Source organism: Netta rufina (assembly GCF_964035555.1).
Source record: "Netta rufina genome assembly, chromosome: 3".
In the NCBI taxonomy this organism is placed as follows: domain Eukaryota; kingdom Metazoa; phylum Chordata; class Aves; order Anseriformes; family Anatidae; genus Netta; species Netta rufina.
Genome location: NC_140125.1, coordinates 26,617,601 through 26,894,798, shown reverse-complemented (window position 1 = coordinate 26,894,798; position 277,198 = coordinate 26,617,601). Strand labels below are relative to the sequence as shown.

At 42.4% G+C, this 277,198-nt stretch overlaps 7 protein-coding genes and 1 long non-coding RNA gene across 12 annotated transcripts; 6 read left to right on the top strand and 2 right to left on the bottom strand.

Annotated features, from left to right (window-relative positions):
* Positions 1 to 3,286: 3,286 nt before the first annotated feature.
* GNG4 (G protein subunit gamma 4) lies at positions 3,287 to 15,189 on the top strand (the record flags this gene model as incomplete). The annotated part of the gene is made up of 3 exons (XM_084285017.1): positions 3,287 to 3,395; positions 8,816 to 8,921; positions 15,061 to 15,189. The coding sequence occupies exons 2-3, from the start codon at positions 8,826 to 8,828 to the stop codon at positions 15,187 to 15,189; spliced, it is 225 nt and encodes a 74-aa protein (XP_084141143.1). The 5' UTR covers positions 3,287 to 3,395; positions 8,816 to 8,825.
* A 12,075-nt stretch (positions 15,190 to 27,264) lies between these two features.
* B3GALNT2 (beta-1,3-N-acetylgalactosaminyltransferase 2) lies at positions 27,265 to 58,369 on the top strand. Of its 3 annotated transcripts, none has more exons than XM_084284629.1 (12): positions 27,265 to 27,443; positions 37,723 to 37,816; positions 39,141 to 39,241; positions 40,371 to 40,564; positions 42,105 to 42,200; positions 47,763 to 47,873; positions 48,467 to 48,545; positions 49,436 to 49,619; positions 51,282 to 51,407; positions 54,750 to 54,909; positions 55,300 to 55,356; positions 55,728 to 58,369. In XM_084284629.1, the coding sequence occupies exons 1-12, from the start codon at positions 27,341 to 27,343 to the stop codon at positions 55,860 to 55,862; spliced, it is 1,440 nt and encodes a 479-aa protein (XP_084140755.1). In that variant the 5' UTR covers positions 27,265 to 27,340; the 3' UTR covers positions 55,863 to 58,369. The 3 variants fall into 3 exon arrangements, with proteins under 3 accessions (XP_084140755.1, XP_084140754.1, XP_084140753.1); XM_084284628.1 differs by having other exon boundaries at positions 37,669 to 37,816; positions 49,439 to 49,619; XM_084284627.1 differs by having other exon boundaries at positions 37,669 to 37,816.
* TBCE (tubulin folding cofactor E) lies at positions 57,101 to 80,888 on the bottom strand. Its single transcript, XM_084284626.1, has 16 exons — positions 80,669 to 80,888; positions 79,204 to 79,288; positions 69,289 to 69,478; positions 67,095 to 67,179; positions 66,309 to 66,408; positions 64,785 to 64,887; positions 63,798 to 63,874; positions 63,402 to 63,497; positions 61,927 to 61,991; positions 61,773 to 61,837; positions 61,176 to 61,328; positions 60,569 to 60,722; positions 59,943 to 60,011; positions 58,927 to 58,986; positions 57,484 to 57,575; positions 57,101 to 57,239 (listed from the first exon to the last, which is right to left on the bottom strand). Exons 1-16 carry the CDS (start codon positions 80,766 to 80,768, stop codon positions 57,147 to 57,149), a joined length of 1,587 nt encoding a protein of 528 aa, XP_084140752.1. The 5' UTR covers positions 80,769 to 80,888; the 3' UTR covers positions 57,101 to 57,146.
* Positions 80,889 to 89,745: 8,857 nt separating this feature from the next.
* On the bottom strand, positions 89,746 to 107,783 carry GGPS1 (geranylgeranyl diphosphate synthase 1). Its single transcript, XM_084284630.1, has 4 exons — positions 107,647 to 107,783; positions 104,649 to 104,765; positions 95,430 to 95,500; positions 89,746 to 90,912 (listed from the first exon to the last, which is right to left on the bottom strand). Exons 2-4 carry the CDS (start codon positions 104,713 to 104,715, stop codon positions 90,151 to 90,153), a joined length of 900 nt encoding a protein of 299 aa, XP_084140756.1. The 5' UTR covers positions 104,716 to 104,765; positions 107,647 to 107,783; the 3' UTR covers positions 89,746 to 90,150.
* Positions 107,784 to 108,155: 372 nt separating this feature from the next.
* On the top strand, positions 108,156 to 193,878 carry ARID4B (AT-rich interaction domain 4B). 2 transcript variants are annotated; one of them, XM_084284548.1, is made up of 24 exons: positions 108,156 to 108,437; positions 109,394 to 109,456; positions 136,843 to 136,953; positions 141,522 to 141,587; positions 142,184 to 142,274; positions 146,528 to 146,607; positions 148,484 to 148,575; positions 150,703 to 150,811; positions 154,223 to 154,302; positions 155,256 to 155,329; positions 156,161 to 156,306; positions 161,042 to 161,114; positions 161,623 to 161,717; positions 162,792 to 162,889; positions 163,090 to 163,357; positions 164,345 to 164,517; positions 173,715 to 173,963; positions 180,605 to 180,689; positions 181,519 to 181,711; positions 182,795 to 184,003; positions 186,003 to 186,116; positions 188,782 to 188,997; positions 191,328 to 191,474; positions 192,509 to 193,878. In XM_084284548.1, exons 2-24 carry the CDS (start codon positions 109,451 to 109,453, stop codon positions 192,637 to 192,639), a joined length of 3,906 nt encoding a protein of 1,301 aa, XP_084140674.1. In that variant the 5' UTR covers positions 108,156 to 108,437; positions 109,394 to 109,450; the 3' UTR covers positions 192,640 to 193,878. The 2 variants fall into 2 exon arrangements, with proteins under 2 accessions (XP_084140674.1, XP_084140673.1); XM_084284547.1 differs by having other exon boundaries at positions 150,673 to 150,811.
* A 1,303-nt stretch (positions 193,879 to 195,181) lies between these two features.
* RBM34 (RNA binding motif protein 34) lies at positions 195,182 to 201,879 on the top strand. Its single transcript, XM_084283634.1, has 11 exons — positions 195,182 to 195,240; positions 195,374 to 195,503; positions 195,633 to 195,772; positions 196,830 to 197,034; positions 197,629 to 197,688; positions 198,266 to 198,309; positions 198,771 to 198,854; positions 199,041 to 199,104; positions 199,192 to 199,234; positions 200,792 to 200,910; positions 201,519 to 201,879. The coding sequence occupies exons 1-11, from the start codon at positions 195,203 to 195,205 to the stop codon at positions 201,798 to 201,800; spliced, it is 1,209 nt and encodes a 402-aa protein (XP_084139760.1). The 5' UTR covers positions 195,182 to 195,202; the 3' UTR covers positions 201,801 to 201,879.
* A 118-nt stretch (positions 201,880 to 201,997) lies between these two features.
* Positions 201,998 to 209,271, top strand: TOMM20 (translocase of outer mitochondrial membrane 20). Its single transcript, XM_084284197.1, has 5 exons — positions 201,998 to 202,219; positions 206,472 to 206,518; positions 207,235 to 207,316; positions 207,593 to 207,735; positions 208,852 to 209,271. Exons 1-5 carry the CDS (start codon positions 202,096 to 202,098, stop codon positions 208,894 to 208,896), a joined length of 441 nt encoding a protein of 146 aa, XP_084140323.1. The 5' UTR covers positions 201,998 to 202,095; the 3' UTR covers positions 208,897 to 209,271.
* Positions 209,272 to 240,019: 30,748 nt separating this feature from the next.
* On the top strand, positions 240,020 to 247,736 carry LOC311207876. 2 transcript variants are annotated; one of them, XR_014618295.1, is made up of 3 exons: positions 240,020 to 240,106; positions 243,046 to 243,147; positions 244,619 to 247,736. It is a non-coding gene; the product is annotated as an uncharacterized lncRNA (long non-coding RNA). The 2 variants fall into 2 exon arrangements; XR_014618296.1 differs by having other exon boundaries at positions 243,046 to 247,078; positions 247,196 to 247,736.
* Positions 247,737 to 277,198: the final 29,462 nt, after the last annotated feature.

Below are 277,198 nucleotides of genomic sequence, written 5' to 3'. Positions count from 1 at the left end.
ACCAAGCTATGTGATTTTGTGGCAGACTGCATATACACTATACACACACAGCTTATTTTCCAGAGCTCTAAAAAAGGCATTAGAGAAGGCACAGATGTGTTCCTATTCTTGGTGTCATTGAACCCATACATTGTAAAATGTTTGAATCCAAATATTTAAATGAATGTCCATAGGCATCAGGTAGTTCAAAACAGTTTATACAGATACACTGTGCAAATGCGCTATTTATTCCTAGGTGCTATTTTTGAGAGGAAAAAAAGCCTCAGTTGTTAAAAGCTTAACAAATTTGAATTTTTAGGCCAGATCAAAACCTAACGGTTCAGTTGATGGATTTTTGAGACTTTAAACCTGACTGACACCATGAATGATGCCTGCTAGTCATGTGAATGGGAAAACATGAGGATGCTACACAAATCTAATGTAGTTCCATTTTTCTTCCAAATAGCTTTGCTTTTCTCATTGACACACTCCCCTATTGCCATACAAACTGCTGTCTTATGTTAAAGGTTCACCTGCCTTCCAAATGCTGTATATGAAATTGTCACACTATGGAAAGCATGCACGCAATAAATCTATACACTTCTTTCTAAAATTCCAAATGGTCTTTACAGAAATTCTTGCGACTTCCTGATTTGAACTTTCCAAACCAGAAAGTCTTGAAGTCTTGTTGGTCCATGACAACAAAGACTGATGTTTAGTTCGATTAAGCAAGTGGCTGTATGAACTGAGTTGTAAACTGCATATATTGTCGTGGCATTGTCTGGGATGGCTTCAGTCATGTTTTTTACTGTCTAAATGTTAATGTAAGGTCCAAATGCAGACTGAAAAGCTTCTTGGCTCATGTTGAAGTGATGTGCTTTATTTAAGAGACAAAATACAAATGTCGTGGTTTGGGGGTTCTCTTGTGCTCCTTGATTTGGGGTGTTGCTCACAAAGGCTTATTTTTCTAAAGTAGAATTCGACTTGTTACAAATCAATATGCAAAATTGCTGGCCTTGTAAAGAGTGCAATATTATATATTTTTATGTAAAAAACAAAGATTTTTTGGAAGCAAGGAATATTTATTCAGCTTAACATTCTGGAACTATTAAAATAACATTGCAATAGTATATGTGCATGATGTACTGAAACTTCTGTAAATGTCACATTCCACACTGTCTTTGTATACACTGTCACATTGTTGGGTAATAAACAGATCTTTGTATCAAACTGAGATGGGTAGAACCATGTTTTTGGCTTAGTTTCACCTCTCTTTCAGGCATCTATCGCTCGCTTTGCTCCAATTTCATTTCTGCTCATTTTCAGGTCTTTCATCTTTCAAAATACTTGAAGCGGGGAAGTTCTGTTTGTGGACTACATGATGTGACTGCTAAACCGAAGGAGGGGGGCTATGAGAGTGGAAGTGGGAAACCTAAGGTACATTACTTTGTACAGGTGTGTACATGTCCCTCCTTCTCCGGGGATGTAACGATAAAATTTGAAGTCCCTAAACAGACACTTTTTCTGTCTTCCTAACCATCCACTTCTCTTTGAAAACGTAGTTGAGCTGCGGAAAGGTGGAAAAGCAGCTCCTCTCTGTACTCATGGAGCAAATGAAGATCACTAAGGGGAGGAAAGGAGGTGCTGGTGGGAAGTGAGGAGTGGGATTTCTGGTAGGGTTCTGGCAGAGGGTGCAAAGATACTGCTGTTGGAAGCCAAGGTCTGGGACAGATTCATGTGGCGAGGCCTATCTGATAGCACACAGGATCTGATTTCTGTGGTGAATCTGGGGATCTCTCTGAAGATGTATAGTGAGACGGGGAAAGCCAGGCAGTAGCCAGATGTTCACTTGTAGTGGGGAGAGGAGAGCAAGTCTCCAGACCATTACTGGGAAAGGGAACTCGGACCTTGGGTTCAGCCAATATCTATCCAGTGCTTAGACCAAACCCATTATAATGAATAGAAGGAATGAAAGAAGATCAGTAGAAAACTAAGTGAACTGAAAACTGAATCAAATGGGATAAAATGTTTTGGCAAGGGTGTGGAATTCTGTGAGGAGATAAAATGTAAGAAGTTTAAACTTAGAGTCTGAAATACCTACATTAAAGATCTTTGCATTTAAACCCTACTCTTGAAGACAGCTGAATTAAAGAAAAATAAATAATCTTTTCCTGCATACTGAGCAAGTGTCTCCTCAGGATTTCTTGAGTTAGTATTTGATCTATGCATTTTGTGGGAGGGGCAAAAAGCCGCTAGAGAGCAGGGAAGGGAGGGGGGAGGAGAGTACACCCAGGTATTGTAACTAACAAATTTTGCAAATTCAGTTTACCTTCAAATATGGGTAGTCCACAACAGTACAGACAAAAGCGTAACTCCAGAGTTAATTAAGGTGAAGCTCTGTAGAATGCAAAACTGGAAGTGTTAGCCTTTTTTGGTGTGTGGAAGGAGTCCAAATAGGACTGACTTTCTCCATGCTTTTTGCTTAAAGCTGTATTGGATTTTTTCCTCACATATGGAAAAAAGTCACAAGACATATGCTGCTACTCTACCATGATAGTATAAGACAAATAATGTCTTAAAGCTGCTGCTCGCCTTGAGAATATTACTCTGCATTAGTTGAGCTTGCAGAGGTACTGACAGCATTTTCTTTGACACGATATTCAGTTAAAACTGCTGACAAATGACCTCTGTGCTAGTAAGATGCAGAGCTGCTTGCTGCTCTGGGTGAGGTCAGAAAGCCACTGGTTTGTCATCTGGGTTTCTGTAACAGGCTGTGCTGTGTTTCACAATTCAGGTGGGTCGCTCCTGAAAGGGGATTAAGTATGTGACTGCTCTGATTACAATCTTCCACTTCGTTGAGCTACCTGGTAGAAAGTCAAACAAAAGCATGAGCTGGCTCCCTATTTCCAGCTTGCAAGCCACCTTCGAAGAAAAACTCAAAGATCCTAAATCTCCAACGCGATTGCACAATGTCTGCACTACCGTCATTAGAGGCTAGTTGTGCAGGCTAGCAGGCACCAGGCACAAAACTGTGCTTTAAAGCAGCTGCTTCCCCCCTTAACTTCTAGATATGTCCGAATCCCCCAGTAAATGCGCCGTGTGGGCTCCGTTTCTGTACCATGTCGCTATCTGAGCCGCCCTGGCGCTGCCTCCCCTCACGGCCGCCTTCCCGCCCGCAGCCGCCCCTCAGCGCCTCAGGGCGCCGCCCCGCCATGTGCCGCCGGGCGGGAGGAGCCTGGGCAGCCCCGGGAGCCCGGCACCGGGCGGGACCGAGCGGGATCGGGCGGGACCGAGCGGGATCGGGCCGAGCCTCCGCCGCACTGCCCGCCCGGCGGCCCGGGGCTTCGCCTGCCGGCACCCAGCTCGGCTCGTCGCCGCCGGGAGCAGCGCGGGGAGCGCCGGGCGGCACAAGCCAGGTTCTGCCGCTGGGGCCGGGGCTGGGAGCGGGGCGGAGGGGGCAGCCCAAGGGGACGCTGGCTTATACAACACGGGCACGGCGACGGGAATCGGTGGAGCTTGGCGGTGGGATGGGGGCTCGGCACTGCGTTAGGTGTAAACCGAGCTGCTGAAGTTTGGCTGTTCCGCAGTTAGGCGGTCGGCAGCTCTCCGTGAAGTTGGGGTGTGTGTGGAGCGACGAGTCTGACCGTGACGAGCGGTCCTGCCTCTAGGCGGATGGTTTCTGCTGGTGCTGCTGAGGGGATGGAGTTACCCCTGAAACTCCTTCCTGTCAGTTTGGCATCAAGCAAGGCTGGAGACGGTGCCGTTCATATTCCTGGTGTGTTTGCAGGTGGCTAGGTACGTCTGGGGATCTTTCTGCAATTTAGAATTTGATTCACTGTCGTATTTGGTTCAGGGACTATTCCCTCAAATGCCATTGGGACTGACTGCGTGATTTGGGTTAATGTTTCTGCCGTGCTGCGTGGCCCAGGGGCTACGGAGCTGGTGCGGGAGGTGCTCTTCAGAGCGGGGAATCCCAGAAGCTGCAGACCACACCAGAGCAGTTGGCAACCTTGTTGAAAGGTTGTTGAGAGAAAGGGGAACGCAACAGTTGGGTGTGGGGCTTTTTAGAGTTTGTTCTACAGTGCACCCTTTTGGTGTGGTGGTTTACGACCCTACTCGGAAGTGTAAGGGGGAAAATGTGCCTCACAGCTTTTCATCCGATCCCTTCTCATCCCATTCCTCATAGAAATTCACACTGAAGAGCTTGAAACTACGTTTTGCTTACATGTTCCGCAGTATTTCAGACCCTGCATTTCACTAATGGGCATTAGTAATGTTTGGTAAATGTATGTTGCACCTCTTACCTATGCAAGGTCAAATTGTTCCTGCAAATATGTAACTTCCTGGGTTATCAGGAGATAACTTGGCCTTTGAAGCGCTGTCGGGTACAATCTGTTCCGAAAACAAACAAAGAAAAGTTGCTCTTCACAAGCGTTTTTATGAGCCCCGGAGATTAAAATCTTTGGCACAAATCACTTAACTGTATCCAGCAAAAAAAAGCATGGGGTTCATCTCAGGTAAAAAGGTCAAGCAAACAGACAAAGCCCCCTCAGCTGGATGGGACGGGGGGCTGTCACCACGCAGCTTTCAGGAGCAGTAAGTTTGGAAACGGCTGGCCAACACAGTGTGCCATACTACAGAAACTGCTTGGCCAAAAAGGGCCGTGCAGGGGCTGCCGCTGTCGTTCGTTAACGGGATGAGTGCTCCCCGTAAAGAAAGGAGTCACTGCGACCAGGCCGGTGAGCTCGGTGCACTGCATATTTTTAATATGCTGCATAAATGAGCTCCCGTGTGATCTAGGACCGCTGGCATGCACCAGTAACAGGTAGACTGCACGTAGTCTGATCACAGCAGGGTTACTGTAACTAGGGTGATTATCAGAGCCCATGTGCCTATGCATCGATCTAACCTAATAGGGGGCTGCTGGAAAAACAAGCAGGGGTGAACATCGTGAACCCAGCTGAGTAATTTCTGGTTCGAGGCTTTGTAGGTGATTGAAATGATGGGGAGAAGCTATTCCTTTTGGGCACCGTGTAGGCTGCTGCCGTGCAGGTCACAAACCTGGCTGTGCTGTCCCGGAGAACACCTCAGTGCTTGGAGCAGGGCCGGGGCTGTTCAGCAGCTGTGGGCTCAGCTGGAGCACTGGGACAGACATCCCACAGCTCTTCATCTGGCAAAGAAGGTTCCTCAGATTCCAGGGAGTGAGCCTCCAGACAAAGGGTATACGATTGTCTCGTTACTAAAATTTCTTTTCTCTCCAGAGCTTTATTTCTAAGTAACAATGTTATTTCATTAAAGAATATTGAGCCCATGGTTACTAAAGCATATCATAGGTCCTAAGGAGTGCAGAAGCACGTCTCAGCCGAAGAATTAGCCACTAAGACAGCCAGCTCATCACAGTCAGGTTTGGGAGTGGGAACAATTCAGATTGTCAACACCATTTAATATCTGATAGGGTCGTGACCAATACACCAGTGCGTACTCTATTTGTGCATCATGAGGGAAGTCAGAGATGTATTTAGCTTAGTAAGTGAAATGTGAAACGGGATAAATCTGCCTTATGAAGTTCTAGAACCAGAAATGACATGAAAAAAAAGAGCTTGGATACTTAAATGGGTGCTAAGCACTCCCAGAACTACGGTAGTTAAATACTGAGGTGTGTGTAAAGGTCAGGGTAGGAGCAGGCTTTGGAACAGAACAAATGTTTGTGCCTTAGGGTATAAATAAACGAGGGATAAATGAAAATTTTCTCCAGTGGATGAAACACCTGTGGCCAGATTGTTTTCTTTTTTAGATTTTTTTTTTTTTTTATAAAACTACTTAATCTGATCATTTTCTAATACCATGAAATAATTTACCAAAGTAGCTACATATTTCGCCCCCCAGCTTTGTTGTATTGGAATACAGGCACAGATGTATTTTGATGTTTGTGGCCTTGTTTGGGAAAAAAGGGTTTGAATTATTTTAAACATTTTTGTGCCTAACAGACTGTTCAGAATTCCTTCATGGTCATCACTGAATCCCTCACCCAGCAGGTGCTTAAAAACCAGCTGGAATTACTAGAAACGCTCAAATTTTCTGGTTCTAATGTGTGCAAGTTCTATGGTTTGAGTGAACTACCAGAAAAGCCAGGGAGATCTGGAATCCTCGAGACTGTTCGTGGAGTTTCAGTTACTCAGTGCACTTTAATTGAACTGTATTATTCAAAATCAAATTTCTAATTTGCCTCTGGACTTTGCTGTGCACATGAAGACATGGCTCTGTACTTCACTTAGCTTTGATTTTTCATCTCTGTGGTCATTACTAGTCTAGCCATGGGGATGATAACAAAATTTAAATGATTTATACTTGGAGGGGCATCATTTTGTAAACAAAGATGAATGTGTTTACTCTTGTCTTTATAGCTTAAAAGCTGGGGGGGGATCAAAGAAAAAGACAAGAGATGAGCTGTAATTCTGCACCTCCCGCTCTTGTGACTGCCTAGGAGCCTCTCTGCTCCTCCACTGCAAGGCAAAACACATCCAAAAATTGTTTGGAGGCTGGCTGGTTGGTTGTGGATTTTGTACTGGGCATTGCATTTTATGCAAAGGCAGCTCTTCCACGTGTAGTTAATCCTGTACCCCGTGAGGAAATGAGTTAGCAGATTGGAAACAAAGGCAAAGAGGGGGAAAAAAAGCTCCTGCTGTCTAACACAATTTTAGTTAGGGTGCATTTCAGGGAGAACTGTGTGTTCCGCTGAACACACACATAGAGAAAACGTGTTCTTTGTATTTGCGTGTATTAAAGCTCCCGTTTTATTTTGACTCACAATATAATTTAGGGTAGCATTTCTACTGCCCAAGCTTGTACAAGTACTGAAAAAGGTTGTCATGTTCCTACAAATTAGTGCTGAGCATGGTGAACCAGAGATGGTGAACCATCATATTTGTATTTTTCCACCCATATTTACCATAAATTCCATATTTACAGCACAGACTAACAATTTCAGAAAGGAGAAGTAACAGCTGTCATTGCCTTGTCTCCGAATGTGAGTGTCTTCTGAGATCAAACCAGTTGAAAAGTTCTTTCTCCGTTCCCTATGTGCTCTGGATTGTGTTCTACTGACGCAAAAACGCTGAGGACATCGTGTGTGTCATTTTTGTTTACAAGAGTATTTGCTGTGTCATACTTAATTTCTTGTTTATATCTCATCCCCTGGTTATTGGATTAGGTAAGCTATTGAGTTTCAGGAAGGGAAATTTGTGTAGTTATAGATGTTCACTGCTTGTCCAAAAATAAGCTGGAAGCAGTCGTTTCGAAAGACTGGCTCCTTAGGGAGTATCAGTGCAAGAAAACCACTGAAACACTGACGTACCCTAATTAGGTGACCCTTTGACCAGCTCATGCCGTGATGTGTACATCAGGCAGTAATTGTGTTCTTATGTCTCAGTATCCGTGGACCAAGGAGACTTCTCCTGAATCGCCGCTGCTTCAGGACACCTGAGGGCAGAGGAAATGGCTTGAACTGCTTAGCCATGAGCTGCAGGGGCTTCAGCACTGAGACTCGCTCCTCTTCTGCTCCTTCTACATCACCCATTCCCTGATCACAGCCTCACTCTGCCCAAGGTTTTCTCAATAGGTCTTAACTCAGCGGTTCCCAAATCTTTTGGATTAAACCACTGCCAGACCTTAAAATTGGTGCGCACGGCTACCAAATCCTTAACTGAAATCCCAGTGGATCTCACTGCTTACTGCTTGCTGTGGCTCCTTGAACCAGGCGTGGGACATCTGCCTTGGCCTCATGGGCTGCAGCTGCAGCTGCACCCAGCAGTGCTTTCTGTAGTGCACTTCTGCACTTTGCTCCCGGCAGTGCCTTCTTCAGTGCGCTTTTTCCTCACGCTCATTTCAGTTTAGAAACATGGTAGTATTTTCTCAGATTTGTAAACTACCAGACTGACAATTATAAAAGCAATCTCTTTGCTTTTGTTTATTGTTTTTTTTTTTTAACACTCGATAACCTTGATACCTAAGTATTCCTCAGTGAGTAACTCTGAATTATTAAATTCCCGTGCCAGCAGGACTTGGGATGTTGTCTCTGAATCTGCACGTTGCCAAAGGAAACGCTAAAAAGCAAGGGAAAAAGTACCAAAGTCATTCTGCACAACTCCTTTGCTTAACCTGGAGTTCGGCAGGTTAGTTTCCCAAGAGTTGCAGATCTCTTCAAAAACAGTGCATTCATTTTGGTGTAACATACCATGCTGTACATGGTTTTAGTTGTCTTTTTACTTTGTTGGAGATCTGCAAGAAAAATTTGGAAACTGAGGCATCATTTCTTCTCAATCTCAGCTTCTTCATTGCTAAAGTACTTCTATAGTCATAATATTGATTTATTTTCCTACCTTAAATATCTCTGTTTCTGATGCTTGGTGAGATCCATGTGGCATTCAGTTTCATCGTGCACATTTCTGGACTTGTTCTCATGTGAGTAGGTGTAATTGGGGTATGGAGCCAAACTGCATGGTGACTGCAGGGTCTGTTTGGGAACAGTGTCCTGAGCTTCTGAACCAGAGTGACAAGTTCTGCACCGAAACACTTGCAGTGTAATCTGCATTTACATGTTGTTTGCAGAATCCAGGATGAATAGCTGCAGTCAACGATGCAAATCTGTGATGCAATCAGGTGCTACTGAACAAGAAAACAGATAGAAATGGTATCTGATCTGTATTTATAACCTAACAGCCTGGCAGTGTCAGTGTGGTGATGTGGGGGCACTGGTTAGATTTCAGTAACTGTCTTATCACTAATTGGTGTATTTGCTGGCTGTACTTTTAAATTGTCTCAACTTTGTCTCCTCCAGGGAAAACAAAATGAAGGAGTTAATGTCGAACAGTACAACCAACATATCTCAAGCTAGGAAAGCTGTGGAGCAATTGAAAATGGAAGCATACATGGACAGAATGAAGGTAAACTTTGACTTTTTGTCAATATTTTGAATGCACTCACTGCTTTGTGGTACAGCCTACCTTTAATAATCCAAAAAGACTGGATCAGCTGAAATCAAAATTCTGTGTTGAGTTATAAGGCAGTATCAGCTCATAAACTCGTAAATTAAAATGACAGTATTTATAACTCAGAAATATTAGTGCAATTGACATGAGTAGTCAGTCTTGCTTATATGAAAATATAAATCTCAGTTGCTGCATTTTGTTTCAGTTTTTAGCAGTGGCTTGCTAGACCACTGAATTTGCATAGCTGTGGTTTCTGTCTCGTAGAGTATCCTGGCAAGTCCATTACATAATAGAAGTATGCTCCTAGGGATGGGTATTTGTTTCCTTACGTATGGCTCTGCCTTTTCAGTGCAGCCCTCCAGGTTAGTTTTCAGACGAGTTGGCCACCTGATTTAAGCCACATTGCAGCTGCATGAACAACAGAACTGACAAGAAGGAAAGGGTGTGAATGAGTGGCCAAGAAGAGGGTTAAAAAAATGTGGGCCACGTTATTGTAATTTGAAATTGTTGATACTCAGTAGATTGTCTTAAACTTGCTTTTATGTAATCAAATTATAACTTTCACACACTGAACCATTAGCTCGGTTCTGCAGATAGCTTCATTTGTTAGATGTATAATGGTGTTCTTAATTACATGTGTAAGAACGACATAGGCTATTTTTGCAGTTAGTTTAATTAACAAGAACACAGTTATTAGCATATGTAGTAGACCTAAAAACCAGATAACTTAAAAGTGCAATTGTTTTACATTTCAGTTTGGGACTGCAAAAAGCACCAAAGAAAAATCTAATGTGTTTCATTAGTCCAGAATACATGTTAACATAATGTACAACTAACATAATGTACAATTAATGTACATGGGACACTAACACAAACTAAGTATGATTTGCAGACGTTTGGTCTTGATTTCTAGAATGTCTTTGAACGAGTGTATGAGGGACTGTGAAAAGAGCTTGGTTGGTTTTCTTATTTCCTCAAGATCTGCTTTGCCCTCTAATCTTTGAAATAGTCAAGTGTGTGCTTCACTATAGGTGAATTTTGCCAAGAGACTTCAAATGGTTTTATCAGGAGATCTGAGTTCTCAGATCATAACTGTAAAGGTAGAGAAAGGAACTAATTTCCTTTTTTTTTTTCCCCAGCTGTTTTGCAACTGCTTAAACGAGTTAGACATTTAACGAAAGATCAGTTCTTTCCAAATAACTTCATTAGACACTGTTTTGCAAGTTGCTGTAACGAAGTGGTTGTTCCCGTGGTAGACAAGACCACATTGTTAACATGAAAAAGGAAATTTTCCAGGTACCTGCATTATTGACCAGGGAAATTAGAAGTTCCACCTTTCTACTACAGAGGCACTTTGTAGTTTCTGTAACCAGCTACAGTTGGGTCTGCTCAACTAAAATGTTGTAATTAGAAGTCCATTTCTATTTGCACATTCCCCACTGTGTTCTCGATTTTTTTCAACTGATTTAAAAATCCTACAGCCATTCAGAGCAGCAAGCAATGCAATGTTTTGAGGTTCCACAACCTTTTTTTCACACTGCTGAGGTGTGAGAGAAACAGGACAACTTAAAAGGAGAAGACAAAGTTATGCATGTCCAGATTGGTGGCTGGAAGGAGTATTACCATGGTGGGTTTTTGCAAACCTTGAGAACGAGAAGCCCCCAAAGGATCGTAAATTGAAGCTGTCTTCCTTCCCTGCAGAAGGAATGGCTGGAATTATAATGAAGTAAGTAGAAAGCAGGAGGTGCGGATTCCAAGCTAGAAAACGTGAAATGAAATCAGATGAAAAATGGCCTCATGACTGGTAGAATAATGCGTCTACCAAAGATACTAGCAGTGAAGTTGAGAAAGCAAAGATAATACTGGTGCTTTATCACAGTTGTCCCAAGAATAAAGCACTACTTAATCTTCCCTTCACAAGCAGGAAAGCGAGGAGGAGTGCTCTGACACTAAGCATGGTGGTGTATCAGCTATTATTCCATTTTCTTTTTTCTTTAAGAAGGTAGAAAATATCCCCAACTGTTTCTGAATGGTGTTGGGAGATAAGTGGTGGGGTTGGCAATAAACGGGTGTGAATCTTTGTTTTAGATGTAAAGGATAAGCAGAGTGGGTGTCATAGCAAAGATGGTAATTAGTCACAATCCGTGACAAGACAGACATCGTAATTGCAGCATTTTGCCCTGTCATTGAAGCTTGTAATTATTAGCGCAGCTAACGGGATTATGTTCTAACTTCGGCTGTTTTTATCACCTCTGTTGTTCTGAAATGTAATGGTAAAATTCCACTGTCCTCCTGAGACTAATTCTTCAAAGCATCAGGGTTGAGCGTGTGTTGTTCTTTTTCTTCCTTCCTTTCAGTAGTTTGACAACCCGATGTATTTGTCATTGCACAGAATAAAAATAATTGTATAAAATGGGAGATCGGTGTAATACAGGATACAGATATACTCTACCCCCTCTATCTACACATTTTAAAATATTTTTAAAAATGAAATGCTAACTTCCTGTTAGAACTCATCAATCAAACTGGAGTCTGATTTTTTTCAGCCACTTCTGCAGTAGGTATAAATTGCTTTGAGTCTGCAGACCAAGCTGTATCGCGTAGGTGAGCTGAAATGATAAATGTGCGTTAGTTTCCTCTGGATATTCAAATCAGATGCTTTTACTTTAAGCCTTGGTAAAAGCTGTTCTGGAACTGCCCAGCATCATTCAGCTCCAAGTAAGCCTAAAGGTGAATAGAAGCTGTGAGGGACTGGCCTTCACTTAACTCCCTCCGTGATAGAAATAGGGCGAGGAGCATATCATTTCCTATGGTAACCAACCACAGCATTGGCCATTAGGCAACCTGTGCGTGCTGACCTATGCTAAAAAAGCTGTCTGTCTCTGCTGCAGCTTTAATGCAGTGCATAATGCAGAGGTCTTCTGCCACTGTTGTTCTGAATAATAACACTGAGCAGGAAACACACTGGAGGCAATGTTATATTTGGCATCTTTTTGCCCACAGTTCCGAATTTGGTTCCTGTGGCTGGGAGCAACATTGGCAGTGTTTTCATTGCTGCTGCAATGTGATCTTCTAACTTAACTCTCCACAGTAAGTGGACATTTTTTCACTGCATGAGCATGAGCTATGCCAGACGAAGTGAAGTAATGCCGTAATTCAGTTTCACAATCACTGGAATCCCAATGGGAGGATTTCTCCTCTCCAGCTCCTTTTTTAAAGGACGAAAATGCGTGGCCTAGTCCAGGCTGGGAGGTTGAGTTTGTGACAATGCACTGAAATGTGATTGTGTTCCTCAGTTTCTTGTTTGTTGTTCAGGTTTGCTTTCCACTAAATTGTATTATAGTTTGTCTGAAAGCAAACTAATTTGTGAATTAAACACCCTGATGTTGAAGAAGGTGCTTCAAAATGTTTTGCATTCCTACCTGCTCAGTAGAGTGTAAGTTACATATAAAAATGTGTTGCATTTTTGCTAGTGAAAATCTTTTTCATTGCCGTATGATGTCAAAGCACGGTGATACGTAGAGAAAAAATGAAATTGCTGGGTTTACCCCTCCTGAGACTGATGGCTGAAATTGCATTTCTCTTTCACTGAACAAAAAGAATGTTCCTGGGCTGATGCTGCATATCCGTACGTGAAACAAGCATGATAGTTATGGGAAGGTCAGTCTGCTGAAGTCCAGCATTGGTTCTCCACTCGTGTAGGATCAACCTGCTTAGAATGATTGTTGGTTTCATGAATAAAATACAAAAAAAAACGTATTCAGTACCTTAATAATTGAAGATGAATGTGCTGAGCATCTTTAATAAACCCATTCTCAGGGATCCAGAGAATTAGAGTAGGTCTCCATTAGGTTTTGTGGCAGTAAAGTTGATGATGATGTAACACTATAAATGTCATTGAGTTTTTTTGTGGGCAACTGTGGCTCTGAATTTAACTTGCTCTGAGTAAAAGAAAGTTCAGGACCAAAGAAATCAATTAAAGCATAGAACTACTTTAATTTGAGAGATGCAGCTGAGCTTAAAAGACAATAGGAAAGTGAAAATGCTTATGTTGAGTAATTATGAATATTCTGGTGATCGTCGTTACCTGAAAATACACATTCCTCCTGCAGTTACGGGAAACATGCTGACCTCTCCTTCAGGGGATGCATTCTATGCTAGGTTGTATTCTCCTGAGGCCAGCGTAGGTCATTAGCAAAGAAAAGCATCTTTGCTGTCTTCTGATCTTTTGGGGCTTGATACGAATTTCATAGTAAGTGACATTATGCCTCTCTCCAGAGAATCTGCTTTTTAAGAATTCACAAGTAAATTTAAATGAAAATTGGGAATATGATAGCATTCCCAAGCTTTCAGTTTGGCCATTATAATTCTATCTCTGAGTCTAGACATGCCCTTAATCTCATTCCTTTGTCATTGCTTAGCAAGTAGCTAATTGAAGAATGTCTGAAAATAATTAAAACTTTGTATTTGAAGTCTGTCTCTACTGCTTTTGCTTGTCCTGCTTCTCTTTTCAGAAGCAGTGGCCCTTCTCGATATCTTTGCCAGCTGATTCATTCATTTTGTTCTCAGTCTTCAGCTTTGTATTGGCCCAGCGATCTATTGTTCATCTGTAGTGTTTCTGCCCACCCTTTTGTCTCACAGGCTAATTCATGAGCCAACTAATTCTAAGTAACATAAACAGCCCTGCTTCCTCAGCTAGGAGATAGGTAGTCTACTGGGATGCCAACTGTAAGAGGCGACTGGGTTTAAGCATCCTACAAAGGCATGTTTTAGTGGATTTTAAAGATAGAAAGTCACTTATTTCCTTTGGGAAGCTAATTTAAATTTGCATGAATCATGATCTAACACCCACTGACTTCATAGGCCTAATCTGAAGCCTACTACGGGTTGGACTTCTACCAAAGCAGGCAGGGTGTGGGGAAGGTAAAGCTAACAGTGGCGACATACCTGTCAGAAGAATACCAGAAATCAGATTTATTTTTCCTTTTTACTGTAGTTGTGCAAACTTGTTCACATCAGTATTTGGCTGAGGAGAATCTCTCCTGGTGCTCAGAGAAAAGATGTTTTTGTAAAGACTATCTCCTTTTTTCAGCTCCATTACAATATTGGAAAGACAATAATTAAACAAAGCAAAGAGATACAGGTAGTTGTAAATATCTTGCTAATAAAACAACTGAGCAAAAATAATTCAAGTCTATATCTTAAGTTCTTGGAAAAAAAAACTAACCACAAATAAATCACAGTGGCCTAATATCATCAATATTTTTAAGGCACAAATTTGCAAAGGTTTCGAGATTTCATCTAGAGCTGAAATATTTTCATTTTCCATTTCTTGCAAAATATCTTGAATATCAACATGCTGTTACATTTCTATAGGACTTTTCAGTAAGCATAAGCCAGAATTCAGAATTTGGAGACCTTAGAATTGTTTATTTTAGAAGCCTAAAAGTGTTAATGTAAAGGTCAAGCTTAAATGTGATGACTAAAGCATTACTTATAATAACTTACTAAATAAAAGATATTTGACTTCACTGAAAAAGGTGACTTCAGCTTAAATGGGAGCTATGAGAAATGATTTGCAAGTCTTGCTCCTGATTTATTTTTTTAATTCCATGGTCACATGCCTAAAAAACTTTTTTTTTTTCCACATCTAGAGGAGGAAAGGGTAGAAAGAGTCTGTGGGGAACCATCCAACTTTGCTGCTTTAATGCCTGGGAATAAGAGCTGAGGCAGAAGGCCTCTACAAAGATGTGCTTCAAGGAGAATTGATATTGCTTATGAACTATTAGTAGCTAGATATTTCATTGAGTATACGCTCCTGACCTTGCTTCTGATGGAGAGGAACAGCAGAATATGAGTCATATAAATCAATACCATCCCTTGTCGCTGTGTTAGGTAAAATGTGTGTGAGGATTACAAGGCATACATCTTAGCAGCACAAATGCAGAGCTGTGGTTACTTGTAATGTAAAGAAGAATAAACTGGTTTACTATTTTATGAGTTTCCATTATTGTATGTTATATGAAGAATATTTATGTGATGCCAGTTGGTTCAGATTTAAATGCTGTAATTGTTCTTTATTCTCTTCTACTAGGTATCCAAGGCTGCAGCAGATTTATTGGCATACTGTGATGCTCATATTGGAGAAGATCCCCTTATTATTCCAGTACCTGCATCTGAAAATCCCTTCAGGGAGAAGAAACTCTTTTGTACTATCCTTTGAGTCAGTTTCCAATTAAAAATATCTTATGTTAAAATTTGGTATTGGTGGTGCATGCTATTGGTTTTAGCATATTTTCCTCAGATATCAATACTTAGCCCAGAGTTACAAGATTTTTAGAAGGCAGTGCATTTTCTGGTATAAATAAGTAAAAGAATCCTAAAAAAAATATCAAAGTAATCCTTATTTTTCAGACCAATGCACAAGTTTAATTTCAGTTTTCATGAAGATTATTTGGGTCTTAATGAAAGTATTGAGTACAGTATCATATTGTAGATATCTTTGCCAGTCATAGATTTTTCTGAGACCTAAATGAGTCATACCGACTCCGAAGCTATTTTTAACATTCTTATTTTCTTTGGAAGGTGAGTTAATTCATTTGCCTTTACAAATTTGTATCCAAAAAGAGTAGTGTGACCTTTCCGCAAGTAGCATTGTTTAGGAAAAAATGCTGGTGATTTACAGTGTTTGGAATGATCACTCTTATACAGTAAGTGATGTTTATAAATATGTTTTGTGAAGACTGTAATAAACTTGACTACAAAAACAACCTTAGCAGCACTGTCAGCACAAGCAAAGTGAAAATATACAGTTACTTACGAGTTCTGCATCAATAAAACTGGAAAAACGTGGCTGCTTGCACCTTATTTTGAATGATAGCGATTTAAATTATTTTTGCAAGGAAATTGAACTGTAATATATCAGCTTCCTGAGAGGCTTAGTGAAGGGTGTAAGTTCTGCCCTGATCAGTCCAGGAAGGGGGGATTACAGTTTCTAAGCAGCACTCTACATGCCTTCACTCATGAGAGCGAGACTTTATGGGGATGCAGAGCAATGGTAACAGAAGGTTGCTCTAGAATACACGTCAAGGACAGTGCCATCAACAGCCACCAAGTCTGTTTGTTCTGCAGCCACAGACTTGTCATGAGAGAAATTATCAGCAAATAATTTGGAGGGTTCAGGGAGGTTTTTTCTTCTGGCTTTGTCTAAAGTGATGCATTGAGTTTATGTGTCAAGGGTTTGGTAGCAGGGGTCAGCAGGGGTGGCTTCTGTGAGCAGAGCCCAGCAGCTGCCCCATGTCAGAGCAGAGCCAGCTCCAAAAGCGACCTGCCGCTGGCCGGAGCCAAGGCAGGAGCGATGTTGGTTGGGCCTCTGGGAGAGCAGGTTTAAGAAAGGGAAAAAAAGATGCTGTGCAACAGCAGCTGGGAGAGAGGAGTGAGAAATAGCTCTGCAGACACCAAGATCAGTGAAGAAGGAAGGCAGGAGGTGCTCCAGGTGCTGGAGCAGAAGTGATCGGTAATAATCTCCCTACCTTGAGTCTGTTTTGCTCATGGTGATAATTCGTGAGTGATCGCCCTGTCATTATTTCAATTCTTGAGCCACTTGATCATATTTTCTCCCTTTTTATCTTTAAGGGGCGGAGGGGGGGACTGAGAGAGTGGTTGTGGTGGAGTTCAGCAGCCCAGCAGGGTAAAACCACAGGTGTGTAGCTACAGGAAAAGAATGAGATATGGAGTATGAATGATCAGTATTTATTAAGTACAATTAATATCAATCAAGGCATCTGATGGAAACAACTGTTACATTATTTACTTATTTATTTATTTAATGTTCTTCAAGAATGAATTGAAAGCTTCTCTCTGGTCTGATGTATTAGGAGAGGTCCCTCAGTTCTCTACTTTATATGTATGGTATGTCAATACGATGGAAATTTCACTCTGTGAAAACAGATGTGTGAAGTCAGCCTCAAAAGTTAAGAGGGAGGAGAATTTTGTCAGAAAATTCCATTACTCTGAATGATCTGAGGCTCTGAACAGCCACCCGTAACGTAGCACACCTCGTGTGCAGAAACTTGGATGCCTTGAGTGCCTTAAGAACCTGCAAGGCAAAGACTAGCTGAGGAATTGAGGGTCTTGGGATACTTCAATGTCGAATTTAGATGCCAAAAATGGCAGCTTGTTAAATGAAGCTTTTTGCAATGAGCTCAAAGTGCATATTCTTACCTTTGAATGTGTTTTTAACTGTTTCTGTCAGTGTTCATTGTACTGTTCTGTGCAGCAGAAATACAAGACGGCTGCATTGGACACGTTTAGTTTTCTTTGCCAACCAACTCGGATAGCATGACCTGACCGCCTGCATTCTGCTCCCCCTCTGGTCACGCAGGACAGATGGATTTGGACTGGGGCTAGCTCATTTACCAGCTGTCTAACACAAAACTGACATGTTAATGTATATAATGTAATATTATTGTAAAAATAACATTTATCACATTAGAGTAATATTATTGTAAAAGAATATATTCCTTGTAACTAACAGAGTCATGATTTCTTTCATGTAAAGGTTTGTCTTTTAATTTGCCAACTGAAGCTTTCAGTAGTGTAATAGGCACAGAGCTGCTTCAATGCCTATTCTGAAAACAAACATTCAAATGTCATGACTACGTCTTGTTTTATTTAGGTTGTATCCCGATTCCCATTTCAAACTTCCCAGTTTAAGATTCCTATTCCTAACTTGTAACAAGAATATTTCCCGACACATGGCGTGCTTGGCTTTGTCTTGGAGGGTAGGAAAACAGGCATTAGCTGACTGAGTAGCTATTTCCTTGACAGTGAAATAAAAATGGCTTTCTGAAAACATTTGTTAAAATGGAGTAACAAAATGCTTAATAAGGTTCTTTAGGGAATCCTTCCTACACGGTAAATGATTTGGTAGCTGCGCTGATCACCATGGCAACATTTTCATTTGTCCTTCCGCATGTATGGTTTTAACTGGAGCAGCAAGGGAGGGGAATATAGGGCACACAGCGTTATTCTCAGAGGCTTTGTAAGAACTTGCATTTGTGGCTCATCATTAACATTCCCATCGAAAATAAAATTGCCACAGCTTATTACAGTGCTGCAAATAGCATGCTTTCTGTTTCCAATTAGCATCTGAGGTCTTGAGATTGAAACATTTCACACTAGCTTTGAGCATCACCCATTTTAAGAGCTGTATTTCCAAAAACCCAGTGTTAGAAGAGGTGACTGTGATGGGTTTGGACTTCAGGTTTTTCTCCAAAACTTTTCTTGAAGTAGTTGTGAACATATTGAACCTTTTATACTTTTAATAGCTGGCATCCTATGTTTGTGGTGTCTTTCATCAGCTCATAACTTAGTTTAAATTAAAAAAAAAATAAATTATTTATTAAGATGTTTTCATGCTTCTGATGTTAAAAAAGGAAAAAACACGGAGAACTGTAAATTGCATATTTATTACAACAGATGTCTATAACATACCTGAAGAAGTTAAACTGTATAAGCATAACACTGTGTTGGAAAACAGGACAGCTTTCTCCAGTGGCATTATGCTTTATTTACTAGTTCCTCGTATTAATATATTCTGTTGGGAAACTGCTAATTTGAATGAAAAAAAAGAAAAGAAAAAAAAGGACTTGGAAGATTAGCAGTTCAAAGTAACGTTACCATCTTTGGATCACACAGGAATATATGTCTTCATTTTAGAACACCATCAAAATATTGACTCTGTGAAGAAAAGGGCATAATTTTTTTTATGTCAGCTTGATCCACAAATCAACATTTTAAAGAATGTCTTTTCTTCCAACCCTTCCAAACCATAAAATATCTTTGTCATTATTATATTTTTGCTGCTTTGACATTTGAGACGGTTTACAAAATCTGCTATTGATATTTGAGTTTCATGCTCAGACATTTTACCTCAAACTCTACACAGAAATATCTGAAAGTTCTTGAACGCTTTTCTAAAAATAAATTCATATTATTTCATGAAGTACACTTTTTTTTTTTTTTTTTTTTTAAGAAAAGGCCTCTAAAATATGGCTTTGTCCAACAGTAAGGTTTTTTATAGGCAGAAGCAATGAGTTTTTATTTTCATCAGACTCTCTGATTTGATTTCCAGCAACTTGAATGAGAACAAGACCAGGCCTGTTACTCGCCTAGTTTTGTGCTCATATCTCTCTGAGTTTTATTTCATATGCCATTAGATTTGTCATTTTGTAGTTCAGGCCCAGAAAATAATACATGCTCACTGTTAACGGTGAGAGTTGTGGCCGTCATCTTGTGGAATGAGAAAGTTGGAACAGAAGTCAGATTCAAGAACTTTTTGGCATTTTGTTAGCAAGCCTTTCTTCATTTTATCTGTGTGTTTGCTGCTCTGATGAAATGGGACTTCCCAAGGGAGGATTAATGGTAAATTATAATGTATCAATACCATCTGTAGGGCTGGCTGTTTTGCATTCCTTAGCTTAACCTTCTTGGTTTATATTGAATTTAGAATGTCATAATTTCAATACTGAAATTACTTCCTTCTGTATTATATATCAAATTCCTCTTCTTTGCTCCCTATACCATGTACTAAATTAGTAGCAGGCTGCTTTGCTACTGCTAACAGGTAGGATTTCTAAGCCAGGCTCTACAAAAATATTAAGGAAGAAGAACAAATGAAGGTAAATTTAAGTTAAGCTATTCTAGGTCACAACACAGATTAAAATAAGTACAAACTTTGCTGTCAGTGACACCAAGGTAAATGCAGGAGGTATTACCAACTGGTTAACTGGTACAGATGGGCATCATGACAAAGAATGTGTCAGGGACTAATGGTAAAATGGCATTTTGTTGCAGTGACTTACAATATGATTAACCCTAGCAGAAGGAATGAACACTTTAAGAACAGTGGTTTGTAAAGGTGCATATAAAAGGCTGGAACATTAATGCAGCAATTCTTTATCCAGTTGAATTTCTTGTGTCAAAGGAGTAAGAAAAGATGCACTTTGGGAGGACAGCATATAGTTTTTCCTATCTCTTTGTTGTATAGAGATAAAAATCTGTATACGTATTATCCTAGAAAATGCTGTGGTTATCTCTCACCTTTGGGGTCACATCAGAATGTGGATTTGCTTCTTCACAAAGACTAGAGAAAACTTGGGTGAAGGGCTTGTTCCTGAGAAATAAAGGTTTCTTGTATTGAAAAGTATTAATAATTAGTTTAAGTCATTACATTGAGTATATAAATGTTATATGAAACGTTAAAGGCATCTGCACATTTAATCTTTAGAGAGGATTATATTTAAAATAAATATTGTATATTTGCATCTAATTTAATTCAACTTTGTAGTATGATTATATTAAGCACATCCAAAAATACCAGAACTGGTATGAGAAGAAATTTTATGTCTTAAAGGAGGATGTGCTTATAAGTTTGTCAAGTGCATTTTCACCACTCACACTTGTGAACAAACAAAAGGAGCAGCTTTGCCCTAAAATAGGCTATTTGCTTTCCCAGACTCCTTTTGTGAAGCAGAAATTGCACAGGATCGTCTATTACTGCCACCTACTGATAAAGTGATAAAAGTCGACTGAAACAGAAACAAATACCAAGCCTCAGCTTGAATGACCTTAAAAGTGGATTTTAATACATGTACTGTCAGAAACAGAAAGCAAGCTCTTTAGCTTTTGTGGTCTGCATTCGGTAAGGTGTCACCTGGTCCCATGTTACTTCTGAGACGTGGTTCAACCTCACGGTTCAGTTCCAAACTTCTCAGTTCAGGAAAAGATGGAAGTCATATAAACCATTTGGTTAAATAGGTCATAAAATAAACAATTAAAAACTTGTGGCAATCTTTGGGTGTACCAGTTGGATTTACTGTGTACTCCCTTCCTGTATTTCTTTTTCCAGTTTGAACTGTTACCCGGGTGTCTCTTCCGGAGTGTGGCCAGTTGTGCCACCACTTGTATCTTTGTCACTTTTCTCCCTTTAGTAAGTGACATGGCTGCAAACTGCAGTCAGTCCTGGCTCTAGGACTGAAGTGGGCCCCCAGTACTGTGAGCTACTAATAATCTATCCTGCTTTCCTTCTTCTTTGCAGAACTGTGACTGCTTGCTCTGTTATTCATTCACGTGTAATCTTTGCTCCTGAGTACTGCTTTGGTTATTGCTGTTGCTTTGTTTATGTTTATTTATTTATTTAAAGGTGTTGTGTGTTTTTTTTCCAAGTTACTGAAGTCTAGGCCAAATACTTTCTCTTATACCACAAAGTATACAGACGGAATAGAACTTAGGCCATTTCACTGAAAATGTACTAGGTATGGTGTAAAAATCTATTCATTACATATCCTCTCGCTGTACCATACCCTGTTGTGTCTTTGAACTTTAGGCTGTGTATGGCAGCCCTTTATTCTTTGTACAGCATGCTTTAAAGAGATGCACTATTGTTGTTTCTTTTTTTTCAGTGAAAGGAAAGAATGACCCAAACTTTTTGTTAAATTTATATTTATAGAAAAGAACCATTGTGACTTTTTAAAATCCTTTCAGATTGCATTGACTTTAATGATCTTTACAGCATAACAGCATCTCTCTGGCAAGTGTGGCTCACTTGACTTTTGGCTGTAAAATTGTTCTTAACATTCTTGTTGCACAGACTGCTCACTTCCATGGTTCTTGAACTGGTTCTTATCTGAGAGGTTTCCCTGGAGAGCACACCACGATCTTTTATCATATTCATCAGAACACAACGCATAGATTTCCAATATATGTATCTGAAGTACTGATGTATGAATATGTTAGTCATATCCATAGAAGATCAAGAGAAAAAAAAAAAAAAAAAACTTCAGATGGTAAGATTCTTATGAAAAAAAAAATCATAAATGAAAATTCTGAGAATATAAGGATTACCATAGATAATAGTCTCTTTGAGGCATTTTCTTCTTTGTCAGACTGCACATAGAATCATAGAATATCCTGAGTTGGAAGGGACCCATAAGGATCATTGAGTCCAACAAAACACGTATGTTTTGTTTTGGTATGTTTGCTTCAGGTTCTGGAAAATAGCTAGACAGATCAACTATGAAATATCAATTTAACAATAATTCAAAGGCTGTTCAAATGATTATATTTCTTCACAGTTCTGCCCATACCAGCTAAAAAAAAAATACTTGCAACAAGATGCAAACACATTTATGGATATTTAAACAGATCTGAATAAACAGAAAAATACATTAAAAGATCATTAAGGTAGCTAAGTTATGCACTCATTTAAGAAATGTCAGAGTTAAATTTGCTTATGCACCTTCCATTTGCCTCTCTCATTTGTATGCACTACTATTACACATTTTCATTGCAGGAATTCCCACAAGGCACAGTATAGGCAATGCTCAGTTAATGAGCAGTTATTCAATGCTATTTTGGTGTCTTTATTCATTGTGTAGCCCCAGGCTTGATTTACTCACAAATTCTGCTTTCAGTGTAGAACTAGTCCTTGATGAGCTTCTCTGTGGTGCTCATGACTGATTGCTTCTCAAAGTGTCTCCACAGTGTCCTGGAGGAATGAGAGGGTGGAACTATTCCTATCTTACAGCGGGAAGCCGTGGCAAGGGCCTCAACAGGAGGGGTGAAATTTTAAGTACCTGCCTCTTCAGAGTATTTAGCTCTCTCAGCATATAAAACAATATTCCCATTTGTTCAAGCCTCAGCTTGAATCCTCAACTCTACAAACTGGAGTGACTTTTGCAACCTGAGTGCCCAGAAATTGAGTGAATGTTCAATGTTTAGTTTTGTGATTTTTATCCCATGACACAGAGGCAATGATGAAATCTAATTCTCCTGAGCATCAATGAAGATACTATAGCCTTGTAACACTATTTCTTTCATGGTCCCACCTCATTCACCTTGCATCTTCTGCAACAAATCAATCAGCCATCTTGTGCATTTTCCAGCAGATTATATCTATTCTATAGCACTGTAAGAATCACAAGGTGAAAAAAGCACCCAATCATGTAATTATTTATTTTATTTTATTTTATTTTATTTTATTTTATTTTATTTTATTTTATTTTATTTTATTTTTATTTTTATTTTTATTTTATTATTTGATTTGATTTGATTCTTATTGAAATACAGCCTGCATATTATCAACCCAATGATGGATAATAAAATGATTAATAGTATGTGGCCTATCTGCCTTTTAATGCTCCAAACAGCTTATCTCCCTACCAGCCACATGATTTAAAAGTGTATTTGCTGTCATAAGTTTCAACAGGACTTCCTGAAACCTTACTCTCTTTTATATCTGTATACACAAGCCTTTGTACCACTTGTTAAAAATAGCTGCTTGTTAGCTACACATGAAGTAACTGACCCCACCAGCTGGCTGTTGCCTGATTATTGGATATTTCAGGCTGTTCCAAATTTCTGCAAGACATTCCCCTTTGCTCTCTGAGGTGTGCCTGTCGATATTTAACTGCTATCATATATCATTTTTGAGTCCATTTCTATTTTTGATTGTCATGATCACGACTAGGAATCAACTAAGAATGTGAAAATTATCATTGCTGTATTGATAAGTTTGGGTAACTGTGATGTCCTGTGAGACAATTTTGTATGGTAGTTATGAATTGTTGTGCAGGTTAGGCTGGGCCCAATAAACAAAATCAAACTGACCAGCCTCTTCTTTCCAAAAGATGACAAGGATAAAGGATGTTTTAATTTATCCCTCTCTATAATAAGGCATGGTTACTTGGTCATCCACTAGGATGCTCATGAGACCACTTAGTGAGAGGAAATTAAATATAAAGCTGCACCTTTCCATAAAGTAAAGTGAGATGAGGATAGCTGGAATATCTCTGAATATAATGTGAGAGCTGTTTTGGTTGCCAGGTTCTCGCAATGCCAGTGAAAGGAAGACCCTACAGAATATTCTTGGACCTCACAGAAGTCAGTCTAAACTGTGACTCCTGCCACAAATCAGATCCATGTACCAAAATGGTTAAAACGGCTGCATAGAAAACATCAAGAAAGAAGAGCAAGTTACAACACTATTTTGCTGATATAAATCAGCAAAGCTTAAAGGGATTGCTATAAATGGACACGAGGATGCTAACCACTAAAAAGGGGGGCTAGCAAAATAATAGACAAATAATTTCATAGGAAACAAGTACTTTTTTTTTTTTAATGTTCTTAGGTAACATCCTTAATTTTTTAGAAATTATTAAATTATTTTAGCTGAAACTTACCAAACACTTCAGTGTGAAACAGGTCATTGTCACCTCAACCTTCAACCCAAAGAGCTACAGTGTGGAATAGCTTCAAGAAAGTTGATTCTTCAGTTGGGAATCCCTGGGCAGCCTTTATTAAAAAACAACAAAACAAAAACAATGCAACTCATGACACTCCACACTGCTCTACTTCTGGTGATTCTTACAGATCCTAACTACAGGCTATTTTATTATCAACCGGCATGAAGGGATTGCAAGATTTAGTTCTATTACCACCAGGCCCTGAAGCATTTCACCACCAATATGGAAAGAGGCTGGTCAATATGGTTTCTCTAAAGGAAATCCTGACATTTTTTAACCTTTTGAGTTCTTTGAAGCTCTTAATAAAGGAGCACAGAGAGTAGAATCAGTAGTCATAAACATATCTGGATTTTTTTTTTAAAGTGTCTAGTAAGTCTCCCTTAGGAGACTATTAAGGAAAATAGCCCTGGGCAAAACTCTGTTAGATTCTTGCTTCCATCCAGTGTACAAATAAGCACAGGCCTGATTCCACATCAGTTGCACACTGTGTGCTGTACAAAGCTTTCTAATCATGTCGCTCTTCATACCTGTCCATCACAGTACTTAGAGTTGCCTGGTCACATACTGTTGACTTTTCTTTGCTGCTGCTAATTATATGAGCTGGCAGGCCCTTCAGAAAGACAGCCTGCTTTCCAGAGCTCGGTTGTCACAGGAGTTCCTTTGTCTGTCCTCAGGAGACCCCAAAGATACTGACTGCAGTAATAGCACAAGCAGAGGAGTCTAAGGACTTGCCTGCATCTGTACTTCATCCTGATCAGAAAGTGGAAGGGGAGGCAGGGAGATATCTCTTCCATCTTGGAAAATAAACAAAATATGTTTATTTTAGAGATCCTACGGAAGGAAAGAAAAAGACTGATAATTCCTCAATACACATGGTGAATCTGCTTAGGTTATGAGAATTATTGCCCGCCCAGGGGAATAATTAGGACCACAAACATTAAAAAACTGAATGCTACAGACTGGCTAACTCTGGTACATAACTTTGGCTCCAGGATTCACGAAGCAAATTTCTGCCCACTCTCCAGCTCTTGTGCCCAACACGCTATGCCTTGTGTGCCAGAGGGACAACCTGAGCCTGTAACATTAGAAGGGTAAATCTGACCATGAGGCACAGAATGAAAATGGTATATTTTCATGACACATTGTAAATGACACATTGTTGGTATGTTTTTGTATATAAAGCAAGGTACTAAGGAATTGAGTCTTCTATTTTGTCTGCAGGTAAGTATCACTCCTGGACAGGTATATAAATTAGCTCCACATCACTTCACCTGGTCCAGAGTGAACTGATGTGAGGGAACCTGATGTATTAAGTAAAAGGAAAACACGCAAAGGTATAGGAATATTAGCAGTTACACCAGTTTTTATTTCTGCAGCTGACCCTGCTGAAAGGCAAGCGAAGTGTAAATAGTGATTAATATCAAATGGCATATTTGTGTAATATACTTCTCCTTGTAGTATTATTTCCTGACAAATATACACTCAATTGCATATTAAATATGCTTATGTATGCAAACAAAATAAAGCTGATGTATTTCCAACACGTTTTTTTTCAGTTTAAACCCAATGTACGTAGGTTAAAGTCATTGATTTTCCTTCCAATATCTCACTCCAGTTGAAGAATGAATTTTAATTAAGCTGTGCAAAAGGACTTTAAGCATTTTCCAATCACTTCCACAGCTTGAGGATTTTCAAAAACAGAATTAGTCTTCTTTTCCTAAAAACTCAATCCTTTCTTTTAATTATACTTCATACAGTTCTATTAGCAGATTATGTGTTTCTGATAGAATACCATCAGCAAGCATTAATTTAAGCCTTTCAGCTCCTATACAATAACGTCTAGTTTATGCTTTGACTTCTGAGAAGCTTATTTATCCACATCACTTTTGCAGGTAGATTCACCCTGCACAAGGCCAAGGAAACATTTGTCTTTGCTATTTGTGTTCAAAAGGGCCAGAGAGACAAATAATTTCTTAAAGCGCCAATAAACTCGTGTTCTCCTTCATCTCATATTATTGAAAGCTATTTAACCAGAGTGATGTTCTGCAGACGGGTACCCTCCTGGCTGTTCAGCCCAGCTACCCAACTGCAGAAAGCGGTGGTTGAAGGTATGAGGCAAGACTGAGCTTGGGCTGTGACCATCTCCCAACACACTTTCTCAGGAATATGAATGTTACTATCACTTCTTGGCCATCGGCCTGTCGCAGAAATGACGCTTTGATTGTCCAAAACCTCCCAGGAGACTTTAGCCAACTATCATACTCCTTGCTGGAATAAAATATTCCACTCAGAAGCACAGCTGTGCTTGAGTGCTGTAATGTCGATGCAGTTCTTTGCCAAAGTGGAGCACTCTCCTGCCTTTATTGGATTATTAAAGGATTGTTCTGGAAAGCTAGTTTGTTACTGCACCATCACTTCTTGAGAGGGACGCGCTGCAGGTAACGGTGTCGCACAAACAAGAAACACCGGGGAAGGCTGCTTCCCTAGTTTCTCTGGGCTGTGCTGAGTTCAAGGACGAAAACCGTGAAGGGCTTTAAGCCTCTGCCGAGCCCCTCACGTTCCAAGCACGACCAGAGGACCTTTCCAGAGCCCTGACCGTCCCGCAGGACCTCGAGGCTGCTCATGGCGGGACCCAGCTGCCACCAGTGGCCACCTCCAAACTCTCTCCCGCCCAGAAGCCGGGCTGTCCCCCTGGGATGGCCGCGGGGGCCGGTGACAGGACGGGCTCAGCCCCGAGCCGCGGCGGGGCGCTGAGGGGCGCTGCGGGGCCCTCCCCCGGCGCCTCCCCGCCGGAGCGGCCCCGGCCCCGCTCCCCTCGGGCTCCCGGGGCGGCCCCGCGGCATTGTGGGGGCTGTAGGCGGCCTCCGCCGCCCGCCCGCGCCGCCGCCGCCCGCTGGGGCCGGGGCGGGACTGCAGCTCCCGGCGGCCGCGGGGCAGCGCCGCCCGGCACGGCCCGGCCCGGCCGAGCAGGGAGGAGCCGCGCCCGGCACAGCCTGCCCGGAGCCCCGGCGGCGCCGGGAGAGGCCGGCGCGGAGGGGAAGGAGGAGGAGGAGGAGGCGGCGGCGGCCAATGCGCAACTGGCTGGTGCTGCTGTGCCCCTGTGCGCTCGGGGTCGCGCTGCACCTCTGGCTGCTGCTCGGCTGCCCCGGCGGCCCCGGGAGGCAGGCGGCAGGTAGGGAAGGGGCGGGAGGGGACGGGGGCACGGGGCTGCGGCCGGTGCCGGGCTCCGGGCGGGGGCCGGGGCTGATCTCCGAGGGGCAGCGGCGGGGGGACCCCAGCGCTCCGCCCCAGAGCGGGGCCGCGCTTTGTGCCGCCTGTGGCCCCACAGGGCTCCGACACCCCCGGGGCGCGGGGCTGTGGGGCCGGGTCCGACCCCAGCGGGGCTGCAGTGCGGGGAAGGGGCTGGGAGAGAAACATGGGGCAGACCCCCGGCTGGGAGCAGCCGGCTGCTGGTGGTACAGCGCGTCTGGGACCCGGTGGGGCGATACTCAGTTATTTTATTTTATTTTGAGGTGTGCTTAGGGCTCTGTGCAGAGCCCCGCCAGTAACAAAGCCCCACGCCAGGGCCACTTCACGGTTCAGCCCAGGTGTGAGGAGCCAGGAGCCTGCCTGCTGCTTTCCAGGGGCCATCAGCAGAGGAGCAAGGCCGGGGGGCTTGGGGAGCCCAAGGGCTGCGGGGCTGCACAGGTGCCGCTCGGTGCTGTGGCCCTCCAGCAATGAGCGGGGTGGCGGTGGCACCGCGAAGGAGCCGGAGCTGTGCTGAGCCCCCCGTGCCTTTGCCCCGTGCGGGTTGCCCCGTTGGCCTTCCTCCGCGGTGCTGCCTTTGCAACTCCGTGGTGTTGGGCTGGGGTTGGAAGTGGCAACACCAGATCGCACGGTGACATTTTCTGCTGAGATTTGTAAGGAAATCCAGAAGTTTCTCAGTTGGGGAAGGAGCGAGGAAGCTTCGCTCCTCAGGGATTCGCTGTTACCCGCACTTGTTGGCGGAGTTTATGCTCGTTTCTGTGAAACTATGTTGCACTCAATAATGACAACTAGATTATCATTATTATTTTTAACGTACATTCTTAATAGAGAAAGAGTAAGCATACATTTTGGTTGTGCAAAGGTTATTGAGTTGTAGCCTATTGAGTAATGTATTGACACCGAGGGGAGAAAAACTGATGCTTCATATAAAAATAGCACTTCCATCATCCATAAGAAAATGCTCAGGGTGATACATGAGCTGTCTCTCTATGGGCTCGATCTTCGCATTATAATTTCAGGGAGAGTCTGCCCTGAGTCCTCACAAAATACTGGGAAGTGTACAAGCTGCAGGTATGGCTGCTTGGCAGAGGACAGGAGGATGAGCTAAGGGACCTCTTCTCTCTCTGATGTCTTCTGTGCTATTTATTCAGAGTGTTTTAGGAACATTAACAAATTAGTATACAAGAGTAAGAGATGTCCCTATTTATTAAAATACTTCTTGAATTTGAGACTATTTAAGAAGATCAGGTGTTACCTGATAAAGCCAGGCGTGTTTCATTACTGACTTTCTTGATCTTTCTTTTTCTTTTTTTTTCCTACTGCAGTTGTTCTTTATTACATACTGCCTGCAGTCCCTGGTATGAATAAGAATTCAATTTGATCACAGGACAGTGTTTCATGCTAGCTGTGGCATAAAAATGCATTATTTCTGTACACCTCATATGTCATTTGCCTGTGTCTCAACAGTTGCAAAACCAGCTACCAGCATAGGTCAAAAGCAATACATCTTTTCTTTTTTTTCTTTTTTTTTTTTTCTTTTTGAGAAGTATAATTCCACTCTCAATAGTTATTGCACACACGCACAGAATGGAAATTGCTATTAAGAAGCTGACAACCTGTTTAATGATTATTTACCTCGACGCGTTCAACTTATTAACACAAAATTGGAATAGACATCAAAACTGTCAATTCAGCTTACCCTTTCTAATAAGCAGCTCTCGATCTTTGCCTTAAAATGGCAGCTGGGCAGCCTATATTTATTTAATGAAGGGTTGAGGTTGCTTTTTATTTGTTCACTTGGATTCTTGTGTTCTTTGGAAAGGGCTGTTCCAAAAGCTTATGGTCTTTCTTAGAAATGTTTCCTCATTTCTGGCCTAAACTTGCTTGCAATTGGTTTATGCCCTTCTGTTCGTAAGCCTTTCAGCTGCAAGAGTCTTTCTCCTCCTTGGACTACATGGCTATCATGCAACCACAGAGAGCAAAGGTATCTGTTTTAAGCCTTTTTTTTTGTAAGCTGGACAAGCCAGGTACTTACCATTTCTACTGATAAAATAGGCTTTCCATTTCTAGTCATTGTAGCAGTGCATTCCTGTTGTTTCCATCTAAAGTCATCTGACCTATAGGCAATGATTCCTATTCCATTCTCTGCTCCTTCCTTCTCCTTCTCCTGGAAGTGCCTCCTTTAATAAAACCCTTTTCCTGACTGCTGCATCTGAGAGGCCTGTGGTCTGCCTGCATGCTTTGGCCCTTGGAGTCATCCATCTCTCACTGCGTGGTGTTCAGACTTCTCTGTGTTCATGATGACTTTCACCTTGGTGTCACAGTATGCTTCGTGTACGCCGTGCTCATTAACTGGGAAAATAAATAGGATCTGTTCTGAGACCAAAGGCACTGACCGTTGCCTTGGTGCCCTGACTTGGGTGGCTCTTTGCTCTCCTTTTATTTATCAGTTAATGGGGCTGTAATTCACACTTCCGAGCAAGACTTGTGCAAGAACATGCTTTTAGGTTTAATTGAAGTCTAACTGGTTACAAACAGGTGCTCTCCAAAGGAAGTTTGTGGGTAGGAAGCTTTAGTTAATTTTTGTAAAAATCTTAGATAAAAGCTAATTATAAAATGACCTCAGAAACTTGAGAAAGAACAGACAGACCTGCTTTTCGCACTCCATGTGGATTTATTGCTTCGTTGCTAATTGTAGGTTTTAATTGATGGTGTGAGTCGTACTGAGTAGGAAATTATGAATTGTAGGGCTTCAGTTACTGTACCTAATCGGAAGCCCCCCACACTCAGTATAAAGTGCTGCTGCTCTGCTGAGGGCGATGCCCTTTCAGACATAGCTCCTGTTACATTTCTGAGGGTGTGCGGCAGATAAAACTTGACCCTTTTGGTTATGTTAAGAGTCAGTCTGAATAACTGTGGAACAGATTAAGAAACGCCATTTTCTAGAAACTGCTTGTGTGCCATCTGTTGTCCTGTGGCTCAGCACGTACTTTCTCCAGCACTGGCCTAATGGAACCGCGTGAGGGTTGGTCAGACTGGCATTTAGTGATTTACCTTGCAGAATTAGGGCCGTGTCCTGCACAGACTAACCTGTGTACGTGAGAGAGGAGGGAGAGCTTAGCCTGCTTTTGGCTTTTCAGTACTAAGACAACAAAATGTAGAAACAACCCCAGAGGCTATGAATAATGCTTTGCTCCACAAGAATTTTTTGCCAAAAAGTGATACCTTCTTAAGAAGAGGTGTTCTTGAGACCCTCTCTGCCAATATACAGCTCATACATTGCTTGGTCATTAAGGTATTTCATCTTTTGTAGGCATGCTAAGACTAATTAGTGTGATGGCCTTGGAAACAGAAACCTGCTGGCAACAGGTCACGTTTGGCAGTGGCAGTAGCTGTGCAGTTCTGCCTAAAATGCAAGTTGTTCCCTGGCCTGGATCTGTAAGATCTTACTAGAACATTGTTCTGCAGGGCTGGACCATCCCAAACAGAAGCAAGCCCATCACCTTTGATGGGCCTGAAATAATTGACAACAATCCAATATTTGGCAACTGATTTGGGATTTTTTTCAACTTGCAGTTGTTCTGCGTGATGCATTGCAAACTACTGATGAGCAACATTGGAGCTGTACATTTTAATGCATTTTGGCATTGAAGCAAGGGCCAAAGAGTCCAGGTTCTGCCAGAGCTGGGCAGCAAGGCTTGTGGCTGAAGGAAGGCCTGTCTTTACCCATTCCCTTTTAAATTGCCCACTGGCTAGAACAGCCAGAAGGGGGCAAGCAACTTTCTATGGGAGCAGGCTTTTGTTCCGTGCCACCAGAGATTGCTAATTTACTTTTCAAAGGTAAAGGTGCCGTGCTTCCAAAAAACACACATCAGTTTAGGTGTTGCAAAAAGGATTTGCTTTGTTCCTTTTGCGGCTACACTTCTGATGCTTGGCACATTGTTCCCCTATCTGCCTGGAAGTGTGCAAGTGCTGTATCATTAACGTTGTTTAGAGCACCATCATCCAGCCAGTATTACTCCTGCTGCTTTGCAACTTTGAAGGACCCTGCTGTTTCCTTAAGGGAATGCTGTTGATGTAAAAAAAAAAATAAAATAAATAAATCTTCTGCCTACAGAGGTTTTCTGTAAAGCTTGCTTAAAAGCTTGTCTAAAGGCTTGTCTGTGTCAAGGAGCACTGTGCTCCTGCAGCAACCGGGGTGCACGTCTTGTTGATTTTTAGCTGTGGTTAAAGTAGGTCCTGCAGTGAGGTCGTGTAGCTCTGCTTGCACAGGGACCTGTAATGCAGATGAGCTACAGCAGATTACTTCAAGTGAAGAAGATTAGAGTTGGGGGGAGAGCTGCCTTTGCTCTTTGGTTTGTTCTTTTTCTGCATGTGTCAGCACTCTGTGAATACAAACCTTCTTTATATTCAGTTAATTCCTTCCTCCGTGTTTGTTTGGACCTTTTACAAAGCAGCACAGAAAAGAAAGGCATTTAAAAACAGGGATATGGTTGCAAAGTCAGAAGAATAGGCAGAGATAACACCTGGAATATGTGGGTTTGGTGTGTGGGGTCCTTTTTAGTCTTATTTTGTGAAGTGGTTTAGTTTAGAATACTCTTAATAACTTCTGACTGGCCTACTTAATTCCATTAATTGTCTTCTAAAAAGAGGATAGCTGCGTGTTTAGCAGAAGATACAAAGCCCAGCTTTTAGTGGAGCTCTCTCACTCCAGCAGTTGCTGGTGGCAGTTTTCTGGTGTCTGGTAGCGCAAGGAAGCCTACACTGCTGGGGCTTGCAGTGCAAGCACCAACAAGGAGTCCCTTTGCTATCTCTCCAGTCTGGTTCCATGAAACATGTAGGAACTGAACCACTTTGGAGCCTGTGCTATTTGTCAGACTTGACAGAAAACACCTGGCAGATTTAGTAGTTGTTAGGGGACTCATCAATAGAGATATGTGCAGCAAGATCACATTTACTTTGTTTATTGACAAAATCAGGCTAAATGATCTCTCAATCTTTTCATCTCCTTCTAATGGCAGTAAATATAATTAACAGCTTGACTTGACATTTTACTTGAGAGTCAGTCTCACAGGAAGGAGAGCTGCATGCTAATATTTGGGATTTTGAAAAACTTCTGGAGCCTTTGACAGCAGCTGAGGTGGTTAAAACCTGACCAGGGTCAGCGGGGACCTCTTACTGTGGTCAACTCCGTAGGAGACACACTTCTGTGTCTTTAGTCTTGTCTTCCAAGGGTACAGCTTTGTGCTTTCCATACGCATTTATTTACCCCTTTCTGTGTCTCTCCCTGACTTTAATTAGTTGGTAGCTCTTTGTCAAGCTTGACAGACAGGTGGAGGTCCCAAAGACTGGCATTTTCCCCTGGTTTCGTGAAAATTGTTGACTGAAAATCCTGTGAAAGCTTATGGTAGGTCATGCTGAGGTGAACAGCTGCACTGATAGAAATCCATGTGTGGTCAGACATCCGAGAATTGTATGGGAGCGTGTCCTTACAAATACCCCAGCCTAAGAAAAGCTTCAGTAAGAGCTGATTAACCATGTGGTACCAGACTGGCAGATGGGGCTTCTGTCAGTCCCGGTGCTGACAGAAATGCTCATTATGGTTGCTGTGCAGAATTAAATTGTAGGAGCAGAGAATATCCCAAGCTGGAAGGGATCCACAAGGGTCATTGAGTCCAACTCCTGGGTCCCCAAAGGATCACCCAAAAGTCAGGCCAGATGTCTGAGAGCATGATCCAAACACTTCAGCTCCTTCAGGCTCGGTGCCGAGACCGCTGCCCTGGGCAGCCTGTCCCAGTGCCCATCCACCCCCTGGGTGCAGACCCTTTCCCTAACCCCCCGCCTGACCCTGCCCTGTCCCAGCTCCATGCCGTCCCCTCGGGTCCTGTCGCTGTCCCCAGAGAGCAGAGCTCAGCGCCTGCCCCTCCGCTCCCCTCGTGAGGGAGCTGCAGGCCGCCATGAGGCCTCCCCTGCCCACCTCCCTGCCTTGCTGTCCACCACAACCCCCATCTCCCTCCCTGTGGGGCTGCTCCCCAGCCTCTCGTCCCCCAGTCTGTACGTATAGCCCGGGTTGCCCCATCCTAGGTGCAGAATCCAGCACTTGCTCTTGTTAAACCTTTTGTGGTTGGGGATTGCCCGGCCCTCTAATTTGTCGAGATCCATTTGTAAGTGGATCTCAGCAGCTGAGAGGGGGCTGCCTCCACTCCTGGTTTTGTAGTCTTTGCTGTGGGTAACCAGCTTAAGCCAAACAGCTAAGTGAAAGCTATTTGTGCCAGATGCAGCACCCAGTGTGGGGTAGGCATTGCACAATTGGCTACATATGCTCCGCAGAGAGGTCTTGGGCTGCTTGATGCATCTGAGATGCAGCTTTAAGACAGTAAGACTTCAAAAGCAAGGCAACTAATGGTAGCGTGGCCTTTTAATGGAAAATGTTTCTCCTCCTTCTGCATCCCTTCAGTTAAAGACACTTCTAAGATTTCTCAAGGAATGTGATATCCAATTTTTGTTGTTGTTTTGTTTTTTCCTATATAGGTTTTCACAGTTAGTAAGCCAGTGGCCACATCCCTGTAAGGTACTTTGTCTGTTAAGCAAATGCAAAGTGTGAACAACACAAGGGGGAAGAGACATACGCTGGATCATGCAGAAAGCTAATAGCATAGCTGGGATTAGGCTTCTGGTGAACTGCTTCCCTCATCTTCACAAACCACAAAATTTGCAGGTTTTCCTTTGCTACTGGAACTGGAAATATTAATGGCTTATTTATCATAGAATCACAGAGTGGTTTGTGTTGGAAGGGACCTTAAGGACCATCCAGTTCCAGCCCCCCTGCCATGAGCAGGGTTGCCACCCTCCAGACCAGGTTCATCCTTCAGCACCTCCAGGGATGGGGCATCCACAGCTTCTCTGGGCAGCCTGTGCCAGGGCCTCACCACCCTCTGAGGGAAGGATTTCCTACTAACGTCTAAGCTAAATCTCCCTGCTTTTAGTTTAAAGTCATTACCCCTTGTAATCTTCACAACCCGTGCAAGGTTAAGAGTAATGAATTTTATACATTCAGCCTATTATTAATGCTGAAAATGTTGGCCTAAGAATGCTTGAGAATATAATATGTGAGAATTCACCTTGGTCCCCAGTGGCAAGTATTGATTGCTTACATAAATACTTTGTTACTATTGACTCAGAGGTCAGCATTTTCTCTTAACTTCTGCTGCATCAGATCATGTACATGCACATATCTGAATTATCTTTATAAATGAATAATAGCCTCATATTTTTATTCCTCTGTCTTCAACTGTCTGCCTATTTTTTGATAGTGTTAGTTCAGTCTGTTTTCCTGAAAGTTTAACAAGTGTTAGTACTGCTTTTCAGACAGAAGTAGAAACCTCTGCTAACGAGTGGAGAGCTTATTCATCAGATTTTTGCAAAAGTAATCTGTCTTGCTTTCTTTCTGTTTTTCTTTTTTTCCATTTTCAAGGGTATTAAAAGTAAAATGGCATAACCCGTGGGACAGAAAAGACAATCTTCTGAATATAGACTGCTGTAATGCTACCTTACTAAGCCTGAAGATGGCCTAAAACAAGAGAGAGAGCTGTCTGTTCTAATAGCAGTAGGATATTAATTCTGAAGCATCTGTTACATTAATGCTGTTTCCACATGAATGGTTCCTCAGAAAAAGCTTCACTCATTTTAAAATACAAACTGAGTGAAAGTACATTTTTTTTATTCAAGTAGCTTTTTTTTATTAAAAAAAAATGATTTAAGCCAACTTACCGTATTCAGAGTCAAGTCACCCTACAGAATTCTGCTCATAGTTCCATTTTTCTTACATTTTAGTTTAGAAATTGCTCTGCTTTGAATTATAAGTGATATTTTAAAAACTGAATCTGTGTAGACCATGCCTAATATGCAGTCTACAAACATGTTAGTCCTCCTGAGGTTTATATGGGAGGGCTTGCAGATAAGGCTGCAGAGGCTGTTTAAAGAATAATCAAAGGATTGAAGAAAAGCCTGGAAATAAACAGGATGTGTGAGAAAGATCTATGAGACTATAGGAGAATTTGTTATAATGTTGTGGTCTTACGAATGTGTGGCTGTATCATATACCTCTGCTGTGGAGCCCTGGCAGATCTTCGATGTATAGTGGCCTCTGAAGGCATGCAGAGGCTCTGGATAGTCAGTACTTAGCAGCACATGGAAAGGCTAAATTGTGTTCGGATTGAGTGATGTGTTTGATTCACAAGTTTCTTCAGATGTTTTATAGAGCAATGTCAGCAAACAAATCATATTCCTGAACCTTGCCACCAATTCAATCCGTTGTTTTTATAAGAGAGATAACAATTGAGTTCAGTGAAAACTGATACTGAGGAATGGAAATAGTGGCCTACTGCCTGGGTTTTCGTTCCTCTTGAGGGTAAGCTGATGTATGCTTCTCTTAGTAGGTTAATTTACAGCTTAAGTTATCAGTAAGCTTGTACGTGTTGTCAGCACAGTTTCCTTTAAATAACTGTGGAACTTAAAGCTTTTTTTTTTTTTTTTTTTTTTTTTCCCCCAGAAAATCAGTGTCTGCATGCTTAGAACTAAGTACGTAGTGGGAAATAGACTGGGGAAGGTTTGCCTCTGGAAACATCACTCCCTGCTTGCCTGCTCTCGTGCCCTCCCGAGAATCGGTGGCAGAGCACTGTGTTACTTGGCCTTGGGACTAGGGAGTTGGGTGCAAGCCGTTCTCAATAAGCCCTAGAGCTAAAAGATGTTCCTCGGGGGTCTCTTGATGTGGATTCAGTGCAGCACAAGGCCTCTTGGGGCTTCAGTGCAGGCTGGAGGCAGGCTCCGAGGCCGGACGAGCCGCGGTGTGGATCTCCTGATGGTGCTGTGGGGCCCTGTAACGAGACCCATCCGTCTTCCCCCTTTCAAAGTGGAGAAAGTGGAAGCTGGCACGGAAAGTGGAATCTGGATAATAACTCACTTTCTAGTGGGAGTACACAATACAGACTTGGAAATATTTTTGGTCTCTTTAAAATTAGATTAGAAAAAAAATCTCATCTATGCTGTATGTGGTAGTTTAGAGGACCTTCGCATTTACATTTATTTTCTTTCTCTGAAGCCTAATGAAAAATAAGTTTAGCGAGATGAGATGAAAGCAGTGTTTTGCTAGAGCTAAATATAAATCTTCCTCTTAACTCCAGAGTGTCTGACAAATTGAACTACACAGATTCACTTCAGCTACTCGCCAGCCTGATTGCTGCTCCAAGTCACAGCTTCTCAGGTTTCTGTCTAGTGACAGTCTTGCTTTAAAGCAAGTCCAGCTTTCATGATCTCTAAATTAAAACAGCACAGGCTAAATCACGGATTACAAGAATTGGCCGTGACACCCAGCTACGACTAAAGCCAGAGCATTCCTCCGTGCAGGGATGTAATACCCTGCGTGAAGGCAGAGTGGTGGTCAGCTTCGGAAGGCTAGGAGCAATGGGCCTTGGCATATTAGAGTGAAATGGGGAAGCAGAGGTGCCCAGCAGCTTTAAGAATTAATGGAGGGAAAATTGGTGTATTTCTGAATCTGACGGGCTTTATTTAAATATTTTTTTTCTAGGTGGAATAATGGTGAATTGTAATAGTGGAGGCCTGGTACCAGCAATGCCAAGCCCCCAGGCTTTAGGACAAATTGTGCTGCAGGAGGTATCAACAAACAAGCAGAAGGCCTGAAATCTCTTATGAGTTTTGCAGAATGGACAGCAGGACCTTGTGTCTTGCCTATAAGGTTTCTGATGGCTTGTAGGAAAAAGAGCAAAAGCATGTTCTCGGGGCAGTTTGCTCAGACAACAGGCAGGCAAGTGCTTTAAGAACGGTGTCAGTGAAAACCAAGGCTTACATTCTTGCCTGCTTTATGTATGACACTTTCTGGGTTTTGTTTACCTGCAGTGACTTGCTTAGTTTGTTGCAGTAGAGTTTTCACAGGTGGCTGGGGAAGGTTTTGATGTGTTGAAAATGTTTTCCTGATTCTGAACCAAGAATGCAATTCTTGCAATTTTACCTCTCATTTCTTAGTGTTTCAGGTACCCAGTATTCTTGCTTCTGATGTGTATTTTGATTCTTGTTTGCAACTCAGATTTGTAATATGTGCATGTAATAAATCTGTTGTCACTTTATACTTCTAGGTCCACTGGCCTTCTTTCCTCAGTGGAAGTTGAAACATTATGATGTTGTTGTAGGTGTTTTGTCAGCCCGACACAACCATGAACTGCGCAGTGTTATAAGGGACACTTGGTTCAAGCACTTGAAACGACATCCTGCACTGAGCCAACGGTAATCTCCAGTGTTTTGTATTTTGGGGGCTTTGAGGAGAAAAGAATACAATGCACGAATATCTTGATTTTAATCCTGTTTTTTGGAAAGGATTTTTTTTTCTTAATTTGTGAACATTTTATGCTCTGATTTTTTATTTATTTTTTTAATTCTGCTTAGTACTAAATAAAAATACTCCTTATTCTGGGCTGGAACTATTTTTATAGAGGTAATTTTAATTGTTAACTGTATACAGAAACTTCTAACTGGTCAAGTGCTCACTGCTATTTGTTCTTGCAATTAATTGCCGTTATTCATTAGTGATGTGTAGGACTCCTTTTTTTGCATTGCAGTGTACACTTCAAAATACTTAGTAATTCAGGATACCTGAAAGCAAGCAGGGTAGTACTTGGTGAGAGAACCACAAAATCTTTTGCAACAGCTTCAGCTGTAGAGTTTCAGCTTATTTCCTACCGAACCAGGTGCCCCAAATAGCTGCAGTGGGAGTGACCACCAGGAAACCTTCCTCATTGCTTGTGTAGACCTGGCAGTCTGCAGGCCAGTCAGTCTGTTTCTGCTGAGGAAGTTCTGCTGTGGCTCGTTCCCATAAATGTTGTCATCTCAATAGGCCTCACCTCTCGGTACCTGCCTTGCACTGAAAGGCATTCACTGCTCACAAATTCGGTGTCAATGTGCAGTTTGGAGTGAAGCATGGCTGCTTCAGTCATCTAAAAATGTGATCTTTCATAGCCTGTATGGAATTTGAGGAGGATATTTGGCTGCTAATTGAAAGACTAGGCTAAGGTAGATACTAAGGTGGAGGCATAAGGTGTCTCCTGACTGCAGCACGGGAGCTGTAAGGAGCAACCTTCAACTACATTTCAACCTTCAACTACTAATGTTCAACTACAACCCAAAGCTGAGACATTATAGCAGGTACTCTGGAGTCTCTGTCCCTCTCTTGGTACTATTGTGTCTTTTTACCTCATTTATTGCCTTTTGAATGCAGAATATATATTAACCAGATTTTAATTAAGTAACAAAGCGAGGCAGGAAAAGACAGGACTTTTTCTTCTTAGTGTATTGTCTGTCTTTAATCCCATTCCTGGTTGCTGATACTCCAGTTCCCTCATGTAAAAGGTGTGAAAGGCCCATGTGGGTTTGGAATTGAGCCCCCATACAGGATGCGTGTGGTTGCTCTGCACAGAGACAGACCCTCACTGCTTATTTTAAGGAGTTCAAAATCTTAATCCTGTGAAAGACAGGCTGTTGTGATGAAATAAGTTTATTGCAGGTGGAGGGAGGAGGGAAGAGAACTGGTGTTAATAAAACCAAATTATTTTAGTGTCCTTGTGAAGTTTATAATAGGTGCGCATGGTTGTGCTGTGCCAGTGGAGGACAGAGAAGACCCCTATTCCTGCAAACTTCTGAACATCAGTAACCCAGGTACAGAAGTTAACTTCTAAAATTCCATGGTCTGAACTGCAACTAATCACTTTCTTGAGAGTAATTTGGGGTGCTTAACTGAGAGAGCTAGGCCTGAAAATGAACTTCAATAACTTTCACCTGTAACTTGCTGTCCCGACAGCTGTGTAACCTTCCTGAAAGTGCCCAGTGTGGGCATGAAAAGGAGAGACCTTTGAGGGTCTGAAGGGGAGGCCATTGAATTCTAATGGATTTGCATTCTCCCCGTGTCAAGGAACGGTCTCCCATGCAGTGTGTGTTTTTGCTGTTATCCCTGTGTAAAAAGAATCTGGGGAGAGCTGTAATGACCCAGTCCAGTAACATACATGAACAGAGTATCATGGCTGGGAAAGGGGTCTTGAGTGTCAGGCAAACTTTTGTGTTGGTGAAGTGAGTTTTAATCAAGTCTGACCGACAGATTTTCCAGATCTTGCCGTAGAAAGGGATCAATTAGGAAAAGTAAAATGGGGAAAAAACGAAATGCTGCCTTACGAAAATACCTGAACTAAAATTATAAATTTATTCCTGTCACTTCTTTTTTCCCAATTTATTTTTGCTCTTTAATTAAGAGTTAGCTAGGGACTGTCTAGCCCTTAAGCCATGATTTACAGTAACATGAAACATCCGCTACTTTGTCTTTGAATGGCAACAGCCACTGCTTAGCCAACCTCCTGAGAATAAATGGTACCTCGGGGCTTACGGGAGGGGATAGTGCCAAAAAACAGGCCGCCAAATAAGGTGGAGGTGTATGCCATTTTGATACGTAGTTGTTTTAATATATTAATATGCAGATATTCATGCAATCAAATAGCATTTTTGTCTTTACTCTGTGGATTTATTGTGTTCCTAGTCTTTTCTCTGTGGATATGTAGGCATTGCCTTGCAACTGCTGGTAACCTGCAGACTGCTGCATTGCTTTGAGTTTCTCCTTACTGCAGTCTGCAGTCAGTTGTCTTTTCTTCTCCTCCAGTATTTGGTTGTCCTTGTGCACTTGCCAGCCATGCTAATTAATCAGCATGCTTTGTGTGTATTCAGTGTGATTTCTGTTTGTCCAGTTCGAGAACTATGAAATCTTCTCATATTATCTCTATATTTTCTTTTTTTCATACAGCTTTGAATCAGGAAATTGAAGCATTCAGTCTCCCTGAGGACGTACCTTCTGTGCTATCTGAGGACAGAATTGTCAGTGTGAACTTTCGTGTACTTTACCCCATTGTCATTACCAGTCTTGGGGTATTTTATGAGGCTGATGGGGTGGGATTCCAGAGGAACATCACCGTCAAGCTGTACCAGGCAGAACATGAGGTAGAGTATTGTAGTTATCTTTTGAGAGTGAACTAAGGCATGTTGTCTCTTTATTGTGGATTAAATTCTTACAGAAAGCAACATGCTGTGTTGATGATTTAGAAGAGAAGTACTTAACTGGCAAGCATATGAAGTATGTTTTTCTTCTGCTGCATCATAAATTCTTATTTCACAGCTATATATGTCCCAGATGGGTAGAAAAAAAATAAATTGACAAAGTATTATGAATTAATTGAAATGCTTTTTGAAAGAACACTAATATCTAATTCAAAGATACAATTTTGATTACATTTGAGATTGTGAAATATTGATAGGTATTAAGGAATAAAAAATAAACTATTAAATATATTTAAAAGGCATTCCCAGAAAGACACATTGCCTTTGAGGCAAAGAGATGCAGTATAGTTGTAATTTTCTTCTTGTCTGTCCTCTGGCAAGAAATTTTGACTTTTCTAGAAATTGTTGTTTTTTACAGGTAGTAATCAAACTTCAGTGATAATTCCTCCCCCTCCCAATCTCAGTTATGGGTTTAATAGACTAGATTAGTGCTTGTGGAATGAAAACATGGTGGGAAAAAGATGATTGAGCACGATTAGGGAGCACTTCTTTAGTGTGCAGGTGATGGAGCTCTGGAATAGGTTGCCCAGGGAGGTTGTGGAGTCTCTCTCCTTGGAAAAATTCAAAAGCCACCTGGGCGTGGTCCTGGGCAGCCTGCTCTGGGTGGCCCTGCTTGAGCAGTGATCTCGGACCAGGTGGGCTCTAGAGGACCCTTCCCACCTCAGCCGTTCTGTGATCCTGTGGTGTTCATTGTATTTAGTATATTGTATTTATCTCCTATAATAACTCGATGGGCAAATGTCAAGACTTCTGACAATAATACAGAAAGAATTTTAAATTTAAGTAAATAATTAAGTACAGAAAATATACTGATGTATGGCTTTTATGATGAACATTTAAAGAGTGAGTTTTATATTGAAAAAGAAAGTATACTATAATCAGGTTTTTGTTTGCAAAATGGAAGAATAGTAAATGTTGACAACAATAAATTGATCTGCATTAGCTTATTGCTTACAGTGAAGGTGAAAAATAAGGATCTTAGGAAAGCTTGGACACTTTTCTACAGATTGGGAATCAGGCAGTGCAGTATCTTTATTTCACATGTTACCATCTAAGAGCTGTTTGGTGGCCTATTTAATATAGTCACAATTAAATTTTAGGGGTCAGCATCCTCTGTTGCATGTAATAGTAGTCAGCTATATAGACAGAAGATGAAAAAATCTGTTATCTAGGATGCTGAGTCTTCCAGATAACGTGCTGTGTTGGCTGGGTTGTAGCTGAACTGGTACTCATGCTCCATCGTTGCTTGCTTCCGCCATCTCAGCCCAACACCTGAATTTTGTGCACTCTGTGAGACTGTCTTGAGAAGAAAATCGTGTAAGTTTTATACAATCAATACATCTGTTTCCATTGTAACTGAGATGATCAAGATTTGTATAATCTCACAGTCCTTGCGATGTGTTTTTGTTGCTGTTATTCACAGGAAGCTCTCTTCAGTGCCCGCTTTAGCCCACCAAGCTGTGGAGTGCAAGTGAATAGGTTGTGGTACAAGCCAGTGGAGCAGTTCATTTTGCCAGAGGTATGTGCAGTATCAGAAGTGCTTGCAGTTCTTTTAACTCTGCCAGAGAGACTGACAGATGAAACTGGCCTTTGCTTGAGGCAGTGAAAAAAGGCAAAACAAAAACCTCTGGAGTGGTATTTTGGGGGGATATGCTGAAGTCCAGAATTTCTTTCATCATCTCATCATCACCAGTAGTTTAAAAAAAAAAAAGTGAAAATACAACATGATTAAAAAACAAACAAACAAAAAAAACTTGGCAATTAGTAGCAATTTCAGTATTGTGGAAACTTTTTTTCTTGTTTCTGAGTGAAAATTGTACCTGCTTAGATTGTGTGGGAAAGTTTACCAGAGAATGGGACGCTTCTTTCTGCCTCCTGCTTTTTCTGACATTGGTACAAGAGATAATTGAGGGTAGGCTGGCACAGATTTCTACAGAACAGGTGGAAAAGAGGATTCTGGTTCTGGTGCCTGGGACACAACAGCAACGTATTGTGTGCTATGATTGCAATGACAGTATGAGTTGGATAGTCATAGCTGAGATGCACATAGTTGAGATACTTAGGACTGCTGAAGTTTTGTCTCTTCCATGTCTGACAGCAGCAGTGGGGATATTGTTTGTTCATTGAGCCATGCAAGAAAGCTTCAAGGAGGTCTTCGGTAGGATCTACGTATAAAATAGCAGATGGAGTATGTGTCACAGAGGCTGACATTTGGGGTTTCAAAACTTGTCAACAGCTGCTCAGAACTTTGGGGAAATACTGCTTTCTGGGCAGCTTTAGCATTTTCAATTGTCCTGAGAAACCTGCCTAGAAACCCTTAGCTAAGCTATCAAGGCAGACTATAAAATTTTGCTTTTTTTGGTTGGTTGACCCTTTTTGCGTTTTGGAGGTACAATCCTAGGGTTGGGTTTTGGTATAGAGCTACAATTGTGGCTGCTTAGGAAGGAAAATTATTAAACAGGACGAAACAGAATATAAGTAGGAAAAAAATCCTGATGTTGTTACAGTGAAGGTTTAAAGAATACAAGTTGACTCAGAATGAGAATTCCAGTTCAGTAGATGCTCTCAGGTACAAGTTTTTCCTGATGGACTCCCAATACCTCTTTAAATATGTCAGCTTCCATTTTAGGCTGTTTCTCTTCATTTAAATATTATTCAAATTACTGGGCATTTGCTGCTATTTCTGTAAGTTGTCTTTGCCCTGTGTTGTTTTACTGTTGAAGATATTAAATGTTGTATGAAAGAATGGAGTGAGAGAGACTGAAGGGAAGGGGAAGATATTTGGGGCCAGTTTAGTCTCCAATGTATTCCCCTGGCTCTATGCAAATGACTGTATTTGGAAACCAGTTCTTCTTAAGGCAACTCTGCAGCTGATTAATTGGTTTGTCATCTTAAACAATTTTTTAACTTTTTGCTTTTCTTAGTAACTTGCTAATATAACATGTAAGTCTCTTCCTGTGAGACTTTGTTGCGAGTTACTAAAATTCTAGGCAGTTGTAATTTAGCTATAACGGATGGCATTTTTCATGAAAGGCAGATGGGAAGTATTTCATTTAGAAAGGGGATATTAGTATTCATATATTTCTTTGTGTGGGCAACCTTAATCTGATATATGTCATCCGCTGAATGCTTACAGGATAACATGATGTTTCTAATGTAGATTAATAGGGTTTATGCACAGCATGTAGTCTTCTCTGATACTTAAGATGCTGAAGCATACAAGATGATTCAGAAGAGATAGAACGCCCACACGTTCCTGCCTACTTGTTTGAGAGCAGTAAATTTAGCGAACAGTTTAATTGTCAAAAGATGGTTTCTGTGACAATATCTATTCTCTGCCCTTGCACCTTCACGAAGTAATGGCTTGTACAGACTGCTGAAGTACTTCATTCATCTTCTGGCTGACGTGCTTCTCTTTCTCCTCATCGGGGGGAAAGAGAGGGAAACGCAGCATTAGAATAAGCATCTGGCAGGCCAGATTGCCAAGACAGAATTGATCACTCAGCTTTGCAAGGACTGAAAGCACAGAAGAGCAGAACTACCGGCAGATAACTAAACCTCGTACGTGGGGCTCTTGCAGCCAAGTCTTAGCGATGCACTTTTGCTGACAAAAAGCCACAGGCCACTTGTGTGAAAATGGGACTCTGCCATATGTGTTCAGTGCTACTGATGGGGAGTAGTTGGAGAAACAAAAAGGACAGCACTGTTTAACATTAGGAAGGGAGTTTGGCAGGGCTGCATTTTGTCAGTACACCTGTTCGGTATTCACCATAATTGCTGCTGTGTTCTGGCAGCAACAGGGTTGGAATTTAAATGGGGAAAAACAGATGATGTAGTCTCAGGTGTGCCACTAGTGCTTTGCTTTCAGCATTTTTAGGCCTCGGCTTCCATTAAACAGCTTAGAGTAAGAATAGCTGAAGGCTAAAGTAATTAGAAAATTTGCTTATAAGTCTCTCAACCTGGAAAGTAAAGATAGTTTGCAGCTTTACAGCACTTTGCATTCAGGGTTCACTGGTAATAACTGTTTAAGACTCTTGGTACATGTTTGAAGTCAGTGTCAGTAATACTCAGGGGTAAGAACTTTAATGTTTCTGATTGCTGAAAAGCAAAGGGACTTACAGCCTTACTTAAAACAACTTAACAAAGGCTGTGTCTATAGAAACACAGAAGTGGGATTAAAGCCCAGTCTCTACTGCAAGAAAAAAAAAGAAGTTAGAATGGTAGATGAAAGCCACTACAGATAAAGAAATTGTATGTATGGTTTTCAGTGTGCAGGGTGTTTAGGGGTCCTGACACTAAAAAAAAGTCTCAGTGGTGGTCCACTTCCAATAGCGATGCTGTTCATGACAAATGACATCTTCCTGAACCCACGCTCTGGCAAATTGCTAGCTTGTCATCTTACCTGACCGCTGTGCAGCTTTCTATTTTGTTAATCACAGCACTTTGATACTGTGATTGTAGCCAATTGTTGGTGTTCCTGGAACAAGTGCCAGAACTACATTTTACTGTACCTTGAAGTCGTACCTTAGATTTTATTCTAAATCTGGTGTTTTATCCCCTCATAGAGATATTTTTGAAGAAATACGAATAAGCCTGTCTTTCTGTTTGGGGCTTTGTTCTTGAAAATGTAGCTTATTCCATTACATAATTTAAAGTTAACAACTGCTTCCTAGCCTGCTTCGGTACAGTTCAATACTTCTCGGACTTAGGGCTTGATATTGCACAAAATTTTAAATCCATAATTTACAGCTGTTGCTTACAGAAACACAAATACACAGCAGGCATTTGGTGAGGTCCTCTTCATCATTTGTTAACGTACAGTACACACAGACCTCTTATTTCTCATTTGGAAAATAAAACTTCAGGAATTCTGACACAGATCTAAGAAATCTACAGAGTCCTGGAGATCTGGGGGTGTTCAGCCTGAAGAACAGAAGGCTCCGGGGAGACCTCGTGGCAGTTTTTCAGGACTTAAAGGGGGCTTATAAAAAAAGAGGAAGAGCTTGGGCAGATAGCGATAGGACAAGGCAGGATGATTTTAAACTGAAAGAGAGGAGATTTAGATTAGATGTTAGGTGGAATTTCTACACTCAGGGTGGTGAGGCCCTGGCACACGCTGCCCAGAGAAGCTGTGGATGCCCCATCCCTGGAGGCGTTCAAGACCAGGTTGGATGAGGCCTTGGGCAACCTGACCTGGTGGGAGGTGTCCCTGCCAAAGGCAAAGGGGTTGGAGGTGGGTGAACTTTAAAGTCCTTCCAACCTGAGCCATTCTGTCATTCTGTGATGTAATTAAAGAAGTAAGGGGAAGATACTGAACATGCAAATCAGGCTTGAATAAACACTGACTAGCTCCATTATTACAAAGCTGGCATTATAAATAATAGATGAGAACCTTCTGAAATGTGCAGCTCTAATTAAATACCGAGACTGCTGCAGATGTGTTAAGACCTGCTTCTGGAGAAAAGCAAAGAATTGAGCTGTACTGTAAGCTGGACATCATGGTTAGTAACTGAAGAGCTTCTGGAGAAGTTTTCTGAAGTACAAGGAAGCTGAAATGGGAAAAAGTTGAGAGGCTAGTACAAGTAAACAGACTTCCAACAGCATCAGGGAGATGTAACTACAAATACTTGAAACAAGAATTTGTGCTCTCACTACAAGAAGGACATGGAGGCCCTGGAGCATGTCCAGAGAAGGGCTACGGAGCTGGTGAGGGGCCTGGAGCACAAGGCCTGTGAGGAGCGGCTGAGGGAACTGGGGGTGTTTAGTCTGGTGAAGGGGAGGCTGAGGGGAGACCTCATTGCTCTCTGCAACTGCCTGAAAGGAAGCTGTGGGGAGCTGGGGGCCGGCCTCTTCTCACAGGTAACTAGTGACAGGACTAGAGGGAATGGCCTCAAGTTGCACCAGGGGAGGTTCAGGTTGGAAGTGAGGAGACATTTCTGTCAGAAGGAGCAGTCAGGCACTGGGACGGGTTGCACAGGGAGGTGGTGGCGTCACGAACCCTCTGGGGGGTTTAAGGAAAGGCTGGACGTGGTGCTCAGGGATGTGGTTTAGTGGGTGACATTGGTGGTAGGGCGATGGTTGGACCAGATGATCTTGGAGGTTGTTTCCAACCCTCATGATTCTGTGATAAGTCATTTCTCTGTTCTGAGGTCCACACCATCTAACAGTGTTTTTCCTGTGAAACTGGGAGAAACAAAAGTGAATGCACTCATTTAGCAGCCAGGAGTGTAATAGCCCCACAACTGCTCCATACACTCTTGATAAGGGTGAAATTGCTTTAAAAAAAATAGAAAAATATAATACTACCACCACTGTTCTTAGCTGTTCAACATACCATTTGTCCTTTTGCATGTTCTCAGGGGTTTTCAGGAAAGTCTTACATAAAACAGGTAATAGTTGGACTGTTAGGGGGATTAGCTTCAAGTTGAAATGAAATGCTTTTAAATGCAAGAAAAAATACATTTGAAAATGCAGTAATATAACTCAAATTGAGAGTTAAAAATGGAAAGTTTTAGATTCACTTGTTTTTCTCCTTTCCCTACCTGCCAAGATGTGAGGCCAGAGTTCTGTGACTCTCCTACAGTAGCTTGTGGCAGCTTTGTCAGGATAAAGGTGACAATGTTTTACCTTTGAGTTTTGCTGATGTCAGGACCGTGTCTATGATCTCTGGTTTTGACGGATAACTAAAAAGCAGCACTTATTTCCAAATCTATTTTAACATATTCTTTTTGTAATGTAGTATTCTGTATTTGATTTAAAAAAAAAAAAAAAAGTCAGTTCACATTTGAATGCCATCTTAATGATGTTAAAAAGCCAAAGGCTTTTACAGTAGATTCCTGTTAAAAGTTTAATGTTCTTAATGCAGATTCATGATTAGTCCTAAAAGCACGACAGTGTTACTGAGTTTCACAGATGTATTTCTTTCATCTGACTTTTTTTGAACTGTAAGTAAAACATTCATGTTGCTTGTTGAAGCTATCCATTTTGTGAAGTTGATTATTTTAAAAAACAACAACTGTTTGATTTTCATCCTTTAAAGTCTTTTAAATACCTGTGTAACAATATTATGCTCTCTTAACAGAGTTTTGAAGGCACCATTGTGTGGGAAAGCCAGGATCTTCAGGGTCTTGTTTCAAGAAACCTTCACAAAGTGACGGTGAATGATGGAGGGGGTGTTTTCAGGATCATTACGGTGAGTCAGCTCACCTTCCCTTCCACCATGTTTCCATTTTTCCCAGAAGTCTCACATATTTCGCATTTTGCTTTCCTGTGTTTCTCCATGAAACATGAATTCAGTTGGGCTTCTCCTCTGGTCTCAGAGCACAGTTTTGCTCTGCCTGGGAAAAGGACTGCATGTTGTTGTTTTTTTCTGTGAAAAGTTTGGATACTTAAATACGCTGTGCTGTTGTAGGTTAGCCAGAAAAACTTTAAATTTTGCTCTCAGCTCCAAAACTACTTTTTCTTAAAGTTCTATTAGGTGATGAAATTAGTGTAATTGAGGTATGCAGTGCTGCTGTGCTTTTGTATTCATGGTGCCAGTAGTTTTAAGTGAAACTTTCAAAAATGCCCCAAAACATTACAGTTAAAAATCTTAGTCTTTCATTATTCAGGTTGGAATTTATACGGGGAAAAACAGATGATGTAGTCTCAGGTGTTAACCAGAATTGCTTTCAACTTACTTTATTCTCAGTTTCCAGAAAACTTCACACCTTAAAGTCAGAGGAAAATGGGTCAGTAATGAGAGATGAACTAAATTATTTCTTTCCATTAATCTGTCTTTAACAGGCAGGGGAAGGGTCATTGCCACATGAACTCTCAGAAGGTGTGGAGGGTATAGCAGGTGGTTTTATCTACACTATTCAAGGTAAGTCTGCAAAACAGTATCACATTTGACATTATGATAAAAAAAAAAAAAAAGGAACTTTAAAATACTTTTTTTTGAGGGTAAAATTGATGCTCTCTATGAACCTGATCAACTTCAGGTTCATTTCTGCTAAAAAATAATCTATTTTTTTAAATGCCCATTGTCAGTATCCTGATATGGTTTCTCTGCTTGCCCTTTGTTAGCCACTCCAATTGACTTTTATCCCGTAATATCCCAGATATAATTGAGCAGTCAGTCCTGTCATCTTGCCATTTGTGTAGCACTGAGGGGTGCTAAGGCCCATCCATCCTGTCTGTGAAAAATTCTTCAGTACCATAAACCATCTTCTTACCAAGAAGTTTGATATTCTTGCAAGATCTTTTTAGCTTTTACCACATAGTCGGTTATGTGATGAAGTTCAGCAGAGGCCGCCTATACCAAAGCAATGCCAGTGTGGTTATATTTAGAACAAGATATTTTTGTTTGTTTTGGGTTTTATATAACAATAGCTTTTCTAATCTGCTGGTAAGAGTGGACAGCTCTTTATACTAAACAATTTTATAAAGTTGTTTTGTTACTGAAAAGGAGTACTTCTTTTTTTTTTTTTTTTAAAGACTACATATATATATATATATTTAATATATATATATTTATATATATATATATAAAGACTATATAATCTGCATCAGACCTTATGCAAACTTATTTTTTGATTTTTTTCTGCAACTTTTGACCTCATAAATTTGTGAATTAATTGTAGGATTTTCATAATTTCATCGAACACCTTTTCAGATTTGTTTTTTCAGTATATTGTGTATGATCCAAGAGAAATGTGTAAACTATTATGTAGATACACATCTTTGTTTAATGATGGGTGCTGTTTCTTTCAGAAGGTGATGCTCTTTTAAAAAGCCTCCATACTCGCCCAGAAAGGTTTACAAGTCACTTAAAAAGTCTTGCGAGAGAAGATACTTTACTGAAGGAAGAAAGCAGTACCTACGATGATATTGTTTTTGTAGATGTTATTGACACTTACAGAAATGTTCCAGCCAAACTGCTGAACTTCTACCGGTGGTAAGTTGGAAAGACAGCATTTTCTCTTACGATTGTTGTCATTTGTAATGCAAGATAATCCGGCATGTTACATTATCCAACAGCTTCTGCAAAATGCATACGTCGTGTGATTTCTTTCATTAAGTTGTGTTCCTCACAATTTTGGGGCACATAGTGTATCTAATTAATAAAATAATGAGATCTGTATTTCTTGGATGGTCATCCTTGGTGCCTCAATTAAGTCTGACCTGGCAAAACAGACTTCTGCTCTCAGATTCCAGGTGTCAAAATTGTCACGTGTCCTTGAATTTCTTTTAATTTGTTTCTAACTGAAAACTAGCAGCTTTAGTCTTCTAAAAGATGGCTTTTGGCCAGCTTGTAAACTTAGTGTTTGGGTTTGTGGCCATTGCCTTTTGTTGCGTCAATGGACGCCACTGAAAGTAGCCAGGCTCAGTTGATTTTTACACCCTATCTTCAGGTATTTGTAGGTGTTGATGTGATCCCCCCGAGCTTCCTCTTCTCCAGGCTGAACAGTCCCAGCTCTGTCTTTCCTTGTAGGAGAGGTGCTCCAGCCCCAAATCATCCTAGTGGCCATTTACCAGACTCTCTCCATCCAGTATATCCGTGTCTCTCTTGTACTGAGGAGCCCAGAACTGGAGGCAGTCCTTCAGCTGTGGCCTCAGCAGTGCTGGATAGAGGGAGCTTTTGTGTAAAGGTGGGAAGGAAGGTGAGAGAAAGAATTTCCATACTGCGTTGTGTTATCTGCAGAGAATCTAGTAAATTATCACCTCTAATTTGCAGGTATTCTCATTATTCTGAGACAGTCGCTTCGATTAATTGGTACAGAGTAAGAAATATAGCTGACAGTTTTAGTTGCTTGCAATATTACACATTTACTTAACAAATTTCATGGGTAAGAATGTAATTGAAAACTGAAACATGCTTTCAATTCTAAAAAGGCAGTTTAAATGTCAGGACTTAAACCTTAGTGATCATTTCTTACAGGTTAGCAAAATCTTCAGGATTTGGTAATAAAAAGCTTAAGGAAAATAAATGCCTTTCTGGCTAAGAGAAATTGCCCTTTAAAACAATGTTTGATTAAACCAAGGAATAATAATAATTCCTAGAATCTTGAGCTTCTTTGATTATTTTACAAGTGACAGATATTAAAGTATTTCAGACAGATAAATTTTTCTTTTGTCCATAATAGAAGTGTGCTTCCCTGAGGAAGCCTACTACCAAGTTTTTTTCCACAGATGTTCCATATAAGCCCCTACAGCTGTACTACCCTTGAACCCTCTGTTCCCGAGGAATAGACTACCAACATGTAGCCATTGGCTTTTAACAGCTGTGCTGCCATCATCACCAGGCATTCACATCCTTCTGAGGTCAATACTGTTTAAGAAAGATTCATTAGTAAATGTGCCATCTGTCCTGGAGAACAAAACTGCAAGTTTCTTCAGCTTTTACACAAATCCATGCTATAAGATTGTCATAGGATGGAGCTGCAGCTATGCCTTAGTCAATAGGGAAACCATTTAAAAGCTGAGGGAGGCAATATCTTTCCTTACCTCTTCCTTCCCGCTCTGCTTCCCTAAAAACCCTTGTGGAGTGTTTTGTCACAAAATTGTAGTCCGTGGGCGATACAGCTCAGCATCTTATCACTTTTCTTTTTGGCTACAGGACAGTTGAAACAACAAGTTTTGATTTGTTGCTGAAGACGGATGATGACTGTTACATAGATTTGGAGGCTGTTTTTAACAGGATAATGCAGAAGAAACTGGACAGGCCAAACATTTGGTGGGGAAAGTAAGTTTTGTTGTTTGTTGTTGTTGTTTATTTTTAAGAGAAACTGTTTTTAGTGAATGGTTTACTGCTTTAAGGCTTTCTTATGTGGGTTCCCATCTTTTGCACTTGGAAGTTAGTTATGAAAAGAGGACTTTGATACATGTAGCACTTTGAATCTTAGAATACAAAAATCAATAGTTTACATTGATGTTCCGGAAGGTGCCTCTACAATAGGGTGAACTTGCTGAGTACCTTACCTAGTTTTAAAATATGTTGTATGTGTATGTCTTTGCCATGGTACTTAAGTAAATAAAAGTATTACAGCAGTACGAGAAAGTTAAAATGTGAGCAAGTGCTAAAACTGTCAACATTACTTTCTCTGAAGCCACTGTGATGTGGCTGGATGCCTGGGGAAATGGGGTAAACGGGAGAAACAAAACTGACTATAGTCTGCACAGTATTTTCAAGTCTGAATGTCAGGCATGGCCATCTTTCTGCTGTCTGACCTGGTGGGTCTGATTAATGATGAAACTTGTAAGTTCCAGCTGTTCCAGCTGCTGTAGGAAGTCTCTTCTGGAGCATGGTTTTGGCTGTAAGACCCGAGGTTCTGATACCAAAGAGATTGTCCTTCTCCTCGGTGTCCCACCTGTGCATCCCTTTGCATTGCTGCCTACCATGGGCCTGCTTCTTGGCCAGAGATTTCTGGATGGTTGTTCAGCTTTCTGGGTACCAGCTGAGTGTACAGGAGCCTTCTGAGTGGCTTTAGGGAATCCCCCAAGCCCTCCTACCTTTCAGCTGAGCGACATCTTGTATCTTCGGATTTGAACAATGGTCAAAGTGAAAATTAAACGTTGTTAGGCTTCTCATAGAACTGTTTCTGGTGTGTGGAGCCCTTGACTTCCTGAGCAGATGATAAAGCAGTTAATGTATCTGGCTCTTGAGGTGGATTTATTGGTGGTCTCCCTTCCTTCTGCTCCTCTGAGAAATCAAACTTTGCACTCTTCACCTAGTCCTCATTATTAAGCTCTCTCTAGTTTAGATAAGTGTCTCATTTGTTGCCCAGTGTTTCTTTAATCTGTTAATACTTTGTAAATCCTATCATTCTTAGAGTGATCTGAGTTCTTGTGAATTCTGAAATTGCCAGCTTACTCTGGCACTTTGTAGAGACAATGAGATCCCAATGAAACTGGGAGCTGGGTCACTTGCAAGTACTGCATGGAGCAGTACTTGTGTGCTGTCAGTTCATGGTCCGTTTTTGCCTGACACTTCCTATTGCGCGGTGGTTTTATTTACTATTTTTAAATCACCATTTAAAAAGCTTTTTTAGCTGATTTAGAGTGTTTCAGGACTGCATGGTTAGAAAACAAATACTCTGGGGATCCTACTCCAGAACTGCATCTCATCTTAGAAGATGCTTTTCTTAGTTACTGCTCTTCTGTTCTTTTAAAGCTGCAGTCACAAGACTAATCTAGGTAATTCAGGTAATTCTGCCTGTCATGTCTGCAAATGATCAGATTTTATGATACGGGTAGAAAATACCAAGCTGTTTCTGAAGGGACTGAGTCCGATGTGAATGCTGTAAATTACAAGGTGATTCACTGAAGTCAGCTCATCCACCATGTTGTAAAAAGCAATGCGAGTTCAGAATGGTACTTTTTCTTGACCTTAGTTAGGCACAAATACTCCAGATACCTGAAGATTTCCACAAAGATCTGTTTCATTTGTAATATGGTCCTCTTTTCCCTGTGGTGTAAGATACACTGTTGAGTGTAACATGTTTCATACTCTAGTACCAGAGTTGTAGGCTTGCCTTCAAATAGCCATTATGTGAATTTAGGAGGGTTTACAATGCTTTCTTCTGCAGACTGAAAAAAGAAATTTGCTGAGTCTTGCTGTAGAAAGTGTGTTAAAGTATCAAGTCATTTTATTAGGTCACTTAAAAGGAAGAGACGAGTCATGCTGGGAGGGGAAGAGTTGGACAAAATCTTTTCTGTACAGGTAATGTATTCAGCATAAATTCTCTACTGGTTGCAGTCTTCTGGTAAGACAAGCATGAGGTACAGTGAACAAAGCTGGAATCACTCAGGAAGAATGAAGTGATTGGCAAGGCAGGTTCCCTTTGGCTTGTAGGGGGCTGCACCTCTCCTGCCGTGACTCGCCAGAGTGGAGGATGCAGAGTCTGAAGTAGATCTGGGCATCAGCTGTGGCTTACCTGCTGGGGGTTTGAACGTGTCAGCTTCAGCTGTGCTGTGCAGTCTGACAGCAGGTCTGACACTCCACCCGAACTCCTCGCTGTTGGGGCTGGTTCTGAGGCGACAGTTCTTCACAGCTCACTAAAGGTTTTAGCTGCTTATGCTCACGACTAAATTCAGCAGTGCTTGAACCCGTTTGCAAAAAGCAGGGAGAACCTGCTGCACCGACACAGTTACAGCAGTTAGATTGTAAGGTAAGAGGAGTGTGATACCAGCCTGTTCCTGGACAGCACAAGCAGACACCACAACCTGCCAGGGGCAGCAGGGCTGCGTGCTGACAGCGTGCCAGACTTCTGCCACTCGGTCTGGGGATGGGACTGTGCAGGCCACGCTTCTGGCTTTCTGCAGGCATTTCATAGTAAATAAAACGTTCCCTGGGGAAGGAAGCTGCCAGGACGGTGTTTGTAGTTCAGTGATGGCAGCCTTTGTTGAACATCTGTTCAGTTGAGTTTCATTTGGAAAATAGCTTGAGAAGGTGGTGGCTCCCTGAAAGCTTCAACAGCAAATCAGCTTTGAGAACATAAAGCCGGGCCTAGCATCCCTTTCCAAAAGATAAGATGGTCTCATCTGCTCTAGTCATGACTAAGTTTTCTAGGTAGAAATTTGGTCTAGCATGGCTATTCTTGGTAGTGGATCAAAATCCAGTGCTTTGTCTTGCTTCCTGTGTTTAAAGCAGCCCCAGGTTTTCTCAGGAAGATGGGCTGTGTCACACTGCTGTATCCGCGTGCCTGCTGGGGGCACTGCCTTTGTCTGGTGCTATAACCAAAGGCGTTTGGGCACAGATGTGGCTGTCAGAGAACCAAGACAGTGATGTTCACACTTGCCTGGACCGAAACACAGCAGTGGTGCAGATGTGTTAAAGACCTGACTGTCAGTGTTGTGTTTGTTTCTGTTCTGAGAACCTCCTCAAGATCAAAACCAGACAATAATTGCACTTTCAGGTGTTGTGTTGGATTAGGTATGTGCTCGAGAGAAATGAGGCTATCTGAACTCCTTCTACTTCTTCCCCTTAGTACTGCTTGCTATTATTGATACTTCAGTGGGCAGCTGTGTTTATAGGTTTCTCGGAGGGCGTTGTACAAACATCTCACAGGTCTAACGTGCTCTTCAGTTTCAGACTGAACTGGGCAGTTGATCGAACTGGGAAGTGGCAAGAGCTGGAGTACCCAAGTCCTGCGTATCCAGCCTTTGCTTGTGGGTCTGGCTATGTCATCGCCAAAGACATCGTTCAGTGGCTGGCAAGCAACTCTGAAAGACTAAAGACTTACCAGGTATTACAGCTTTGATTCGGTTCTTCTATCTTAAACTGCTTTGGGGAGCAGCACATGCACTGGATGAGTGGGAAAGAACACTGCCTGAGTGTGAGTGTTGGGGGCTCCTGGCTGATGCTTCAGCTTATTGCAGTGCTTTTGCTCACTGTGCTTAGTGTCCCTTCCAGCTCAAATCACAGCTGTTTTGGACTGAGAATCTGGTGTGGTAATCTTGTTTTAGTACTGTCTGCCCCACGAAAACAATTTTACCACAGAAAAGGTGGGGAGAATTAATTGGACACCTGTAAGCTACTCAGGCATAGCTTTTTGTAGGTGCCCTTTTTACTGCAGGCACATGCTTCATGCTCTCCTGGTGCTAATACCTATTTTTTTTCCCACGTGTTGTCTCAGGGTGAAGATGTGAGCATGGGCATCTGGATGGCAGCTATAGGACCCAAGCGATACCAAGTAAGTCTGCAGAAATTTTCAAATCTTATGGGAAGAGATCATGACTGTTGCTCTAAGTAGCATAAATAAAATAGGGGGATCAAAAAAGTTTGATTTTTACAAAAATTGAAACAGCAATTGGATCAAAATACAGAAAACACTTGCTAAAATGTATTTAAAACAAACAAACAAAACACAAACCCATCCTCCATCCCCCAATTGCAAGTTCTTTGAATAGCTCTAGCAGCTCAGAAAGGGAAGTCTCCTCTACTTGGTGACCTTTGTGTGCAAAATGTATCGCCATAAACAATGAAGACCTGATTCTTGGAAGTAAGGTTTGTTGAGCACTGAATTCTTTCTAAGAACTATTGAAATTGCTGTCTCTCTAACAGGATAGTCTCTGGTTGTGTGAGAAGGCATGCGAGAGTGGTATGCTGTCTTCCCCTCAGTATTCTCCCCAGGAACTGAGAGAGCTCTGGAGAGCAAAGGAGCTGTGCGGAGATCCTTGTAGATGTGAGGAAAGATGAGGGACTTGCCTTGGATAACAGGGTAGCATATAATAAGGATGGAAAAGTGTACATCGGGATTCCTTCTTGGAATAATACAGAATATTAAGGTATCCTTTAATGTTGGGTTTCAACTAAAGCGTAACAATATTTGCACATCCCTTTTGATAATTACAAGTGGACTGATACTATTCATTTTCTATAGTATAGATGTTGATCTGACAAAAACCAAAATGTTTAAGATAAACAGTTTCCTTTTTATATGAAGTCAAAGACCTACTTGTAATTAATAAATGCACATACGAATGCCAACTAGCCTGTCTTTTGTAAATTGAAGTACTACTGATTTAACTCTGTATAGAGCCGTACCAGGATCCACTGGAGAGCTGTGCTTAGTACCAGGGCGTCTGGTAAGTCTTGCTGCAGCAGGTTCCATGCAGTTTGAGGGGTTGTTCTCATCTGTGCAGGGGCTGGGACAGCTAGGGTTTGGGATTTGTTAGGTTTAGTTTGTTTATACCATTATAATTTTAGATATATATATATATTAAAAAAATAAATCAAAGTTTGCTTATACCAAATCTTGAAGTACTGCAAACTTAGCCTGATAAGGAGGTTTTTCTGGTAGCTCTGTTATTATGTATGAATTTGGTGGTATACAAGTGAAAGTAAAATACAATTGAGGAACTGCACACTAAAGAATGTAAACTAAATATCAATGCCTTGCAGTATGCTGAGAACTTACTTATACTGTGGTATGTTAACTCTGCAGGTATAATTGAGGTTTGTCAGATTTTGACCTTAAGCACTCTAAGGCTGTGCAGATACTTCTACAGTTACCGCTGATTTACGTTTCTTTGCTTTAAGGTCTTTAGAAGTAGGTGAAAACAGCACAAATAGCCTCTTTCAGTGCAGCACTAATTTTGTTCTAGAGCTATTATAAGTGAGGACATCACAACCAGATCATGTATCAGTTCCATACAAATGAATTCTCACCACTGCAGTGGTAAGGTAGTATAAAATATTGGCAAAAGGGTTACCTTGAGTTTTATTTAATTGAAGACTTCAAGTACTATTTGGTGTCTCCCAGATAAGACACTTCAATCAAAAGCAAAGGCCTTCATAAAGATTAATTGCTAAGTCTAGGAGCTGGAAGTATTATCGTATAGTGCTCTGGTGCCACGTATGAAATTCGTGTTCTCCCACAGGTGTTCAGGCACATGTTGTACCTGCTGTCTGCAGGCAGTCCGTAACTCTCCTGCAGTTCCCATCTTGGTTTTGCCTTCAGCCTATCAAGGGAGCTCCTTGTTACCACCGTACTAGCACACAGTCTCCATTTTCTATTGAGTAAAACTGCAAAGGCTTTAAGTCGTTGTCTAGTTCAACTTCTTTTCCTGCCAGCTAGAATAAGAAAGGAAAAAAAGATTTCAGTTTAAGTCTTACCAGACCTCTGTTAATGTAAACCAAATTTAGATCAGGCAGTTGCAGTCAGGGAGGATCAGGCATTGAATCAGGTCCTAAATTAACAGCAGGAAGACTGCCCTCCTTAAGTGAAATCAATTTCATTAGGTAGTATTTTAGAACATGCTATTGACCTTTAGCAGCATGAAGTATTTTGTTGCTGAATTACCTAATTTTAACTCACTTTAGAACTTTCGTAGGACAGTTTCAGTTCTGAACCAGGAATTTTAAGTAGGCGATAGAGCAATCCTTTGACCCTTTGAATAGTCATGGACTCTGGAAAAGGGAAAGAAACCAAGTGGTTAGAAAAATGCTGCTACCACTGAGCTGTAGCGAAGTACTGGTTATTCAGCTATACTTGCTCATAGCAACAGTGAAAGGCTGTATTGCTGCTTCAGTTCTAACACTGCAATAATGTATTTTGTACCTGAAATGATAACTGCTAATGTCAAATTGAAAACGGTTCAATCTCTGGTGGGTCAGACAGAATAAGCTACTACCTTTGAAGCGTTTTGATCCCACATGCCAAATTAAAGTGTTATGGCTTCATAATTTACCTTTTTTGAGTTTGAATTTGCTACACACTAAACTAAGTGACCTTTGGGACATGTACCAGTCAGGTTCTGTCTGCTTGCAGCTGGTGACTGTTCCTTGAAGCTTTCATACCAGAAATTGGCTTTCCCAGCACAAATCAACGAATGTCACTGTGGAACTAGTGCCACTCTTAGAAATATTGCTACGTTAACTCGTCCCAACCAAATTGCCAGCAGAGTTGTATAGCGGTTTCTATTATGAAGTCAGTTACACGGCAGGATATTTTTTGTAATGGATCTTGAATGAGTAAATGTAGTTTGTTCCAGAGGTGATACCTGTGTTTGCAATAGATATACTCAATATTTTGGTTGAACTTTTACTTCTTTTGAAGCTTTACCTAAAGGCACAGCAATAGTGAGTTATTCCTGTAATACCACACATTGTACTTAGACAAATATTTTTCTATCAAACGTTTTTGTAAAAGCTGTATCTATCTGATTTTATGCAACTTGTGATAATAAATGTGATTTTTATTTTAGAATAAAGTTTGTGTAAGTCTGTTCTTTCAGACACCATTCTGCTACATCTCAGAGACTTCACTTTGATTTAGAACAAAGTCTGTTCATTTTGGTAGACACTACAGGCACTAACATTTCACAAAAGACAAATTTGATACAGGTCAGAATCAGATTTCTAATGTAATTTATAGCAATTTGTAAGATATTAGACATAAAAATCTATAACTGCAGACTACATAGTTGGCTATTACAACTTCATGTTCTTGTTACTGGGCAAATACACCCACCAGCTTTCATACCCATTAATTAGCCTCTGATTGCCTCATACACATTACATGAAACCAGCAGCACACATGGTGACACATGCATCAATTTTCAATTTTCAAACTGGACTGAAAGTAACTAACTGGGTGAAGGTCAGAAAAATAATGACTTTCTCACATGAGTTCTACCTTTGTCATTCCTTTATGTAACACAGTCTTCAGGAGCTGACAAAGCTAGAGGCAGCTGTCATTCTCTATTACAGTTATTTCAAAAGGAGCTATACATCTGAAACAAGAAAGAAGACTTCTTACCTGGTAGCTTTTTTTCTACTGGCTTCTGTTCAGGTTTGTCAGGACATTTAATTGTCAAAGCTTAAGGAGAACAGTAAAGCATTAGTGAATAAGGTAAGCCCTATTCTGTCAGAAGCACAAAGACTTCCTAGTCTGTTTTTATACACTTACCCCCCCAGCCTGATCTTCTCAATTACAACAGAGCCTGTGTCTGAGCAGCTATGATAGCATTTAGTTGTTCTCTATAAAGTTAAAATTAATTTTTCATTTTTATCATTTGTAAGTTTACCTAAAAGTGCTTCAGTTCTAGTTAACTTTTAAAAATAACCTGCAGTAAAATGTGAAACTGCCTACTCCAGGTTAAAAACCTGCTTTAAACTGTCTTAATTTCCTCAAAATATATTTGTATTATATTTTTAACTTAAAAAAATAACTAGAAATTAAGGCCCCTTAAGAAAAGTTTCTAGTATGTCTAGCCAACTACATTCCTTGTTCTATTTAGTTTTCCATCTAAACATTAGAATATAAGTGCCTTAAAATACTATTTTGGACATGGATTAAAAATATACAATCAATTCTATCAAATGGGAAACAAAGCTAAGTACATCTGGGATATTAATCTAGCTTAAATATGTAAACAGCCCCAACTACCAAAGCTAGCTTTAATTTTCTTGACTGTTCTAAAATTAAGAATCTAATAAAAAAAAACTATCAGAAAACAATTCAGCTGTTAAGGTTAAAATCTCAAATCTTTTCTGTGGAAGTCATTGAGACTATGAGAATAGAGTACTGAATTCCTCATTAAGTCTTATTTAAGAAAATAATTCAGGTTGGGTAGAGGGAGGAAAGGAGATGGTGTACAGAGAAGCAGGTATCTAATCCAAGTCATAGATACGCATATTGCTAAGAAACAGAATTACATGCTGCAACCCTGTGTCCTCTCAGAGGCTTTTGAATGCTTTGTTCTCCCTAAACACAAAATTTATAAAATATTTCAACTGCAGAAAGAATAATTTTGACCATTTCTGGCCTCTTACTCAGAAGCTGATTTTTCAGAGTCAAAGGCTGTTGTCCCTTCAGTTCTCCTTCTTCAGGTGCACCATATTCTGTGTGAAGGAAAGCGCGCATTGACATGAGCAGTTCTCAGACTAACACCCAACAGCAGCCCTAAGAAAAGCAATCAGTGTTGGATTGGGCACAAACCTGCTGCCTCAGCTCCCGCAGCAGCTGGGATGCTGCACACAAAGCGGTAGAAACACCGCACAAAAGCACGGGGCGCTGCAGGCATGATCCTTGACCAACAGCTCTGTGTATTTAGGAGGGAGTGGAGCAGGCAGCAGGCAGGCGGAGGTGCTGCCTGACACTCCCACCTCTAAGAGCCCCCGGTGCTGCAGCAGTAGCGCTCTGGGGCAGGTGCTCGCAGATGTCAGCTGAAGCAGTGAGCACAAGTTATGAAGCAGCAGAACCTGGAGGGGCGCAGCACTGTGCAGCTGCTCTGCAGCAGCAAAAGCCAGGTGCATGCAGGCCTGCCTACAGGTGGGCTTTACAAGGCAGGAGGAGCACAGGGAAAAGCCCCTGGCAGAAGGGAACAAACTGAAGAGAGAAAAATCAAGTGCTACCGCAATGCCAGAAGTGAGGAAATGCTCGTTTTACTTGTACTTACTAAGGCAAAGCGCTGCGTATCGGGGATGGGCAGCAAGAAATTCTTCACTCGGTTTGTTTCTCTCTGGGTTCCAATTCCCGCCAGCTGCTAGCCACTCTTTTCCAAATATTTTGCGATAATCAAGCTCTGCTCCTTTTCTTTCAGCAGGAAGGATCTGTACTGGCACGGGAATGGAGCACAATAAAATTATATGACTTTCCAGAAAAGAAAATCTATTTCATGACACTGACCCTTACAATCACTTCGATGTTCAGTACATGTTAGCACTACCAATAATCTTACAAACCCCATTACTAAGTACTAACTGATCCATAAATTCAGTACATTTTAAAGCTATTAAGAATCTTATGAGCTCTGTACCTCTACGTACTGTCTGATCCATAGATGAGTACCTAAGCCAAGACGTTAACTTGTATTATGATGCAGATATTTTTTGTAGCTACAGAAGAGATGCTGTTTCTGCCCTCTTTCATGCTAAAGGTGATGGAATAATCAGTACTTTACTTTTCTGAACACAATCTTAAAAGAAGATGAAATGAATTCCTCAGGCAATGATTTAAAAACAATTTTTCCATAGACTTATGCAATTTGTTGATGCATCACATACCTCAGACTTGTTCAAAACCTCCAGTTGACCTATCTTGGCAATAATTAGCTGTCTCAGGGTCTCCGGGTTCTTCTCTGTGTCCATCAAAGGGTTATTGTGACACTGCAGTGACCGCAAACTTGGCAGTTTCTCAAGCTCATTGATTGATGACCACTGAAATGGAGGGGAACAGTCTTTTGAGGAAACATAAAGCATACTTCATTTCAGAACAATAAACAGTAACAGTGACTTTTCCTGTACAATGGCCATGAAAGAAACTGTTCTTTTGGTCAGCAGAACCAAGTACTTTCATCCTGTTCTTACATTTAATTAAAAAACTAAACAGACCAGGGACTACTCAGCATTTTAGATCGTTAGAATTCCACAAGAAGAATTACGAGGTAGAGGAGGGATAGGACTAACTACCACAAACCTGTTTAACTGAGATGCCAAGAATCTTTTAAAATTCTAAATCATCCCTCTGTGTTGATCAAGGAATTCGGTAGATGCCTCAAGATCTTACACAAGCAATCAAAAAAATTGTGAGCAAATTGTGAGTTACTCTTAAACAAAGATAGATGCATATGCAGAATGCAAACCCACCACAATCTAACCTACCTGTGATATTTTATTGTCATTTATTGCAAGGCGCTTTAATGAAGGAAACATTTTAGTCTTGCATCCTAGGAAAAAGAATAAGTTTACAGACAATAACGAAAACTTTAAAAAAACAGAATTATAAAACTATAAATAAATTGCTTCTTTTACATACCAAATTCACTATCAGGAAAGTGTATGGAAGATATTCCAGTGTTTCTAAGTATTAGCTGTTCTAATCTGAAATTTAATAGATACAATGATTACTGTAATTGGTACAGAACATTTTTTTGTAAAGGAATATACTTTTTTTTTTTTTTAAACAAAGATCTAATAAACTTTTGGCAGTTATATAGATAGTACCCACACTTCAGAGAATACTTTTTTTTCAAGGAATAAGTACAATAATTTCAAGCTTTCAAAATAACTCCTGGATTTGAATGGTGTGATTTGCCATATGTTTTTTTAAAAATAGGCTGTTAATTCCTCATGGCTGCTATTTTGGCGTACAGCTCAAGATAATAATTCTGCAAATTAACAACACTCTTTCATTAGTCCCACAATATTCCATTCACTGGAACTGAAGTGCTCTTTTAAGAAGGGACACTACTTTTAAGAAGGAAAGTGCTCTTTTAAGAAGGAACACTACTTTCCCTGGATAAGCCCCAGAGCAGCAAATCATAGTTCAAGCCCATAAATACCATAAAGACATTGCTACTGAGTGTACAGTGAAACAGAATAATCTGTGTAAAGGGTACCACCACACTCACTTAACAAAGTGAAAATATGTTTATGTAATGCAGTATAAAAATTATACTTTTTTCTTTTTTAAAAAAAATTGAAGTACACATCTTTCAAAGTCTTTAAACTATCCTCAAAAAGCACATGAAAATTCCAAAGAGAGTCCTTGTGCAGGGGACCCGCCAATACAAACACAGTGACATGCTACTACCAGTAGAGTAACCCCTGTAACCTTCACCATAGTTAACAATCACAAGCAGATGACAGAGAAGCAGCAGAATTATTGCCAGCTCCCTCCAATCTCACTGTATTTTGCTTTCTTTACAAAGAACAAACAGGTAGGGAGCATGGGTGTAAACTGCTGTTGGAAACTGCCCATCACCAGTGATCTTTAATGTGACAGCCTCAAGAGTAACACCTGCCAACAAGCTGTCCACCAGCATTCTGCAGACTCAAACAACCACGAGATGGCTGCGCAGCTACTGATGAACCTCTACGACACTGTCATGGTCAGAATTTTTTTCCTAAAAAGCCACTTCTGTATCTTTTTTGCTTTGCCAGACCAGAAAAACTCTACAGTCCTGTTATCTTGGATACAAAGGAGCACATACTAATACATAAAGAACTTTGTAATGTGATAAATTACTTTAGCTTCATAAGTATATAATAAAAATCTCATAACAAACAGCTTAAGAATGTCTTGCTTATGAAAGATAAAAAAATAAGACTATATTAATGTAGCTCAATTAAATAACGCAGTTACTCTCCTCAAGAGGGCAAAATGCTTCTATTTCAAGAATCCATAAACCTTCAATGCAACATCAAAATGATCACATTTCCATTAACAAAAACTATGGAGATGAATAAGAACAAGACAAAGAATTTCCAGCAAATTTGTTTAATAGCTACCTGGGGAGATATGCTATCTGATGCAGCTGATCTCCATCCAGTAACTGGTTGTCTGAGAGGTCTAACAATTTCAGGGTCTGCAGGACATTATCGGGCCTGCCACATCAAACAAACAAATAAACAAAATCAACAAACCCGCACCAAACAAACAGAAAATTAAAAAAAAAAACCACGTTTAGTTATTTTTTAATGAAAACACTATTTTTTTAAGCATATAACTGCATGCAAGTAATTGCTTACTTATTCAAATGTTTTGAAGTACACCACATGAAGCTTGCACCAATTATTTTACAGTTATGTCATGGTGATGCAATCATTACAGGAACGTAGCTCTATCTGCTATCTGACTTTGCAGTACATCACTCACAAAAGGCTCATGTACGTTACATGTCTTACCTTTCCAAAACTGTAATATTATTAGAAGTAAGGTACAATTCTTCAAGTGCTGGCCATCCTTGAGCACAAACAAGGACCTAAGAGCAAAACTTAATTTAATATAACAGAAGTTGAGAAAAATTATTCCAGAAATTACACTTTATGCAGATTTCCTCAGAACATATTCGGAACAAATTTTAGTTTTCAAAACCAGAAATAAATACTGGAGATTGCCTAGCACTTCCTTTCTTCCACCTGGTGCTTTCCTGTGTCTAGGTCTACAAGCACAGATGAAATCAAACAGGTTCTGCACAGTCACACAATCTGTGGTTCCAAACTTGTAGGACGGCACTACTGAGATTGGCTTCATGGGCCCTGTAGCCCCATGTTAAATGGGCTTATGGGCTCAAATGCTAATGTATTTGAGAACAGGACTTCATCCTTAGTGAAACAAGATACTAGAATAGAATCATTTAAATGTTTGCATATTTCAGTCCCTGAAAAAAAAAAAGTCAAAGCTTTGTTTATTCTGTGCTGTGTCTGTGTTGCATGTAACTAGGTATCACGTATTTCAAGCATTTTCTGTAGATGCAAAGACACTAAGCCAATCTCATGCTGATGCAAAGTGATGCCAAAACAAGTATTTCATGTCATACTGACCTATGTTCTTTCTCTTTGCATTTGTTCTATATATGCACTAAAATATAGATAAACTTTTACTAAGTACAAGGAAACAAATAGTATTCAACCTTGGGAACATGAAATTAAATTTTACTTCAAAATGCTTAAAAATGACTGGTTAATTTACAAATGTAAATGAGGTTAAACATTTTTTTCATTAGACTCTAGTGCCAATATAACTTACATTTCCAACTAATACAGTTAAGTCACAGCACCTTTTCTGAGGATGACTACACTTCAGAAGAAGAATATAATGTATAATATTTAATGTGCTTTACTTGTTTTAAAACCTACCAATATAAATGAAAACAAAATCAAGGTTTTTACCTCTGTCCATGTTATCTCAGTCTGATTAAGTGCCAGAACCTTCAGTTTTGAAAATACATTAGATACAGAAATTGATGTAGATGGAAATTTCATTTTGTTTTCACTGTGTAAAAAGAATAATTATCACCATAAACTTAAATAAACACAATTATTTAAGTCACTAATTTGGAATTATGTACTAAGTACAAAAATAATGTAAGCATTTAAAAAAAAAACAACAAACACTGACATTGTTTCACATATTTAAATATATTACAAAATATTACTTATATTCAAACTTTTTTCCTCATTTACTTTCCCAATTCAAAAATGCATTTTTATTCATCTATGGTTTCCCCCGCCCTTTTCTTTCCCTAAATTTTGAATGTGAAAAGAATGATTTTCATTAATACTAAATGAAACAAAGTCTGATTTGGGGCTTAAACTCCTTAATGTTAATTGAAACTATCTAGATTGAAACAAAAAGTATGTAAAACAAAAGGATTTGATAACCATTGTCAACAGCAAAAAATATTACTATCAAATAGTTAAAAGATTCAAAACTGGAGACTTCAAACTAGTTTTCTTAATCTGCCCTCCAAAGACATTTGTGTTTCTTTCTTGAAGTATGATCTACCTGTATATTAAGACAAAAAAAAATTCTCGATGTAGTTACACTTACATATTTGTAAGTAATTTTTTCCAATTTAAACAAGCTTTGAGAGAGCTGCTGGAAAACTATCAATTTTATTCTTCCAACATTCCCTGCACAAAAAAGTCATTAACAGACTTACTTGGTTATGTCTTTCTTTTTTAAAGTAAACTCTTAGCAGAAGGCCAAAACAATTAAAAAAAAACAAATTCAAGCTATTTCAGTTTGTAGTCATAAGCTTCAAATTCCACCATCATTTCCATTTTGCATTCCAGTTTCATCACAAATAAATCACAAATAACTTCTGAAAACCTGTTAGTCTAGGCCACACTTCTCAACAATGAAAAAATGAAATAATTATTCTATTGAATTTAAATAAATTTTCCATATTCTCATGTATGCTGATAATAATAAATGACTGCGTATGCTTCATGCAAAGTTAGATCCTAACTTTACAAATAGCACCCAGGTTGCAACACCTGTTCAGTGCTAAATGTTAAAGAAAATGGAACACCTACAACTATTTAAAAATCGTTTTTGTCACGTTAGCTATAAAAACAAATACAATAATTGTGCTTGCATTGTTATTATACTAACATGGCATTTATTTCAATTTAGCTTACATCCCTTTGAAATTATTTTAGCTGCACTGTGTGTACTGCACAATGAAGGCTTTGGAAGCTGGTAATAGGACAACAGAGATCACATACATGAACACATGCATTCGTTGTTTAAGGACATAATGAAAAAAAAAAAATATTTAAAAACTTAGCTCCAATTAAAACCAGTATTGAGGCATTCAACTATCTTATGAACGTTGACCTCGTATCTAAAAGAGCCTCTTCTTTTTTGTTCGTATCCCCAAAGGTACAGAAAACCAAATATGAATATACCTGATATTAAGTGTTTCCAGATTTGGAACTTGAGAAGCAATATCTGTGACTGTATCCCAAGATGACAGCAGATTTTTTGATAGATTTATATGTCTGATATCTGAAATTCCATATTAAGAAAAGAAACATCTCAAATCTGAACTTCCTTTTTCAGACACTAGAATTAGGGTGTTTGTTTTTTTAATCAAATAAGCAGAAATAGAATACATTTGTTTGCCCTAAGAGGTACTACCATTCAGTTACAGCAAATTTTACATTGCTCTGTGGTACAAAAATGACTTAAGAGAGCTTAACTTTACAAATCTAAAAATGGATTAATTTTTGTATTGATAGGAATTCTTACCAATCCTTACAAATGAACAAATACGCTTTCTATTTCTCTAATATAGCTACAACATGCAGTACGCTGAATACATTATTAGTTATATATTTGAAACCTGTGGTACCTACCGAACCTATCAACTGTATTTTTATGTGCTTATCTAATCTAGAGTAAAATTTAAAAAATCGCGATGCTGGAAACGTCAGTCACAGTAACAACCTATGACAACATTGTTTATTTTCACCCACAGTCTGCATTCCTTCTCAAAAGTTGTAGGCTTCTACATTTTAACTCTGCAAGCATTGAAATAAGCCTCCAAACACAAACTATGGTTTTAAACTTTTTTTTTTTTTAATAAAAGGATAAAAATACAGTTCCTCATTCTTTGAAGTGAACACTTGGAATGCTAAAATATATACTTTTTTTGTGGTATCATATTATACAGCACCTTCAAAAAAGGATACTAGCACATGTTCTGCTGATTTCCTCCTTCTGACCAGCATGGCTCACTGCACACTCACGCACCGAGATATCTACCAGTAGGTTCAGCTGGCTAAATGAGAAAGAACATTCTGTTAAGTAATCCTTGAACAGAAATAACATAATATTATGAAAATAATATTTTCATAAATAGCTCCTTTAGAACTTGGAATTGAGGTGCTGGAGCATGTCCAAAGATGGGCAACGAAGTTGGAGAAGGGTCTAGAGAACAAGTCTTATGAGAAGCAGCTGAGAGAGCTGGGGTGGTACAACCTTGAGAACGGGAGGCTCGGGGGAGACCTTATTGCTCTCAACAACCACCTCAAAGGAGGCTGTAGTGGGGTGGGGGTAGATCCCAGGTGACAAGCAATAGGACAAGAAGAAATGACCTCAAGTTAAACCAGGGGAGGTTCAGGTTGGTTATTAGGAAAAAATTATTCACTGAAAAGGTTGTGAGGCACTGGAACAGGCTGCCCAGGGAAGTGGTTGAGTCACCATCCCTGGGGGTATTCAAAAGATGTGTAGATGTGGTGCTTAGGGACATGGTTTAGTGGTAGCCTTGGCAGTGCTAGGTTAACAGTTGGACTTGATGATCTTAGAGGTCTTTTCCAACCTAGATGATTCTATAAATCAACACTGCACATTTTAGTATCTTTCCTAGATATTTATACTTCCTTGGATTCTTATACTGCAAAGTAGGTCTGGTTGAATCACGATTTCTTCCTTTTCCCCCACCTTCCTCTTCCCCTTCACTCCCCTCTCCTCTGCCTCCTCACAAAAAAAAAAACCTGATACTTATCCAACTGTAAAAAAAAGTCATAAAACAGACACACTGTAGCTATGCAAACTGGAATTTAGAGTTTCCAAGTTAAACGTGGTTTTGGTAATAATTTCTGCAAGAGGTTCTAAGTTATTTAAGCATTTTATATATATATATATATATATATATTTATTATTATTATTATTATTTAAATAGCAGTTTTGACTGCTAAGTATGTTCTGGGAGGCAAAGGGAGTACATCAGTGGTCCCGGAGAGGAGACTGCCACCTACTGAACTGTTACCTCTCTGGTACTGGAGGTCATTAGAACTGCAGTCTACTACACATCATTATGTTATTTGTTTTTTCTTACCCTCCCAGATAAATGAGCATTGACAAGAACTGACTGAGAGATGAATTTACTAGCAGTACAGTGACTTTCTGCTTTCCTTCTCTTAGTTACATAGTCAGTGCTGATGTGATTAAACAAAGATGAAACAAGAAATACTGTACAATACTCAGAAAATACAAAAATCCATCTATTTTTAAAGGACCACCAATGTGTACAGGTAAACATAATGCTATAGAAGACATTACTGATAATATGCAGATCATCCTGTGTGCTATCCAAATCTTCAGTTTACCATCCATTCATTGAAATCTGAAGCAAAAACCCTGTATTTGCAATTGTCTATTGTATTAAATTTGTTCTCCATCAATCTCAATCACATGATATTTATCATTCAGCAGGAACCTGTTCTCTGTCCTGCTGTACTGCCACATTAAAATAAACATGTACCAACATGATAAAGAACGGCAGTATTTGTAGACCCAAAGTTACTTGAATGTAGTTTGCATGCAAGATCTTGACTAATATAACAAGAAATTTCAGAGTAAGTTTAGGGGCAAGAAAACCTGCCATTTCACCAGATCCAGTCTACATGTAATTACACGTTGCTGCCAAAAGAGAAATGTACCTGTTTCCCTCCATGCATTCTCCTTGAATTTTCCAATATGGCAACTGTGTGGTTGCTGTACAACTTGAGCTAATTCACTGATCCAACGGAAAACTAACCCACAAAACAAAGAATGGTTTCATACTAGAACAATGAGCTGAACCAGCTCACCTTTTGACATAACATCAGATCTCGTGTTCAAGTAAACAGCAGACACAGAGAAAGGGAACAAGCAAGGTTATCTCTTGGCAGTCACATCAGATAAAGAGCATCATGTGAAATTAGACAATTTGTATCAGAAATTTCAAATAACCTTTTAATTCATCAACAACTTTCTTGAACGTTCTTAGAGGAAATAGTACTCCAAGAACTATGGAATAATTACCCTAACCATTGAGGAACATATACTCTTTCTTTCCTTATGGTTGAACAGCAACGTATCCTAGATTTTCATATATTACACTTGCCTTTGTTGTTCTGCAATGGAATCCATGCCAATAAGTTCCACGGTCTTCTTTCCCAGTACTAATGTATTCTTTGTCCCATTTTGAACATCTTGCTCCTTCAGCCCGTATCGGTCCTTTACTGCAGTGAGAAAATCTACTCCAAAATTTGCCTTGTTTGGCCGGATAAATGATCCTCCTCTGGGATGCCTAGAAAAGAACAGCCAGGAAACAGTGAAATATGAAAAGTTATCAAAAGTATGATAAAAAAGAAAGTCTAAAAATTACTGATTATTACTTTAAGAAAAATACCACGAACCAAAGCAGTCAAAGGGATATTTTACAGGCTGATTTTAGAGCACCACTCCTGCTCAGTGAAACCAGGCAAGGCTTGCAAAGTATCACTGATAGCACTTGAATGTTATGAGAACTGAAGCACCACATCTCCAAACGTGCTTACACATCAAGATTACCACGCCAGTGCCATTATCAGAAATAACCATTCCATTGTTTCCAAACTCACTATGTACTGAGTTTTCCCAGAAAAGTAGTTTCTACCTATGGACAGACACAAACAGACCTAAATCATATGACAAACTTGTCTGGAGCCTTAGCTCAGCTTATGGCTGAGGAATACTCAGAATAGTAGGAAGAAGAGAGGAATCAGAATAGTCAGCATTCCCTCACTATATTTCACTTGAATAATTCACTCATAATTCTAAGAGAATGCAGTTTTGTCAAATGACATAAGATGCAAATTGTACCTCTTGTTATACTAACTCAAACTTAAAAAAAAAAACAACAACTAATACTAACTTGGTCAAATTTTGAAAATGAATATTTAACAAGATTACCTGGCTAATGCACATTCTACAGAGTCCTATGAAGTTTCTTAGTTTTCCTTTGAGCTGAAAAACACATGACAATTTCTCGCCATGCAATTGCTTTGACAATTTCTATCAAAACTAGAAAGGAAATAGCAGGATGAACTGGCAAAGACAAGTTGTGGGAATGGTATCGCGGAACAGATGGAGGACCTGATAGGAGGATCAGCCAGAAAACAGCAGGAAGAAAATTGGTAGTTATGATTACCTGCCTGCCTTCCAGCTGAGAAGAGCACTGACTCTGGTTGGAAAGTACTCAGGAGGATGAAACCACTTATGTAAATAAAACTCCTCTTTTCAAAACAGCGTGTAAACGTCAAGTGGCTCATTAGCAAACCATAATATACATCATCAACTCTACAGAGTCCAAAATTCTCTCAGAAAAACAATAACCAGAGGCCATGAATCCTATGGACCTATTGCAAGGAGATAGAATAGCCTGGGCACCATATATTTACATTTTTATTAAATGATCAGTACTGGAAATTGTCTGTGCCAGCTTTATTCATTAACATTTCTGGTATTTATTTTAGTAAGTACTCTCATAACACAATTAAAGAACCGGATAGAACCAACGTATTATTTACTTTAAAACAATTTTCAGTCTAGTTTTGTAGCAACTAAGTTTAGAGTACAATGGTTACAAAACATGCAGACAAGCACATTCACCCAGAGAATGTGAAACCAGTGTGAATATTCATATTCAACAGGCATTTTCAATTACCTGTTTTTGATTTAGTAAACCTTTCTTAAGCCCTTCCTTCCACTTCTTTGAAGTTCTTCATAGTTTGCAAACATTTGCTTAGTTCAAACGTCAAATTTCCTCTAATGTAAAAATCACGCAACTTCTTCTTAACAACACTGCTTTAAACAACAAATCACATTTTCACTGCCTTAATTATAACATCACTTACACGTGATGTACATCACTCCTACACTTGCATTTACTTAAGTCAAACAGCTTTGTAGATGGCAGATGCTGCAAGATTCCACTAGGGTCTCCATACATAACATTTCTTGTTCTGTTTGCCTGTAGTTTACCCTATATCCTGCTGTATGTTTATTTTGAAATCTGCTATTCCTTCTCCTATCACCTCGACTTTCCCTGCTTTGTCATCTCCATTCCTCTGCACTCAACAATCCTGCTGCTCACTCAACCATTCTGCTAATTCCTTCCTCTCCCCAACCCTCTCATCAGAGCTAACATAGATGCCCACACCTCCAGCCTTCTCGTCATGCCATTTATGCTTGGCATAGCCAAGACCTTTGGGTCTCTCCATCACCATGCCCCTTCCTAAGTCCATTTCTGTCCTCTCAAGTCACCATTTCCATGCACTCCTCCGTCCTCTCATTGTCTTTGCAGAAACCAGTTCTAACCTCAGGGAAATAAAAATAAAGAAAATCAGACATTTTGCCTCCTGCTTTCTTAGGCACTAGGGTAATTTGAAGCTATACAAAAAGTATGGTGCACTCCCTCTCTCAAGCCCATCCTGTTTTTTTTATTTGTTTGTTTGTTTTGATTGTAGGAAGATCATAGGGGTTTTCTCTCCTGCTACCATCACTTCTGAGTACTGTTGTGGTTTAACCCGGCTGGCAGCTAAACACCACGCAGCCGTTCGCTCACCCTCCCGCTCCCTCTCTGGGGATGGGGGAGAGAAACGGGAAAGTGAAGCCCGTGAGTTGAGATAAAGACAGTTTAATAAGACAGGAAAATAATAACAACAACAATAATAATAACAATAATGATGATAATAGTACTACTAATAGTAATGTGTATGAAACAAGTGATGCACAAGGCAATTGCTCACCACCCACTGACTGATGCCCAGCCTAACCCCGAGCAGTCCGGTCCTCCTCCCTTGGCTAGCCACCCCTATATATTGCTCAGCATGACCCCGTACAGTACGGGATGCCCCTTTGGCCAGTTTGGGTCAGCTGTGCTGGGTCTGTCCCCTCCCAGCTCCTGCTCACCCCCCGCCTGCCCACTGGCAGGACAGAGTGAGAAGCTGAAACGTCCTTGGCTTGGTGTAAGCACTGCTCTGCAACAATTAAAACATCGGGGTGTTATCAGCACTCTTCTCATCCTAATCCAAAACATAGCACCCTACCAGCTACTAGGAGGAAAATTAACTCTGTCCTCACTGAACCGAGGACAGTACTCTGTCCCTTTCAATGCTATCTTACGTAATAAATACTCAAATCCATTCCACAGCCTAAGTTTGTTTCCATTTTATTAATTTGATCTACTTTTTTCAAGAACTGTCAGAGAGAAGGACAGAAAAGGAGATGCTGCAGTAAGAACCTATTTTCAGGCAAAATGACTACATGTGCGAGGAGAGAGGTCACTTACCTGCAAGTTGTTTTCCCTAAAATACACTGCCTGTATTAAGTTTCACGCTAGGGAGTACAAGCTGTACAAGACCAAGCTGTACAAACCATACATATGTATCACACAGCCCATGTACAGCACTCGGACTCGTGAAGAAGCACACCAACCAGCCATCACTCTCCACAACGGGGAAACAAGAAGTTATTTAGACAGTTCCTAGCCCAAGGAGTCACCCAGTGTGCACATTGGATGGTTGGACGTGAGTACTAATCATCAACCTGACTTAAGCTGAGCGTTTGGAAGCCAGAGAACAGGGATTTCGCTCTGATGTGTGCAGAAGGTCCGAGAACCAGGACAATGCACGGCACAGAAGTGAAGTGGCTGAAGGTGCACCCCAGTGTCCTTAAGCAGGAAACCTGGAATATGCCCAAGTGGGGCTCTGACAACCAGCTGGCTCTGGTTAGCAAGTGACACTTCTTACTGGCTTTTAAAATAGGCAGGCTGACCCCAACTCGGAAGACTGCTTGTAGGGCACTTTCTACTCCCGACTCAGTAGCCTGAAGCAATACAGCCCATCTGCTGGCATGCTCGGGGCCCTTGAAGGGTACTCATTAAAATTCAGGTAAGCTACCAGTTTCTGCTGTTTAACCATTTTCCTGAGGGAAAAAAGAAAAAAGAAAAAAAAAAAAAAGAGGAAATTGGCATTGTTCTTCTTTGCTAATGAAGAACCAAGCAGAAGTGTTGCCTATCATCACAGGTACGTGACGGCTCCTCAGGTGCCCGTGGATGTCACACACTTGCACTTCTCAGTGCTCGAAGCACAACACTGCTCTGCCAACAGGCATAGGTGTGAGCATGCCTCTCAGCCAAGGAGACACCTCGGCTTTATCTGCCTGGATGGTAAAGGCAGATGGAAGGGTGTCTTCGCTCAGTACTGGCTGTTTCACAACAACTGCCTCAAGGCAATTATAACCATGGCTGGAGGCATACACCCTGCACGGCTCAGAGGGTGTCACCAATTAGAGCTGTTTGAAACCGTGCCTATCTCCTGCATGAGCTCTAAACAGGTCTTTGCCTTTAAGGGGAAGGTCCTCAACAGATCAGACTCCTTTTAGAAGAATCTACACACTTTGGTAAAGAAAGCCCGTCCAATTTGTTTTTGAATAGAGACTGTGATAGCTGCGGCATCAAACAGGGCTTGTAAGGGACACCCAGGACTGATCTGCTGTGGCGTATCAAGTTCCTGACTGCACAGCAGAAGCTCTGCAAGCATCAGCAAGTAATTGAAGTTCTCCCAAGTTTACCTCAGTCACACAGACATGAAAGCCGAGTCTGAGCTTCCACAAAACAAGGAAAGAAAAAAAAATAAAACCACGACATCTGCAGCTCCAGATGCTCATCTGAAGGCTCTGCTGGTGCACACGACACATTTGGATAGTGGTTAGGGCCAGCAGTTTTGTTTCAACACCTTCCCACTGCCAGCAGAGAGCAGAAATCTCAGCTGGGTACAGCACCACACAGTGAAACAATCCAAATCTCCTATCTGAGATCTTTGGAGGCTAAAAGCAATCTTGGGAATGCACGCTCCCCTTATTAAACTGCTTTTTCTTCATAGACCCTAAAATCAGATTGACATCTCCCTGTATTTGAAGCTTTTGTTTGTGTTCTAAGCAGATATTCCTGGAGGTGAATCTGTCATTCCTGAAGGAGAGAGAGTTTATTTTAATATAAACAGATCTTTTTTTTTTTAGGCAGGAACATAAATGCCATGCAAACAGTAACAGCTGATGGTCACAAGTGCTGTCTGTAAATTTAAAAACATGCCCCTCACAACTGATAAAATTCACTGAAGAAGAAACTGAAAACATGTAATGCCTTTGCAAGGCTAGCTTGGCATTTCTGGACTACAAAAATATACAGGAGTCCAAATTCCCACCAGAAGAAAATAAAGCAAAGGGAAAAAAACAAGTCCCAAAGAGCTGAGAAGCAGCTGCAATTCTGCCTGGCTGAACGCATCACAGAAGCAGGTTTTACAGTTCCTGCACTCCCCTCCTTTTCTCTGCCTTCCTCTGAAAGGCAACCCTGGGGAAAGAGGGTACAATTTAATGGGGCCAACACTTCTAGCAGTAGCATCAGCTGATAACGCCAGGGTTGTGGGGTTGTTCTTGGGATAGGCCACCGTATTGATGCCAGCCCAGCATAGATGCCCACTCAGCACAGCGCACTGCTCAAATTAATCAAATTTGATTAATCAAATCAAATAAAATCAGGATTCCTCTATAAAGAACAAAGCTATTCTTTAGCAGGAGAGAACACATCCCTTCCAACTGTGAACTGAAGCACTCGGTGTGATAAAACAGGATGTCACTCCCAACTCATGCGGTAAGCGGCAAAGTATGTCAGCTAGCACAGGGGAATCCAAACATCTCACTGCCAAAATGGTGTGGACAAAAACCAGCTGCTAAAACAGCCATGCACGTGTAAACACTGCATGTGAATGGGATACCTGAACCTGTCTGAGAGGATGTCTGCATGGTTAAGGAGGAAGATGACCCTTCTGCCAGATTAAGCTGTAACCAGGGAATTACACAGAGACTTTTTCTGGGGGGGGGGGGGGGGGGGGGAGAATCGGAGTGGGGTTGACTTAGCTTGAAAGGAGGTATGACAGAAAGCAAAACATCTGTACCCAGGGGGAGAGAGAAGAAGGTACAAGACCAGCAGTCAAGACCTGGTCTGCAGCTGCCAAGTCACCCTGCCAGCAGCATGACCTCTCCCTGGCCAGACAGAGCTGAGGTGAGCCCATGCCTAATGAGGGGACGGAGGTGGTGGAGAGCAAGCTGTATGCCTGACACCTCAACATGCAGGTGGGAGCCTGGGGGTGCCTCCTACCCACACACACACACCCCAGCAGACTGCAGGAAGCAAGGCAGGGACATGAAAGCTGGAGGGGCTGCGTCTCCCAGGGGAGGTGCACGCACCTAGGGGGCTCGCAGGCCCAGGGCAGGTGTCCCCGTAACCCACAGCCACCAGGGCAGGACACCCATGTCACTGTGTGAAAGGGAGTGTGCGGCCAGAACTTCACCTTGAAAGCACACCCCGGTTTCATTGCTGTGTGTGCATTTTAACACTGCTGTAAGGCTTGATTATTCACATCTCATTTCTCGAGGCGCTGTAGAACACAGCCTACTTTATTAGATGATACACTAGTGCGGGTGACAGGTAAAGTAACAGCTTCCTCAGTTATTAGGAAACAAGACTTTATTATCAGGAAGAAGAATCACAAATGCCACTAGAGTATGCATTGTCATTTCCAGCTACTCCAGATTTGATAAACACACTCATGACGTCTGCGTGTTTTGAAGCACTGCTGTGTTGTTCTTTGGTTCTCAGATTCTTAAGAAGTTGAATTTGTATCACATAAAATATGATTCAGACATACATATTGCCATGAAACATATGAGTTTAGGTAGTGTTTCCACAAAACATACTACACAGACTATATACAGCTGTCTGCAGACCTACTGATTTATCCAAATGAGGACTCCTAAGAAGATCCTTTGGGAAGGAAAATTTCATATTGTTTTATTTTCTTCCTGTGATGTCATCTTGAAATATCACTGTGAAAGATTTTTTTTTAAAGCACCCCTTTCAAAATTACCTTAGAAATAATTAAAAATAAAAGCTTGTCTTTTCATTGCATTTGTTTATAGTTTAAGGTACTCCATCAGCTGCTTTTGCTTATCAGAATTCAAGGAGTTAGAGAAGCAGACTTCTAAGCAAAGGGTACTACTGATAAGGTTTGATTATATACATATCTATATATAAAATTTCTGTTTTATGTATGTATATACATATATACACATTACAAAGAAACAATGTAAAAGTTTAAAGTTTACTACTATTGTTTTATAAACAAAAGAGTTGATACTTGAAGGTTTTGTTTTTTAAATCATCTTCTTGACAAAATAAGGTATTCACTTATACAGAGTTACGTCTGTTCTCTTGATCTTCAGAAATACTCCAGAAAACAGAATACAAAGAACAGGTATTGTATGAACAGCATATTCAAAGATGAGTACATTTAGGGCTGTTATGGTTATGGGCAGCTTCATTCAGAAAGCAGATTTTTTACAACAAGAATTGAGAGTGTTCTCTGAGCTCATGTTTCCTAGGAGCATACTAATGACTACTTGTATTAGTTCTCCTACAGCAGAAAATAACTAGTTTTAACTTGGAAACTGCTTCAATTGAATTCAAGGCATTTAAAAAGGAATTTCTGCTAACAAACTCAGAAGACACTGTTGTCTAAAGACTGTTTTCTATTCTTAATCTAGGAAAAATCCAGGAATGTTGAATTTCTTCTCTTCCACCAGAAATGTCCTTATCCTCCTTAAGCCTCACCTTATTTTTGTCTTTTTTTTCCTTGTACCTAGTGAATCAGTTCTTGTATTTCTTTGTTGTTGTTTTTTTTTTTTCTTTCTTTTTTTTTTTTTCTCTCTAAAGACGATATTTTGTGTTATCATCTCATTTTCTCATAATGAGGTCTCTAGGGCTCCCACCATACACAAATGTGGAAGTTAAGAAGACAGACTAAGAACTCTGATTTGCACTACTAAACACAATCTACCTCTTCCCTGTTTGGCTAAGGTTGGCAGAGAATATTCCCAAAAAGGATTTTGAAATAGCTACTTCTTAGTTTTGAATTATTTAATAGGTAAATTCTGTTGATTCAGTCTGAGACCAAACAACTCTGCCTGATGGTTTGAGAACAACTTTCATGTGAACTGATAGCAGAGTATATTCTCTAACGGGCCTGGAACCACTATCAGGTCTTGACACAAGTACAGAAGCCTCCTCTGCTACCTCAGGGTATTCCATTTGTCCCCCTGGAGATATTTCAGCAGATACAAGACTTTTTCACAATATAGAAATAATAATTTTGATCTCAGTTCTTTTTCTTCTGTGTGTCATACGGCAACCGTGCAGTTCTCTCAGTCCCTTCCATACCATTGAGCTATAATTCAGGTCAGAGAAGGTGCCAAGACTCATCTGCTCATAAAAATGGAAACAATCACAATTTCCACAAGCTGAAAACACGTGCTCTAGAGTTAGCAAACACATGCACCATGACTACATGTTTTTAATTATTATTTTGGAAGAAATTCACAGGAAGAACTCTTTCCGTTGAATCATCCATTCAGAGCAAAATAGATATACATATATACTACCTCCAGCTCAGAAAAATCTTTGAACCGTGACTAGCTAAAGCTAGCAAGACTGTTGCTACGTACTTTTCTTGTTCTTTCATGCTCTTCCAGTCATCTGCTATTAGCCAGTATCAGACAAATCTTTGTACTGACTTCATTCAGCCAGTCTTATGAACTTCATTCACATGCAAGTTGGAGAAAAAAAAAAAAAAAGGACAATTTGCTTATCTTCTCATCGATGACTTTAACTTTCTCAGCATAATTAACACAAGGAATTAATTTCAGAGAAGCCTTACATTTTCCAACAAACCAAAGCAAACACACATCCTAAAGCAAGACCACAGATAACATATTTTCTTTTGTCATTTTCCTTCAGGATGAACTGAAGGCTTTTGAAAATCTAAGTGTTCACTGTCACAGAATTTGATTTATATTAGATTTATTTTACTTAAATGAGCACTCACAAAGTTAGGAACAAATAGCAATCAAACTGCCCTTTTACAGTTACTACCAGCCTATGAACATAAGAGGAAGACAAAAACGACGTATAAATCTTGTCTCCATTTTGCCTCATTCATGTATGACCAGCTGTGATCCATTGGTCAGAACAAACATCCATGTAATGCTGCACCCCTTCTCCAAAAGCAGCCAAAAGAAAACAGTTGGGGTAAATGTAAAAGCAAGGCAAGTATTTTGATAAAACCTCAGTATTCTCTTATCCTTCACCAACTGTCTGCTCTGGAACTTACTGAGCTAGCAGCCCGCAGTATTTAAGAGTCATTACTGGACTTTTCTTCTATGAATTCATCCAGGTATTTTCTTTAACTCAAACTTTCAGCAGTTGCAGTGGCCCCTGACATGGCAATCAACAGCTTGCAGCTGTTTGCCCTGGAGTCCTGCATTCCCCAATTTCAAATGTGTTAAGTGCTTGAGTCTTCAGCATTAAATACAATGTATGCATACACTAATTAAATAAAAATAAAAGCCCACACAGCTACATTGTGTTTTGCATCCATTAAACACAACTGAACTTACTTAACAGTTACTGAGTGGTTCAAGTATCAATCCATCATTATCCTTTACTTGGTAGTTTCCCTTAACAATATGCATGCAAGTCATCTTAAATCCAAAACAGTACCTGAGACGGTTAATACAGACCAATACTTCACTTACATAAGAAAGGTAAGTAGGACATACTGATTTTCTTACTGAAGTAGAAGATAAAGGCCTGCTAAGGTAAGACTAACAATATCCAAGAAAATCACATTTTATTACCCACCTCTGAAACCAGGACTTGTATTTTCCAACTGTTTACTGCATTCTAATCCCTATAACTGGATCAATAACAATGGAAGAGCCTTTATGGCATAGCTGGTCACAGCATTCAAATTTATTATCTTTTTAAATATCAGCCAATTGATAACAAAAGGATTTGCCTGAGAAATTGACCAAGAGCATTTTCCCATAACCATATTGATAATATGCAGAACATGGTAACAGTGGGAATCAACTCACCTGCATTTAAAATACTGTGTTCCTTCGTAGGTACCATCATGTTTTCCTCTCTGAGGATCATCCCATTCCACTCCAAGCCAAATTCCTGAAAAATATGGTAGATACGTTTTCAAACGTAAGACACCATAGCTCTAGAAACATCTAGAAACATCTGAAGTTCATCTAGCCTAACCTTCCTTCTCAAAGCAGAAGATTATGACCAGTGCTAGATCAGGTTAGACAGTTAAGTCTCTACAAAGCCAAATCTTGAAAACCTCCAAGAAGAGAGTTTCCAACCTCTCTGGGCAGCCTATTCCAGGGCTACGTTGTTTCTGTAGTGGAAAAGATTTTCCTGATGTTCAGTCTGAACCTTTCAAGACACAGCTTGTGGCTAGTGCTCTTTGTTATAGAAGAATTTGGCTTTGTCATCTTTATTACCATATTTCAAACGCCCATAGGCAACTATTTGATGCCACCTAACTTCTCTTCTTTACCATGCTAACCAAGCCCAGTTCCCTCAACCTCTCTTCACAAGACACATTGTCCATGTCCTTGACCCCATTGGCAGCCCTCCACTGGATTCTCTCCAGTTTATCCGCATCCCTCTTGAACTGGGGTAACCCGAACCAGACACATTATTCCAAGCACAACTTTATCAAGAACCTCCACCCTCACAGGGGAGACAACAGCTTCCCTTCATTTGTTGGCCACGTTCAGCATTTTAAGGTAACCCAGTAACATGGGCTTATTTCACACTACATGCAGAAATTCTTACTCCTGGAATTTCTTAGGCCCACTCCTAAATTTCACGGAGCTTGCTCTGGATTGCAGTTCTGCTTTTTGTTACATCAGCCAGCTAAGGGTGATCTGGGTTTTAACTTGGAAGCTAGATAAACACAAGGTGGATGAAGGACTGTTACGTGGGTTGCTTTTTGTTACACCAGCCGGCTGAGGGTGATCTCTGTTTGTTACCCATGACACTGACGTTGCGCGATACAGACCCCAGAATTACTTCTGGGTTCCCTGTACGTTACGGGTACCAGCCAGATGTCATGTCATGGATTACCATGCTTCTGCCTGACCGACCCGCAGACTTTCAGCCCGCTTAACAACCCTTCCATCTTGGATTTACCTAGCTTCCAAATTATATTTTTATTCGAGACTGTGTAAGAAGCCTTATTAAAGTCAAGGGATGCTATATCCCCCACACGGTTTGCCCACGTTCCCCATCCTACCACCACAGGGGTAACCAGGCTGGCCCAGAAGGACCCATCCCTGCCGACCACCATCCCCAGCTGCCATTTTGTCCCTCGTACACCTGGAAACGCGTTCCTGGGGCACAAGCCCCGTGACTTTTACGGGCTCTGGGGCGATGCTGACGAGCCTACAGCTCCCCGGCCACCTCCCCGGCCTCCTCTACCCTCCTGCAGCCTCCTCACCCAGCAGCCGCGGCCTCCCCGAGCGCTGCCCGGTGCCGCCCACCTACCCGCCGCGCCGGGCAGGCCGCCGACGTACCGCACGGTCGCGCGCTCCGCGCCGCACAGCACCCTGCGCCCCAGCGCCTCGCCGGGCGGGCGGCCGCTCATGGCGGGCAGGGCGGGGGCAGCGCACGCAGCAGCAGCAGCAGTAGGAGCAGTACCAGCAGGAGCAGTAGCAGCAGCAGTAGGAGTAGGAGCAGTAGGAGCAGCGCCTGCGGGCCCCGGCGCCTTCCGCGCAGCGCAGATTGGCAGCACCCGCCCCGCCCCGCCCCGGCGCGGCCGCCATTGGCCCGAGGCGCCTTCGCGCCCGCGCCGTGTGGCATTCTGGGTAGTGTAGTTCAGCAGGGTCGGGGGTTCTGCGCGGGCTTCATGTGCGAGAAAAGCAGTGAAAATAATAATAATAATAATAATAATAATAAAAGCAATGTAAAAGAAAAGGGGAAAAACAAAAACAAAACAAAACAAAACAAAACAAAACAGAGCCAAGCAGCACAGGTCGGCAGGCACCGACCACTGACAGTGAGCGAGTGGCTTTCGGAGCAAAGCAGGGGCTGGAAGGAGCGAGCACAGGCATTGCTCAGCACAAGGGCGAGGCAGGCGGACAGGACAGGGCAGGACAGGACAGGACGGGAGGAAGGGAAGGAGAATGGGACAGGACAGGACAGGCTGCCCGGCTGGGGTGCTCTGCAGGGACACAGCGCTGGGCCCTCCTGTCACAGCCCTCCTGGCACAGAGCCTTTGCCTTTGTAACCTGGCGTGAAGCAGTCCACACACGGCACACCTGGTGCTGCAATGTTGATTACAGGCGTTTGATAACACCGGTGTATTGAAGCAACACTGAACTGTGTGGCACAAAGCAGCTGCTCCCCAGAGGGGCCTGCCAGTGAAGACCTTTGTGCCTTCACCTAAAAGCTTTCTTTGCCAAAAGTAGGTGAGTTTTCCAAGGCCACCTGATATCTCTGGGGGTAAGTCCAAGTCCATCTTCCACACCTTTGGTGGTGGTGCCCTCTCACCCAGTGCTCCGTCAGCTCCCACAGAGGGCACCCTCAGAGCAAGGCTGTCCAGTTTTCAGTGGTGCAGAAGCTATCTACACAGACCGTGGTACCAGGATGTCAGCAAAAGCAGTAGCACTAAGTCCTCTTGCTCTTCATTTTTGACTTGTTCACTGCTCCCAAGTGCAAACCTGAGAGCATGTATTAGTGTGAGGAGTTGAGCTCCATCTTGCTAATTAGTGTGAAATAGAGTTATTTTTTATTTTTATTTTTTTTTCTTCTCCCTCTTTATCAGATATGCTTGTCTGAATCACCAAAGAAAAGGCATTTTCTGTCAGAAAGGAATCGGGGTGGCCAGACCTGTAATTGTAACCAATCACTTTTCTCTTGGCCTTTATGGCTTCTTTGGGTTTTTACTTACATTAAGAGTTTTGACCTTTAAAATAACTAAATAAAAAAGTCAAAATGTTTAGTAAAACTTACTTTCTTTCACACGCCTACAGAGCAGTACATTGCACTGTCCTGCTCAGTTTTGTGGCTGGATGCTACTCTATGCAGCAGTTGCAGTATTAGCAGTACATGTTCTTGTAAAGGGAGCGTTCCCTCTGCTCTACGTCCTTCCCCCTCCTGCAAATTTCTTTCTCAAAATTCCCCTACTGTGCTTCCAACAGCAGTCCCAACAATGTGGAACATCCTTAACTTCATTATTAATAGTACTGCAAAGCCAGTTGCAATATTTTTATTAATCCTTATGAATTATTGTCAGGCTGTTTTCCTAAATTACATGTTTATTTGGAACAGCACTCAGTATGCTGAATATTAATGGGCCAGAATGGAAGAGTAAGTGATCTTACACTTCTTTCCTGCACGTCAGGAAAGGTGCTTAAAACAATATTTTTCACCACCTTTGTGACCCTAACAGCATGTTTATAGACAATTTAGGCAGTCTTAAAACCTGTGTATGTATTGCTGAATTTCTGTATTTAGTATTTCTAAGATGATGCTGAAAATAGCATAACTTCCTGTTTATTCTATTTCTTTCTACTTATTGTTTCTTCTGGTTTAGCACTATAATCAACAAACAGGTACAGTTTGTCCAACATACTTGGTTTTATTTGATCAGCAACAGGACAATGCAAATAAAACAACCAGACCGATGTAACATTTTCACCTTTTACTAGACATACAAGCTCCGCATTTTATAAGTGCCTAAGTAAAAGATCGTTCTTCACAATTTCTTTAACATTCACTTTGGTTGACTTGAAATGCAAGAAAATGGGTTTAAAGCACTCTTTTTACATTTCTAGGAATAGCAATGACAATTCCTTCAAAAGGTTTTTATCGTGTTTTACTTTTTAATGGTGTTTTCGCATCAGGCTGTGTAGCACTGTCCCATCCCACCTGCAAAAAGAACGTAAGTAGCAATAGGTTCTTCAGTTAACTCCCACAGTTTTCCGTGGCTTTAGTTCTATGTCTCCATGCATTAACTTCACAATTATCTGAAGTTCTATTTTTAAATAACTTTGTGTTTCTTCTTTGCAAGCACTTTCATTTTTCTCCCTTTGATTTGTTCACAGGGCCTTGATGCCACATGCGCCTGAGTGCTTAATAACTGAAGTCGATGCAGAGTTGTCGTGCCTCCGTCAGCTAACAGAAGTTCACTGCAGGCTAACGTATGCTAGACTACAGCAAGACAACAGGCCATCTTTTATATGCATTGCAAAACAGCATAAAAAAAGAGTTTACCATTTTTCTTTCCCCCCACCCCCCTTTTTTATGGACTTCAATTATTACTTTAATCATTAAGCACCTTCTACCATATGGTCCAGAAATAACAACTGAAACTTTATGAAGAGTGAAAATAATCCACTGCGATCCAGAGGAGATACATGTGCTAACTGGCACCATATCATGTAATTCACATTTCCAAGGGAGTAAAGAGGTTTTTCACAGATTGTTTTTGAGCAGAAAATTATCTAGGATTTCTCTTCACATCAGAGTTACTCACATAGGTTGTGTAGCACTGTCCCTGGAAGTGTCATGTTAGGCCTTCTTGGGAGTTATCTCCCATGGCTCTCTATGCTGCAGTAAACTGAATTGCTCAGCAAATGCCTAATTATAAACTTTGCAGGTCATACACTTGAATGGAAGTGGATTCATGAATCATGGATTATTCCCAGCCACACCAGCTGAACCACTAGCCTCAGTGACAAGCGTGAATGTGTACATGAAGCTAGTAAAGAAAAACATGAGCACCTAGATTTACTCTGTTATTTAAAAAAAAAAAAAAAAAAAAAAAGCCAGTAAGTGGGCATCAAAACAATGATTTATTTTGTTACCTCCTCACCAAGTTGCCTTCTGAAGTCATTTAAAAGAAACTGCTGTAGAAAAGGTGAATGCCAGTGGTGAGGTCTAATAGAAGCCATCCAGGAAGGATGCTAATGTGAGGTAACGATCAAATCAAGTCAGCATGTAACAGATTGTTCAATTACTGTAATTTTCTAACAATTTTTCTATTCCTGAAGCTAGGGAAACAATGTACCCTTTGTTTTATCTGTACTATAATAATATATGCAAGTAATTATGCAAGTTATTTACATAACAATCAGAGTAAGTCATTTATAACTCTAGTATCTCTTGCATTACATTCGGAAAGCAAAAAGGGAAGCTCAGGAAAACTGAACACATTTTTTTTCTTTCCCTAACAAAGTGAATGAGAGCTGTAAAACAAGGTGAAATTACACAAGGCAGCCTCAGGAGCCTAAAATGGGTATTCTTATTCTCTCAAATCCTTCCCTTGGCTCTGCTTCTGCCTCATCCACCTGCCAGCTTCACCTGCCAGCTTTGGCATTCATCAGGCTTTTGCTGAGTAGAATAATTCATTAACCCAGACCAAAAAAACAAAAACAAAACACACACACACACACAAAATCCTCTACTCCCTGGTTAGCAAGTTAAACTTTCATGAAAAAGCCTATAATGAGTGATACCACAAAAGCAAAATAAGTGTTAAAGGCAAACGGTTAGGAGAGGTAAAGAAAGTCCAACTACATGGAAAATGGCAACATAAAATGTTAAATGCTTTAGCTTCTTGGGAAAAAAAAAAAAAAAAAGTTTCTTCCATTTCAAGATTTCAGAAAATCTTGGATTACTTTTGTAATGGCATAGGATGAGCCAAGATATAAAGTAGGAGCAAACCAGACTATTTTGTCCAGGACCAAAAAGGAGTTTGACGGTATCATGTGTGCTATGGCATTAGTAGCAAACCAGAAATATAGCTGAGGAAGGAAGAGAATTACAATGCAAGTACTGAGCAAATAATACAAAGAGCATAGTAAATATCACACCTGAAACGTAACATGATGAGATTAAGACAGAACTAGGAGCAACAGATGCCCATATAGCTCTTGTACGTGAATAAAAGCCTGGCTCAATTCAGCGCTAGAGGCATTTGATTTTGAATCAATTTTTATATAAAAAGGTGGGAAAATATACACAAACTCATGCTTTTACACCATAATGTTAGCATTTTAACAAAAACTGGGGGAAGAAGCCATTAACATAGGAAATTTCCACGACATATAGAGGCATTTAGGTACTTAATAATTAGCAAAATCAACCATTGAGGTGAAGGCTTAAAGAAATACTGCTTCTTTCCCACTGCCATGAACAGTTTTAGAAATATCAATGTATATTTTCAACACCCCAAATGTAAGTCTTTGTTTGTGGAAGGCAAATAAAAATACAGAATTAAAGCTGTGGATAAATCACTGCGAAAAGTAAACTTGGAAAAGACGGAATACAAAGTCTAACAAGCTAGGTTACAGTTGTAAGGCCTTTTACTGCTAGCTTTAAAAGCTCATGTCTGCACACACATCAGCTGCTAATCACATCAGTAATAACTATCACATCTCAAATTACAGACTCACTTAACAATATTAAGTATTAAATCTGATATTTATCAGATCCCGACCTCTACCATTTCTAATTAATTTCTCTTGCCATCTCATTCCTCCCACTCTGTTTTACATGAACTCATGTTTGCTTTGCAGATTAAGCTTCTCCTCACTTCTCATTAATAAAGTTCTTTTTAGAGCTAGGCTGGAATAAAGAACTAGATTTGTATATAGCACAGTGCAAGGTAGCATTTCTATCATCATTACAGCAACATGGGAATGTAGATAAGAATTTCCAAGAAACAGACTTACAGGAGAATACTGGTGAGCATAACATAATAGCAACTACACGTTTTAACTAAATAGAAAAGGTATCTCTTTGCTGTAGAAGGAATTTGGGAAAGAGTAGATTCTAAAGCACTGCTTCTGCAGTGAATGATGAGTTGTGCATCCAGAGTTTGTCTTTTACAGACAGTTAACAGTGAAGAATAGGAGCCCTTGGTAAAGCATGAAGACTAGAGGATCACGAAGTAGCATAGCACTTCTAGCACAGCAGAACACAAGTAGAAGAAAATGTTTGCTGAAGTTCATTTGAACACCTACTGTGTGAGCCTCCCTGACAGTAAGTCAAATTAAGTAGAGAAAATGCCATTTGGGCTTCAAGGGTGAACTTAGGGACATTTGCATGAAAGTGCAGAAGAAAGGTTTATCAAATAGAAAAGGGATAGCTTTCACCTTGTATGGTTATTTCTTTGTGACCGGTGAGGTACGCTGCAATTTTATAACATCTTCCTTATGGCATCTTTGACCCCTTGTAGAATGGTGAAGCTTAGCTTCTTACAAAAAATATGTATACTAAATTAACATGAAAAGTTAATATAAGAAAATAAAAGTAGTAATAGGATAGCTAATTAAGTAGGTTGGAGTTAGATGTGAATTGTGAAAGATAACATTTAAGAATGCTTAAGCTCCTGTAAAATAGTCCTATTTCTATAGCCTGAACTAGATCCTTACTTACACTAACCACAAAACGTGAAAAGAGCTGGCTTTCTGTGGAACATGCACTTTGCTCAACATACTGATGTAGAAGAAAAATTAGCATCAGAGGTTATCAGAAAAAGCTTTATTAGTAACTGAAGTTACTGGAGATGCTTAATCTGTGTGTGTATTTATAATGAACATAAGAGATTTTCATAGGGTGGCATTTTAAAAAAAACACTGCAATGTTCACAGAGACCATGCCAGACCTCCTTCACGTTCCGTTCATGAACAGGAGCAGATACCATGCCCGTCACACCATACCTTATGCACTCAACTATGAAATTCTCTAGATACTCTTGATGGCTTCTGAGGGAAAGGAAAATAATAATGCCCAAAGACCACACATTTCAAAGTATTTTTACTGTCTCAGAGTAATGAGTTCACGCAGTAGCCTTCACACATTTACCTAGAGGTAAGAGTTTGCATCTTTCCCACAAACAGTAATTACAAGGTTGCTTTACTAAGAGTTACATTAGCTGTAGGCATCTCCAGAGTAGGGCAGTGTTGAAGCAGAGTACAAAGAGAGCTTGCCTGGCTGCAGGAATAGAAACTTCTCAGTTCAGTCACTGAAACAATGTGAGACTTACAGAAAGAAACTTCACTGAGGTACTCAAAGTTTCAATATTCAGCTTTGAGGCTCAGTGTGGAAATGAGAGGCTGTGTCAGCAGCTGGCTGATGCGTACGAAGTTGCTCTTAGTGGGTTCATGGAGCAGCCTGAGCTCAAAGGGAAAGGCGGAAAACAAGCTTGTCTCCTGAGGAAGGTCCTGAAGAGATACCACGTTCATTATAATTGATGCAGATAACGTCGACCATGTAAGAGGCAAAGACAGATGTGACATCCAACCCCTGAGAAATGCACTGACACCACTAAATGAATTCTGCAGCCAAAGACAACTCATGCTGCTTCAAGGCAGTTATTTACCTAACATGGCTAAACACCAGGAGCTTGTACCAGGGCCAATGCTGGAGAATATAGATGAGGATACAGCATCTCTTCTGGCACCAAATATAAAATCTGCCTAGACTATGCTTAATGATGCTTTACTGGCTTATGAAATGCAAGGGAAAGAGTCTGGCCTTTCCTGCTTCTGAATACATTAAGAAAAATCCTGAAAGGGTTTGATTTATTCTAGCCAAAGCGAAGAGCAAAATGCTCAGGAGTGGAGTATTGTTAAGATACACCCCTTCAGAAAATGCTTTCACTACTGGTATCAAAATACCAGACAGCATAGCAAGACAGACTTGCATGGTTTCTTGTTGGTCTAGCTGCCTTTTTTGGGGGGTACTTTTCTCTTCTTACCTTGTGGTTTAAAGGGCCCATAGCTGGAAAGCTTCCAGTGTACCTGCTCTTAAGTTAATGGATGCATGTTTTGGCAAGATACAGTATTAAATACTAGGAGGAGCTGCCAGAATAAACCAAAGAACTGACTACACAGCAGAAATCTTAGCAGAAAAAAGTTTTAAAATAAAAAACCCTACTTCATCAAGAAAGTTTGATTACACAACTATTTACATCCAGCAACTGAACAAAATGAAATGGTATTAAGTGCACTTTGCACTGTACATAGAGTCACTATATCCTAGTTAGCAGAAAGATGTCTTACACAGTAAGGCTAGGAGATTCTCCTGACAATGTTTTTTCATCTCTCCACCATTCAACATCAGTTGCAACAGTGCTTAGAAACTCCTAAGACGTGGCACAAAATAAGCATCGCACTTCGCTGCAGATAGTATTTTTCCAGAAAATACTAAGATTGCACAAGCTTACTACTAAGCACTACAAATTAAGAACGGAAATACAGTCACTGTCATTAACATTAAATAAAAGATACCCTTCAAATTTAAGCTAGTCAGTCCTGGCAACCAGGCCTACTCAGTGAAAAGGCTACTTTCTGTGCTTAATCATAGGGCAGAGAGATCCCTCCTCAGCATGCAGATAAAATGAATAAGCTATCATCTATACCCACGTAATGTCTCTGACTAAAAGCAGTCATCCTGAATTTTTTCTTGCTTGATCACTCTTGGAAGACTCCCAAGGCTTGCCGAAGGAAGATGTTATAGCAGCCTTATTCAGTTAGTTGGGTTGAGGTAATGACTCTCCCTGTTTTCCAGGTAGAGTAAGTGAACATACACACAGAACTACCCTTCAGCTGTTAGAAGCCAAGTACCTCTGGCCATATCTTCTGAGAGTGTGTTATCAGCTTGAAGACACTGCTGATAGCATCAGTCCCACCTTTGATCTGAACCTACATCACAGCAAAACCACATGTCACTATGTCACTGTGAAGACTAAAGAAACTGAACCTGGTTAAAGCCAGCCCAGCCAAAAAACAAACATTTCTGTATGCGTGTACACACACGAGCAGAGATTTTTGTCACTTACCAGGCCACCCCCCTAATCTAGTTCTCAGTTCAATGCATGCATGCCTGCTTACATCATTTCAAAACCAACATTTAAGCAATTAACAAAACTGAAATGTTATTACAGCTTGTAAAACAAAATACCATACTTTGGTTTAACCAAAAGTTACAGAATTTGTCCCTACACAGAGACCTATAACATGCCTCTTGATACAAAATCAGAGCATAGATGTGGTATGAATTATGAATCAACTCCTGGAGAACCCCCCTCAATTAAAAACAGAGGTCACAAAGACCTACACCAATCAGTGTCTTAAAGTTACCTGCTGTGAAACCTCATACCATTCCTAATAGCACCTTACTATGTTGCTTTTTGCAACAATCTTAAGCATATTACATGCTTAAGATCTAATGCATAGATTGAAGTCCCAGGCTACAAAATATTTGACAGCTTAAAAATCTAAAGCCAGGCAATCAAAGCTATTCACAACAGAGCTGGAACTAGTGGCAAATTCATGCTTTTCTGATGTGATAGAACATTCTCCCTAAGTTAAGCAGAATTCTCTATAAAGCTGACAGTTCAGTCTAAACATTACTCTCGCTTGGATAAAAAAACATTTTCCACAATTTGTATTCCCCTGGAAGTATCCTCAGACACTGTACAGGATGTTCACATTAGGATTAAGTGAGGATCCATCTGATCTTCACAACTGTAGTTTATATTTACAATGCAACACTTGTACATGCATTCTGGTTGCAAGTATCTTTTGTTATTTAACATTGCCAATTTTGGTTTACTAGAACATTGCTTAAAAACACACAAGCCACTCAGGTTAATCAGATTAATTTAATATGGAATTTCAGGCAGAAACCTACAGTAGCCTGGTTGAATATGCACCATACTGAGAGTTTCAGGGCTGAAGTAACACCAGTGATTGTGTAAAGATCACACAGATTCATGACTTGTTTCAGTTCTAGTACATCTGCTTTAACAAAGCCATCTGCAAGCAGTTACAATTAAGACCATATAGATGATAGGATATATCACAATACTCAGAGGCCAAACCGGTTTCAATAGTAATTACTTGTGTTGCCACATTACAGGAGTTTTAAGTGAGACTGATTATCGCACCTTTCAGATAATCTAGTTATTTTCCCATTTTAAAGAGCTTCCATTCACCCCCCAAGAGATAAATTTATTAATTTTCAGTTTCTTTGAACATTTTGCTTAGCTGTTCAACTAGTGCTACAAGCTCAGGGTTTCCCCCTAGTGATTCAATTTGTTTATAGGCTTCAGATTCAAGCTCCTTTAACGTATTCCGAGTGTACTCAAATGAACCCACATTTTCAAGGTAATGCACACAGTATTTTTTTATATCTATGTTTTCTGTCCTTTGGCGTAAAATGTTTTGCACCTGAGTATTTTCAGGTTTTGACCAAATCGCATGAATGGTTGGGAATGAGAACTTGCCCTCAGTTAAGTCTTCACAAAAACTCTTGTTTTCACTATATTCTTTGGAGTGCAAGTTGGCATAGTCATCTCTTATCTGGAAGAAGAGACCGAGTGTGTTAAGAAGTGGTTTTAAGTCTCCTTTATAATTTGAGAAGAGCTGCATGAGGCCTACAGCCAATCCAAAGAGACCACCTGTCTTTTGTAGTACCATAGCTTTGTATTCAGCTTCTGTAGGACAGGTGTAAGTATCCCTCCAGTAAATATCCAGGCCTTGACCTTTATGGAGTTCCAGCAGCTGACGGGTAAAAACTTTAACAGCATCTGGGTGATTGAGGGTTAAAACCTTCTCTAAGCCAAGGAAATACACATAATTAGCACAGTTGATTACTGATGGAATCCCATAGATACTGTGAGCCACTGGAAAGCCCCGCCGTAGCTTTGAGTTATCTTCAATATCATCCACAAGCAGGCTTGCATTGTGCAACATCTCCGTCACTTCAATGATAACCTATTACAAGAAGAGAAAATTATTATCTCCCACTGCAACTTAACCTCCAGTTTTGAGGAGATTTTATTTACAATAGGAGAAGTTTTAAAGCATGATATTCTTTGTCACCAAGGCTCCCCATTAGACCACTTGTTCTTACTATTAGTTTTATGATTCACTTAATTATCCAGTTCGCCATTTAGTCCTGAACCACCAAATCTGATCACAGAAGCCACTATGTGAATGTATTCCCCAAAGTGTTTCCATGGACCTACTCCACTCTATTGTTGCTACAATACTAAAATAGGCCATGGTCTAGCAGCCATGCAGTGACATATTAGAAACACAAATAGAGCAAAGAAGAAACATGATGTTGTGACAAGTCTAGGTTTACTAATTTGAGATACGCAGCTTATTAGACTCAATAAGCTGTTCACAACATCAAGCTCGTGGCTGGCTATATGCAACAAACAGTAAGCCATAACGGTTCCAAATCAGGACACTTCAAGAATTTGAAGCCTGTCTATGGTTTTCATTGCAGAACTCCTATGCAAGGAGCAGGTATGTTCAGCACCTGCTTAAATTGAAGTAAATTTAGGCATGTAAAACTGCATATGGTATAAACTCATTGCAAAAACAAGTGACAAAGACATCATTTTGAAGCTACTGAGCCAGTCATACTTACTAGCAACAAGCATTGCACTCAAGCACTCATCAGAACAACTGCTTCTAAAAACCATTAAGGCCATCATTAAATAGTAGCACACAGCTAGTGTGTTTGTACTTGGTGGGTGCTCTAGGAAGCATTAAGAGGGACTTTACTGCTGCAAGCACTTCTTCAGCAGCAAGCCACCTAGTGTTCAGTGACCCCTGTCCCTGAAGGTTTTTAAACTGAAATCCTGCAGTCAAATTGTTTGTTTGCCCAAGATAACAACTGTAAGAACAAGCTACTTGAGCACTAATGACTCATCTAGGACTTAGAAGTGAGGACTACTTTGACCTGTAAAGGTACATTGCTGCCCACTAACTTTAAAGTCATGAAGGATAGAGTAATTATAAAAAGCAATTTTGCAATGCCTAGTTTTCTGAATATTGGCTTAGTCCATTATGTCATTTTCAGTACTATCAGGAAAGTTTCCCTATGAATTCATTGGATGAGCCTACTCTAGCATTTCTTGTTAGCCTATTTCATATTGCTTTCAGTTCTGTGAACTTCTGGAGCTTCTAGACATTTAAGGTCGAATTGAAGTAACTTTAATAGTGCTTCATAACTGTTTGAATTACCTTGTGAACTTTCATAAGGAAAAGCAGTGTCAGAAACGCTTTAAGGTTGGAAGTGAGGCAGGAAGAAGTTTAGACAGCAGAAAAAGCTTATTTTCTAGAAGATATCAGGAAATGCCTGAGGAAATGAGTAAGACTGCTCTTCATAATGAAAGCAGAAGACCAACACAGAGCACTATGCTTTCTTACAACCCAAGCCCATCTAATCTGTGACCGCTGCAATACCACTTTCAACACCCAGATTTCTATACCTTCTTACCTGCAACAGCTTTAAGTTTTACATGGCCCTGTGCCAGGCCATTTCAGTGCTGTCTTAGAAGAAAGTCAATCTGACAGGTGCTGTATTCTCTAACTCAGAAAGCTGACGTGTCTCAGTGCAGCCTAAGATGAGCACTAAAGGATGCAGTAGGTAGAAAAGAGACCACGTGGCTGAGAAAATAGTAAAGTGATGGTAGCCTGTAGTAAAACTTACTACCAAGCAACAGTAGCCTCAACTGTATTCATCTAGATAAACAATATCAAAATTCAGATTTTTAATAGAATACAAGTAACTGGAAGGGAATCAAGCTGCTAGACAACTGGAAAGACTTCAAGTTACAAGAGATGTCAAAGAGGACATGCAGTCACCCTGACTTCAACAGCCTTACATTATTAAAATGAGTACAATTATAGACAAAAGCACTAACAATTTCAGCAAGAGTCAAAGATGACAGGGTCTTGTTTTTGTCCTGAGGTTATTTAGAGAATCACAAACCACTTAAGTGGTAAAACAAACATTAAAGCATCAGTTTTCTTCAACGATAACTAGAACAAGTGGCCTAAATTTTCAATAATGGTTACATGACTACCTGTTTACAAGTGACAGGTAGAACTGGTTACTTCTGTTCACACCATGGTACTGCAGCTTTAATTATCTATGGAGCTAGAAAAACAACAGACACTCATCATCACTGGTGCTCAGCAAAAGGGTAAGAGGCTATAACTGCAGACTGCAGTGCAGGAGATTCCAGTAGGCCGTAATGGAAGACTTATCATGAAAGGGATTCAGCACTGGAAAAGATGCCCTGAGATGCTGCAGAGTCAGATTTTCAAGACTCAGCAAGGCTCTCAGAAGCCTGAAGCAGCTATGGAACAAGTCCTTCTTAGAGCAGGTTTGACCTGGGTAACTACCAGAGATTCCTGCCAATTTGAATTTTGATCTATGATTTCAGACTAAACCCATGCATACAAGTACACAGGTTGCTATAATACATTTGTCTAGCTGGAGACCAGAATAAATCTGACTAAAGAGTTATATGGATAGATTGGGTTTGTGTGACAAGAGCTTGGCAGCATGAGGGCTGCAGGGGTGGCCTCTGAGAAGTGCCAAGGACCTGCCCTATGGTAGGTAAGAGCCAGCTCCAGCTGGCTCCAAAAGGGATTCAACCATAGCTGAGCCAACAAATGATGATGCTTGTGCTTTTGGCAGAACAGATTTAAGAAGGGGAAAAAAACTGCCATGCAACAGCAGCTGGAAGTGAGAAGTGAGAACCACCCTGCAGACCCCCAGGTCAGTGCAGCAGGAGGTGCTCCAGGCACACAGCAGCAGTTCCCCTGTGGCCTGTGGAGAGGTCCCTGGTGGAGGAGGCTGTCCCCCTGCAGCCCGTGGGTCCCACATGGAGCAGATCTCCATGCTGCAGCCCGTGGAGGAGCCCCCGGTGGAGCAGGTGGATGTGGCCTGGAGGAGGCTGCGGCCCATGGAGAGCCCCCGCAGGAGCAGGCCCCGGGCCGGAGCTGCAGCCTGTGGAGAGGAGCCCACGCAGGAGCAGGGGGTCTGGGGGGAGCTGCCACCCACCCGTGGGGGACCCGTGCTGGAGCAGTTTGCTCCTGGGGGATTGACCCCATGGTACGGAGCCGTGTGGGAGCAGTGCTTGGAGAGCTGCTGCCTGTAGACAGCCCCCACAGGCTCAGTTCAGGAAGGACGGCATCCCGTGGGAGGGACCCCATGGGGAGCAGGGGAAGAGAGGGACCATGAAGGAGCGGCAGATGATTAAGTGTTACGGACTGACCACAACCCCCATTCCCCTGTGCCACTCAGGAGGAGGAGGCAGAAGATGGATGGGGGGGAGAAGGTAATTTTAGTTTGCTTTTAGTTTCTCACTGCTCTAGTCTGTTAGTAACAGGCAATAAATTATGTTATTCTCCCTACACTGAGACTGTTTTGCCTGTGCAGATAATAGGTGAGCAATGTTCCTGTCCTGATCTCAGCCCTGGAGCCCTTTTCCATTGCATTTCTTTTCCTCTTCCTTTTGAGGAGGGTAGGAGTGAGAGCACAGTTGTAGTAGAAGTTAGCTGTCCATCAGGGTGAAGCCATCACAATGGACAAGGCTGGAAAAAATAAGATTACTAGGAGACTAATGCAGCTTCTTCCTTCACTGTTTAAATTACTTAAGCCATTTTGCTACTCAAGGACTATGAAGTATCACACAAGCAACTGTAAAGAGGACTCCTTCAAACACTAATGGCCTGCCTGACCATTAATGAAATTAGCTAGGGACCAGGTAAGTGTCAAAAAAACCAACAATGGAAACACTACCAACCATCATAATTCGTTACTTTAATTACTTACATTACCTTGGATACAGAGTACCTTCTGCACCCTAAATAAGCCATTTGGCAAAACTATAGTTGAAGCAAAAGAGGAATTTCACATTTTAGAAGCCAGTGTTTAAACACACAGCTATACATCTTGCACAGATCTGTCCAACAGAGGGAAAAAAGGAATATTCCTGGTCAAATGTTTCTCAATATAGAGTAAGGACTCTAGACTGTGTAAGAAGTCCACCTAAAAGTCCAAAACAAGTGGTTTATAAAGTTCACTTGACTGCTGGCTTTGATGTTCTTGTATCAAAATAGCAAGAGCTTATTCTCAATCACTATGTGTAGTTTACAAGGTAACCATCTAGGTTCTTTCATAAGTCATGGAAAACTCATTGTTAATAACCACAGTGGGTAACAATAGCAACTGCTCATCCACAACTCAAAAGGTTGAGCACACTTGAAAAGCAGTGACTGTTCTACACAAGACAAACTGTGGAAATTTTTTCTTTAGTGTTCCACCACAGCCAAAGCTTTGCACTAGTTATTTTGCTGAAGCTGTACGTTATATTTGGAAATTATGTAGCATAAATTATCAGAAGACTTAAACACGTTAACAACAATGCTATTGATATTCTTTGCAGAAAGATAACAGCCCTTTAAAAATAATTAGTGAGTACCTGTATCTTATCTTCTGGAACGTTCAGCCAGTGATTAAAGGCCTGTGACAGTTTGGTTCTCACTTGCTTACCTACAATGAGAAAAAAAACACAAATCACATGAAGTTCATTATTAGACAACAATTTGAGTTACGAACTGTAACTGATTTGAGAGCAGTAAGCTGATAAGCATGACCACTTGAAAGGGTAAAATACATTACAGTAAGTTTGTAGCTTGTTTTCTTCATTGTATAAACATTAAAACTCAAGTTGCTGATTGTTGGTAGCATTTCACAACAATGTACATAAACAATGCTATAAAGCAGGTATTTACATGTTACTATTTAGTTTTGGCTGTTTAATTAGAGAGTGATCTTGAGTCTGAGTCTGTCAGTAACCTGTATTGATCAGCTTGCTACCTCTGAAAGCAAGTCCTAGTTTGCCAGGCACATTGATTTTGTGTAAGATTAGAAAGTTGGAAAATTTTTTTAAAACTATGATTCATTATTTGTTCAAGATGTGTACTTGCTGAATATTTATTTCCTCTCCATTATCAAGTCTTTCTACTGTAGTGCTCTTCATCTGCTACTGACTTTGTGAAGATATAGTGACATGTGACATACTTACTAAATAACTCTAAACAACCTAGTTCTGAACAGAACTTTCCAAGATTTCAGACATTTATCTTATATTCTAAAAGTTCACCTATTCATAACGGGATGTTCTGCTTTTGCTAACTCTAGTTTGGCAGAGAACCAGGCAGCCACCTATTTCAGAGAAACGACAGACAAGATTACAAGTACAAATTTGGTATTAACGTAAGTATTACTGTTCATTCCAGATAAATTTTACCTGAAGGAGATGATTTTAAAGTAAGTTAACCCATGTTAACAAGTTAATCTTGCCTATAAATTATTGATGCCAGCTTTCTTTAATAAATTGCTAAGGGTTGCATACAAATATTTATCCAGTGTGTTTATTGATCTTTACTGAACAATTTCATATTGATCAGTCACTCTCTACCCACACAGGCCTTGCAGCTTCAAACTTTAAGAGGGCTCAGCTGAGCTTCAGATCTTCAAGTAACAGCAAAACGTGTTGACACAGAGAGCTTGCATACATAGCTTGTATCAACAAGGTTTCTGGAAGCAGTTTCCAACAAACCTCAAAGCAGTGCAACCTAGATAGCGGGTTCCATATTACTCCAAGACCTACTGAGAGACATAACCCAGGAATGATTCCGCAATATCAGCGCTCACGTTAATGATGCCATCCTGCCCGCAGCACTGAAGAAGTTGCAACATCTGAATCCTTCCCCAAGGCTTCTCTGTATTGCTGTGTGACCAGCACATACAGAACAGAGTAACTAATGTGGATAGATTCTCTCACAATCATATACTGCAGAGAAATCAGAAGGGATTTCTCCTCTTCTATCACACCACCAAGATCTAAGCAGCAGGTCTGTGGTTTGGGTTCTACAGTGGGGGATGGTAACCATCCTCATTTGCTCAAAGGGCTTCAATTTTTGCTTGGTTCTCAAATAGGTGTTCACTATTTCCTAACAAAAAACAAAAGGAGAAGGTGACAGATGTGACTAATGAAAAAGCATTTATTTCCCAGGAGCTCTGGCTTCTGGCTGTGCCCTATGGGAAGGGGCACTTTTACCCAGACATACACTGCCTTTGGCTCACATTCTCCATTTGTTTTCTCTGTTCAGTTTTAAATACTAATAGCTTTTTGCAGAAGGGAGGGATTACTTTGTTTCTGAAACAGCACAACAGATATCTTCAGTTTCTCATGCCAGACTTATTCTCTATCAGGACAATAAGTATCTAGTTCTATTTTTTAAACCTGTGCATTTAAATCAATAATTCACTGACTTAAGTTCACCATTTTAACATGGGTAACCAGAGCTCAAGTTTGAATGCAAAATTAGAGTAGCACCCAAGAGTTTTAAAATATCTTACATTAGCTAAGCACCATCACTAGTTCAAGTTAAAACTGCTTCTGACAGCAATAGCTCCTGCAGATGTCAAGGATTTGAAATACTACCAACATTCAGACTTTGCTCCTCTTCTTTCCTTCCCACCCACCATGTGGGTGGATCAGATTTTGGCCAAATCCGTTCCTTGCCTTACTGCATATTCATGACCACCAAATACTGCACAAAGCAGGGTCAAGACTCCCTGCATCCAAGGCTCAACTCATGCAATTAAAAAAAAAAAAGTTAACTGAAGAGGAAATAATCACTCAAGTATCGAATGTAACTGTTACAGACATCTGCCAAATTGTACAGCTTGCCAGGTAAGCATAAACAAATATTTTAGTACATCCATAAGGAAAACTAGTCAGAGATAATATCACATTAAGAAAGCATACCTCATCTACAGCTGGTTACTCACTTCTGGATTAAGGAAAAAAAAGTAGCTGTTGCATCAATATAAGCATTAGGCAACTTAATTCTGTTTTTCTAAATACATTTCCTAGAAAATACACTTACGGAGTGCTAGATACTCAGTAACAAGTTTTATTTCATCATGAGGTACATAACTACTAGCATGTAATCCAAATGGACTGTTAATATATACACAGTGGATTTGGCCATTTAGCTCCTCAATGTAGACTGCATTTGAATTGTTAGACTTGTCTGCCCTGTTCTAGCGAGGCTGTCTAGACACTGACTATTAAAGGAAAAGAACACTATCTATATAGCGAAGCATTAATCTTTTCTTTTACAGGTGCAGATTTGCTTTTGTGAGCCCCATTATTGCTTCATAAATGCTACTGTATCTTGTTCTGAAGTCGATCCTAGCAGGTCTATTTGATGTTACAGCAATTTTCCATATGCATGTTTTATGCCTACAGTTACACTATGATGACAAGAGACCAAACCCCTTCAACACTTCATGCAGTAAGACTCCATTCTTGGCCTCCAGCCCTCCCTTCAGACTAGATGGCCTATAGATGCGAGGACAAAATTAGATGGAGTAAAACTTAACACCACCATAATTACTCATTTTCCACTGTTATGCATCACAACCCCCTTGACTAGTCTAAGCAGACTCTTGTACAACTGAAGACTATCCAGATCTAGCTTCCAAAAATTCTTCTAGCTACTGTATTCAGCCATAATTATAGACAGTACTGCAACAGCTTTTTAAACAAATTTACGCTAAATGCACTGTTTGATCTGCTGAAGATCCCAATACCACCCCAATCAAGCAAAAACTATGCAAAACTTGTTTTCTCATTAGTAATGTGGGGTGGAAAACAAGGTAGGAAAAAATATTTCAAACCTAATAGCCCCACTCTGACAAGATAGGTAATTTATATTCAAATAATTTATAGGGATAAGAATGTAAAGTCATCATCCTAGAAACAAAGATTCAGTTAAATTAGAGGGGTCACACTGAGGACAATCCCTCCCACCTATTTAATCACATAAGAGAAGCTTCTCTAGAATCAGACTGGCTACACATGTGTTTATATCTACATGATTGTTCTCCTGATAGAGCACAGACCCAGAGCTCATAGACCTCCTGCTCCGGACAGGCTGCTGATCAGTATTTCTTTACACATGCTGCATTAAAGTGACCTCAAACTGTGCCCTTAAGGCAGCACGCCCACTTAGAGTGAGGGTATGTGAAACAGATCGAACAGCATGGGGAAGAGCAGAGGGACTATTAACCTAGCCCTCATTAGAGCCTCACTAAGCTAATTCAACTCATTACCCCAGCAGAAAGCTGACTGCTTTTTGCTAGGCTAGCTTTCTGCCAGCCTTATGTACTGAGTCAGCTTCTAAAGCAGGTCTGCCAGAGTTAGTACAGGCTAAGCAGCAGATGCTGAGAACTGGGGGAAAGGGGCAGCACCCTTATGGATGAAGCAAGCTATTATATTACCTCAGCTGCATTGTGCACTTCCATGTTTAGCTCTGTCCTCTGATGGGTTAGGGCTAAACGGGTCCCTGACCAGACCTCCCCACACAGCTACACTGCAGCCAGCACACAGGCAAAGAGAGCAAGCCCATCCCTTTAAACCTGGGCAGCCACTTGGGACAGATCACAGCCCCTGCAGGATTGTCTAGCTTAAACTCCCACCCCATTCAAAATAGGGTTAACTAGTCCAAGGCTGCGATTCTGCTTTTTGCCTTGTTTCCTCCTCTCACGATCCTGAATGCCACCATCCCGTGGTCACTGCAGACACAGCTGCCCCCAGCTTTCACATCCCAACCAATTCTTTGTTTTCGAAGTGTCAAGTCCAGCAAAACGCCTTCCCTCACCAACTCGTTGGTCCTTGATGCATTCCAGAAACCTCCGGGATTGCCTATGCCCTGCTGCATTGCTTCTTCTACTAGATATTGAGGTAGAAGTCTCTCATGAGGACAAGGGCTTGCGAAGGAGGCTTCTTCCAGTTGCGTGGAGGCTTCATCTACTTCTTCCTGATCAGATGGCCTATAACACAGACCCACCGTAGTGTCACCCATATCAATCTGCCCTCTGATCTTGAGCCTGTTGAGAGTTTATGGGTTAATCTAACCCAAGGCAGAACTCTGTGCAGTTCAGTTGCTCTTTCACATAAACAGGCAATTCCCATTCTTTGCCATCCCAGACTTTCTAGACAGTCCATATCCACCTGCAGCTCTCCAGCTATTCCACATCCAATATCCCAATGAAATCACAGCCCTGCAGCTTCATGCAGACATCTAACTTCTCCTATTTATTCCACATGCATTTGCATACAGGCACTTGAGAGTCACCCAGTCCTACAGATTCCCTGGTAGGAGTGAGAGCTTCCTGCATCACACTGCCCTGTTATCACTTCCTTATTTGAATGCACACATCTGGGGTGGACTTCTGTCAGCTTTGTTCTGTTAATTACAAAGTCTCTTGTCCACATCAGATTATACCCTTTGCTTGCCAGTTCATCACTTCCTTGATTTATTTTGGGTACTCTTATTTAAATTGAAGTGATAATGGAAGAATAACTTCTCATCAGGTCAGTCAGCCAGTGCCAACTCAGGTTGGTGGATCCCACCTCCTCCTAGTAGTCCTCGATGCACAAAAGGAGCCCCATGATCATAAAACCCAAATCCCTGCTGTTAATGTCAACAGTGCGACTAACTGGTTGTTACCAGAAAGGATCTGCTTATTCTTCTTGAATATGAGAGGAGGGGAGAAGAGCTTAAGGAGGAAAAAAAAAAAACCAAACACTTGGTCTCCTATGCCCATCCCTCACTCCAAAAGCCATGTAGTCATGTTTGATAAGCCCCACATGTCCCCAGCTATATCCACTGGTTCTCAAATGGAAGAGGCACAGGGTTCAGTAGCCTTAGGATGAAACACCCCTTGGTATTCTCTCCAGAACATCCCTGACCCAAGCTGTCCAGAAGCAGCATGCCTCTGCAAGGTAACAGAGGAACAGCAGCCTCCCCACTACTGGCACTTGCTGTCAGCCTGGAGCTGTGCCATACACAGATCTAGCCATTTGTTTTCTTCTGGTGCACTAAACTTACCCGACAATTGCGTATCTTCATGATGAACAGGAATCTTTCCTGGTGCCAGAAGCCATGAGCTCCCAGCTTTCACCATTGCACAAGCCTCCATTTTCCAACCTGTTATGCACTCCTCTTGCCCCTCCTTCAGTGCATTCAGGGTCTTGAACCTGAAGGACCTTCAAAGGATCCTGCCAATCTAATTATTATCTCTAATGCTGTGCAGCCTGCTGACCCTCTTCCACTGCTGATTTGCTTGGTGGAAGCAAATTTGACCATTATATATCTTTTGGGGGCTGGAACAGTACTTTCTCCTGGCCCGGTGGGATTCCTAGGCATCTCTGCAGTACAAGACCTGGAGAGATGCCACCTCCCTCAGGAACACAGCCCAGATTGAGGCTGCTGATGTGTAAGGTGCATTTGTTCCACTGGTAAAGATGATGCCCTGTGGCACATCACCACCATTCCTAAGTGCGTGTACCATGTTCTCAGTTTCTAGTCTCCTACATGAACTGCTGCGCAGAACTACATCTGTTGGCTGCCTGTTAGCGCTATTCTCTTTTAGAGGAGATCAAAAGAGTGAAAAAAAAAATAGATGCTATTAAAAAAAAATCTGTTTCAGTACGTTTGAGAGGCTACTGTCAAAGTAAAGCATCACCTTCGTCTTGCTACTGCTGCTTCAAAAATCCTTCACCAAGCTGGTTAAGTTCAACAACTGAGCAGAAAAATATGAAAAAAAAGACCAAAAGCCAGTCTTGATTGTTTAGCAAGCCAAGTAAGCCCAGGAAAGACTGAAGCCAAGACCAGAGCAATGCACATGAAAGGGAAGATGCAGAGTTGTGAATAGGATTGGAATCTATCCTTTTCAATAGCAAGCCCATATGCTCCTTAGGGCTGCAAAAACAGCTACTGCTGTTAACTTAGCTACTCTGAGATGAAAGATTCTTCCTCATCTGCGTGAATTTAAGGCAAATCACATTATTGGCATTTGTGAAATTTATTTCTGCTTATTGCACTTTGTTTACCCAAGTAAAGGGCAGAACACTAGACTCAGAGTATGGCAATTTTATGTTCTACTACTCAAATATTTTACAAGAAAAGTTACTGTTTCAAGATGTATGCTTCTCCCAGGCACTAAATTCTGTTAATTAATGTTTATTCCATCATTAGGATACTAACCGTTAAAATTGCAACACAAAAAAAAGACTTAAGCCCTGTAATTTTTCTAGCCTAGTGTCATAAACCCAAGCTTGTATGTTCCTTTAACTTCTACGTATCACCTCAGTTACCATTAAAATCCTATTTCATTAATGGCAAGCAGAATAATCAAGTTTCTCTTTTTTGAGAGATTAAACCTTCACATAAGAGCCTGTATTCTTACACTACAGGCAACATTAGCAGACATTTTTCAAACCATCTCAATACAGTTACACAATTCTTGTTTATGTAAGAGTTTTGATATGCATCTAACTTCAAGTTTTCACAGGTTACTAAACCACTTGGAGACTGTGTTTTTCAACTGGTCCTACAAGATAAGCAACTGGATATATTGAAGGGCCATAATTGTACATATCTGACTGAACTGAGCTTTCTCCAGAAGCCTCTCAGAGCTCCAGGTGATCCAAGAGAGAAACAGCTCTTTGGCATCACCCTTGTGCCACGCCACAAACCGGACAAAAGATAACTATTCTGCCTGCCAAGTTTTCCAGCAGGTTGGTGATTGATGCTACCTAATCATCTGGTTAGTGAGCTGAGAAGCGGCATGAGTTAAGATGCGGGAGAATACTGCCAGAAGGAAGATGGAATTAAACCTCCTCTTTCAGCAGAAGCTTGTTAGATTAGCTCAGGCATCTCATCTGGGCTCCACCCTAATTATGAACTGCTAGCATATGCCTCATTTTTCCCTTCACCAAGCATCGGTGCTCATACTGATGCCAAGGCTCACACAAGTAGCTGGCTCCTACTGATCTGTGTTTGGCATAGCTGACTTAGGGCAAAGCCAACATTTCAAAAACCAGTCAACATCCAGCTATATGATTGTGAACACTTACTGCTTCCACTGTTACTCCATAACAGCTTTCCACAGGCACGCGACATTTACCTGTCTACCTTAGGAGAATTCTCCCATTCCGAATTACACCACCATTCCTACATGGTGTATCTTGTCTCTCACCTTCCCCAAAACATAAATTCACAAGATATCAACATGTTTCAGCAGACAGATTTATGATATTTTAGCAGGACAGGACAAAGTGCTTGCACCGTTCATCAATATAAGTCTATAAGCCATCAAGATAGAGTGATTAGGGTTGAACACACCATGAAGTACAGGAGTTCAGCCACAGGAATGAAGGTGGGAAGGTTAAACCAGATGCATCATGTAAGTGAAAGCTAATTGAAGAGCTATTAGTCAAGCACTTATGCCTACAGGAGGTTGTTTTCTTTGTCTTGACACTTTTTTTTATCTTGTGCATATTTGCTACTAGGTAGCTGAGCTTTCTTTTCCAGCAGCTACAATTTCTTAAAAGGAAAAAAAAAGCAGCTAAAAACACAGAGGGGTTATGATATACCATGTTTATGTCAGATAAACATACTAAAGAAAAACCCTCCTTTAAGATGGTGTTGGAGAAGTTTCTTCAGGACCAGCTCTTAGAAAGCTCTCTGGAATATCATAGATTGATTCTCAAATAAGTCTTCTAGCAAAATCACCACCCAGTTTCACATAACGAAATGAAAAATACTGTGAGGAAACAGGAAAAACTTTCTGGCATTATCAAAAGGAGTGTTACTGCCAAATTCTTTCCTTCTCTACTTTTTCAACTCAAGTAGTACTAGCTGCCAAGAACATGCAATCATTAACGTAGACAAGATGCTCGTGATATTTGTAAAGATGAATAATGAACTTCAATATGCATGGGTTAAAGACCCACCCTGCTGATAATATAGGTCTTGTTGCAGATGTACAAAGCCAGTTAGTACTGTACCTGTGATTAGTTACGCTGTTTGCCTAGACAGGTCTCCTATCCCCAGTCAGATATCATTTTGGTCAGGGTTACTTTCCTTAAATACTTACCAAATTTTGCATATTTGTTAGTTCCCCCAGTATTTCATACAAGCTGGGCAGAGCCTTCTAGTTGGCATGCCTATACATTAATTCTCTCACAAACTGCCTCCTCCATTCTGCTAATATAGCTGCTATTCAAGAAAAGAAACTTTATCTCGATGTGTTGCTGGTGACCTAACACCAGACAGGGACTGGCAGATTCTCTGGTAAGTGAAGCAAGCCAGAGACAGCCAAAATCAGCCCAAAACAAGCCTGGCTCTATGCATACATACCAGGGTGAAGGCATAACATAAAAGAAGCTATTTAAAACATATACACACAATCCATCAAGCCTAGTACAGCAAGCAGATGAACTTTGGGCTGGCAGTGTTTCACTCTTCAAAAATGGAATCAAGTCTTCAGTGCTTGCCCAGTTCCAGTAAGTCAGCGACTCTGAATGGAAGACAGAGCAAATGCAAGACAACTATCTGTGCTCTAACAGACAGGCTCAGCTGCCACTGTACCAGTTTCACCAAAAGGACAATTTCACGAGAGAAATAAAAACAAACTAACACTTTTTCAACAGTTTTAATTAATTGTAACTCCACAAATGAAGAATGGATAAACTTCTTGGCATATATTTCCTAGGAAAGAAAAAGATGTTAGAAAACAATTTTGATATTTAAAAGAGTAAAAGCAAACTTGCCTGGTAGTTGAAGTAAATACTGGTATGGCTCTAGGATTCTTTTAGATGTTTCATCATTCCCATCCATGTCTTTATTTGATAAGAGGTAATTCACTCTTAAAGAAAGGGTTGTGAACACTATTTAAATGGAAAAAAAAAGTTGAATTAACAAAATAAAGGAGCATACAAATATAAAAAGTCAATGACCTCTAGGCTAGGTGCATGTGCTACAGTTTTGAACATGACAGTGACTACTACTTTTACTATACAAGAAGTTTCCCGGATGGCATTTAGACGAGAAGCAAGCATGTCTTAAATACAGCTTTCTTTAATTATTCATGAATAGCTTAAGCCAACTCCTAGCCTTTTAGCTTACTTTGACTTTTGTACATATTAGAGGGCACAGACAACAGACAAATACTTAAAACATCAGCATTCACAACAATGGAGCTCCACTGTAAGGAGTTAGAGAAGACATTCAGTATATACAAAACCTCATACAACTAATAGGATTAGACCTCCCTGTGCTCTTTCACCACGGCAAAATGCAGATGCCTAAGAGCAGAAGCTACACCTTACTCCAAGGCAACCTAAACAAGCTGAGCACTAGCTTGAGCCTTTTGACAGGTTCCTTCATCACGATGGATGTTTTGGAAGACAGGAACACACTGCTTTCCTACTAAGCACACAGACATCTGCACACACTTTCCCATATACTATATACATCACACTCTCACAGTAAATCTTTGAAGATCCACTCCCTTCATAGCTCAACAATTATCTATTGATTGTTTTTTAGTTCACATCCTTATGGTCATCCACATTTGCATTTTTCCCCCAGACTGTTTTCTATAATGGATTCTCTCTCCTTTCACCTCTAGCCTTCCTTGCTGCACTGCAGATACAGCAGCTCAAAACAATTCTTCTAATGTCATTTTAAGACAGGAACTGCAGCAGTAGCGTAACGTCTCATGCTACTTCAGCATCATTTCTTAGCTGTTTAGCTAGCATCCAGGAAAGAATGCATTTTTCCCTCCTCTTGGAGCAATTAAGTAGTTTTGTAAGTTACCAACAAAAATAATTATTTTAAAGTGACTTTAGAAGTACAGACTGGTGCATTTTTAACATTGGTACATTAAGAGGAGTGGTTGACACGAGTGAAATACAGTATATTCCACTCTCTCAGAGTCCAGCAATAGGTTTCCCATCAACAACTCAAAGGATCAGTATTAAAAGTTATCACTTCCTCTTAAGCTACTTAGACCTAGTATTCCTCAACACTCAGGAGCTTTCCCTTCCAGTGGCAGCTCCATCAGTTCCTGTCTTTGGGTCCCATTCCCACCCTCTGGGCCCACAAATATTTGTAGCAGTACAAACTTGGGAACTAATCTGCATAAGTAACTACTTGCAAAGCTTAGGCTTGGATCAATCCCTTTATCTGGTTCGCTGCATATGTTAACCCAATTTATCAACACTTCAGGGGCAAGAAATGCTATTTAAGCACACGCAGTTGCTACTGCAATCCTTGTAAGACAGGACCTTTCTGGAAAGCTTTGCAGTTTCTTAGCAGTAACACCACAATAAGAATTACAGCCTTCCCATCTTACCCCGTGGTGTGCCAGCACAACAGGCTGTCAGGCCACAATAATCAAAGCTGGGCTTATCTGACACCCTCAGCTCCCTGTTGTTCCTACCTTACTGGTACAGCTCCAGAGACAGGAACTGCTTTCAAGCTAGGGCTGCCACTAAGAACACCAGCTGTAAAACTGCACCCTACACACCAAGCATAAGTCTCAAAGGATTTCAGTGAGGAAGTGAAACAAAATGCTCATCACAGCCCATCCCCAGACGTTCTAAGGAGAATGAGATGCTCATAGAGTTGGATATAGAGACGCTATCAAGTTAGCCACCCTCCCGTGACAATTAATCATCAAAACGCCACAGGGAGGGTTTAGAACTGAAAGTGCTCAGCTAGGGGAAATGTTGGGGTTGAATTCCTTCTGTGTGAGGGTCTTCCACTAACACTGAGCCTACAAGGGTTGGGCAGTTAGCACACATTGTAGCAGCACAAAACAAAGAATGTGAAGATTACTCACCGGTCATTGCCCTGACAAACTTCTTAGAAGTAAATGTTAGAGCTCTTCCTCCCCCCTCAGGGAACGAGGAGGTTTCTTCCCTGTCCATAGGGCACTAACACAGTACTCAAAAATCCCCATCCAACTGAAAACTGACTAGCATCACACAGCAAACTTCCAGGCACTACTAACAGGAATCCTCCCAAACGCTGCTCATTGCAAGATAAATTAATCAGGCACTTGTCCCACAAATGCCAAGACTTTATCATTGTTATGATTAAAGCAGAAAAGCATTACAGCTTACAGTTGAGCTTCATTTTTTGTTTTTAAATAGAGCAAAAAAGGGCCTGCCAGTGGTGGCAACTTGAAATCACGGTGGTTAAGCTTTCCTGGGCTGTTATGCTACCTGAAAAATGACCTAAGGAAGTTACTGTAAGGAAAAAAAAGAGAGGTGATCCCTCATAAGAGGGACCTAGACGTCTAATGCACCCACAGAAACAAGGACGGTGAGCAGAACTGCCCCAAAACTTATAGGAAGAAGGGAAACTCGATGAAGACACCTAAATGAAGGCACCCACAAAGGTCTATATGGCAGAGTACCGTCGAGTATGAGACTTTACGAAGAGCAGAAACATCACTGAAGCTACCACGCTTAACACACTTGGTACGGAGGGCTCCTGCCCGAAGGGCTGCCCAGCTCCCCGCGGGATTTCAGCAGCCGCAGAAACTTCCCTGGAGCCGCTCCCAGCCGCCGCTCAGCCCCTCCTGAGGCACAGGGGAACCGCAGGCCCCCAGCCGCCCCCCACAGGGCTCCGCGCACCGGCTCGGGGCTCCCAGCGCCATCTTAGGGCGAGGGGACCCCCCCGGGACCCCCCTCCCGAGCCGCCGCCGCCAGCCCCGGCTCCCCGCAGCCCCCGGAGCGCCCCCCGCTCCCCGCCGCTCACCTCAGGCCGCCGCCAGCCCGCGCAGCCCCGCCCGGCCCGGCGGGAGGGAGTCAGCGCTGAGAGAGAGGGAGGCAGCACCGCCCCCTTCCGCCCCGCCGGGCGCCACCTTCGCCTCTTGGGGGAAAATGCGCCACCGGAGCCGCACCGCGCATGCGCCGGCCCAGCCCCCTCCTGCCATTAGCATTCGGCTGGGGCCCCGGCCCCGCGCGGCGGCGGCGGCGCGCGGTGCGCGCTGGGATGTGTAGTCCGCGCCGGGAGCGCGCTGGCTGAGGGAACCCGGGGAGGGAGGCGCGGGGGGACTGCGTTACCCGTGAGCCTCCGCGGCGCCGAGTCTCAGTTTCCATAGAAGTGGAGAAAAATGACGTCAGTATTTCCGACGCGGCGGCCAATGGGGCCGGGGGGGGGGCGGGCCGTGCGGGCCGCGGCCCAATGGAGGTGGGCGGGGAGAGGGGCGTGGCCCGGCCCGTCCGGCCGTCAGTCAGTCGGGCGGTCGGTGCGGGAGGGGGAGGGGGAGCGAGGCAGGGAGCGCAGCGCTCAGCGCCGCCGGCTCCGCGTCCGCGCCCGGGTGCGGGCGGCACGGGGCGGCCCCGCCGCGCGAGCACAGCCGTTGGCGGAGCGGGGGCCGAGGGCGCCCGACGGGGAGACGGAGCCGGAGCCGCGGGCGGCGGCAGCAGCAGCAGCAGCAGCAGCAGCAGGAGGAGGAGGAGGAGGAGGCGGCGGCTTCGCCCCGTTCCCTTCCCTCCCCCCCGCCGCGGGTCGGGGGAGTCGCGGGCGGGCGCCGCGGAACAAAGGTACCGGCGGGCGGGCGGGGGGCGAGCCCCGGGCCCCGCGGCGGGCGGCAGGGGGGGTGTGTGTGTGGGGGGGGTGGGGGCGGTTGTTTTTCTGCGCTCGCAGCGCGGCTGCGGCGGGACTCGGCGGCGGCGGGGCGAGGGCGATCGGCAGCCGCCTGCTTGTGTCCCCCCCCCCCCCGTCCCTCCCGCTCCGCTCCGCTCCGCTCCCTTCTTTTCTTCTTCTTCCTTTTCTTCCCCCCCGCCCGGCCCCCAGACGGCCGCGGAGTTGCGGCTGTTGCTGCCGAAACTCCGTCCGCGGAGTCAGCGCTTTGCTTGTATTTGGGGAGGGGGGGGCACGGAGAGGAGAGGAGAGGGAGGGGGGGGGGAGGAGCCGCCGCGATCCGGAGCCGCCGCGATCCGGAGCCGCAGCCCCGTACAAAAGCGGCTGCACCCCCCCCCCGTCCCCCCCGTCCCCATGTCCCCCCCCATGCTGCTGCCCGCACTCTTCCTCGTACAATGGAGGCAGGGCCTCCCCCCTCCCTCCCCTCCTCCTCTCCCCCAGCCGCCAAGTGCGGGGGTCCCGGCGCTGAGCTCAACCCCCCCCCCCCATCCCCTCCTTCCCCTCTCGGCAGCGGGCGGGGAGGGGGCTGCGGCCCCGCGGGGGGCGGCCCCGAGGCCGTGCTTTATCCCCCCGTTCCCCCCCCCCGGCGCCGTGCGGCGGGTTGTTGTTGTGGCAAGTTTCTCCTCCTCTGACAGAAATGGCGTCAGCGGCGGCGAGGCAGCGGCCGGGGAGGGGCGCGGGGGGGAGCGGGGCAGCGGCCGCACCAGGGCTCGGGGAGGGGTGGGGGTGGGGGGGGGGCTCGGGGAGGCGCCCCCCGCCCTCCCTCAGCCTCCCCCCCGCGGCCCCCCGAGCCCCCTGAGGCGGCCCCGCCGCCCCTCCCCCGCCCGGTGCCTCAGCGCTTTGTTTTAAATTCCAGGTCCGGCCTCGGCCGCGCAGCCCCCGCCGAGGCTTTTTACCGCAGCCTGAGCTCATCATGAAGGTAAGGCGTGAGGGAAGTGTCCGTGGGGAATGGCCGCGAGGGAATGGCCGTGGGGAAATGTCCGTCTGTCTGTCTGTCCGCCCAGTCCGTCCCGGGGTGCCCCCCCCCCCTCAGTGGAGGAGGACATGGCTGCCTGGCTGCAGCTCGGGAAAAGTCGCCAGAGTTTGGCTGCCGGGCTGCGGAGGGGACCGGGAAGGCTCAGGAAGGTTTTGTGCCCTGTCCGGGTGTCCCTTGCGGTGCCCACAGCCATCGTCGCAGCTCGTTTTTTCCCCGAGCCCTTCTCCTCTCCCATCTCCTTCTTTTTCCTGCGTCGGGCAAGTGCTACAGGAAACAAAGCGTGTCAGCCCCATAGCGTGATCTGCTCTGTGCCAAAATGGACCTGCGTACCCCAAAATAGTTAGGAAATAGCCGGCCTTTTTGTCATTTTGCTGAGGATGGCTCACCTGAGCTGCTGTTTGTGTCGCTGTGCCCCCCCCCCCTCCCAGGATCTGTAATTCAGCTCTGGGTCTGGGCTGCGGTAAACCTTCAAAATATAAACCCTATCGAAAGCAATTGTTGCAAGCCTGAGATACATCATCTCATCGGTATTTTTAATATAAAAGAGCAGTCCGTATACGGGGGCTTGCACTGTTAGAGTTATGCTACTGTCTGTCAGCGAATCTTACGTAAAATATGTCCTAAAAGCTGTGTTTACAGCTGGAAATGGCAAATGATACGGATCGTTTTAATTTCTAGATGGATCGGAGTTGCTGAGCAGCAAGCTAAGTCTTTCTATAGAGCTCTTAAAGGTTCAGCATGTGTGTTGTTTTTTTTCTTCCCCTTTCGTGACTTAATGACAGTATCTTTTAAAAAATCAAGTTTTAATTGCTCTCTATGCTTTCTCTTAAATAAGCATTAAGATCTAAAATACTGCACATCTCTTCCTCATTAAAAGTAAACTGTATGAATTTGCAACAACAGGCTGTCGATGTAGTGTGATACGGAGCTTTCCAAATGTGGCTCGTTGCCTGCTGGGGTTGTAGGAGATGGAAGCAAGAGAAATAGGAGGCAGTATAGAGAGCTAGAGAGCTTTTTTTTTTTTTTTTTTTTAAACCTCGGAAGGAAAAACACTTATTTAAATGACAGCTAAATTTGCATACATTTCTAATATTCTTTTTTCCATGTAAACAAATCATACAGTTACCATAGAGATTAGGCTCTGATACTCCGGTTATAGAGCCGTGTAAGTGTGGATAGGTGGATGGGAGGATGGGGAGGTCGGATCGTAAGTGGGAATACAAAGTGTTCTGTGAGATAGTGATAGCGCCCCACTTCAGGCTGAATTGAATGTGTAGCAAATGCTCAAATTTTAAGTAACATGCAGAAACCTGTTAATACAGTCGTATTTAAGGGGAAAAAAGGGCCCCAGTGTACTTATCCTTCTGTAAGATTTCTGCTGTTGCTGCATTTTTATTTATTTTAAAAATCTGGACGATTTCTGCCACGGTATTCATATGCTGATTTTAGGTCCATGATTTTTGTAATTTGTGTGTAGCATTACATTTATGTATGCTTGAGATAGCTCCAAGTACTTTATTTACTGTGCCTGCTACTGTTAACTGGGGTTAATCTGTAATTCATTACATGGAAACTGTATTTACTTGTTACGATGAAACTTTTAATGGCATCATAGCTCAAAAGAGATTTCTAAGGTTCAGCCGTCTTTCCAATACCATTTTTTAAGATTTTGGGAATAATGCAGTTCAGCATGACTTTCTGCCTGGCTTAAATTTGCAATTAATTTGCTAAGCCTGCAAGGATAAAAGTTAGTCCAATAAGAAGCAGCAAGGGAGAATGCTTAGGAAAATTAGTGGCTTTCTGTTGGTATCGCACAAAGTAACATTGACTGTATTGGATCGAGATACTGTTTAAATATGGCTGTGCTTTTGTGTGCCTTTTTTTTTTTTTTAAAGTTATTGGAAGAGTATTCCTCAAGGACACTTCAGCACACAGAGAATTTAATGCTTTAAGGCCTGGTTTTAGTTTGAGTCTGTTGGCTGCAGACTGTATGACCGAGGCCCCGGTTTCGTTTGGTGCCTCATCGTTCTTTCGGGTGCTGAGGGTGGTGTGTCCCAGCGCACAAAGTGTTAGAACTGGGCTCCTTCTCTGCGTCTTTGTCTCTGTGGGTGAACTTGAACACCTCATGTAGCTTTACTGACTCATTTTTTCAATCTGTGTGCTATAGATAGAATGTTTATCATGCTTTGTAAAACACAGCGAGGTATATTTAGGAAGAGTGCCAAGTCGTACTGATGGAAAGCTGTAAGTCACTTGTCATCTCGCCTTTTGGAACCCTCTGAGACAGCAGAGGGGCGCTGCCTGCTAAGCCATTGCCACCTCCAAAGCCGCCGGCATAATTGTTCTTCCAACAGTAAGCCAACTTAATTCAAGTCGATAAAGTCCCTTGTATAAATTAGTAACTTTAGCCTATTACACAGGCCTTCCGTGGACTGCAAAGACCATTTGGAGACAGTCTTAAAGTATCTTGAAGTATATCTTGCAAGGAGTAAACAAATCTTGGGAAAATCATGCATGTTATTGTGATGCTCTTCTAAATCTGGCCTTTTCTTGCATTAAGTGCCTCTGATAGTCATTAATACACTTGTGTAGATAACAGCTAGGACGACTGATTTTTTTTTTTTTCTTGTTAAACTTGGGTACCTTCTGCATAATGTCTTTTTGCGTTGTGTGTGCTTTGGAAGCTTGCAGAATCCTTTTGATTATTTAAAAACTAATTGCGTGCCATCAAATTACTACCTACTAAGTAGATTGCAAAGTGCATATAAAAACATTATTATGGTTTGTTTTTAATTTTTTTTTTCCTGAAGTCAGAAAATAAATTCCAGGAAAGCAGAGTCTTTGCTTTTCAAGAAAGAAACACATACAAACTCAGTTTCGATCATCATTTGTACTTAACACTAAATGTTCATGAGATTTTTTAATATCTACTGCAGTATTTGCTTGAAATTTAAATATGTGATTGAAGGCAGTATACTCACTGTAGTTAAAAAGTTCACTGCTGACTGGCAATAAAAATAGTGAACGTCACAGAAGCTAGAGCAATACACTGTAAATAAAGTGATCTGGAATGATGGCTTAAATGTTTTTAAGTTATTTGCGCGTTAATGTTTTTCAGTCTTCAAAGTACGAAATATTAGTGATGGTAGATATTTCTGTGTTGTAGCTCTAGGTGTTTCTGAGTGCATGTGTCATGCTGATAAATGAAGGAAGCCCTGTGTACAGTTCGTGGTGTGTTTTCTTGTTTGTTTTCAGTTCATTACGAATTTACATTACAGTGGTATTCCAAGTGACCACTCTATTGCTACATGGAGATCATTGCTGCACACTGTTGCTGTAACCACTTTCACTTAAAGCCAGTCGGTCTGCTGCTCTTGTTCTCTGCCAGTATGGCAGAGGGAGGACAAAAGCAATGTATCTAGTACATTTTTCAGTCTTTAATTTCCAACTTGGAGTGTGAGTCACCTGAAAGTCCTGTTGCTTTTATGCAGGCTGGAAACTAGTCGTGGAAGGTGGTGACCTTTCACTTTCTGGTTAACTATTTGAATTTCCTCAGAAAAGGGCACTTACAGAGGGAGGAGTCAGTACCATTAGAGTAGTTCTTGTGTTGGAGGGAGGAAAACAGGTAAGTCTGAAGAGGTGGTTTTCCCCTGTCGCTTGTTTTTGCACGAGGAAAAATGATCTTAAATTCTGTCCTGATGTTCCAGTTTGAACAAGTGATCAGAGGCAGTTATTGACTTCCTCATGCTTGCATAATTATGTAGAAAGGAAAGCAAACACCACTTGCACCAAGCAATTACAAGTCACGTTGGAATAATCTAAGCTATTTTGAAATTGGATATTTGCACTTTTGAAATGCTAATCTTAGTATATTTTACAGTGGCTGAACAACATGGAAGTCTGGAATTCAAATCTGCGTGTTTAGTGTGTGTCTGTTCGGTAGTTGAATGTGTTGATAAGGACTCCAAAGTTAATTAGACTACCTGGTGGGAAAGAAGGCCGTTAGACCGAGAAGACCAAAGTTGTAATAAACTATGGCAATGGGAGAAGTTGATTAGCTTGTATTATTGTCTTCTAACTTGGTGAAGGGTTTTTGGATCAACAGTCTCATAGCAGCATAACTACTGCATCAGGATGCTGTCTAAGAAAAATGTTAGCAGACAGAATAATGAATATGCAGATCTCCGCTAGACATTTTAGGACGCTTATTCAGTGTTGTACACATCTAGTGCAGAAGTATGCTGTGATACACATGGTATGTATTTTTCAAGCAATTCTGCATTGTAGTTGAGAGGTCTTTCAAAACAAAATGCAATCTTTTTGATGTATGATGCCTTACAAGCACTGTCAAATACAAATACTCGGTCTGAATGTTTCACTGGTCATGTAACCTGAAAAAGGGATAAATTCCAGAAAGGTGGACGTGATGCATACCACTGCTGCAAACTGGATGCAATTTTTTGTTCAAATCCTACAGATACATACCATTTTTTTTTTCTTTTCTTAGAAACAAATGGTTTTATAATAGGCTGAAAAATAAAAAATACGGAGCGTTTCAGATCTCATTTGGAAAAGGTAACGTAGATTTTATGGGAAGATACAGAGTCTAAATTTCCTTGGCACCCTAGTGTGATACAGAGCCGTCCAAATGCTAGATTGTTTATCAGTTCTGGACGTACTTGGAAGTGGTTAACCCATTGTGAAATGCACCAGTAGCTTCTCTGCAGTGGTACTTACTATAATTGGCCTTTCAGCTATTTTTACAAAAGTGCACAAATCTAAGTAAGTACGGATCTCGATCTGCTCCTGTCTGAAGTATGATTCAGGTCACAGCTGGGAAATGTTAGTGAGCTGGGGTTTGTACTGCTGCTTGCTTTTTAGTTGATACGCTTCAGTAACAAATATTTCTCTTCTGCCTTTCCTATTTAGCACTTCCAGGGCTGTCCAGTTACTGTGCTTGCTACTGCTCTCTGGATATTAGCCTGTGCAATGGATTAGTAAAGACTTTTAGGAGGTTTCAACAGGCCTCCAGGGAAATAAGGAAACCTGTTTAGCCCTATGCATAAAGTAAATATTTAGTGATTAAAAACGTGTTAGAACAATTATTTAATAGGTTTTTGATGTAAAATCATACATATATGTAATTGGTTAATGAGAGGATTTTTCAAGGGATCCCAGTATGGAGAAGACTGCAAGCTACTTCGATATTCTATCCTTGACAAGATGGCTATTTTCCTTCCGAATAATAGTTTGAAGCAGGGAAGAAGTTGAAGAAAGAGCTATTGTGTGTATTGTGTGCTTTTTTTTTTTTTTTTTTTTTTTTTTTTTAGCTTGGAGGCCAGCGTGTAAAGCAGTCTTGACCTGTTTAGCAAGAAGTGTTTGTAGGCAAGCTCTGGAAAGGCAGCTGGGAGACTGTCAAGGCAGGGTGGTGGAGGGTGTTGCTGAGTTGCCTGTGGAGAGCGAGGGCTGACGCCCCCAGCCTGCGTTACGTGCGACCACCGTGCACCAGCGGCCTCCCGATTTCGTATATATTAACCACAGCTGCATACGGAGCCCTGCTGTGGGCTTCCCTGACCCCGTGGGGAGTACCGTTCAGGCTTCTCTTATAAGACCTGTAGGCATCCAGAACTCCCAAATGATGTTGCCTTTGTGGTGACTTCTGCAGACCACCCTGAGTAGCGTGCTCTTTAGAGAGAGCGCTCATCAGTCATGATTTAAGCTAACTGTGATGCAGACGTACCAGCGCTCTACACCTCTGTTGTCGAGCAGATCACACCGGTTGGACTAACTGGTGATTAACACGAGGGGTTCTCAGGCAGCAGAGCAAGCCTGAGCTTTTTCTTGTTGTTGAATCTGTTGGTTAGTCCTCTAACAACCTACCCCAAAGTTTTTGTTTTCATAAGCAGTTTGCCAAATTAAGCTTGTACAGTCAGTGAAGGAGTACAGTCTTGTCTTCCTCTTCCATTCCTGACTGTTGATTCTTGCTTCTCTTTGTGCCAGCACCATTTGTGTGGTCCTGAGGTAGACGGAATCAAACTGAAATTAACAGTCAAGTATATATACTCCTCAGCTACAGCAGCATGGCCTGTCCGTTCCCTAGCATTTGGACAGAGGAAGGAGGGAGAGGAAAGCAGAAGTGCACCCAGACTGATTTGGAGTGGCTTAAACTGCTTGTGAACACACCTTCTTCCCCATCCATCTGCCGAGTTAGCAGTTCGTAGTCACGAGGCTAAATGTTTTGTAAATTGTCTATATGTGAAATTGCCATAGAGGTTTCTCTAGGCTTGCTTACTAGCTAGAACAGTGCGCTTTTCCAGAGGCTTAAGTCCATGTTTTCTAGAAGCTGTTGAGTTTAAAAGACTAAATGGAATTGGTGATGTGCTTTGAAGGTGATGAACAAAACTTAATTTTGCTATGATAAACACTTGATGTCAAGTTCAGATGGGGAGGTTTTAAGTAGAGTTAGAATTAGACACAGAAAGAGAAAATATTTTAAGTCTTTTTTTTTAGGAAGCCATCTTAAGCTTTACTTCCCCTGTCATGTCTGTTTCTCCCTCCTCCATTAAAAGTTCTTATTCAGTGCTTGGAAAAAATATCATTAATAATAGTGTCTTTTTTTCCTTTTTTTTTTTTCTCCCCAAACTGGAGGAAGAGTTGGTACATGATTTCCTGCAGAACAAGACCTAAAAAAATATTGAATTCCTATCCTAAAATTAAATTCCTATTCCTAAAGGTGATAATCTTCAGGGAACTAGCATCTATGTTAATACATCCTGACAATAGATATTTTTACCTGCAGAGGGAAGGTTGTGCTACTCATATTCCAAATAAAAACAGTCAGAAACAATAATTTGAGGAGAAATTATACCAGTCTTACTTTGATGAGAGAATGAAAGTCAGGGTTTTGGTTCTTTCAATGTTAAGAAGGCCTGTATATTTGTGGTGGGTTACTGGAGACTCGGTGATGGTCAGGAGTTACGCCAGTGGGAGATGGTAAGGGTAAGTAGGGCATATGACACCTTCTGCTTATTACCAGAAACTTGATGCAAAAATTTGGACATTTAATATTTTATTTTTTGAAGAACTGGGGTTCTCCCTGAGCTTTTGTCTCAGATCCTTCCCCCCTTCCCTCTTAGACCCCCTTCTGACACGTTACTGTCCATTGTTTAGTCTGGTCCTTCTAAGGGCAGCGAAAAGTAATCTGACTTCAGAAAAATTTTGGTCCAAATGTGTCCGATAGGAGCTTTCAGCTGGTAATAAATAACATAATAGGGAGTGATCTTGCTTGTTTGTTTTTCACATTCTCTTCTGATCTGAAAAAAATGTTTCAGTTTGTGGCAGGGCAACCCGATCCACGGTGATCATTTTTTCGTTTAGATTTCCAGCTATCTTCTCATCAGGAGGCTGTTAGTGCTAAATCCCTTATTTGTATATTTAAAATAGTCCACTTCCTGTTTTCTTAAAGATAAACATAGCATACGGGCTTCTCAGGTCACAAAAAATACTTAAAATTAATTTATAATGGTGGAAGATAGACCTCACAGTATCTCGTGTGAGTGTATCAGTGAAAGAACATTAGCTTAATCTTTGTTAATGCTGTGACGCTTGGATTAATATAACTTCTCTTTCTGTGAGAAATAATAAAGGGTTGAGACGTTTTGGAAATCAGTAGATGTTACACTTGCATTTCAGAATTCAGGAATTTCTAATGGAATATGTGTTTTGCTGCACTGCTTATTGAAGATAGATGATGCTGTAATATTAAACGAATGTTGCCCAAATTCAATCTCTAAACTCAAGAGATAATATATAATTTTATTTTTTTTTCCTTCCACAAATATTGAAGTGCTTTTAAAACGTAGCAATAATTTTATGTTTCCTATTTCATATCTTCATAAGGTTGTTGTGCTAGCTGGGCATCAAAGAAAATAGTGAAGTACATTGGCATAAGTAACACCACATTATAGTTTAAAGATTGGAGTATGATATGTACCAATGCATTGCTGTCTGGAACAGAGATGGAGAGGGAGAAAAAAATTCCACTTGAAGTAATTTCCCTTTTGTGGATGCAGACTCATTCTGAGGTGTCCTTGCAGAACTTTATACTGACAGTCTGCGTGCATTTACCTACAGGACATGATTCGGATAGATTTGTGATGTTTGTGTCTTCTCTGTGGAAATGTCATGCCTATTTTCTGCTATGTTGGACAGGTTAGAAGACATTTAAATTTGGATTCATTGCTTTACTTACAGATTACTAATACAGCTTTTACATTCCTAAAAATCACGGAGTACAAAAGATGATGTTGCCTGATGATGGACAGTGTTATGTACGTGGGCTGGAATGTGAGAAGTCTATTCTTGATCCATTGTGGAATGGGCTGTTGGGGCTGTTGTTTTAACCATGTTCCCTGGAATAATTTAACATTAATTTCCAGAAAGTGTTAGTGTGGATGCTAGATGTCTGTCTGCAGTAAATCAGATTTTATTTGTTGGTAATTCTTTGGCTGTTGAGCTGATATTCTGATTTTGGTTTACTTTGCCTCATGGTAGCCAAAATGTATGGATTGCTGTTAAACAAACTTCATGGTATTAAAATAAATCTCTTACTGATTTCATACATTGACTTTTCTTGGGCAAACCAGTGTATATATTTCCATGTATACACTTACTGGTGTGGGGCGATTCAGGTTTTTAAAGGCAAGTGACCTGAATGGGTTACTTTGCATTCCATATAGCGAGGAAAAATCTGTTTTGATGACAGCGTAATAATAGTGTATCAATGAAAAAGAGGTACGTGTATATCCCCCGAGGAAAGATGTTTTTTCTCCATTGGTAATATATATGGCATTAGTAGTGCCTAGATAGCAGTTCAGGTGCTAGTTGGTCATCTTTTAATGCGAGGAAGGCTGGGTTTTGCTAGGGAATATACACACATAGAGATGTTTGTCTCCCTTCAGTGTCACTGATTTCAGTTCAGTGAAGTAAGTAGACTTTTAAGTACAGTTTTGCATTAAAATAGAGAACTATCTTACCTGTTTCTGACTGGAAAAACTTGTTGTGCAACAGCACTTAACTGAATATTTGCAATGGTGCAATAAAATCTTAATTACGGCCTGACAATAACTATCAAACATAGCATCTATTATGCGGCATAAAAATCTTTCACGATCCTTAAGCTGGTCCGATGGAGTTGCTCTATGTGTGAGCAGTGTATTTACTCAGTTGGATTTCTAAGGAAGCAAATCAGTTTTTGTTGTTTTGTGAAAGAAATGTCAGGAGAAAAAAAAAAAAAGGCAGTAAGCTTCGGGTGCTGCCCTCCACGCGGCTTCGGATACAGTTCCAGGTCTTTGCTGCCTACTGCTTTAGCTGTATCTACATGTCCTCATGCTGCTTGTTCAGAATAAAACTGGAAGAAAAAAAACCCACAACACATACTGAAATACCGGAATGCCATCTGCAAACGCCCCGTGTTTACAAGACAGCTCCTTGGTTTCAAAGGAAGCGCAGCGTCTTGCCTTTTACCTGGCGGTTTGTCCTCCCGCAGCTGCAGTGCCCGCTGACCCACCTCCCGGCCCAGCACCCGAAGGAGGCTGTGGGCACGTGCCGATGGCTCAGAAGGGCCTCTGCAGACCTTGTAGCCAGGTGTGCCGCTGCTGGCAGCGGTGATGTGCAGTGTTCCTGCTGCGAAAGCAAAGACAAGAGTGGGCAGAGCAGTCCCACGGTACTGCAGGAAGATCAGGGCTCTGGGCCGTGTGTTTCAGGATTTCTCTCTCACTCATTATCTTCCTAAGCTTGGGGAAAAAAAAAAACACCACCACTGCTTGTTGTTGGTCATGAAAGTAATTAATAACAGTTTCATTGAGGTACATCACTGACAGCGTAACCCGTGGATTTGGCAGGCACATGGGTGCTTTACTGGTGGGCACTGCAAGAAAACCACGTTGGCCCGGGGACCTGGTGGGATGCCTCCCCTTGAACTCAGAGCACAGAGTAAGGTTTCATGTGGGCAGCAACAGTAAAAGTGTTGAGATGCAGTAGACCTGGATAGACTATTTTTCTCTTTCACTTCAGTAATCCTAAGTGTTACTTCTGGAAAAGAGGCTAAAAAAAAAAATGAAGGTTTTAGTATAAGAGGCTTAAAGACTTTAATAAATAACTGGGCTTTACAGAATAGCTTCAGCACATTTGAAAGCAGTGAATATAGTCTGATATCACCTGTGCAACTTTAAAAAAAAAAAAAAAAAAAAAAAAAAGTACTCCCTGTTCCTGGGTATGTCAGACAGTTTTGTGGAATCGTAGCCAGGATCTTTCCTTAAATAGCCCCTCCCTGGAAATGGCTGCCATTAGTCACAGGCTCAGCCAGCTGAAGATGTTTTGGAAACAGGTGCAGCAATGAGTAGCCAAAGAAGCTCTAGCATTCTGGGTAATTAAATGAGATAAAAGGTATGAACCAAGCACTTAGTGTTCTTCAGCACATGGACTTTTGAAAGGTAACCTCACTGAATGCTAGCTGCTAGCATACCCTGTTTGTACAGCACTAAGATGGAATTTTTATTTTCTGCGTAGCACACTTGTATCTAAGAGATGTTAAAGCTATTCAAAATTATGCAGCACTTGATAATTCTCTTTTAAAACTTGCCTTCAAGTGGTTAATTATTTTTCTTTTTTTAGCGTCTGTGTTACTTTTAATGTATGCGTTCTTGGTTTGCTACAGGTATTTCACCGATGGAAAGTTCTTGAAAGGATTTTCAAGTAGTAGGAGTTGGACTGGAAAAGCTTGCACCTCTGATTTGGATATTGCTTTGTTGGTTAGATCTAGTTTCTTTTTAAAACCCCCAGCCTCCTCTCATGAGCCCAAAGCGTGAATACTGAACTCCTTGCATTTAGATGGAGAACTTCCTCTGTCTGGAAGACAAATGCTGTTGTGGGGAGGTTAATATTTTAGTTATATCCCCTTACCCGTGTAAAATTGCACTGAGTTACATATTTCTTCTGAAGAAAGACACGGACTTGACACTTATTTCTATTGGTACAGGTAGAGTGGGATGTGCAGGTAACTTGTATGGCTTTGTACTTCCTGAAGCCATACCACAGACCTTGGCAGATGGATCTGAAAGAATCATTTGATTTTCCAGTAGAAGGCTCTTGTACTTACCAAATTTACCACTTTTTTTTTTTTTTTTCTTAAGATAAGAACCACTTGAAAGACCACTGGTACTGATACAGGTCATAGCCTCCATGGAAGGTTTAAGCCAGTGTTTTGTCCAGATTGCCTGAAATGCATGTAGGATGTGGTCAGTTTATTTGGGAACGTTTTTGAGACTCAAAATCAACTTGCTGCACTATGAACTGACATGGATGAACTGACGTAAATTCTCATCCCATTATAATTAGTGCATTTAAAGAGCTGTAGGAAGTGTGTGCTGCATGCAAGGCTGTGGATAGGTCCCTGGGTAGTTCTTGTTTCAGCTGGGTGATCACACAACTGACCACTGATGGAACAAGCATTACTGAGACGTGTGGAGAAACGTTTCACTATTTGCTCGTCTGGCTGTTGGAATTGGTTGTGTTGAGGAGGTCTGTGCCTTGAGAGCATGCCAGGACAACCCTTTAAGAAGCAAAGGATATCTATTAAGGAGGCTACAAACTGGGAAAGGGAATGCAAAAGTTAGATTTGAGATATTTTTGATTCTTTCCTTAGACTCACATAGGAAGGGAAGTTTGAAATACAAATAATTTGATTCATTTGGAGGAGTTAATCTGTTGGAGGTTATTTTAATTTTTTTCCTTCCTCCTCTGCTCTCTTTCAGTGTTCATAGAGTTCGTTTTCTTCAATTGCATGAAAATAAATAAATAGTGGGTTGAGTTAAAACTTACTTAACAGTTTGAGGAACCATCCTTCTGAACCTTCTGAAAGAAAATTGCACTGTAAAAAAATAATTGTCTGTACTTTTATGGCAAAATACTGTGCTAGTGAAAACAGTTTGCTCAGTAGAATATTCTGCCACAGCAAGGCTGTTTGAACATCACCCACAGTAGCTGAGTCAGAAGTTGATCTGAATTATGGGTTGCTTTGTGCTGTGAGGAGGCACTGGGATTTCTTTGGGGATAACTTCAGGTTCACTTGTTCCTTCTCTTGGGACATTTGCAGTGTTGTGCAGAGATGCCTGTGTGATGTGGAAATGGCCTAGCTGTCGGAGTACAAGCTCAGCAGGGGTTATAACTTGCCGTATTTTTTTTTAGGTAAAGTACTTTACTAATTTCCATGCTGCCCCAGGTAAGCTACTTCGCATGCCCAGATGAGTTGACACATCCGTATTCTGCAAGGCTGTGAATATGCCAACAGTGGCTCAATAAATGCTGGTTTAAAAACAAAACAAAACAAAAAACAACACCAATAGACCTAACAGAAAATAATTCTTTGTTCTTCCAGGCTCAGAGAGCTGGTTATGTATGTACAGAGCTGTGCTCTTAACTGATCCACTGACCGGGAGCTCACCCAACCATTTTTTAAGAGCAGCAGGCTAAACTTGATTTGGATGTGTCAGTGCTGCTTGGGCACTTCTGAACAGTGCAAGTACGTGTGTAGTATGCTCAGATTTCACTTTTCTTCAACCCTGCTTGTGCCTAGCTCTAAAAGCTGTCTTCTGAGGGTCTTAAAGCAGTGGTTTTCAACCAGTCATCTGCGGGTGCCTGGTGTTTTGCTGAAGATGTGTGAAGATCTGTTCTGATCTGCGAAGATCTAGCTAGGTCTGTTAGCTATTCAGGAGCCTCTAGCTCTCTTAGAATTTGGGATCAAAATCAGTACATAGAAAAGTTAGAAAAACCTTTGCCTAATGCAACTGTCCTTTTGTAAATGCATTTAATTGCATGTATTTACTTTTCCCTTTTGTCTGCATACAGAGTCATAGGTACCTTAAATCTGTGTGTTTTCTTCCCCTCCTCTTTGTTGCTCAGAGAGGAAGCTGAGGAATCATTTGACTGTTTTGAAAGATGTAATATCTTCCTTATAGATGCACGTACTTGCATTGTAGCTGGGCTTACAGGCAGTTCAGGTGGGGTAGAACGTACTCCAAACATTGTAAAAAGATGGATGCGATTCTGCGGTACTAAGCTTAAAGTATTACTGATGTTTTCTGTATGTGTGGTTAGTGCATGCTGATAGTGTATGCTGTTAGTGTCTTAACTAATGTGATTTTAAATGAAATAATCGTTTATCAGAAAAATAACTCTTTATAGGAAGCTTGGAGAGAAAAATCAATGTTTCTTCAGTGTAGAAGGGGAAAAAAAACAGCATAGGAAAGAATGGTCTGCAGAAGACACTAAAAAATAAATCTGGAGTGTACCACACGGAATACCTGGAATCATTAGTTAAAATATCAGAGGAAGGCTTCTGCAGCATGCGTTACACCGCAAGCTCTGGAGATCTGTGGAAATCTTTCTATTGAAAAAGAATTTTTGAAATTTAAGGTCTTGTAGTAATGTACTGAACCTGGGACAGAAATAACTGAAGCAGCGCTTGTTTGGACAGCAGGAGTATGCCATAGGCGTGTAATTGTCTAGTGATGTGAATGTTTTCCCCCCAGCTAGAATTAGGGGAAGAAGGAACAGGCGTTTTGTTGCTTGCACAGTCTCTCATGTCCTGTTTCTGACGGATCCAAGGATCCTGCATGTTAATGGGATGTGAAAATAGGCGTGTTTTGGGGAAACTGGCTAGTGAAGTCTTCACTTTGGGATGGAGGGAAGGATTGCTGTCCTGAGCTTGCAAAGCTTGTGGTACAGATACACCTGTAAAGAATAATGCTTTTAATATCCACGTGCCAAAACTTGCACTGCAAAAGTAATAGTGGTCAGGGTGCTGTTTGTTTATATACTTCCCCCAAAAGGTATTTATTGTAGTGTCTAGAAAATCAGCCATTATCTGCAGTTCTTTAAAAGGTTTATTTTGTTGGCTTATTTGCCTTTGAATTTCATCCCAGTTTCACTCTGTTAATGGTTTCAAAGGTCCAATTGTAGCAAAGGGAATTCCAGAAAAGCCAAATATAAGAGCAAAATATTTTTAAGCCAAACTATTATGCTCTTTGTGCGTGTATTAGTTGTTTACCCAAACAAGATGCACTTTTTTAGCTCTTGGGTAACTTTTCCCTCTGGATACTAAAGCAGAATAGGTTGCTGAGTAGGGGCTAGCTCAGCAGTGAGGATCCCTCAAAATGTTCCAGATGAGGATTCAGTTACACTGAAACTTAAGGAAAAGCCTACAGATCAGGGTATATCTAGTTGAATTCAGAGATCTTCCAAAGTAAATGGAAAAATACTTGAATTTGGCTGTTCTGCAAACTGTAATTCTTAAAAGTTATTGCTGGTGCTGAGCTGGAAGAGAAGACTGGGCTGTGTCTGCCAGATCTGCTGGAGCCAGCGAGGAAATTTGAGGGCAGCTCTGCAGAGCTGCTCAGTGGAAAGCCAAGCAGAGACTGGTCCGTGTGTCCTCAAGTGCATCTTCAGGTGTCTGGTTGGCCTTATACTTTGTCTTAGGTGCAAACCAACTGTTTGGGGGGAGAAAAGGAAGCAAAAATTAAGCTGGTGGAGAGAGTAACTTTTTCCTGTAGTTAAGATGTCTTTGTGCCGCTTTTGGTGTTATATAGTCTGAAATGGGGACTTAACTAAATATACCTCCACCAAGTCTGAACTCTCTGGAAAAAACTGGATGCAGGAACTGTGATGGATTGGATTATTTGTAGTGATACTTAATCTTTCTTCAGTTGTTTTCTTTTTTTTAATATCAGTGTCAGACATGGGCTACCTCTCTGAAGGGGAGAGAGGAAGCGTGTTCCTGTGACCGTAGCATGTCTGGGAGTGCGTATGCTGGGTCATACAGTGCTCGTGGGCTCCCTGGGGTAGATCCCTGCAGAACCCAGGAGACAACCAAAGGAATATATTTTCTCCAATTTTGATCTCTTTGTCATTATGGAGGTAAGCTGAAACCGAGGCTTTCTGGATCCAGCACGCTTTGGTGGCTGCCGTGCAAGTAAGCTTTATTCTTCCCTGTGCAAGGTGGTGACTTGTTTAGATGCTTGTTCAGTGGTATGGTTCTGGAGAGTTTTCTTGGTCTTTTGTAAGTCTCTGCTTCTTAAATGTCTTAAAGATTGTCTCAACGCTGGTCATCGTCTTGGTAGTGCTCTGTAGTTCAATCATTAAATTTCATACCCCCAGATGTTATTTTTAACACGACTCATCCTGTCTGTAAGCTGAATTTAGTCAAGTTCCTATTTTGTGGGAAATTCTAATTTAAAAAACAAATCATTTTGAAATCAGTTCTCAGTTTATTTTGGACTTCTTATTTTACAAAAACAGATTATTAAAAAATATTTTGTTTGGTTTTATAATATGGTGATAATGGTACTTGCTAGTTCCATATTTTATATATATATACACACGCATATATACATATAAAAGAATCAGCACTCAGTCTGTTCCCACAGACTGTCCAGTTGGATCGATATTTTTCATCTGAAAAAATGTTTCACTGGGAAAGCTAATACCTGCTTTGTTTGCAAATAGTGTGCAATGGATGTAAAACTTAACATAAACTGTTTTTTTGAGTGCCATCCAAGTAGATTAGACTTTGAATACAAACTTGCGTTTGACCTTGCATGTACTCCAGTACTGAAGTGCTTTCAGACAGTTTAAAGCCACTTCAGGAGTTCAGTGGAGATGTTGGACTGAAAGCTGTTTGTAGATGCCCAAGTCTCTGACTTGCACAGAGGAATGAAAACTAGTTTAGTGGAATTATCTGAGGAAGAGTTTGGTAGCTTGATTATCTAGTTATTTAAAATAAAAAATCAAGTCACATTGTACATGTCTGAAGCCACTAGGTGAATGAAGAAAAAGACATTTAATTTTTCTAGGGGGAAAAAAATAAATCTGGTGTGCAATGATTCAACTCAGTAGAGTGGTAGAAAACTGTAGCTTAGCAAAAGTAATGGCAACAAGTCACTATCGTATCTTTTGGGTTGGTGGTCATTTTGTACTCCTCAAGTTTTGTATGAACTACTACAAGAACTACTCTTGGCAGCAGGTAATGCCTGTCATCAACTCTGAATGCTTAAAAACATTTTGGTTTTGGTGGTTACTTTTTTTTCCCCATTCCTCCTCAGGTAGACGGCGATCTTAAAATTTATCCTTGCCTTTGTGACTTTAGGAATAAAGGACTGAATTGGTTTTATGAAGCTGGTTTTCTGACTTTGTGTAATGACCACAACTGCATCCTGATGATGGTCCATTTAGCAGGAACAAGCAAGAGAATGAACATAGCTTGCTTTCAGAACAGTTCTGTTGCATTCGATTTCTAGCATGAAGAAGCCACATCCTTTATAAGGACAGAACTGGCACAAAACCCTATAAGTTTTTAGAAAATTCCTATCAGTTCTGTGACATTCAGGACTGTTGTGATGCTTTACTTGCTTTTGCTCATACAGTTCTACAGGAGAGTAAATCATATTTCGCTTCTTATACAGGTAGTTGTGTACTTCGGGTTGCAAATACAGCAGCAACTGTGTATGTTAGTCATTACTCACTTAAAATCAGATTCCTTTTTCTGTAATAGCCCCCATTTCTCTTCTCTCCCGAGTTTAACTAAAGGGCCTAGTCTGTGCTTTTAACAGATAAAGCATTATGAATATTGCCATTTCAGAAATCTAATAAGTAACTGTATTAAGTACAAGCTATGTTACCACTTTTTTGGGTAAGTATTAAGGAGAATGCATTATGAAATTCTAATCCATTATAATGGGATGCCTTCGAGGCTAAGAAACCACAGCTGTAATAGCCACAAGATTGCAGGATTTCAGAGCAATGAATGCGAGGACAAGGCAGCCAGCTTTGGCCTAGTTAATTTGTTGAGAGGAAGTGGGGACTGACTGCAACAGCTCAGCTTTTAAAACTGAAGAAGGGAACAGATTGCTGCTCAGCAGAGTTGTGTATAGTGTATTTTTAAAATTAGTATTGTGATAAGTAAGTTGAGCTCTAAACAGATGAAACCATGTGCATGCTTCCTGTCTGTCTGAGACATCACACAAGTGCCCGGGGGAGGAAGGATGAGTTTTGATACACATCAGCACGTATCAGAAGTGGTAAAGCTGGTATTTCTTTTGCTAGAGAAGGATAGAATGGTTTTTCCTGATCTCTTTGATTGGCTATTTCGTACGTAGTGTAAATTACACAATCTTTAAAAGCACAGAGAACACTTCAGAAGCCCTTCCTGTTCTGTAGCTGCCTTTATCACAATGTCTTAATTACAGGAGTTTTTTGATGAGTCAGAATTTGACTGTCAATAACTATAGCCAGATTAGGTTTAGTCTGAACTACTAATTTGAGCTTCACTTTTGCATTCTTTCAGCATATATTTAGTAAGACTTTATTCTGTGTCTTCAAGGCTTTAAGTCTTTATTTCATCCCTTACGATCTCTTCAAGTACCTAGCTACACAAATTATTAACTTGCTCTTTTAAACCTAAAAGCCCTGTTCATCCTGCAGCCATGGGATTTCATAATGCTCCAGACTGCAAGATTAAAGAACCTTCCAGTGTCACTTCTCTCCTGTGCCATGAAAGAGTGGCCAGGCACTACAGGCTGAATTTGGCGAAGGACTGTAGCTGGATAACACGTGGGTGTTTGATGCTTCAAAGTAAGAGGCAGGGCTCTGCAGAAGCCTCCTCTGTTACAGTGAACGTGGGCAGAAAGACGACTGGTCAGGTACAGGACTGCATGAAGCAGGCGAGCACCTTTCAGGTGCTTAGCACAAGACCCATCTGCAAGCACTCACGACTCCTTTGGGCATCCCATTTCCTTCAAGGTGGCTGCACCCAGGGTTTGCTGCACTCCAAATCCAGTGCAGGAACAAACTGTGTGCTGCATTGAGCAAGCCAAGGTCCTGGGGGTATAGAGTCCAGACCTTTGCACTAGTCACCTTTTAGCCTAAGGTCTTAGTGTCTGGGGTTGAAGACAGCCAACAGGCTCGGCTGGGGAGCCATCAAGTCAGCACAGTTGCTGGAGTTGCATGGCACTGTATGTGCCACATTAACAGTTCGCTGCTATTGAAAATGGAACGTGCTGCATCCTCTTTCCTCCTCCCCTCGGGGGCAGTTCTGGGGAAGACAATAGCCAAAAATAAATGGAATGTGAGGCAATACCACAGCCTTGCCAAAAAGGCAAATGTCATGCTGGAAAGTAAAAATACCATTTGCAAACTGTGCAATATAGCCTGCTAGCTTCTCTTGCTTTCAGTTAGGCCGTACCTGGAACGCTGCATCTGGTTTTGAGCACAGGACTTGAGGTAAGATGGGAGCTAATTTAAACAGGCTTCAGAGGAAAGCAGAAATACTGGGTGCCTAAAAAATGCAGCTCCTAATTAAAATGTACACAAGAACTTTTTTCCTTTTAGAGATCAGATTACTCTAAGGAGGTGTATCTTTAAATATGAAAGCTGCAAAGAAAGCAGAAGCATGCTGGCCTCCATGTGCAGTATTGATAAGAAAAAAAAAAATAAGGGTGGCAGAGAAAATGTAGCTGATATTACGGAAATAATAAGCAGTGGAATATACAGCCTACAGAGAGTATGGAATATTCACTCCTGAGTTTAAGAATAGATTTGACAGACATCTGTTATGAATAATACAGTTAAAATTATCCTGCCAAGAGGAATGGCCTTGATAACCTTTTATGTGTAATTAAGTTTGTTTCTTGTTACCAAGGATCTCATCTGTCTGAATTCAGTCTCCAATAAATTGGTTAGATTAAGTTATTGTAGTCTCACTGTAGGTATTTTTTCAACTCGTTTTGTTCCTGAATGTCCTGTCCCTGGCTGGCAGTCTGACATCAGCTGACAAGGCGGCAGTTGAGGGAACATGAACATCCCCCCTATAATTTCTTGTGTTGCTGTATGGTATTAGCCAACTGCACACCAGAACCTACCGAAAGCATGGTGGTATAAAGTGGCTATCTGCTACAGACACGTTTTCTGTTGATCACAGGTTTGCATTTGTGCATAGCTTCCATGTGTGGATCTGTAACTTACCAGATAGTCTTTAGGACTGATTGATTAATCAGTAGGAAAGATGTGCCATATCTTCACTTTGTTTCCTATTTATATTTTTAGTTTCGCGTTGGTTGACAGTTGCATGTAGCTTTGACACTACTTCTGATACTTGTTTGACATCCTCCTAGTTAGCAAGAATGGCAACACCAAAATTGAAATGCTACATGTGAATTTTCACCTAAGTAATGTGTAATTCTGTGACAGTTTTACTTTTTAGTGTGATATTAAGAAAAAATGCTTTATACTGCTTTGCAGATCAGCTACAGTCATGATCTGTACAAGCTGCGTTTCATGTCAGTATAGAATAGCATCTTAAAATAAATGCATAGGATTTCAGAACATAATTTTATCAAAATATCTTTAAACATTGCAAATCTAAGGAAACCACAGCTGTAGTTAGTGCCTTGACTTGGATCAATGTTCTAGAAATTTGAATTAGTACATGTCATTCCTTCAACTTTGCCTTTCTGTTCTAATCTACGAACAAAAATAAATCCCCTTATCCTCTCCCCAGCCCCCCTCCTTGCCAATGATTAGTTGAGGAAGAATTGTTCTAAGCATGGAAATAAACCAAGGCAAGACATTTTCTTTTGTGTTTGAAGAAAAGGCAGCCATGGTTTATGGCCTTTTTTTTTTTTTTTTTTTTTTTTTAAGGCTCTCTTTTTCAACTTGGTATGCATTTGTGCAAAGTTTTGGGCAACAAAATATTTCAGAAGTAAATGATAATAAACAGACACTTAATATAGTACAGTTTCAGTGGGGCATTGGGGAGGAAGCAACATTCTTAGATAAGGATCTGATTTTAATTTCTGTTTGCCATTCCTGTTCCTGCCATCAGATTCATTATTATTTTATCGGAAAGCATTGCCATCTTTTCTCTCAACCAAAATGACAGCATTTTTGTTATCTCAGATAGGTTTGCTGTAGAATACAAACTATTCCTTCCACCCTTACAGTTTTCACTGTTTTGTATACTGTTGCACTGAATTTTTAAGAACTAACTTATTAAGAAGAAAACAATAATTAAATTGTCTTTGATTGGAACTAGAAATATTGCCAAAGAATTATCAAATTGTTTTAGAAATGGTGTGTTTTTAATTGATTTTATTGACTGTTGATTTTTTCAGGCTCCACGTAGTTCTATATTAGTCGCTTCATTATGTTGCTTGGGAACAACCTGGACTAGTTTGTTTGATTAAACTATCAAGTCTTTGTTCCAGTCGATTTGGAACACAAGCATATCATTAGCTTCTCTTCTTTTCAGTCCTTTGAAACATCCCAAGTTTTCCGCACTTTAAGTAGCATTTCTAGACAGATTTGTGGCACGCTTTTAAAACTGAGGCAAGTTACCCAGATCTAATAATGTAAATAATTCTCCTAAGCATTATCTGAAGCTTTTAACTCTTAGTTGGAAAAAAGTGTATGTCAAGAAAGCGATTGACTTACTTATATTCAAATGTAAAACATACATCAAGGGCTACGTTATTACTAAATTATTTTACCATCTAATAACAAACATGTAATATATATATATATTTCCTGAAATTCATCATATTTAATACCTTTTGATTCTTGTGCTAAAACACATGAAATCAGAACAGTCATTGAAGTATCAGTGACTAAAAGAGAAGTCTTCTTTTGAGAACTTCCTTTTAGAAGTTGGTTATTACTTTTTTCATCTTTACATATGCGGAAACAACACTGACTTCACTTGGACATACAGAAGTTGTAAAAAAGCATGTCAGACCAAAATTAGTGAAGTTGCACCATTTGCAGTACTGCACTCTAATGCTAAGTAGTTTGAATATTTAGTTAAACCTTACAGAGAATTGCAATCTGGTAGCTATGGCGATGATTGACTTGAAAAAAGATTTTAGATTCAGCAGGATAAACAGTGGGAGCACACACTCAAAATGTCTTTCCTTCATGTGGTCTTTTGGCAATGCAGAGCAAGAGAAGAGACCTACATGAGGAATTTAAAAGAAGTGGGATTAGTTTTGGAGAGTACAATTGGATCTGGAGTATTTGATTAAATAAAACATTCTTATAGAGTGATATGCTATACTGATGGGGAAAAAATGAATACAGATTTCCATTCTAATGTCTCAAAGTACTGTATAAACATCAAATCCCTACTCCCCTTTGGGTAAGATATGCATGAGCCACATTTTGCAGACTGGAAAGCTGGTATGTACCTGCTGGGTTGCATGGATGTGGAGGAAGTCTGTGGGCAAGTTGGAAACAGAATCAGAATTCAATTCTTTCTTTTTTTTCTTTTTTTTTTTTTTTTTAGGCATAGTCATCTTTATGGAATTGATGTTTAGAATAAAATGATAATTTAAAGTTTGTGTTTGGAAATGACACTACTCATTAAATTTCTGGATGGAGAATGTAGTTGCTCTTTGGGTATAATTAGGATAGAATGATTTTTGAATCCTTTTCTTTGAAATATTTTTCATTTTCTGTGTTGAGTTATTTGTGCAATTCTATACCAATTTAGCAGAGTTTAAAAAAAGTAATAGGGTTACTAGTTCCATAGAAATCTAACTTTACACAAATTAATACAGAATACTCATTTTGCATTTAAGACAGATATATTAAAAGGGAATATTGCCTGTTACTGGATTGAACCTCTTGGTTTGGGTCTCTCAGCCCTTCATGATCTTAGTATTTGTAAGTCTTTTCTGCATAGCTCATTTTGATTTGGAGAAGAAAATCAGCTTTTGTGTCTTTTCAAGTCTTTGAGAACTGCGACTAAGTTAGGTGTGGAACTAATGTAACTGGATACTTAGAAATAAAGGAAATCTCCCCTTTGCACTTGGAAAGAAAACTAAAGCTATCAGAAGTTGGTTTATAACTTCTAGACATCTGGCCACTAGCTTCCGTTAACTTCCACCTTAGTAAATAAAAATATGAAAAAAACTGTCTGCCACAGTTGTGTGATGTCTGCTTATGAGACTGGTGAGGTGTTATTTGAAACTTCCTGTAGATTTTCAATTGAAACAGGTTTTGCTACAAAAAGCCTCTCTGCTCCTCTCCTTTGAATTGAGAAGTGTTCAGATTGATCTTGATGTTCCTATCCTAATTTTGATTTGCCACCACGACATTGATAGCATTGAGTAGTTTTCTTCATAAACCTCGTAATTCCTAGTTTGGTCTTAGAGCTGTACAGCAACAACAAAACAACAAAAAAAATGAAGCTGAAATCCGTCAGCCAGAAGTAGATTTGCCTAAAACCCTGTCTTCCCCTTGTGCTTTCAGGTAATAGCCTTTCCATGTAAAAGAACAGCACTGCCGTTCATTCTGTGCTGTAGCTTGCAAGTTTCCAGAAAAATTAATCCTGCTTCCTGTTGCAGTGCTTTTTTTTTTTTTTTTTAGTCTCCTTGGCTTCAGTCTTTTTTTTTTTTTTTTTTTTTTTAAGATGTTGCATTCCTCGCTGAGCAGTTACGTGCCTCAGTAACAGGTTTTTATGGAAAGCTTTTTAGAATTTTTCAGAAATGTGTTGCTCTGAGGAGAGGAGGAATGTATTTGAAATCAACTTAGGTTATCTGCCAAATTGAGTACGTTAAATGTGGCACAGTAATAGGTTTTTCCTGAGTGGCTGCTGTGATGAAGTTGACTGTCCTCCCAACCACAACAGGTTGAGTTTGTAATTAAGAATGCAACTTTTTGCTCACACTCCAGGATTTTGGTTATTTAAGAGCCTGATTCTGCAGTGTGTGGGCAGGTCTCTGCTACGGGGTGGAACTTAAGGCAGTTTGAAAATATTTAAGCAAATAATAGCAATAATCTTTAGTGAAGTACCTTAGTAAGTGGGGAGAAAGTGTTTTAATGGTTTGTGTTTTTTTTTCCCTTTTTCCATTAAAATGTATCTTCAAAAATTGTCTGTGTGATGCTGGATTTACCCTTGTTTCCCCCCAAATGCTGCTCTTCTGAAATCTGAGATTTTTCAAGCCTTTGTTGTCCCCAGACTTTCTGACCCCTTGTTGGACTGGCTCGAGGGTGCTGCTAATTCTGCAGGACGGAACAGGGGTTTGTCAGCAGCCACGTGAAGCTCTGGCCATTCAGGAGAAGCTTTAGGGATCTGGCTGGATTTCGCTCTGAAGTAGCGGGGTATTACTGCTTGGTTGGTAATGCTGCTTGGGGGGGCTGTGGCTGACGGGAATTGGAACAGTGGCGTGTGATGCTGGCTAACAGGGTGCTGCCCTCCGCAATTAGGGCAGGTACACCATCAGAGGGAACTCTGTAGAAAAAAGTATTTCCACTGTTTCTCTTGCTTAATATGAACAAGGAGGAAAAAATAGTGTTTTTTTAAACTAAAGAATCAATTTGGGTTCCTGGCAGGGGAGAAGGCCTAGAATCTTCAACAGGCTTTCTGTAAACCTTGGTCATCAGAAACAAACATGTTAGATTTCCATTTGAAAGCTAAAACCAGTCATTACTTTTTAGTAGTTTGTGGTTTTTTACTTCCTTGAAAATGTTTCATTCGTTTCCTGATGTGGGAGCTCGGTGAAGTGGCTAGACCCTGCCTTTTGAGTGTTTAACCCAAGATGCAATCCTGGCTTTTTGCAAACTTTCCCTGTCAGAGAGACAAAGGGGGAAGGTAGAGGCCCAGCTTTCTCTTGGCATATTAATCTGCAAGCAGTCCTGCAGGCTTTCCTCCCGAGCGTGTCGGCTGTGTTTCTAGATTGAATGCTTAATCTTGTTTTCATGTGGTTTGCTTGGAACATCCTGTGTGCAGTGCAGAGGAATACAGATTAGGTGATAGAAATAATGCATTCGCACACGGTGTATTAGAAGCACTTAGAGGACAATGTAAAGCAGCTTTATCGGCTGCTGCATGGCCTGCCAGACCTCACGGAGGAATTGCAGCGCAGTCACACAGCACGGCTGAAGGAGGTGTGGGGATGATTTCATCCCACGTAGACGGAAAACACCGAAACGTCCAACCCAGCCCTGGAACAGCCTTGAGGGGTAGGTAAGAGCACGGAGCCGGCACTTGAACGGCTGACAGCCAGAATTGTATCGGGAATTGCTCTGCGGGAGGCTGGGTATCCGCTCACCCCCGGGGCCGCCTCACGGGGCCGGGCCGAGCGCGGCGGCGAGCCCCCGGCCACCCGCCGCGGGCCGCCAGAAACTTCTGGCAGCTTCTTGGCGCCGGCCCCTCCTCTCGGCGCCGCTCTGCAAGCCGCCTCCTGCCGGCCCCTCGGCGGCTCCGGGATGCCTGGGATGCTGCTGGGGCCTCGCCTCGCCTCTCGGGGCGGCCTCTGCGCCATCCCCTGATGGAGGTGGCCGCGGTGGTCTCAGGGTGCCCCTGGTAGGAGGCTGCCGGCGTGAGAAGAGGTGGCTCGCCTCGAGGATGGCCAAGTGGCAGCACGGGTGAGGTGGAACGGCTGCCAGGCTGTGCCCGTCGCTGGCTGCGTGTCGAGTTGGCGTTCCCTGTCATGCATCACAGCGTGCCGCTTGTTTCAGTTTCCCATTTTCAGCTGGTACCCTCAACCAGAATGAGGGAAATCTTCTGAAAAGCCCACTTAGGTGATTTAGGGGAAAAATCATTTAGTACAGCTTCCAGTGGAATGCTAAAATCACAGAACACGTTCCTAGGAGCATCCATTAAAGATATCCGATGGCAATTGGATACTTTAAAATGTCTAAGTGATTCATAGTGGTTAATAAAGAAGTGTATTTCACTGGTATAAATATTCATGTCAAAGCCACTCCGATACTGTATTTCTAGTAAACGTACCTACAGTGGTTAAGCAAATGGTCCATATGCTTGGCATTCCTCACCATTACTCTATTTACAGTGCTAAATATTAACTAATGCCAGTGAAAGGAGTTAACCATTGTGAAAGTAGCTTCGGGAGACTTAAACCAAGGATCAGAATTAACTTCTGGGGGAGCAACAGAGATCAATTCCTGCAGATGTTTGTTCTTCACATGACTGTTCTTTTTGGAAGAAGCTTTTAAAAGTAAGGCAGAATAATGATGAATTAATCGCTAGTTGTATTGATTAATCTCTTCATAAAAAAGAAATTGAAATCCTGTTTTGAAGTTTGTTGATAATTGCGAGTTGCCTGTTTCTTATCCATAGACTTACAAACAGTCAAAGGTCTGGAGCTTCAAAATGTCTCACTTCTCTTTTTGTTTTTTTAATTAAGATTCAGTGTTAGTGAAGAAAAGGCATTTTTTATTTTCCATAAGCTAAACCTAACATTATGATTCAGTTCTTGAGATCATCCTTGAGATCATTTGTTGGGCTGTATTGGGGGGCATAGACTGGTACTGACACAAGCAGCTCTTGCAGTCTGTGTTTGTAGGAGATTTCTAGCTACAAGCGTGCTTGGAGCTGTCTGTCTTAAAATCTTTCTATGAAGTTTAGAAGATAACTGACATGAAAGATTATCGGCATCGTAGTGTTGAAGAGTTTCCTCACTAAGGAATGGGGAGATCAGGAGGATGCTCCCCTCTTACAGCTTTACTAACTTTGCAGGAGAATCTGACTGTTTGCCACTGTTCAGATTTATGTTGTGTGAAACAGTCAATTGATCTACTGAGAGCACTAAGCAAAATCAAGTTTATCACCATCTGAGTCCCTGTCTCAGCATCCTTCCAAGTGGAGTAAGTAAAGCATTTCAGCCTGCCTTGAAGGCAAGTACTACATTTGCACTGTTACAGAAGCAAGAAGGAAATGAATTTCTGAATCTCAGCATTGTTAACAGCTACCTACTTAATCTCAGTTGAATTTTATTGTTACTAAATCTGTAATAGAAATGGATATGTGTTCATGGATATACTGCTCTAGTGCAGTCAAGCATGCATGCGGAGAGGGAGGAGGGGGGCTGGGATTCATTAGAGCATTCATGTTTCTGATCTTGACGGGGTATATTGGTGACAATCTTCTAGTATTCCGCAATATATTTTATTACCTGAAAATGAGTGTTAGACTTGAATGAAGAGCCAAGGTAAAATGTTATTAGTGTGGAGTTAACATTGTAGCAGCTCATGTCACTCAATTTCAAGTTTTGCAAAAGTTACAGATCTTGAGCCCTACATTGAAGCATCCAGGTGCCTACTTGCCTGCCTGTGCTTGTGTCCTATCAGAGCTGGAAACAGCCAGGGGGAGCTACCTGCTGTTGGGTGCAAACACCTAGGAACATGCACAGCCTCAACAGCAGTGCGGGGAGCTGTAGAGGACTGTGGTATCTCCATATTCTTCCTGTGGAGAGCCTGGATGTGCCAGAGTTGTCTCTTGTAAGCTGTCCCAAGTCTTTAGGGGTGCAGAGATACCCTGTGGGCTTAAGCAAGGGCCTAGATCTTTCTTCACTGTTCTCATTTGGGGCTGCATGGAGGCCTGCAGCTCTTGGACATGTAGCTCATTGCTATTGCTCATCTACCCCATTGCTGTTGCTCATCTACCCTGTCTTCTGGCCCAGCTTCTACAAAGTGATTCAGAGAGGTGGTTCTGCTACCTCCTCCCCCAGATGATGCTACGAGAGGTTGGGTGAGAGGAAAGGGACCTCCTCTGAAGGAACAGAGCCTTCCTGAGCCTACTCATGCTAATCAGACTCTTGTTCTACCCCTGTCCCTGGAACATTTATTTTCCTCCTCCTGTTTCCCTATTTGGATGTTACCTGTTCCTCCTGTTGCTCGTTGCAGAACCTATTGCTTTGTCTGGGCCCTTCACTGTTGTTGTGCATTTATTCTATCATCATTCTCCTGCTGTACTCTGTCCCTCAGGACATGCTCCTGGCAAGCATCCATCCATATAATTTGCTTTATGCAAGAGTTTTAATAAAAAAAAAAAGTCTCTCCAGAAATGTTCTACTTAGGTTCATTTTTCATTAGCATATGAGAGAAATAAAACAAGCGCCACCGTCTTCAAGAGATGCCTCGAATCTTGAGGCAATTGCAGGAGAAGGTGGAAATGCTTGGTTGGCCTTCACCAGCCCAACAGGGCTGGCTGGCTGCTGCACTGCTGGTGCTGCAGAGGTTGGAGGTTTATGCGGTGACTTGTTGCAGACAGCCGTGGTGTCAGATTATGATATTTATGGTAACCGTTGCATGAGTTTAGTGCTGCACTCTGTGTTTCTACTGCTGGGATACACATATGCTGTCAGGTGAAGTTTTATGGAGCTGTTTTGTAACACTGTCCACAAAAGCTAGCGTGACGATGATAGCTGTATTGCCAGTGGCCAGCAATTAAAAAACAGTTGTTTTCCTTTCTGTTCCAGGCCATTGATGAGCCTCCCTATCTCACAGTGGGCACTGATGTGAGTGCTAAGTATCGAGGAGCCTTCTGTGAAGCCAAGATCAAGACAGCAAAAAGACTTGTCAAAGTCAAGGTATGTGGTTTTCCTGCAAATAATTTTGGGGAAAGAAGTAATGTATTTTCCAACTAGTCCTTTTCTTGGACTGTCAGCGCAGCCTCTACAATAACGATAAGTGTATTTTTGTGGGGTTGGGAGGGATTCCCCCGCACCTTTCCCCATGCAATTAGATACGTTATGTTTCCTTCACTGCTCTGTCATCTGTTTGCCATCAGGATCTGTGGCCTTCAGTGCCATACGCTGACTTTAAAGTAGTTGCTGTAAAACGACAAATGTAGGTTTATGTATGGAACAATGTCTTTGGGAAATAGATAAAGCTTCTCAAAAGTACGTTTAATATGGTTTCTTTTACTTCAGGAGCTCAGGTCACTGCAGTTTTGCAGCGGCAACTAGATAATGCTTCAGGAATAAGATGAAGTCCTGCTGTCTTTCAACAAAGACTTGGCATAATAAGTCCTATGGAATAGTAAGCAGGGAATCTTACCGAATCTTTACAGTTTCTAGTTAATGACTGACTGAATCAATATAAGCCACATGCAGTAGAATAAAAATTGTGGGGAGGGAATGTAAGAGATGTTTTAACACCCATTGGGACTTTAAAGTTGTTTGTCTGATTGTTTGTAGTTTGTTTATTTAGGAATATTAAAAATGTTTTAGCTTGTTTTTATTTCGCAGTAAGTCCACACTGTAAAGAGGCCCTAGATTTCAGTTTGGATAGCGTTGCCCTAAAAGCTTCTAATTTGGGAGCAGGTACTATTTTTCTGTTCCACCTTTTAACCTTATACAGAGATATATCAAGGCAAGGATCAAAAGTACTTATAAAAAAGAAATTATATTGTTGCTCTGAACAGACTTATACTGGCAGAGTATTTTTCTTATCTTCTGTAAAAAGAAGTGAAAATGTGTGCCCTGTGAGTGGAGGTAACATGGTATAGAAGAGTCTCTATTATAAATTGTCGTGCAGGGCTTGAACCTGCCCTCATGCTATGGCCAACTTTGCCTATACTATGTATAAGGGCACACTATCTCCAAAAGCCCTGATGGGAAGGATATTGTCACTGATGTGATGATTAATGTTGACTGTAATGGAAGGTGCTAGTCTTAAATCTGACGTCTTTAAAAAGCCTTTAGAGCAAATGAGTGGTCTTCTCATTTCATTAGTCATAGCTATTACCAGCATGAGCTGGTTTATGTTTTACAGCACCATTGAATTTAAGCTATTAAGTACTGGTATTCAGGTGTGAAGTGTCAGTATTTAAGTACAGGAGTAGTGTTGTGACCAGATCAGTGAAGTCCTAACTACTACCAGCTCTTTAAGAGGACTTTCAACCCACCTTAGATGGTCACTTGCACTGTAGTGGTGTCCATTGAGAAATATTTTTGTATGGATTTGCTTGCAGCTTGGTGACTGCAATGTCTTGCAGCAAGATCTTGCAGAGTAACTGAATTTTCAGTCCGAATTGCTTGTGGAAACTGTGTCTAAAGTCTTGCAGGAGGTGGAAGAGAGAGAGAGAGGGAGTCTTCACTATCTGTTACTGCATAACTTAGGGCAATTAAGCACCCATACAGTTACTCCTTTGTAGAGTAATGTGTGTTGTGGTGTCATGGTTTGTGGTTTGGTGTGTGTTTTTTTGTTGTTTTGTCTGAGTACAGTATCAATATCTTCTTATTCTGATTGTCTTCCACCACTAGTGCATCATCCCTAAACTTAACAGTGACCCCTTAATTTTTCGTCTTTCTGGAGGGTGCAAGCTTTCTCCGATATTAGGTCTAAGCAGAATTCTTATTGTCAACTGTACATTTTAATTTTGATACTTTACCTGCTACATTTATTTTCCACACATCATATGCCTTAGTCTCCTTTATATTAGGAGCTTCCTCTTAGTTGCCAAAAATTCAGCTTACTTCATAAGAGAAATTTTAGTTTGACCCTTTCATTTAAGCTTCAAAAATAGTTGCTCTGAGAAAGAAGGGTGGCAACGTTTGTTTTTTTTTTTTTTTTTTCAGTATCAAGCTTTGTCATCTTCAGGGAAGTAAAATACATTTAATTACTTCACCTTTTATCTGCTTTCTTCATCTGTCAAGTACTGCTTCTTGCAGTATTTTCAGGGATGCCCTCACAATGACTTTTCCATCAGTGACATAATTTAGTAACTTTATTCAATGCAACTCAAGTGCCCTGTGTTTAACACTTCAATGCCATACTTCACACTTACCTGGTAAAGAATTTTATGTTATACAATGTATCTTCATTACATGCATTGCCATGTAAAGGAGTAAAACAGAGTTGCCTGGACTCGTGAAAAGCTTTGAGGACGCTACAAATTTGACTAAAAAGCACAACTTTTGGTGTTACTGGTAGGCTACTCCCTCTTCATAGGATCAGTTATAGCTTCTCTTAGTTATTTAAACCAGTTTATTTTGACAGTGTACTCTAAAACACAATTAGCACCATCATCTACACCCACCAGTTGTATTTGGGCACCCTGCACAGAAGTTTCAGAAGAAACTGTTTTCAGTGTCTGTCTTAATGAAATAGAAAGTAGCAGAGCATCTGCTCTGTAGAGCCTTACCAGGACCTCCATTTAAGGATGGTGAAGAAAAAGGAAATTCCAACTGAATCTAAACAGCTTGATGATCTGCTGGTCAGATCTGATTTCTGCTAATACCCAGTAAATTTTTTTTTAATTTTTAAAAATATGTTTGGAGGTCTCAGGAACTGAAAACTGTTGGTATCAAAATCTCCTGAAAAAGAGGCAGATTGCCAATGAACCTTTTAAAAAGAGAAAACGTTCAGGAATACACAATAGTAAAGTCATGTGTTCTCCTTTCTTTTGTAGTACACTGTGGCTGACTCATGGTTTTGGATAGAGTTTCTTTATGCTGTGAAATACATTAATTACAGAAAGTTAATTAAATCAGTTACCTCTAAATCAGAATTGATACACTGTTTGTTTCGTCTGAGTGATCACAGGTGTCAGATTATTTTAGATGTAAACTTTGAACTTTTGATTTCTAAATAAATCCCCATCAGGCTGAAGTTCAGAAGGTTGGCCCTTGCTCTATTAATCCTTGTCCAGAATCTTCTGTGTGGCTTTCAGTTTACGAAGTATGACTTGTGTCTGTCTGTCAGACAGGAAGTATTTACCGTCCGTAGGTGGGATGATGCAGCTCTAAAAAGAACATACGTTCAGTAGGTATTGCTGTGGTTTTAGCAGGAGATGGACAAGATAACTAATTTGCAAAGTAACACCTTGAGGGTAGAAAGCATTCCAGTGTGTTTATTTTCTAATCAGCCAGCCAAGGTAGGATTTCCTCAGTCCTGGCTTTAGGTGTTATTTTCAACCGTTTGTTACTGTCAAGGCTTACAAAACTCCTAAACTTAACTCTTGAGGAGTCAAAGTAAGAGAAATGGTGTTGGAAAACAGTATCTGTTCTGAAGTAGATCTCACCATCACTGTGTTCTGCACAGGAAACCTCAACTTTAGCGAGAACATAACTTTGGGCACCCTTGTGAACCAAGTTCTTCAACTTAATATAGTATTACTGTTAGCTATTGTAAGTACTAAATAAAGCATCATACACTTAAAACAAACGAGTGTACTCTGGTTAGCTTTAGAACATCACTTGTGAGTGTTAATAAAAGGTGCATATATATGTAATGCCAGAGTTTTCTCAGGGTTTCTCTGAATTTTAAAACCAGAGTGGAGGGGAAAAAACAAACAAACAAACGTCAGGTGCAATTGATCCTGTGACTTAGTGTGTGTTCAAGTTAGTTCAGAGTGAAATGAATGATCAGTATCCGTATCGGATGCTACAGGTAACTTAATCATAAATTTAAATTTCCAACCCATATTTTCCTGAGGATGGTGTGTGTGCTGTGTTAAAGACACAGCCAATGACATGCGAAAATGCCTCAAATGCTTACAGACTTTACTGAAGTTTTGGAAGACTGAAAATTTAGCACTCTGGACATTTACCTCCAGTTACTAGCATCTTCTTGGCTAGGCTGATGTTAACTGAAAAACTGGAACATTCTCTTTGGGTTGTTCATTTTGTTCAGTTGACAGCAGTGCCCTGTATGTTTTCATACCGGTCTTCCAGCAGTAAGTGAAAAAAATGCACTTCAACCAGCAGCAGTAGCAAAGAAATGAACCACGATATGGATTTAGATACAGGTGCTAAAACTGTTTGATTTCAGAGCATTGAAATGTAAATATTTCTGTGCAGTTATTCGTGCTCATAACTTCTGAAACTTCATCCTTTTTTTGCTGTGGTACTAGAACAGTACAATTCAAATCATTAACAGATGTGCAAATACTGTTTTGAGCTGTTAAACATTGTTAGTATTGTCTGTCAGTTCCTTTAGTGGTAATAGGTCTGTTGTAAAAGGTAAAAACAACTTCAGTAACTAAGAAGTTGTTTCCCATTATTTCTAAAATGTATGAATGAAAGTTTCAGCAACTGGAATGATTGTGGTGACTAATTGCATGATGAGAGTAAGAGAAGGACTATTGACATTGCATGTGCTTATGCTGCTCAATTGTATCAAGTGATTGTCAGTTGATTTATATTTTTTTTAGGTAACTTTTCGACATGATTCTTCAACAGTGGAAGTGCAGGATGACCACATAAAGGGTCCCTTAAAGGTAATAAATTTGTTCCACATTTTGTGAATGCTTTGAAAAGCATTCTTCAGCATTTGAAATAAACGTGTATGTGTAGTATAAGGTGAAAGAGGAAAGTTCATTTTATTACCTAGGCCAGATACCTTTGTGAAGCTTAAAAGGTAATGCTGCAAAGCTAAAGTTGGTATACGCTTCTTTTTCATGTTAACTTTTTCCCCTGTAGTTAAAGGGAATACAGCATACTGGCTGATGCAAGCCTCTTTGTTCTTTTTGGCCTTAAAGCTAAGAAGTTTGGCTGGCTCTGATTTTTAGTTACTGTTGCTTTGGAAAGCTCAGCTGGAGGATTTGATGGGCAAGCTCTTATACAAGAGAATGACATCACTCAGATTGGTTCTTGTTCCCCACCTGCTGGCAGGAAATAATCAGCTCAGTTAGTTGGCTTATTTTAGTGGAATGGAAGAAAGAAGTTATAAGGAGTACAAACAGATTCAAATTAAACTGAAAAGGTGTGGTATATGTAACAAAGTCTGTAGAAATTAACTCTGCTGAATACCGAAGTGTAAATTTCATTGACTGTTTTAGAATCTGTCTGGTGCTAAGTGGCTTTTGCATTTTAGGTGGGAACTGTTGTGGAAGTGAAAAATCCAGATGGAACTTACCAGGAAGCAGTGATCAACAAATTAACAGATGCAAGTTGGTACACTGTAGGTAAGAGAAATAGTTGTGTATTCGAATGAAACTCGTGACTTAAATTAAGCCAGTAACCTGTATTTTTCTTGGACATGTCTTAAACAAGGTGAGAGATGTTTTTGGAGATCCTTATGTAAACATTCAAAGTCTGCATTAAAAAAATAAATTCTTACTTTGGGTTTTTGTAAGAAACTTCACCACAAGGTGAAATTAGGATGTAAAACGTAGGCTTAGTGAGCTGCTGTATAATTGGGTACTGCTTGGGTATTTAATATGCTCTTATTAAATATTCTGAAGCAAAGTATGTTGTCATACACATCTGCACAATTCACATTGCAATACATACTTTTCCCTACTTCTAGGCTTTGCCCTGACAACTGCTCCTGTGAAACCAGAGATACAGCTTGTTGTTTTTTTTTTTTTTTTTTTCTTCTATAAGTCTTCCTATTCATTTTGCCTATTCTAGAATATGATATTTCAGGCTTTGGATGATGTATCCACATGCCCACAAGCAAACCTGGGATCTATTAGAATGTAGAAAAATGGGTTTACCCTTTGATGATATGTACAAGTAGATAAATGTTAGGGAGAACTGGTCAGTGGAGGAATGATAACATATATTCCATCTGTGCACTGGTAATTTTAAAGCTATTGTAGGAAATGTCTTGTTTCTTGAAGTTGTGTGTTTGTCTCCTTGATAGATGTCCAGAGCTTGGGAAGATGAGGACCAGGTTTTGAAACCTTAACAAGATTTTCTTGCACCAAGATACTAAGGGTTGTTACTGCTAAAGTGCTGTTGAACAGCTAGGGAAAGACTAACTTTCCCTAGCCTTAGTCCTTTTAGAAAGGAATAGAGCTGTGAGTTTAGTTATAATCTTCCAGGTAAATGCTGCAGAAAATATTTGTTTTCCTGTTGGAGAAGTAGACTATGTAAGTAAAGGAGAGACCAGGCTAGGGTGGATTGAAACATGGGGTATGAAGACACAAACTGACATCACAGATAGTTCTGGTAATTAGTATAAAACTCTCACATATGATCTACCTGTAAAGAACAAAATGGTATAGCTGGTATTAGATCTCTGTTGTATGTCCATGCTCACACTTCTGAGAAAGCATGAGGTTAATGGCTCAGCAAGAAGAAAAAGATAGGAGCCAGTGCAGATTAAATTCTGAAAGTTGGTGTCATGGTTTTTTTTTTTTTTTTTTTGTAAATCAAAGTAGATGATTGTCAATAATCCTGCGCTTGAGAAAGAGGAAGGAGAGATGTAAGAATTGAGGCTAAAAACCTTATTTTATAGATAAAAGTAGACAAAAGCATGTTGACCTTGCAGAATCAGTAAAAGCATCACAGCTGCTGACTGTGTAATGCACTTTAAGCGGGAATTGACTCTAGCAGTGGATGATTAGAATAATCTTTGTCAGGAGGGTGACTGAAATGGGTTTGAAATTATCTTGCAGACCATGATGACTTTGCAGATCTGAGTGAAAGTCCTGCTTCAAGGGCTAGTTGGTATTTACCAAATTTCAGGATTAGCACACTTCCTAGCCAGCAGATTTACCTAATGTAGTTGCAGCACTTGTTGAGAAGTATCAAATTATGTGTCATTAATGATTTTATGAATAAAGTTACTTTGTTCTGAGTAAAACAAAACAAACTACACAAAACTTTGTGGAAGGACAGATAGATCTGAAGTAGGAGCGTTCCTGAAGTTGTTAATATATTACCATTTGTCACTGCAGCAGTGTGTGTGAAATTTAGGATAACCATTTTGTGTCTGCTTCAAGATTCTCTTAACACTAAATTATTTAGGTTGTCTAAATAGAAATTGTATATGAGTTCAGTTTTAATTTTTTTCATGCTACTTCTTTCTTACAAAAGGAAGATGGGAATTAATTTAAAACAAACAGAAAAACAACAAGCAATCAGTATAGCCTTTAGCATAGGCAAAGTTATCTGTGTACACAGTGTGCATGGTTTATTTGCCTGTCCTGTAAAAATTTGTCAAGAAGCAAAAGGTATGGTAATCTGGATACTATTCCAGTATTCAAACGTGTCTTTAGAAAGTTTGTGATACTCTTAATACTTAAATTCGTTGTTTACTGTGAGGGAAAAAGTAGTATGATTGCTTTACTAAAAACGTGGAACTGTACATGTGCAGAAGTGAAGTAGTCTCGCCTCCTTTTGCACTTTTTTCATCAAAGAAAAAAAAAAGCAGCAATGCAGTTTTGGGTTTGGTGTTTTACAACGCAGTACTCATTTGTATGTCTGCTCAGTAGACTGCTTTCAGAATGCCCCCCATTAGATTTGAACATCACATGCATTAAAGCCATAGGTGCTGTACTGGCTGCACAAGTCTTTCAGGCACACGAAGCTTTTTGGTTGAATGTATTTGTGTTATGGAAAAAGATTAAGGATCCCTCTGGCAGGGAAGAGGCCGCAAGCAGATTACCACACAGGATACATAACCTGGCTACCTACCTAGTTCTGAATAGGTTTACCCTCGTTGTAGTCAGCTTATCCCTTGAAGAGGATAGACTTTTTAAAGCTCTCATTATGTAAGGAGACTCAGTTACATTAATTAACACAAACTGAATTAGGAACCTGTTGCCTTCTGCTTCACTTAATGAAGGGAGGACTCAATTATATGTTGACCATTTGAGATGCAGCTCAAAAATCTGTGTATTCTGTTGTGCAGTTCTTGCCCTTTAATACTTTTTCAACAAACATTGAAGTGTCAGATGTGCATCTATAATTGTGATTTTAACACTAGACTCTACTCAACAATTACAGTAGTATAAAACAAAGAATGGTAGTCACAAGGGGTAGTTTTTCTTTGTTCATCAATAGTACTGCATTATATAAGGATGAAAAAAATCTCAGAACTAGGTAAGAGTTTCTTTTATACCAAATAAATAAAAGTTGGGAGTTTGCATGTGTGTATATTATTTATATATATATATATGTATTTAATAGATGTTAAAGCTAGAGTATGGCACCCACTATTTGATAGTCAGATGTGGCTGAAAACTAAGTTCAGATCTTGCCAGGCGTCGTTTGCTGGTTGACAGCCATTCTCTGCACGCTGTTATTTTGGCTCTTGTTTGTCAAAGTGTTTATGTATTTTTAGTTTTCTACCACATGATTGAATTTTAATGAGATTACTGCTGAGCCTGATTCAGACACTGTTGACAGAAGAGAAAGTTTGAATGAAGGTGAAGGAGACATGTTAAGAACTTGCTGAAACTTTAACATTTAATTTAATCTTTTAATCTAATCTTGGGGTTGTTTCCCTGCCCCCAAAAGTCTTCAAGGTCACTGCAGCGTGGGGACAAGAATATAATTGTCATCACTGTTGGGGTCTGGAGAGGAGGTCAGTTCTTGTCTTGCAGAACAGTGCAAGCATTACCTGAGTTAAAACTTGTCACCAAGTTTTCATCCAATAAGTACCTGTAGTAAACTTGATCAAAGTTTACTTTTTATATGACCAGTTTATCAACTTCTAAAGATACCACCTTGAATGTGTGCGATGTGTTTCTGGATTTAAATGGATGAAGTATGTAGCTGAAGCCAACTGTTTTACAAACTTGTTTCCAGTTGACCTTGCTCAATTGCTAGAGATAATAAAGCCTGGTGACAGCAGAAGTAGCATGGAGCCAAGAAGCCATGAGCTCCACAGTTTTCTTACAACACCTGATTTTGATGATTGTTCTTTGACCACAGTTTGTTGTCATTCTCCTTAGGCTGTTATTGCTGCTGTTTTACAGGTTAGCTGAATGAGGTCAGCAGGGAGAAATGCTGAACTTTCAAATAACATTGAACTGTAATTTTTTTCTCTAGATGTCAATCTGTGTTTCTCAGCAGTAAGTGTTGCTTCCAGTAGTGGATTGTAGGAATTCTGGTTTTGAAATAGCGTTCTGTAAAAATGAAAATGCTAAGAATTTTTTTTTTCATTTCTAGCTCGTATTGATTTTTATTTTTGTGTGCTGGTCTGTAAATTGTATGTGCTTGACTACTGATTAGTTAAGATTCCATTTGAAGTGTGGAGTAACTACAGTGAGCCAGCAGCTTAAATATTTGGCCAGTCTGCAAATGCTTTACGGGATATGCAGTAGTATCCAGGTACAGCTTTGTAAGACCTGGCTACAGGAAGATCTTATCTCATTCTTTCTGACACTTGAAGTAATCAATTACTTCCTGATTTAAAAATAAATAAATAAATAAAAGTTAAAATCTTTTCTTTCCCCCTGCCTCGCTTCTTACCTGGTGACAGTATTTGATGATGGTGACGAGAAGACTCTTAGGCGTTCTTCGCTGTGCTTAAAAGGAGAGCGACATTTTGCTGAAAGTGAGGTAATTAAAGAATTTTAATACAACTTTTAATTTGGAAGAAATTAAAGTGATACATTTTTAGTAAATCAGTTTTCAATATGTTGTGTATATCCATGCTACTAAAAACGGTGATTATGTAAAATATAGCCCACAGGGTATGGCTTTTTTTTTTTTTAAACCAAGTAATATGGTTGAATTTCACCAAACTCTGTAAGTTATCAAAGAAAATCAATGTTTCACAGCTATCACTTTTATATTATTAATGGTCCATGGATTGGGGATCACATAGAAGGCAGCAATCACATAACTACTTTGCTTTACAAATATAAAAATCTGTAGGTATTCAGTGCAAAAAATCACAAATGGTACATAATAAATGCAGATGTTTAGGTATATTTAAGTTCTTACGGATCTTACAGATTTTGGAACCTTCTCGTAAAGGTTCAGATAACTTCTAGAATAGTGAATCAAGATTAGGCAAATCTGAAGAGGGCCTGAGTGGAAGCCTGAATCTGGATTCAGATATAAATGCCAGAATTTTAGAGATTGTGTTGTCTCTCCAATTAATTACTTGTTATTAATGATCAGCATGTCTGAAAATCAGGCTGCTTCAGTTCCAAAAACACTAATGTGGATTCAGGAGTTTTACTTTATAGTAAGTGGGTTGAAAACTTTAGTGCGTGTATATAGATAAATAGCTCTGCAACCCAGCTGGCAGAACAAGAGCCAGTTCAGATTTTGTCAGTTTGGAAGAAACCTTACATTCAGGTGACTCCTGTTACTTTAATTTTATGATCATTCTTACCATGGTTTTTGATGTCTTGATAAAAGTTGCTGATAAGCAATTCATTGTCACCAACTCTCAATGAAGGGCATGTTGTGTGTTTCTAATAATTACCTCATGATTGTAAAGCTACTTAGCAGGGAAAATTGCAGCTCCAGCTTCTTGTGCAATTAGACCAATGTCCTGCAATTATCTTGTTGTGATACTGCTTTAACTTCATCTCTGATTTCACGTTGTTTATGGGATCTGTTAGGGTGTCTACCGTGCTCACAAGTAATTCACTTCAAGATTTAAAAAGCCAATTTTATTATATCTATTGAGTTCAGTTCTGTCTGGTGCAGAAGAGGTTTGAGATTCTAGTTGATGTTTCACATTTAAAAGTTCACATAAAACTCAGAAGCGTAACTGAGAGGAACGTGTTTATTTTGGAGGACTTTATGCCACCTTTCAAAGAATTAAAAGAGGTGCTTATTGTACTGAAAAAAGTCTGTACCAGCAGCCTTCAAATTTGGAATGATTCTTCTAAACAGGTAACAGCAGTCTTGAAGAAGATACTGGAGGTCTGTAAGGTCCTTCTGTTGATGTTCTTGTAGTCTTGCTGATTGGAGAATGCTATTTCTCTCTATATATGTTGTTTTGTTTCTAATATCCAATATTGCACTTGCTTCAAAATTGTTTTAGAGTTTTTCTTCTCATATAAAACTATGATTTACTAGTAAAACATTATTAGTCATGTTTACTGCTACTGGGTTATCTTGCTGTTTCATTTTACAGAGGATCATTTCTAACTAGATGATTAGGTTGATTAGGTGTTAAGTCTGATGATAGTTCAGAAAGTTCATCCTGTAGAGATGGAGTATCCCAGCTCAGAGGAATACGTGATAATTCATTGTGTCTTTGAATGGTCCAAAGGCACGACTTTCATTGTGTGTGTGTGTAGGATGAAAGTTTGAAGAAAAAGTTTATCACTGCTTTTAGAAGTACTTTAGTAATGAAGCAGTTTCTGTATTGACAAAAATTACTTTAAAAGGGTTGTCTAAACTTAGGTTTTGCACAATAAGTTATGCCATTTCTTTTTAGTGTGTATAAACGTGTTTTTTTCCATTTCAACAGACATTAGATCAGCTTCCACTGACAAATCCTGAACACTTTGGGACTCCTGTTATAGGAAAGAAAACAAACAGGGGAAGGAGATCCAATCACATGTAAGTCTAATGTCTTTGTCTGTGCTCTGACTCAGTTCTGAAGCTCCCAGTATTTATTATTTTTATTATTAGTTCTATATTCAAAAAAGAGCAAGCTATATGAAAAGTTTTGTTCAGCACTCAGACTGAAAGTCAGTTTTCCCTGTATTAGTGCATGCAAGAATTGCAAGTCTTCATGTGACCAGTATTTGAAATAGGGGCAGATACTGACAAGTAAGTGGAGACAATCTGTTGGACTTAGACTAAAGCCATTGCAACATATTTTTTTCTAGCTGATGTGAGGTCTTTGTAGAAGGCACTGAAATCTTCCTCGTATCTTCTGGTTTCTCATTACAAGGTCTTTGAAGGGCTTTTAGAAATAGGTGAACAATGGTATGGTTTGCAGCAAATCTTACAGATTAAAAAACAAAAACAACAGCACAAGATCAAGAATAATGATTTGATTTCCTGGGTTCCAGAGTCCTTGGTAGATGTGATCTTGAAGAATCATTATGAAATACTCAATTGACTCTGCTCTTGCTTTTCTTTTTAAAGTTTTGAGGTACTAGTGGCAAGGGTAGGAAGGGAGTTGTCATGCTTGGATTATCCTTCATTGTTTTGTCTTTTTGATCATAAATATTGCTCTGTATTTGTACAGGTGATACAAACTTACTTGAATATTGATTTACTATTATGCTGTACTGAAGGAGAAAGATTGAATAAGCTGGCACGTATCACAGCAGACATGATTGCAGCTTCCTTGGTGTCTCTGAGTTGTTGTCGTCTCTGTTTACCTAACTACACAGGATGTTGTTATGGCAGAAACAGGATGCTTATTTTTATCTTACGGTTCATACTGACCAAACTGGGTAAAAAGATTGTACAACATGCTGGTGAACTGAGCTAGGTTTTAGTCTCTCTAAGATAGTCCTGGCTTTTTCTTGTCCTTAGCTTTGTTCTCTTCCCACAAGAGATTCTCCAACCCCAAGAAGCAGCCTAAAAGGCTTTTATACTGTATTTTAAAAGAAATCAATACTTTTAAAAAAGGATGTTGGGAAAAATCCTTTCATCTATGAGCACTGCAAGTGATGTAAAATTGGGGTGGGTAACATAAAATAGTAATTCAGTTTAGGCTATAAAACAGCTGTCATCCATTATGCAAATGCTAACTGTGAGTCTTCTGTTAATACTGAGCTTATTGCACAAAAGTAGCTATATGAAAAATGGAAGGTAGCTTTTAAAATTCTGCATTATATGCTTACTGAACGTGCTGTATATTTTCTGAGAATTAACTTTAAAAGTGAGTAGTCTAAAGAAATAGTCAAATAATAATAATAGAAGGTAATACACATAATGTGTATATATAGTGCTGAGTATTTTTAATTGATAGCATGCAATTTTAGTTGGAATATTTTTCTACGTGTGGGTCCCTATATGGTTAAAATCAGGTGTAACTTTTTATTGGAACAACCAAAAAATGAGTGGAAACATTTTTGTAATCAAAATATGTTTGCACCTTTGCCCATCTACTTTGTTCAATGTGAAATTGAAGCAGTCATTGAAACTTTGAAACTGCAGCTCTCTTTAAATACAAACAAGCAAAAAAACCCACCTATTTCAGGATAAATAAACAACTTTTTTTTCTTCTTGCTATTTATCTTTGTAGCTGATGTTTCTTCTTCAGAGATTTGTCCTCTCTCAGAATAACTTTGTCTTCTGTTTGACAGATGACAGCAGGCTTATAGCCTGTGGCTGTTAAAGTAAAAGCATAGGGACATTAAAAGGGGGGAAAATCAGTTTCACTTAATAATGGTCCAAAGCTACGCTTACCACAGTAGTTTCGCCCTAGTGAAACACTGTTCAGAATTAGTTTTGAATGTCGAGACAGTGTTTCTGAGCTTGTAATATTTTTGGTTTTTGCTATGAATACTTTTATAGTTACTTATAAAATTATTTTATGTCCTTATAAATATTTTTATTCACTTCTATCTTAAGGTACCATTCAATTCAAGTTACTATCATTTATACTTTTTAGACAGTTAGTTAGCTCCGGTTCACCTCTAACTATAGTAGATGAGGTTTGAGCAGTTGAGTTTTAAGTTTTTTTCTGTCATTTAGTCCTGAAGAAGAATCTTCATCCTCTTCCAGCGATGAAGATGAAGATGATAGGAAGCAAAGTGACGAGTTACTAGGAAAAGTTGTGTGTGTGGACTGCTTCAGTGTGGATAAAAAGAAAGCTCTGTGGTTTCCAGCCTTGGTAAGACTTCATCTTTATTTTTAATTTTGCAAAATAGTTAATGCATTTGCTAGTGTTAAAGAAAAGTGTTATTTTTCCTTTTCAGAGGATTCATCTATACTGTTAGTATTTTTCTTAAAATTTGAATGTCATAGTAGTCAAAGGAAATGCTATGTATGTAAATGCATTTATTTACACAGTCACTGATGAATGGCTTTAGTTCTTCCAAACAGCCAGAACTAGCTGGCCTACTTCCAGCTTGATAGTGTGTTGAGTAGTACCACTGAAGTAATATTTGAGGGTTTTTTACCTATGCTGTTGTATGTAGTTTTTCTGAATTACCAGGTTTTATTAAGTGAGAAGATATGAGAAGAACAAAGATGGAAAGTTTAGTAACTAAGTAGATATTATCTTTCTAGTTCCAGTGTAAACCTATTTGATTTTATTCTTTTTTGCTGTAGGTAGGTAGTAGAGAATTGCTAGTGAATTTCCTTTAAAATAATGCCAGTCTCTTAGTACAAATCTTAATTATCTTTATTTTGGTTTAAAGACTTCTTTTTTTTTTTTACAAATAAACCTGTAATAAAACATCACTATTAGTCTAAGGTTTATATGTAGGCTGACTTACACATCTAGAAATTAATGTATTTCTGTATGTGGTACCTCCAGTATTATGCTTTTTCATTTATATTTTATTGCTTTCAAATACTTGACTAACTTCTCCCTGGCAATTAGAACTTCACTGCTGAAAATGTTTTATCTAATTTTGGGAAGACTTGTGCTCAGACTTTGAAATGCTGCCGTTGTAGCATTTAACTCTTTGTAGTGTGTGCGGTATTTCTCAGTTGTAACTTTCTACTCATCACCTCCTGTGTCTTGCAACGCAGTCCAGAAGCTTTCCAGCAGGATTCCCTTTGGAGAATTGGTGGGAGAGAATGAGTCATTAAAGCTTCTCTTGCAGCAAGGGAGAGGGCAGTGTATGTGGCAAGGAGGTGCCACCTTAATGAAAGGGAGCTTTAACAGAAATTTGCAGTAATAGGGAAGAAAATCGAGCTGTTTCTTTCCTGAAGGCTGTCGTCCAAATTGGTGCGCTATCCCCTCCCTCCTGGTTGGTACCTAACGCAGCTGTACTCTGAACAGCGGGCAGTTACACTGACGTGTTTTATGTCACGCTGTTGGGTTGGCCCTTCTGCTCATGCATGTAACTGGGAGCAGTTTCCATGGCAGGCCCTGTTAGCCACTCTATGTGCATGGAGTAGAGCTACTAATCAGGATAGCTGTGGGTCAGAGCTTAGAGGTAACTGCACTGTTGCTTATTTTCCCAAGGAGTACTAAAGATACACCCTGTTCTTTCTTTAGCTGTCATTTGGAGAATGGAATAGCTTGTTCTCCGTGGAGTTTCCTGAAATGAATGAGTAGTAGGAGGATAAAGTTTGAGGATGGAGCTTGTTAGCTCTGAAATAGCTTATCCTAGATTAACTGTTACTTTAGTAATCAGGTTTATAGCACTGCAAATAAACATTGTACTGTATTTAACTGGAAAGGTTATGCCAGGGAATAGATCTGTGCCCCAAACAGCTTCTTCCCCCTGCCCATTCTGGCCGTACCTCTCCATTCTTTTACTTGATAAGTGGTTACCTGTACTTCATCAACAAAGTAATTTTATTTTGTTATTGACCGTTTTTGCTTAAATGTTGTGGTGTAGCTAACTATAGCTATGCGAAAAATGAAAATTCAGGCTTAATATTCTGAATATGTATCCACAACATATTTCACTTTGTTATTTATACTGTGGACAGGTACGGTTTGTGTTAAAACACATGGATGTTGTACAAGCTGCACAAATGTGGAAAGTTCAGGAATTAGTCTAGACCTTCACAGTGAAGAACAGTCAAGATTAGTAATAGAAACTAATTGCTTTGGATATCAGTCCTATATCCAGATACATTTGTAAATTACAATCTAAAACCACAGAGGTTTAAATTTGGTTTATATATTTTCTAAGTCTTTGGTGGCTGCATTGGTTTAATCCAGCATGTATTTTTTGGTTGTGTGGGTGTTTTATTTTTTGTGTGTGGTGTCTTAAACAGCAATAGCTAATTATAATCTTAAAAAGGGTTGACATTTGCTCCTCATGTGAGAGAGTGTGATTTGGTAAGCTTTATAGTATTGTTGGGCTTTAGTATGTACCTAAAGGCTTTTGGAAGGTGCAGTGAAGAAATCTTCTTTGCAGCATTTTCAGAAAATTGAGCTTACATAGGATCATCTCTGTCATCCTCCTGTAAATGCAGTGGATTTTGTTTTGCAAGGAAGTCGGGAAAACTTGATTCAGGCAAAATTGAGATGATGCTTGATGTATGGTACTAGGTGAGATAGCGTTAAGTGGCTTTTCAACTTGTAAGTGAACTTCTGACTGCTAAAACTTTGATGCTGTGTAGCCTGTGCTGTATGATTAACAACTGTTTCCAAATCAATTGGAGCTTTTGACTCTAACTTGTAAAACATTGTGGCTGGTGACCTATGTAAGAAGGAAGACCAGACTGTCATGGTAGCATCTTTCATGTGTTTGATGGAAAAAAAAATAAGACTGGAAGTGGTTGGTACAAGAGAGGTGGTGTTTACCAGGACTAAATTAGGTCCACAGTCATTTTGTGCTCCTTGGGGTTTCATAGCAGCCAGAATTTTCTTAACTTTTAGGGAACTTATAAAAGTTTTAAGAGAAGAGTGCTGGAAAGGGCTGCTTTTCTGTTCCCAAAGTTTGAAGTTTCAATAAATAATGTACATGATATTAAATTCCTGAAGTTTTTAAATTAGTGACTTGCATACTAGTTACTTTCAAATAGCTTATAAAACCGCAAAAAGTAATTAATACGTTGTCTCAGTGCTAGGCTTGATTAATCTACTCTTTGATTTAAAGAGCCTATCATAATGCATGTACTTGAAACACTTTTCTAGGTAGGTAACTTATGAATCATCCTTTTATAAAGTTGCGTTTTGTATATCCTGCAAGGTCTGTGGTGTCTTGCCCCCCTCCCCCAAACTGTGGGTTGTGACATCCTTGCAATTTTGGAAGGTTTTCAGGAGAGGTCTCTGACTCAGGTGGCAGCATTTGGTGAAAATGCAGTCCTCCTAGGATGAGGAGTAGAATCAGCCTTGGTGACATGGCAGGTACTTAGTGTTTGTTAGGAGGTTGTTTTTTTCATGTCTGTGGCAGCAGCAGCCAATTCCCTTCAGGAAGCAAGCATGGACTTCTGCATTCAGTAATTTCAGGAGGCCATCACTCCTGTGTTATAAGGGATCGCAATTGCTCTCATTTCAGTGTTGCTGAAGAGAAATGAGCCCAACATACTTTTGAGAAGCATTGGTAAATACTGTTGCTCTCCTGTTATTCTTTTTTTCTCTCTAAACTTTGTGTTTTTAATATCTTTGCAGGTGGTTTGTCCAGATTGTAGTGATGATATTGCAGTGAAAAAAGACAATATTCTCGTTCGCTCGTTCAAGGATGGCAAATTGTGAGTAGGAATGTAGAGGTTGATTAAATAAAAACATGTTCCAGTTCAGGGAAACACAATATGAGATGTGGTTAAAGTATTAATAACATCAGTTCAGAAAGTTTCTGTGAAGATTTTTCTAATGTTTAGAAAACTGTCAATGGCCTACATGGTGAGAGAATTAGCCTTGCCCCCATTGTTAACAACAAAGTACATAAATCCATATTTTAATTTCATTGTGGCAAACAAAGCAGTATTTTGTGACTTTGAGAACAGCTTGAGCCTATTTTTCCTGCTCTGGTTGGAACAGGACACTGCTTTTCAGAGATGTGGCCATGGGTTTATCCAGCCATGGAAAGATGTCTGTGCTTGTGGTATGTACGTGTGTGTGCACAGAATTGATTTTTTTGAGGTAGAAAGGTATTATGTTTGTCTCAGTATAGGCTGCAGCTGCATATTATCATGTTCTTGGAAAAGAGATGTGATACTATTAAAATGAAGAAATAAGACAGAAACCTAGAAAACCAAATTGTATGGGACTCGCGATAGAATAGGGAGCTTTGTGTTCTTCAACTCTTACTTGTCAGGGCGGAAGCTTGATGTATATCAATTCTTTTTTCCAGGTTTCAGTTCTTGTTTAAAAAGCTCCAGCTATTTATTCTGCTTGGCTTGGTTTAACAGAATGCTTTTGCAGAAGAGATTGAAATATTTAACAGTTTCACTGTAGTTTAGTTACTAAGTCTAGGCTATCACTTTCCTGTACCATTTAACAGTTACTTACGCATCAATGCACGTCACTGGAGAAATGCACATAAGTGTGTGTGCAGTCAAGTGTGTGTAGGTTTCCCCCTGCCCTCTCTCCCCAAGCCCAAGTTCCTGTTCAGATTGGTTTCTTTGGGTATAGTTGCGGTAGAAATTAAGAAGTGCTTTGTGCTATTTTAATATTTTTTTCAATGTTTTTCTGAATTATTTAGTGTTTCTGTGCCAAGAAAAGATGTGCGGGAGATTAGTGAAACTTCCCCAAAGCCTGATGCTTTGTTAAAACAAGGTAAAAATACATTTTTCTTATGAAAAGTTGTCTGTGTGTGTACCTGCTTACTTTGTGACGTAAATTGAACCAAACCTGTATCAAGTTGGTTCTTGTGTTTAAAAAAAAAAAAAAGCTTCAATTGTGTTACAGAAAAGCATCCTATATTTCTTGAAGGTAAACGTTACTGAAAACCTAGAGGAACAATTTTTGTCAAAGAACAAGAAAAAGCACCTTATCTTGCACTTGTTTTAAACACAGACGTGCCAAATGAAGGACATAATTGTACAGTGCATGCTGGCTTTATACATTATTTAGTATTTGGTCTGTTGTGCTAGGCCTTAATAGAACTATTCCTACTACAATACTCCTGATAGGTTTGAGACAGTTATCTTTATGCACTGTCAAGAAACTGGAATAGTAAATTCATTTGAAAGCTGAAGTTTGTGTGATGGAACTCTTAAAATGGGTTTGTGTTCCTCTTCCTTCTCCTCTCTGTTTTAATGTTATGTAAAGCACAGTGTACAGCTGTTGGAACAGGAATTCTTTCAAGTATTAATGTATGGCCTAATACATAAGGTCCTTGTTTGCATGTATAGTTACTAACACGGTAATATTCCTAGTAATAGCTCTGAGTGATTTGATGTGCAGAAAAGACAAAGCTGGTTTGACTGGGTAAGACAAATAATGATGGGCAACGGGGATTTTATTGAGATTCTTTGAATTCAGGGGTGGAACAGTTCATTAACAGTCTTCTCTTCTCCCCCAACTACTTTTTTTTTTTTTTTTTTTTTAAAGATTTGGTGAAATTGATTCTTCCTGCAGTATTAGCAAATGCTCATTCTCTTACAGCTTTTGACCAAGCCCTTGAGTTTCATAAAAACAGAACTGTTCCTAGTAACTGGAAAACCGAATTGAAAGAAGACAGCTCCAGCAGTGAAGCTGAGGAGGAGGAAGAGGATGAAAAAGAAAAAGAAGATAACAGCAGTGAGGAAGAGGCAAGTGAAGTTAGCAAGTAGTATAGATACACACCTGACACAAATTAGCAAGGCTATTATTTAGTTAACATTTGGCAGCATATAGTATCTTAACATAGGCAACACTTTTGTTTCTCAGCTTTTAAAATTTCTGTTTAACAAAGATCAGTTAATGTGAAAATATCAACATGGAAGTCTAACAAGTATTTTTGAATCACTAAGCAAAAAGCACATGCAGTCAAAAGGCTGTGTCAGTGGGAACTAATGAAAAATAGAAATTGAAGCTCAGAGGCTGATCCTGTTTTCCAGTTTTTCCTATGCTGATCTTAATGCAGTGGAGGAAGGGCCCCAGTACCTACTGGGGACTGAGCAAGGTGAAGAAGGATAGCTATTGATGTGTGCTGTCACATGCATTTTTATTTTTTATTTTTTTAAAGAAAGAAAGGTTTCCTTTACTTGTAAGTATTTTCAAATAGAACTTACCTGCTACCTATTAAAGGTGTGACTGTCTTCCAGTTGGGAAGATCTGTGTAACTAAAAAAATACTTCATTTGTTCTGATGAAGGATGTGTGGTATGTTTTGCTAACTTTAAAGCAAAGAACTCTTTCTTCTGTCTTTGAAAACATCAGCAATTAAATCATACAACTTTATGCAAAGGTAGGCAGGCCTTTTCTTTGCACAATACTCTTTCAGTATTGGAAGGCAAAGGTGTTCTTTTTCACCAGTGCAGAACATCACATTTCTGAATGTGGCCCATATGGGCTTCCAATTTTTAGGTCACTCTCCATCTGAATAAAACATTGCCTTTCTATAATAACGTTGCTGATGAATGCATTGCAGTATGCACAAGAGTGTAGTTTCCCTTTGTGGTTTCTTATCTCTGGCCTATTACATATTACAGTGATGTTGATTTTTTTTATTTTTTTTTTTTCCCCTCTGGAAATTAAGTTCTGTGCATGATTTTAGCACTACTGTAAATAATTGCTTACATAAACAATGAAACTCTTTTACTGGCTATAAAGCTATTACCTCAGTATGCATCTGATTTATCACATGTTCCAAGACACGGGGAAGTTTGCTACCTTTTACACAGGAACAATGTCTGCAGAGGCATCTCTAAGCTGTTGTTCCTGACCTGTGTTCTTCGCATTTTTGAAAAGTAAACTGAAGTAGGCTGGTGTGGTCATGCTGTTGTCTTTTTTCTATGTGTCTGTCACCCTGTAGTTGTTCCCTTTCTTCCTCGCTGTTTTAGGTTCTCAAATTGCTTTGCCAGTCCCATAGCTGTCTTGTGAAGCAGAAACTGCAAGCAGCTCGTGTTGTTCTTTCACTCTCTGCTTCTAACTGCAAGAGACAGAATTTACTGGGTTGCTAGTGGTGAAAAGGAAATGGTGAGAGATTGTGAAACTTTCAAATAACTACCAAGAAATCTGATGTATTGTACCTTTCATGAAGGATCACTACTACTCTGGCTACCAGGATGTAAAGAAGCAGAAGAGCTCTCAGTCAAAGCATGGAGCCTGTGCACTCTTCTTCCACCTTTGTCCAGGAAATATGGAGTGCTACCTCATGCTTGTTTTTCTAACTACCTGTTCTCCCAGTCCAGAAAAAACAATGACAAGAAGAAAATTACTGAAAGAGCTTTATTTCACAGCTGACAGTGAAGCTGGAAGAGGGACTTCAGAGTCTTTTACATCCTGTATATTTTCTGAGGGTACTCAGTCTGTCTCCCTCTATGATCACTTTTTTTTTCTCTCACAAAGGTTCAAGAGCTCTTTCTCTAATCTGTTATGCAACTGACAACTGAAGCAGTAAACTGAAATTCCAACTGTAGTGGAATGTTCAAGGAGATGGATGATAAATGCTAGTCATACATAGTCTTTCTCTGACTACATCATCCCTGGAAATTGTGGCTCTGGCATACTGATGCTCCATCTTTCATTCGTTCACTTCTTTATTTTAGGGAGGCTGCGAAGTGTGAGGTAAAAACTTTGCCACCTTTCCATGCTCGTGAGTTCATTCTGTCTGTTCTTTAAGCTTACGGGAGATCAGCCAACTCTGATCAAAAGTTGTATAGTCCGGTGTGCAGGAGTCTATGCTCTGATATTTTGAGAAGCAAGGGGGGGGGGGGGTACTTGTGTCAGGGCAGCACAATTCTTGAACTGCCAGAGCAGGTTTATATGCAGCCACGGGCATGGTGAATGTAAGTAGATTTTTACCTATGCAAGTTGACATACAGTCATTATATAGCAATCACTGTATCACTACTTATTTTAGATGAAAAAAAAAATGCAATCTTAGCTATATGTTTGGCAAGTATATGACCTTGTACCCTTTGTCTTTGGAGATGCAGTTTCAGAGCTTTCTCTATAGCGCCTCTTAGTTGTTTGCAATGTTGTACGAGCTAGTCTTTCCATGTGCTAGACATGAAGATCTCATCTTAGCTAAGTATTTTGGGACCTAACTGTGACAGCTCTTCTGATGATATTTTCTGCGGTATCTATTGTTTCAATCATCTGCTGAAGTGGGAGGTTTTTAAAACAGTCTTTTCTGTTTCTGCAGAAACAGCCTTCTCTCTGATTTTAGTAGGTTGTCTCTCTAACCTCCTGGCTATCAAGCAACATCTCTTCTTAAACAGTATTTGTGGACTGCTTCTTTGGAGTATTTCTTTTTAAATCCACCTGCAGATTGCCCTAGCGCTTTCCAGGATGTGAAAATTTTCCCCCTCCCCTGGCTCTTACTTATATTGCCCCAGGCTTCACGGATAGATGCTGTCGTAGGAGAAGACATGCAAATCCTCTCTACAAAAGAGAAGATGAGTTGCCTTCTTTTCTGTATTTTTCCAAGTGGAACAGAATGGCAAGTTACCTCCCTTTCCTTTGCTGAATATGATGGTAGCTAGGACTGAGAAGGACCTTCTCTTCCTTAGAACTGTGTTACAGTACTGTGTGAATTTTGTATGCTGCTTAAAGCACATTGCTTTTTATTACGGATATCATTATTGGGAATATAAACCAATTTTTTTGTCCTTTGTGAGATGGACAAATACGTTAGAGGATGTAGAGTAACCTGATAGTGCTGTTTAACTTGTAAATAAAGATTGCAGAGTATGATGTACCTGCCTCAAACCATTAATCTAGGAAGCCTTGTCATTTACTCTATTTAAGAGATTCGTAAATGTTTGGAGATTAATAGCAGTTTATTATCACAGTATGTAGCATGTATCAGTTTCTGTAAAGATTCTGAGAAAGTGAAAATTCTTTTCCAAGGTACACAGGATCTTAAGCTTACCCTGTAGCACACTTTCTAAGAAAGCTGATGTATTCTGTATTGGGAAAATTAATGAGGAGTATCTAGTTGGCATTCTGGCACCTCGTGAGTTAGCACATCTGAGATAGAGTATTCTTCAGGCATTGCATCTTATGGTGATGAAAGAGCAGCAGTGTTATATCCAGCCTTTTCATCACCTTTATTTCCCCTAGTATTTGAAAGTTATACTTTTGCTTCTTAAAAGCTTTGGATTTCCTGAGTTCAGTGCTTTCCCCTCTTCCCATCTTCCATTCCCTAAATGTGCTGTGGGATTGCTTTTTATGGCAAGTGCTCTCTTGTTGTTGAGGAATGTGAAAATCCCATGTAGGTCCTCTTGATCTCTTCACCACTTCCAGAGTATGCCGGTACAAGTCCTTTCCAAGTGCGTGTCATTTGAGATTTAAAAACAAATATAACACCCACAGCAGTTCCCTGCATCTGTTCCACTTGCCTGCCTGCCACCCCCCACAAAAAAATATAAATTCAAGTAATTTGTTCTCTGTGGCCACTTTCAACTTTTATGATAACAACTTGAATCCTTTGCTTGCTAGCAGTGTTTCCTTTACCTTTGCTTGTGAAATGTGAGCGTAAAGTGTTTTAGGTTTTACTAGTTATTTTTGGAAGCTTACAGGTAGTATTAAAGAAGCATGCAAAAAATTAGCCAACTTGTATTCAGTGTATTGTTTTGAAGTAGCTTACTCATCAATTTCTAAGAATTCTGATTATGGTATTAATGTTTTGTTGCAGCTGCTTGTGGCAAATGGTATTTCCTAAGGAAATTAAACCCTAGTGCTTTGTTATGAAACCCCACTGTTAATTGAAGTGAACCTAACACAGATTTGTTAGGGTGACAAACTGAACATCCAAAATATCCGTTATTATTTCAGTTCTGGGATTGATCCTGCTCACCATGCGTTCAGCTGGTACCTCATGGCAGCATGCATGCAGTGTCATTGGCTGCGGTTTGTCAGTGCTGTGGATTAGAGCTCCCAAGAAAGTGCAAGCACAATTTTAATCTTTCATTTCATCCTTGAAAGTCACCTAGTGCATCCAAGCATTGAGAAGTTGCTTAACTTGCAGAAGAAAAAGGGAGATCTGATAAAATCTTTTGATCATTAATACCGATATCTTCCAGACTTTCTGCATAATGGAACAACATTGAGAATACATCTTGATTTATGGTATTTATGATATTTATGGCACTGATTCATCAAAAATCCTATTTCAGATGGATCTTTACAGTTATCGTCTTACATATTTTGTAAAGTTGTGATATGTAAAAATTACTTCCATGTAGCATAGCACTGAAGCCATGTTCACTCTTTACAGTATTGTGTTGCTGACTACAGTAAAACAAACTTGAGTATTTGAACCTAAACTAATCATTGCAGTGGTTTTCTTTATGAGGGCTCAAAATGGTGATATGTTTATGTTCCTTTTCCTAAACAGGAGGAAATAGAGCCTTTTCCCGAAGAAAGAGAGAACTTTCTGCAGCAATTATACAAGTTTATGGAAGACAGGGGTAGGCATCTGTGTTTGACTTGTAGAAGCTGAAGGCAGAGGGCTTGCTTAGCTTGAATCTGTAAGCTAGTAATACTTTGCAGTTCATTTTCAGAAACGGTGTGATTGCTTTCCTCACTCCTGGCTTCCCCTCTATTTAGAAGGTAACAGTCTGTCCCTTGACTCTGTCCCTTCCTAGGACAACACTTGTATGTGGAGATGTAATTGTTTCAATGGGTGAAACAAAATTATGTGTAATACAAGTACAAAGAAAAATTACATCATTTGTGCATATTCAGTAATATATGGAGGAATGCATATGTATGAACTTATTTATATTACTGAACTATAAGAGAATGGCTTATTAAAGCTCTTGAGTTTTTTCTAGTTTCATGAAGAGAAAAAAGTAGCAGATGCATAAGGTCATCAGAAAGTTTATATAGTATTTAATAGCATAGTAGTGTATATGGTGTGGATTTCTTGTTATTAAAATGTTTTTGCATTATTTTCATAACTGTCTTTCTTTACAGGGACTCCTATTAACAAACGACCTGTACTAGGATATAGAAATCTGAATCTCTTCAAATTGTTCAGACTTGTACATAAGCTTGGAGGATTTGACAATGTGAGTATTAGTATGATGAGTATTCCAGATCTGTACAACCTGGGGGTGTTGTTTTTCTTCAAGTGGTAATGAAGAAGAATCTGATGCAGGAACTTCAGACGTATAAGATGAAATCCCATAGCTGTCTAAGATACACTGTAGCTCTGAAAAGCATGTTTTAACCGGAAACAAACTAGTTATATTCTAAGTAAATTAAATGTCTACTCAACATATTTAATTACTGCTGCATAAAATCAGCCAGTATGTGTGTTTCTGTGAGATTTCAGTAATTGTCTGTCTGATAAAACCTCAGAAGGTGAAAGTCTGCTCAGTAAGATCTCAAAGGCAAGTAATCTAAGTTAAGGTTAGATATGAGACTCTTAACTCCTGTCTGTTTGGGGCTATGTATAGAGGAAAATGCTGACTGGGTTTGGTAGAGTTGGTCTTGGAGCAGTAACTGGGGCATGTGGAATTCTTGGCCAAGCAGATTCTGTAACTGCTTTGGGCTACTTCCCTTAAATCTAGCCTGTTGGTTGAGGAGGTGTGTTTGTGCAATGCCACCTTACCAGTGGACAGCAGAGGATGCTGAACTTGGTTATCACAGTATATCTGCTTTACCTTCACAGATAGTGAGAAATTAGCATGTCATAATGTCACCAAGCTCTGTCACCGAAGGGCATATTAGAGGCATAACATGACTAATAGTGTGTCTGCTGCAGTACTGCCAGGACGGAGTATTGCTAATGCTTTAAATGAGACTTTTTATTTGCAATTTAATTAAAATTCTAGCTGTCATAGTTAAGAATTTCCTTAAAATAAGAATGACATACTGATCTTTGTATTTTTCTTTGTTTTATTACCACCTGGAGAGAAAGACCGGCTATGACTTACTGGAATGCAGAAATGCTAGCTTGCTTAAAGCAGTTACAGTAGCCTACAGTTTGTGTTACAGGGAAATAGCATGTGATAAGTACTGATTTTATAGATCAGAGGAAATTAAGTATAATTATTATCCAAAATTGTAGAAGTTCTTAGCTTAGTCTTCTGTGTGTCAGTGAATTAAATGAGCAACCATCATTTTATTTTCTCTAATAGATTGAAAGTGGAGCAGTGTGGAAGCAAGTTTATCAAGATCTTGGAATTCCTGTGTTGAATTCAGCTGCAGGATATAATGTTAAATGTGCATACAAAAAGTAAGTAGGAAAGTTTTGAAGTGTGTGCTAAAAAAGCTCTAAAAAGAGTGATCTCATGGTGGTGGCAATATACATAAATTCTGTACTTTTGGTTATAATGCAGTCTTTGTAAGCTACAAAACATATTGTTCCTTTTAAGCTTCTGCTAGGTAGTATAGTCTTTCTTGAAAGAAACTTGCTTATCAGAATTTTTTTTTAAGATATCTCTACGGCTTTGAAGAGTATTGTACCTCAGCAAATATTGAATTTCAAATGGCATTACCAGAGAAGGTGACAAGCAAGCCTTGTAAAGACTGTGAAAAAGAAAAAGAATTGAAGATGCGTGAAGATCCAGAGCAGGATGTGAAAGAAATAAAAGCGGATAAGGAGGAGCGCAAGCAAGAAGAAGTAGCAGCAGTACAACAAGAAGACAAAAAGCTAGCTGAGAATGATAATGAAAGTAAAGAAAATGATAAGCCCACTGTTACGGTAAAATACTTCAATGTTCATATTATATCCTGCTGATAAAGTCGGGTAGTGTGTTGATAATAATCAATCTGTGTTAAGATTGAAATCTCTGTAATGGATTTAAAACAAGACAAAAACATCTTGTAAAAATAAATTTAGGTCAACAGATTAGAGCTATATATATCTGTAGGTGCCTGCTTTTAGGGGCTCATGATCTCAAAATGTTTGACTTGTTAGGAAGCAGCTGCAGTGTTGCACCTGTTTGTGTCCCTCCCAGGTCAATGGAGACCAGTTAGCATGCCGCTTTATCCTTCAGTGCTGATCTCATTTTGTATTGGGCTAGGCTTTTAAGCACTCTTAAATCTTGGATTTACTTCACCACTCTAATGAAACCAGTGGAGTTCTACAAAGATCTGGACCACACAATGTACGCAGTGGTCCAGTGTAGTTCAGTGGTCCAGAGAGGCAAATGTTTTTTGACCTTTTCAAAATCCAGTGTTGACTCAGTGATTTTAGTAAAGGAAACACAAGGTGGTAAGCTGAAATACTGCACAGGGCAGGCTTAGTGGTTTGCTCTGGAAGCAGTGTAACCCTTCAAGTCAGGGTGTGATGCAGCTGTAATGCTTCTGTGTATAAGTGGCAGCCAGTCCTGGTTGATCTGCTGTTACTTGGGAGTGAACACCGGTGCCAATAGTTCTGCCTCCTCAGTGCAGTTGTAACCTGAAGTGTTGATGTAAGATTTTTCTGTAGTTTCAGGCCAAAGAGATGCATGCTTATATCGCTGTTGCACAGCTACCTAGGAGACTGGCTGCAGCTCTGAAGTCTGTTATACTTAGGTTGTGAATTTCAGAAATAAAACCAATGGAAATGCTGTAATTTCAGAAGGAGTCCTAGACTCCAGCTGTTTTTTTCCTCCTCGTAATAACTTGTGTGTGTTGTCTGCCTGTTTTTAATTTTTTTATATTTTTGTTTTGCCTTGTGAATTAACTGAAGGCCTTACTATTCTAGGGAAACAGAAAAAATTTGCCAGATTCTGCGCATATTCAGCCTGATCAAGAAAAGGACTTAAATGTAATCAAAACTGAAGATGAAACCAAAGCAGAAGATAAAGAAGAAGAAAAGATTAAAGAAATGGAAAATCCCACTGCAAATACAGAGGCTGAAGAAAAAGAAAAATCAGGGTAAGTTGCTCTGCTTATAATCAGATAAGACATCTGATGTGTACTCGTTATGTTTTACTCTCTCGTAGTTTGAACTTTGAATCAGACAACCCTCTTGTGAATTACCCTTGTCTTCTAAAGACCTGTGTGTTCCTAACTTTCTTATGGTTAGCGTTGTTGAAGTTGAGTCCAATTAGAAATAAAAAATAGAAATGTATGTATAAAAAAAAAAAAGCTTTTATATGAAGCTTTTACAATGTCCAGGCGTAAATACTTATAAGCTGGACAAGCAAGAGAATGTATGAATCTCACTTAGGACAAAAATATTGCATTCATTATGAGTAGTATTTTTCTATTTAACTTGAGTACCAGTTTTTGCTCTTGGACAGTGATGTGTTCTGGGTAATGTGGGAAAAAGAGAGAAGTACCTTACATCATTTAGTGATAGCTTTGCCTTTGAGAGGGGATGCTGCTGGCAAGAGACACTTGTGCAGTCCTTTAGACATTAAGTTTTGAAAGTAGGAAATGGATTACGTGATCCTTACTGTCCCTATTACTTCAGTGGATGAAATGCGTACAGGTGACTTGTGTTATGGAATCTTCAGATTTTCATTTTGCAGTGCAGAAAAATAAAAATAAGTGTTTATTTTTAAACACAGCTGTCAAAAAAGTTTAAAACAGAATATAGTTTTTCACTAATCCCCAGTGTCTTATATATTCTTACAATTAGGACCCGTGTAGAATATGATTTCAAGCGAGTAAGAACACAAAAATGGCTGTTATGGATCACACAAAAGGTCTTTCTAAATTGAGTATCTCATCTGCAACAGAAACCAATAGCAGATTCTTAAAGGAGAAACTATTGTAAGAGAGAAAGCAGATAATGATGCCTTTTTTTAAATCTTTTTGCAGCAGTCTGTCTCAGGGATGTTTTTAACTTAATACCAGCTGTTACCTGACTGCTGATTCCCTTGTTCATTCCTCTGATCACTGCTTGGTTTAGTAGATCAGCTGGATTCTGAATATCAGCTATAGTATCAAAATATCAGTCCAAGTATCAGTACCTCTTATTGCTTGTTCTGTCCCATTAAGTTTTAACAGAACTGATGTAGTTCACTGTGTTGATTTCCAAGTTCATTTGTAATAGTTTTTTTTAATTTTACTGAGAGTTTTGGTTTCCACATAACAGATTTGAAAGGATCCTTTGGTAAAATGTTGTCTTACCTATTTTCAGTGAAATTTCACCGGAAAATTGTACAACTCAAATGCAGAATAAAAAAGAATCAGGCTCACTTAACTCAGTAGAAAAGCCTTTTCTGTGTGTGATTTTATTTATATCCTAGATGAATGTCTTTTTTTTCTGAAAGAGTGGTTGTTGGAATTCCACATGTCATTTTTAAGATGAACTAGAGAAGCAGTACTGTGGCAGGTTTGCTGAATTTTCAGAATTCTTAGTCTAATTTACCATGTTACTTTCAAAATAAATAGATGGAAATCTTTGCACTGCTGAGAGAATAGCAGTTTTTAAAGATTCCTAAATGGTGTGTGTACACACATCTGTGGTGTTATTCAGTGTTTGTTGATATATTTGGAAAGTAGAGTGGCTTAAAACTTAGCACACTGCTATAGAAAAATAAGTATGATTGCAATCTGCATTTGCTTTTCATAACCATTTATTGTGTTTTTTATTGTTATTCTGACTCATGTCCATTTGGATTATTTATGACAATAAAAATGTTGTGGCTTTTCTTAGTTTTTCCTTTATAAAAAGGCATTTCCTCTTAATTTTCCCCAGTTCATCTGATGGTAATTCAGTTAGTTCTTTTCTCTCTGCTTCTCTGTACTCATTCAGTATGAACTCTTTGAACTAGTATTTTGCTATTGTGATTCATGAAAGATTGTAATGAGCTGCTTAAAATAGAGTAGAAAACAGCTCTAAAAATAGATGTAGATGATGATAGGGTCATTGTTGAGGATACATTTTCATGGAGTAATTTAAATATACTAACATGAAAGACTCATAGCAGTCAGTACTACAACTTATAAATGCTGAGACTAGTAGTGCCGTAAACTTGATTTCTTTTGTTGTTTTTTCCTAGAGACTGATAAGACTTTGTGTATCCTATGAGCTTTAAATGGTTTTAAGAAATGATGCTTACATCTTAAACACTTAAAAAAATAAAATAAAATGTCTTAATAGTATAAGCACGGAAGTGTTCTTGTGAACCTGGTGTGCTACTGGGGAGATTGTGCTAGACAGGTATTGCTGCCTCCTCCCCCCCTCTCCCCCCCCAATATGGAAACGGTAAAAGCTATAAAAGGGGAAAAATGCTGTGGTTTGAGTTCTTTGGTAAACTAAAATTTTTTTTTTTTTTGCAGATGGAAAGCTGCATACACAAAAAATAATCACTGTGGACTGACTTTTTCCTCAGTGTATTTCTGAAATTGATTTTTAAAATACAGACCATCTGTCTTTCATAGTGCTAACCAAATAGCCAGAGACATGCAATCTAATATTTGATGAGGCAAACTTGTGGAGTTACTAAATTTATATCTCTATGATAGATATCCTATAGGTAGATCTTCACGTAGCTTCTTTCCATATAGATGCAAGAGGTTGGGAAAGCTGCCGAGTTGCGTGCAGAATTTTTGCTGGATGGACTGGATCCAATTCCCAGCTTTGAGATCTCAGGAATCACTCCTGGAAGCCGGAGTTGTGGTGGTTTTTCGGTTGTTTTCCCCAAGAGGCTCTGTCTTCTTGCAGTGCTAGGTGTCTGAGCCCCTTCAGATGGTACATTGTTACCACACTAATCCTGCAGTCCCTGCTGCAATGCACTTAGCAGTATGATGAAGAGAAAGGACCGAGCGTGCTGCTTTCTCTCTTCCACAGAGTGCATGTCTCACCTACTTGCAGACCTGTGCACGCTGAGAACAGTGTCAGAGGCAGCTTACCCCTCCTTCTGTGTATTCTTGCATATGCTTTTCGTGCTGTTGTGTGGCCAGTGGAAGTTGCACGGGCTCTCTGCTGTTCTCTGAGACTTGAAGTCATAAAATTGGTGCAAAACAGCCAGCTTAGTGCTCAGCTGCTTTTGGATGGCTTTAGGAGATGTGATTTCTTTTTGCAATGTGTTACTTCTCATGGGTCTGTCCAAGAGAGATGTTTACAGAAATGGCTTGGTAAGCCCATCTTTTCCCCTGATACACATTATTTCCTAGCTAACAAATAAGAAAAATTTAGATCTTGTAAACTTGTTTCGGATGTAATGGTCTTCCGATGCAAGGTTCCATGTTTGGTGCAGATTTCTTTGTAGCATCTAGCATTAACTACTGTAACTAATCCAGGACTTGAGCCAAAGCCAACAAATGCAAAACAGAGAGGTGCTTTTCTGCACTGTGAGCTTTGTAGGCAGTTGAGTGTGTTCCCAAGGGACTGAGGCTGGGAGCCTGGTGGAGTTTAAAAAACAAAACAACAAAAAACATTTTTTTTGCTAATAAAATGAAAAGTAAGAGTCTTTGAAAACTTCACAGTGGATGCAGTTTGAACTGAAGGGCAAGTTAATTGCTAATTAACAAGTATTAGCAAGAAACTTTTTTTTTTCTCAGGTGATGAATGCTGAGTGGTGTGTGTGTGTATGTTGTTTTTTTTTGTAAGTGGCTTATGCATCTGGGACAGATGGGCCACTGTCAGGAATGGTATAGTGAAGGGAAAGATTAAGTGCTGAGAATCTGGAGGAGGATGATTGTTTTCAAAGCAAAATAAAAGTCACATCAGACTTGTGCGTGGGTAGTACTTTGATTTTTTTGAGGTGACCAAGCAAGATTTTTGAAGTGATCCCTGCAGTGTGGAAAGGCTGCAAGAAGGCTGTTCTGGTGCTTTTGTCGTCTTGGTCCTTAAAGTGCCTGCTTTTTGGATGCATTCAAGGAACGCGTGAGTGTGCTCCAAAACAGGATTTAGAAACCTAAACGCTTCTGATTGCCTCGTAGTGCTGTGTTTGGGTATTGTCTATATGGTTTCCTGGGAATTGGGACCATCCTGTTGTGACAGCATCAAAAGGAGAAAGTGCCAAGAACTGAGCCTCTTTGGCTAGTAATTGTGGATGAGGTTAAAGCATTGAAGCAAATACAGGGAAGAAGTCATGATCTTTGATCTCTTATCATTACGTAGTAGCAATAGTAGCACTCCCCCCCCCATAAGCAGTGGGGAGGAGCTGGGAATAATAAAAGCAGGAGCTGAGAGCTGTGTTAGGACAGGCATTGGTTGCTGTGCCTGTGCTGGGTGGGCTTTTATTTCTGTGTGTGTGAGGGAAATTTTCTGGATACACTTGATGAGGATTTTCTGAACACGATTTGCAACAAGGTTACATAACAGGCAGCAGCTCCGTTTAACATCCAGCAGGTCGGTGGAGGCAGCATCTCCAACTCCTGATCCGTTCAAATGGCGCATCAGAGCTGTGTGGTGGGGAATCCGGAATGTCAGCAGGAAGGCTCAAGTGGCTTGGAGAGGAGATCTGGTACAGAAGGAATCTCTTCTGGCTTAGTGCTGAGGAGTAGATATTGCGATAGCTTTGGGTTTGTATGGAATCGATTATTTATTTAGCTTGGCAGAAGGGAGCAAAATGCATCCTGTTCCTTGCACAGTTGGTGTGAACATCTGGTCTGAATCTCAGGCTGCTGGTGTGTACGCGGAGATGCAGTTACAAGAAGTGTACTTGCGTGGCTTCATTCATAGGAGCGTATTTCTGTGCTCCTCTTGCGATGCGTGTTATATTTGTGTGTTCTGGCTGCCAACTCTATTGAGAAAGAAGCTCTTGTGTAGTCATGTTTTGAGAAATTAATTTTCTTCTGACTATAGAATATGCACTGATGCATCTGTCTATGTGTTGCCTGCTTTTCATAGCGCAATAAACTGCTGGTGGCACAGTAAGAGTGCGGGCAGGGGCAGTGGAAATATCCCAGTCCTATGCGTGCCTCGCCCCGGATGGGAGGGAGGCTTCTGGGATGTGGAAGAAGCGGTTCAGTCATCCCGCCTTACACAGCTCCTGGTCACCGCGGAGGTTATTAGCCACGGTAGCTGTCACTGAGACAAATGTGCGTGGGTGAGCCCTTAACCGTTCATCAGGCAGTCGCTGCTCTCAAGCTGTGTGTGAACCAGAGCTATAAAAATGGAAAGTGCTGTGTTCCTCAGCCAGACGTCGAGCCATCCATTACCCTTTCAGCAAACGACTCCAAGTTCCTTAGAAAGTTGGTGAAACACTTAGGAGCAGTAACACTGAGGTTCTTTCATTCGTCCTCTCCAGAGCAGGAGAAGAAAACACTTTTCACAGTGCATGGCTGCAGCACACCAAACTCCTCCGCTGTGTGATTCAGACCAAGTCAGTGCCTTTCCCCTTCCCTCAGTGATGGGCCACAGCCACACATTTGCATTTTCAGTGGGTATAGACAGAAGCCTTTGGACCTTGGAGCCTATTTTTTAAATTTTTTTTTCTTTGCAGCTTCACAGGGAAGAAAATTATTGGTGGTCTCTTTTTAGTTTTGTTAATTTTGTGACTTAAATAGAAGGCTCTGGTGTCATGGCATAAGTACAGGCCCTAATGGCTTCTCTGCCTTAAAACTTCAGGGCATCCTAATCCGGCTGTTATTAAGAAAGTCAGAGGATGAAGACCTGCCACTTCCAGCTCCGTGTTTTGTGAGGTAGAGGTTAAATAATCCTCTTGGATGAGAAGAAGGCGGGGAGGGAGCAAACACAAAAATAGAAGCTAATTGCTGAACTGAAGCGTCAATTACACTGGAGTTTATTTCTGCTAGTGGTTCAATTAACTTTAATGACTTAATTGAACCAATAATTGAAATAATGTTGCTTCCTCAAGTTTTAGCATAACCCCTGAAAAAATGCTGCCTTTGCTGTCTCACCTGCTGTGGGAGCAGTGTGGCAGGGCAGGCGTGTGCGAATAGGGCCAGGTTCCCAGTAAATGTGGGGTGCTGGCAGGTCTGGGGTCCCGGAGCAGGAGCACCCTGCCGCAGGGCTTTGTGTGTGGGGGTGACCATGGGGTGGAATACGTTTGCCTGGCACAGCAGCTCCTTTCATGGTGTGACAGCGTGACTGCTGCAGCTATTGGTGTGTGTGCGTGTCACTGTGCGTCCTCATATTGTGGGCTTGTTGGTGATAAACCTTTCCACTGAGCAAGGAGTACCTGCTGCATGTGGGTTTTTGAATGCTTGAACTACTTTGAGCCCTTTAACCATTTCAGAACATCCTTTGGATCTAATGATATGCAATATTTGTATGAAATGAAGACTTTGGTTTTACTTCATTATTCTTTAGTGGTGCGTTCTAATCCGTACTGCCTGCTGCTCGAAGGTTTGTGCTCCCCTTCAGGGGGAGATGGGGTGCGGGTGTGCTTTGGTCCATAGTTGGAATTGCAAATGCTTCCTTGTCCTCCCGATAAGCTTTCTGGTACTTTCTGATTTCTGGAACCCAGTTACACCTGTATTCCTGCGTCTCCTGTACTGTATGCATGCACATCTGCTGCTGCCTTGATCCATCAGCTGCTGCTTGGGCCGTTCAAATTGTTGCAGTTTTGTGGCAAATACTGCTTGGTATCTTGTTTCTAAACATATTTTAAGTTGACAATTATCGTGTGCTACCAAGAGGCTTGTTTCTTTCTTTTTGCCTTTTTTTTTTTTTTTTTTTTTTTAATTTTGACTAAACAGCATTGAAAGAAATGTGATGTTCTCATGTGTATATAAACGGACAGATGAGGTTATTGCTGTGCATGCTGGATGGCTACAATCACAATTTTCTCTTACAATCCTCCGTTCCATGGCAGTCATGACTTCTCCTTCATCTGCACTGCCAGGTTTGAGCTTTTTATGGCCTTGTAAAACAAGATATCTTTTCTTCCTTGCAACCATTGGAATGTGCTTTTTTTGTTCCAGGAGCTATGTGAGTTTTTCTGCACAGGTTTTTCTGCTCCAAAATGACGAATGCTCTTTGCTTTTGTTTGGTTTCCTAGAATCTCCAGTGTATGATCGCTAACCAAATCACTCCTTAGAATGGGCTTTAAAAGAAAGAAGTTGCAACCATCTCTGCTTCTGTTTCTTTCTCTGACATTCCCCTCCACCTGTGTACAGCCTACTTGCCACATCTGCTGGCTCATCCAAGTTATACAAGTTAACAATGAGAGTTTCACACTTCTAGAGAAGTCCTGGTATTGACATGAGTCTTCACAAAAGTAAAATAAAACAGAAATAATCTGAGACACCAAGTCGTGAGGTGTTTATGGTGAGAGAGACTCCAGACTTCTTCAGTTTCCTAAAGAGCCCCTGGCACCATAATTGCCAGTCTCTGGGTAGTCCTGAATCTCCCTCATAGGCATGCCTTTCTTTGCAGACATCATTCAAGGATTGTACCACTGCTCCTTGGGGGAGAAAAATATATATGGCAAAACTTTTGTTGTACTTCTGAAAAGCCTTTTCAGTAATAGGAAACCATGAGCTTATCTTGTTCTCAGAGCAGTGATGGCTCTTAGCTTTCGAATGACAATAACTGTTAAACTGAAATTAGCTAGGAACTTCAGTTTATTGCAGCAGAGAGTATTATTTAAGAGCATTAGAATTTCTGTTGTGGAATTGTGTTCAGAACTTTTTCATTATAGCCTTTGAGGAGTTTGTTCAGTGACTTCTTGGAAGTCACTTCAAAAGAAGCTTTCGAAGCTCATCCATTTACGTTGCAGTTTTTAACTCTGGTGGTTCTAGCTTCAGTAGCAGAGTTCCCCCCCTGAAACTATTTAACAAACTTTGACCTTACAGAATCATACTGTTTGGTCCTCGTAACATAAAACTTAATAGATGTGTTTTTCTACTATTTAATGTAGTTAATGCACCAAGAGCAGGAGTTTCAGCACTTGTCTCATGGTGCATACAAATGTGTATATAATAACATTCATTTTTGACATAATTTCATTAAATCGTTGTGGTTATGCTAGAGCTGAATTTAGCTTATTGTCTTGAATTCTCTTTTGACAGCTAATTAGATAACAATGCAATTTTACTTCTAATAAGAAGCATTTGAATAATTAAAATGCTATTTCATCCTTTCACAGAGATAAAGCTTGTTTTTTCTTGGGTGTTTTCTACTAAAAATTTCATGGAGAAATTTGGATTATTAAAAACACTTCCGTATTTGTGAGGTTAATTTAAATTAGAGTGTGAATCAGACCTGGAGCAGCACTTAGTTCTTCTTACTCCATTTGCAATACGTCCAAATGTCCTGTTGCATGTCCTAGGTTTTTAATTACTAGTGGTTGGTGGTTATTGCGAATTTAGTAAGCAGCCCTGATCTGTTTTGTGTCGCATAGAGTGGGATTAGAATTGTGTGATGGCCAAGAATGTTTTCGAAGGCTATTTAAGATAAAAAGATGCTTTCCACATTAATTTATGTGATTTTTGTCTGCCTCTTACCTAGCTGGAGATAATTTTCAGAACTACTGAGCAGCCCATAGCTGATGGGGGTCAGTGTGGGTTCTTAGTGCTTCTGAAAATTGGTCTAAATTTATAAATGTGTATTTAAAACTAGCTTAGTTTTGTGTATTTATATAAAAATTAAATGCAAGTTTGATTTATATTTGGCAGACTTCTGGCATAATTGGCTAGGTCATAAATCAGTGCAGGTTTCTTGATTTGCTAAATAATCTCATGGTTTTTTTATTATTCAATTTTTTTTTTGCCTAAAATCTGGTTTTGGTTGCTTTCACCTCAAAGTGTTGAGATAGGATTTTTTTTTTTTTTTTTTTTTTTTTTTTTGGGAAGCAAGTTTCAAGAAGTGCTTGTAAAAACATTTAGATTGAAAAATAGAATTTAGGAAGTTTTCTTTATATTGAGAAGGATGAGTTTGAACAGGAAAAAACGGTACTGAAAGGGATTGCATGAAGGATCATATAAAGATGAGTTTGAACAACTTCTGCTCATACAGATTCTGATGGATTACTTTTTTTTCTTTAAGCAAAGTCATTTTTACATCTTACAATCACTGGATTTTGTGTGTATTGCTGTATCCTGTTTTGCTGATATTGCTCTCACGTAGTGCAGTTTCACATATTTGGAGCCTGCTGTTTCCCAGTCTCTAATGCATCCACAATATTTATCAATATATGTGGTTTGGAACTGAAAAGCTTATGAAGTATCTCATATTAACTCTACAATTTTTTAAACCTTTCAAGAGATGACACGAATAAGGAAGAAGATGAAGATGAAGAAGAAGCCGAGGAGGAAGAAGAGGAGGAGGAGGAGGAAGAAGACCACAATAACAATGACGAAGAAGAGTTTGAATGCTATCCACCAGGCATGAAAGTCCAAGTGCGGTATGGAAGAGGGAAAAATCAAAAAATGTACGAAGCTAGTATTAAAGATTCTGACATCGAAGGTGGAGAAGTCCTTTACTTGGTGCACTACTGTGGATGGAACGTGAGGTAACTTGAGTTTTAGTTAGTGATTACTTCTTGAATTACTTCTAAAATACGCTTCTGTATTTTAAAAACTAAATTAATACAGAGATCTAGAGTCCTAACCATTCAGTATTGGTGTTCTGTGAAGGGCATTATACTGTATGAAACTATTAGATTTTTAGCATTATATAATGCAATACTTCAGTTATTTAGAAACTCATCTTAAAATGACTTGTTCAGGGAAGGCTTCCTTCACTTTGTCTTATTTTTAGACCTCCCCATACAATGAGTGAGAGCCCACTCTTTCATAAATTCCTCCTCTGGATCTCTTAAGCCAATTTTATCTTGTACAATATTTGACTAGTGCATTAACTGAGTCTGTATACACACTCTTCTCAGAGCAGCAGAGTACGTTAGCAGTATGGTATTTAACAAGAAAAGCACAAGATTCTTGATGTTAAATTAGTGAGCAGCAAATAATTGCGTTTCATTCAGGTCTCATTTCCCACCTGTCCCTGGCTGCCTCAAACTTAAAGACAAGATTCTTTTTACCCCAGTGCCTTCTTACGTTTTTCTTAGTATATTCAGGTTTACATGTTTTTGGATTTCTTTAATGTAGCATTAATAGAAATAAATTGAAGCATTAATGTACTTTTGTACACATTTGTTTGCAATTTAAAACTTGAAGAGACTTTGACAACAGTAGGAAAAAACTAAAGCTTCTTAGTGGCTTTTAAGCCAATTATCCAGTCTTCTGCCTTTTTCCTCAGTTTCATTGTATCTGCTCATTGTTCTTAGCTGTCATCTTTAAAACTTTATTACTGTTCTTATAGAACTCTTTAAAAAACAAACAACAAAAAAAAAAACTGAGGCAAATCCGCTATAGTGTTTTTGGTTGATTTGTTGTTGTTGCTGTGCTGTGCTTTTTTTCCTTCCTCTCTTCTATAACATGAGGCTCTTATGACCTACTGTTACGTGGACTTCGATTGCCACCCTACCCTAAAAAGGCAGGACAAATCTCACTTATTCACTGATAGCAAAATCTGCTAGCAAAGGTCATGGTTACAGAAGCACAATACTTCTCTCCCTCACTTGAATATACCTCTCTGCATCTATGCCTGGTGATTTCCAGACCCACCTAAGCCACAGCCGAGGAGTGACATCTCGATCTTTTGCTTTTTGATAACGATGTTTTTGCAGAATTTTGATCTACATATCATATTCCTGCAGATCAATATATCTTTCACATACACTGACTTCAGGCAGCATTTGTAAACATAGTGGGCCTGAGCCTTAAAATATGATACTAGGGGAGATGCAGCCTGCTTGAGGTAGGATTTGGAGTCACTACGTCTTCAGTCATTGCTGGAAAGGACTTGCCTTAGGAGCATAAATTGATGAAATTTATGCTCTGCTCACTAAGTATTACTGTATAGCATTCAAAGAGGTTTGTTTTTTATATTCCCTAAAACTCTTTTTTTTGCAATTCATGTATAAACAGAAGTTATTTTTCTTTTTTGAGAAAATACGAACTACATGCAGTGGGATGAGATGATCAGAGTTTCATTTGAGCAGTGCCACTTGACATCTGAAGAAATCAGAAGCTGAGAATGAGCCTTCATCTCGGAGAACCCAGCATTCTGGTTATTAAAGGAGAAATCATGATTGTTTTTTTAATTCTGCATTCTAAATATATACACAGATTATTATTTGAGGTGTTCTTTCTACAACTAGGATATATTTAATAATTAAAAAAAAAAAAGCATTTTTAGTGAACTTTGTACTCATTTGAGAGGTAAAAGGTGTTTTTTGTTAGTTTTTTTTCCCTGGCATCAGGACTTGCATTTATGGTCTTACTTGGGGTTCCAAAAGAGCCCTCTGAAAGGGGCTGGGGGACAGGATTCTCTTCACTGAAAAAGATACAAGTGGTTGACATTTATCTGTGGGACTGTGCATGGGCTCTGTTAAATGTGGCTAATTCAATTTAGATAATCAGATTCAAGTTATTTTATCTGACAGTAAGTCTGAGCTTAAGGCAGCATCTTAACACTTTGATATTTTAGTTATGTGAAGACAAGTCTTGTATGATGTGTTAACTTGAAGACTTGGTTATCGGTCATAACCTGGAAAAGTAACTGCTTTTCTGGAGTAGGTTGTAATTCCTTCCTCTCCTTACTTGCTATAGCTCTAGTCCCCATCTGTAGCATCCAGCAGCGGCAAGTGCTGTCGTATTAGGCCATGGGATGTACTGAATTTTGCATTCAGGGTTTGCTCAATTCTGTCAGCCTCCTATCCCTTAAAGTCAACTTTCCCGTTTCCCCCTTTGATCAGTACACCATTTAATGGTCTGTACCTGAGAATCTTAACTACTGATGTTTCTTACCACAAGGTAACTTCAGTATCAGTCTGGAATTCAGAATAGTTGTGTGCATGCACGTGCTTTGGGGTACTTGGAATGAAACTTGCTAAATTTGGTAGCTTTTGGTAGCTTTCGTTAGCTTATTAAACTTTCTAGAACAAATGATACTAACCATTGTGAAGCTTTTTCCAATATAGTACCTAGAACATATGGAATTGGAATAGAGTTTGACAGCAGTGTATAGCTGTACCACTTTGTGCTAAAGGGTCGTGTCAGCTAATGGGATCCAGGTGATAACGTGTTTCTAGTAAAGGTAAAGAAAGGTAGCATGCAGTGAGGCCTGACGTGTAGTGAGAGGGAATGGTAAAAATTTCTACCCTGTTAGAGAACTCCTCACATTTTCTCATGAGAGCCTTCTGGTTAGCATGTGATAAACTACTTATTGCCTTCTAAGAGGGCTGGTTATGTTCTGAATTACACATGGGTTATACGAAACTAAAACTTCTCTGGAGCCTACAGTGCCAGTTCCTTCTGTTGTAATTTTAGTTTTTGGCTGCCAGTGCAGGCAAAAAATCATTGTATAAGCTTTTGAAATGAATTTCTTCTGCAGCATATTCCAGTAATGAGAAACAAAGGGTGCATGTTCAGAATGAGTTTATGTTGCTTTTTAACTCCGTCAAATGGCACAACATAAGATACATTTTTCTTAAATATACCAAAGGTTTAAAACTAAGTTTTATTATTTTCAGCTTTTTTGTTAATTTCCTTCAGAAATATGAACATGAAAGTGTTACTTTTGTCTTGATTTGTTGAAGCGTTCCCAAGATATAAATTTTGTAGTTAACAGTCAACCACTGGAAGTAAAATTGTGTAGCCACGCATGAGAGCATGGCAGGAGATTTATTAAAAACTAAGTAAATAAAAACTGGAGTCTTAGTCTCATACTCCAGGCTTTTGATACCAGACTCATCTCCTCATTTCTTTGATCGCAGCCAACAAAACCTTGTAATTCCTCTGTGTTAGGCAGACAATAGACTGGAGCTTCTCAGCGAACTTGCTAGGGTTTACTAGCTCCTTGAGGTCACTTGTCTTCCTGACAAAGTGGCACCTTTGCTAGGATAAACCTAGAGGCTGGGGAAGTGCACTTTTTTTCTTTGTTTTCCCCTCTAGTAGTGCTGTGGAGGATTGACTATGCCATCTCTGAGAATATGTTAGGGTTTATTTTATTTATTTTTCAAGTGACTCTGTGCAAACTCATTTAGGAACACTTCTCCATCTTTCCTCCTTTCCCTTTGTCACCCAGCTGTTTGTTTTTGGGAGCTGAGGTAAGCAAATGTAGAAGAAACAGAACAGATCTTTGGGAAGCACATACTTCTTCAATTATTTTTCTATTTTTCTCTTGGTTTGTGAGCAGACTGTCTAAGGCAAGATTAGTGATGAAATGAGAGATCTAATTTTTTCTCTTTTAATAAGGTGCAGTTCTATACAGAAAGACTCTAGTCTGACTTGTGTATAGTTCAGGTGCAGCTTGGGACCTGAGGCACTGCACAGTTTTAAGGTTACTTCTCCATGAAGGAGAGGAAACTGTCATTAGATCAGGCTGCTGGCTATGGCTTTGGATGCATTCTGCTTGCAAGATCTGTTTGGGCTTGCTGACACTTGTCACTGCTTAGGCAAACTGTATGCAACTGACGTGTGTGCAGCGAAGGGAGCCTGTGCCATGCAGAGGAACGAAATGTGGACATCTGACTTGCCAGAGCAGGGTTGTGGCTTCTGCAGTGCTGGAGCTCCTTGCAGGCTCTGACTGCTGTTCGAGGCACAGCAAGGAGCGGAGCAGGATAGATTCTGGCCAGGAGCTGTCATCGTCACAAACACAGATTTTTCCATTTGTGCTCCTTGAGATGCGTTGTGACTACTGCTTCTAATATGTAATGTTTAAAATCTGTGGTGTCTACAGATCCTCTTGGATTTCTCTGCATTTGCCTTCCTCCACCACTTCAGCACGCCCCTGGTCTCTCCAGCTGCTGCCTGAGCAGGCAGTGCAGCTAATTGGAAGCACTGTACATGCACTACCCACGCTTTGCCTATGTGGAGGGTTGTATTTGCTCGCAGTATGCGTTTTCAATAAGAAAACAAATGGTTTATTGTGGCAACATAACTGAGGTAGAAAGGGCACAGTGAAAATAATCGCTTTGCTCTGTGCATTTGTTCAGTCCCAGTGCTCTTTTCCTGTATGCATTTAGACCTAATGAAATATTAATATTTATGTGGATTGTGAAATCCGTTTTGCAGTCTGCTCAGCATTGTTCCTTTATGAAAGCACGTCTTTGACTTGAGGAAAGATTGCTTCAAGTACAGTTTCTCACAGTCTCACAGAAATAGTTTTTTCCATACCAAATCCACTGCCTACCATTAAAATAACATGGTACATTGTGGTTATGTTCTTTCTGCTTTTATTAACGGTCACCAGGCTTGATGCCTTAAAGTCTACCATCATCATGTGCTGCATCCTCCCTTCCCTATCTATTTATGTCATGGGAATCTGGGGGCACCCCAGCCTTTAGGAAGGCTGTGGGATGGGAGGAAACACAGCTTGCTAACTGTGTTCTGGGGCTGGAGTGTTTCCTCCGTATGTCCCCTTCCTTACCCTGTAAGCAACAAACATGTACCTGCTGGCTCCTCTTTGTGGTGTGAGGCTGATCCTTGAGAGGTTCTGTGCTTCAGGATTTATGAGGCTGTATGTTTTTAAAGGTAGTCTGGTGGTAAGGAGGCGTGTGAGTCACTGTATCAAAATCTGAGATGGCAACTCTTGACTTGAAACTGCCATGATTATGAATCTGCTCTCATCAGGCCTAGCTCTGAAGAGTTTTCATGTAGGTTTTGGTGAGAAATCTGAGCGTATCTACGTACGTGTCACCTGGTATAACAGTACAACTACACCTCCATCTGCAGGAGTATAGGTAACTTCAGTGTGCTGTAGTCTGCAGGGGCTGCTGTTAATTACCTGATTTGTGGTGGTGTTGCTCAGGGAAAAAGAAAAAATGTTTTGGAAAACTGTTTGTCAGAGACTACTGCTGGACTCTGAAGATAGTTATTATTTCTCCTTTCTATGTCATGCTCTGAGGTGTTCCTTTTTCTCTGTATTGTAGTCTGGAATTTAAGCTATAAAATACACTATTTAGTTTAAGGGATCCCTTGCTTAGGTCTTAACTTAGAATATACAGGAAAGTGAGTTGGGAACTTGTACTTTTTTTTGGTAATAATCCTTCTTAATTTATTCATCTGTATCATACATATAATTGGCAGTAGTTGCACAGAAGCTGAATTGGGCCTCTGTCAGTAGCCATTATATATCAGACTGGTGGTCAAGTAAGTCCAGCTGGGAAACCAGCGTGGCCATGAGTGCGTCATGTTCAGTTTTGTGCTAGTCCTCCGGGTGTGTTTTTGGTTAGTTGGTTTCTTCCCCTCCATTCTCATCTTTACCTAAAGGGCTCAAAATCTGTATGGCTGTACGCTGAGGCAGAAGTGAATAAATACTAATTTTTAACTGAGCTATTTTTTTATTCAGACAATTATGGATTTCACAGTTGAAGTAGGACAGCAAATGATATTTACTTTTTTTTTCCACTGATTCTTGCAATTTCTCAGGAATATGCAGTGAAACTAGGAAGTACGGTTCCATGTGTGAAGTGTATTCTTAATAAGAACATATTTCTCTGGTCTGATGTTTATATTTAACATGGCCAGCTTTAGAAGATAAGAGAGCAGTTGTATATAGTCTAGAATAATTCTGATATGGAATGGAAACACCTGAAAATGAGTTGAAAAGCATTAGTGTTAAGAGTTAGTGATTCCCAAGTGTCAGCTACTCAAAATATCACTTGGCAGTACTCAGACTGGAAAGGGTTGCCTTTGTTACTGGTCATATTTTATATAGTAGTAAGAATTTATTTTGTTGTTAGTGTTTTACAGCATATAATACAAAGCATTTCTCTTAGAGATCCATACAGAATTAACTTTCTGGTGGTTTGTTTTACCTATATACATGGATTTCCTGTTGATTGATGCAGACTGCATAAGTGCTAGCTTTGACTTCTGCCCATCAGTGTGAGAAAACTTTGTTCTAGATGTCCAAGCATATAAAGAATTGAACCTTAGCTTGAGCTCTACATACTGTGAAGTATACTAATGATGCCTTTATTTAAATTCCATTTTTATATTGCTAGCATTTTATCTCTATTCATTTATTTTATGGTATTGAGGTTGTTTGCTTAAAACCATAAATGTGTTTTTTTAATGTTTTTAGGTATGATGAGTGGATAAAGGCAGACAAGATAGTGAGACCAGCTGACAAAAATGTACCAAAAATTAAGCATCGAAAGAAAATAAAGGTAGCTTCTCTCCCTTTTTCTCCCCAGTTCTCCCCCAGCCTTGGTTTAAGGTATTCTTAAATACCTCGGTTACCTTGCATGCATTCCTAACCTTTTGTTAGGCATAATGGTAAATGCTTGATGGTAAAAAGTAAAACTTCTTTCATGGAAGTTATTCTTTCATTTGGAGGGTGGGAAGGGAAGCTTCTCTTCCCTGTGTTTCTTCTAGGATTGAAGTATGTACTTAAAACAGGAGGATCCATCAGTGCTGGAGCCAACTCTGGGAGGTGGAATTTAGGAGCTCCTTATCCTGATTCTGTAGAGCAAACCTATGACTACTCCATTTATGTGTGACTGCAATTTTACTTCACAGCATTTCTTTCAAAAGCCACTCCTTTAAAGCTTAGGTTATGATATATCCTTTGGACAGTAGAATACAAGATAGCTTTTCCACTGCAGATGTCAGTGCTCCTCCTCTTCCCCTCCAGCACCATGGCACCTCTGGAACCTGAGTCTTGTTCTAGAGCTCCTTGTGCCCTGTGACAGAGCGGGGTGTCATAACCTTGCCCTCCCATACTGGTCACTGCCCAGCCTGGCATCCTGCAGTGCCGTGGCTGCGAGAGCACTGGTTGTGTTTGCTTTCCTATTTTGGTAGCATTGACAAAGTTCCTGTCCTTGGTATAAATATCTCAGCATGGGTCGTAGAAAGGTATGTCTAGGTTTTGCAACAAAGAGGAAAGCTTGTCTTTTCAGGTTGGATGTTGAAGGTAGCTGTAAGCATGGCTTGACTATTTTCTGTGTTAAGATGTGTGCTCAGATTAAAGAGTTTTTCATCTTTTCGTTCACACAGAATAAAACTGACAAAGAGAAGGAAGAGAAGTATTCTCCTAAAAATTGCAAATTGCGACGTTTGTCAAAACCACCCTTTCACACCAGCACATCACCTGAGACTGGGTCCAAACTTGACAGCGCTGAAGCCAAAAACACTGAGCAAGCTCCTGTTAAATCAGTAGAAATTACTTCTATCATTAATGGGCTTCAAGGTATTGTATATAAACTTTTTCAAACTTTGTAAAATTGCCTTTGAAGGGGCAGTAAATGATGATGTAAAGCAAATGATGCAACTGTACACCTCTGAGTCTGGCTGTTACTTTCATTATAACATCTTCAGAAATAACCCTTGAACAAAAGCAGCATTCACCTTTTTCTGAAAATGGGTATTGTGGATTCAGTGTATATTAACAATCTTAAGAATTGCATTCTGTTTCTCCGTGTTTTCCTTTGATATACAGCAAAACATTTTGGCTTCCTATGTTATTTCTAAATTCTTAAGTTCTGATTTATGTAACTTTTAAAACCCCATGAATTTTTCTCACCTTGAAAAGTGGAATTAATAAAGCTAGGTGTCCTTTCAGCATGTCTGCTGGTTCCTTTTCCATTATATCTTTTTCTTTTCTCAGTTGCTTTATTTCTGACCTTGAATTTTCTCTCTTTTGTCTTCCCTCTCAGAGTCCACATAGTTCTGCAAGTGCCTTTTGCTATTGCATTCAGTTCATTTTTCCAGGCTGGTTACCAGATGGGTTTGTTAGATATACTCTCCACTGTCTTTGTTATTCTGTCCTTTTAGACTGTGGATTCTTCAGGGAAAATTTACTCTCTTAATCTGTTTTGGACTTTGGAAAAAGGGCATGCAATGGCAGTATTTGTAACTCATTACAAAAAAAAAAAAAAAAAGAAAAAACACACATAATTTGGCACTTCTTTCAATTTCTGTTTAGGTTTATTATGAACAAGTTCGTATTGTATCAATTTATAACCAACATTATTTAAGTGAAAGCTGTTGTCCTCTATGCTTTCTCTACCCCTTCAGAAATTAGGGAACCTCCTTGGAAGAAATTCCTGGAGATGTTCTATATACAGAATTTTCCTGGTTCCTAATTTAGCCTTTATACATTCTAATAGAACAAGAATAATCTGTGAAGTCTTTCTAGTATACAATTTAAACCATGTACTACTAGAATTGCTTTTAGGATGAGTTCATATCTGTACAGTTTTCTTTATTTTTTTTCTAGTAGTATTTGTAATAGGAATCAAGACAAACTTTTTTAAATTTTATTTTTAACCAGCTTCTGAAAGTTCTGATGACAGTGAGCAGGAAGATGACCAAAGTGCCCAGAACATACACACTGATGGCAAAGAGGAATCTCAACACGAAGCTGTGAGCCAAGATAAAAATGAATTGTGTCTAAAAGAAGAACAGAGCAGTTCAGCCCTCCCAGAAGAAACTAAAGTTCTGACAGATGCAGTAGTGCCCAAGTCAGGTTCCAAGTCTCCTGAAAGACTGCGAAAAGAGATGGAAGAATTATCTGAAGATACTGACTCTGATGGAGAAGATGAAGCCACAAAGAAGAGAAAGGAGGTAAAAAGGGAGGTAGCGGATAAAACAGCAAAACCACAGGTAAAACGTGGTAAACGAAGATACTGTGTCACAGAGGAATCTTTAAAGACTGTGTCGCCTAACAGGAAGGATGAGAAGTCCAAAAACAAAGATTCCCTTAGCTTAGAAAACAGCAGTAACAGCTCCTCAGATGAAGATGAGGAAGACAAATCTAAGCTGAAAATCACTCCTACTAAAAAGTACAATGGATTAGAGGAGAAAAGGAAGTCTTTACGGACAGGTACCTTCTACTCAGGATTTTCTGAAGTGGCAGAGAAAAGGATAAAGCTTCTAAATAACTCTGATGAAAGACTTCAGAACACCAGAGCAAAGGATCGAAAAGATGTCTGGTCAAGTATTCAGGGACAGTGGCCGAAGAAAACGTTGAAGGAACTGTTCTCGGACTCTGACACTGAAGCTGCTGCCTCCCCTCCGCACGCTGCTCCTGAGGATGCTGCAGCAGAGGAGCAGCTTCAGACTCTTGCGGAAGAAGACATTTCTTTGCCCAGCTCGGAACTTGAAAAACCTTTGCCAGCTAGTGCAGATGTTAAACCTGTTGAGGAAAAACCAGCTGAGATGGGTGAAAAGAAAGTTGAATTTCCAAGCAGTGGCAGTAACTCAGTGCTTAATACTCCTCCCACGACTCCAGAGTCGCCTTCATCTGTAACCGTAACAGACAGCAGGCATCAGTCCAGTGTCACTGTCTCAGAGACATTGCCACCAAATCAAGAAGAGATACGAAGCATTAAAAGTGAAACCGATAGCACAATAGAGGTGGACAGTGTTGCAGGGGAGCTGCAAGACCTCCAGTCCGAGGGAAATATTTCTCCAACAGGTTTTGATGCCAGCGTCAGCTCCAGTAGTAGTAATCAACCAGAGCCAGAGCATACTGAGAAAGGTAAACAAAAGGGGAAACAAAGGTGTCTTCAACCTAACCATCTCTCATTTTTGTGTTGCTGATGTATCTTCATTCTGCTATGGTTACACTGCTGGAAAATAGTTGGAGGAAGTAGTAGCCAGCTGCCTACTTCAAATCTGTGAAAATGGCATAATTATCTAGTGAATGAAAGGATCTGTCAGGAACTTTCTTGGCCAATTAGTGAGAATTTCTTGGCTTTAATGAGGAGTGAACTATATAAGAATAATGTTTATAGCATTAACGTTTATAATGCTTATATAAGAATAATGTTTATAAAAGCCCAGAGTGAACTGTAACGCATCATGTAGGAAAAATTTATTGTAACAAGATGGATGCATTAAAAAAAAAAATCTTGCTTGCAAGTAGAAGATACAGTTTTCTTAGATATAATTTTGACTTTCTTTAAGCTGATTTTTCAGGGGAAGAATAGTGCCAATCGTTGCTTGCTTAGGCAGCCATTTCAAACTTGCATTTTAATAAATTAATCTTTAAAAAAAAAAAACACACACACACACACACAAAACAAACTCACAATCACAAACATTGACCTTATTAGCAATATTTCACTTTCAGATATGACTTTGCAGATTGAAGTTGCCATCCTGAGACTACTAGAATATAAAGGATATTAAATTCTGTTAATACTTGTGTGTCATATCAATGTACCAACTGCTTTTTAACTATTTTCAAGACTGGATCTGAGAGTTTTATTTTTATGGGATTCAGTGGCTGTTTCATAGTTCCATCAAGAGTACAGTTGCTTTTAAAACTGTTAGCCTGCCTACAAGTTATTAATCCTAAGGAAAAAATATGTGACTGAAAATAATCCTGAGATAGCAGAAGTAATTTCTTCTTCTCCACAGGTTTCAGTTCTGACTGAGATAAAAATAATTAACTGAATTTTCTCAAGATGCCCTTAAGGTGTGCTACTTATATGACTCTTCTAGTGTGTTTGTGCAGTCGGCTACAGGTACACTTTCAAAAACAGTTCAGTTTTTGCTGAACTGTTCTTTTGAAAGAATGCAATGTGTTCCCTTAAACAGAGGAGAAAGTTTGGAAGAGGTGAATTTGTAGCTCTCAATAAATAAGCTGGTAATACTTTGCCAGGCAATTTATAGATATGTAGGCTTACAACTTTTTTTTGGTATAAAAGGAAATGATTGGCACATGAAATCCAGAAGCTTTTTCTTGTTATAAGTTTTCTTTAACATTATTGTACAATATTACTCGGGTACACAATTGCACATTATTACTTCTACATGCATTAGACTTCGTCTCTGACTTTGTCAGCATGCCGGCTGTTATAGAAAATTGGGTGAGCTTACAGTTTCTTAATTTAAAAGGTTTGTTACAGGAGGCACTTCTAACTGCAAGTCAGGAGGTTGTGGAACAACATCTGAACAAGTCCTAAAATTTGCTCTTTTAACAGGTGTACTAAAATTCTTATTTTCCTTTCCTATTTTTTCCCCATTGTAGTTACAAATACCAGTAGGCTTTACTTTTTTGCCTTCTTTTTTGTAGCCTTCTTTTTGTTGCCTTACGTTTTTTAATATTTTCTAAGATTTTTTAACATATTCAATTAATGTAATTACTGATAACAAATGATAGTTTCATTTTTTTTCTCACAGCTTCCAAGTGTGTTCAAGAGTGACAGACTTCTACCGACATATTTTAGTTCCAATAGTTCTTAAGTTTTTCAAATAAATGTGGGCATTTAATGTGCTTAATTATATTCCATGTGGTTCAGGAGAACTTCTGATAGCACACAGGAAAAAAGTTACTTGGAATCATATGTACTCTAACCAAGAAATTTTATCTGCTTTTCATCTTCCTTTACCTCCTCTTTTCAGTATAAGTAGAAAGGTGAGCTGTTTTAAGTGTAGACAGGAACTGTTGCCTTGTTGTCTATAAACTTAAGCTTTGAAGTGTTTTTCTGAGACTGAGTATTTACTGTTTTCTTTCCCTCTTTCAATTATAGTCTGTGCAGGCCAAAAGAGACTTAAAGATGCTCAGGGAGGAGGCAGCTCCTCAAAAAAGCAGAAAAGAAGTCACAAAACATCTTCTGTGAACAACAAAAAGAAGAGTAAAACTAGTAAGTACAGCAGTTCAGTGTGAAGTGAGATGTCATTTCTTTTAAGGATTATAGAAGAAGCCTGCAAATAAGATCAATATGTATTTTATTACATATAATGTATTTTAAGTACAGAATGCTCTCATCAGGGAATTCTTAACGCTGATTAAATGAAGAAACTGTTTTTGCTGAATGCTCAAGTATTTTTAAATGTCTTGTGTCTTTTCTGGACCTATTTCTTAGAGATTAAAATCTCGTAACTCAGGAAGACTAAGAAGAGTTAGCATTTCACACCTGCTAGGACTGGGGTCTTTGTTACCACAGGGGAAAAAAAATCAAAAAATCAAAATTTCTGTGGCATGATGATCTTGTGTTCTAGATGGGAGACTGGGACCTGGATGAAACCATACATTGTGTTTTCTGCAGGATGTGTTTTACAAGTTAATATCTCTTCCAGTAACAAATATATCAATAATTCCAGAGGAATATAGGCTCTGTTTTCTTTGTCATATTTTACGTCTTCAGTAAATCATACAATTTTTTTGGTTGTAGAAGCTAATCGGAGTAGAAACTACAGTGCTGGTGAAGAGAGGCTTAATAAATGCAGAGCTGTTTGACAGACCAATGCATACGTGTTGAGGAGACAAAAAAAAAAATCAATTACTGTCTCATCCCACTGTTAGTCAATAATAATAAAAAATAAAAAACAGTGAACAGTCAGCTAGCGAGTAAAACAAGAAGGACAACTGATGGGTTTTCTTGTTTTGTTTTTTAAAGCTTTTTTCTCTTTTTTTTTTTTTTACTTTCTTTTAACATCTTCTACTAAGTCTGTACTTTCTGCTATGATTCTTGTATTCGCTGTACCCACCCTTTCTGTTCATTGATCTTTCCTTCACATTCTCTTGGCCATTTTCATTCCATTTCACTAATCTTCTACTGTAATCTTTCTTCCTTCCTTCCTTAACCCCACCTATTAAAGTAACAAAACAAACAGAATTTGTAGAAACTAATGCACTGTGTATATCTTTGTCATTGTTCCCTTTGATTTGGTGAATTTATCCCTGTTTCTTGACCTTTGTCTTTGTCAGGATGCAAGCACTTCAAGGCTAGGCTTGTTCCTTGTACTGTGCACGGTGCTTGGCAGATGTATGCATTTCTTTTGGTTAGATGTAAGGCACTGTTGTGGGAAAGGCAATAAAAAGATAAAAATATGGAGTCAGTTGTAAGCAAAAAGCGCTTTTTGCAAATTGCAGGTATACTCGATAAAGCTGCTCGTGTAGGTAACTAGATCATAAAGAACAGAACCAGGAGAGGTTTTCAGTCAATACCAAGCGAGGCATAAGGTTCTCTTGATTAAATATTACTTTGAACATGTTTTTAAAAACAATCCTAACGATAGAGATTGTGCAGCTTCCCTCGACATTTTATTCCATTGCTTCATGAGATGTATGTTGAATTATTTCTTGCCCCTGCTTCCACTCCAGATTTACTTTTATAAAGCTAAACAACCCATCATTCTTTTAATCATTCCTCATAAATTTCATCTTTTGGATTATTTTGTTGCTATTCTTTGGGCAGTTTCATTGGAAAACAGTGTTCAGTTGAGCCTGTTGCTTTATAGCTGGTGATCTTAGTGTGAGGTCAGGTTCTTCTGTTTTCAGTCAGTTGAAGATCTTTTTCTGCAATTAAAAAATGAGAACATTGTATCTGAGGATTTTTTAATACATAACGTTACATAATTCAGACTCACTAGTCATATATTTTTTAAGTTGTCAGTGCTAAAATATATATAAATAAATAAAGGTGACATAAGGCTAAGGAAGAGGACAATTGTTTATTCTCTTTTGTGTTACACACCCCCTAGGATTGCTCACCTGTATCTACTAGCTCTAAAACTGGATAGAGCTTTGCATATATCAATAAATCATTATTTTTTAAAAAAGTTAAACGGGAAATAGGACATAATTATCAGTCTTGCTAACTTTTTTTTTTTTTTTTTTTTTTTTTTTTTAGAAAAAGGAGCAAGTATAGTCTCAGCAAATACGTGGATAATTTTTGCACCTATGCTGACATGCTGAACTGCTAAGAAGCAGTTTATTAATATTGCCTTATTTTCTAATGGAGTCAGAATGAATATGGATGTACCTCTAAAGAAAAAGTTTGCTGTCTTGAACCATTCAGAGTAGAATATATCTTTGCTACGCAAACCTGTAGTAGCTGGGATCTTATGCAAGAATCTTCCTCTGAGAAATCTGTCCATGTTCCTCCAGGTTCATGCACACGCTTTCAGCAACACCCTTGTCAGTATTCAGGGTGGTTATGGAGCTACAGTCTGATACTTGTATCTAGTTCTGCAGGACTTTGGTTCCCATAAGTCCACATAATAGTTACGAATCTACCTGCAGAGCAACTGGCTGGAAGGTTTCCCTTTCACAGCTTTCACAGTATGCCAGAATTAGAAAGGCTCCACCTTATGACTGCCTGTTTTGTCTTGTCTTCTGGCATCTGTGATGCAAAGGGTTGTGTGATAAGCTACTATATCAGATAGATTGTGTCATCTTAAGGTGAAAGGATTTCAGTCAGATAAACTCATTTTTAATGAAAATTAGCACAGGGATAGCTTCTGATAAGATTTGCTTTGGGCAAGAAGGTATTTATTCTGTAATCTGTCATCTTGTTTCTTCAGCAAACAGCAGCGATAGCGAAGAACTATCTGCTGGTGAAAGTCTGTCCAAGTCTCAGCCAGCCAAATCAGTTTCTGCTGGCATGAAATCTCACCAAACCAAATCACCTGCAAGAACACAATCTCCAGGAAAATGTGGGAAAAATGGAGAGAAGGAGTCTGATCTCAAAGAACAGAATAATCGTTTGCCCAAAGTTTACAAATGGAGTTTCCAAATGTGTAAGTATTTTCTTCAAAACATGCCCGGTGTGGTCTTAGAATATAGAATAAGAGGACTTGCTAAGTTTTGTGGTTTTTTGCCTTTTTTCCTGAAAATTATTCTATCCTTAGTTTGCTCAATTTTGTCACAAATCCTGATTTTATTTTTTTGTTTTACTTGCAATTGTACTTGCAATTTACTTGCAATACTTGCAAGCTATGCTTCTTGAATTGCACTTCTTGAAATATCCCACTTTTCCAATGCCGTTTTTAGATATGGCTTCTGCGCTGACATACTGTTCTTGCCATCCTGTGTTGACCTCTCACTCAGGCATGAATGTTACCCACTGTATGTGCTGCTTGTGTTAATGCTTTCTTGTTCTACTCCTCATTCTCTAGTTGTTGTTCAGGCATTTGAGTGATTGACTTGTAACTTTTTTCCTTCCCTTTTGCCCTAATGAACGAGGGCACATTTACTGTTTCTAGTAATAAGAACTTGCAGTGTGTACAGTCAGCTACAGGTACACATATACGTGGTGCAGAGCACAGCATTGAAGGGATCACACATTTACCAATCTGAAAAACATTGCAGTAGCTTCAGTGCTGTTAGTGCAACTCCTTCATTGCCAGCCTGTTTATGCTATTGCAGCATTACTTGCAATGGGACGAAAAATGAAATATGACAAAATACTAGATAACTAAAACCCTCTTCTTCCATATAATAATAAGGAAACAATTGGAAAAAAAGTATTGTATTAAAACAAAAACTTTATTTTTAGCCCTCTTTCTTAGCATCTAGGAATTTGTCTAGTCAGCAATAAACTGTTCTCCTTACTATCAACCATGGATGGGTGTGAGTTATTTTCTCTTTGCTTTTAAAGGTCAAATTGAAGCTGTATGACGAGTGATTTAAACGACTCCTTAAAATAATCCATAACATCTCATTCAATATTCACAGATGACCTTAGTATGTGTCAGGTTCCTGAAGCTCTCAGAGGATTATGCTCTGCTGTGATCAGTCGCAAGCTGCATGAAGGCTGCTGCTCCTCGTGTAACGTAGGAACAGGAACGAGCTAGTACAGCACACTGTGCAGACACTTCTTCTGAGATTTTTTTTTTATTTTATTTTTTTTGCTAGCAATGTTCCTTATGCCTAGGGAACTCTCCCCTTCACCAGCTATTTCCGTGCTGAGAGAATCTGACTCTACATTTTCTTCTACTGCCTGGCAATCTATTTTACTCTTACAGTTTAATCTCTGTTACTCTTACTTTGAAAGAATGTTTCTCCTAGTTCTTCCTCACAGCCAACTTTACATTCTCCAGTTCTTCAGGACTGTGTAATGTTGTCTCTATTGTCACTTTCAGCCTGCTGAGATTCATTGGGCAGTTTCCTTGTGTAACATACTTTAAGAGCTTTTTCTCCTTCCTGTCTACCTTTGCTACCTGGCATGTGCGAACTCTGCTTGGCAGGAAACAAGTTGGATTTTGGAGTGCTATTTACGCATTTCCTGCTGCTGCAGGGCGTAGGATATTTGCAGAATGTGAGCTTTCTTCATCTCCCCACAGCCTTGTACAGTTGTGGCTTTTGGTTCTTTGATGGGGAGGACTAATGTGGCTTCAGATGGCCCACAGTATATTCAATGATTCTTAAATGTTTTTGGATGGAGTGTGTACAGCTTGGCTTACCTGTGGCTGAAGGGGACTGGACCCAGCTGCTTCTTCCTGGCTGTGCCCCCGCAGGTGTGCACCACACTGGGAAGAGTTCCCAGCTGGGAACAGCCCGAGGGCAGCTCCTGTGCTGCCGGTGTCCATGTCCCCCCCATGTGAGATACGGGAGAGAAGAGACCTGATCTTGTTGTACCTTATGCCCATATGCCATGGGTTTAGATTAGAACCATCCCACAGCTACTCTAATTCCTGTCGTAACCTGCTTCTTTCCGAATGAGCAAGGCAAGTCAGGCACAACTGACCTTCCTGGTGTACTAGACCAAGCAGAGCTCTAGCAAGGACTCAAAGCAGCAGACTCAAAGCTCGTTTTGGCCCATGTTTTCATTACGTGTCTCTATTTATTTGCCAGTGCGTTATGGAGAGGAATGCATGTGTTTTCTCCTCCTACTCCCTTTATTTAAAAAAAAAAAAAAAAAAAAAAAAGCGCATCTGTTGGTGGTATCACTTAAAAAAAAATCAAATGTTTGTGGTAATAAACAGCAGTTGCTGTTGCTATGTTTGGATTTGCTGTCTACTGTGCCAAAGCATGTCACTAAGATTTGAGTACTTCCCACTTCACTGGCGTTCAGAACTGTTTGGAAGTGCTGCAGTACAGTAATTAACAGAGGTTGTTTCATTTGCAGCTGACTTGGAAAATCTGACTAGTGCAGAGCGCATAACTGTTCTTCAAGAAAAATTGCAGGAAATCAGGAAACATTACCTGTCCTTAAAATCTGAGGTGGCTTCCATTGACCGAAGAAGAAAGCGCTTAAAGAAAAAGGAGCGGGAAAGTAAGTGCTGGGACCTAGCCTCTTCTTTGAGAGGGCTGTCACATGTCATGTGCTTAAGGTGTCGGTAAGAATTAGATATGTTTTAGGAAGATGTGTGCCTTTAAAACTCTGGGTTTGTGTTATTTTTTCCTGTTATTTAAAACACTGTATATGATTATTTTATGATCTTTAAAAGGTACAATTCAGGTATCCAGTGATATTTAACTAAACGAGGGGGAAGACATGACACATTAAAAGGCAGGCTATCTATTTCTATATTATCTGTATTATCTACATCTGCTCTTATTTAAGCAGAACTACTTTATACAGGAAAAAAAAGTTTAATAAACTTTTCTAAGCTGTGGACAAAACATCTTGAGGTTCTGAATAACATTACTTCAACTTGTACTATAGCTTACTGTAATATTTCTTGTGTGTTTAGTTAAGGCTCTCACCTTAGCATAAGTGATATGAGCTTAAGGTAAACCGTCAAATAAACTGTCTCGTTGCTCTGAAGCTGTTTCATTTCTGTAAGTGAATGTTCTAGTGTGCCTGCTTCTGTGACAGCATTAAGAAGATTTTCTCCACACGTCATTTTATCTGCATATTTAACTGTGCACTGATTATAAGAAGAAAGGCTGAAATGCCATGTAAAGGAAGATTTTGGGGGCTGCAGCCTTTACACGGGCACTACAGTTGCTGCTTGGTTGCCAGAGCTGCCTGTTTGGGCAGGTTCAGTGCTGGGACAAGGCTCTGCCAGTGTACATTTGCAGAGAGAAGGGAGCTGTTGAGCATGCTTGTGGGGAAAAATGACATTTGGTGTTCTTTGATCAGTGAATTGGGGCTGCAAGGGGCAATGTTCTGTTTTTTTGAACACAGCCTAACTTGCCTTTCAGAGTATTGCCCACAAAAGCTAGGAAACTGAGGTATTTTTAATTATTAGACATTGAGATGCTGGAGTCAGGATACACAAGTCCTTGTCATCAAATGGGAGAACCTTTTTACTGCTTAATATGTAAACTTTGTAAAACCTGTGTTTTCTCATTCCCGTGCAGGTGCTGCTACTACGTCATCTTCCTCCTCATCACCTTCCTCTAGTTCCATTACGGCTGCGGTTATGTTAACGTTAGCAGAGCCATCTATGTCAAGTTCATCACAGAATGGAATGTCAGTTGAGTGCAGGTGACAGCAGGACTTGCCAAAGCACTTTGCACTTAATGGCTGCTGAGGGCCACTCTTTTTTTTTTTGATTTTTTTTATACTGCACAGTGGCACAAAATTCAGACAAGCACTATTTTGTATTTAAAGTTGTTTCTTGACAAGCTAACTTTGCACTTAAGTGCACTTTTATGAAGAAAAAGTACAACAAACTGCTTTTCCTCAAGCAATAATTGTTTCCAACTTGTCTGGGAATTGTAAGTCCAGTGACTCGAAGGCCTTCCACTGTGGCAAATGGAGGCTGTTCACTGCCTGTAGAGACAGTACAATAAGCATATAGTTGTTGGGTTGATCTAAATAAATGTGGTAAGGCTTACTGTACATGTATTCCCTGGTATTTTGTTAAAGCTGGAACATTTGATATTTTTCCATTTATTTATGACAAATATTGAACCTATTTTCATTTGTACAAGCTAATTGTTTTTTAACTGCTAAGTCACCTTATAGTGGCTTACTTGTATACGTCAAGCACATGTATTCAATTCAAAACCTGCAGTTAGGATGTTTGACATCAGTCCTGATAACCAAATACAAGGATTCCTTTAAAAACAAACAAACAAAACTGACTAATGTTTACAGGTTTGAATTAGGCTTAAATAGGTTACTCTGGGTTTTAATGGCCCATTAATTGGAATGAAACTACTGTACTTTGCCATTTTTCTATAAAACAGTATTTTTTTTTAATTTTGATAAAATACATTATGAAAAAAAAGGAAGAAAATGGCTAACAAACTGTATTAAATCTTAATGTATAAAGATTGTATTTAGCCAGTTTAAAGTGTATATTTATTCATAATGGATTATAACAGTTATATTTTTGTGTTTTCTTGTAAATGTTTCTTTTCCCTTAAAGCAACAAATATTTCATTTGTAATGCTTATTTTATTACGAGCTTCAAGGAGAGGACTTCAAGACCGAGTAAGGTGTGAGGTTATAATTTGTGGTTGCTGATATGAACACTGCCACGAAAGGGTAGTTGTTTTTAAAATAAATAGCTAGCTGAGTGGTAGACATTTAATTTTTTAAATGCCTTGTACAAATTCCAAAACCAACTTCAAACTGTTTTCACTTGTATTGATTTTATGTTGTATGAATCCCAAGCTCTCTCCTGTTAATTATATACCTTTGTAAGACATTTGTATATTGCGGAAGTGTTCATTCAAGCTATTTAATACCTGGCACTGTTAATACACAGTACTTTATTGTACAGATTGTTTTACTGTTTTAATTGTAGTTCTGTGTACTTCTTTTGGCTGGGGAAATAGGGGCTGGCATGTTTTTCTTTGTTTTCTGGCAATACAACATGTAAGAATTCAAAGCATTTTGTTTGTAGATGCTAGAGTGTCAGAATCCTTTACATTTGACTTTTCTAAGAAAAGCATTTTCAGTCTTCGTAGTGTGTGCTTAAGGTTAACTGATTTTATTGAAAATGGTTTCAAAGTATTCAGAATTGTACAGGACTGTAAAAATTTGTTGACAAACATTGAAGGAAAAGCTTATAGAAAAAAGCTATAAAATATATATTAGGTTCTGCAGAAAATGGAGAATTATGTAATATATTGTACAAATGTAAGCAAAGGCCTCTGAAATAAAATGCCATAGTTTGTGAATCCCTGATTTTGTTTCTAACAGTTTAATTAAATGAACACATTACGGGTACTTAAGTGACACCAAGCTGCAGAATCAGTTTACACCACATTAAACCACATTAAATACCATTTGCTAATAAACATATGAAAATGAGTTAGACTGGATACACATTGGCCCCATTTTCCTCTTAGCAGTCAGCTCAAATTAATCTTTTTTCAGCAGAACAGGAGAGCTTTGCCTGTTGACAGCATTAAAGCGGAACCAGTTGAAATAAAGATGAGCTTTGGTTTGTGTCAATTCAGGTAGTTCGGCAATGAATACGAGAGCTCCTGGAGAAATGTGCTGACTTTTAATAACTACTGGTTAAGTTCTGATATGGTGGAAGTGAAATGTGAACAAAGGCTGATTCTATCTATTGACACCATGTGTAGCCTTCACTCAGCTGGCCAAAATACTGTTGCACCTGCACAATGATGGATTACTCATGAGGATGAGAAATGACTGATGAGCTTTGGATGCTTTTTTCATAATTAGCAGTGATCTGAGATTGCTGGGGATAACTTTAATAATAATCACTTTTAGTAATTCGGTTCTGCCTTCGATCTCAGGAGGTGCAGCTGGTGCTGCAGCTGGGTGCCCTCAGCCTCCCCCTCGCCACAGGCTGTGGGATCAGCCTGCCCGTGCCAGCACTCCCCCGTTGATAGACAGTCACTGGCTGCTTTAACGTGGGGTAACGGAGCGGTTCCTCGTTAGCCACCTCCCCGGGCTTCCCCGCTGCTCCGTTAAGCTGAAACTGCGCAAATTGGGATTTCCGCTGGGCGCAGCGGGCTGTGGGCTGCCGGCCGTGCCGCTGCCCGCCCTTCTTTCCAGCGCCCCTCAGCCCCGCTCCCGCCCCTCCCGCCGGAAGTGACGTAGCCGCCGCCTTGCACTCAGCCGCAGCCATGGCGGCGTCCCGGCGAGCCGCGGAGCCGTTGCTCGGGTGCGTCAGCGCGCGCCTTGCTCCCCCCCCCACCCCTCCTATATCCCCTCAGCCGCTCGCGCGGCGGCCGTTGGCCGTTACGGTTGGCCGTTACGGTTGACCGTTAACGCCGCTCCCCTCCCCTCCCGCGCAGGGCCGGCGGCGACTACGTGGTGGGGCAGGTGCTCGGCAGCCTCTGCCCCGGCGCCGGGGCGGCGGCGCGGCCCCTGGACGGCCTCTTCCGCGCCGCCGCCCCGCCGCCCGTGCTGGTGGCCGTGCCCAGGGTGAGTCCGCTCTGCCGGGGGGGCGGGCACGTGGTGGCGCTCTAAATAAATCGTAACTCATAAAGCAACCATAAGGTGTTTCTGGAGTTTTGTTGTTCAAGTTAATTTCTTGTAACTTTTTTTTTCAAGGAAAATAAGAAGAGAAAGCATGTGGAAGTGGAGAAAGCATCAGAAGATCAGAGCTCGTCTAACAAGCAAGAACCTCCTGTAAAAGTGAAGAAAACGGGAAAGAAGGAACTTTCGAAAGCAGGGAAAAAGTTGGCAAACAGGTAAGTAGGTGATACCTTCTTAAAGTAGGACTAAAGAAAAAAATCCATCTAGATTAATCCTAACATTACAAGTCTAGTGAAACAACAAAGCGTTAGTCTACTATTAATCTCAACCTGGAGTTTAAGAAGATGGCTTTGAAGAAGCTTGTGGCAGCGTCCCATAGTTTGCACCAGAAGGCAATAAAATACTTCAGCTTCTTGTCAGAGGTAGGTTCTTGGTCTGCGGAATGCAGAACTGCTGTTGGAGAGCCAGCAGGGCTGGAGGTTGGAGATGCAGATGCTGCTCTCCTGTCTGGTACAAGGTGATGCTTTGAGCTGTAGTTGCCTTTATCCAGCAGTCCTGCAGTCAAAGGAGCAGAGGCGTTTTCAGTAGAAGCAAGGCACAGCCAGAGCTACTTGTCCGTAGTGCACTGGCTACTGCTGCGATGCAGACCTGCTCTGTTAGTAGCTGTCAGCTCCCTTAAACATGTGGAGCAACTGAAGTGCTGTCAGCTCAAGCAGGAAGCTAGTCTCTGTTCAGTTCCTGAATATCGACATTTGTTTGGTTGTAGCTCCTGAGGCTAATACCACGTCTCTGATAGTGTTGCATTTTCATGCCCAAGAAACAGAATAATTTATTTGGTGTTTTGGTATCAGCAGCCTTCTTGCTTATTGTTCATGCTGTTTGTGTAGAAATCTGTTAGTGATGGATCCCAAAAGGTTGTCTGTTGTGAGTGCTGTGGATGCCAGGAAGCATAAAATCTCTTCTTATTTCTGGTGTAGAAAGATTATTTCTTTCCCTTCATTTTTAGACAAAACAACGTACTTCTGAATTCTTGTTTAATTACACATAACGGTGAGTTCCATGGTCTGGGGCAGCAGATACCTGACCGCTCCATAATATAGAAAACTATGTATGTGTAATGCACAACAGGCAAAAATGTTTGAAAATTTACATTGAACGTAATCATTTAAAATTGTAAGTTAAAATTCCTGTCTTGGAGGGTTCAGTTCTTTTACCTCAAATGTCCTGTTTTTTTCCCCATCAATTATAATTTGCTTCTCTTTTTCTGAAAAGGGAGAGTGCTTTAGAACAGGCAGATGAAGAAGAGGAGCAAAAACTATTTCAAAGCAAAGCGAAACGGACTTCTCGTGCCATCGCCAAAAGTGGTGTTAATTCAGAAACTCTAAAACAACAAAAGAAAAAAAATGAGGCAGAAGAAATGATAAAAAACAAAAGAACGGTGTTTGTGGGAAACCTACCTGTCAACTCCACTGCTCAGGTACGTGAGTGGATTCTGGCAGCTGAAAGAATGAAAAAGCTGATGAAAGTTACCTTGGTTTAAGGGATTGTTTCCTCATGAGAACTTGTATGTGCTTGTGACTAAAATTGCTTTTTGTGAAAGCAGGAAATAACGCTCAGCAGTAACCATTAGAGGCAGCCTCTTCTGGCTTAGTGGGGTTGAGCTTTTTACAGCAGTGGCTGCAGTTGCTCTTTCTTTGGTAGAAGATTTCTTTTGGTTGATTTCTTTTTCAATTTAATAATGCTTAATAAATGACAACTGCAAGTACAAAGCTTAAATCTGCTTCTGATTTTGAACATAAATAATATTTCAGATGGTTGCCTAAAATATTTTAAATTTATACCTTCCTCTATACTTAGGGGTGTGAATTCAGTTTTGGCAGTCTCTAACATAAGCTGCTGCTACGGGAAATACAAAAGTAGTTACAAGTTGCTTATTTTTAGTAGTCCGTAAACATAGCTTGTATGAGTGAAATGAAAATAGTGTAAAAATCTTACTAGTAATTAAGTGTTCAACAATAATTGTTGTCAGGATGCAAAAATACATTGAATATCTGTAATGTTTTCTGTTCAGATGCTGAAATCCCTTTTTAAAGAATATGGACAAATAGAATCCATTCGATTCCGTTCTGTGGTACGTTGTTTCTTCCGCGGTTACATGGCATTTACTTTCATGACCTTACAGGATAGTGTTTATAAGGGTTGTACGTTCATTAAATCAGAAGCGGGTGTGGGTGGGTACATTTTACCATTAGAAGAAGCCCTGGAGATTTTACCGGAGAGGCACCACAGGTGCATCTTTCCTTTCATCACATTTGACACTTTCTGTAACAGCCGTTTATACAGTTGGAGCTGTGTTTTCTGTTCCAGAAGGAAGCCTGTATTATTGGGGGTTTAACTAAGGTATTGTTTAGCTGTTCTTAAATTACAGGAGCTAAGGAGTATTGATTGTGAATCACTGTACTGGGTACAACAGTTGAAGATAATTGTCTTGGAACTCAAGAAACATAACAGATCAGGTTAAAGCCAGCTGTGTAATTTTAAGCTACTTCTAGATCATCTCTGAGAATATCCATTTACATCATCTGCTCTGTGTACTGGCTACATTACTCTGGGTGGGAGTGGAACCCGTTTGACTTCTTCTTTGTCTTTGAGAGCAAGCATTTAAGATAAATTGACACTAGTTAACATAAGCTCTTTTTATTTTAAAGGTTCCAGCAGAAGACACTTTATCCAAAAAGTTAGCAGCAATAAAGTAGGTTCTGCTTGTGAGTTTCATGCTTTATTTTTTAAGGCAAAAATGATCTTTAAATGTTCTTATATATATAGCTATATTCATTTTTTCTTTTGTTTCTTTGACTTCTGAAATTACCTTTGTGTGTATGCACGTTTTTTGAGAAGTAAAAAGGTGTTATGTGCCCAGTATAGCAGTAAGGAATTATGTTAGGTTGTCTACCTTCTTGCTGAAATACAAGTGCAGTAATTGTCTTTAATTCCTTCGGGTGTATTTCTGCACTGAGGACGCTCAATCTGGGTGCAAATAGAAGCTAAGATGTACAGTGGGACTTCCTTGGACATAAGGAGCTTCTCAGCCGTTAAGAGAATTGAATTTGCTCCTGTGTGCAAAACAGAGGAGATATAAACATGTTTAACAAGTGTTTCTGCACTGCACAATATTTCAGAATTATTTAAATGCATGTCTTTTTCCTGTTCCAGGCGTAAGATTCACCCTAATGTGAAGTACATTAATGCTTACATTGTATTTAAGGAAGAATGTGACGCCATTAAGGCTCTAAAAAAGTAAGTCTTGGTTTTGCTCCTCATGTTGAAAGCGCAGAGTGTGAAGGGATAAATTTAAACTGCCTCCTGTCTTTTGCTTGAATTAAAATATTTTTTTTCAAACCTAAAAAGTAAATTTGCTTTTGGAAGAGTACTATGCAGGGACACTGTAAATTAAATATTACCTTTTTCTTTTGACTCCAAAAGAAACGGAACAGAAATTGCTAGTGGATTTCACATCAGAGTTGACATCGCATCAAAAAACAGTTTGGTGAGTAATGTTTGTGACTCAAAGTAATTTTCTGTTTTTTCTTATAACAAGTAACATAGTGTCTTACCTCTTCCTTGTTTTCTTTAGCATGACAATAAACGTTCTGTATTCTTGGGAAATCTCTCATATGGTAAGTAAAATGGATTTTCATACCTCATTATTTAACACTTTTTGGAATATGTTGACATTAGGATTTTCTTTATTTATTGTTATTTCAGGGTATCTTGTTTAGATAGCTAAATATCACTTACTGGAATCGTTAAAATAGTAGTTTTATATTTTGACTGAAACACCTAATGGGGTAAGTTTCCAGCAAGTGCTGCAGGTGAATTTTCTTCTGTTACATTTCAATAACTACAAGCACTTTTATTTCTTGTTGTTACTTGATGTTTCTTAAATATGACCAAACTGCATAGAGCCATAGCGTAATAAACTATCAGACATGTGCTGGAACTTGTTTGTGAACCACTTCCAAACGACACACAGTTAGGGCTGTTTTTGATGCTGTCTGTGAGCCACGGGCTGAGTGGCTCCGTCCAGGCAGCTGCTAGCAATGGGTTGTTGTGGAGGTGCTTGCTGTGCAGTTTGGGTGAGTGCCTAGTGGGTATTCAGCTGCTTCTGAGTAGATGAAGGGATCGCTGCCGGGTGTGGTCCGCACGAGGGTATTGATGGAGTCAGGATGCTTGGGATGAGCATCTTGCTTTGGGATGGTGTGGATGTGTAAATATGCAGGGTGATGCCCCGTGCTGATGACCTGACACAGAACTGCTGTCACGTACTGCTCATGGTCGTGCTGAAATAAATGGGTCTGGGGCTTCACACTAAAACGTGACCTGTCGGAAAATCTGAGAAGTGAGAAATCTGAGTTTGGTGAGGTTTCTCTGCTGTGTGCAGCTTGTGTCAGTGCTGTCTATGCTTCTGTGCCTCCTGCAGAAAAGAACAGTTTGGGCATTTGCAGTGCTCTGGAAATGACTTCAGCACCTTGAACTGCACACTGAGGTCCCATCGTTGCAATTAAACCTGTACCATTAAATTCAGACCCTCCCCGTAGCACAGATGCAATTTTGGCTGTGTAAAGGGACTTACCACAGCTTGAAGTGTAGCTGTACAGAAAAGAGAGTAACCTATGTTTTAGTAGTGCTGCATCACACCTGTCTTTCTGGTTGGATAAGTGTGAGACCGAGAATGCTGGTAATGGCCACACGTGAGGCTCAGTAATATTAATCCCGTCTCCCCCATCCAGGTCAGTGAGCATTAGGCTTCAAGACCTGCCAGCTCAAGCTCGGTATCATCAGTTAGTAATTCTTAGAAACAAAATTCAGCATAAGAAGGAGCCACAAGAATCTTAACGAATCTTCATTTTCAGTATTTTCAAATCATAAATGAAATTATTTTTTAAAAATCTTTTGATCTTTGCCTTCATTCTCCTTTGTAATTTGTATTGTACTCTTCAAAGCTAGCAAATCGGTGAGTGTCAAAGTAAACAGCCCTTTATAAAGTCTGCATTGTCAACTAGCTGGTATTTTTCTGAACCACCAATACTTATGCACTGATACATAAAATTTTCTATCTAAATACATATATTGTGTACCTAAGGTGGTAAAATATAAAATATTTGGATTTGGGGTAGGCTTTTGAAGTGGTCACTCTGACTGAGGAGACGTCTGTTTTATTGTGCTTCCTGCAGACATCAGCGATGATGCCGTGAGAGAACACTTTGCTGACTGCGGAGATGTGGTAGCAGTGCGAATTGTGCGAGACAGGCAGACCGGCATGGGGAAGGGCTTTGGCTACATTCTCTTTGAGGTACGTATGTATGGCACACTCAGGACACTGGGAATTCTTCAAAATCTGAGCTGGGATTTGCTTTTACAGCCTTTTCTGACCTTTTGCTATTTTGGATATGTATGTGATACGTGGTAGCATTGTTTTGTACCTTAAAAGTAGCTTGGAAGTCCAGTCCTGTGGAAGCTCATGAAAGCAGACTATTTTAGGTAAAGTACAAAGAAAAGCTGCAAAACATTGGGGTTAAAGAAATGACCTTTAAGGAAAAGATTTATAGGAGGAAAAGATGGGTTCGCTTGGTGTAACTGCAACATTCTCCCATTTCTTGTTTCAAAATATAAGCGGAATTCTTTTCTCCTGCCAGTTCTGCGGCTAGTTCTGCCCATTTAGGCTTTGTATGACTTGCTTCTCGTATTTTTCTCCCAGCCTCATCTTCCTTAGCTTACCTCCTGCAGCCCAAGACCTTTTTTTTTTTTTTTTACCAATTTCTCCTTTCTGCCTCTGTCTCTCACGCCTCGTGTCAGCTGTTTCAGAGCTCATTTTCAAGAGCTCATTTTCATGGCAGCCGCGTGTCGGGAGGTCCCCAGCCGGCAGCGTGCTGAGGCTAAGGCGCGTGCCTGTTCCCACAGAACACGGACGCCGTGCATCTGGCTCTGAAGCTCAACGACTCGGCCCTGCAGGGGAGGAAGGTGCGTGTGAAGCGCTGCCTGGAGCAGGGGAGCGCGGCGCGGCGAGCCGCCGGCCAGCCCCGCGGCCCCAAGGGCAGGGCTCGCAGCGCGGCACCCAGCGGCAGCGGCAGCGTGCACGGCGCCTCCTTCGTGGGAGAGAAGGCAGCGCCCTGCGCACGGGGCGCCAAGACCAAGAGACTGCGAAAAGGCGCTGCCAAGAGGAAACCGGGGAAGAAGAAATAGCCCTGGGCGCGGCGCTTCTCGTTAATAAAGCCTCGGTGCGGAGCCGCTCGCTGGGTGCTCTGCGCGCTGCCTCCACCCAGCCGTGCTGCCTGTCTGCACCCGCAGACCGCCGGCCGCGCATGCGCCGTGGGGCGGGGCGGGAGCGCGGCGGCGGCGGCCGATGACGCGAGTGGGTGGGGGTGGGGTGGGGTCGCGTCGGAAGCGCGTCGCGGCGTCGCCTTCCGCTGCCCGCCCGGCCCAAGGTGCCTGCGGAGCTCGGCGGCGCCGGCGGGGCCGTCGGTGGGCGCCGCGCGCCATGATGGTGGGCAGGACCAGCGCCATCGCCGCGGGGCTCTGCGGGGCGCTCTTCATCGGCTACTGCATCTACTTCGACCGCAAGCGGCGCAGCGACCCCAACTTCAAGAGCCGCCTGCGGGAGCGTGAGTGTCCGCGCCGCGCAGCGGGCACCGACGGCTCCCCTCCCGCGCCGCGCCGCCGTTACGGCCGTTGCGCCCCTTCCCGCCCGGGCCCGGCACGTGGCGGCCGCGCGGCGCCCTCCCGCCGGCGGGAAGCAGCGGCGGGGGGAGGGGGAGGGAGACGGGGGGCGTCCTGAGGGGGGGGGGCGTGGAGGGGGATTTAGGGGGCTGCGTCTCGCCCCCGCCGCATTCTGAAACCCTCCTGGTGGCCTCGGCCCTGGCCGCCAGGATAAGAAAGAATGCCAGAGGAAAAGGGCGATCATCCAAAACGTGGAGCTCCGCCCGTGGCTCGCCGTTATTTCACGTCCTCGACACTGGTTCCGTGTCACGGCCATCGGTGGGCGCCCCGAGGAGCCCAAACGGGCCCCTCCTGCCGTGGGCAGAGGGGTAGTCACCCTGCAGTAACCCAGCAGCTCAGAAAGCACTCCAATTGCCAGAAATCGCTCAGATTCCCAGGGTAGACTTTTCCCCAGCAAGCGCCCCCAGCGTGGCGGCCGTTCCAGTGACGGCCGAGGCCGTGCTCACGTGGGGAGCACCGCAGCAGCACGGTGTGGTGGTGGCCTGGCCTCCAGGCACTTCTCACCCCACGCCGCAAGGCAGGCATCGACGATTTTCAGTATAGCGAGCTGGAGTTCGTTTGTCTCGCACCAGAAACCTAGGTTTCAGCGGTGTAATCGGCTGTGTAGGAGAGAGGGTACTGGATTACATAAGATTTTTTACAGAACCATCGAAAGTGATCTTTGCATCCTGTTGTTTTCGTTAGGTGGGCTTCTGCCAAGTATAATGTTCTGAACAAACCTTAGGCTGGCTCTAAAAATTCTGCTGAGGGACTTGCTGGGATTAAGAACTGACTTTTTCTTTAAAAGTGGAAAAAATCTTCTGTGTTTTGGTAAGAAGTAGCTTGTTCTTAACTGAAAGACCTCAGATCCTTCAGCGTGATACGCTGAGCTGCTTCTAGTTGTGAGGCTTTAGGTAATATTCAGGACGCAATGCTGTAACTTTGCAGCTTGGAGGCTTCTGTGGTGTTATCAGTGACCAGATCGTTACAGAATTTTTGCCGTTGGATGGTAAAGCTCACTCTGAAATACTGGGCAAAAGCAAGGTCCAGTGCAGCAGCCATTCCGTGGGTGAAGATGTGCTGCTTCTTGGGCAACAGCAGGAGCGTTGTATTAAAAAACTGTGGAAACCATCTTTACAATGGGTAAACATTCTTAGGATAAGATTATTTTTCAGCCTCTGTAATGCGGTGTCACCAGACTTTAGGAGGGACAGGGGCTCCCACGTGTCAGCAGATTTCCAGTTGTATGTGCTCAAACACTGGCAGACAAATGAAGATCTGATACTATTTTGCCATCCCAGTTACATTTTATATCCTTTTGTTTGGGATGTGCTAGGGCTAAATATTGCATTGGGAAATCCCATAGTAAAAATGAAGTGCCTGGATTCAGGTTTCAGGAAAAAAATGGACGTCTCCAAGGATGCGGGGACTTTGGTTTTCCAGATGTCTTAATCTTGCTTAATTAGTGGGTATGGTGTTCTTATTTCAGTTTTTGTGTTCCTAGTTCTGGTCCTTAATTGTATTTAATCTTGGGACCAGAAGATTGTAACGCTGTAAACATCTGGAGCTGGCTAGTTTCTGCAGCTTTAGTTTAAGATGATAAGATTTTACATGTGTTTGCTGTTCTCCTTGAATACACAAGGCGCAACTGCTTTGTGTGCAGGTAGAGACAATGGTCTCCCTCACCTGAGAGAGAGGAACATAGGAGGTGGGCACCACAGCTGGGAGATGGAGAGGCAAAGGGTTTTGGGTCGGTGTTGTGGGACTGGTCACGAAGGTGCTGGTGCAGCTCAGGACTTTTGCAAATCATGCCTGAGTGTCAGGTTGCTGGTTTGCATTTGAAACATTTTTTCCCATACTCACGAGCTGTGCCTGAAAAACCTGCAAGTCCCGTGCTGTTCGAGAGCTGGTTTTATATGGGTGCTCGTGGGTCTCCATTGTACCTAAATTCCTTCTATGAAAGATGGCTAAGGCTTTGTCTTACCCCTTTTTAGATTGCAGTGATGTCTTTAGAACAGAGGGAGGTTTTTCCTTTTGTTGTAGATCCTTGAGATAAAACAAAAAATTGGTCTTCCTCCTCTCTCATTACCTGAACCACTGTTTTTTTTTTGGTGTATTTTAAATGCAACTTTTGGCTGTTGTTTGAAAGATGTTTTAAATTTAGTTTTAGACGCTAGTAAGAGAGGAATTCCTGCATATACTTCAGAGTTTTTTTTGTTTTTTTTTTTTTTTTTTTTTTTTTTTGTAATTCTTTTAGTTAGTGAACTTATAAAGAATCCTGTAAAACGCATAAAAGAAAAGAAAAGAAAAATTGCACAGTAGTCAGACCTCAAAGATTCTGTAGGTCAATGTTAAATCTTAGAATCTTGGTGATTCTTAATGCTCCTTCATTAGTCTTTGGTTGAAGTGTATGGTTTCATACGTTTGTGATCAGTAGTCAAAAGCTTTTATTAAAAATTTATAGTTGCCAGTATATGTCGATATTTCTTTATCTCTGAATGCTTACCCTGGTGACTGATAGTCGATGTAATTTGTAGAAATTGTCAAGAAAGCACAATTTCCTTGTGCAAGTTCAATGATGTTTTTTTTCTGAAAGCACTACAGCTGCAAAGTGGCTTATTTTTATAGTGAAACATTCCACTTGTATTTCTTATCTTCATTTTGATTTCATCTTTGAGATTTAATGTATTAGGCATGCCAGTTAATGTATTCGGCATGCCAGTTAGTGTAGTGCAGTTTCAAGTTTTTTCTAAAGCATTAAGTTACACAAACTCAAAGTGGGCTAACCGAAGGCACTTTCAAAACTTTCAAAAGACAAATTTGTCTTTAATATTGCAAACAACTATAATCATGTAATTGTACTGAGCTAGGATTCTGTACGAGACAAAGTATTGCTGTGTATGATGTTGCAGAATACTATCCACCGGTCAATATGTTGTAGAAAGTGAAGTACAGAGGGTTATTAAGGTGTCACAGAAAAAAAAAGGGTGATCCACGTAGTTAGAAATTCCCTTTATAAAAAGCATGCTTGACCTAGTCCATAAGTTTCACACATCACCTTGTCACTGCTAGGGAATGGTTTCCTGAATGTGTCCTTCATGTGGATAATCTCAAATTCTTAACTCGTGGCCATTAAAGCTTGCAGTCACGTTATTTGGAAGTGTTTCCAGCACGTAAAGCTGTCTCAGAAGACAAATCAGGGGTGTTACAGCTCTTCTTCATCAGTGTAGGTGTTCAGAGGGCAGACGGTGACGACACCTAGTGGTTATTTAACCACGGGCTGTATTTAAAAGTTATGTTGGTGTAATTACTTCAGTTGATGAACCAAATGACAAAAAATATTCTAAGAAAATCCCTAGAATTGCGGTAATTATATTGGGATAATTATTCTTTTTGGCATGAATAGCTGCTGCCATAAAGTATTGTTATACCTGCCTAATTGCATTAAAAGGAAGCGATATATCATTTTAATTACACTGGTTGTGCTGGAGTGCTACAGTTTTCTGTTGCAGATAACCTTATGCCTTCAGGTTGGATGATTAAGACTGTAAACGTTTGTTCCATCTGTAAACATTTACTCTCCTTGGGTATTTAATTTCACGAACGTGTGTGTTCGTATGGCTTTTGCAGCAGGATGGGGAGATGCTGCCACCTCTTTGACTAGTTCCCAAGCCCGTGCCATTGCAAAACAGCTGGGAAAGAACACGTATGTGCTGCCACCTGCTACAGCTTCTCTTGGTGGTGCATTGTGTATTTTCAAGTGAAAGTGGCTCAAGGTTAGATAGCAGCTCTTCTGTGTCTAATGGTTGCTAGAAAGTCATGCAGAGAAATCTTGTATTAGCTTAATTCTCTTCTCAGTGCTTGTGTAATGCACGAGGTACGCCCTCCTGCAGGCCCTGTGGGGTTGGTGTTTACCAAAGCCAGGAGAAGGATTGTCATTTTGAGTCAGTGTGTCACCGCCAGCCCTCCTTCTTAGGCCTCTAAATGATATTCTGGTGCAGAGCGTGGGTTGCAGTCTTGTGTTCATCCTTCAGTGCTTTGAATATATTCCCAGTTTCTTATTTCGAAAATAACTTTGACTTGTTCACTGTTTAGGACTATAATCTGAAGGCTTTCTAAATTTCAAATTAAAAACACATGATATTTTTATTCTTACAGGAAGGAAGAAACAGAAGCTTGCCAAAGAGAGAGCAGGGCTTTCCAAGGTAATACTGTGCTCAATAACGCAGTGCGATTTTTGAAAAATGTTTCATTTATACCAGGTTTAGTTGTGAAGTATGTTTAAAGGCCAACTTGTCTATTTCAGCTCTGGTATTACAAACACTTCTGCAAATATCCAGTCTTCAGATATTTTAACAATTTCACAAATAACCATATGAAATGATTGTTCACTTTTCAAGTCAAATAGAGGCCTTGTACTAGAAAGTATAACATTTCCTGTGTGCCTTGAGGGTGTTTTCCTTTTTGTAGTATGTCCATAAGTACTTAGATTTAAAAGCCGTTGATGGGATACAGCTACAGCTGAGCTTGGCAGTTTTTTGGTGTAGGAATTTGATTTGCTTCTCCCTTATTGCCAATGGATCCTTTATGAAGAGTTAAATATATCTTAGCTGATTTTAATAGTTGCAATGAACATTACTTAGAATTTTTATTTGCTATGAAACTGTGTACATAATAAACTGAGTAGAGGTATTTCGGACTCTGGCCCTCTGTGAACGCGTGATGCAACAGTTTGAGACTTGAGTCTGATTTTCAAAAACATTCTGCATAAGTTTAACTCGATGGTGATACTTTTAATTTCCTTTGTGAGTTTCTGTGTAAAAGTGTGGCTGTTCATGTTTGGTTTTAGTTGAGAATTATCTCTGCTGAATTATTAACTAATGTTTAAGGGCCAGCTTCAGTTTTACTATGTGTGTTACAGTTGCCTGATCTGAAAGATGCTGAAGCAGTTCAGAAGTTTTTCCTTGAGGAAATCCAGCTTGGCGAGGAACTACTAGCTCAAGGTAATAGCATAAATTTTTTTGAAGGGTAAGTTGTAAAAATAATTTTTCTTTTTCTAGAAAATGATTTCTATACACTGAGATCTTCTGGGAGTCAGATTTACCTAAGTAAATCTGTTTGCTCATTTCAAACCTTCTGTGTTGAGGAGCTTCAACAAGGGAGAAGAAAAGAATTCTATGGATTGATTCTAAGTAATTTAATGAATTGTTGGTGAATGCTGTATGTAAATACTTCATCCTTTGGAAGAAGTTTGATTTCAAACATGATTTGTCATGCAGGTGAATATGAGAAAGGTGTTGATCACTTGACCAATGCCATTGCTGTGTGTGGACAGCCGCAGCAGCTACTACAAGTTCTACAGCAGACTCTTCCACCACCAGTGTTTCAAATGCTTCTAACTAAGCTCCCTACAATAAGCCAGGTATGTGAAACATTCCCTGTTAATGAGGTTGAAAACTAATTAAACTACTTCTGTCATCAACTACATCAGCCTTGAGTATTGTTTTTGGTAACATGGTTTTTGTATAGGTTCAGTTAGATTAAAAGGAGCTCTTTAACCTAGAACATTAACAAATATTTATGAAAATATCATGCAGCATTGATAGCAAGCAGGGCAAAACAGAAATAGAAAACTTTTCTTATGCATAGGGTATGCTAAGCTCTTCCAAAGCAGAGACATCTACAGGCATCTTAGCGTATAAGCAGATCCACTGTTTTCCAGGTGGAAGTTGGATGTCAGAAAAGGGAGACCTTTCTTGCACTGGGTCTTGATTTTATTTTATTTTTTTTAATTACATATAAATACCTGTAAGTGGTATAAAAACCTATCAGAATGAATCTGTTGTTTCTGCTAGACTATTGCTTCCAGGCCAGCTATCAACATGGGATGTTAACTAGCACCAGAGCACGTGACAGTTTTGGAAGCTTAGTGGTATTCCTGATGACAAAAGTGCTGGTAGCTAGGTGTATAAAATGCCCTCTCTTTTTCAACTGTGGTACTGTGCATGTAATGTTGATAATATGCTAGCAAGCGAGTCTGTTCTAAAATAAATAATAGAAATCTTACCTTCTGGAAGTGCAAGGGAGCTCCCTTGTGATGTTACCTCAAATAAGGCAGAGACTTGGTGCTGTTTATCAGTCAGCTTCATTACAGCTCAGGCCTGGTAACGTTGCAGGTTAAGGCCCGTATCGTTAGCACTGAAAAGCACTGGATACACAAGATGTAAAGGTCTGGGGAAGCAATGGAGCAAAAAAAGTTTCATAAGAGAACAGTGCCAAAAACCACACAGAGGTCATCACTTGAGGCTGACAGGATATTATTTATCTGGCTTCGGCTTTGGTAGGTATTGCCCAGTATACAATTTCTACAGAACTGGCTTCAAAACCTTTTGTCAAATAGATTACAGTTTTTAACAGATGAATCAGCTTGCTCAGTAGTTACACTGCTTAATTTTCAGTGTAAAACTAAGTTGCTTGATAATCAGTTGCCTAATGTCAATTTTATGTAATTGTGAATGAGTTTTTCTCCTTCTTACAGAGAATTGTAAGTGCACAGTGCTTGGCTGAAGATGATGTTGAATGAGGTCTCACCACAACAGGGGAAAAAAGTGTTTTCTTACCCCAGAAGATGAGCATCAGTAGGGGGATAAAGGGGCAAACATAGTAGTTAATGGACTGTGTACCACATCGGGTTCTACCAGAGTTAAAAATAACTTTGTGTAGGTGGGTTTCGCAGGATTTTATTTATTACCCCAGTGAAAAGTGTATTTTGATAAGAATTCATTTTATAAATACACTGTGTTGAGTTATCAAAGTATCACTAACTTCGTTACTAAATATGCAGTTGTAATGTTGTACATATAAAGACATAAAACTACAACCTATTGAAAACCCAATGCTCATTTTTGAAAAAACAAACAAACAAACAAAAAGTTATGGCAATAAAGATTTATCTGCACTTGTGTGTCCCTATAGTACTACTTTAAATTTCAGAACATTTGGGTGTCAGAGCAAACGATCTAAAAATGACTTAACATTAAAATTTATTTTTAATGTTATGGCTGGTCTTCCAATGCTTTTAATTTAAAAACCTCATGTAATTTCTCAAAAAAAAAGAAAAAATAGGTGTGTGATCATTTAAGCTGTAGCTGGTCACTTTAAAAAGCGATGAAATCAGAATGGTACTAGGTGACTGGCTGCAGAAAGAATGACACATCTGTTTGTCAGGTACAATAACACCTGTTGTGATGCAAGGCAAAACTGTATCTGCCAAACAGGAAAGCTCTGTTAGTGCAAGTGTCTGAAATAAAGCTGCTAGGAGTAGAACCTTGGACAGATTTTAAGAGCACAACAATTGGTTTGTGGAGAACCTGAAACATTTTATAAGATAATTAACATTTCAATCTCTAGTTTTCAAGACCATAGAAGATGGTTGTTAACAGTCTTTGCCACTTGCCTTTAAAATTTTTGGACTGATACAGGTAATGCAGGTAAGATGTTGATATCCCCAGGCTAAACTAGCTAAAGCTAGTGGAATTAGAAACCCATAAAATGTCAGTACACAGTGAAAAGGAGGCAAATAATGTGTAGCCTCAAATGTGCTTTCAAAAGATTACTTCTGCTCATTTTCCATGGGTAGGATGCAAATGTAAATTTGCATGTAAATTTCAAATGAAAACAGACTATCTTCTACCATTTTCTGGTTTTGTCTATGGCCACTCAGGTGGCAGAAGAAACAATTAAGAATGTAGCTTTACACTTCAGCACGGTGACTTATGCTTTAGGGTGTTTGTCTTACAGACCAGCTGATAGTTTGTGATTGTGATGCCAATACAATACTAGCAAGGTACTAGATGGCATAGTCCAAACAGAAGCGATACTCTGAATGCACTTTAGCTAACGTTCCTGTTTATTTCTGTCTCATTTCAGCCTGCTTTAAGTTTCTATAAAGGCAGATTCTTCCAAAACAGGCCTTAAAGTTTCAGAAATTGCTTATTACAGCATTTTTGAGAGGTTAAGTGGTGGATAGTTCGTGGTTATCTAGCAGTAAGACAGCAGAGTTTAGGAGTGCAAATGACTTTTGCTGAGTCTGTCAGATTGGACAATTGAATTTGTTACAGAGATATTTCACCACTAACCCCATGAAAACAGAGTGTCCCAAGATTTGAGCTGCTGTTGAAAATTTCTGTAGTGGGACAAATACTGAGGCTGATGGCTGGTATGAACAAAAACTTGTAGCTGTAATTCAGTCTTTTTGTTGTGCTTGAGTTGTTCAGGTAGCATAAGGTAGAGGTAAAACTTAGTAGCCGTGATCTTCGGGTGACAATGACTGTTTTCCTCTTTTCCTTGGTTTAGAGGGACAAAGTTATTCTGCACCTAAAATATGTAATAAAAAACATAAAAAGTTGCAGTAGGTTCTGTGTTTATAGGGAGCATTTGGGCTTTTTGGAGGAGTTTGCCTTTTACTTCTTAATTTAAAGGGTTAGGAAAAATTTGTAGATTATGCTGTCAGAACTGTTCCCATATTTACCTGCTATCCTTGCTGGTGGTGGTCATTTCAGTGTAATATCTTTTTGGTTCGCCTTTTAACCTCAAGGTAAATCAAGCTGCCTTAAAACCCAAACAGTGTAAGATACCCTTCCTTCAAACCTGAATAGCTTTCAGCACCCTGGTATAACATTGCCAGTTTGAATTCACGGTTTAGCTTACAGCAGTGCTTTCCTGAGCTAAGTATGTTTTAGCAAATCTGTGTGTCAGTTCTTTGATTTTGATGGAAGACTTGATGATTGTCTGATTGTGTTTGCAAATGTTCATCGCTTTAATAATTGTTTTAGACACCCATGTTATTCTAAACCTTTTTAGTTTTCTTGATCCTGGAAAGTTAGATATTGTAGGTAACATAGATTTAAATGAAGCCTTAAGAAGTACAGATCCAGTCACAAATCTTATAATCCAAAAGCACTTGCTTAGTAAGCTAATAGAAGCTCTGACACCTGATTTGAGTGCCTTGTCTAGTAGGGTGGGAATGTTGAATCCTTTTAAGAAGGCTTAATATACATATATATTTTTTTTTCCAAAATCTGTTGAGCTAAAACTTTACAGTAAACTGTGAAGACTTGAAGATACTGTCTAGAACGGGAGTTTGCTGTTTCTCCAGCAATGACGGGCTGCCACTGGTGTCGCTGGCATGCACAGCCCGCAGATGGAGGAGGCTGTAACTTAGGACTGGTTTCAGGCATAAGTGAAGGAGCCGGTCGTTGGAGGTGCAGTGGTACTGATGGGTGTTGCTGCACCACTGGTAGCAATGCTGTTGCATTTAGCTGTGCATAATAAGACTCTTTCTTTTTGCCTGTGCAAATTAAAAAAGGTGGACATGAACTGTTGCAGGATTTGCTGCTGGTGAGCTCGGAGTTCCTGGTGCTAATATCTGTAATCTTCACTGCAGGTAAAGCTACTATTCTTTCTCCCAGAGAAGAGCCATCCTCCATTCTGTGCCTCTCCCTTTAGAGGATTCCTCGTAAAGGAGATCAGAGGTCTGTTAGTTTTATGTTGGAAGTCTCCTGTCATCAGTTATGAGCTTCTCAGGCAGCTTTTATAGCCAAAAAAAAACAACACAAAAGCAACAAAAAAACAGCTAGTTTTATGATCATGCAGGACTACCTTTGTTTGATGTCTCACCATTAAGTTTTTTAGATAATGGGATCGAGTCCAAAACCAGAGTGATCAGGCACACACTGAATCATCTGGCACTAATTTCCTTACCCTGGGGAATGACAGAATATTATTGTTGCCCTTAACTTGAAAAACGGAGAAGTCCCAGCCCTGCTGTGTAGGAGGCAGCCAGCCAGCCAGTCATCATCAAAGCTCAAGCTATTTATGCACCCAGAAGAATCTTTCTAAAATTCTATTTGTACATCTGTTGATGGTGTGTTTAAAGTCCCTTAGGCTCGACACTGGCCCTACGTGACCATTGCGTTAAAATTAATATGAGTGAAACTTCAAGGGAATCTTTGAAGTGGTCACTAAGTGCTTTTAGTGAGTATTTCAAAGGCATGTCATACTGTACACCCAAGCTTCTGAGTTTTTAAACATATACAAATATGAAAAGGGTTGATGTGAAGGAAATAATTTCTTCAAGGCTTCTGTTGTACTGAAATCTTTGTTTTTTTCAATGTGTGTGTTTACTCTGTCCGGTACAGGTTATGGTCTCATTTGGGCAGTGACCAAAAAAACAGCCTGCCTGCACAGCAGTCAAATCTACCCCAAAGAGTGTCTTGCAAAGAGCTGAAACCTGAGCTTAGTTCATAAAGACTGGAGTAGCTTTCATCACAGCCACTCCAGAAATGGAGTTTCTGGTGGAGGTAACTACTTGCTTTTCGCAGTTGTACCCAAGCAGAGCTTCCCAGAGAAGGTGTGGGCATCTGAAGCTGTTCTCAGAGGGCAGGAATCACCATGTGCTGTGTGAATGTGTGTGTGAAGCCACAGAGAGCAGCTGGCCCTTGAGCCCTGTTTCTGTACCCAACCATCCAGCAGGCTAGAACTTGACACTGGGCAATTTCTTCAAAGTATGGAGCTTTTCATTTGTGCTTAAAAGAAAAAAGTCAGGGTTTTCCCTTCTTTCCCTGCAATAGGGACATACAGGTGCTAGCTTTACAGATTATTTTCTGTCTATCTTTCAGTAAGGTTACTACTCTGTGTTTTCTGATCACTGCTGTAACCTGATAATCACGAGTTCCTAAAGGCCTGTGAGCTCTAAGCTTTGGACTCCACAGGTGTCCTTCCAGGTCCCGTTCTGTAAAGGTCAGGCCTTGATTTCATGGGTTAATAAATGCATGTCCTGCAGCCCGTGCTGACAATTACCAGCATTTCCCTTGCGCCCTGAGGATGTTCATGATTCCTTACCTTTGGGATGAGGGGGTGTCCATTAGTGCTCGCCCGCTCTGCTGGTTGCTGAATAGGGCAGTGTTGCAGCCTGTAAATCCGCCTGGATGGTCCGTGCTGCGAGGCAGTTTGAGTGGCTTTCAAGCATGACATTTCTACTCTGCATGAAGGCAGAAAGCAGCTTCTGCCAGCTAGTTCTGCATCTTTTCACAACTTGGATCCTTGTGACTATGAAAACCTAATTTGCTCGCGCTATCGTTTATTGGAGCAGGTCTGAATCTAAACAGCAGAGGGCAGTTTTGCACGTTGTCTGTGCAAGCTCGTCCTGCAAAATCCTGATTTTAAGAATCTTCGCGTCTCGTGGGGTGATGCAATGCAGCATTTTGTCCAGACAAATTTGGTACGGTGTATGAGATGGGGTCACTGGGGCAGCAGTGGCAGATGGTTGTACCAGTACCTAATTTTGGCACTTTAAATCCCGTGTGTGTTTGTTTGTTGTGGTTACATGATGAGAAAGGTTTCCCTTCCATCCCTCAACCCAAGCCTATAACCAAGTATATAGATAAACCAGCTACATTGTGCAGCTTGAACTCTGCAACACGCAACTGCATCTGCTTCCCTGGCATGTCAGAGATGAGTTCCCCCTGCACAGATGTAATTTTTCTGGAGGAGCTTTGAAAAAGGAGTGAAAGGAGAGCTCCTGTTACCTGCAGTAGGGGTGGAGGAGAATTCTCCAGCTGAAGCCTGGAGTCGCACTGTCTGAGGTGGGCTGTGAGAGGGGGGATATTCCCACCCCCCAAAAAATACAAAAAAAGGGGTGAGATGTTCTAAGTTGGTAATGGGATGCAGCTTTGTGGCTGGTTGAAATTCAGCCCAAGATGGCAAAATCTCCTTGTGCTTTGGCAACCACTTAACTGACACGAAGTGAGCTGGTGGGGCCTCTGATGCCGAGGAGGCATGGTGGCACCTTGGCTTGTGACCAAATCTTAACTATTCCTGCGCTTCAGAAGTGGTTTCTCCGTGCTTCTTGGGGTGTGTTTGCAGGGGAAAGTGTATGTTGGTGCTGTACACGTAAATGGAAGTTTTCGGCCTCTGTAGTTGTCAGTCAACATATTTCTGGGCATTTAACTGGTTATTAAAAATACTTAGGAGTCTGCTTAAAACGTAGCAAATACCTACAGAAATAGAGCTGTTCAATAAAAGATATTGTCTCTGCACACCAGGCTTCTCCTCCTTCCCTAGGTCAATCTGGATGTGTTACACCCTGTAAGATAGCCTGGAAGATACAGAAATTTGCTGTAACAAACTAAACTTTGCCTGTTCTGGCACGTATGTAAAAGAGCATTTCCTGGAGCTCTGAAACAACCTGGTTAGCATCTTTTGTTGTATTTAATATTGTTTAATTAGAAGTAATGTACTTTCTGCTGTGATGATTAAAATGACAATGATTATTGCATGGATTTGTTAATTATAATGCAATGACTAATTAAACGGAGAAATGGAGAAAAGGGATTCCTGAGCAAGCACGTTCTTTGAGAAAGTCTCCTGTGGTGTTTCTAACTGGTAGTACATGCCTGATCGATTCACAGCAGTGTCTCGTTGCCGGTGGGAACGGTGTTTGGTTTTGATGGAAATTTACTTTCGCCACGCGTTGACCTGACGTTATGTCACCTCTCGGTCCTGTAAGTTACCACAGGGAAGACTCCCAGCTCCTAGAGCTAAGGACGTGGAAGCTTTCGCATATATGAAGAAGAGAAACCCCATCTGTCCCCAGGTTGCAGCCCCCGTGTTTATCAAGTTCCTCCAGTATGGGTGGTTGCTGTGACACTCGGCTGAATTTGCGTAACCGTGAGGGGTTGCTATTCGTTTTACATTCCATGTGCTTTTATCTCTCCATCTACAGTCCTGAGCTTTAACATCAGCCCCCTTGGCTTATGTTGGAAGTTGTCTGACAAGACCAAGAGTCCTTTTTAACTTCCCTGTAGGGATGTCATCTACTGGCCGATAGCGCTGGCAGAATTCTTAGCATGAAAATATTATTATTACTTCTGTATCGGCAGAGATGTGTGTGGCACTCTGAAGAATCTGCCAAGATGAAGTCTGTGCTTCTGCAAGCTCGCAGTCTGCCATCCTGATCCTGTAACTTACCCTGCATGGTCCCTTCCTCATGGAAGACTAAGCAATCAAGATCAGGACTTTGGGACAGTGACACATGGAGGGATAAGGTAAGGTTTAGGATAGTCTGATTGGTTTGGTAGTTACCGGGGGGGTGTGTGTTTTGTTGGCCTGAATCATGTACAAAGCTCTAAAACTTGCACCTTTTCTACATCACATTATTTTTAGACTGCTTGAGTAAAAGTAGGAAAAATCAGAGCCCAGCCAACTGGAGACCTGGTCGTAAATAATGAAACCTACTGAAACACCAAAGTATGAGACACTCTTTATGGCTGAAAAGATCTGAAGCACAACCCCCTTCAAACTGCAATAAAGTAATACCAGCTGTCAGCACTGGGTTAATTATTCTGCTGGCATTCCTGCAATTCGTAAGCAGATTCTGCATTGCAAATGTAAGCAGCAATCTTTCAAAAAATTTGGCTTGCTGTTTGGTAGCAACTTCAAAAGGAACTGTGACCGTGTTGTCAAAAGTTACTAATCAGACTATGCTGCAGCGTCTTAAGTTTGGTGACCCCATCATGCAAAAAGGAAAGCCAGGACATAGGTATTAAGCAAACATAAATAAAGCAAACAGATCGGAAAGCAGTGCAGTGAGCCAACATCTGTCTTACATGTTGGATCACAGACTGAAAATGCGTGAGGACCTGATGAAAAGTTTGAAAACTGGAGAGGTACTTACTGTGAGAATGTTGTAGCCCAGTCTTGGCCAGTTGACCCATCCTTAAAAATAACGCAGCTGCCTTAAAACTTCTGACACTCAGAGGCCTCATGGTTGGAGCAGATGTTATCTGTTGACCAGGATGGCTGTATCCTCCTTTTTCTGCTTTTGAGGTGGTACCTGGGAAGGACAGAGGTATATGCCTGAAGGGAGCTGGCTGTGTGCTATGGGCAGGTCAGATACCAGGCTGGTGTGACCTGCTACCTTCACGAACCAACGGGCTGTCTGATTCTTAGTGAGAGCTTGGACGAAGCACTTCAGTTCCTTGGCTTCTCTGAGCAACTAAGGAAGTAAGTGCTGATAATTTAAATTGGTTTTCTAGAGCACATAGAGGCCCCAGGATGGAATTTATTGATACTAGGGCAGTATTCTTCCCATGGTTTTTGTCGTAAAATGCGAAGCAGAGAAAACAACTTCTGTGTGGAATCCCTGCCTTCATTTTTGTTGTTTCCTGGATGGTGTTTGTTACAAGATTGCCAAGTCTCAGGGGAGAGAATGATGGGCTGCCCTCAGAAGACCTGATAATATCTGTCATCATGCTGTAGATCTTTTCCTAGTCAACGTCTCCTGCCTTGGGCAGCACGTTTTCGATAAAAGCAGGTGTCTCTCTGATTTTAAATAAAAGTTTTTAGAAAATGGATTGCAGTCTCACAACCAGCAGTGGTTCAGGCTCAGGTTCCTTCATGACCTCTCCTTTTTTAAAATTCACTGTTCAAATTCTGCCTCCCCAACTTCTGGTTACGTTCCAGATCTTGCATGCTTATCTCAGGGGGTGACAACACAAGCTTTGCTGTTGATTGATTCAGCAGGGACTTTGTAAATACTCTACAAAGCATTCATGGGTCACTGTAGCATCCGTAGTCATCAAAGTATTCCAATAGGTTCTCCCTCTGGGCTTTTGAGGAAGGGCTGCTGTAAGACTGATTTACTGGGGCAGCATGCATTAGATTTGTTTTGGGGAACTTAACTGCATTTTCCTTTCTTGGCAAAGAAAGTTATTTTTGCTACTATCACAGAATATCACCTTCATTAATATGGCTATCTAGGGCATAAACAGAACAGCTGTGCTCCTAGGAAGCCTCACAGGATCCAGGGACCGAAGGCATGGAGCTAATGATTAGCTAGACATACCATTCTTCACACCAGGGCCAAACGCAATCTCCTGCTAATCACCTTTCATCCCATTTAAGGTGTGATAGTGGACATGTATTTCCAGTGGGAAGTGCAAGAGCAGAAAGCATGTCGCAAAAGGCAGAGGTCTGTGGGCGGTCTTGGATTCCTGATGCAAGGCTTCTTCCATTGCCCCCCAAAATGACACTCTCTCCTGGTAGAGTTCAGGCGCTAGGACTGGTTTTGTTTCCCAGATAAGCAGGGTTCTGCTGTGGCCAGAACTTTCCAGCTTCACATCTCTCAGTGAACATCAGAATTCACGTGGACCAAGCTGCTTTTTCTTTTCAACTTGCCACCTGAAGGTCATACAAAATGATCAATTTGCTGTCCTTTGCTGGGTGTCTTCCAAAAGTAAAGTGCCTTTCGTTTGCTATTTGAGGGACTTGGTATTTTGGCTTTTCTTTTTTTCAGTGTTGAAAGGCTAACATTTGTGTTCTGTTCAGAATAAAAGGGAAATGTGTCAGCAGCAAGGTACTTAATGGAGAGCTAGCGTCAGAGCACACGGTGCGGAGGTATTTGGTCTGATGCGGTTGGGTATAGGGCATCAGCTCTAGATTCATGCCCGTCACCTTGGGACAACCCCTTGTCTTGCTGCAGACATCTGTCCATACAACGGAGAACATGACAAGGCTGCTGTAGCTCTGTGTGTGGCAGCAATGGGCGACGTCAATCTGCAGGCCTCGGTGTAAACACCAGCTTTTCACAGCAAAGACAAGTTGGTCTTAAACTTCCTTTTGGGGGCATTTTCCCCTTTTCGCCTTGCCTCCCTACACCTACCGTTTACAGACCAAGCGGTTTTGCAGTTGTCAAGCTCGGTTGTAAAACGCTGGAAGGAAACTCGGCCCCATTTTCAGGTAGGTGCCTGCTGCGTGCACAGGCACAGGGAGGTGAGGTTGGGAGCTCGCAGAGCCCCAGGTATTCGGGCTTGCCAGGGGCTGTGCCGCTAGATGGCAATGTGGTACTCTCGGAGCTGGGACTCCCCGTCCCTGTAAAATTCTTGCTTTTTCTTATTTATCTCTGCCAAACTGATGATTGCACCCACCACCCCGGCAAGAGAACAGAACAAAATCATTTCATAGAACATTACAGCTGTTGTGCCTCTTTCTTTTCTTTTTGCCTTTTTTTTCTCCCCTTAGTTCTTTGTCCCACAGCAGGGTGCAGAGGTTTAAAAACCTTCTTTCTTAATCGCTCGCCTTCTAAAAACAGAGAAAACACAGCCTCTTGGGAGCAATTAGCTGTGAGAAAAGCATTTCTCAAACAATTGCCAGGAAATATTGTCTTGACCGATATTCCTGATGTAACACTGTCGTTCTCAGTACTATTATTCTAAGATACTCGACTGCAAAAACAGCAGGGTACGGATCTGTAATATATGATCTGCAGTTTACCACCTACCTTACCTTTTTTATATCCATTTACTTTCCGTTTGTGTCCTCCCTGCAGCCCCCCCCTCCTCCCCTGGAGCTATTCTGCTTAGGAGAGTGAAGAATTATTTGTAACTCTCCTCTGCTGACTGGTGTATCAGGCCAAGGCTCTGACAAGACACGGCTGAAAATTAAGGTTATGCCTCCGCTGTGCAGGCTCCAGATTGAAATTCTGTGGCAGTGCACTGTGGAGGAGGTCAGGCTGCATCATTACAGCGATCCCTCTTGGACTCAGAACCTGGCAGCCTCGCTGTACGTGAGGTTGGTGAAGCCTGAATTTGAGTGGGAGCAGCTTGTGAGCAGGTATACGTGAAGCGGGCGGCAGCTGTACGCTGAAACCAGGGTCCTGAGCCTGGAAGCCCTCTCCCCATTGCTGTATTCATGGAAGATGGGCTGGGCTGCAGGGTGCAGAGTGGTCTGAGGAGCAGTGGTGAACTTCCAGCACTGAAAGCCCAAATCAGCAGCAGCTAGGAACCACTGCTAGCTAGGTAGGTAGGTACGCATACACCCATGGCCTTTCACATGCACAGCCATACTTGTTTGTATTGCAAGGCTCAAATTTTGTCCCTCTTTACGTAAATTCATGGAGATTTGAGAAACGAGCCTCACTCTGTGGGACAGGGTGTGAACTGAAGCACCTTCTGGAAGACAGACAGCAGTGTAATCCTTTCATTCAACCCTGTCTGCAGCTGCTTTTTATAAACTTGGCATAAATACGTACTCAGTGAGGCCAGGCCTGTGTAGCTGGAAAATATTTTCCACCGTCCAAAAAAACAGAAGATTGGAAAAAGAGCCCAGAAATTGTGCATAACATGGAATGGCTTCGCTTGTGGTTTTTTTCCATGACTTCCTCAGCTCATTTTTCTGCTGCCAATTTTAGAAGCCCATAAGTCATACTTGTTAAACTTTCTCAGTTAAAATGTAACTCGAAGAACAAAGTCATATGATATGTTGAAGCCAAATACTCGTTGCGGAGCCTCTGACTTGAGAACAGCTACCCCGACTTGGCCAGCTTGCAGTCCTGCAGGGGCTCTGGTCCCAGGGCAGGCAGGGCCAGGGGCAGGTGAGCAGCATGAGGCATGACAATGTGTCTCCTCCCAGACCAAGACCTCAGCAAGGATTTCTCCCTGCTTTTGCTAGGATGATCAGGCCTGTGGTGTGTTATGTTGCAGAGCAGTTGTTCTGGAACGGGAGAAGTCTCAGCTCCTCCACTAGAAGCACTTTAACTAGGAGGTTAAGCTGAAGAGGGAACAAGAGGAGGCAGCACAGAGACCAGCGGGGCCCAGCAGTTGAGAAGCTGATGTAGGTAGGAGCTGTTGCCATCAGGGTAAACTAGCTGAGGAGTGAGGAGAGAGGAGAGAGTGCCAAGAGAGAAAGTGAATTTGCTGGAGGGTTTGAAGAAAGGGCATCCGCACTTCAGTGCATTTTTAAGTGTTGAATCAATATGGAAGTACTCGCGTGCCAGGAGCAATATTTTCATTTGCCAATTTTGCTCTCTTATAAGGTGATTGTGCTCACACCCGAGCCCCAAATGGTTGTCCTAAAGCAGCATCTCTTTGTCCAAATTCTGCTCTGTTCCCTCCCAAGGGACAAGTCCCGGGTCACCGCTGTGGAGGGGAGTTGCTCTAAATTTACATTTGGGCGATAGCCGAGGGTGGAATTTGGCTGTGGGCGCTGCCAGCGGCACTACTCCAGCCAGCCTTGTCCAAGGCAGCGCGCGCATCCCTGGTGCTGTCAGTCCCAGCCTGTGCCCCTGGGATGCGGTGCCTCGGGAAGGCAGGGAGCACGGGCCTGAGCTGCCTGAGGCCGGCAGGGCCTTTGTAGTCGCTGGGAAGGAGCCTTCCAGCCCTGCCTCTCTGTGCTGGAAAGGAGCAGCACAGAGACTCGCCCTCTGCAATAGAATAAAAGTGTATCTGTGTTTCTTTCCCCTAAATAGCGGCCTGTGAGTTTGGTTCTGGCCCTGGCTGTAAGCTGGGAAGCGGCCCCAGAAGCCCGCCTTTCGATGGCAGGGCAAAATGCCCTTTCAACATCCGTGTGGTCTTCACGGGAAGGGAGGAACTGAACAAACCCACTGGAAATCAGCAAGGGTGTTGTAATGTTTTTTTGGAAAGCCGGTTTCAAAACCCCAGTGGCTGCCTTGCTCTCCCCTGGCAGCCGCTTCCTGTGCCATGACATCCAGGGAGGTGGTGGTGACTGATGTAACCGCAGTGGCCGGGCAGAGTCACTTGCCCAACGTGCTGAGGCTGGCAGGCGGCCAGAGAAATGTGCTAAGGCCGGGTTTTCTCACAATGGGCTCGCTGTCCCTGTGCACATACCTATAACTGGGTCAGGTGCTTGGCACGGCCGCCTTCCAAGCCGATTAAAGGAGGCGGCGGAGTTACCCACGCCAGAAGAAGAGGAAGAAAAAGGAAGAAGATTTTGCTCTTGTCTCATGTGAATGCAGACCTGATGCATCTCTAGGCACGCTTTGTTTGCATAACAATGCTGTAATTAATAATGATGCCTGCTCGATGAAGCCAGTTCTCCGTGTTAATGGTGGGAGGCGTTGAGGAGAGGGTGAGGAGAGGCCTGGTAGTGTTTTTGCTGGATCACCACCTTTAGGTTATTGTGACAGACTTCTGAAAGGATCTCTTTGTATGAACGGGAATATAATGCTCAGCTGGGCTCTTAAATTCTGTCTCTGTTGAGAAGAGAGATCCTTTCATATTGATTGTCATTCTGTATGCAGTTCAGGCACCGACTTGCAGGAAATCTGGGCCAGAAGAGATATCATTAGGTATTTATGGGGGTTTGGTTGGCTCAGCAGTCAGTTTTTCCATTGTCATGCCGTGACAGTAGTGCATTACATACACCCTCAGGAGACATCCTTCTGCTTCCACAACAATAAAGGACTTTTTTCTTTTTCTGACTCATCTTCAGCATGAAAAAAAACCCACAGTAAATATAATTAGCAACAGGCAGATATACTGTACTTAGCTCTTGGAGCCCATTGGAATAGCTCTTATAAAAATATATGTTCGTGGTTGCTCACCCTATGCTTAAATGTCCTGAAGTTTTTCTCCAGCTGCATTCCTGGTTATACTTAGATGTTTTAATGTAGCCTAGTGAGCTTGGAGGCTGAGGAGCCATTTCTAGCTTGGATTAAGAGGAGGAATACATTTGATGCCGGGATTGTCTTTCAGGCACACATGGGAGCTTGGGCCAGACTCGCAGCTCACGAGGCAGCACGGTGAGTGCTGTGTTGTGCTGATCCAAGGTCCACTTAGCTCTCCATCCTGCAGATGCTGCAGGAAGGAGGACAAGAAGCAGAGCAACTCTGAACTGATGCCCCACGGCTCCCTCCTGGCTCCTGGCGCTCACTGAGGGATGAGGAAGGAGGGAGCCATCGCCTCCATCCTCCTGGTCCCCCGGTGGCTCCTGCTTCCCTTGCTCTGCACGGGATGGAGAGCAGCCCCGGGTCTGCTCTGCTTCACCTCGGGTCCACGTGGTCACAGGAGGATTTCTAGGTTAAATGCGTCCTGGCCCCCCTCAGTATTTCCCTGATGTCAGTGCGATGGAGCAGGTGGCGTGCAGCTGGGCTCTGCTTTCTGCCAGGTGGGTGTTCCCTTACGCCTGCCCCGTTAGGGGCTGCCTCTCATCCCGCCTGTGCCATCGGGGCGCCCAAAGCCAGGAGCCAGTTTTGGGGCCCGTATTTCACCTCAGGGTGCAGGCTGGTGCCAGTCACATGGCTGCGAGCAGGCCAGCTGCGAGATTAGGAGGCTTCTGTTTATTTATTTATTTCAACCTGTGACTAAGATGGGGGAGTATTTGGATGCGAGCCGCTCCTCCCAGAAAAGTACTGTTTATATTTCGGTCTCCTGAGTCGAGTCAGTCGGCTCTGAAGTGCTCGCAGCCCAGCAGCGGTATGTGGGCTCCGCTGCCACGTCCCCACGTAACCTGGCACCAGCGCTGCCGGACAGAGCGTGGGCTGGCTGTTTGCTCATCCCAAGCTTGCGTGGCCACACGTTTTCCTCCGTGTTCCCGACTGCTGAGCTCAGAGGGGCGGAGGAGAGGGAGCGCAGGCGTCCCTCTGGAAGCGGCCGGGCGTTGCGCAGGGCCGTGCGGGGGTTACGCTGAGGAGAACGTGACCGCGCGGGTGGGGCGATGGCTGCGCACCCACGGCAGCAACGCGGGGCTCACCTGCGCTGCGTGTGTGCGGCACAGTCACTGCGAGGGCTGTGTGCAAGCAAGTCAGCACCTGCTGGCATGTGAGCGGCAGGGATGCTTTTAGAAACGTGTGAGGGTGGCATGAAAAAACAAGTCAGCTGAAATATCTTTAGCTTGTAGGGCACCTGTGGGCTAGTAGATGCAAGCGGAACAGCGCACAGAAACTCCTCAAATATCGAGCTGCCATTTATTTCCTCTGTCTCTATCAAATTTCACCTGCATAAGCAGCTTATTTCTTTGAGTTCTGGTAAATGCTCTAGGCACGCCTAATTTCTGGGGGAAGAGCAGAGACATTTCAGTCAGCTTCTATGGAAAATGATTTCCCGGAGCTAGGGTCTTGTTCCCTTTGGGAGCACAGGGGGCATGGCACAGGGAAAGAACTAGCTGAGAGGCATATGGGGCCTGGGGCTTTAAATAGCGCCTGACTAGGTTCGGGAGCTGACTGCAGAACTAATGAGACATGGGGAAATATGAGTTCATTTTCTTGAGCTAAGGGAAATTTGGAGAATCCTGTTCCCATATGTCATCAGTTGCTAAAACAAGTCTACTGGAAATGTAAAAAGTCTGTCTGTCTGCCTCCACTCCTTGCCCTATAGCAATATAAGTCGTACAACTTCATCTGAGTTTTGTGATAAATAAATGAGCAATCCTGCCTCCAAAGCTATCTGTACATCCTTGCTCCAGGCTTGTACCACAGCACAGGGTTGCACACTGTCAGGTGTGAGATTTTCTTTGCGTAGCATGTCGTGGTATGTTCACTGGTCACAGCATTGCCCGTGGGGTGAGAAATGGGCCTGGACTGCTCTCAAGCCATCAGTCTTGTGCATTTGCTGTCTTAGCACTCTCTAGTTCTGTAGTGTAATGCCTGTACGGCTAATGATCAAGGTCAGGCCTGTTGGCCTTCTGCCAGCAAACTAAAACCTGGTGTTTTTCTGAGCTGAGTTTATAAACGGCGCGGGCTGAAACCTCTTTTAAGCTGCCATGGCAAGGGCTAGAAAACAGGATGCCAGCTCCAGTGCAGTATGTGCCAAGAGTGGTGCTTATGGAGTTATTTCTAGAGGGGAAGACCTCAACATCCTAAATCATCAGTTTAGCCTTGGCAGTGCAGCAGAAACCCTCCAGAGAAAGGGGACTGTGGAAGCTTTCACTTGTGTTGGTGGTACCTCCTGGTCAGGCCCACCAGCAGTGGGGCTGCGGGCAAGTTTGTGTGGCGCTTGCCTGTGTTCAGTGAATGGTCTGCAGGCTCCAAGCTGCCTGTGCCTTCCCGTTGTGAGCTTCTCTAACTATATTTTTGGTGGGAAGGAACTGAAGGAGAGGAAGAACAGCTTTTGGCCTTTTCTCAGGGAAGGAAGACTCAGATCTTAACAGTGCTCAGAGTTGCTGACTGAGCCTGGTTTGATCTTGGCAACACCAAAGAAAGATGGGGTATTTCCAAAGGAGACAAAGAAACCATGTAAAACCAGTGTAAATGATATTAGGCTTGCAAGGTTCTGTTGTCTACATATGAGCAATCATGATCTGTACTGAGCTCTGTGGGAGGCAAAGGTATGTCAGTCTTGGGGTGAATGTTTTTTTTCTGCTGCTTTAGCACAATGGGGAACCTCGGGGAAGCCTTCCTGAGTGAGCTGCCTGCCTGCTCCCTGTCTGACTTACAGCCCTCTGGCTCGTGCTGACGCACAGCCCAGAGTAGGCAAGTTTTCTTGGTGTGTAGGCTGGGGCTTCCATTCGGGTAAAACATGCAAACTATCTTTCAGGGAGAAGGAATGGGGTTGGGAAGAGGAAACTCTTAGTTTGCGTTACTGAATCGCACAGCTTGCTCTGCCTAGGCTCAGGCTTTCAGTAGTTTGGATTTCAGCTCAGCACGGCATCAAGTTTGTGTCCTAAAGCTGCTCTATGGTACTGAAGAGCAATTATTGAAACGCATAAAATGGCCTGGAATAAAACAGGGAAGAAAACAGCTCCCTCAGCAGGCAGGCGATGAATGTAGCTGTCACCCTGGTTTCGTTCGCTGTGGGCTGGGTGACAGCTTCAGCTCCGAAGTCAGTGACATTCAAAGCCCTTCTCTGAGGGTGAAGGGATACAGAATGAGATCTAATTTGTTCTTCACGGGGCATCACTTTCTGGCATTCTTTTTCTTTTTGGCAAGAAACTATGGGTAATGTATGTCAATGTCATCAAAGACACATTCATGTTTCTCTCACAACTGTGACCTTGTATCCAGCTAAAAGTGGTACAGCGGGTGACGGCGAGATGCTCAGCTTACGTCCACAGGGCAGATTTTCCAGGCAGCAGCTCTGTTGGCAGGGCCACCTGCCATGCTGTCTGGCCACGTTGGTGCCAAGCGATTCTGGGAAGATCTGGGCCGTGACGCCACGGAGCAGCAGCAACGGAGGTGGATTCCTGGAAGCCGTGGTGCAGGGCGCCAGGGGAGCCCCGCTGCAGGACAGCTGGAGCTGGGGAGCAGGGCTCCGACCACTCACCCCTGCACATTGCAGGGCCCTGTCCAGGCAGCAGGCAGCACCTTACCAAACCAGTCCTGGAAAATTGGCTGCCTTGGCCGGGAGGAAATGGCGTTAGCTGTCACAGCTTTCACTCAGATTTAGCTATGAGCTGGCCAGGCATAAATTGCTTTTGGAATTAGCCCTGCCAGCTGCATTACCAACAAAGCAAAAATTGTCTCGGGAGCAAGGCTCAGGGTTCACACACTTAAACCCTACCTGTCACAGGGTTGCTAAACTCTTCCCCAGGGCTGGTACTACAGTATTTACCGTATTGGCATGCTGTCTTTGCTGTTTGACTGCCGCATGATCGTATTATAACATGTCCTGTTGACAGGACTAAACTCAGGTCAAACTGTGTAAAGAGATAACAGCGGCCTTGATCGCTCCATGGTGAAACCAGAGTAAATTACTGGATGCCGAATGAGTTATTCCGTGTTTATTTCAGATTAAATAAGATTAGAATCTGGCCTTCAGATCATGTTATTTCTCTAATTCAACTGGGTCATATTTTTAAATTCACGCAGTGGTCAACATGGTCCAGCAAGTGCCAGCACAGTCCCAGCACTTGCAAAACATCGAATGTATATATTGGCACTTTCTGTATTTGCTGACTGCAGGACAAATAGGTTTCATATTGGGACATCAAAGTCTGTTTCAGCAACTGGATGCATGACGAAGCCATGTTATAATGTGGGTACTGATTACAGCACTGGAACATGTCGTCTCAGCACGTGGTAAATTTGGATGCGCAGATAGATAAAACTTTTTAGTGGCCTATGGCTTGATTTCAGCATGGAGAATGTTGTCAGCATATTTGTGCTAATTAAGGAAACAGCATGGGAAACTCCTTTACAGCATAGATACAGCCAGAGCTCAGGAAATACCACTGCTTTTCGATGTTTTTTTATACAAGCTAGCTTGTCTTCAAGTAGAGCTGCAGCTTTGCGCCTCAGCTGCATTTCTAAACTGCACCAAAGCTTGTTTGGGTCTTGTGTTCTCACCTGTTTCTGGGGAATGGATTGAGCAGTTCGGTCACAAGCACATTAGGAGAGCAGCTGGCATTTCCTCTGTGTTTGGGGACAGCAGTGCAGGGCTGGATTCTCTGGGTTGGTTGTGTTGACAGTAACTGCACACCAACAAATAAACACAGGTTTGTGCTTGTGCTCAAAATACTTTCATACTAGTGAAAATAATGCTTTTGCCCAACAGTTACCTTTATTTTCATGCTGGTATTGTGGATATGTTATACTGCTTTTGACAAATTCCCATGTTCAAGTTCCCGAGAAGGCTGAAACGTTGCCAACTGTGTTAAGTCCTTTCTGTTGCACTGAGTCAGCCGCTGTGATTTTACCTTTGCTCTTGGTCAAAGTCTTACGCTCCATTATCTTTTTGTTCTTTTTCTAAACACAAGAAATTGCAGTACAAGTGTTTGTTCCGTGTGCTAACATTTCCTTCTTCTCTAATGACAAAACCAGCACATTACTTTTATTATTAGTAAGACAGGAACACCTAGAAACCCTTGATGTTTTCCCAAGGGATTCCCAGCTGAAATATAAATGACAAACAAAAACGGGAGAAGTTAAGTGCCTTTATTTGCATTTCTGAACAGGGAAATGAGGTACCCAAAATTAAAGGGGCACTTAATACTTCCTTATTTAAAGGCCACACACAGAAGCATGGCCAAGTATAGACGTGGGATCAGTAGGTCCCTGTTCTCCAGGAGGCCCTGACTACATTTCTGCTCACCGGCCCCAGCAGCAGCCAGGCCAGCACAGCCTCATGTCCGTGTGCCGCTCTGTCTGAGCTCAGGCCAGCAGCCAGCACCTTCCCTGGGTCAGCACACTTCTCCTGTTCCCCGTGCAAGGTGCTCCCAGGGCTGCCGGCCTCCTGCCCCTTCCTCTTTACCCCCAGGGGAAGAGCTGCTGAGCTGACACCTGCTCGTGGTGGCTACTTGCACTGACCAGTGAAAGCCTCCAGAATGGTGGCTGCTGAGAAATGACTGCTGTGTGTAGGAGCTCAGGGCAGAGCTTTCCCAAGTGCCCGTCCATGGGAAGAGCCTTGCAGCTCCTACAAGTCACAGGTGGAGCCGGTTATAACCTGACTTACCTTCCTCGGCATTTTGAAGTCTGGTGAAACATGATGCATAATGACATTACTCTGCTTTTGCAAGTAGGAGACTGCCTTTATGCAGGAGTGTCTCATCTGTGAACCTCACCTCAATGCATAGTGCTTATTCAGATATAACCACGAAAATGAGGCCTGGCTAAATAATGCCTCCAACTGAAAGGATCCACTGAAGCCCATTATAATGATCTTAATGACTTCCAATTCAGCTGTGCCTGTGATACCAGAGTGCAAAGGTAATTATGGAAGTGCTAAATACTATTATTACTTGATATTAGCAACAGGGCGGGGGTGAGACCTGGCGAACCCTTCCCCCACCTGGCCCAGACACGAGCGAGGGCTGCCCCTTGCCTCCTGAGGGCTGGGCAGGCGAGGTGGGGCGTTCGCTCGGCCTGGCTGGGGCAGGCTGCAGGCAGCTCTGCTCGCTGCCCGCCCGCGCCAGGAGAAACCTGGGCAGCGCTGATTCACCCTCAAGTGATTGCTTGACCCAGAGGAGGGCCTGATGATACACGGCAGCCGGGACGCACCGGCCGTGATTACAAGGTGATTCACTGCCATTCAAAACATCCTCCGCGCTGCGCAGGCTGCAATAAGGAAGTGATATTTGCACCTTCAGCTGCCACGGTCCCACCAAGCCTTTCGGCCGCTGCCTGCAGCATGGCGCTTTCTTCCCTCGGGCTGTGTTGACACCACGGAGGTTTGCTGGCAGGGGCGGCTCCCTGAAGCTGCCACGTGGCTGCAGCCCCGTGCCTCTTGCTGGTAATGTCCGTCCTCGCCCCAAGGTTTGGCCAGAAGTGTGGTGCACCCAGCTGTCCCAGTGTCCTCACAACGCTGTCCCGTGCAGCGTGGCAGTGCATCACTGGACATTAGCACTAAACTTTATAAAATGAAGGGAGGGCACGTAGCTTGCTGGCTGTCTCCATTTTCCATGCTGCTGTCTACACTTTCCATCGTCCTGTTCCTCCCACGCCTTTGCCCTTCACTCTGCCTCTGCTCCAGATGTGCTCCTGCCTCTCTCATTTGGTTTCACCAGAGTGGTCCAAGTGCACTGCCTGTGCTCATTTCATCCTGCAAAGTGCTTCCCATGCGGCACACAGGGAGCAGGGAAGCCCTGGGTGCCTGGCAGGTGCCATGCCTCCTGCCCCAGGAACTGGTACTGCTCGTGGCAGAATGCTGCAGGCACTGCTAGCATCTGGGATATGCAAAGCTTGCTCACCTTGGCTGGGGCTTGCAAACGTGTCGGGGCCAATAGCGAACACAGTTTGTATTGTGTTTCCCCTCAAGCTAAGCTGAGCAACGTTAGGTAGCGAGTTGGGCATTATTCAGAGCTCCTAAACCTTGGGGTTTGCCAGTGACAGAGTTGTACGCTTCCAGCAGGACGCTCCCGACATTTTCTGTGCAGCATCATGGCCGGGCTGCAGCACAGGGGAGTTGTGCTCCATCGCATTTCATTCCTCAGCTGCCGTGCTCTGTTGCCAGCTCTGCTGTGTGGATAACTAGGTGAGCTATCTCTGGAAAACAATCTATTCAGTGAATTCAGCCCTCGTTTCCTGCGGGGAACTGCCTTCAAACTGCCTCTCAGATGTATTTTACGTGCAGTGTTATTATTTGTGCTTTGTCTAAACATGTGCTAGCTGTGGATTCTCTGTGTGCTCTTGGATGGAGCTGCGGTTTTAAATACCCACCGCTGGTTATTCATAGTGCACATTTAGTCATTTAACAAACATGGTATTAGTTCTGCTCTCTAAGCTGATGACTAATACTCTTATAAATAGGAGGAATGTGATCTGAAAGGTCACGTGAACGTTCCCAGCGTGAACATATCCCTAAACTATGAGGCTTCCCATTCCAGGAGCGTGCTTGTAAAAAAAAGAAAAAGCTCATTATTAGGAAGAAGAAAAAGGGTTAAAAACCCACTCAAGCAATTTCTGTGCTTTACCTCAAACAGATTTTTGCAATGTTTGCTTTTGCCTGCAATCTGCTGATGTGCTTGGGAGGATGGGAATTGCCCCAGTGGAACAGGCCTGAGTTCTGTCCCATGCCAGCGCCCTCCCCTGGAGCATAACAGGACCTCGGTATTTTATAAGTACGAGTAAGAAACATCCTCTGAATTTCCTGATGGAAAGCAGGACAGCTCCTAACACTGGATCCCAAAGCAAATGGGAAGAGTGCACGATGCAGGTTTCTGCATGGTTTTCCTCAGCTCGGTACCGTGGAGCGAAGCCATGCTGCCTGGACTGCTGCATGAAAGCAAACTAAGCGAACGCTGCTGCTCTCCTGCCATTGAGTGGTGTGCTTGGTGTTCACAGAAGAGAGGAAGGGTGGCCCTGTGAGCAGCCTGAAGGGCTGGCCAGGCCGTCAGGAATCACAGCACCGCCTGCCCTCTGTCTACATCTCAGGTACGCCCAGGAGCCACTGAGGGCTAAGCTCAGCTGGTGGGCTCTGTGCTGGTGGGGCAAAGCAGGGGCAGGCTCAGCGCCCAGCTGGGAGGTGGCACTGACTCTGCCAGCACTTCTCCACTCCCCTTCTACAGCGTCAGGCGTGCCGGTCTGAGCCACCTGTGGCTGAAGTCGGCTCGTTGGACTTTGCACTGGAGCAAAGTGGAGGAGAGGGTTTGTGCAGCTGGCTCGGGGACAGGTCCCGGTTTCATCACAACAGAGGCAGGTCAACTGGCCGCTGGCTGGAGCCCGAGGCACAAGCCCAGGTGGCACGAGGGTGGGCAGGGGCAGGAGCTGCGCTCTGGCTGAGGAACACCGTCCGTGGGGGTACAGATCTTGCCCTCCTAAATCACACGGCCACGTACAAACTACCTACTGAGGGCAGTCCCTGACCCACGCTAACTCCCGAGCTGTGCTTGGGAATGCTGTGGGGAGCATTTGGCGGCCTGGGCAAAAAGTGTCCAGAGCCGTGCTGAGGGCTGGAGGTAGGGACGGACGAGTTCCTCTGCCTGTGCCCTGGTTCAGGCTTTGATTTTCTGCTCTAGATGCTGCCAGTCTGTCTGTTACAAGTTACCTTCTGTGGGACATGGGAAAGAGAGGACTCTTCCAGCTTCGTTTCCAGCCATTGTCCCTGTGCCCTCTCTAACAAGAGCGCTTCCTTACGCACAGAGGAGTGAGAGGCTGCCAGCAGAGGACACGCTGGGAAAGGGGAGTGTGGCAAAAGTCATTGCAGTGATCTGTAGAAGTTTGACTCGGTGAAGTATCAGGCCAATGGCACACACATGCCATAAAGACAGTATTCCCAGTCTCACAGAGCTATCATAATTTTGTCTGTGCTTATTATAGTTACAGGAATGCATTAACATTAAAATATGTGGGCTAAAAGCTTGTGTCCTATATTTTCCTCCTGCCAACCTCCTTGGTCTTGACTTTAGGTAGCAGATTAGAAAGGACAGCTGAGGCTCTGGGTCCCCCAGGCAGTCTATTTGCAGTCGAGAAGTCCCTGAGATTTGCTAGACTATCCATGATGTTTCTCTCTGAGCACACACCATGTTTCCTAACTTCAGCCATCTCAGAGGTTTGATTTCAGTGGAAGATGGTATATATAAGTGATACTTGATTGAGAAGTGCATATGCAGGGCTTACGAAATAGCATGTCTGCCTGCATGTGCATGCGTTAAAATAACAGGGCAAAGGCCACTGCAATGTATTATTTACCTACTGGTTCAGATTTATCTGCCTGCCGTAGGGACTGCTGCTGTCTCTGGTCTGTCTCTGTCAAATTTTGTTCCTAGAGAAAATAGCAGTGTGAAGAATCATGTTTGAGGGTGGCTCTCTTATGGCTGACATCAGGGGACTGAGTGGTACATTCAAGCTGAAATCTGAGGTGTCACCCAGGTTACTTTGGGTGCACTGGCTTGTATTTGTTTGTGGGTACACCTGGATTTCTCCTCTCCCTTGGTCAGCAGCAGAAGCATTTTTCTTGCCTAATGGCAAGTAGGTGGTAGGGGTGGGGTCAGGTCGTGCTTGTGGCTGCTGGCCTGCTGACAGTGGACAGAGATATAAATGCAGAAGAAGATGGGAAGAAAGGAACAGACGATGTAATTACACCTGGTCAGGGTCAGCATGACACCACACGCACTATATCCATATGTATTTGAAACCTACACACATAAAAGAAAACATTCAAGACATGCAATCAGGTTCTTCCACAGGGCAGCCACAATTACATAAAGAAATGAGTAAGGGTTTTTTTTTACACTGTGATGCTAGCAGTCACAGCCTCCTCTCTGACTGCAGCGGGGAGAAGAGCGTGTTACATGTGAGCAGAATAAATGATCTGTGGTTGGTAGGCAGCACGGTGCAGCACCTCGCTGCAGCACCTTCCTGTGCCAGCCGGGTGTCAGGGCCAGGCATCACAACCAGCCAAAGCAAACCTAGGTGCAGATCTCGAGCAATGTCCTCGGAGCTGGCAGTTGGAAAATGGGTGCAAATGTTCCAGGCAGATGCTTTGCCAGTGCCGTCTGAGTCTTGCTCCCTACATGTGGACAAGCACAGATCGGGTTATACATGTTGCAGGACAGTTGTGTTTGTAAACAGCAGGAATATTTTGCAAACAGGGAAGAGCAGCACCCACCCTGCTTCCTGGCTGCCATCTCTCCTGGGGTTTGAGAAAAACCGAAAGCAAGCCCCAGAAGCTTTCTCCCTTTCCATGGTGACACAACAGAGCAAAACAGGATTTCCTTCACAGCAGCAATAGGACAGGCTTTGCCGCATTCTTGCACGGGTGAGTTTGGATGCCAGAGAGTGGAATTCCCAAGTGCATTTCCCTTCCTACACCTTTCTCTTTCATCTTCATAAATCTGTGCCAATTTTTAAAGAACCTATTTTGGGGGGAGGGAATGGGGACAGAAGTGATGAGCTATTCAGAGCTGAAAGCAGATATTCATGCTGCCAGAGGTAAGATGGTAGAAAAAAATGTGTCAGTGTAGCAGATGATAGCTCTCCTCTCTTAAAGCCTCTCGTGAAGCATCAAGGTGTACGTGTTTCTCAGAGGGGCTGTACATCTCAGAGGCAGTCTGTGAACTGCGTGTTGAAATGGTTGCCATGGCAGTGACTGAGTCTAAGTTAGAAAGCACGATTAGCCAGAGCTGGCCTAAATAGCTGCAGGGAAAAGAAAAAAAAAAAAAAAAGGCCAAGGACTTTCTGTTATTTCTAATGCAGACTCATCAGCACTAGGCTGTGCCTAAAAAGGGAACAGTGTGGAGGGAGAGGAGCTGGCAGGAGTGCCCTGTACCCCAGACCCTGCTGGGATGCATGGAGTCGTGAGCAGCAGCACACACTGCACGGGGCTCTTGGGGTTTTTCCCTTCGCTCCCTTTAGGTTGTACCAGCGTGGTGGCCGTGCACCAGCAAAGGGCTGCTGGTACAACCTGTCCCTTTGGTGTTGGCTTGGTGACACTACTTCTCCAGAGTGGGAGGCACGGCTCCAGTGACCCAGGGCAAGCTTTCAGAGGGTTCTCCTGGCTGGCAAGTGGTGTAGACATGTTAGAAAGTGTGAAAATGGTTCATGGAGGGGTTTAAAGACTTGCCCAGAGTGATGCAGGGGCTTTCCAGCCTGGGTAGAGTGCTAATGCATGAACTCCCTGTCCCTAGAGACATTCAGTGTGTGTCTGAAAGGCATATGAAGCCTGAGAACTGCAGAAGGCAGCCCTTTTTGATAATTCATTGCCGCGGTTAATCACACTCACTTGTTAAAAAAAAAAAAAAAAAAGGCACCTTATATCTAATTTAAATGTGTATGGTATGTATTAGCTTTCAGCCTCTCGTGCATGCTGTGTTCTCTGCTATATTTAAAAAAAAAATCCCTTCTTGAGATCCTGTGGGTTTTTGCTGTGAAGGTTTCTTCTACAGTCACTTCTGAGCTCGTTTTTGAAGAACTGAAGAAGCAGAAATCTTTCTCTCTAAGGGTTTTCTTTGAGCTTTTGTCAGTGAAAAAATGGAAGACTGGCAGACTAAGGTGAAGATTTCTCAGTACCGGCACTGTATGGAAAAACATCCTCCCTGAGAGCTGTGGAGTGCCACATCAGGGAGCCAGATGCCCAGTGTGAAATCAACAGAAGAGATTTATGCAAGCTGAGAGAGTGCAGGTAGGTAGCATTTGCAGGAGTAGAGCCTGATAGCCTTATTGTCTTCTCTCATAGCTTTATAAAATAGAGAAGTTTAATTTACGTTAGTCTGGAGTTGATTCTGCTTTATAGTACGTTAAGTGAGATTAGATACAAGCCTGCTCAGGCCAATCCATTACATATGATCACTTACAAAGGATATGTCTCTCCCCTTCTGTCCTAATGGATCAGGAGGTTCCTCCTTTAAAAGGAGCGCAGAGCAGCAGTACTTACTGTGGTGGTTAATGGGTGCCTGTTTTGGCTGGTTGAGTTGGGGTGAAAGAGATCGTACAGCCTGCACTTTAGGAGGAAGAAAAGAAAAACCCATGACACCTATTTGCCCTACATATCACGCCTGTTGGCGTTTGCTGTTATTTGCAGGAGTCTCTTCCACTTCTTGCACCTCCTAAATCCTTGTCATCCAGGTTTGAGAGCTGGAACTATCTTCCCTGGCACAAAGTCAACAACACGTTTTTTAGCACTAGCAGCCATTCATATTTTACATTAGTGTTCCTCTCTGTTCCTTTCAAGCAATAATCGTAAATATCAGCTTTCATTCCTAGAGCACCTTTCATCCCAGGGGCTCCTAAAGCACTTTCCAAGCTTAACAAGCTTACTGTGTAGAGTGCTCCTTTAGAAAGGGTAAAAGTTGCTTCCCATTAAAGCCTGATTTGGGGAAGAAAACCCCCGAATTATAATGACTTCAATACCCCGGGGAGCCTTTGCAGCTGTTATTTGTTGTATATGTTCCCTTAACAAAAACAGATCACCTCTTACTGCTCCATCCCCCTTTCTTCCCCAGCTGAACCCAGCAGCACTCAGTTACCTGGGGGCGGAGGAGGGTGAGGAATGAGAAATAATCATCCTCTTTGATCCGAGGAAGTTCTTTTTTTGCTGGAATCCTGTTGATGCCCTCAACAGCTTCTTCTGGCAACTCCATTTCCATCTATTTTCTCTTCATGGGGGCAAATACCCAAGGGCAGGGTTGAATCTCCTCCAATGGTTTTAGCCAGAGAGGTCACCATCCATGGTTGGGCTATGCTAAGGAACATGTGAGAAACTGTAATCCTCTTCAGCACAGTCAGCCGGCTTAATTTAAGTCACATTCCTCTGCAGTCAAAGCAAAGCCAGTTGCTTTACATTAAAACGAGCGATGACCTTTTCAAATGGTCTTTTATTTGGCTCTTCTGTGGGAGCAGTAGGCCCAGAAGAGACAACTGTTGCTGGTAACTTTTAAACTGAAGAATTTGTTTCCTAGTGAATCATATGATTAATTTTAGGGCGGCTAGCATCTGAGTAGTGTCAATTTGTTTTCATTGGTTTCAGGAGGACTGTGTGTTGCAGGAGCTGTCCATCTCACAGTGCATGGAGCTTCCTTCCAGCTGGCCATGCAGGGAAGTGGTTTCTCCACAGCTTGGCTGACAGGGGCCCAGGTGGATTACAGAACATCCTGAGCTGAAAGGAACCTGCAAAAATCAAGTCCAGTTCCTTGGTCCTGCAGGGACCATCTAAAATTAAACCATCTGTCTGAGAGAGTTTAAACGCTTCTTGAACTCTGAGAGGCTCGGTGCTGTGACTGCTGCCCTGGGCAACCTGCTCCTGTGCTGTACCTCCCCCTGGGTGCAGACTGTTTCCCTAACCCCCAGCCTGACCCTCCCCTGTCCCAGCTCCATGCCGTTCCCTCGGGTCCTGTCGCTGTCCCCAGAGAGCAGAGCTCAGCGCCTGCCCCTCCGCTCCCCTCGTGAGGGAGCTGCAGGCTGCCATGAGGCCTCCCCTCAGCCTGCTCTGCTATGGGCTGAGCAAACCAAGGGGCCTCAGCAGCTCCTTGTATGTCTTGCCCTCTGTAGCCCTCCTTTGGAGGCTCTCTAACAGCTTTATGTCCTTCTTATACTGTGGCACCCAAAACTGCACACGGTGCTGTAGGTAAGGCCACACCAGTGCAGAGCAGAGCGGGACAATCCCTCCCCTCAATGGCTGGCAGTGCTGGGCCTGATGCACCCCAAGGTACTGATGGCCCTTTGGGCTGCCAGGACACACCACTGCCTCGTGTTCAACTTGCTGTCCACCAGAAACCCCAGATGCCTTTCCACAGGGCTGCTCCCCAGCCTCTCGTCCCCCAGTCTGTACATATACCCAGGGTTGCCCGGTCCCAGGTGCAGAATCCAGCACTTGCCCTTGCTAAACTTCTTGTGGTTGGTGATTTCTTGACCCTCTAATTTGTTAAGATCTCTCTGCAGGGCCTCTCTTCCTGCAAGGGAGTCAGCAGCTCTTCCTAATTTACTATCATCTGCAAACTTACAGAGTATGTATTCAAGTAGATCTTTATAAAAACATTAAAGAGGTATAAAAACATTAACGCGTTCCAAAATGGAGCCCCGGGGAACCCCACTAGTTACTGGCTGCCAGCCTGATGTAACCCCATTTACTGTAACCCTTTGAACCCAGCCCATCGGACAATTGTTCACCTGTCATATTTTGTATTTGTCTAGCTGTATGCTGGACAATTTGTCCAGAAGGATGCTGCGAGAACCAATATTGAAAGCTTTGCTGAAATCCAAAAAGATCACATCTACTGGCTTCCCTTGGTCAACTAGATGGGAACCTTGTCATAAAAGGAAAATAAGTTTGGTAAACAGCACTGTCCCCTTGTGAACCTGTGTTGGCTATGACCAATGACTGTTGTCTTTCAAGTGTTTTTCAGTAACTCCCAGAATAATCTTCTCTGTAATTTCACCAGGCACTGAAGTGAGACTGACAGGCCTGTAATTACCAGGGTCTTCTTTCTTACCCTTCTTGAAAATTGGGACAACATTTGCCAGCTTCCAGTTTACTGCAACTCATAAGGCACACAAATCCCGATTGCCTCTCCAAGGACGCACCAAGAGCCTATGGTAGAAGGCGGAACATAAGCCCTCTCTGTTTCAGTGCTTCAATTGCACAAATGCAATTTATCAAGATGGTATTTAGATAGCCCTAGATAAAAGATACATCAAAGCATATTTTTGGCTGCTGCTTTCAGAAGTAGTAGTAAATCTCCTGGGGGAATGCAAGCAGTCAGATATGATCCAAGTTATCGAAATGCTCCATCTCCTTACTGCCCCTCCTCCTCTCACCCTGGTCGGGTTCACAGGGAAGCCCTCTCTTGGGGCTGGTGCGTCATCTATTCCCATCAGTAGAGTTTAGTTCAGAAATGCATTTTCATTTTTTTTTCCAACAAAACAGTGCCTTTTTCAACACTAATTCTGAAGAACTGCAAATTGGCAAAGGATCCAAAAAGAATAATGAACCAACCGTTTGCTGTTTACTTTGGCCACGCTGTGTAAGTGCTGATATTAGCATTTCTGAAAGGATTCATTCATCACTGAATAAAGATTTGTACCTGTGAATAAAGTCTTGCTTAGGAGGTCCTGTGTGCCTCCTTTCCTCTATCAACAAAGCTTACAAATGTCAAGAGGTGGTTTTGCATCAGAAGGTAGTGCATATCTATTATTTCCAGATTAGAAAAAGCTACTGAAAATATTCCATGCCTGTGGTATAATGAAAGCAGCAGCAGAAGCAGTAAATTTAAAGAAAAAAACACCTTGCTTATTTTCATGTGCCTTATTGGTTTGTTTATTTGATTTGATACCTGAAAGTGGTTTACCTCAAGCACAGTGCTTCATTCTCATGTCGCAGAAAAGCAAGTAGACCTGCAATAGCAAGAGCAATGACTGTTGAAAACATTTTGCCCTTTCCAGACCATGACCTCTTCCACGGATGCCAGCTGAATAAAAATACTTTTATATATTACCATTAAGTTTTCCTTTCCACCTGCTTTTTGCCACTCTTGTTGTAATTTGCTATAAATTAGTTGCTTTTACACTAAGGTACATGATGCTGTTTTGCTTAAAAAAAGAATTTTGTACGTACTTCATGGGCTTACCTGGGAAGCCATGAGAAATGGCTAAGTCCATCCATCAGAAATGGAGGAGTCCTCAGCCCTGAATTTGGAACCAGCGTTCGTCCCGTCATTGTGCTGCAGGTCATGGGTTTCTTGGCAATGGAAGAAGCATAACAGCAGCATTTGTGTGGGAGACAAAAAGATGAGTCTGAGTAAAATGCTCAGGCTCTTTGGGATGCCTGCATTTTGACTAAGACTCCTGGGGATTCTGTGGGATGAAGATCAACCTCTTTTCCAGGTACTGTATTATGTTATGACCCCTAATGATACCATTTTTCTTTTAGCCTTTTGCCAACTTCACTTTTAGGCTAGAAGCATTTCAGTTATAGGGCTGCCTGGGCATTTCTGCATTTTTGGGCATGGCATGGCTTCAGTTTTGACAGGAGATTTCAACCATTGCCACAGTCCAAATGCACAATGGAAAAAAAACAAACAAACAAGAAATATGTCTGGGAGCTAACCTGCTTGCAAGTGCCCCTTATGTAAAAGGTGATGATGCTTTGTGAGCGCTGTGTCTCAGCCATCATTTATACAGCAGAGGAAGAAAAAAGTGTAAATGAAATGGGAGACAAAGCTCACTTGCTTCTTTGGCCAGTCCACAGTGGCTGCATGAGGGGCCAGTGGTGTACACCAAGGATTTCATCGTGAGCAGTCAGAGAAGAGGCACCTGCTCTGCAACAGGCAAACGCTTCCCTGCACAGAAGCAGGATGATTTCCCTTCAAGCCGGGGCGGCTTGCCAGCAGCCTCGAATGTAATCCTCATGGCATTACTTCCACAGATGGGCACCACCGCCGAGGCAGGTAATCTTTAAATGTAGCTGCAAATTGCCTGCTCTAATGCTAACAAACCCTAATGGTGAGGAAGGGAAGGCAGGTAGCAGCACCGACAGAGCATAATATAATGTGATAGCTGGTATAAATGTGACTCATTCTAGCCAGAGGCTTTAGTATAGGAAGTTGGATAAAAGATATATAAACAAATGGGATTTTTTTTTTTCTTTCCCAGTGAAGGTCACCGCCAGGAATAGCATGGGAAATAATTAATGGAGGAAGAAATGTTCCCCTTCGAATCAGGAGTATTGTCTTGCTCTGCAGTTTTGTTCCCTGACTTGGGCTCCCCTAACAAACACTGGCAAGCACACGGGGCCTTTCTCCCTGGTGCTGCTGACAGACATCCCGCCCGGCTGGCAGCTGACGGGGGACCTGCTCACGGCTGTCTGTGCTGCTGTCAAGCCAGGCAATCAAGGTGCTGCTGCTCCCTGGGCACTGCTCTGTGTTCTTCCAGGTGGTGGTGGCAAGGAGGAGCTCTGGTGGGACAGCCTGACATCTCCTGCATGGGATGCTGTCCCTTCTGCCAGGAAGGGCCGGGCACTTTTCCATTCTTGACTCCATTTGGCTGCTCAGTCCCTGTACACTCCGGGCTATCTGTGCACAAACCAGCTGCTCAGCCCCCGAATGCTCCCCAGGACCTGCAGGAGCCTGAGGGCAGCTCAGTGGGTTTCCAGAGAGGGGGCACTGCAGAAGCCCCCACGTACCCTGGAGCTCCCATTGAGCACAGGATAAACCTATTACAGGAAGGCTGCTAATAGCAGAGGTAAGCTCTTACCCACATTTTCCACTTGTGTTATGGACTCTGGAGAATCAGCTCATTTCGGCCAGATTCCCAAAATGCTTTTTGGTGTTTATCCAAAACAAGGCTGCATTGAGTTTTCCTACCCCTAAACTGGCTAACGTTATGAAAGGAATGACCTCAGTTGCACAGATGCTCCTCCAGCTATTCCTGTGACTAGAGAGGGGCTAGGACACAACCCCAGGCCAGCTCCCCTTTTCTCCCCAAAAATGAGCCATTTGAGGATGTTGGAGCTCAGTCCAGATCTGACTTTCACAGCTGATCCCAGAGAGTAAAATCCACATGCAGAAAGGTTAGGGCAGTTCAGAAGTGTGGCTGTACGTAAATGCTGAGATCCTGGCTGGTGGCCTTCATAACGCCATTCAGTCTGGGGTATTTGGGGAACAAAGATCAATCCCGTACGGGTGATCTGTCACTGGCATGTTTTAATGTTGACTGGAAGCTTGGCCCTTTCGTTCTGCTTGCTTTCTCACTTTCCAAGGTATGTGTGTTGCTCTTCTAGCCATCTCCTTATGGTCACGAGATGTGGGGTCACACATGGTCTTACCTAAGGTCTTCACAGCTGTTGCTCCTTGAAATGGCTGCGAGGGATGCTGAGTTGGGTGGGATGACCTGTTGTTCTTGGAGTTATTTCCGTATAGTATTTCTGTCCAGAAAGACCTTAAGACAGGGGTATCTTTCGGATGCTTCTAGTCTTGTCAAACTCAAATGTTAGGACTCTTTGTGAATGTGGAGTTTGTGAGCTGTTTAACCAAAACTTTTATTCTTCCTTTTTTTTTTTTTTTTTTTTTTTTTTTTACTCCATTTTAACAAGGACAGACTGTGTCTGTGTTAGCAGTTGGTGTGGTGCAGTGGGAGCAGATCTCTAGAGGCAGATGTCTGGTGCTGAGGACGTGGTGTACCCGGGGATTCACATCAGGTACCTCTATCCTGGTTCCCAAGGACTGGATGCTCATTAGTGGCTGGAGCACAGGAGGTGTACTCCTGGAGCCCACCTTCTGCTTTCATTTCCTTCAAGAGGAATCCAGCTAAAAAAACACTCCCCGATGGCAATCGAAACATGGCAAGTGTGCACAGCTGGGAGATTTGCTTCATGAGCTCACTCCTGATGCAAACAAAACCAGGCACATAGCAAGACCTGTCAAGAACCGAGGTCAAGAGACCAAGCCCGGAGACATCGCTTTGCCCGAGCTCCCCCATGGTTCACAGACCAGTTCCTGGGGCAGAGAGGCAACTCTTTGGCTTGGCCGAGCAGCTCTTACCCTGCCTTGGACATAGCTGCCGATCTATTCTTCAACCCTCTTGCACTTCCTCAGCCTTCCCCTTTTCCGTACCCTTACTAAGCACATACATACATGTATTAAGTGTGCGTGTGCGCGTAGGCAGTCGTGTCTGCTGCAGGGATTTCCTCCCAAACAATACCTGTTGTGCTAGCCGCAGCGGTTCTCTTGGTTCCCATGCTCAGAGCAGTTTGAGCTTCCTGCTGGCTCAGCAGCGAGACGTTCGGTGCTTTTTATACTTATTCTTCTTTGGGAGCCAAACGGAGGAGCACAGTTTGCCTATGAATAGCGAGCTGACTGGGCAGGCGGCAGGAAGCTCGCACGCTGAACCGTGTGAACGTGGCGGGGGGGAGGAAGGGGGCCGTTTGCTGCAGCCCTGCCTCACCTCACGGGGATGCGAAGCGTGGAGAGGGGAAAGGAGCAGAAGGCAGAGTGGTAGTGGCGGGCGAAGCTGTCCCCGGAGCTGGAGAGGGGAAATTTGGCAGGTGCCATGCAGGGGGCGCCCTGAAGAGACCGTGGGGCAGGCAGGAGGACCTGTTTTGGGCAGGATGGACCTTTTGGGGGTGCGTGGTTGAGCCCAGGCTGCCTCTTGCCCCCAGCAGGGCTCTGCCCCATCTCTGCTCTGCCAGCAGCCACCACCGCGCTCACCCAGGCCTGCTCCTCAACCGCAAAGCCAGGCCCGAATCCGGGGGGTTACCAGCGAGTCACACATTGTTCATCTCTGCTGCTGGCTCAGCACAATTTCATACTAAATTGCATGTGATCAACAACTTTGGTGCCTCTCTCTGTTTTGAGGCTGCCCAGTGTTTCTTGTTGTAAGACCACCTGCCTACAAGGCCTGCAGACCTCAGCAGCTCACCGCCCCGCTGACATTTTCTGTGCTGGGTATCGGTCTCGGTCTGAATGCGTTTGGGAAGCTTCAGCAAAAGTGTTTTTGCTTGCTTACAAGAAAGAGATGAGAGAAACATTTTTTTTCCCCCTTCATATTCAAACATGTTCTTAAAACGATCAGTTGAGAAGCCCTAGCACTTTCTGCCTTTGGAGCAGAGACTTGAGATTTGGCAGATATCAGGAATGTGCCTTTGGTTGTTCTTCATGGGGGAAAAAAAAAACACACAAAACTTGAGCTAAGAAACCTTAGTAAAAAAACCAACAGCCTCAGATCTCAGACACTCAACAGAAACTTCTTAGAGGCAGGAGCTGGATTCTCTGAAGGCACGTTTGCTCAGTGGAGACTTGTTCAAGTCTGGCGGCGAAATCGCTGAGCTGCGCGCAGTAGGCGTGCTGCAGCCCTGCGCCACGGGTGAGGAGCTCTTTGAGATGAAAGGTTTTGGGGGGACAGGGACGCTGCCCTGCTGGGGACCAGAGCCTGGAGATGCTCTCGGGTGCTGCTTGGGTGCTGCCCGTGCAATGCAGGGGAGGGCTGGTCGAGTATGGGCAGGGCCGAGGGAGGGCTGGGGACCCCCAGCCAGGGCAGGGGATGGGTGTCAGGTGTGGAGCTGGATGTGGGAGCAGGCTAAGACAGAAGGCAGGCTGCAGGGGCCAGGAGGAGGCAGACCCAGGGATTTCTGCTGTGTGGCAGCTCTCTGCTGTCAGCAAACACACAGGGAGCCCGCTGGCAAGGGCTGCGGCCATCCTGCCTGCTCCCTCAGCGCAGCCGGTGGCCTGCTAGCACTGCTGGTTACTCTGCTCCGGAGGCAGGACCGCAGCAGCACTTGGTGATGCCGACTGCATCGCTCTCTGCTCCACAACCCTGGACTGGAGCATGACCAGAGCAGCCCTCGGATAAATCACCTGCCAAGCTGCAGCAATGCCCCGCCAGGCAGGCACGGAGTGAAGGTGTGTGCGGCAAGTACCTTGGGCACAGGTGGGGAAACTTCCGACGATCGCAAAGGCAGATCCCCCTTCCCTGGCTAAGTACCAGTGCTGGTCTCTGAAGACAGAGGCACTTAATCTCTCTGTTTGAACAGAGCAAGCTAACATATATCTTGCTAATCTCATTCTGGGAGACAGTTGAATTATTTTAACTAAAAATTACCAAAAGAGCCCGCCTGAGGCAGACTTCCAGCACGGAGTATTTCAGCTCGAGCAACTGAGCTTTGGCAAAGCTGTGAGTAACGGCAAGCAGTCATTAATAGGACGCGGTAAGCAATTTCAACTGCAGGCAGCACTCACGGGGCAAAATGACAAACTTTGGCGCTGTGGATGGCTCCAGAAGGAAAGATGTACGTGTGCTCATGACATCCTACCACTACCCCTTTGGGTATGGGCAAACGACGGTAAAGCATGAAGAGGAACACATGGGGTTTCTCTTTTGCTCACATTCGTGGGATAAGGAAAGGGAAAAACTTTAAATGTGTGTCCTAAGCTATTAGTGGGAGCTTGGCCGTGTCTAGCTGCATGTGTGTGTTACACGTAGCACAAGTAACAAACCCAGCTGTGACTTGTGCACTTCCAGTGTAACATCCACAACCTTGCCAGTGTCAAAATTGGCCAGCGGGGAGGCAGCTGGGGCTGGAGGCACACGGTGTGGTGGCCGCAGGCTTAACATGCTGATCAGAGCCATCCTCTTCCACAGAGACCCGGCATGGAGCATCTGAGGGGCTTCTTTCAGAGGACCAGCCCCTGAGTGGTGGCCGATCTTGAAGGAGGACCTCTCGCCACCCACTGCTGACCCCTGGTAAGCCCATCTCATGGACAGAGCCCACCAAATATTCACAGTGCAGCAGGGGAGCAGGACCAGGCCCCTGTCCATAGAAGGAGGAGGTGTAGGGGGTGACAGTGCTGGTGCATGGCTCTGCTCCGAGCCCTCGTCACTGTCACCATGAGCAGCTCAGTGGACACGGCCCCCCACCCAACAGTCCCTGCACCCAGCAGGGGCTGGGTTTGGGCATCAGAGGGTGACGGGGCTGGCAGCACTTGCTGCCCCTCCACGTTTTTCTGCAGGGAGAAGTGTTTTCCTTTCTCTCTGTGCTTCATGTGGAGCTGTGCAAACAGCACTCGCCCCTGAATGTTGATACCTCCAAACAATTGTATCAGCCTCTTGGGATTTATTCACCTAAACTACTATTTAGTTATTTAATCTTTCCTTTAGTGATTCAGTTGTTGTTCTGTTCTGAACACTGCCCAGTTTGCCAATGTCTCTTCGGCATGCGAGTGCCTGCTCTTTTATACGATGCTCTTCACATCTCTGCAAGTCAAAATTAGGCCGTCTTATTTTACAAACTAGCACCTAATTTGCTGCTTACTCTTATCCCTGTGCTAGGCCCTTTTCAGCAGCTGCTGCAGACTATTTGTCCAAATGTGTTTCCTTGCATTGCCCATGTTCCAGGCAGGAGCTTTTAGATGCTGTTTTCCTTCCCAATCCCCTATCTCAGAGAGATTGTTTATGAGACTGAAATCATAACAAGAAACCAAAGCTCAGGCACTCTTCCCTTCCCCATTACTAAATCCAAAATGATCCTTTTGGAAAAAAAGAAATGCTTTGCAGGTTGTTATTTCTACAGCCTGGAAAAGGATTTCTTCCCATTTACAGCCCCACTGGGTACTCGCGGTGCCGTGCACTCGACAGCCTGATGGGTGCTGTGGCTGTGAGCAAGGCACGGAGCTTGGAAATGGAGAGCAAGGCTCTGCCCAGCCCTCTGCTGTTCTGGGCACTGATGTGCTCTGCCCCAACTCAGGCGGGGGTTTTAAGAGCTGAGTGTTTGGACGGGTGAAAGCTTTGGAGTGATACATGCACCTTGTGTGTGCAGGTGATGCTTCCTCTTTATATTCTGAGTGCATTAGGACATGAAAGAAGCCAATTTCAAGGTAGTCTGTAAGTGACACACAAGCCCAGCCTGCAAAACACACGCAACTTGCAGAGCATTCACTAAGATGTCCATGCAGATTTTATTTCCCTTAAGAAACCTTTAGAGCTATTTCTTTCCTGCAGGTGACAGAGGTGAAAATCGGCTGGGTTTTGGACCTAACCTCCCAGCCAGAAGAAGTCAGGGGCAAAGAGGGTTCTGCAGGCAGTTCCCACTACCAGTGCTGTAAGCAGGGAGCTGGAAGCTGCTCCAAAGCTGCAGGAGCCAACCCAGTTTGCCTGTGGCTGCCATGTTAATTTTTCTCCTTTTGAGGTCTGAATCCTTTAAATCTTTGTTTTATAGGGGTGAATAAAAGCTGTCTACAGCCTATGGAGAGACCTGGAAGCCATTTGGTGCAGAAAGATCACAGAAATCTGAGAATGAATGCAAGCTTTTAAACCGAAAATAATGTATACATTTAAAGAGCAGAACATGCACATACATTCACAATGGCTGCTATCAAGACCTCTGGCAGTTTCTCTGAGTATTAAAGTCCTGGTCCTGGAGATTTCTGCTGCCCCTCAGGCTTCTGTCCCTTTCTGTGTTGTTACTTGCAGTGTTTAAGCCCCATTAAGTTTAAGTGCATACATTTTCTTTGGCTATTCAGCCCTAGCCACTTTGGGAAGAAATTGGCCAGAATCCCTGAACCTAAAATAATCAAATGTCTGTTTTTCCATTGAAAAGGATCCCATTTATCTGGCAAGCAGTGCAAAATGGAATAGGTAACTCAGTGCAAACATTCTCCGAGAAACCTGTTGTTGCAAAACCAGGCAAGTGGCTTGCACATAGTCAGATAAGGTACCTTTACCAATGCCCAAGTTGTTGCACTGCATGTCAGTATATTTGGTTTCATAATATGTGTGACTTTTATTATCAGCTTCTTGGTTTCTACCACTCTCTTTAGAAATACAGCAGCCATGAGCTGTAGGCCAAGGAGCACAGCCTTTCAGACGCTCCTTTTGCGAGCATCTGTCGTACTCCCAGAGAGGATGTCTTTGTTTCAGGATTGTTCCGGGCATGAGAATTAAAAATCAAAACGGAGATGGTGGCCAGCACGAAGAACCAGCCAAAGTTATTTTAATGAATTTCTTTCCATACCTGCCAATCCACCCTCCCCTGCAGGAAAAACAACTCTTGAACGAATAAAGCATATGGCATGGAAGATAGAGTGCCGATGCCAAGTTTGTCTTTGCCTTAGCAGAACTGGCTGTAAGATGCTGAATCTGCAGATCTTCCCCTGGAACATGCTCTTGGAGAGAAAAGGGGAGGCACTTTCCCACTGCCACTGTAGCCTGGCTCCTGCAGTCTCGCTGTTCAAGTCCTCACGGTGCAGGGCAGCACAGGGCAGATGCAGCACTGCCTTCCAGTTGGTGGACATCAGCGGGCAGCAGCAGCAAAGAAAGCCCATCAGTGAAGTGGGCTAAGTGTCTGAGATGGACCTGAAAACCACCTGTGTGCAGGTCACTGACTGCCCCGATGGCTGCTGTGCTGGCAGACAGGTGTGCCTGTTGCTGCGGGGTTTGACACCCTGCTCCTGGACGTGGTTCCTTATCCCGTTGGGTCCATGTCACTGGGAATACTGGAGGACCACCATTCTGCAGCTGCCAAGAAGTGAGGTGTTCAGCCTAAGTCCCTCCATCAGCACTTGTCCTCCAGTCAGCCACCTCCACAGGTCGCTTCCTGATCCTAAAGTAGGTGTTTGCCGGGCTGTGAGAGCTGCCCTTCTGCCACCATGACAAAGCACTGGATGCTGGCTCAGCCTGTGGCCAGCCCTCACAGGTCAGTTCATCCGTGCACAGCTCAGCCCTGCCAGGTGAGGCTCCTGGGGACACATTGGTGGTGGGTCCTGAGGTGGTGCAGCTAGGTGGCACCTTGCCACCACCTGCTCAGCTCTGCTCTGAAGGATGTAAGATGCCGGAGGGACCTTAGTTTTGGTGCCCCACAGAGGAATGCCTCATCAGGGCTAGGCGACAGCTGAAGAGGAGGTTTGAGTGTCTAAATTTAGAAGTTAGGCAGCCAAGGCCTTTATTGGGCCTATCTCTGCTGGGACTGAAGCTGAGCAGATTTATATAGAAGGAACAAATTCCTGGCTACGTTACTTTAATCTTCCAGACAGCTATGGAAACGTTTGTGTTGTGTACTCTACGAGACGTGTTTCTCCTACAGATGTCAGAGAGGAGGCCACCACGCTGCTTGGACACTTGCCATGGGGGGACACCATGGGTTAGGAGAGGGGTTCTGCCCACACAGGACCTTCTGCAGCACTTTGGCCTGGCAATGAAGTCCCCGTGTGTCAGGAAAGCCTCTTGCTGTGAGTAAGAGAGGTCTCTGTTTCCAGAAGACAGAAGATACCCGGCAGGGTGACGAAATTAATGGCCTGGGGAGTCCCTTTGTTTAAACGAACACTGGGAGAGACGGGGGGAGGCGGCTTGGCGTTTCACATGGTTAATGTTCCCAGTCCTCTTCTTCATCCTCTCGTGGCAACCTGTGTACTTTGCAATGCAAAGGCAAATGAATCTCTGCTCTGCAGAAATGTAAATGTTTTGATAAAACCATTCTTAACAAGTTTGATTCGTTTAATCAGCTTGATTAACTGCAGAGCTTTATGGACTTTAATCAGGAAGGATTTACTATAAATTACCATTTCTTGCAGTTTTGTGAAGAACACGATGGTGGACGGGAGCCTTCCCAGCGTGGAAGGCACTTCCTGACTCCAGCACCCAGCCCTGCCTTTGCAGCTCCACGTATTTCAGGTCCCTGCAGGTCTGTGGGGCAGGTGCTGGGCTAGGGGTGGAGTGGAAATGCAGCTGCAAGCTCCTTGAGAGACCCTCTTTCTTGCATCTGCATCCTCTCGGTGATTAATCTCGTCTTCCATTAAAGGTGCAGCATGCCTCTTCCAGCCAGGCCCACAAGGAAGGAAGCACAGTTGTATCCAACAGCCCTCTCCTCAGCATGTTTCATGAACAACCTTGACTTGCAATGGATTTTCAAGGGCTGGCTACACAAAATTCCCAGGCTTACCCGCAGAAAGAGTAATAAATAAATAAATAAATAAATAAATAAACGGTCGATCAGAAGATCTCAGCTTGGGTACACATCACAGTTGGTTTTTCCCCTCTCCCGTTCAGCATGGCAGACTGACAGGCTGCAAAATAGTTCCAGCTGGAAAGAAGATAATTTTATTCTGCTCTGCCCAGCCTCATTTTTCTGCGCTGAATGTCCAGTCGTGTACCTGTATGAAACCTCCAAGGCCCTGGAGGCTCCACACAGCGATGATTGATTCATTTTTAATAGGAAAACTTTTCTCCACGTTACATTTCTCTGTGCCTTTTAGTCACTATCCCAGACGAAAGTAACCAGGAGGAGATTTAAAACAACTGAACTCTCCCCTCACATTCAGATTCTGCCCAAAGCACCGGAGCAGCTGGAGCGTTTACAGAGTCTCCGCACCAGCAGGTTTGCTCCGCGCTCCGCGAGCGCTCTTCCCTTGTTGCTCTGCCATGCAGCAGGGCCGCTCTGCAGCGGTCTCAGGGGGGCTGTGATCAAAACGCACAGGCTGAGCAGTGTGGTTTTGCAGCTCTCTTCAGACTGCCTTGTGCTTTTTACTCCCACCCAACTGTAAAGTGGAATTGCCTATGAGGAAATTGTGTATTTCATAAGAAAGGAATGTTTTTCATCCTTTCCCCGCAATTCTGTGGCCAAGCCTCACTTATAGTCTGTTAGACTTTGCACCCCCATGACCTGAATGCTCATTTCTAAAAGATTCCTGTTGTCCAGTTTCCCTTGGATCCTGTCAGCTAGCTGGTGGGAAGCACCTTGGCTTGTTGGAGAGCACGTCAGGTAGCTCTGCAGCCCCTCCGGTGTAGAAGCAGAGGATGCACAGATGCCATTTTGTTCAGTGTCCTGTCACCACAGGCAGGATCCTGGTCCTGGGGCAGACCAGGTCAGGACAGGGTGAGCTTGGAAAAGGTGTGTGAGATCCCTCACTCATGCTATGGGCTCACTGGCTGTGCAGGAAAACGAGCAGGACACATGCCTGGCTGCGCAGGCACTTGCGCCTCTGCGGCCCAGTCCTTCCACACACACTGCTTCACAGGCCGGCGTGGTGCATGAGGAGAAAGCCTTCTCCTCTTTCACCTTTGACATTTCCACACAGTATGAAAAACTCTTGGCCGTTTGCCAGAAGTTAGGATTTGATGACTTTTTTCTATTTTTCCTTTTTTTTTTTTTTTTTTTTTTTTCCCCCACACAGACTAAACATTCACATGTCATATCCTGTCCGAGCAGTTGTTTCAATAGCTGCCCTGCCAACGGAGACACTTGGGTTTAAGTGACTGATCCTCTGCAGCCATGACTGCTTTTAATGAAAGATTATGTCTCCGTAAGGCCAAAATGTTTGTTATCCACCTTTGGCTTCTGAAAGAAATCCTGCAAATGTTTTTGGATCAGATGTGTGTGAAATGCTGTGCAATTTATCTAATAGCAAGGTGGAAAATCTGTCCTTTCCCTATTAATAGACTAAAAATCAAAACAGAGGTAGGGGGTTAAGGCCAAATGGTTTCATACACTATGAATTCATCAGAGTTTCACATTCCCAGCAAGAGAAATATTTGAAAGCAGAAGAAATGCAAAAAATGAAGCCAAATAAATATATTTATAAACGAGGATTGGCTTTTCTTTTCATCTCTTCATGGGAGTTGCTTGCATTTTGGAGCTGTGCACTTAGACCCCCTGGAGGGCTCTGGCAGGAGCAGACAGGGCCACCAGAGAGCCAAGTGGCCCTTCATGGAGGCAGAGGCTCAGAGCTGTCCTTCAAAACTGTTTCAGCTTATGCTGCAGGCACTGCTGCATGTGCTTGGGGTTGGGGAGGCCACAGCTCACTGTGCAGTCAGAGGAAACAGCGAGAAGCTCAACTGGGGTTCAGGATGCAGCACAGTTCAGGCGGCTTTGAAAAAGAAAGTCTTACAGCTGGCTGCTGATCCAAGGAGAAAGCAGTAAGATGCTGCTGGTGACCTCCTGGAAGAAGCCACAGATAACTGCCGGCTGTTAAATCGCTCTTTCATCATGCCGTGTGAACGGCGCATGGCGGCGGGATCTGCACCGGAGACTGTTGCATCACAACTCATGGTTTCAGCAGAGCTTTGCAGAAAAAAATGAAAGTAAACTGTGTTATTTTCAGCCCGAGCAGTGAGCAAATTCTCAGTATCTAAATGAGAGCCCTTAGAGTAAGCTCCAGGTGTTGCAGGAAGTGGTGGAGGCGACTCAGTAAATGTCACACTTCCCTCTAAACTCGATTCTGAAGTGGTGTCCAAAAATAACATTTCATGGGCATCTGTCTGCTTGAGAAGGCCCTGCTGTTTTCATGACACTCACAACTAGCCCTGCCTGGCACCTTCCTGATTTTACATCACCTTCCCTGTCACGAGTGCCTGCCTTTATCTTCCTGTCTTTGTGCTTGCCTGTAAAGCCAAATACATGGCAAGTCTTGTAGGTCTCCAAAAATAAAGCATAAAATCGCTTTCATCCTCATTCCATTGCTTTGATGCGTGTTCTTAAATATTTATGCCCTGTGACTGACCAACATTTCCTACCCTGTTTCAGTCCAACATGTTTTTCCCTGCAACTGCCCTGTTCCAGCATGCCTGAGGGCACTAGCCAGACACCAGGTCTGTGCCGCTGGGGAGTGGTGTCATGGAAAGGAGAAACCTTTTATGTCTGGAGGTGTGGGCGGTCCCAGGACAGCTTAGGAAACCAGGTGGCACATGAATGGGGACGCAGCTGGGGGAGCATCAGGTGTTGGTGCATGGGTGCTGCAGGCTGAGCGTGCCAGGCAGGTAGAGGCATCAGGATCTTTGCTGTTCTTTATGGACAGATCCCATAAACTTCTGAAACCACTGCCGAGTCTGGATTTTATAAATCGAGACTTCTGGTTTTATCCGAGCCTCACTTGAGAATGATTTAAGGTAGTTGCCTAACCACAGGGTATCTGCTCCTACGGCTGCCACAGTGCTTCAGGCCAGGTACTGCTCCCTCCTTAAACCCTGGTGCTCTCCTACCAGGAGGCATCCCAGCCTCAGCCCCACAGCCCCGAGGGTGCTATCTCCTGGCAGTGAGCTGGGTGCTGAGTCCTGGAGGGCGATATCCTGGCAGTGCTGTAGCTGCCCTGGCTGGTGGAGATGGCCGTGCCTCTCGTGCTGATGGTGAAACCACCCCGGAGCCCCTTGCCGTAGCATGAACTGTCACCTCCTGCTTTCACAATGACAAGGTTTCATATCCTTCTTGCAGCAGCTCTTGGCTGGAGCTGCCCGGGCTGCACGCCAGCCCCTGTAGCCACTATCTCCTCGTGGAGGATAGGGCAGCCCATGCCACAGCAGGCTCCCGCTCCTGCTCCTGTCTCGCATGGCAGAGGGAAGTGGTGGGGCTGGCAGCGGTGGGGCGAGCACTCTGGTTTGGGGTGTACCTCCTTGTTGTTCCCATGTAGTCTGCTTTGGTTCACCCCGTGAGGTGGTCTCAAAGTGCATGGGCTTTATTCCTTGTGCAGGAAACCAAGCTGGAAGCTGCTCTCCAGGAGCACCCTGGATGCTTCCCAGCACAGCCTATAGGACCAGATGCAGTTTGTCTGAAGTAACCCCCACAGACTGAGTGCTATATCGATATCTCAGCCCCAGGTGCTTTGCCCCACAGGTCTGCTCCTATTGTGCTGCATGACTTGCTCTTGGAGACGCCACACTTGTGACTACTGCTGGAAGTGAGCAAACCTGGGCTCTCCTGGTAGTGGCCAGGGTCCAGCCTTCTGGGACAGTGCCCTGAAATTGGTACCAGGCGACTCCAACACACCAAAGTGTGGCTGGCAGCAGTCCAGCAGTGCTGGCAGAAGCCCGTCCCTCACCACAGTGAGGGGGGCTGTGGAAGTACACAGACGGCAGCAGGCCTCAGCCTTGTGCCCACGCCGTGCTTGCTGCCTTCAGCCGGGGTGGAGACGGCTGTGGGTGCCATGGGGCCGAGGGCAGTGAGGCCGAGGGACAGATTTTGTTCCTGGAACTGGCACATCACAGGCCGTGGAGTTTTTCTGCACAGTTCAGATGGGTTACTTCAAGCCCCGTGTATGGAAAATGGAGGCTGTTTTGCTTCTTGTTGATGCTGAGGGGACTTTGTGTGGGTGTGGGTGTCGCCATTTTGCATCATGTTTCTTTGCACAAGTTTCCAGGGCCTCTGCTGTTCTGCGATAAAAATTCATACCTTTTCGTCGACTTAGATGAAGGAACCCTTTGGAGAATGATGTCTCCTGCATCTCAAATACTCAGAAGTGTTTGATCACGAGTTTTGGATGACTTCAGGGCCAGACTTGCTGATTTAAAAAGCTTATATGCCTGCTGTTCAAAACTTATGAAATATGGAAACGATTTGTGTATGGCTGGGAGAGGTGCTCACATGCTCAAAGATTTTTTTTTTTATTATTATTATTATTATTATTTTTAATTTTTCCACTGTGTCTTTTCAATTTCTGAGTCTCTGGGACTTTTCACTGCTTCTTTTAAGCAGACCCAAATGGCTTACAAGGAACTTTCTTAATGGTGGGGAGGCCAAACGTGGGGACAGATTTCTCTGTAAAGGTCACAGTGGTGCAGCTTTCCAGGGAACCTCAGGAGGGGCAGATTTCAGTGGTGGGACCCAAATTGCTGTGGCGGTGTCATTGGCTGGGGTGGCTGGGCATGGCAGCACCCCTGTGTGAGGTCTGGTGCCCTACAGTTTCCTGACAGGGCGGGCAGCCGTTGCCGGCAATGATTCAGTGCCACTGCGATGGGCAGCGGGCTTCCTGCAGGGATGTGCAAGCGACCCCTGGGGCGAGGGCAGCAGGGCAGGAGGACACAGCAGGATGCAGGCTGGTGCTGTGCTCCTGCAGAAATGGGTGCCAACAGGGCTTCTGCGGCTGTCCTAGGTCCCAGGGCGCTTCTGCTGGGTGTGAGCAGCAGCACGGCATTGCTGGCTGCGTCCCTCTGGCATGCAACCTGTGTGTTGGGCTGACAGAGCAAAGCTTTAGGCTGTCCTCAGAGCGCTGTGAAGTTTTCCAGGCGATGTGGGTGGCATGGAGGTGCACGGGGTGACTCGGAGCCTCCCCGGGGCTGCGCCTGCCGCGCTCGTGGCAGGTACGGTGCTGCTTTAGCAGAGCTTTGCATAATTTCTTGAAGGGAAGGATTTAGCAAGACAGAAAAGAGGAAATGCAAATGCCTTCCTTTATTTTTATTTTTCTGGTAGGGTAGCCGCACACTTGCGATGTCTCCATTCACTCCAGCAGCTGCATGTGGCGGGCTCAGTGACCGGAAGGTGCGGTCCAGCTGTGTGTGCGCAGCCGATGCAAAGCCTAGAAAATAACAAACACAGGCTCACCAGAGCGGGGCATGTCCGTTACTGCCCGCCCGCTGTAATTCAGGAACTAACAGATGTCCCCGAGCTTTGTGCCTGGCCTGAAAAGGACACAAGAAGGGAACTGGTTCAGGGCTCATGCACAGCTGCGCAGATCAGATGACTCTGTCAGCTGAACCTGCCCACTAACCGGCCCTGATTTATCATAGCTGGAACCCTGACCTTTATTTGGGCACAAAAATACCGTCTTGGAAAGCTCGCTGCCGGCTCTGTAAAGGATGAGAGCAATGATCATAACAATTTGTAGCGTTTCTGTAAGGAAGGGTCCGGTTACAGGTTGCGATGTGCAGCCCTCCACAGCTGTGTGTCTCACGCCAGAGTTCACTGGAGGCGACCACAAAAGACGTTTTCCAGGGGCCAGGCTCATGGGACCTTTAACATTTCCACTCGCATTTATTCAGGGGGTGATGGGGCATAGGTGCACACGAAGGTCTTGTGCCCACCTTTGCAGGGTGGGGGGCTTGGACCTGTGGCTGCTGTTGGCTGTTTGGTGGCTGGTGCGAAACGAGCTGGCAGCTGCCACCAGGGCCTGTGTCACGAAACCACTGTACATTGGCAGCCTCAGCCCCCACCGAAAAAGCCGGGCTATTTTTCTCATCCTTACTTGGAACATAAAACCTGGGCTTGAGTACTGCTTTCACGTGGTGTGCTGACCAAATGCCGTCCGAAGATAGCTCTGCAGATCGGCGTGGCCAGGGCTTGACCATATTTCAAAACACAGCTGAAAAGGAGAACTGGAGAACCCCTGTGGATTTCCTTTCCGCCTCATCTACCCTGGCTGGGCAAATGGCACTGGGGGCCGTTACAGCCACAGCTGAGTTTTGGAGGCGCTCAGCCGGGGCACTGATGCACGGGCCTTGACATTCGGTGCAAGAAGGGAGCATGGCTTGGTGGCTAATGCTGAGGAGCAGCAGCTTGGAGATACAGGCTGCATTAACCTACGGGCACCACCTCGCGGATTCGTAACTGTGGGTGATTTGTGCACACTCTGTGGTGCTTTTTTTTTTTTTTTTTTTTTTTTTTTTCCCCTCCAAAATGCACTGATAAAGGCTGAGAATGAATCTTGAGGGACAGCTCAGTCCGAGGGACTTCAGAAGGCACCTCTGCAGAGCAGACGGGCGTTGTGCAACGTTTATCTGCAGCGATCTGTGACTAGTTCCCCGAAGGCGGGAGTGCGAGGTGGTGCGGAGTTCGCAGCAAGGCCCAGCCTGCGGCCGTGGCCCCAAGGGAATTGTAGTTTCCCTGCCAATATGACTTCGTGCAAGAGCTTTTCCTCAGTCTTTGCAGCAGCGTGCATACCCTCAAATTTCAGTTTCATAGTTTAACTTGAAGAAAACATTCAAAAAAGCCCCTCAGAAGAGCAGGCAGAGTGGCACCAGGCTGCACAGATGACCACAAGGAAGTCAGTAGCTGGGGACGTGGAAGGACAAGAAGGTGCCAAAGTCAAAGGCCATGTAGTTTGTTTGCAGTGAGTCATGATCTTCCACTTTCATGCACACCCCTCATCCGTCTGCACGGTGTCCCACTGTCTGTCTTTGTGGGGTTGTGGAGAATGACCACACACCTCAGCTTCCCTGGACAATCCTCTTCTCCCTTTCTTGTCCTGGTGACTCTGCAATTCTACAGTGTCTGCGGTGTTGTTTCTTTAATGCAGCTGGTTTTTGATGGTTCAAGGATATTTACTTAGGTTCCATGGCCCCACTGAGGAAAAAATGGCTCTTTAGTAAGAAAAGCCTGATGGAAAGGGTGGTTTATGAAAGGAACAAAAGTTTGGGAAGAGGGTAAAAGTCAAGTGAGTGCAAACACCAGTCAAAGCCGTTCCCTTGCTCAAAACGAGTATTAAGAAAACTTGCTCAGTGGGTCACGATGAGCTCATTCAGTCCACTAGATTACTGGAAAAATCTTCCACTTTGACAAGTATGCATGTGTCTGTGTTGAGTCAGAACCTGGCAGAGCAGCTTTAGTACACATTTTTGTTATAAAGAAGTCCCCTTTGTCTTTTGTGACCCTAAAAAATTTCTGGCCTGAATATGCTCTGTGTTTCTCTCTCTCACTCTCTCTCTCTCTTTTTTTTTTTTTTTTTTTTTTTTTTTTTCCACACAGAAAATGTAGGCACAGCAGTGTTGTATTCCATTGGGAATGTGATATCTGGGGTCTGGGAGGGGAGGGTCTATTTTCCTACCTGCAACACTTTTCTTCACTGTTGTGCATCCTTTTATTTGCTGTCCAGCCAGCTTTTATTTAGTATACAAGTAGTGGTGCATGAAAACATTGCAAGCGCACCCCTGCGCATGCTCACACACAGCAATCACATTTCCAGAAGTTTGCTGCGAGCATCACAAAAATTTTCTGCTGAACTTCTTGGCATACTTTCAATGCAAAGCTGGCAGCTATCACATGATGAATCCAGCCTACAGTGCAGAGGCCTCGGAGAAAAACAACGAGATCTGTGACACTAAGAAAACACAGTCGCAGACACCACAAAACTACGCTGGGACAGGCACCGTAGTTGTGGGGAGGGGTCATGGTCAAATATGCTATTTCAAGCAAAATCTGAGAGGAGGATGTGTTCTTAGCCACAGGAAGAGCGTTGTCTTAGTCAGAGCAGTTAATCATGCAACATGAGGAGAGATACATACAGTAAGCCCGCATGATTTCTCTTTCCAGCAGCTTTTTTCCTCGTCTGAAATGACTTGCATTTATTTTCGTATTGCTAATTGCAGTACGGTAGCATCTGTGCTCCGGCCTTGTTGATGGAAACCTGGAGGTTCTCCGGGCCGTGTGAGCCATGCTGTTGTCACAAAGCTAACCTCCCTGTGCCTCTTTCAGGCAGACAGAGAGAAAGAGAAAAAAAATGTCCGGCTGACGTCAATGAAGACCACACTGCACTGGATAATATTACTGTGTGCCTCAACCACCCACTCCCTTTAATTTACTAGAAACTAAGCAAGCTGTTTTGAAACCCATAGCTTCCAGCGTGTTTGCGCTGCTCTCCCTCCACCAAAGGCCATTAATTGTCAGGAGCTTGAAAGCTACCTGATGCCTCGTTCAAAGCGCTGAAACAGAGGGGATTTCCATGAGTAATAACTTCAGTCTGTGCCTGTGCAGCTCACCGTAGGCTAGAGTAAATTGATCCAGCTGCTTGCAAGGCTAGATGGAAAAGTGCCCGGGGGGGCCGGAGCACATCACCAGATGGAGCTGGATGCTGTTGTCATCACGTGGGGCTCCCCAGCTGCTGGGCATGCTCGAGCTCGGCTTCCACCACGAGCGGGGCGCGCGCAGCCTTCCTGTCTGCGCTGACTTGCAGGGTGAGGCAAAGGCGCTAGCGCATGTTGCAACGTCTTCTCTTGTAATGAAAAGGATAATTTTAGATTAGCCAGAACTGTTGCCTTTTTTTTTTTTTTTTTTTTTTTTTTCCGCCATGGTGGTTTGTTTCTTTTCCTCCCCTCCCTCCTCAACGTCCCCGCCACACTGACCCCAGCGATTTGTGCGTGTGTTTTGCTCAGCAGCAGCCTTCTCTGTGACAGGGACTATAAAAGCTTCTGAGAGGCCAGCTACCTCTACAAATAATCAGAATTGGCTGGATTAACCTGTAACCCGAGGCGGCGAAAATACAGATTCCACTAGCCAGATGGCAGAGTTCAAAGATCCACTCACTTCCTGGCTGAGGTTGCACAAGTTAATTTTTATCCTTGTTAAAAAGAAATAAGAAGTGAAAACATAGCAATAAAATGTGTGCTGCTTGCTATCTCTGGTTTTAATCACACTTATTTTATTCCTTAGTGTTTTGTTATTAAGTAGGTTTGGGGGATGTTAGGAAAATACATTCTTTCTCTCTTCTGGAGATGCTTAAATCCTACTTAGTTTCTTTGTATTTTGCTGGGGCGTTTGTGTGATCAATTCAATTTAGTCTGTTGGCAAGGAGCGCTAAATAGGAGGAACTAATTAAAATAGCCGGAACGCAATTCATTTTTTTTTTCTTTTCCTTTCCCAACTGAACAATTCAATTAGATTCACAGAAAAAAACTGCAGATGAGTCTGCACCCTGGTCCTGGAGGCTTCTGCATGGAGGCCCCTGCAGGTTTGAAGCTGCTGGAGCTGGAGCCCTCTGGCAGAAACAGGGCATTTGGCAGTGCTGCAGCACCAGGACATTGCTGCACCTTTCCTGAGGCAGTGCTTGTGAAAGTGCTCGAGCAAGAGGAGCAGGGTATTTAGTTCAGGAGGCAGCCCTCAGTTCCTTGGCCCCGATTGCACGACTTTCCTCACGAGCTAAGTGCTAATTGTGACATGGAAGGCTGCACAGCGCGAGGCTCAGATGTGTGCCTGAGCCACCGCTGTCATGTGGGTGCCGCGGGGTGTAAGCAAAGGTAGGTGGCTTGGCCAGCAGCGTGAAGAGGCAGGAGTGGAAGAATAAAGTTCATGGGTTGTTTTTGTGACGGTTTGTCCTCGCTGGCTGGGCCATTAATGAAAACAGACGTGGAGCTGCTGGCAGCATGTCGGTGAGCCTGCAGGTACCCTTCAGGAGAGCAGCACTGGGAGTTCCAGGCAGGGAGTTTATGATTAATTTTGCAGGCATTTATTGTGCAATACGAAATGGCCACCGGCCAGCTCAGAAGTTAAGCCAGAAGATGACTGTCAAATGAAACTGTTACGTTTGGCAGATCTTTCCAAAGCTGCTGTGCAAAACAGGCATATTGAACCTAATTTCTGGATTTTCCAGATCCTCTGCACAGCTTATTCTTGTATCACGGTCCTCTTTGTTTTCCCGTTTTCAGTGGAATAATTGGCTTTGACTTGCACGCTGTATAAATTTTAGGTCAGGATTTTTCCTACAGACAGCCCTCGCCGTGCCTCGCATTTGCCAGCATCCCTCTCCTCCTGGTAATCCCCCCTGAAACGGTGCTGCGAGGAATCAGCCCTACCCCATTGCGGGTTCTGAAAACAAAACTGCCCGCTCCTTGAACAGCCTGTGTAGCCCAGATGGAGGTGAGAGGGGGACTAACACGGCAGCGGTGAGAAGGGAGCCCTGCCCTTGCAAGTAGCTCACAGGACACATTTCCCTGCCGTGTGGCCGGCCCGAAGGTGAGGTCAGTCAGCGAGCTGTGTTTGGACACTGTCTGGCACAAACGCCCCAACGATAAAGCTTAATGTGTAACCAAGGGTTTTTTTCTTCTGTGTCAGCAGTTGGCAAGAAGACACTGTAAATAAGGATCCCTGTGAGTAAATAGATATGTGTGGAGAGGGGAGGGGAGCACCGCAGTGAGCAGTTTTGAAATTCATGCCAGGATTGCTTCAAATGATAAGGTTGTTTGAGTAACCTGCAAACCATACGGATGCCCAGGTTTCAAAAACAGGAAAGCATCTTGTTTAAAAACCTTCTAAGGCAACATGAGGGCTTAGAAAAGAAACTGGCTTTGTGGTTAAGTGATTGTACTTCCTTATTGATATAATGATTGAGCTGGTGCAAAGCCTGCCGGGATCGCGGTGCTGCGAACCGCAGGCTGAGCAGTTGTGATGACAAAGTTCTGCAACCGGCCGCGGGGCTTTCTGGAGAGATGAGAAATCTCAAAGTTTCCCTTTTCATTTCCTCTTGTGCTAGGCTGAAGTTGTTTTTTTTTTTTTTTTTTTTTTTTCTTTCTTTCTTTTTTTTTTTTTCCCCCTCACTCTTTTTCAGTAGTGTCCCAAGAAATAAGTACACAATCGGGTGGGCTGCCACCCTCCTTGTGTTGCCAGCCGAGCACCGGGGCAAAGTGCACTTTCCTGAAGGGTCTGGCCCTGGCTGCACAGAATTTGCTGATGTTTTTGTAAAGCATGATGGCTGTGTTTCTCCATAGATAAAACCGAGCTGCGTGCTTTCTGTTTGACCTTTGTTTTGGAGTAAGAACAGCAACACAAGAGAGCTCAAGTGAAGTTTCCACGGGACAAGGCGAGGCACGTGGTGCACATGCGGGTGTATGTGCACGTGTACAGCCTGCCCCCTGCGGGGACCCTCCCCCTCGGGGACTTACAGCGCCGGTGCCTCGAAAACAACAGCCTGCCTTACCTGAAATGACACAGCTGAAACGGTTCCCAAACGGCGAGTTATTTGTTACCGGACGGGGGTGAAAGTGCAAAGCTGGGATCGAGGCTTTGCCTTCCTCAGCGGGCACGGTTTCCAGTCAAGGCCACGCTCCTTCCTCTTGGGTTTGGTTCGTCCCTTCCCTGAGCACGTGGGGCATGTGCCCCTTCCCTAAGGGACATCTCCAGCTCCTCTCCCCGTGGAGAGGACATTTCAGCCTCCCCCTCACATCTTTGTGCCTCCCATGGCATCGCCACGAGGCTGCTTTCCTCTCTGGCTGCAGGCTGTGGTGGAGATGCAGCCGCGATACGCTTGGTCCATAAGGATCCCGAGCACTGCATCCTGATTGCTGGTCAACCGAAATGTCAGTGGCTTCTCAGCCAGCTTACAGAAAAGAAAATATTTTAAAAACTTTAGGAAGTTAATTTAACTGGACTTGGAGCAAAGTTTTTTGGCTAGAAATTCAGGCTCCGGCCAACACGGAAGGCTTTTGCCAACTCATTGCCCTGGTCCTCGAAGCCAGCAATGAAAAGAGAGCAAGGAGAAGAAAAAAAAAATCCCCTCCATTGCCCATTAGATTTAATTGTGCTTTTTTGTAAGCCTCATAAATCCTGCCCAAATCACGTCATCAAGCCACAGGGAAACTGAAACCTTGCCCAAGGCAGGAGCCAGCAGAGCTGTTCAGACTCGAAGGGTTGCACTTGGGGACAAGCTCAGTGCGCTGCGATGCTGCTCTGAGTGGGGAGTTGTTTGTGAGCCCAGGCGAGGGGTGGAAAGGCGGCGGGGAGGGGAGTGGGGGCTCCAGGAGCAGGACCGGGCCCCAGCCCTGCCTTGTTCCTCCGTGGGTGCCAGCAGAGCCGGGAGAGGAAGAGCAGCACGCGGAGAGGCAAAGCAGACATCCTCACCTCCGCCCCCGAGGAGGCCTTCAAAGGGCTTTTCCTCTGGAGGGGGGAGCCGGAAGGGAGGAGCGGGGATCCGCGCTGGGAAGGGCCCTTCCAAGCTCCTTATTTTTTCCTTTGGGCATGGGACGGGAGGAGGGGGGGAAGGATTAAAACATGAAGGCGTCTGCACTGAGCTCTCAAGGGCTTTCCTCCCCTTCTCTCTTGCGGTGCTTTGTTGTGATGTTTTCACATGCAGCTCCCAGCGAGGAAAAGAGGCTTTCGGATAGGGGGAAGAGCATCCTTGTCGGCGCTCTCCTCTGGCACGTGGTGCTCCCCTGGGACACCAGTGGTGTCTCCCCACAGAAAACAGGGGATCCCCCAGTCCCGGGCTGGCCAGAAGAGAGCAGGAGAGCAGGGTTTGGCCTGAAGCAGTGGCTGGCCCTACACAGGGCATATTTATTGCCCACGGAGGACAGATGTGCTGTCACCTCCTGCGGCCCTGCAATATATGCCCTGCGGCTATAGGTAACGGTAACCAGCGGTGCTTAGTCACCCACCTAAGGACTGCAGCAGAGGCCAAAAATGGTTGCTTATTTTCACTTGGCTTTTTTTTTTCTCCCCAGCTGAAATATGTGTAAAAAGCATAAAAGGATAAGGTTCCCCTGCCAAGCTTCATGAGGAACCCCCTGAGCTCTGCCACATCCCGGCGCCCTGACCTTTACGTTCAGCCAGGCTTTACTCAGCCTCATCATTATTTTGGCTGCGTTTTTGCTGCAGAGGAATGCAGGTGTTTCCTCTGTTCCCACCAGTGTGCCCATGCTCTGATTTCTGAGAGGCTGGGGAGGCTGCTCATGCGTGTCGTGTCGTGCTCAAGGAGGCATCTGAGGAAAATGTGGATGCAGTTCAGGCAAATGACCAGGGGAACGATGCATTTGCATGCACTTGCATGTGAGTGTAATTTAGGCAGGCAACGTGTTGAGTTTGCTTGAAAATCTGGCCCATGTTTTTCCATTTCTGATTTTTTTTTTCTTAAGTTAAAAAAAGGCAAACACCTTGTTCCTTCATTTGGTCTGCAATAACCCGAGCTGGTTCCCTTGGAAAGCTTATTTATTCTCCTTGGCTGCTGAAGTGGATGCTGAATTTTGAGCATCCTGAGAAGAGACGGTGCGCAGATGGGATTCTTTGTTGCTGAAGCTTTTGTTGGACAATTATAAGGCTCATTTATATAGTTGTTTATATATTAAAATTGTTGGGTTGCCTGGGGCTACGGATAAGCGCTCCTTGTTTGACATATCTCTAAATAAATATAAAGGCACATTATTAATGGATACAGCTTTAAAAGCAAACACCCAGAGATGCACTTACAATAAGGGGAGGAAAAACCAAGGTTACATCATGTTGCTAGAAGCCAACTGCTTTGTTTTCTAAAATGTTTCTCTGTAGGACACAGATGATTTTTTGACTCATTCAGTGTTTGAGCATCCAAAAAGTCTCACGGTTGTTCCAGAATTCTTTCAACAGCATCCCGAATGGCATTAACAGACAGTTACACTATTTCACTGTCCAGCTTATCCCTTCCCCCCGATGGACTCATGTTTGTCAGGGAGCTTTGGGAAGGAGTATTCTGTATTTCTGGAGAGCAGTGTCCCTGCTGAGGCAGGAATCGGCTTTTTGGGGGCTTTTCAATCCACATCATTTTGCGATCTCAAGATGCGTGGCTGTCCCTGGGCTTGTGCAAATGAAAGTGCGCCTCTGGGTGAGCACCAGGAGTCACCAGGAGGCTGAAGCTAGTTATGGCTGGCACAAGGAAGCATCTCTTAAGTTCACAGGGAACCATTTTTACTGGCAATCATGAACTTGATTGTGTGCTTTCTGCCACCCCTGCTGCAATCCTTCTCTGGAGAATGGTGTTTCCTTCCTCTTCCTCCTTCTCTCCTCCTCCTCCTGTGTGAGTCCACCTCTGCTAACATCCAGCTTGGATGCTGAGAAAAGCCTGAGAATGGCAGCAGGGCACGAGCCCTCCAGCAGCCCTCTAACAGCATGGTGAAAGCTCCCATGCCTCCTCGAGTGCTGTTTGTTCAGACATTGCCTCTGGTGTCCTGGCCAGGCTCCAGGGGGTTTTGCAACTCCCCCTTCCAGCCATGCAGGGTTCGGTCATCCTGAATTCCTCTGGTCTCCCTCCCGTGGGCAGCTCTCCGTCAGCAGTGGGACGGCTCTCCTGAGATGAGGGACCAGACCTGGCTCTCCTCTGCGTACTGCCAGCCCTCAGCTGTGACCCTCCTGTCGGACAGGTCCCTGCACAGGTCCCCACGTGCTCAGGAGGCTTTGCCAGTGTGCCCCCTCAGTGTACTCCTCAAGCAGGCATGAAAAACTTCCTGGTATCAAGCTGGCTGTGTTTAACTTTTGGGTACTTCGGTGACTTGCAGTCCTCCACTGCATGGAGGAGCTCTGGGGAAGGATGAAGGACACAAAAGTGTTGGAAGTGCAGAGGCAGAGGATAAAAGGGCAGGCTGGGCTGATCAGGCTCCAGCCAAAAAAATCTCCAAAGCAGCAAAACAGAGATGGAGAAAGGGTTGCCAGTGAGTCAGGGGGAAGGAACGGCAGCATTGTCTCTCGTTTGAGCAAAGAGTCTGTAATGGAAGAAGACTGAGTGCCAGGGAACTAATATCCCTCTGCAGCGATTGTTTGATCCTTCCCTTCCCCTCCAAAAAAGCAAGTTGCTGCTGGCTAGCTTGCAAGTAGAAAAACCCAGTCCAAGAAATAATCGAGTCTCTTGTGCCAATAAGCGCATCTGTCGGTGTGTCAGTGTTGATCCTCCTTCAGTACATGCCACATGCTCGTTTCTTTACACAAGATGGGCTAGAAGGGCCATTAACTAGATTAGGAATTCTAAGGCGCAATTAAAAAACATGCTGCCTCTTTGCTTTAATCTTCCCTCCTTTAGCTCCCAGGCTTGTTTTCATGCCGGCCTGACACAGTCCTCAGTTGGCTGGCGGCGGGAGGCTATCATTGCACAACCATGGCTGGTTTCTGAGCTGTGCAACACCCTGCAGCACCTCGGTAGCAGCACGCCAGCCCACCAGGCTCTCCCGCAAAGGAGTAACCCCACCAGCTGGCAGAGCGAGAGCCACGTTTACCATCCGGGGGGGAGAAGGTGTAAGCAGGAGAGGCTTGGACGGGCAGGAGCAGCCCTGCTGGGAGCCCTCCCGATGCCCCGAGCAGCATCTGGTGGCACGGGGGGCCGGCAGCCTGCTCGCTGGCACGGGGAGCTGCTCCTTAATTGCTGTGGCGTTGTGCAAATGCGGTGGGAATTTCACAGAGGACATAGCGTATTCTAAAATGATTGTTTTTATTCCTCGGGTAAGTGTTTTCCTCGAGCAGAACAGCATTTATTACTGTTATTAATGGCCTCACCGGTCCTCCTGCTCGTTCTGAATCTTTATGGCTACTGTCATTGTACAACGCTGAAGGTACACAGACCCGATCTGGGACTGCCTGCATTGCAAACAGGTTAAGGGTTTGATTTTTGGCAGGTTTGGGCACCGGGATATTTTTGCATTCTGCCCTCTGTTTTCTGTGCTGAAATGTCCTCCTTGTCACTGTGTGTGGAATACAGCAGAAGAATGCTTCCCTGCTGTAGGAAACTTGAGGCAGTATAATCGCTCCGTTAATCCCTCCAAGATTTCAGAGATGAATGCCACACTTTCCCAGTATTTCTCTAGGACCCTATTTGCTTATGCTTTTTAAAACTCGACAAGATGTTTCCATATGGTTATGTTTAGGAGGCGTTATGGAGGCCTTTCATCCTTCTCTGAAGCACAGGATGAAGTATGGGTCACTTCTGGAATAAAGCAGTCAGACTTCTGATCCTGTCATCCACTACATCTAATATGGCAAATTCTGTGTTGCCATGAAAGCCATCGTCCTTTTTGGGACTAAATGACTTGGTGGGATTGCTTTAAATGTCGAGATACACCTATTTGATACTGGTTTGGATGAAAGAACAAGATCTTTCACTCTCCTTATGGTGGAGTGCCAGCAAGGTTTAAAATTAATATCCACCGACATTAGGGAGGGAAGGAAATGAAAGAAACATTTCTTCCCCAGAACCAGCCCTGCTTTCCTGCCTATTCCATAACTGCATAGCTGTCTGTCATATTTGGCACCAGAAAACATTAAAAAGTTTTTAAATACCAGGAATTCTTCTCTGTCTTTAAATGCAGACCAACAGGAATGCAATGGAAAAAGAGCAAAAGGCAACAGAGAACTGAGCCGGTCAAGCAGTTAATGTGGCTCTGCGTAGAGCATTTCTTCCTGCTTGATGAAAGGCACAAAATATCCATCCCATCTGCGACTGGAAGAACTACTGCAAGGTAGCAGGCACTGCCCCTGGCCTGCTGCGTCCTGGGATCTGGAGAGGAGCCTGGGGCTGGGGGACATGGGCTCAGCCTCCATCTTTCCACATTTGCTCCAGATCGCCAGCAGATTCCAGCAGCTTGGGAGAGCTGCCTGGAGATGCCTGTGGTCTTACTTGCTAGAAATACCGCACACCTATCGTATTCACTGAGTCTGAGCACAATAAACTGTGGTAAATCAGGTCCCTGGCTCTCTGAACGCAGACATCTGAATGAGCAGAGGCTCTCTCAAGAGATGTTTTTCCCAGCTATGAAAAGGGGAATAACTACATTACAAGAGGGGCAGTTAAATCTTTTTTTTTTTTTTTTTTTTTTTTGTAAACTGCTTCGTAGCTTTGGAGAGGAAGCCATTATGGGAGTACAAATTACTCTTTATTTTTTATTTTATTTATTGCCTCATTTTCAAATAATGAAATTCTGAACATACCTCCTCGCTAGCTGCTGAAAAATAAGGAAATGCGAGAGGATTCTTAATGATGCTAATAAAGCCAGCTGAACGCTTTGCCAAAGTATATTTTTTTATTGCAAAAATACCAGTTTATAAATACAAATGGTCTTGATAGGATTGCATTGGTTGCGATACAAATTTGTTTAGAAAAATATACAGACCAAATTATTTTGTATGAAATGCTCCCTTTTTGTCTGGCTGGAATGAGGCACTTTATTTCAGAATTTCATTTTGGGATTACTTTTTTGTTGTTGTTGTTTTGGACACTTTAGTTTATATTCTATAATAAAAAATACAAAAAATAAAAAAAGGAGATGTGATTTTAATGCAAGTGGAATGTATTAACATAGAGTACGTCTTGATGACCTTGTGGGTCCCTTCCAAGGCATGATATTCTACGATTCTATGATTTTGTGCCAGTGGAAACTACAATTAGTGGGAAAAATTCAGCTATACTGGTGGTCCTATCTGCAGCCTCGTTGACCTTCTCTGCTAGGGAAGAGACTGGAAGCTCACTGCAGTGTCCAAAGCAGCCTTCTTTGCTTCTTCTGCTCTATCCTTCTTGTTCTTAATGCCCTTCTTGTCTAGCAGGTAGCATGATTTGAAGCCCAGGTTCAAAGGTTTCCTTCGGCCTGAGGTGGATTAAATGGGACCTCCAAGTGGTGCATGGGTTTTTCACTTGAAGATTTGGTGATCGTGGCTGTGGGGTGTGGGTGAAAATCCATCCCTGTTGCTCCTCTCTGCCATTTGTTTCCCTCCGCCCTGCAGCACTGAGCTCGGTGGCCCTGTTTTGCTGAGGGCTGAGTGTCCAGGCCTGAGGACGCTTCCAGCACACAAGGAATGCTCCCGATGTATTTTTGGGAAAAGGGATGTGGAAACACCTGCCCTTGGTAGCCACCAGGAACAGAGTGGGAAAAGAGATGAGATAAGTTGGAGCCTCACTTCTGATCGATGAGTGCTGGGGGAGCTGAGATGCTGTGAGTGGGATGGAGTCCAGGCAGAGCACTGGTGTGCTCACTGCTGAAACCCATGCTGCTCTTTTGCTTTTGCAGGAAAAATGGACTATGTGAGTGTCCACAAAATGTGCTCTCTGTCCAGCATTGTCTGGTTTGGAGAGGCTTTTTGGGGAGGGAGGGAGCTAGCTCTCTGTGCATCAGCAAGTCGCCCGCTGAGGGTGTGCTCAGCTCATCTGGTCCAACCACCCCCCTACCACCAATGTCACCCACTAACCATGTCCCTAAGCACCATGACCAACCTTTCCTTGAACACTCGCAGGGATGGTGACTCCACCACCTCCCTGGGCAACCCGTCCCAGTGCCTGACTTCTGAAAAATAACCCATCACCCACGGAGGAACGGGTGTCTGAGGGGAGACCTCAGGGTGCCAGGTAGCACCCAGGCCACAGGGCAAGCATGGGTCTGGATGGATGGGAGCACGGGCAGACTCCCAGACATCGACATCGCTTGGCCACCCAGTCTACCCCGCTGGCACCAGGGAGCCTGGCACAAGCTGTTTGCAAGCGACTTGCCTGCCAGGATTGGTCAGCCAGAGGGAGGGATGTGCTACCTGTGGTGACGTTTATAAAAGCGCACCCCTGGACACAGCCAGACACGAACCCCCGCCTGTCCCAGACAGAGGCACCAGCATGTGCAGCTAACCGCTCGCTCGCACCGCAGCGCAGCCAGTGGCACCCCGCGCCCGCTGTGCTCAGAGCTGCACCGGCTTTATCTGAGCTGCCGATGTGCTTTTCCTGGAACTGAACCCCCAAAGGATGTTGCATGAAACTTGTAAACCAAAGTAAGGCCTCTTTGTCTTGTGACGCTTGTTTTAATTTTACTGTGGGCTGCCATGAAAATAATTTGTGATTAAAATTGAAAGCTCCCTTGCAGCAGCTGCCAGGGTGGGGGGTGTTGGAGGCGATTCCTCTGGGGTTACTTAACTCCCAGTCCTCATTTTTTCCGCTTAGATCCACGTGGAAGATCTATTCCCAGATCTAGTCAGGGTAGACCGCCTTGCACTTGGCAAGGGGTGACTACCGGATCTGTGACCAGCCCTAGGAGTCAAGGAGGAGAAAGCAGCCCTTGTACGATTTACCTTCACACTGCTGCAAGCTACCAAAACCCTTTGTAGGAGAGGAGTAAGCTTGATTTAACAAATTTACCAAAGCTCACGGGTCTGTGGTAAGAAGCCAGTACAGCAGGTCTTTGTGAGAGGTGGATTTATGGCACATAAATAAGTTAGTGTGCTAATTGTAGCTGGTGTCAAAGGTAGCAGGCTAACTGCTAAAAAAAAGGGCTCGCAGGGTGATTTATTTGGGTTATTTTGCACAGACTTGTGTGAAACACGTTAATAGATCCTCTGCCTCCCTTCCCCACAGCCGTAATAGTAAGAACAATGAGTAGCATTAAGTGCAGGCTAGCCCACGTTTCCTCCCAGGAGTGCAGGGCTGCAGCAACCAGAAATCATTACACGGGGAGAGAGAAAATGACTTTTGGCTGCCTCCGAGCCCTCATGTCAGTGTTGTTCTGCAATCTCTGTGCTGAATGGAAACTGTTTCCTTTCCACAAGCTCTAAGCTTACAGACTGGGTTTCCTGCTTTCCTGTTAGTGCCTCCACCTACCCAGACAGCTCTGACACTTCAGACTTACTGATCAGCTATTTTCTACCACAGCTCTTTTAGCGAAGGTTTTACACGTTGTTGTAACAGCTGACTAAGCAGTGAGCCTGCAAGCGAAAGAAACGAATGTAGGGCTTTTTTGTTCGGCTAACTGACAAGGCTCTGTCTCAAAACGGCGAGGCATTTATCTGTGCTAGCAGCCTGCTAGGTGGACGGGCTGGCGTTCAGCGCCACTCTGGGAGCTGGGAGGCACACTGTGCCAGGGCTCCCAGGTGGAGGAAAATGGCACCAGGATGTTTCAGATGCCTAAAGAGACTTGCAACTAAAGGTACTTTGAAGTGCCGAAGAGAGACGTGCAGGGGACATTTGCATCGTGAAGCAACGATGGGAATAAATGCTGAATGTGCGCCAGCTTTAAAAATAGTATCACATGCAAAAGCAATTAATACTTAGGAGAAATTTTATAGAGAGGGACTCTGTGGACCACAAATATGAAAGTAAAAAGTGATTTTCATATCAGAAAGTCTGTCATCTCAGGATGTCCCAGAATGGCACATTCTGGGGCACCGCAGTTGAGCTGGAAACAGCCAGTCAGCTCTGAACTGACTTTATATATGTATTTATGTCTCCTGTGCTGAGTTCCCTCCATAGCCACAGTAGTGCAGCCATTCAGAGCACATTTCCATGGTGCTTTCAGTTTTCATGCTCACTTTTGCAAATTGCTTCCAATATATCACAAAAAATGAACCAAGCCTGTCTTCAGTTAGTGATGGATGTACCTTAAAATATTCAAAGTACTCTAAAAGTTCTGATATCTTTGGTCTGATCCTTAGCCAAACTATGTCTAGCCTTGTTTCAGCCTTTGTTTTATTCAGACACCAGTGGCAAAAACATCTGTAGACTTTCACTTCAACATTTGTTTAGCTACCACCATCTGCAATAAACAGGTCTTCAATCTTACCAAGGTCAGCAGGTGGGGAAAAAGACTGGGGCATAGTCTTTTACAGGATTTAGAAACAGGGGTCACTTGTGTCACTGAATAGTGGTGGCATATTTCTTGATGTGTCTGCACCTGTCTCCACGCTGACGTGGGCCCCAGCGGTGCTGAACAGCTAATGGCTGCGACGTCCCTCCAGGCTGGGAAGTGGTGGCGTTGTTTTCCCCTGGGAGAAACCTCAGGGGTGAATTTTTATGCTGATGGAAAGGGCTGGGAAGGCAACTCTACAAAACAGCATGGAGTTACAGACCTTTATTCTCTGTACGAGGTGTCAGGCACGTGGCCAGGTGGACAGTTTGGAGTGTGGGCAGCTGAGAGGGATGCTCAGTACCAGAGTTTCTGTTGAAGGGGTCAATAAGCCCACTGTTGTGAGGGTGCCTTTCACGGCATGCCTGGAAAGCATTGCTGAATGTAATGCAGTATTGACACTCCAGCGAATCAATTTCTCTGAATGCCATGCCATACAGATGAGAAGCCTTTGTCAGCCAGTTTGGGTCAAGCCCATCATCGGACCTATAGCTTGTGGGAGATGAGTGCGATGGATGAAGTCATCAGAAAAGGCAAAAGGTCTTGAGTCCTTCGGGGGAGAGGTCTATGTGCAAGAGGAACAATGTATTCAGAATAAATCAGTAAATCAAAGATGCCAGCCCTGGGCAGATGTGTCTCTGTGCTGACCCTGGTGCTGTGCAGGAGCAGAGCAGAGCGAGGTTTGGCTGGGTGCCTGTGGGAGCTTTCATGCCCTAGGTTTGAAATGTACAGTCACTGCTGGGGCAGTGGAGAAGAATAAGCATGCAGTGCAGCATGCCTTTGCTCCCCTCACCTGGAGGACAAAAGCCTGCAGTCAGAAGGATTTTTCAAAGTAGTGTGACAGGCAGGCAGAAAAAAAAGAAGGGGATTGCTGTGTCGCAGCTATTTGTTGCATGTAAGCATATCTCTTTTTGCTGTGTTCAGATTCCATTTTCCTCAGGCCTCCCTCTGATTTATTTAAATCAGCAGATGTGCAATGGGTTCGTTAGTGTGTTCAAGAGGGAGATTTTGACTACTGCATCTGAGTAACATGTTTTCAGTCACGTATGATGGCCTGCTCACTCCGGTAAGGGGCATCACTGCTTCTGCAGGCATGAGGAGGTCCCCAGTCCTCATGCCAGCACTACCAGGCAGCATTGTGGTTTTCCCCTTTCCCTTTATTTTTCCCCATTTCAGTCCAAGGATTTGTGAGATATTGGACAGTCTGGAGGTTCCTGTCTCTGCGGCTTGGACAAGAGAAGGAACAGGACTCATCTGGCTCAGAAACTCAGAATATTAATGACAGGTTGGTAGGCTCCCCAGTGGGGCATGCTGACCACTGCATGTACCAAAACAACTTTGGTTGCTTTTTCTGGCATGGCATTTCAGCTCTGTGCCTTAGCATGTTTGCATGGTAAGTGAGACAGGGACAGCATTTTGGAAAGTGAGAATGCAGAGATATGCGGAGATCATTACTGTGAGAGTTCACTTGTAGAGCTGGAAAATTAAATGAGGAGAGTATAATGAGAGTATGAAGAGTGATTTAGGAGTGTAGATGCAGCAAGACGCTATGGCTATGGATAGATAAATAGAGCACCAATATAGATTAAATTGCAGTGTAACAGTTCTGTGCACACACGTATTATAGGATTTTATAAGCCAGGGAAGCTTAGCCCTTATACTCAGGGCTAAATGTGGCACTCCTGTGGTGGGACTGCCTACTCTCACAGGTTGTGGTGCATTTGTGGCTTTTTAAAGATGGGAAAGTTTTAGATTTTGACAGAAGCTAATCCGTTTGTAGCTCCTGGATCCTTGTGTGGGAACAGACGAAACAAAGTGAGGAGCTGAGGAGAGTCTGGAAAGTCCAGAGAGGGGAGAGTGGGAGCAGAAGGTGGGAGGTGTCCATGGGCCTACATGGCAGTGAGGAGCAGCTCAGGGCAATGGGAGAGAAGCCATGAGGTTGTGGTGAGGTGACGTGGAGAAAGTGCACTGAGGCTGGGCAGGGGACCCTCCAGTGGTCCTCCTCTGTACCAGGGGTTGCTGCTGGTCTGGGTCATGTCCCCATGGCCTTCAGCAGCATGGGTCATTACCATTGCCTCCCTGTCCATGCCATATGGCCTGGCTTACTTCTGGAGGGAGGCTGCCTAAGGCTGAGGAGGGATCTTCTCCACATAATTTGAAGTTTCAGTGTTGTTTAGAGCACTGTGTGAACAAGGGATTGGTAGCGGGATGAGCCAGTGCTATTTCATGCTATTAATACCAGTGACATTATAATTTTTGTTGCTGTAAAGGTGCCCAGAGCATAGGGTGGGCCCCCTTAGAATTAGAGACGATATATATATATATATTTAATACTGAACAAATGTGTTTTCCAGCAAGCAATCTTTGGTTCTGTTGCCATGGTCTGTCCTCCTCACAGGAAAGCATTCACTTCAGAAAGACTCGGCAGCCCTGCAGAGTGGGAAGGGCTGCTCACAAAAAAAAGACAAAAAAAAAAAAAAAAGATGTAAAAAGCTGCTGCTAGAAGTAAGAGCTAGACTAATGTGGAGATGAAAGCATTTATGCAGAGCAGAGGTGGAGATTATTGGATCTGTGGAGTGGGCGGAAGTGTCCTAATGAATGAACAGAATGATGCTGGGCTGTCTCGAATAACAAAAAGGGAAGGAGGGTGTTAGGATTTGATAGTACAGACTTGGAAAAAATGAGAAGCTGAGAAGAGAAGGAAATCATAGCTAATTTAAACTGCCTTGGAGAAGCAGGTGGGAGGAAGACCTTGAACAGTTGCTATACTATGATTTGAAAGTAAGGAAATGGAAAAACAAGGCTTGGAAGGCAGAACAGGGGAGGGCTCTTCTCCCTTTCTCTCTCTAAAATGAACAATGCCAATTTTTATGGAGAACATTTGTGATATTATGAGAAAATACAGAGCTCCTGGAGTGAACTGTCCTAAGGGATGGGCTGAGGAAAGTGGATGAAACCAGTGGCTCCCAGAAATATGACGATGATATGATGAGTCAGAGACACTTTCAGTTGCATCGAAATATTTACTCTTTGTTTGCCTGGATTCTCAAAGCCCATGTCAAAAAATGAGGGCAACCCTTCTTTGACAGGTTACAGTTATGCTATCAGGTAGGTGGTGCATTAAGGGGGATAAATAGCAGCCAAAGGACTTTATCAGCTCTTCCTGCTGTTACTTGTTTTGGACCAAACTCTTATTGACTTGGTTGGGTGTGCTCTGGGGTGACTGAGCAGGGAGCCTGGATGCCTTTCCCCAGTGTGTCTGTGCTTCCTTTTACTCCATGCTTAACATGGCACAGGTGACAACTTCATTATGCAAGTTGCATGTGAGTGTGGCATCATGCCCCTCTTGAAAAGGTTTGTATCTCACATTTTGTACAAAGAGAGAGAGAGAGATCCAGGAAAAATAGGTGCAAGCAGCCAATACAATCAGTTTCAATATATTCTCCTCTTCTCAAAAAAAAAAAAAAAAAAAAAAAAAAAAAAAAAAAGAGAGAGAGAGAGAGAACAACTCTCCAAAATAATCAAAGCTGTTAAATAACACCTACTCTGTGCAGAGGAAGTATGGCATGATGGGACTATAGGACAATTCCAAGGAAAACACTCGGACTGGTTTGGCCTGTAACAATGAACTGAACTGAAGGAAATGGGATGGTGCAGTATATATAGGCTGTGCTAGCAGGGAGCAGGGGAAGCAGGACCTGTTGGAGGTGCCTGGCTGGTCATGGGGTGCTGTGGTGGCTTGGGGGACGATGGGCACATGGTGCCTCTTCTGGGCTCACTGACTCACCCTCTCCCAGAGAGCATCTCCCAGCAGCCAAGTCCAGCCTAGGGCATGCAAGCAGAGTGCCGTGACCAAGGAGCCAGTTTATGTTGATCAATCAAATCAAAGCCATTGCAAAGAGGGAAGAATTTTGATTTCATCTGCAAGGGTAAATACATCTCGTATTTTTTTCTTTGCCCTTTGCCTTACCAAATATTACCTGCTGATATTAGACAAATAAACAGTATTTCTGAAACACTGTTCACAATCCCAATACCAGCACTGAATAAAGATGTAGCACTACATATGTAAAGGCTTTCAAGCATGGCATACAAAAGTGAACTGAAGAAATCCTGTAGCTGATGAGTCCCATGTTCTGCTTCTATCTTTCCCAAGCAGCATCAATATCCCTGTTCCTAACAGGGCTGGCCCACTCAGCCGCATCCCACTTCCAGGGGTATACAGACCTTCAGATGTCTTCAGATGTCTGCTCAACAACATTAGCATTTCACAGCCTGGACTAGAGTCCAGCATGGCCCAAGGCACAGTGGAGGGAAGGTAAGCAGCCTGCTTGCCTCAGGCAGCTGAAGGGAGAGTGCTGATCATGTTGGGCCAAGTTACAACTCCTGCTGCAGTGCTGCAGCTCTGCAGCAGTCATGTAGAGATGTCATACGTACCTAGGCTGTGGGATGATGCTTGCCACTTCCATGAAGAGGTACTGTTTGAAAAGAGGGTGGTATTTGGCCTGTATGCTTTATATCAGCTGTGCATGCCGGATGGCAGGAGGGGAGGGCTTCCACTGTGGCAGACATTTTATATGTGAAAAGAGATGTAATGAAGCTCCCTAAGCTCACAGTCATTTTCTCATAGTTTACATGGAACAGGAGGTGAAAAATGTAGATTTGATTAATGTTGCTGGATCTGTTCTGAAAAAGATGTCTTTTCTATGTCTTTGTCCTTATGTGAGGAGACATTTTAGTTCCTGTGTTTCTTTTCTCTACCTCTGCACATGAAACACATCTTTCCCTCCTGTAGTCTGTCTGCAAAAGCATTTGTAGATGATCTCCATGTGCCCTCAGTCATCCCCAGCCTCTAGCATTGCTGCTTCTGCCTATGGCTGTGCACGGGGCAGCCCTGCTCCCCCCAGCCAGCCCCTGTGCAGTGCTCAATGCTGCCTCAGGATGTGTGGTGGGGAAGAGGGCATTTATAGGCACTGATATAGGGATGAGGCAGTCTTTCCCCCAGGTTTGTCATTGCTTGCAGGGAGCAGGGCAAGGACATGGTGCTGGGAGAGTTGGCATGGTGTCCTGGTGGGTGTCCAGGATGCAGGGGGCGAGATCCTGATGAAGACAGGAGCAGGATGGGAGGAACAGCTGAAACGCCAAATGCTGATGGCCTTATTTTGGTCGATATCCTGCTGAAGTCAATGGGATATCGCTCCACGAAAAACTGGATAAGGATCTCGGGATTTGGCAGTGGGAGAGGCTCTATCTTCTTGCTGTTTACTCCCCAGCCCTCGCCTGCTGTTGGTGACTTCATGATCATTTCCAGAGCCTGCAGTAATGATGTCAGACCCGGGGGACTCAGGCTTCAGGTGGGAAATTAGCAGCAGGAGCAGATGAACGCTTTAATAAACAAAGTTCCTGTTTTCATGCAAATGCCTCTAGAAATAAGGAATGAGGGGAGTGAAAAATACGGAAATTTATGGTATAGAAGCAATAGTGTTTGGAAACAGACTTTTTATGAGTTTTCCAAGAGGTGCCAGCTGCTCTTTAATGTTTTCATTTAAGAGTTTTATGTATGAAAGCTCTAGCTTGTGTAAACAGGGAGGCTGAGAAAGTTGCGAGGATTGTTGTTAATGGTGAACCTGGAAGGCTGGGGATTTGGCTCAGACAGGACTGCGAGTATTGGCATTTGTGCAGAGTGGAGGTTTTTAGCACAGCCGGACGATGTCCCTGTTGTTCTCTGAGCATTTCACCCGTCCCCCTCGCTCTCATGACCACCACTAAGAGCTCCCATGTCCCTCCATCCTCCAGAGGCCTTGGAGAAGGTGGTCCTTCATCCTTCTGGGCTGAAGGGACAGCCTGCAGCTGGGGCAGCTCGATGCCAGCACCTCCCGGGGAGGCTCCCTCCCAGGAGCAGGCCCAGGCGAAGGGGCGGCCATGTTGCCCCATCCCTCCGGCCTGCTTCTGTCCCCCTCAGCACCGTGCGCTGCAGGGCTCCCTGCCTTCACCGACATCCATCACCCATCCCTATTTATTAATCTGCGCTGCCTATTGTGCGCTCCAATTCATGTAATTGCATTATTTGGCTGGAGAGAGTGCTGGGGCCCGTGCCACAAATAGCTTCATGCGCATTCTGCTGGTGGGCTCCCTTTGTTTGGCAATTAGCTCTCTATGGGTGAAATGCATGGCATCATATTTAAAAAAAAAAAAAAAAAAAGTCACATAACTGAGGCCAACACGCATAAAGCAGGCAGCTGCGCACAGAACATTTCTCAACAAGGACCTGAGCAATGATCCTGAGCTGCTCTCCATTTTGCTCTCATGTTTTTATGCAGCAGCTTTCTGTTTGCTCATCTACAGGAATACTCTGCATCTAGCCTGTCTGTTTTTGAAAAGGTGACTGTTGATGACAGCTAAGATAACAAGAGGGTGTTTTTTTTTTTTTTTTTTTTTTTTTTTCCTTCATGAGAACGCCTCCGGTTCTATTAATAAAATCCTGAATCTGACTAGTCCTTCTGAGAACTCCCGGCCTCTCCTCACCCATTCAAAACTGTATTTTTAAGCTGTTGTAGGTGGATTGTCGACAATGGTTGTTATGCAAACTCTGAGCACTGGCTTCAGGAGCTTCTTGGAAACCTGCAATGAGTAATCTTTATGTTTCTGCCAGGTCTACAAGGAGGGAGGGACTGCAGTTTTGCTGCAGATAGGTTGACAAAATAAGTGTCAATTCATGACAAACTAACTGCCAAAAATATTCACATCAAACCTTGGAAACAATTAGAGAACATGATGAGAGAACATCCCTGTGACTGAAGATCCCACTGAGTACAGAGACCCTCGCCAGTAAACTGAATTTTTTGTTCACTTTGGGTCAGTAAAAATGATCAGACTTTGTTCTCTGGAGTTGCTTGTAGGGTTGTTTGTTTTTTTGTTTTGTATGCTCATAGCCGGTGGCTGTACTTGAAAGGGTATGTTTGTTTCTTCAGCTTTTGTGTGAAGTCAGCATCAGTCACATGAGAGCTTGATGAACATCATGAGGTTGTAGAGGTGCAAGATGGCCATCAACATCAGAGGAACTTTGGTCACTACTAACTTGGATTGCCAGCTCTCCTGAACAAGGAGTTAAAGAAACAGTTTCCTGATACCAGTGCTGTTCCTCCTTGCTACAAATGGGGTGGGAAGCTCCTGCACATGGACCACATTTCTCTCCCAGTGCAGGCAAGGCACGCAGATGTGTCTCCCAAGCCTGGCAGCTGTCAGTGCTCATGAAGTAAATGGAGAGATGCCAAAAAGGCTCAGGGAAGCATGTGTTGAGCTGGTAGAATCCCTTCATGTGCAGTGAGTAATTGTAGCTTCCTCCCTGATCTCAGCTCTGTTGCCATCCTCATCCCTGTGGGCTTCAGATATCGAGCTGAGTGATACAGGGAGAAGAGGGCTTTTTGGGGAAGGGGGCCCACACCAACATGAATATACCCCTCCCGAGCTGCTGTGCTTTTGGGTGGATCCCCATATGGCACCGTTTGCTATTTGACCCAGAGCTGTAACATTCTACGCTGGCTGTAATCAGGGGTTTGGCTTGGTGATACCTGTTTCCTGACTGTGATGAGCAGCTCCTGCAACTGCAGAGCATGCCTGCAGCAGATGGGGTGGAGGAGGCAGCACAGCCCAGTGCGCTCCTGTGGGCCTTGCTGCTGCTCCTGCTCTGAGATGTGGGGCAAGATTGAGCCAGGTCACCTAGGAGCTTGTAACAGCATCAACCAAGGTGATGAAGGTCTTCTCAGCTGACTTCCAAGGTGTGGAGCTCCTCATATTGCTCCTCCTGCATAGGCCAGGAGACAATTTTGTCCTAAGCCGTTAGTCCTGCAGGAGGAGGTCAGCAACACTTCCCTCCTCTTTCTGTGCAGAGAAGTAAGACCATTTTGGTCTCTGAGAGATTGCTTGTAAGAGCAGTACAGCAAGCCTCACAGGCAGCTGAGGACTTGTGAGGCACTGCCAAGAGCCACGTGGGATGTGACGGGGTGATGCTGCACGCCTTCTGCTGCTGTTCTTTATAAAACGCCCTGTGCTGTTGTTGGGTGTCACACCCAAGTACCCATAACAAGCCACATCTTTGCATCATGCTGGTAGTCACAAGCTGGTAATACCCAGCAGTCCACCAGCTGGAAAGCCCCATCTCTGTGCAGTGTTTTTACTACGCTGTAGCTCATAGATCTTCAGATGGCAATCCACCCTGTGAATCTGTGTTTTCTAATGCCACGAGTCTCTGCTCTTGCCAGTCTGCTAGTTCTATCACTCCTGCCTCCAGTGAGTCAACAGCCATCTGTGCACACTGAAAATCAAATAACTTCTGGGTTAAGAGGGCTTTTTGTCATTTATAATGAATCCCTCTGCGTCACCCTATGTGGTACCTACTGACGTCCAAGATTAAATCAAGAGAAAGAGTGCGATCTGAAGCCACCCACAGCAGCCTGGTATCACCTTTCCGTCTCAGCTGCACTTCGGCAGGCTAGCTGAAACAAGGCAGTTTTCTCTGTGCTTGGTGCCAAACACTATTCTTACTGAAGCAGAGGGAAGTTTTGTTTTTCCCTAAATAGGAATGATTTGGCCTTCGGTGGTGCTCAACTGGAAAGAATCCAATGCTTTTCTGATCTTGTCAGAATGGCTGAGATGATCATAAATCAGAAGGGCTGCTCCAGAAATATTTTCCCTGGGCTTGATTCTCCGTCCCACCATGCTGGTATAATGAAAAGAAAAATTGAGCCCACCAATGGTTTAATTTTGCAGATAACCACTCTGTTTCCAGGCAATCTTTGTGATTAATTTTTCTCACAGTCTGTCTTTTTTCAGTTTGTCTCATAGGGCCATTCAGGGTTGTTTTTTTTTTCTTTCTTTCTTTTTTTTTTTTTTCCTCCTCTCCCCTTCCATATGGGGAAGAATAAAATGAAGAAACAACATTTTCAGAGAAGAAAGACTTGGAAAGAGCTGTTGTTTTCTGGGAGTCTGCTACAGCTGTTAATTTGTGTAAAACCTT

Coding starts and splice junctions, on each gene's coding strand:
- GGPS1 (XM_084284630.1), bottom strand. CDS start 104,715: ATGGATGGGAATGATGAAACATCTAAAAGAATCCTAGAGCCATACCAG. Junction 95,501..104,648: donor GTATTTACTTCAACTACCAG/GCAAGTTTGCTT, acceptor TTCTCATTGTAG/GTAAGCAAGTGAGAACCAAA. Junction 90,913..95,429: donor TTCCAGAAGATAAGATACAG/GTACTCACTAAT, acceptor TTCTTGTAATAG/GTTATCATTGAAGTGACGGA.
- RBM34 (XM_084283634.1), top strand. CDS start 195,203: ATGGCGGCGTCCCGGCGAGCCGCGGAGCCGTTGCTCGG. Junction 197,689..198,265: donor CCATTCGATTCCGTTCTGTG/GTACGTTGTTTC, acceptor TTTATTTTAAAG/GTTCCAGCAGAAGACACTTT. Junction 198,855..199,040: donor GCCATTAAGGCTCTAAAAAA/GTAAGTCTTGGT, acceptor TGACTCCAAAAG/AAACGGAACAGAAATTGCTA.
- TOMM20 (XM_084284197.1), top strand. CDS start 202,096: ATGATGGTGGGCAGGACCAGCGCCATCGCCGCGGGGCTCTGCGGGGCG. Junction 206,519..207,234: donor AGAGAGCAGGGCTTTCCAAG/GTAATACTGTGC, acceptor TGTGTGTTACAG/TTGCCTGATCTGAAAGATGC. Junction 207,736..208,851: donor AGCTCCCTACAATAAGCCAG/GTATGTGAAACA, acceptor TCCTTCTTACAG/AGAATTGTAAGTGCACAGTG.
- ARID4B (XM_084284547.1), top strand. Junction 141,588..142,183: donor ACATAAAGGGTCCCTTAAAG/GTAATAAATTTG, acceptor TTTGCATTTTAG/GTGGGAACTGTTGTGGAAGT. Junction 154,303..155,255: donor TCGTTCAAGGATGGCAAATT/GTGAGTAGGAAT, acceptor TGAATTATTTAG/TGTTTCTGTGCCAAGAAAAG.
- TBCE (XM_084284626.1), bottom strand. CDS start 80,768: ATGAGCGGCCGCCCGCCCGGCGAGGCGCTGGGGCGCAGGGTGCTGTGC. Junction 67,180..69,288: donor TTGCAGAACAACAAAGGCAA/GTGTAATATATG, acceptor TCATTTAGCCAG/CTGAACCTACTGGTAGATAT. Junction 60,723..61,175: donor AGGTTTTGAACAAGTCTGAG/GTATGTGATGCA, acceptor GTGCCAGTACAG/ATCCTTCCTGCTGAAAGAAA.
- B3GALNT2 (XM_084284627.1), top strand. CDS start 27,341: ATGCGCAACTGGCTGGTGCTGCTGTGCCCCTGTGCGCTCGGGGTCGCG. Junction 42,201..47,762: donor AGCAGTTCATTTTGCCAGAG/GTATGTGCAGTA, acceptor CTCTCTTAACAG/AGTTTTGAAGGCACCATTGT. Junction 48,546..49,435: donor TTTTATCTACACTATTCAAG/GTAAGTCTGCAA, acceptor TGTTTCTTTCAG/AAGGTGATGCTCTTTTAAAA.